The sequence below is a fragment of the Salvelinus fontinalis genome, chromosome 31 (assembly GCF_029448725.1).
Source record: "Salvelinus fontinalis isolate EN_2023a chromosome 31, ASM2944872v1, whole genome shotgun sequence".
Classification (NCBI taxonomy): Eukaryota; Metazoa; Chordata; class Actinopteri; order Salmoniformes; family Salmonidae; genus Salvelinus; species Salvelinus fontinalis.
The window spans coordinates 12,160,225-12,448,582 of record NC_074695.1 but is presented as its reverse complement, the minus strand read 5'-3'; the positions used below and the strand labels follow the sequence as shown (position 1 = coordinate 12,448,582).

At 44.9% G+C, this 288,358-nt stretch overlaps 2 protein-coding genes across 2 annotated transcripts; both read right to left on the bottom strand.

The window, feature by feature from the left end:
• Positions 1-112,983: 112,983 nt before the first annotated feature.
• On the bottom strand, positions 112,984-134,942 carry LOC129829552 (probable glutamate receptor). The gene is made up of 10 exons (XM_055891307.1): positions 134,396-134,942; positions 131,945-132,025; positions 128,570-128,601; positions 127,099-127,278; positions 122,130-122,356; positions 121,268-121,365; positions 120,392-120,609; positions 115,768-115,987; positions 113,902-114,149; positions 112,984-113,635 (listed from the first exon to the last, which is right to left on the bottom strand). The coding sequence occupies exons 2-10, from the start codon at positions 132,006-132,008 to the stop codon at positions 113,537-113,539; spliced, it is 1,386 nt and encodes a 461-aa protein (XP_055747282.1). The 5' UTR covers positions 132,009-132,025; positions 134,396-134,942; the 3' UTR covers positions 112,984-113,536.
• Positions 134,943-137,689: 2,747 nt separating this feature from the next.
• On the bottom strand, positions 137,690-218,840 carry LOC129829553 (1-phosphatidylinositol 4,5-bisphosphate phosphodiesterase eta-2-like). Its single transcript, XM_055891308.1, has 22 exons — positions 218,536-218,840; positions 202,696-202,842; positions 196,603-196,846; positions 194,789-194,918; positions 190,105-190,275; positions 188,057-188,150; positions 186,432-186,635; positions 184,448-184,568; positions 175,890-176,061; positions 170,386-170,493; positions 168,639-168,794; positions 167,763-167,861; positions 163,067-163,167; positions 162,464-162,549; positions 159,596-159,781; positions 159,305-159,412; positions 158,988-159,112; positions 158,627-158,711; positions 156,616-156,762; positions 155,650-155,729; positions 143,899-144,283; positions 137,690-141,269 (listed from the first exon to the last, which is right to left on the bottom strand). Exons 1-22 carry the CDS (start codon positions 218,738-218,740, stop codon positions 139,534-139,536), a joined length of 4,890 nt encoding a protein of 1,629 aa, XP_055747283.1. The 5' UTR covers positions 218,741-218,840; the 3' UTR covers positions 137,690-139,533.
• Between the last annotated feature and the right edge of the window lie 69,518 nt (positions 218,841-288,358).

The following is a 288,358-nucleotide window of genomic DNA, read 5'->3' as shown; positions in this document are numbered from 1 at the left end:
GAGATAATGATTTATTTCAGCTTTTTTTATTTCATCGAACTCCCAGTGGGTCAGAAGCAATGCCTTTACATTTTTCTTTAAACTTGGGTCAAATGTTTCGGGTAGCCTTCCACAAGCTTCCCACAATAAGTTGGGTGAATTTTAGCCCATTCCTCCTAACAGATCTGGTGTAGCCCTCCTTGTTCACACACGCTTTTTCAGTTCTGCCCACACATTTTCTATAGGATTGAGGTCAGGGAATTGTGATGGCCACTCCAATACCTTGACTTTGTTGTCCATAAGCCATTTTGCCACAACTTTGGAAGTATACTTGGTGTCATTGTCCATTTGGAAGACCCATTTGCGACCAAGCTTTAACTTTGTGACTGATGTCTTGAGATGTTGCTTCAATATATCCACATAATTTTATTTCCTCATGATGCTATCTATTTTGTTAAGTGCACCAGTCCCTCCTTGAGCAAAGCAGCCCAACAACATGATGTCGCCACCCCCGTCCTTCACGTTTGGGATGGTGTTCTTCGGCTTGCAAGCTTCCCTCTTTTTCCTCCAAACATAATAATGTTCATTATGGCTAAACAGTTCTATTTTTCTGTTTCATCAGACCATAGGACATTTCTCCAAAAAGTCTGATCTTTGTCCCCATGTGCAGTTGCAAACCGTAGTCTTGCTATTTTTATGGTGGTTTTGGAGCAGCGTCTTCTTCCTTGCTGATCGGCCATTCAGATTATGTCGATATTGGACTCGTTTTACTGTGGATATAGATACTTTTGTACCGGTTTCCTCCAGCATCTTCACAAGGTCCTTTACTGTTGTTCTGGGACTGATTTGCACTTTTCGCACCAAAGTACCTTCATCTCCAGAAGACAGAACGTGTCTCTTTCCTCAGCGGTATGATGGCTGCGTGGTCCCATGGTGTTTATATTTTCGTTCTATTGTTTGTACAGATGACCGTGGTACCTTCGTTGCTCCCAAGGATGAACCAGACTTGTGGAGGTCTACAATTATTTTTCTACGGTCCTGATTTCTCTTGATTTTCTCATAATGTCAAGCAAAGAGGCACTGAGTTTGAAGGTAGGCCTTGAAATACATCCACAAGTACACCTCCAATTGACTCAAATTATGTCAATTAGCCTATCAGAAGCTTCTAAAGCCATGACATTATTTTCTGGAATTTTCCAAGCTGTTTAAAGGCACAGTCAACTTAGTGTATGTACATTTCTGACACACTGGAATTGTGATACAGTGAATTATAAATTAAATAATCTGTCTGTAAACAATTGTTGGGAAAAATACTTGTGTCATGCACACAGTAGATGTCCTAAACGACTTGCCAAAACTATAGTTTTTTATTATTATTTTTTCCCCCTGTTCAAATATTTTTCATTGAACACACACAAGAATGGTGTACAGTTTCGGGTCGTTGTCATGCTGGAAGACCCAGCCACGACCCATCTTCAATGCTCTTACTGAGGGAAGGAGGTTGTTGGCCAAGATCTCGCGATACATGGCCCCATCCATCCTCCCCTCAATACGGTGCAGTCGTCCTGTCCCCTTTGCAGAAAAGCATCCCCAAAGAATGATGTTTCCACCTCCATGCTTCACGGTTGGGATGGTGTTCTTGAGGTTGTACTCATCCTTCTTCTTCCTCCAAACACGGCGAGTGGAGTTTAGACCAAAAAGATCTATTTTTGTCTCATCAGACCACATGACCTACTCCCATTCCTCCTCTGGATCATCCAGATGGTCATTGGCAAACTTCAGACGGGCCTGGACATGCGCTGGCTTGAGCAGGGGGACCTTGCGTGCGCTGCAGGATTTTAATCCATGACGGCGTAGTGTGTTACTAATGGTTTTCTTTGAGACTGTGGTCCCAGCTCTCTTCAGGTCATTGATCAGGTCCTGGGGTGTAGTTCTGGGCTGATCCCTCACCTTCCTCATGATCATTGATGCCCCACGAGGTGAGATCTTGCATGGAGCCCCAGACCGAGGGTGATTGACCGTCATCTTGAACTTCTTCCATTTTCTAATAATTGCGCCAACAGTTGTTGCCTTCTCACCAAGCTGCTTGTCCTGTAGCCCATCCCAGCCTTGTGCAGGTCTACAATTTTATCCCTGATGCCCTTTCACAGCTCTCTGGTCTTGGCCATTGTGGAGAGGTTGGAGTCTGTTTGATTGAGTGTGTGGACAGGTGTCTTTTATACAGGTAACGAGTTCAAACAGGTGCAGTTAATACAGGTAATGAGTGGAGAACAGGAGGGCTTCTTAAAGAAAAACTAACAGGTCTGTGAGAGCCGGAATTCTTACTGGTTGGTAGGTGATCAAATACTTATGTCGTGCAATAAAATGCTAATTAATTACTTAAAAATCATACAATGTGATTTTCTGGATTTGTGTTTTAGATTCCGTCTCTCACCTCTACATGCTTTGTAAGTTGGAAAACCTGCAAAATCGGCAGTGTGTCAAATACTTGTTCTCCCCACTGTATATATATATATATATATATATATGTAACGGATGTGAAATGGCTTGCTAGTTAGCGGTGGTGCGCGCTAATAACCTTTCAATCTGTGACGTCACTTGCTTTGAGACCTTGAAGTAGTGGTTCCCCTTGCTCTGCAAGGGCTGCGGCTTTTGTGGAGCGATGGGTAACAATGCTTCGTGGGTGACTGTTGTTGATGTGTGCAGAGGGTCCCTGGTTCGCACCCGGGTCGGGGTGAGGGACGGACTAAAGTTAAACTGTTACATATATACACTGCTCAAAAAAATAAAGGGAACACTAAAATAACACATCCTAGATCTGAATGAATGAAATATTCTTATTAAATAGTTTTTTCTTTACATAGTTGAATGTGCTGACAACAAAATCACACAAAAATTATCAATGGAAATCAAATTTATCAACCCATGGAGGGCTGAATTTGGAGTCACACTCAAAGTTAAAGTGGAAAACTACACTACAGGCTGATCCAACTGAATTAATTACCTTAAAACAAGTCAAAATGAGGCTCAGTAGTGTGTGTGGCCTCCACGTGCCTGTATGACCTCCCTATAATGCCTGGGCATGCTCCTGATGAGGTGGCGGATGGTCTCCTGAGGGATCTCCTCCCAGACCTGGACTAAAGCATCCACCAACTCCTGGACAGTCTGTGGTGCAATGTGGCGTTGGTGGATGGAGCGAGACATGATGTCCCAGATATGCTCAATTGGATTCAGGTCTGGGGAATGGGCGGGCCAGTCCATAGCATCAATGCCTTCCTCTTGCAGGAACTGCTGACACACTCCAGCCACATGAGGTCTAGCATTGTCTTGCATTAGGAGGAACCCAGGGCCAACCGCACCAGCATATGGTCTCACAAGGGGTCTGAGGATCTCATCTCGGTACCTAATGGCAGTCAGGCTACCTCTGGCGAGCACATAGAGGGCTGTGCGGCCCCCCAAAGAAATGCCACCCCACACCATGACTGACCCACCACCAAAGCGGTCATGCTGGAGAATGTTGCAGGCAGCAGAACCTTCTTCACGGCGTCTCCAGACTCTGTCACGTCTGTCACATGTGCTCATGTGCTCAGTGTGAACCTGCTTTCATCTGTGAAGAGCACAGGGCGCCAGTGGCGAATTTGCTAATATTGGTGTTCTCTGGGAAATGCCAAACATCCTGCATGGTGTTGGGCTGTAAGCACAACCCCCACCTGTGGACGTCGGGCCCTCATACCACCCTCATGGAGTCTGTTTCTGACCGTTTGAGCAGACACATGCACATTTGTGGCCTGCTGGAGGTCATTTTGAAGGGCTCTGGCAGTGCTCCTCCTTGCACAAAGGCGGAGGTATCGGTCCTGCTGCTGGGTTGTTGCCCTCCTACGGCCTCCTCCACGTCTCCTGATGTACTGGCCTGTCTCCTGGTAGCGCCTCCATGCTCTGGACACTACGCTGACAGACACAGCAAACCTTCTTGCCACAGCTCGCATTGATGTGCCATCCTGGATGAGCTGCACTACCTGAGCCACTTGTGTGGGTTGTAGACTCCGTCTCATGCTACCACTAGAGTGAAAGCACCGCCAGCATTCAAAAGTGACCAAAACATCAGCCAGGAAGCATAGGAACTGAGAAGTGGTCTGTGGTCACCACCTGCAGAACCACTCCTTTATTGGGGGTGTCTTGCTAATTGCCTATAATTTCCACCTGTTGTCTATTCCATTTGCACAACAGCATGTGAAATGTATTGTCAATCAGTGTTGCTTCCTAAGTGGACAGTTTGATTTCACAGAAGTGTGATTGACTTGGACTTACATTGTGTTGTTTAAGTGTTCCCTTTATTTTTTTGAGCAGTGTATATATACATATACACATATATATACACATACACATACAGATAAAAAATATATTAAAAAAAATATATACATATATACACACACATACATACCTACATCTACATACACAAACATTCATTCCCCAGAATAATAATCTACACTAATTTAAAAATATACACATACATAATACTAAAATGCTAAGAGAAAATAATAATAAAGTACAAATAATAATTATATGTACGCACACCTACACAGACACAAGCACTACAGAGGGTTGGTGGGAATCTAATCGGGAGAGCGGCCCACGGCTATGACAAAGGCAGAAAGGCACAAAACATCAACTTGCCATCCAGGTGTCTGCCCCTTCCCAACCATTTATTGCTTGCAGTCCCCTGCAAGCAATAAATACATGGTATGGTAATAAGAATAATGTAAGAATTGAAAAATAAATAACGAAACAAAACAAAAATGGGGGAATATAAGTATATCCATCCGAAAGTGTCAATGATCAAACCTGGAAGACCTCCCAATTAGGCATCGCTCTGAACACAGCCGGAATGAAAGTGAAGTGTATGTAAGCTTCTGACTTCAACTGTATATAATATAGATTAACAAAACAGTCGCTAAAACCAGATCTGAATTGTTCCATACTGAAAACATGACTATATAAATAAACTATTGGAAGTATTTAATACCAAGGTTGATGCCAAAACAACCGCTTCTTATATCCCAATGAAGAGTTTGTTGTGAGGTTCGTGTGGACTGAAGGTCGTGTGATGCTTCTCTATCAAAGTTTTTACTTGACAGGACGCATTCACAGCAGGGCGAACGCTGACGGTCTGGCCTTGAAATACTGTGTTGCTTACCTCTTCGACCGTAATCACATATTCACCAGAGAAGAAGAAGAAAACAATCTATTAAAACGTCAATATTTAGTGACATTGTACTTCCAACTCACAAAGGTTGAGGAAATATATAGAAATAAGTGTTGTTGTGTTGGTGAAACTGTATATAAAGCTAATATGATATTTAAACATTTACTTCATGTATTAATTGAATTGCTTCACATATACATCATATCCACTGGCATTGATATTTGACGTGGACTGTTGTTGTGGGGCTGGAGGATGGCATTCAAGAGGCCAGAGGTGTATGAACCCTGGTCAACCCCAGTGCACTACATAGGGAGTAGGGCACTATTTGGGACACAGACATAGACATATCATGCTGACGTTGATACATAGGGAAAGAAATCAGACTAGTGTGCAGGCTTATTACAATACAGTGTGCAGAAACGATTACAATACAACGGAACGACTTGTTTTGTGTAGTGTTAGCTAGCTACATAGTTTTCTTTGCTAGCTTTGTATCTAAGATAATTGTGTAACTCTGAGTAATTATCGGTTAGCTAGCCAGCTAGTTTCGCCTGCCGCGCTGCCGTCCTCCTACCTAGCCAACACTGCTAGCTAACACTGCTAGCTAGCCAACTTCTACCGAATAGCAGCACTGTAGAAACTTACATTACAACGGAACGACTTGATTAGCGTAGTGTTAGCTAGTTGTCTTTGCTGTCCTTGTATCCATGATAATTGTGTAGTTTAGAGAAACTTAGAGAAACTGTCGAGGTCACCTAGCCAGCTTCACTTTCAACAACGCAGCTACTGCTAGCCAGGCTACTTCACCAGCCAGCAGTACTATATCATTTTAGTCAATAAGATTTTTAATTTTATTGATTTTTTGCTACGTAAGCTTAACTTTCTGAACATTCGAGACGTGTAGCCCACTTGTCATTCTAATCTCCTTTGCTTTAGCGTAGCCTCTTCTGTAGCCTGTCAAATATGTGTCTGTCTATCCCTGTTCTCTCCTCTCTGCACAGACCATACAAACGCCTCACACCGCGTGGCCGCGCCCACCCTAACCTGGTGGTCCCAGCCCGCACGACCCACGTGGAGTTCCAGGTCTCCGGTAGCCTCTGGAACTGCCGATCCGCGGCCAACAAGGCAGAGCTCATCTCAGCCTATGCGTCCCTCCAGTCCCTCGACTTCTTGGCACTGACGGAAACATGGCTCACCACAGATAACACTGCTACTCCTACTGCTCTCTCTTCGTCTGCCCACGTGTTCTCGCACACCCCGAGAGCTTCTGGTCAGCGGGGTGGTGGCACCGGGATCCTCATCTCTCCCAAGTGGTCATTCTCTCTTTCTCCCCTTACCCATCTGTCTATCGCCTCCTTTGAATTCCATGCTGTCACAGTTACCAGCCCTTTCAAGCTTAACATCCTTATCATTTATCGCCCTCCAGGTTCCCTTGGAGAGTTCATCAATGAGCTTGATGCCTTGATAAGCTCCTTTCCTGAGGACGGCTCACCTCTCACAGTTCTGGGTGACTTTAACCTCCCCATGTCTACCTTTGACTCATTCCTCTCCGCCTCCTTCTTTCCACTCCTCTCCTCTTTTGACCTCACCCTCTCACCTTCCCCCCCTACTCACAAGGCAGGCAATACGCTTGACCTCATCTTTACTAGATGCTGTTCTTCCACTAACCTCATTGCAACTCCCCTCCAAGTCTCCGACCACTACCTTGTATCCTTTTCCCTCTCGCTCTCATCCAACACTTCCCACACTGCCCCTACTCGGATGGTATCGCGCCGTCCCAACCTTCGCTCTCTCTCCCCCGCTACTCTCTCCTCTTCCATCCTATCATCTCTTCCCTCTGCCCAAACCTTCTCCAACCTATCTCCTGATTCTGCCTCCTCAACCCTCCTCTCCTCCCTTTCTGCATCCTTTGACTCTCTATGTCCCCTATCCTCCAGGCCGGCTCGGTCCTCCCCTCCCGCTCCGTGGCTCGACGACTCATTGCGAGCTCACAGAACAGGGCTCCGGGCAGCCGAGCGGAAATGGAGGAAAACTCGCCTCCCTGCGGACCTGGCATCCTTTCACTCCCTCCTCTCTACATTTTCCTCTTCTGTCTCTGCTGCTAAAGCCACTTTCTACCACTCTAAATTCCAAGCATCTGCCTCTAACCCTAGGAAGCTCTTTGCCACCTTCTCCTCCCTCCTGAATCCTCCTCCCCCTCCCCCCCCCCTCCTCCCTCTCTGCAGACGACTTCGTCAACCATTTTGAAAAGAAGGTCGACGACATCCGATCCTCGTTTGCTAAGTCAAACGACACCGCTGGTTCTGCTCACACTGCCCTACCCTGTGCTTTGACCTCTTTCTCTCCTCTCTCTCCAGATGAAATCTCGCGTCTTGTGACGGCCGGCCGCCCAACAACCTGCCCGCTTGACCCTATCCCCTCCTCTCTTCTCCAGACCATTTCCGGAGACCTTCTCCCTTACCTCACCTCGCTCATCAACTCATCCCTGACCGCTGGCTACGTCCCTTCCGTCTTCAAGAGAGCGAGAGTTGCACCCCTTCTGAAAAAACCTACACTCGATCCCTCCGATGTCAACAACTACAGACCAGTATCCCTTCTTTCTTTTCTCTCCAAAACTCTTGAACGTGCCGTCCTTGGCCAGCTCTCCTGCTATCTCTCTCAGAATGACCTTCTTGATCCAAATCAGTCAGGTTTCAAGACTAGTCACTCAACTGAGACTGCTCTTCTCTGTATCACGGAGGCGCTCCGCACTGCTAAAGCTAACTCTCTTTCCTCTGCTCTCATCCTTCTAGACCTATCGGCTGCCTTCGATACTGTGAACCATCAGATCCTCCTCTCCACCCTCTCCGAGTTGGGCATCTCCGGCGCGGCCCACGCTTGGATTGCGTCCTACCTGACAGGTCGCTCCTACCAGGTGGCGTGGCGAGAATCTGTCTCCTCACCACGCGCTCTCACCACTGGTGTCCCCCAGGGCTCTGTTCTAGGCCCTCTCCTATTCTCGCTATACACCAAGTCACTTGGCTCTGTCATAACCTCACATGGTCTCTCCTATCATTGCTATGCAGACGACACACAACTAATCTTCTCCTTTCCCCCTTCTGATGACCAGGTGGCGAATCGCATCTCTGCATGTCTGGCAGACATATCAGTGTGGATGACGGATCACCACCTCAAGCTGAACCTCGGCAAGACGGAGCTGCTCTTCCTCCCGGGGAAGGACTGCCCGTTCCATGATCTCGCCATCACGGTTGACAACTCCATTGTGTCCTCCTCCCAGAGCGCTAAGAACCTTGGCGTGATCCTGGACAACACCCTGTCGTTCTCAACTAACATCAAGGCGGTGGCCCGTTCCTGTAGGTTCATGCTCTACAACATCCGCAGAGTACGACCCTGCCTCACACAGGAAGCGGCGCAGGTCCTAATCCAGGCACTTGTCATCTCCCGTCTGGATTACTGCAACTCGCTGTTGGCTGGGCTCCCTGCCTGTGCCATCAAACCCCTACAACTCATCCAGAACGCCGCAGCCCGTCTGGTGTTCAACCTTCCCAAGTTCTCTCACGTCACCCCGCTCCTCCGCTCTCTCCACTGGCTTCCAGTTGAAGCTCGCATCCGCTACAAGACCATGGTGCTTGCCTACGGAGCTGTGAGGGGAACGGCACCTCAGTACCTTCAGGCTCTGATCAGGCCCTACACCCAAACAAGGGCACTGCGTTCATCCACCTCTGGCCTGCTCGCCTCCCTACCACTGAGGAAGTACAGTTCCCGCTCAGCCCAGTCAAAACTGTTCGCTGCTCTGGCACCCCAATGGTGGAACAAACTCCCTCACGACGCCAGGACAGCGGAGTCAATCACCACCTTCCGGAGACACCTGAAACCCCACCTCTTCAAGGAATACCTAGGATAGGATAAAGCAATCCTTCTGCCCCCCCCCCCCCCCCTTAAAAGATTTAGATGCACTATTGTAAAGTGGCTGTTCCACTGGATGTCATTAGGTGAATGCACCAATTTGTAAGTCGCTCTGGATAAGAGCGTCTGCTAAATGACTTAAATGTAAATGTAAATGTTATTAACAAACATTACGAAATGGTTCAAATCAACCCTAGAGTAATTTTCCATTGAGGTAGCCCAACTCAGAGTTATTGGGTTGTTCCACCAACTCAGAGCCTTTTGAGAAGTGTAACTTTGCCCCCCCCCCCCCCCCCAAAAAAAACTTTGATTTCCGCTAGTTTCAACATTGTCATAAAGAGCACATGTTCAACTTCATTACATTTACATTTTAGTAATTTATCAGACGCTCTTATCCAGAGCGATTTTAGAGCGTTCACCTTGCAGATATACTCACGAAATAGCAAAATAGGCTGGGAGAGAGAGGCAGAGAGAGAGATGGGCAAAAAAGAGAGAGAAAGAAGCAGAGAGAGAAAGGGGCAGAGAGAGAGGGGCAGAGAGAGAGGGGCAGTGAGAGAGGGGCAGAGAGAGATGGGGAAAAAAAGAGAGAGAAATAAGCAGTAAGAGGCAGAGAGAGAGAGAAAGGGGCAGAGAGAGAGAGAAAGGGGCAGAGAGAGAGAGAGAGAGGGGGAGAGAGAGAGGGGGCAGGGAGAGAGAGAGAGAGAGAGAGAGAGAGAGAGAGAGAGAGAGAGAGAGAGAGAGGCAGGTCAGGTTCCTGCTCTACCCAGATGACCTTGTCCTACTGTCACCAACAGAGCAAGGTCTACAGGAACAACTTAACATTCTTTGGGAATAAAGCATCATCTGGGAAATCAATGTCAACTTTCAGAAAACCAAAGTTTTAATTTTCCAGATAAAGGACAGCAATCAGAGCAGCAGACTCCTTCAAGTGAGGAAATACCATGGTTGAACATGCCCAATGGCACAACTACAGTACCTGGGACAAAAAATCTGTGCCTGTGGTGGATTTGGTCTGGCAGTGAAATGCACTAAAAGAAAAATCCTGCAAAGCAATTTATTCCATAAAAATAACATTCTCAAAAATAAATATTCCTATTGAAAACTTGTGCAAAATATTCAATTGTGTAATTTTACAAATATGGAAAAATTAGGTGGAAACGAGGTTTGGAGTCCAACCTGTAATTATGATTATAAGAGAAAAACACTAAAGAACCTATACGTACAGATTTCTGCAGATATAGTGGCTGGAGGGAGAGGGAGAGAGAGAGAGAGAGAGAGAGAGAGAGAATTATGCTAAATATCCAAAAGAAAGTGTCAAATAATGCATGCAGAGCAGAACTCGGACGATTCCCTTTAATTGTAAATATAAAGAAAATGACAGTAACATTTTGACACCATTTGAAATTAAGCCCCAAAAACATGCTTACAATTCAAATCACTGGAAACCCAAGAGCTGAACCCTGAAAAGAGTCCCCTATGTCAGCTGTTATCTTCAGGATCGGACCCTTTTTTACAATTTTCGCCTAAAATGACATACCCAAATCTAACTGCCTGTAGCTCAGGCCTTGAAGCAAGGATATGCATATTCTTGGTATTATTTCAAAGAAAACACTTTGAAGTTTGTGGAAATGTGAAAGGAGTGTAGGAGAATATGGAACATTCGGGCGGCAGGTAGCCTAGTAGTTAGAGCGTTGGACTAGTAACTGAAATGGTTGCAAGATCAAATCCCCGAGCTGACAAGGTAAAAAGCTGTCGTTCTGCCCCTGAACAAGGCAGTTAACCCACTGTTCCTAGGCCATCATTGAAAATAAGAATTTGTTCTTAACTGACTTGCCTAGTTAAATAAAGGTAAAATAGAATACAACATTTAAAATATATTACACAATAGATCTGGTAAAAGATAATACAAAGAAAAAAACAACCTTTCTTTTGTATTTTTTTGTACCATCATCGTTGAAATGCAAGAGAAAGGCCATCATGTATTTTTCCTGCCCAGCTGAAATTTTGATTTTGGCAACTAGATGGCAGCAGTGTATGTGCACAATTTTAGACTGATCCAATGTACCATTGCATTTCTGTTCAAAATGTTGTATCAAGACTGTCCAAATGTGCCTAATTGGTTAATAACTTTTCATGTTCAAAACTGTGTACTCTCTTCAAATAATAGCATGGTATTATTTCACTGTAATAGCTACTGTAAATTGGACAGTGCAGTTAGATTAACAAGAATTTAAGTTTTCTGCCACTATCAGATATGTCTATGTCCTGGGAAATGTTCTTGTTACTTACAACCTCATGCTTAATCGCATTAGCCTAGGTTAGCTCAACATCCCCGTGGGGGACCCACCGATCCTGAAGAAGTTTAAAAAAACAACAACTAAACAACCCTATTATCCAAACAAACATTGAAATATATCAAATTGTAACAGAAATGAAAACATCCTGTCTGACAAATTTGGAAAATGAAACAAAAACGCAGAATAAACTAAATTGCTATTTGACCTCAAAAGCGAAAACAAACTGCCAGAATATCTCTACTCTGTCAGAGACACAAACTAGAGACTGACCAAATACATGCTCAGCGACCAACAATTGGCTGTAGAAAAAAAGACATGTCTACCCAAAGACGAGTGTCTATGTGGTCACTGCACGACAGGGGAGGTAGAGACAGAGATACTCCCTTTTTTGAAGAAAATATGTAAATCAATTCCCAACTTCTGTGCAATTACAAATAACATTTACTTAATGACATTAAGCTGGGAATTATTCTGGGTGAGGAAGAACCCGTAAATATTACTGCCATATATGTATATGATTGCCATAGTCTGAGGAGCATTCCATGACAATTAATTCCCTGAAATATTTTCATTGTATATAACTTTTTTTATTTGATTTATTTCACCTTTATTTAACCAGGGAGGCTAGTTGAGAACAAGTTCTCATTTGCAACTGCCACCTGGCCAAGATAAAGCAAAGCAGTTCGACACATATAACAACACAGAGTTACACATGGAATAAACAAAACATACAGTCAATAATACAGTAGAAAATAAGTATATTTACAATGTGAGCAAATGAGGTGAGATAAGGGAGGTAAAGGCAAAAAAGGCCATGGTGGCGAGGTAAATACAATATAGCAAGTAAAACACTGGAATTGTAGATTTGCAGTGGAAGAATGTGCAAAGTAGAAATTGAAATAATGGGGTGCAAAGGAGCAAAATAAATGAATAAATAAATACAGTAGGGGAAGGGGTAGTTGTTTGGGCTAAATTATAGATGGGCTATGTACAGGTGCAGTAATCTCTGAGCTGCTCTGACAGCTGGTGCTTAAAGCTAGAGAGGGAGATAAGTGTTTCCAGCTTCAGAGATTTTTGCAGTTCGTTCCAGTCATTGGCAGCAGAGAACTGGAAGGAAAGACGACCAAAGGAGGAATTGGCTTTGGAGGTGACCAGTGAGATATACCTGCTGGAGCGCGTGCTACGAGTGGGTGCTGCTATGGTGACCAGTGAGCTGAGATAAGGCGGGGCTTTACCTAGCAGAGACTTGTAGATAACCTGTAGCCAGTGGGTTTGGCGACGAGTATGAAGCAAGGGCCAACCAGCGAGAGCGTACAGGTCGCAATGGTGGGTTGTGTATGGGGCTTTGGTGACAAAACGAATGGCACTGTGATAGACTGCATCCAGTTTGTTGAGTGGAGTGTTGGAGGCTATTTTATAGATGACATCACTGAAGTCGAGGATCGGTAGGATGGTCAGTTTTACGAGGGTATGTTTGGCAGCATGAGAATGCTTTGTTGCGATATAGGAAGCCGATTCTAGATTTAATTTTGGATTAGAGATACTTAATGTGAGTCTGGAAGGAGAGTTTACAATCTAACCAGACACCTAGGTATTTGTAGTTGTCCACGTATTCTAAGTCAGAGCCGTCCAGAGTAGTGATGTAGTGATTACTAGTAATACATATTCAAACCACCATCATAGTATTTACATTGTATATATCTTACTAGTAATACATAGTGGAACCATCATCATAGTATTTACATTGTATATAACTTACTAGTAATAAATAGTGGAACAATCATGATAGATTTACATTGTATATAACTTACTAGTAATACATAGTGGAACCATCATCATAGTATTTACATTGTATATAACTTACTAGTAATAAATAGTGGAACCATCATCATAGTATTTCCATTGTATTTAACTTACTAGTAATAAATAGTGGAACAATCATGATAGATTTACATTGTATATAACTTACTAGTAATACATAGTGGAACCATCATCATAGTATTTACATTGTATAGAACTTACTAGTAATACATAGTGAATCATCATAGTATTTTCATTGTATATAACTTACTAGTGTGACGACCCTCCCACTCTGTCTGCTGAATTCTTTCTATTTGCTCTTGTTTTCCTTAATAGGATGTCGGTGGGCGGAGCCGGGAGGGTCGTCAGCGACCTGGGCCCAGGTGTGTCCCAGGATAAATGCACCTCTTCCCCATTCATTGGGGAGACTCTCTCCATGCGGACACCTTTATAGATTTTGTTGTGGTATTTTTGTGGCCTTTGGCACCTTTCAGCACCCCATGCAATATCACAGTTATGCATGCAAACACTCCCTTACACTACTGATTACACACACCATTGTTAATTGTATTTAGTTTACTTTATTTCATAAATATATTTTGTTATTCCCTGTCTCCACGTTGTCTCCCTTTTGTTACGAACTTCGAGCCGGTTCGTGACAAGTGGGGGCTCATCCGGGATCTTGAAGGTATTGTGTTTGAGAGAAAACGTGGAGTTAATGATAAACTCTGTAGGTGCTTTGTTTTCAACTTTTGTTACAGCTTGTTTGAGTTGTAATGTTTGGTGCCCAGTACTGGTTGTCTTTGTTTGTTTGGTAAATTTGCCACTGCGGTGGATAGTTTGTTGTGTGTTGCATTGGAAAGTACATTGGTTCGTTTCCAGGCCCCTGCCCAGCCTGGAAACTCTTGCTCTACTCGCTGTTGGGACATCAGTCTGAAGAGTTATCTACCATAAACGGAGATGTGTGGATAAACCACTTCTCCAGTCTATTTGGTTCTATAACAAAGATCAAACAGCAAAAACATATTCATGATCAAATACAAATCTTAGAATCAACTATTAAAGACTACCAGAACCCACTCTATTCTCCAATTACACTGAATGAACTACAGGACAAAATACAAACCCTCCAACTGTCACGATCGTGTGGGGGAGAGACGGACCAAAACGCAGCATGTGGAAAATAAGCCATCTTCTTTTATTTTGAAGACGGAAAAACAAAACAAAACAACAAACGACCGTGAAGCTATAAACGTAGTGCACACACACAGGCTACAAACGTTCACCATAGACAATTACCCACAACAAACTAAAGCCTATGGCTACCTTAAATATGGCTCCCAATCAGAGACAACAGAAACCAGCTGTCTCTAATTGGGAACCCATTCAGGCAACCATAGACTTTCCTAGACAACTACACACAACATTAAACCATCTATACACCTTAACCCTCTAAACCATACAACACCCTATACAATACAAAAACACACAAACTTCCCCATGTCACACCCTGACCTGACTAAAATAATAATGAACACAAAGATATTAAGGCCAGGGTGTGACACCAACCCAAAAAGGCCTGTGGGGTTGATGGTATCCTAGATGAAATGATTAAATATACAGACCACAAATTCCAATTGGCTATACTTAAACTCTTTAACATCATGCTCAGATCTTTCACAGTATTTGGAACCAAGGACTGATCACCCCAATCCACAAAAGTGGAGACAAATTTGACCCCAATAACTACCGTCAACAGCAACCGTGGAAAAATCGTCTGCATGATCATTAACAGCAGACTCGTACATTTCTTCAGCGAAAACAATGTACTGAGCAAATGTCAAATTGGCTTTTTACCAAATTAACATTAGACAGACCAAGTATTCACCCTGCACACCCTAATTGACAAACAAACCAAAACAAAGGAAAATATTCTCATGCTTTGTTGATTTCAAAATCTTTCGGGCTCAATTTGGCATGAGGGCCTGCTATAAAAATTAATGGAACGTGGGGTTGGGGGAAAAACATACAACATTATAAAATCCATGTACACAAACAAGTGTGTGGTTAAAATTGGCAAAAAACACGCCCTTTTTTCCATAGGGCCGGGGGGTGACAAGGATGCCCCACCCTCTTCAACATATACATCAACTAATTGGCGAGGGCACTAGAACAGTCTGCAGCACCCGGTTTCCCCCTACTAGAATCTGAAGTCAAATGTCTACTGTTTGCTGATGATCTGGTGCTTCTGTCCCCAACCAAGGAGGGCCTACAGCATCACCTAGATCTTCTGCACAGATTCTGCCAGATCTGGACCCTGACAGTAAATCTCAGCAATACAAAAATAATACATTCCATCGAGACAACCATTGCCTTAGAGCACACAAAAAAACTATACATACCTCGGCCTAAACATGAGTGCCACAGGTAACTCCCACAAAGCTGTAAACGATCTGAGAGACAAGGCAAGAAGGGCCTTCTAAAAAATAAAAATAAATTGAGACTGCATGCAGAATTATGCAAAAATATCCTCCGTGTATTACGTAAAACCCCAAAATAATGCATGCAGAGCAGAACTAGGCCGATACCCGCTAATGATCAAAATCCAGAAAAGGGCCGTTAAATTCTACAACCACCTGAAAGGAAGCAATTCCAAAACCTTCCATAATAAAGCCATCACCTACAGAGAGATGAACCTGGAGAAGAGACCCTTAACTAAGCAAGCTGGTCCTGGGGCTCTGTTCACAAATACAAACACACCTCACAGAACCCCAGGACAGCAACACAATTAGACCCAACCAAATCATGAGAAAACAAAAAGAGAATTACTTGACACATTGGAAAGAATTTACAAAAAAACAGCAAACTAGAATGCTATTTGGCCCTAAACAGAGAGTACACAGTGGCAGAATAGCTGACCACTGTGACTGACCCAAACTTAAGGAAAGCTTTGACTATGTACAGACTCAGTGAGCATAGCCTTGCTATTGAGAAAGACCTGGCTCTCAAGAGAAGACAGGCTATGTGCACACTGCCCACAAAATGAGGTGGAAACTGAGCTGCACTTCTTAACTTCCTGCCAGATGTATGACCATATTAGAGACACATATTTCTCTCAGATTACACAGACCCACAAAGAATTAGAAAACAAATCCAATTTTGATAAACTCCCATATTTTAAAATTAGCCGGCTGGCTAAAACCGGCACTTTTACTGAAACGTTGATTAATGTGCACTGTCCCCTGTAAAATAAATATCTATTGGGTGAAATACCACAGTGACATCACTGCAGCAAGATTTGTGACATGTTACCACAAGAAAAGGGCAACCAGTGAAGAAGAAACACCATTGTTCATTTACTTTACCTTTTGTACTTTAACTATTTGCACATCATTAAAACACTGTATATACTCATAATATGACATTATAATTGTATTCTTCTGGAACTTCTGCAGTGTAATATTTACTGTACATTTCATATAGTTTATTTCACTTTTGTTTATGATCTTTTTCACTTGCTTTGTGTTACGTTCCCCAGTTTCTGTGTTCTGTTTTGTTTTTTAGTGTGTGTGTTTCAGGAGATGGCTTCCTGAAGTACTCCCCAACCAGCTGATTGGTCAACCCCAGACTAATTGGTGATTGGAACTGACCCCGCCCCCTCGTCAAGAAGCAGCTGACACTAATCTCCATTGCCACCTGAAGATAAAAGCCAGTGTTCTGCCCCAAGAGGAGAGATTTGGAGATTGAGAGAGAGAAAAATTAGATTGTGATATAGTGTGGGTTGTGTATCAGAAAGTGTGGTATGTATTGTTGTTGTTGGTAGCAGTTTTTCTATGTCCTGTGTTTGAGTGTTTGTGAAATCATTAATAATTACTCTGTTTCATTTGTTCCCAGGGGGGAAGGAGAAGGCACTTTGGGAGTGCTTAGGCAAGAGGCCCGCGGGCATACATATACCCGTAGTATATTTACTGTCTAGGCACACTAGGTAAGACCTGGGCGGACCACCCCCTGTATTTTGGTTAGGGCACCAGGCGGTGTTAAGTTAGGTAAGTTAAGTGGGTAGGCAGGTTAGATAGGAGAGGGGGAACTTTGATATTTACTTTCTTTGCTTTGGTTCCGTCCAGCCCCTTTTCCCCATATTACCGTGTAAGAAAATAAATCCAAGTAAACGGTAAATTCTGCTTTTGTGTCATCCTTACTCGCACCTACAGTCCATACCTCTTGCACTTCAGAGAGTTGAGTTGTAGCAGGGAGTTGCGTTCCCTCTCTTAGAGGCGTGCGTAACACTTTGGCAATGAAAACATGTTTCCCAATAAAGCCCATTGAATTGAGAGAGAAGACTATGACAGCTGATTATCATAGAGGGAGCGAGAGATGCAGAAAGAGAGAGAGGCAGAGAGAGAGACAGCAAAAGAGAGGTGGAGAGAGGGCAGAGAGAAAGAAATGCAGAGAGAGTGAGAGGCAGAGAGAGTGAGAGAGGCAGAGAGAGAGGGAGAGAGAAAGAGAGGCAGAGAGAGGGCGAAAAGCAGAGAGGCAGAGGGAGGGAGGGACAGCAAAAGATAGGCAGAGAGAGGGGCAGAGAGAGAGGGGCAGAGAGAGAGGGGCATTAGGGCTCTGTGTGTCATTAGCGCTCTGTGTGTCATTAGGGCTCTGTGTGTCATTAGGGCCCTGTGTGTCATTAGGGCCCTGTGTGTCATTAGGGCCCTGTGTGTCATTAGGGCCCTGTGTGTCATTAGGGCCCTGTGTGTCATTAGGGCCCTGTGTGTCATTAGGGCCCTGTGTGTCATTAGGGCCCTGTGTGTCATTAGGGCCCTGTGTGTCATTAGGGCTCTGTGTGTCATTAGGGCTCTGTGTGTCATTAGGGCCCTGCGTGTCATTAGGGCCCTGTGTGTCATTAGTCAAGGCTGGAAATATCATCAAGGAAAAAGTAAACTACACAATAACAAGAATTACGGAGAGCATCTTTGGTTCCTAAAGCAGAAGGAAAGCAAAATTACAGAGCATCTTCCTGTTCCCTGCTCCTCGCCTCGCCGCAACTCTCCAAGAGCACTCATGGAAGGGAGATAAGACCCAGGAAAACCTCCACCAAGGGCCACTGCGCTGGGACTACTGCTGCGTGCAGGCCCATTATAATTCCAAATCCCCTATATTTCTATATTTATTTTTACACACAGGACACTGTCAGAGAGTGACTGTGAGAGAGTGACTGTGAGAGAGTGACTGTGAGAGGGTGACTGTGAGAGGGTGACTGTGAGAGGGTGACTGTAAGAGGGAGACTGTGAGAGGGTGACTGTGAGAGAGTGACTGTGAGAGGGTGACTGTGAGAGGGTGACAGTTGTTGTCGGAAGCTCTACTCTGTTATTCTAGCCCTTTTCGCCTGAAATGTTCTACTCTCGTTTCTGTCCGAGAGCGCTGTCTACCAATGGAGGCTGCTGAGGGGAGAGCGGTTCATAACGATGGCTGGAACAGAGCAAATAGAATGGCATCAAAACATGTGTTTGATGTATTTGATACCATTCCACTAATTTCCTTCCAGCCATTACCATGAGCCAATCCTCCCCAGTGAAGGTCACACCAACCTCCTGTGCAAGTCTACAGTATGTAATTACAGAGTATTAACACTCACTGTATGCCTTCATTTCATTTTTGGTTTTCATTCCATTTCCCCTTTGTTGCAAGGCATCTTGAAGAATGTTTGAATTCTTCAAAACGAGTAAAATGCTTGACCTTGACTAAAGGACAGGTCAGACTCAATTATACCTGGCCTCTAAAGGACAGGTCAGACTCAATTATACCTGGCCTCTAAAGGACAGGTCTGACTATATTATACCTGGCCCCTAAAGGACAGGTCTGACTCAACTATAACTGGCCTCTAAAGGACAGGTCAGACTCAATTATACCTGGCCTCTAAAGGACAGGTCAGACTCAATTAATCCTGGCCTCTAAAGGACAGGCCAGACTAAATTATACCTGGCCTCTAAAGGACAGATCAGACTCAATTATACCTGGCCTCTAAAGGACAGGTCAGACTCAATTATACCTGGTCTCTAAAGGACAGGTCAGACTCAATTAATCCTGGCCTCTAAAGGACAGGCCAGACTAAATTATACCTGGCCTCTAAAGGACAGGTCTGACTCAATTATACCTGGCCTCTAAAGGACAGGTCTGACTCAATTATACCTGGCCTCTAAAGGACAAGTCAGACTCAATTATACCTGGCCTCTAAAGAACAGGTCTGACTCAATTATACCTGGCCTCTAAAGGACAGGTCTGACTCAATTATACCTGGCCTCTAAAGGACAGGTCAGACTCAATTATACCTGGCCTCTAAAGGACAGGTCAGACTCAATTATACCTGGCCTCTAAAGGACAGGTCAGACTCAATTATACCTGGCCTCTATAGGACAGGTCTGACTCAATTATACCTGGCCTCTAAAGGACAGGTCTGACTATATTATACCTGGCCCCTAAAGGACAGGTCTGACTCAACTATAACTGGCCTCTAAAGGACAGGTCAGACTCAATTATACCTGGCCTCTAAAGGACAGGTCAGACTCAATTAATCCTGGCCTCTAAAGGACAGGCCAGACTAAATTATACCTGGCCTCTAAAGGACAGATCAGACTCAATTATACCTGGCCTCTAAAGGACAGGTCAGACTCAATTATACCTGGTCTCTAAAGGACAGGTCAGACTCAATTAATCCTGGCCTCTAAAGGACAGGCCAGACTAAATTATACCTGGCCTCTAAAGGACAGGTCTGACTCAATTATACCTGGCCTCTAAAGGACAGGTCTGACTCAATTATACCTGGCCTCTAAAGGACAAGTCAGACTCAATTATACCTGGCCTCTAAAGAACAGGTCTGACTCAATTATACCTGGCCTCTAAAGGACAGGTCAGACTCAATTATACCTGGCCTCTAAAGGACAGGTCAGACTCAATTATACCTGGCCTCTAAAGGACAGGTCAGACTCAATTATACCTGGCCTCTAAAGGACAGGTCAAACTCAATTATACCTGGCCCCTAAAAGGACAGGTCAGACTCAATTATACCTGGCCTCTAAAGGACAGGTCAGACTCAATTATACCTGGCCTCTAAAGGACAGGTCAGACTCAATTATACCTGGCCTCTAAAGGACAGGTCAGCCTCAATTATACCTGGCCCCTAAAGGACAGGTCTAACTCAAATATACCTGGCCCCTAAAGGACAGGTCAGACTCAATTATACCTGGCCTCTAAAGGACAGGTCAGACTCAATTATACCTGGCCTCTAAAGGACAGGTCAGACTCAATTATACCTGGCCTCTAAAGGACAGGTCAGACTCAATTATACCTGGCCTCTAAAGGACAGGTCAGACTCAATTATACCTGGCCTCTAAAGGACAGGTCTGCCTCAATTAATCCTGGCCTCTAAAGGACAGGTCTGACTCAATTAAACCTGGCCTCAAAAGGACAGGTCTGACTCAATTATACCTGGCCTCTAAAGGACAGGTCAGACTCAATTATACCTGGCCCCTAAAGGACAGGTCTGACTCAATTATACCTGGCCTCTAAAGGACAGGTCAGACTCAATTATACCTGGCCTCTAAAGGACAGGTCTGACTCAATTATACCTGGCCTCTAAAGGACAGGTCAGATTCAATTATACCTGGCCTCTAAAGAACACGTCAGACTCAATTATACCTGGCCTCTAAAGGACAGGTCAGACTCAATTATACCTGCCTCTAAAGGACAAGTCTGACTCAATTATACCTGGCCCCTAAAGGACAGGTCAGACTCAATTATACCTGGCCCCTAAAGGACAGGTTTGACTCAATCTCACCTGGTCCCACACACCTGCTGTCTTTGGCTCTTGTCTTTGCATTGCTTGTAAAACCAGACCCCATGTTTGACCTGCAGACAGAACGAACGCAAGAGTGAGAGAAAGAGAGCACAGAACTTGATTCATCCATTTGAAAGACAGCAAGGAATCGGGTACGACAAATCAATCCATTAAGCTTGGCATTGAGCCTATTCTATTAAAGTATTCACTATCTATCATTAGCATATAGAGCCCATTCTATTCAAGTATTCACTTATCTATTGCCACAATAATCCCATTCCGCACTTTCACTGTAACAATGTTTGTCTGAGGAAGAAGGAGAGGACCAAGGTGCAGCGTGGTACGTATTCATGACTTTTAATAATACTGAACACTAGAAAAAAAAATAACAAAACGGAACAAACGAAACAGTCTTGTCTGGTGCAGACACAAAACATAAAACAACTACCCACAAAACACATGTGGGAAAAGGCTACCTAAGTATGGTTCTCAATCAGAGACAACGATAGACAGCTGCCTCTGATTGAGAACCACACCCGGCCAAACACATAGAAATAGACATAGAATGCCACAAAAACATAGAATGCCCACCCCAACTAACGCCCTGACCAACCAAAATAGAGACATAAAAAGGATCTCTAAGGTCAGGGCGTGATAGTACCCCCCCCCAAAGGTGCGGACTCCGGCCGCAAAACCTAAACCTATAGGGGAGGGTCTGGGTGGGCATCTATCCGCGGTGGCGGCTCTGGTGCCTTAAGCTTGGCCCACTCATGTGGCGCCTCTGGAGTGGGGACCCTCGCCGCCGACCCTGGACTGGGGACCCTCGCAGCGGGCCCCGGACAGGAGGGCGACTCTGGCAGCTCCGGACAGGAAGGCGACTCTGGCAGCTCCGGACAGGAGGGCGACTCTGGCAGCTCCGGACAGGAGGGCGACTCTGGCAGCTCCGGACAGGAGGGCGACTCTGGCAGCTCCGGACAGGAGGGCGACTCTGGCAGCTCCGGACAGGAGGGCGACTCTGGCAGCTCCGGACAGGAGGGCGACTCTGGCAGCTCCGGACAGGAGGGCGACTCTGGCAGCTCCGGACAGGAGGGCGACTCTGGCAGCTCCGGACAGGAGGGCGACTCTGGCAGCTCCGGACAGGAGGGCGACTCTGGCAGCTCCGGACAGGAGGGCGACTCTGGCAGCTCCGGACAGGAGGGCGACTCTGGCAGCTCCGGACAGGAGGGCGACTCTGGCAGCTCCGGACAGGAGGGCGACTCTGGCAGCTCCGGACAGGAGGGCGACTCTGGCAGCTCCGGACTGGGGATCGTCGCTGGAGGCTCCGGACTGGGGATACTCGCTGGAGGCTACGGATTGAAGGGCGTCACTGGAGTGGAGAGACACACAGGAGGCTTCATGCCATGGATCATTACTGGAGGCTTCTTGCCATGGATCATCACTGGAGGCTTCGTGCCATGGATCGTCACTGGAGGCTTCTTGCCATGGATCATCACTGGAGTCTTCTTACCATGGGTCATCACTGGAGGCTTCTTGCCATGGATCATCACTGGAGGCTTTGTGCCATGGATCATCACTGGCGGCTTCGTGCCATGGATCATCACTGGAGGCTTCGTGCCATGGATCATCACTGGAGGCTTCGTGCCATGGATCATCACTGGAGGCTTCTTGCCATGGATCATCACTGGAAGCTTCTTGCCATGGATCATCACTGGAGGCTTCTTGCCATGTGTCATCACTGGAGGCTTCTTGCCATGGATCATCACTGGAGGCTTCGTGCCATGGATCATCACTGGAGGCTTCGTGCCATGGATCATCACTGGAGGCTTCGTGCCATGGATCATCACTGGAGGCTTCGTGCCATGGATCATCACTGGAGGCTTTGTGCCATGGATCATCACTGGAGGCTTTGTGCCATGGATCATCACGTGAGTGGAGAGACACATAGGAGGCCTGGCTCTGGGAGAAGGCACAGGACTCACCAGGCTGGGGAGATATGCAGGAGGATTAGGGCTTAGCACAGGCACAGGACTCACCAGGCTGGGGAGACATGCAGGAGGCCTCTCTCTTTGCCGAGGCACCGGATACATTGGGCCGTGTAGGCGCACTGGCGGTCTCGAGCGCAGAGCTAGCACAACTCGTCCTGGCTGGATCCCCCCTGTAGCCCGGCAAGTGCGGGGAGCTGGAACAGGCCGCACTGGGCTGGGCTGGCGAACTGGGGACACCGTGCGTAGGGCTGGTACAGGATAACCCGGGCCGAGGAGACGCACTGGAGGCCAGATGCGCTGAGCCGGCACCATCCCTCCTGGCCCGATGCCTACTCTAGCCCGGCCGATGCGAGTAGCTGCGATGTAGCGCACCGGGCTATGAGTGCGCACTGGGGACACCTTGCGCGTCACCGCATAACACGGTGCCTGCCCGGTCAATCTCTCCCCACAGCGAACACGAGGAGTTGGCTCAGGTCTATGACCTGACTCCGCCAATCTCCCCGTGTACCCCCCCCAAAGAAAAATTCTGGGGCTGCCTCTCGTGCACGCCTCCTCGAGCCAACTCCTCGTAGCGTCGCCACTCCGCCTTAGCTGCCTCCAGCTGCTCTTTAGAACGGCGATACTCTCCCGTCTGTGCCCAGGGTCCCTTGCCGTCCAGGATTTCCTCCCATGTCCAGGAGTCCATTACACCAAGCTGCTTGGTCCATTGGTGGGTAGTTCTGTAACAACATTCGTCTGAGGAAGAAGGAGAGGACCAAGGTGCAGCGAAAAAACAAAACAGTCTTGTCTGGTGCAGACACAAAACAGAAAACAACTACCCACAAAACACAGGTGGGAAAAGGCTACCTAAGTATGGTTCTCAATCAGAGACAACGATAGACAGCTGCCTCTGATGGAGAACCACACCCTGCCAAACACATAGAAATAGACAACATAGAACAAAAACATAGAATGCCCACCCCAACTCACGCCCTGACCAACCAAAATAGAGACATAAAAAGGATCTCTAAGGTGAGGGCGTGACATTCACAAATATTGTAGCATGAGAAATATTTTATGCTTCTACGTTTTTTGGCCTATTTTTTTGGCCTGGAGTATGGAAGAGCAAAAAGCGAGTTAGTTAGGGTCTTGCTATCTGTTCTGCCACCATACATTCATGCTGTTACACCCTGATCTGTTTCACCTGTCTTTGTGCTTGTCTCCACCCCCGTCCAGGTGTCGTGCATCTTCCCCATTATCCCCTGTGTATTTATACCTGTTGTTCTCTGTTTGTCTGTTGCCAGTTTGTCTTGTTTTGTCAAGTCAACCAGTGTGATTTTCCATGCTCCTGTTTTTCCTATTCTGTTTTTCTAGTCCTCCCGGTTCTGACCTTTGCCTACCTGACCATTAAGCCTGCCTGCCACACTGTACCTCCTGGACTCTGACCTGGTTTTTGATCTGTTGCCTGTCCACGACCTGTCTTTCCCTTGTTAATAATAAATATCAGAGCCTCTAACCATCTGCCTCACGTGTCTGCATCTGGGTCTCGCCTTGTATCGTTATACATGCATATGAACGCTGTATAAGAGCAAAAGATCTTTAGAGGTATGTAAGAGAGCATTACCGTGCGACAACGACTTCCACCATTTTATCAGTAAACCGCTAATCCTGTTGAAAATGAAACAAGATACCCTTCTGCTTTCCACTTTCAAGCAATGAACTTTCGATCAGAATCCCGTTGCTTATTATGCTAAAGGTACTCTAGACGAACTAGACGAAGTCAAAAGGTCTTGACATCTTGTGAGCATCACATTATGCACAGGCTGCATAATCTTGTTATTCTGAAGTCTCTACGTACATAACATAACACGTGTTTATGTATCTAGGGGTAAAGGAAAGGGTTTATTTATGTCCTTTGCCAAACCATTTTCAAAGCAAGACTTGAAAATAATGACATCATTAATTCACAGGCAATGCACCGAGACTCAAATGACATTTTGGTGCACTCAAATAGATGATGTCTGGAACTGATCCTTTCACAAAGCTGTCATCTCTTTCACTTTTCAGAGAAACAACTTCACTAAAATGAAGTTATTGTACTCTGTGAGGGATAGGGGTACTATAGAAGGATGACTCCAGCCAGGTTCCAGCACACAGTTTGGATCGGCAGATGTGATTCTCTAGTCAGTTGGGTAAAGGCGTGTACCTAAGCACACCGCCAATGGTGATGTCATTCAATGTTCAGTTTTTTCTTTCTCGTTAAAGGGGGAGATTTCGCTGTGGTGAAATAAAGTGCCTTCAGAAAGTATTCATACCCCTTGACTCCACATTTTGTTGTGTTACAGTCTGAATTCAAAATGGATTTCATTGATTTTTTCCCCCCTCACCCATCTACACACAAAACCTCATAATGACAAAGTGAAAACATGTTTTTAGAAATGTTTGATAATTTATTGAAAATGAAATACAGAAATGTCTCATTTACATAAGGATTCACACTCCTGAGTCAATACATGTTAGAATCACATTTGGCAGCGATTACAGCTGTTAGTCTTTCTGGGTAACTCTCTAAGAGCTTTCCACACCTGGATTGTACAATATTTGCACATTATTCTTTTTAAAATTCTTCAACCTCTGTCATTGCTAGACAGCAATTTTCAAGTCTTGCCAAAGATGTTCAAGACGATTTAAGTAAAAACTGTAACTAGGTCACTCAGGTACATTCAATGTCTTCTTGGTAAGCAACTGCAGTGTATAGTTGGCCTTGTGTTTTAGGTTATTGTCCTTCTGAAAGGTGAATTTGTCTCCCAGTGTCTGTTGGAAAGCAGACTGAACCAGGTTTTCCTCTAGGATTTTTCCTGTGCTTAGCTCTATTCCCTTTCTTTTTTATCCTTAAAAAACTCCTGAGCCCTTGCCGATGACAAGCATTTCTTATAACATGATATGCAGCCACCACCATGTTTGAAAATATGATAAGTGGTACTCAGTAATGTGTTGGTATTTGCCACAAACATAACACTTTGTATTGAGGACATAAAGTTAATTTGTTTTGTGGATTAGCTACAATGTTGTTGATCCATCCTCAGTTTTTTCCTATCATAGCCATACAACTCAGCAACTGTTTTAAAGTCACCATTGGCCTCATGGTAAAATCCCTGAGCAGTTTCCTTGCTCTCCAAATCAAATCAAATCAAATGTTATTGGTCACATAGACATATTTAGCAGATGTTATTGCGGGTGTACGGAATGCATGTGTTCCTAGCTCCAATAATTCAGTAATATCTAACAATTAACAACAATACACACAAATCTAAAAGTAAAATAAATATATAAATATTAGGACGAGCAATGTCGGAGTGGCATTGACTAAAATAGAGTAGAATAGAATACAGTATATACTGTACATATTAAATGAGTAAATAAGTATGTAAACATTATTAAAGTTACTAGTGTTCCGGCAACTGAGTTAGGACGCCTGTATCTTTGTAGTGACTGGGTGTATTGATACACCATCCAGAGTGTAATTAATAACTTCACCATGCTCAAAGGGATATTCAATGTGCTTTTTTTTCTCACCCATCTACCAATAGGTGCCCTTTACTGTGAGGCATTGGAGAACCTCTCTGGTCTTTTGTGGTTGAATCTGTGTTTGAAATTCACTGCTTGACTGGGGAACCTTACAGATAACTGTATGTGTGGGGTACAGAGATGAGGTAGTCATTCAAAAATCATGTTAAACACTATTATTGCACACCGAGTGAGTCCATGCGACTTATTATGTGACTTGTTTCTTTTAGGCTTGCCATGACAAAAGGGTTGAATCAAGGCATTTCAGCTTTTCATTTGAAATTCATTTGTAAAAATTTCTAAAAACATAATTCCACTTTTACATTATGGGGTATTGTGTGTAGGCTATTGATACAAAATCTCCATTTAATCCATTTAAAATTCAGGCTGTAACACAAAAAACAAAACGTGAAAAAAGTCATAGAGTGTGAATACTTTCTGAAGGCACTGTACATTCTATCGAAGTTTCTGCTTTGTTAATGTTATTGTTCAGAGCTCTCTTTCTTTATACGGTGAAATCATTTTTTTGTAGAGGCATTCATGTGTACAAGAATTGTACATAAACCCACCCACCCCATTGCATGGCACTGCCAATGACCAGTTGATTTTCTACATTGTAGAATAATAGTGAACACATCAACACTATGAAATAACACATATGCATGCAGTAACCAAAAAAGTGTTAAACAAATCAAAATATATTTTAAATTTGAGATTCTTTCAAAGTAGCCACCTTTTGCCTTGATGACAGCTTTGCACACTCTTGGCATTCTCTCAACCAGCTTCATGAGGTAGTCACCTGGAATGCATTTAAATTAACAAGTGTGCCTTGTTAAAAGTAAAGTAGGAAAGGAAGACCCAGAGTTACCTCTGCTGCAGAGGATAAGTTCATTAGAGTTACCAGCCTCAGAAACTGAAGCTCAAATAAATGCTTCACAGAGTTCAAGTAACAGACACATCTCAACATCAACTGTTCAGAGGAGACTGTGTGAATCAGGCCTTCATGGTCGAATTGCTGCAAAGAAACCACTACTAAAGGACACCAAATAGAAGAAGAGACTTGCTTTGGCAAGAAAAACGTGCAATGGACATTAGACCGGTGGAAATCGTTCCTTTGGTCTGATGAGTCAAATTTGAGATTTATGGTTCCAACCGCAGTGTCTTTCTGAGACGCAGAAACCCACTCTGCATGTAGGAGGAGGTGTGATGGTGCTTTGCTGGTGACGCTGTCTGTGATTTATTTAGAATTCAAGGCAAACTTATTAACAGGCTTCCACAGCATTCTGCAGTGATACGCCATCCCATCTGGTTTGCACTTAGTGGGACTATCATTTGTTTTTCATCAGGACAATGACCCAACCCACCTCCGGGCTGTTTAAGGACTATTTAACCAAGAAGGAGAGTGATGGAGTGCTGCATCAGATGACCTGGCCTCCACAATCACCCGACCTCAACCCAATTGAGATGGTTTGGGATGAGATGGACCGCAGAGTGAAGGAAAAGGATCCAACAACATGTGGGAACTCCTTCAAGACTATTGGAAAAGCATTCCAGGTGAAGCTAGTTGAGAGAATGCCAAGAGTGTGCAAAGCTGTCATCAAGGCAAAGGGTGGCTACTTTGAAAAACCCTTGAATGAGTAGGTGTGTCCAAACTTTTGACTGGTAAAGTAGGTAACCCTCTAATAGGGACTTGTGATTTAACATTATGTTCCTGCTCCCACAGCAACAGTACAAAACAATCCTAGGGCTGAACACTCCTTGAACATGGTTTATTCAGAACCTTGCTTTTTGGCATTCAATGCCTCCATAATCAATACCAGGTTAATAGAAAAAACAGAAGAGTAATATCTATCAAAACAGAGTCAAAGTTTTTAAAAGTACAGACACACTAAAGTAGTCTACCTACATACGTACTACATATGGGACAATATGAGGACAATAGACTGGAAAAACTCTTCATTTCATCACTCTATATCAGGGGTGGGCAATTCCAGTCCTCAAGAGGCCTGATTGGTGTTCCTAATAAAATACCAAATTGGTGTCACCGGTTTTTCCCCAGCTCCAGCTAACACACCTGACTCTAATAATCACTGAATCATGATCTTCAGTTTAGAATGCAGTTTGATTAAATCAGCTGTGTTTGCTAGGGATGGAGTGTTTTAGTGTGTGACACCAATCAGGCCCACAAGGACTGGAGTTGCCCACCCCTGCTCTACATACACTAAATGACCAAAAGTATGTGGACATCTGCTCTACATACACTAAATGACCAAAAGTATGTGGACACCTGCTCTACATACACTAAATGACCAAAAGTATGTGGACACCTGCTCTACATACACTAAATGACCAAAAGTATGTGGACACCTGCTCTACATACACTAAATGACCAAAAGTATGTGGACACTTGCTCTACATACACTAAATGACCAAAAGTATGTGGACACCTGCTCTACATACACTAAATGACCAAAAGTATGTGGACACCTGCTCTACATACACTAAATGACCAAAAGTATGTGGACACCTGCTCTACATACACTAAATGACCAAAAGTATGTGGACACTTGCTCTACATACACTAAATGACCAACAGTATGTGGACACCTGCTCTACAAACACTAAATGACCAAAAGTATGTGGACACCTGCTCTACATACACTAAATGACCAAAAGTATGTGGACACCTGCTCCACATACACTAAATGACCAAAAGTTTGTGGACACCTGCTCTACATACACTAAATGACCAATTGGTCATTCACCAATTCACCTGCTCTTTAAAATGGTCAAATCCAAAATCATGGGTATTAATATGGAGTTGGTCCCCCCTTTTGCTGCAATAACAGCCTCCACTCTTCTGGGAAGGTTTTCCACTAGATGTTGGAACATTGCTGCGGGGACTTGCTTCCATTCAGCCACAATAGCATTAGTGAGGTCAGGCACTGATGTGGGGCGATTAGGCCTGGCTCGCAGTCGGTGTTCCAATTCATCCCAAAGGTGTTTGATGGGGTTGAGGTCAGGGCTCTGTGCAGGCCAGTCAAGTTAGGGCAGGTAGCGTTCTCCTGGCATCCGCCAAACCCAGATTAGTCCGTCAGACTGCCAGATGGTGAAGCTTGATATATAGTGTACATTAACACCCATAACACTGTCCATATGGGGTTCACTGATATGGTGGATTCTGAGGCAACAGTGGGAAAAAATGTACATATCCCACTCAATTCAGTAGGACATTTTTTTTTACATATCCCACTCAATTCAATAGGATTTTTTTTTACATATCCCACTCAATTCAATAGGAAAACATGAACATGATTCAAATAGTGTACGTGCTAGGTCACCCAAGGTCCCTCATCTCAAACATAAAACCCTTTTTCCCTCAACTCTGAGCTTTTGTTTTTGTATTAGCTGTAACCTGAGCTTGTCAGAAAGGCTGTGAAAGCCTCAACTTTGGAGAGGAAGTTATGGGGGAAGTCGAAGCGTCACTGGAGGTTGAAGGAAGAGCCACAGAAACCGAACAAAGATCCCGAACACTCCCCGAAGGTCACAGATTTTCATACCATAATTCATATCGCCCATAAAGAGCCAATACTATTGTGAATAATATTAGTTTTAGCGTTGTGAAATAAAATAAAAACTTGGCAAGGATTTAAGGGACTGGGTTCTAATAATATAATTACATGGGTTAGCCGTAGTCGCACTTGAGGTCTGGTTTTCCGAGGGAGGATAGTGATCATTGTGGGCCTGTTTTGCTTTTGAATCCGAGACTCCGCTGCTTTGTGAAGCCGCCACATAATAGCTTTCCTGTCAGAAGGTTGTCTGTTGCCATTAATTAGCTTTTCTCCATAACATTCTCCGAGGTTCCGTCTGTGGTATTATGCTGCCGTACCAATGTAAGAGATTCCTAACTCAACCGTGTCTCCCATGAAGTAGTGTCTTTTCATTGAAAAATGTTCTTGCATTTTGAAAAATGTTAAGAGACGTGAACCCTGCGGAAACGAGAAGAAGGAAGGGTTCTCCAACCTGGGCTTTCAGACACTGGGCCTTCAAAATACGCAATGGTGCCATTCTGAAGAAACTAGCCCCAGACTTTCTTCTGTGAAAAAGGCCGAGGTGGGGATGTAAGAAGGAGGGGTGGGGGGTATTGTTAGCGCCCCCCATCAGTCACCTCGGGTTCCTACAGCTGGAGACCACATTCCAAAGATCTTTAAGAAAAAGAGGGAGAAAAGAAAACAGGTTACAAAGGACTCCCGGCAGATACAGTCAGCCCCCCCCCCCCCACACTGGCTGTTCCTTTTCACTGTATACACACCACAATGGGTATGTCTTTGAGAGTGTTCTTCTCTATCTGAAACTAAGGATCCATTTACTATACGTCTTGTGGAGACAGAGCCAGAAGACGAAAGAGAAGGAGAAAAAATCAAGAGAGAGAGAGGCCATGCCTGGGGTGCAGATGTCCATTGTAAACAGGATAGGGAGCTGCCTTCTGAGAGGGGGACGTCACTCAAGGGGCGACCAATGATCCCTGTATATCTCCTTGCATATACAGTGCATTCGCAAAGTATTCAGACCCCATCCCTTTTTCCACATTTTGGTACATTACAGCCTTATTCCAAAATGTATTATATTACTTTTTCCCCTTCATCAATCTACAAACAATACCCCATAACGACAAATTAAAGATTAAAAATAGACGTTTTTGCAAAAGTATTACAAAATAGATATATAAATACCTTATTTACTTATGTATTCAGACCTTTTGCTATGAGACTTGAAATTGAGCTCAGCTGCATCCTGTTTACATTGATCATGTAAACATGATCAATGTAAACAGGGGCTCCCGAGTGGCACAGCAGTCGAAGGCACTGCATCACTACAGACACCCTGGTTCGATTCCAGGCTGAATCACAACCGGCCGTGATTGGTAGTCCCATAGGGCGGTGCACAATTGGCCCAGCATCGTCCGGGGTAGGCCGTCATTGTAAATAAGAATTTGTTCTTAACTGACTTGCCTAGTTAAATGAAAATAAAATATTTTTTAAATTATCCTTGAGATGTTTCTACAACTTTATTGGAGTCCACCTGTTGTAAATTCAATTGATTGGACACGATTTGGAAAGGCACACACCTGTGTATATAAGGTCCCACAGTTGACAGTGCATGTTGGAGCAAAAACCAAGCCATGAGGTCAAATGAGTTGTCCGTAGAGCTCCGACACAGGATTTTGTCCATACCTGTCTGTACCTTTTAAATCCATATACAAAATTATTACTCAGTTTATTTGCGCCGGTAAAACGTAATGCCCCATTTGGAGCATCTGATTATCTGAGTCAACAAAAGGTGGGACTGCAGAATCCAATACTAAAAGTAAATGGAGTCAGATTCAAATTAAAAATTATTTTTTTTTTTCCTTTCCTGGGCATTCGGAAAGTATTCAGACCCCTTGACTCTTTCCACATTTTGTTACGTTACAGCCTTATTCTAAAATGGATTAAATCATTTTCTAAATTGTTCTATTCCATGTGAGAAATTGCCAAGAATCTGAAGATCTCGTACAAAGCTGTGTACTACTCCCTTCACAGAACAGCGCAAACTGGCTCTAACCAGAATAGCAAGAGGAGTGGAAGGCCCCGGTGCACAACTGAGCAAGAGGACAAGTTTGAAAAACAGTTTGAGTTTAGTTTGAGAAACAGACGCCTCACAAGTAGTCAACTGGCAGCGTCATTAAATAGTACACGCAAAACACCAGTCTCAACGTCAACAGTGAAGAGGCGACTCCGGAATGTTGACCTTCTAGGCAGAGTTCCTCTGTCCAGTGTCTGTGTTCTTTTGCTCATCTTCATCTTTTCTTTTTATTGGCCAGTCTGAGATATGGCTTTTTCTTTGCAACTCTGCCTAGAAGGCGGTCTAAGGCACTGCATCGCAGTGCTAGCTGTGCAACTAGAGATCCTGGTTCGAGTCCAGGCTCTGTCGCAGCCGGCCGCGCCTGGGAGACCCATGGGACGGCGCACAATTGGCCCAGCGTCGTCCGGGTTAAGGGAGGGTTTGGCCGGCAGGGATGTTCTTGTCCCATTGCGCACTAGTGACTCCTGTGGCAGGCCCGGCGCAGTGCACGGTCACCAGGTGTACAGTGTTTCCTCCAACACATTGGTACACCTGGCTTCCGTGTTAAGCGGGCATTGTCTCAAGAAGCAGTGCGGCTTGGCTGGGTTGTGTTTTGGAGGATGCAAGGCTTTCAACCTTCGCCTCTCCCGAGTCCGTATGGGAGTTACAGGGATGGGACAAGACCGTAACTACTAATTGGATACCACGAAATTGGGGAGAAAAAGGGGGTAAAACAAAAAGTCTTGAGGACTTCCACAGGCTTCAAGCTTCCTTTTTAAGAGGCATTTTCTCAGCTATCAGGTATGATTGAAGAACGAAGCAGGTGTTAAACATGGTCTTCGCTACAGAAAGCAGCAGTTGACTAGTCCATTGACAACATTTAAATCAGCTGTCCTTTATCAATATCTTCGGAAATACCATAACTATCATTAGCTTAAAACAATTCAATCTGTTTTTTTATCATGTTTTTGGACCAGGGTGAGGCTCTCTCTCCACTAGGATTCATCCTCTTCATCACAAGTTTTCATAATTTATCTGCAGATAATCTCCCAAAAGCCTACCACTATGCAAATTAGAGATCCAAATTAATGGCTCTTTTATGGATGCGATTTGGCTGGCTACTGAAGAGTCACTCTAACGTCATTGTCTGGCAAGTCCCGATGTACTTCCTTCACTTGTCCCGATGCGATACGATGGACATATACCTACGTTGTGTGATTTATGAATGGATATATGAGTTGGAATTTCTCCAGTCAGTTTGATACCATTTATAAACTAGTCAAGCTTGCTGCTCTCCAGTCAGTTTGATACCATTTATAAACTAGTCAAGCTTGCTGTTCTCCAGTCAGTTTGATACCATTTATAAACTAGTCAAGCTTGCTGTTCTCCAGTCAGTTTGACACCATTTATAAACTAGTCAAGCTTGCTGTTCTCCAGTCAGTTTGACACCATTTATAAACTAGTCAAGCTTGCTGTTCTCCAGTCAGTTTGACACCATTTATAAACTAGTCAAGCTTGCTGTTCTCCAGTCAGTTTGACACCATTTATAAACTAGTCAAGCTTGCTGTTCTCCAGTCAGTTTGATACCATTTATAAACTAGTCAAGCTTGCTGTTCTCCAGTCAGTTTGACACCATTTATAAACTAGTCAAGCTTGCTGCTCTCCAGTCAGTTTGACACCATTTATAAACTAGTCAAGCTTGCTGTTCTCCAGTCAGTTTGACACCATTTATAAACTTGTCAAGCTTGCTGCTCTCCAGTCAGTTTGACACCATTTATAAACTAGTCAAGCTTGCTGTTCTCCAGTCAGTTAGATACCATTTATAAACTAGTCAAGCTTGCTGTTCTCCAGTCAGTTTGACACCATTTATAAACTAGTCAAGCTTGCTGTTCTCCAGTCAGTTTGATACCATTTATAAACTAGTCAAGCTTGCTGTTCTCCAGTCAGTTTGACACCATTTATAAACTAGTCAAGCTTGCTGTTCTTCAGTCAAATCACAGTCAGCCTATGCGCCAGCACTTCGTGGTTGCATATGAAACACGCAAAATAAAATAAATGAATGTGCCAGAAAACAAAAAGGCTAAGTGTATTTCGACTCATCGTTACCACATTATATGGGACATGCAAATTGCCTCACATAGACGATGAAGGAGCGTCATGCTCTCTCCCTCCGTGTGAAGAAATCTGACTGCAACCACAACACACCCAACACACACACCCAGGTATGGCGAGGCGGGACAGACAGCAGACTGTCAAACCACATTGTTTTTCATCGCTCACAGGAGCTACAGTGTATTGTTCATTTGAGCGGGAAAGGGCTTGTATTGTATAAAAGATGCCTGTTTAGCCGACAGCCAGGGCCGGTGTAAAACACAAAGCCCAGATTTATAAATTACATGACCAAAAGTATGTGGACACCTGCTCGTCAAACAGCTCTTTGCAAAATTGTGGGAATTAATATGGAGTTGTAGCTATAACATACTCCATACTGCTAGGAAGGCTGCTGCGGGGACTTGCTTTCATTCAGCCACAAGAGCATTAGTGAGGTTGGGCATTGCGCATGGTGATCTTAGGCTTGTGTGCGGCTGCTCGGCCATGGAAACCCATTTCATGAAGCTCCCAACTAACAGTTATTGTGCTGATGTTGCTTCCAGAGACAATTTGGAACTCGGTAGTGAGTGTAGTAACCGAGCACTCACGATTTTTACGAACTACGCACTCCAGCACGCGGCTCAGCTGTTGATGCTCCTAGACGTTTCCAGCTCACAATAACAGCACTTACAGTTGACTGGGACAGCTCTAGCAGGGCAGAAATTTGACTTGTTGGAAAGGTGGCATCCTATGACAGTGCCATGTTCAAAGTCACTGAGCTCTTCAGTAAGGCCATTCTAGTGCCAATGTTTGTCTATGGAGATTGCGTGGCTGCGTGCTCAATTTTATACCTGTCAGCAATGGGTGTGGCTGAAATAGACAAATATAGTAATGTGAAGGGGTGTCCACATACTTTTGTATATATAGTGTATTTATATCTTAAATTGTTCTTCAGCCTCTACTTCTCCTTCCTTTACTGATTTACTGTGTTCTGTCTCACACGCACGCACATGCACACGCACACGCACACACACAGCTTTATTTGTCTGAGTGATTCGGCGGGGTTAGCTAGGTCCCCTTGCGGTGCTATACAATCCTACCTCAATATGTTTGGCTGTGCGGTTTCTTTAGCTCCCTCCCTGCATTACGTCACACCAGAGCTATTCCAGCAGAGCTGGGGGATTAGGGAATGAAGAGAGTGAAACTCCAGAGTGCATCCCCTCTCGCCCCCAGCTGGTTTCATCCCCCCCCCCCCCCCCCCCCCAGCGCACCTGCTTTTAGTTATTATCCCCCACCGCCGAAGCGAACTGGGCCTAGCTTTTCAGACTTCAGGACCTATTCAGTAGGTGGAAAAATAGCCCGTTTTTCTTCACCGGTATTGTTCATTTATTCTCCTGGCTGGTGCATAGAGAGAGGTGGGAGCCATTGTGTTTTGTTATGAATCAGCCTGTGGAGGAGGAGGAGGGTGTGTGTCTGTGTGTGGTTTCCTCTTGCTACTGTAAATCAACTCAGTGAAAGGGAGAGACCACCTGCAGAAGCAACAGCCCCATCTGAGCAGTGCAGAAACGTGGGAAGGGGGGGGGGGGGGTTGAAAGTACGGGGTCAATATTGAAAATGACAGATTCAGTAAATAAACACGTTGCTCTGGTAGTGGAGGGTGTAATATATACAGCACAAACATTTATAGTTGGAGCAAAATTATCCTGAAACTCTTGAAAATGCCAATGTGCCAAGTTTTAACACTTTCAAAAAAATACTCTCAATACATTCTATCATCTATATAAAAAACAAAACACTTCTCAAACACCCTTTGCCTTAGTTCAAGAAAACAAGTTAAACCTCAGCTGCCACCAACTCGGAACAGTAATGCATTAAGCTGTACTGTATGGAATGGAATTCACAGTGGGAATAATTACGAGCCAGTGCTGCTGACGGCAGTGAGAGAGTGACTGTCGTATTTGATGGAGCGGCAGCCAGGCTCTCAGTCCATTAAAACAGCACAGCAGCTGTACAGTAGAACATGAATTCTCCCAGCAGTGGCAGCTTGGAGGCCGGGCGGGTGGACGGTTAGCCCCCAGTGGTCACACTTGATTTATTTAATGTTGATTATGTCTCACGTGTCTGGGGCTACACTACCTGAGTTCCAGACTTTACCCTTCAATTGTTCCTCTTAGTTCTCTGTTTAAAGTCATAATATGGTTGGTGATGAGGTCACCATGTAAGGGAAACAAACTTTCTTTGGCAATGACTCGCCGCTGTGAACAGATGCACCTTGACCTTTTCAATATACAGAATGACTCCAGATATAATCTGTGTGTTGTAGCCTTTCTTCATCTGCAAGGATCCCTGAGGCAATAGGAAAATGTCAGGTTACCAGATGTTTATACCTCTGTGTTCTTTCTAGGACAATAGCGTTGTGCTTCATTTGCACCTTAAGCGAATGAATGTTTTGAGAAACAGATTAGCAACCAATATCAGATGTTTAATTTGAGTCAGAAGTTTCTCACAGGAAAAAAAAAATGTGCAAATCTAAAAGACCTTTACCTTGTATTATTTCTAAACTCCTGAGAAGTCTGTATGATTTTGTCTGTACGATTTACACTGAAAAGAGTCAAAACAAAAACCTTGAACACCGTAGACCTCTGGGTCTGTTGGATAACGGAACGAACACCCACGTCTATGACAGATTCATACACTTCAGGACCTACCGTAGAGAAACGCAGCGTTTCCCTTGTGGAGGGAGGTAAGAATGGTGCATAGAAATGCCAGGTGTCCACAAGGAAGAACACAAAAAAAGTAGCTAATATGACAGGATTTTAAGCTCTCCCATCCAATACATTGTAGGAAAGTACGCAGCAAAAAAAAACAAAGGCCAATGGGGCTGTTCAAATGAGTTGAATCACAGAACATTTATTTGGCATAAAGACTAATTAGACAGTGAAGCCACATCAATTATTCCATAAGTTCCAGAAGTTCCCGGTGTCAATCAAACAAGTTAGTCGGTATGAAGTCACTCCTTTTGTAACAGTGTTCTTTCAGTGCGGTCCTTTCAACAGCAGAAAGAGAGAGAGAGAGAGAAGGACAAGGTTTTCCAAATTAATTGGATCAATGATTAAGAAGGAGCCATCTCACTTGACTGGCCTTAGACAATGAACCTACATAGGAGCCAGTGGAAAAATTTACACTTGAATTAGATCCGGAAGAATAGACAGGATAAAAGAGGAAATGGCTATCTGTGTGGGGTCTACATGGAGGTCGTTTGCTCGCACGCTGTTGTTGACAGGAGTGATATGAAGGACTCGAACATCTCAGAATATTGATTTGGGTGAGAGTTGAATGCATTCTCAGTAAAAAAAATATATATATATTTTCCCCCATCATGCAAATAGTGAACAGGCTGTCTTTCAATGCACTTCTACTGCTCTCCTTGGTCAAGTCCATTTTTAAGTGGCATAAAAAGGCAATTGTTCAAAGTGCATGGGTTTTCTGTTGTTTTAAATCAATCAGTCATGGTATTTCGATTCAGTGATTTGTCCCGAATGAACAGGACCACCTTGGCTTGACATCAGGAACAGATAGTCCATCCGAACAACATCTACACTGAAATGGTACGGCTGTATCCTTGAGATCTAAGGTTATCGGTGTTTGTAGTTATGTCTAAATGGATAAGCGCATGGGAAGTCGTGTGTTTCTCAATATAGAACACTCTACTGAAAGTTCGCACCCTGGCAACTCCTAATTACCATAGCTACTCAAATCATCTCCAGCTTCTCCGTTCTCTTGTTGTCGTGGAGAGAACACACTCAGTCAACTTAACTTGGAAATTAAAGGTATACAAAGAGGGTACTCACTGCTGGGTTTCTGAGTAAATCAATGGACATGATGAATGAAGCAATTTCACACCGCATTCTTTTGGAGGGGAAAGCGTAAGTAAAAAAAATTATTCTCTCTCAAAAGAACCACTCGTAATTGAGTTCGTGTTGACTAGCCTGGACACGAAGATAACTGTGAGCACAAACAAAAAGTATCATAATATCTGGTTTAAAATCACATGTTTAAGATCAGTGGGAATGTGGATTTCATTGATACAAGTCATTATTTGATTGAACGAGTTAATTGGTGCATTCCACTGGGAAAGAGAATAAGGAGACCCAAACCAGAAAGGGCCACGTATCTCAACTATACTAAAAAGAGTAATAAATCACATGTCTGAATAATCAATAAATCATTGTAGTCAACCCTGGCGGAAAATATCCCTTAACATCAATCAAAGAAGCGCTGGTCTGGTACCCAAATGGCACAGGTCTCAAAGGATGAGCAGGTGGTGGAACGCAGCAGAGAGAGACAGCAAAGAGAGGTGGGCGGAACCAAAGATTGGAGGGAGAAGAGGAGGGAGTTGGAGAAATGAAAATGTATTTGTGTATTAGTGTCAAATCTGCTGGGAGAGAGTGCACAAAGGTCCTCCTCAACCTCCATTGGTAGGCTAATTGAGTTAATGACCTAATCCAGTTCCCCTAGCCACCTGTCCCTACAGTACATGGTTCCACTAAGTGGCTGCAGGTGAGTGTGCTGCAATTACCTTTCTGCGCCATTTTGAAACACCGCCGATACAGCAGGAAGAGTGGGCGGAAGAACATGCCGCACGCGGTGCAACTAATTGTACCATTACACAAAATGGTGAGTGCATAAAGGATAATCAGACGGCTTTGTTGGTTCTTTGCCGGAAAATAACAGGCTGCAGAAATACTGTTTGTCAGTTTCAGCTGCTGCTGTGTCTAAAGGATCAAATGATGTCAAAACAAGGCCATTTGCATGCGCACACAGATGTAAAACACAATACAGTTGTTTTGCTGAAAAGTTTCCACGCGGCGAGATATTGGGAAAACTATTATCGCAATGTGTGTGCAACTGCACATTCAATTTCTTCTCAAATCACATATCAACGTGTGATATTTATCCACCCGATTCAAATTCATTGTGTGTGAGTGTGGTACATGCCTGTTCTCAGAGTTCTTGTCCTGTCTATCAGTGGGTGCTGTGTTGAACAGCTTCTTTACGTATCTCTGTGAATTAGAATATCATAGACATGAACCATCTAAATCACTATCAACGTACATACTGTAGGTATACAGACAACTACACTTACATACTGTAGGTATACAGACAACTACACTTACACACTGTCGGTATACAGACAACTACACTTACACACTGTAGGTATACAGACAACTACACTTACACACTGTAGGTATACAGACAACTCCACTTACACACTGTAGGTATGCAGACAATTACACTTACATACTGTAGGTATACAGACAATTACACTTACATACTGTAGGTATACAGACAACTACACTTACATACTGTAGGTATACAGACACCTACACTTACATACTGTAGGTATACAGACAACTACACTCACGCACTGTAGGTATACAGACAACTACACTTACAAACTGTAGGTATGCAGACAACTACACTTACACACTGTAGGTATGCAGACAACTACACTTACATACTGTAGGTATGCAGACAACTACACTTGGTCATGTAAAAAAAACTGTGGTTAATACATATCTACCCCCCAAAATGGACAGCTCAGATGATGCAAAACCAGTCACCTTTTCCAATTCATCCATCAGCTGATAGGTTATGAAGTCAGTAGGAGGAGGGCCCAAAAATAGATCTTGGAATTTGGCTTGGCCTTCTTCCACCCTCTGATTGGCTGGGAAATGAGAGGAGTAGGGTGTGATTGGGTGATAGACATTTTCTGTGATAAAAGCAGACTAAGGTGGAAACCGTAAGACACATATAGTGTAAACCAAATTATAAACTGTGTGGTTTGAGCCCTAAATGTTGATTGGCTAACAGCTGTGGTATATCAGACCGTATACCATGGTTATGACAAAACATGTATTTTTACTACTCTAATTACATTGGTAACCAGTTTATAATAGCAGTAAGGCACCTTGGAGGTTTGTGGTATATAACCAATATACCACGGCTAAGGGCTGTATCCTGGTACTCCGCGATGCGTCGTACGTAAGAACAGCACTTAGCCGTGTTATATTGGCAATATACCACACCCCTCGTGCCTTATTGCTTAATGAATACACAACTCTTAACCCGTAATGACATTATACATAATTTTTTATAATCATTATTTTCATTTTCTACTTTATTATAATTAAGTGAAACTGTAGAGTAGACGTCTGCCTTATACTTTGCGTCACTGAGGCTGTTATATCTTTCCCCTCATTTTTTGTTGTTGTTGGTATTGCGTCTCCCTGGAAACCACGGGCCATGGTGATGCTCCATAAGGCATCATTTAAAAGAAGCCTTAAGTGGATGAGAGCAGTGCTCAGGAAGCGCTTTCTCTGGTCGAGAGGCTCATTTACTTAATGCACCCGATGCGGAAATAGTGCTGACTTCAGCTAGCCAGCTCACTGGGAGTGGTGGAAGAGTGGTTCCACTGGCACAGTACAATAAGGCACAAGAGCGCAGAGGGAAACAAACAGGTCATTGGCACAACTTGGCACTATTTTGAATGAAAGGGATAACAAGAAAATACAAAAACTGAATAGATACCATTTCACAGACAAAAATAAACTTGTGGAAATTGTAGTCCGGCAATTCGAAGATGTTCGTCCATTGAGACCGTTATAGTGATTCAACACTGTCATGAACCTGTGAATGTGGGTGGGGATAACGCAAAAACAGTGACTGCATCTCCAGATATACAACACTTGCTTTGTCTTCAGCAGGTGACATCGAGTGAGCCTACCTTGATATCTTTACACAATACTAGCCCACATCTACACCAACTGATGACTTCCTGGACAGGGAATGAGATGCCTCGTGCCCAGTCTTCTCTCCCGACGTAGAAGACCCAGACAGGCTGAGGCATGGAGGACCATGGATCCAGAGGAGAGGATGCTACCAGGGAGACAGGAAGCAGGAAATGGGGGCTCATATCCCTTGACCCGCTGTGTGGCTTTTAATTAAGAGGATTAGGAGAGGAACGGCTGGATAAAGGTTAGCACTCTTCCTTCTGGGACCCGGCAACAGCATCTCTCCCTCCTCCCCAAACTGGCATGCTGAGGTAGCTAGGATGGTTTGGCCTCCCGACACTGCACAGCCAGCAGCTAATTAGCACACTCTCTACCATCACCCCCACGCCCTTTTGACTGATGAGTCAGAGCTCACCTCCTAGTCACCCCGAGAAGAGACACAGGTGTGGAGTAAACGTGAGGGGAGGGACTGAGTGGAGAGGCAGAGAGAGAAAGGGAGCGGGGGTGAGGAGAGAGAGGGGAGAGAGGAGACTGAGGGGAGAGGCAGAGAGAGAAAGGGAGCGGGGGTGAGGAGAGAGAGGGGAGAGAGGAGACTGAGGGGAGAGGCAGAGAGAGAAAGGGAGCGGGGGTGAGGAGAGAGAGGGGAGAGAGGAAACTGAGTGGAGAGGCAGAGAGAGAAAGGGAGCGGGGGTGAGGAGAGAGAGGGGAGAGAGGAAACTGAGTGGAGAGGCAGAGAGAGAAAGGGAGCGGGGGTGAGGAGAGAGAGGGGAGAGAGGAGACTGAGGGGAGAGGCAGAGAGAGAAAGGGAGCGGGGGTGAGGAGAGAGAGGGGAGAGAGGAAACTGAGTGGAGAGGCAGAGAGAGAAAGGGAGCGGGGGTGAGGAGAGAGAGGGGAGAGAGGAGACTGAGGGGAGAGGCAGAGAGAGAAAGGGAGCGGGGGTGAGGAGAGAGAGGGGAGAGAGGAAACTGAGTGGAGAGGCAGAGAGAGAAAGGGAGCGGGGGTGAGGAGAGAGAGGGGAGAGAGGAGACTGAGGGGAGAGGCAGAGAGAGAAAGGGAGCGGGGGTGAGGAGAGAGAGGGGAGAGAGGAGACTGAGGGGAGAGGCAGAGAGAGAAAGGGATCGGGAGTGAGGACAGATGGGGAGAGATGAGACTGAGGGGTGATGTAGAGAGAGAAAGGGGTTGAGAAGGAGAGAGGGGGGGAGAGAGGAGACTGAGAGGAGAGGCAGAGAGAGAAAGGGAGCGAGAGTGAGGAGAGACATGGACAAAGAAGACTGAGCGGAGTGACAGAGAGAGAAAAGGGGGAGAGAGGGGTAGAGAGGAGACTGAGGGGAGATGTATAGATAGAGAGAAATGGAGGGAGAGAGAAAGGGGGTAAAGAATCAAGGATTAAAGGTATGGGGAGAGGGTTGAAGCTCATTGACTGCATTTCTACACAATTTAAAAATTCTAAAGTGCTGCATTAAACAAAAATATAAACGCAACATGTAAAGTGTTGGTCCCTTGTTTCATGAGCTGAAATAGTATGTTTGCAGAGGAAATAGATGCATAATACACACTATCAAGTCAAAACAAGGAGGACTTCAAATGTCGACATTCACAGGCGTCACGTGAGTCTTACGTTTTAGGAAGCTCTTTTTTTCACCATAAAATGTTGCCTTATTAATAAAGGACTGCATGCATCTATCATTCCATGTACAGACTCATATAAGATAGGCTACCATTCCTAATGTGATGAGTAGATTGCATAGTCATAATTTAGGCTAATAATATAACCCAATCACTGTTTGCAAAACATACCTTTCTGAAGAAAGCGTGCCTAAGTGCGTAGGGACATATCAGGCACAGAGACGTTTCCTCTCCTTTCTTTACACTGGAAAAATGTGGCCTTTTAAGAAACTAATTTCAAGCAATTCTACTACAGTTTATATGACTGAGACAAGCAACATCTTTTTATATATATAAAACAAATAAGTAGCCTACTCTGCTGACACTGACAAACAGATCTGTAAAAATGACTGGGATGCTCTCCGTTGGTGCTAATAAGGTCACCGGGATGCTCTCGGCTGGTGCTAAGAAGATCACCGGGATGCTCTCGACTGGTGCTAATAAGATCACCGGGATGCTCTCCGTTGGTGCTAATAAGGTCACCGGGATGCTCTCGGCTGGTGCTAATAAGATCACCGGGATGCTCTCCGTTAGTGCTAATAAGATCACCGGGATGATCTCCGTTGGTGCTAATAAGGTCACCGGGATGCTCTCGGCTGGTGCTAATAAGATCACCGGGATGCTCTCGGCTGGTGCTAATAAGATCACCGGGATGCTCTCCGTTGGTGCTAATAAGGTCACCGGGATGCTCTCGGCTGGTGCTAATAAGATCACCGGGATGCTCTCGGCTGGTGCTAATAAGATTGCCGGGATGCTCTCCGTTGGTGCTAATAAGGTCACCGGGATGCTTTCGGCTGGTGCTAATAAGATCACCGGGATGCTCTCGGCTGGTGCTAATAAGATCACCGGGATGCTCTCCGTTAGTGCTAATAAGATCACCGGGATGATCTCCGTTGGTGCTAATAAGATCACCAGGATGCTCTCGGCTGGTGCTAATAAGATTGCCGGGATGCTCTCCGTTGGTGCTAATAACATACGCCACTGTTCGCTCAACTGGGAGTTGAAAATTAGAGACAGATTTGTCTTATCTTTGTCTTCTCTTTCCAGCAGTAGCCATTGTCTTTCTAAACTATGTTTTTCCTACGATTGTATTTTGAAATATTGTGATATGCCCAGGCCTATTTAACTGCTTCTCACTGACCACTGCAACTCAACAAATCCGTTATTTGGTAGGCTATTTACGGCGCATACTGTCCAAATTACACGGTTAAAACAATCCAGAGCTGATTTTTTAAAGAAGCTAATGATCCTTTGGAACCGAATCATGCTCCCGAGACTAGTATTTTTGAATGATTGTATTCATTTCTTTATACGCACAAGTAATTATATAGCAAATTCTGGCCAATTTAAATGAATTAACTTTTGGGGAATCTTATCTTCCCGTAGCCTATTGGACACGCCGCCTATGATGACATCAATGTGAATGTAACCAATGCATGAAACAGCTGGCCGCAAGGCTTACAGGGCCGAGTGCAAATCAAAGCAATCAGCGCACTGCCTAAACGACTGACCGGCACGTCTCTGCTCGCTGATGAGAAAAAGGCCTGCAGGTTGGCAGCTTCTAAAGCCAGCCATCCAATACACTAAACAGAGAGGATTGTAATGATTTTAGTCTACTTTTTTAAAGCTTTGAGCTAGGGTATGGCGACTACCCTGTCATACCCAGCTGATGCCCAGGGACTAAGTAAATATCAGAAACATTTGTGATGAAGGCTAGAAAAGTAGGCGAGAGGGAGAGAGAGTAGAGTTGGGCACTATCCAGATATCCATACCTTCGTACCATACCTGTGCAATGCGGGGGTATACAGTATTATCTGCGGTGCACAGAAGGGGCGCTATTTTTTCCAAATGTAAAATAAAAAGCTACAAAATGTCAGTTAAACAGAATACTAACAAAAATCTATCAAGTACCAAGGATGCAAACATGAACTATGAGGACAGACAAGAGCTCAGAGTTATCTTACACCACTACTGCTGCGTGCACAAAACAAATATTAGACAGCAGGGATCTTATCTAGGAGAGGATTGTCTGCTGTTACCATCTTGGAAGCTAGACACATTTATTATTATTATTATTATTATTATTATTATTATTATTATTATTATACATTTATATGTATTATTATTATTATTATTTACTGTTGCCACAAGAAAAGGGCAACCAGTGAAGAACAAACACCATTGTAAATACAACCCATATTTATGTTTATTTATTTTCCCTTGTGTACTTCAACCATTTGTACATTGTTATAACACTGTATATATATAATATGACATTTGTAATGTCTTTATTGTTTTGAAACTTCTGTATGTGTAATGTTTACTGTTAATTTTTATTGTTTATTTCACTTTTGTATATTATCTACCTCACTTGCTTTAGCAATGTTAACACATGTTTCCCATGCCAATAAAGCCCAGCCCCTTGAATTGAATTGAATTGATTAAGTTAGCAAAACGTAGTTGGAGTAGGTCATTTGTCAGATCTTAGATAGTTAACTTAACAGTAAGATAAGATATATAACTGGCAACATTGGTAGTAAATTTCATCACCTCACAAAGTTCCTATTTTACTCTTGATGCTTCTTTGTAAACAAACATGCTGTACCTGACTGACTCAATCAGCTGTTTTGGGGACCTACCGGTGAGCTTCATAAGAAGGCACTCTGCTTTATCTGTTAACCTAGTGTACAAGTAAAAAATTAAACTGCTTGTATTTATTCAAAACTTACGAATATTCTAATTTAATAAAAAATTTAAAATGTTAACACTATTGACTTATTGAAAATCATACCGTTGGTATTTCAAAATACCTGGGAATACGATATATGATATACTGCCTCTACCATGAGAGAATGTAATGACAAGTTTACAGAAGCACCACAATGGAGTGCATTAGCCTGTAAAAAAAACCATACTGTTCAGACCTCAAACTGTAGCGCATCAGCGTTCATTATACCCCATTTCAAGGCCTAGTCATCTCATAAGAGGGGACCATTCTCCCCAGAGAAAATGTTTTGGCTTTACCAACCTAGCAACCGGATTGAATGATTTGAAATAAGGTTTACAGTTCACAATTATTACATCTATGTGTCAGCCACTCTGAATATAACCAGCCTGTCACGCCCTGGCCACAGAGAGGCTTCTATTCTCTATTTTGGATAGGCCAGGGTGTGACTAGGGTGGGCATTCTAGTTTCTTTATTGCTATGTTTTCTATTTATTTGTGTTTGGCCGGGTGTGGTTCTGAGGCAGCTGTCTATCGTTCTCTCTGATTGAGAATCATACTTAGGTAGCCTTTTTCCCACCTGGGTATGTGGGTAGTTGTTTTCTGTTTAGTTTGGTTACCTTACAGAACTGTTCGTTTGTCTCTTTGTTATTTTTGTTCAAGTGTTCTAATTTATACAAATATTATGAACACGTACAACGCTGTGCTTTGGTCCACTCCTTCATCATCAGACGAGCGTGACACAGCCCATTTAGGCAGATTTAGCTGCGAAAATACATATGAAATACAGAATTCTCACACATCACCAATTTGCAAGTTGTCATGCTCATTGACGTCTGAAATATATCAAATCCTCATCACCCTCATCTCAAGCTTTCCTTCAACAAATACTGGGGAAGATGATTTGAAGAGAACATGGCTTCAATGTTTTTATTTTTATTTTACTAGGCAAGTCAGTTAAGAACAAATTCTTATTTTTAATGACGGCCTAGGAACTGCCTGTTTAGGGGCAGAACGACAGATTTTTACCTTGTCAGCTCGGGGATTCAATCTAGCAACCTTTCGGTTACTAGTCCAACGCTCTAACCACTAGGCTACCCTGCCGCCCCTACACTCTAACCACTAGGCTACCTGCCGCCCCTACACTCTAACCACTAGGGCTACCCTGCCACCCCTACACTCTAACCACCAGACTACCTGCCTCCCCTACACTCTAACCACTAGGCTACCCTGCCGCCCCTACACTCTAACCACTAGGGATACCCTGCCACCCCTACACTCTAACCACTAGACTACCCTGCCGCCCCTACACTCTAACCACTAGGCTACCTGCCGCCCCTACACTCTAACCACTAGTCTACCTGCCGCCCCTACACTCTAACCACTAGGCTTCCTGCCACCCCTACACTCTAACCACTAGGATACCTGCCGCCCCTACACTCTAACCACTAGGCTACCCTGCCGCCCCTACACTCTAACCACTAGGCTACCCTGCCGCCCCTACACTCTAACCACTAGGCTACCCTGCCACCCCTACACTCTAACCACTAGGCTACCCTGCCGCCCCTACACTCTAACCACTAGACTACCTGCCGCCCCTACACTCTAACCACTAGTCTACCTGCCGCCCCTACACTCTAACCACTAGGCTTCCTGCCACCCCTACACTCTAACCACTAGGATACCTGCCGCCCCTACACTCTAACCACTAGGCTAGCCTTCCGCCCCTACACTCTAACCACTAGGCTTCCTGCCGCCCCTACACTCTAACCACTAGGCAAGCCTTCCGCCCCTACACTCTAACCACTAGGCTACCCTGCCGCCCCTACACTCCAACCACTAGGCTACCCTGCCGCCCCTACACTCTAACCACTAGGCTAGCCTTCCGCCCCTACACTCTAACCACTAGGCTTCCTGCCGCCCCTACACTCTAACCACTAGGCTTCCTGCCGCCCCTACACTCTAACCACTAGGCTTCCTGCCGCCCCTACACTCTAACCACTAGGCTTCCTGCCGCCCCTACACTCTAACCACTAGGCTTCCTGCCTCCCCTACACTCTAACCACTAGGCTTCCTGCCTCCCCTACACTCTAACCACTAGGCTTACTGCCTCCCCTACACACTCTAACCACTAGGCTTCCTGCCTCCCCTACACTCTAACCACGAGGCTTACTGCCTCCCCTACACTCTAACCACTAGGCTTCCTGCCGCCCCTACACTCTAACCACTAGGCTTCCTGCCGCCCCTACACTCTAACCACTAGGCTTCCTGCCGCCCCTACACTCTAACCACGAGGCTTCCTGCCTCCCCTACACTCTAACCACTAGGCTACCCTGCCGCCCCTACACTCTAACCACTAGGCTTCCTGCCGCCCCTACACTCTAACCACTAAGCTACCCTGCCGCCCCAATGTATGGGCAGTTGCCTTTATCATATGTCTTTTACACAAATGGTCTACATCTGAAAGAAAAAAATCATGTCTAGATTACTGTGTTCCCGTTATCCAAAGAATTGAAACAGAGAACTACTGAATGGAGAAAAGCAACAAATTTGGCCAAGAGTGAAATACTATGATGGCCTCTTTTTTTTAATGATGGCCTCTTTTTTTTATGATGGCCTCTTTCTTTCAACCACGGAACAATATTAATGATCAAAAGGCTATTTGTTCTGATAATAGAACATTTCATATGCCTACAATTACTTTTTCCGGGAACAGAAGAAAAATACCTACTTGGAGGTATTTCCACACTTAGCTACTTCAGTAACAATTGAATGACAGACGTGTTCTGCAGAAGAAAAGCATCAGTCTTTGTACAGTTATATTCATATGGCTTCAATAGAGTTACGACGACGGGGGGGGGGGGTGAAAGGGCTTCATAAAATCACTTTCCACATCAAGTCAATCCAGAACAAAAACAGGCATATGAAGGACATGCTGGTTTACTTCCGGTGAGTCATCTTGGTGTTTACCTTTTTGGAGTGATCTGCCATTACTTGCGGTTACTGAAGTTGAATGCGTCATGAAAAGGTGTGATTAGAAGCAGAATACACTGGAGGTAAAGCATCATATGTAATGGATGTTACTGTGACGTTTTCCAATTAGCATATAGTAAAATGTTCATGGATGGCAAACTCAAGGTTCGCTCAGAGCACAGAGCCTCCATTGCTGTAATAATGTTGTGCAGTCTTGTCATCACTTAAAGGTTAGCAAAATCCTAGCGGGCCAGTAACTGAAAGGTTGCTGGTTCGAAACCCAGAGTCGACTAGGTGAAAAATCTGTTGATGTGCCTTTGAGCAAGGCACTTAACCCTAATTACTCCTGTAAATCACTCTGGATCAGAGTGTTCTACCAAACAACTACACTGTAAAAGTAAGTGCAGTGGCTTGTATTCATGGATGCCAAGGGAAACCAGGCTTCCCCCCAAAAAACATAAAATCATTTATCTTTCGTCTCTCTGTGATTCATCATTTTCCCTCAATCCGCAAGAGGGTGAATGTATTTCACCAGAGACAGCATCCGAGCGAGTGAAACAGCACGTCTCTGTATGTGTAGGCCATCTATCTGATGTGGTCTAGTCCAAAAGAGTATGACATTGTTGCCGCCTGTAGCATTGAATGCAAGGGAAGCAGTCAAGCATTTGGCCTCCCTTCATAATTAAAAAAAGTATAATAATAGCCAATCAGCAGTGAGCTAAATTGAGTGAGCTCAACTGTGAATGGTCCTGGTGCACAAAAAAAGTGTCAAGGGAAGCCAGTTTGGATTAGGCTTCACTCCAATCATATCGAGAGCATACGTCATTGACAAAAACTTGTTGTGCATCTCGTGTTGTTGTCCTCCGGTGGGTTGCTAGCTAGCTAAAATTGTCTCTTTCCTAAAATAGCCATGGATGGAGATAGGGATTTGGACTTGTGGTTTTACTTAAATCTCTGTACTGGCCAATGATTATAATGTATATTCTGATCCAACCATAAATGCATACATTGTGCCCCTGGTCTGAGAGGGATGGAAGTTCAATATGTAGCTAAAATGCTAAATAACTTAAATAACACACACAAATCAGAGCAATGGATAGCCACATCATATTTAGCATACATTGATTGGACTAAATTGGTTTTATATTTTAGTTGTCACTATTAAACTAAGCAGAGGTGATTTGATGATGTTGAAATGTTGAAGTTGAAATGGTGCTGGAGGAGGCAGCTCCTGTTTTCGTTGCTACTTGCGGTAACTCTCCGTGGTTGTAAATCAATAGTCGTTTAGTGGTCATTAAATGTCAGAAACAACTTTGCTTGACCATGCTGTAGGTCATGTAACTGTTACGTGCAATATGCTTTGTGGACTTCACCGGACAGAGGTTGCTCTCTGGTTTTGTGATAAAACAATGGTGTGGTTGAATTTATTCTGCCACTGTGTCTTCTTATTGTCTCGGCTTTAGGCCTATCTAACACGGTGTCAAGGTATATTAACTAACAGGTTATAGAGCAAGCAACACAATTATCACAACACATAGGTTGTAATATGGCTTTTTTGGGGGCTTGGCTTCCCCACTGACAATACCCACACACCGCTAATGTGTAAATGTAAAAAATATATAATACACATACTGAGGAGCTATATTGTATGCTCCGAAAATTTGGGAAATTACATTATTTTACACTAATACAATTTCTCAGAGAGAGATTTTATTTTACAAGTAATAAAAAAAAAAAAATGCTATTACAGGCATCAAATACACCTGAATCTGTGGCTTCCTCTAGGAAGGGAAGTTCCTATAGAGCCCGGGGAGCATGGACACCATTGGATGTGTGAAGATGGATTAAAACGTGAAATCGACAAAATGAATGTTACTTTGTGAATTAAATTGTCGTGTTTGGATAGTTTAAAAAGTTAATGAAGAGTTATGAATTTTGATATGCTTCGTGGTACTCTAAGTTCTATGGATGTTACCGGGAAACGGTTTTATTTTTGTTCATTAGACGGTGGATAGTTCAAAGAGATAGCGACACAGGGGTGCACTCCAATCATTTAAATTGAGTTGATTTGATTAGACTCTGGGTGTGTTTTCATGTCTTTTGTTTTAACTAGAAAAGTGCAAAGAAATGTTCATTCAGGTTAGATGTGAGTTTCTGCTTGAATTAAAAGGACAGGGAATTTGTTCATACTCTGAGAACTTGTTAGCTAGCGCCTGTGTGTATCACACACACAGTTTTTTGTCTTAGAAATGTAACCACATTAAGTCAGCCTATTTATTGGTGATAGTAATTAGTAGTCTAATGTATCAGGTGTGCTTTCGTGACTAATAAATTATATTAGTTGAATTGAGAACGCATTCCTCATTTTACAGAGTAATCATTTTATTTACTATATGCCTATAATTTAGCAGGTCTATTGATAGTTGTTATATACAGTGCCTTCAGAAAGTATTCACATCCCTTGATTTTTTCCACATTTTGTTCTGTTAAAATGGATTAAATTCAGATTTCATGTCACTGGCCTACACACAATACCCCATAGTGGAAAATGGTGCCGACAGAGGGCAGCCGTGCCCCTAAGCAACTTTAAAGTATTTCATAATCTTTAAGTGTTATTACATTACTAGTTCAGAAATGTTTTTGTGTTTTTACATACAGCCGGGAAGAACTTTTGGATGTCAGAGCAGCGGCAACTCACAAGCACTACCAGCATTACGACCAGAGGAGGAGGAGCAGGGATTGAACCAAAATGCAGCGGATTGTGAAGACATGATATTTATTAAAGTAAAGACGGAAAACACGAAAACGAAATACACTTGACGAATAAACAAAATAACAAAACGGAGTAGACAGACCTGGACGACAAACTTACATTAAACACGAAGAACGCACGAACAGGGAAAATAGCCTACACATAAATGACGATGAACAAACAAACCGAACAGTCCCGTATGGTGCGACAAACACTGACACAGGAGACAACCACCCACAACGAACACTGTGAAACAACCTACCTAAATATGACTCTTAATTAGAGGAACGCCAAACACCTGCCTCTAATTAAGAGCCATACCAGGCAACCCATAAACCAACATAGAAACAGAAAACATAGAATGCCCACCCAAACTCACGTCCTGACCAACTAAAATATACAACAAACTAACAGAAATAGGTCAGGAACGTGACAAATACGACTTTCCCTGAATCACATCCTTTGTTCGTACCCCCCAGGGCAATTAAACTGATTCCAGAGGTAGATCCAAAACTTCTAGTCTGACTCAGGAGGCGCGCACACCACCCACCACTTCCGAGTATATTACTCGTATATTATGTTATATTACTAATGTTCAGTCTCTGGATAATACATTTGACGAGCTGAGGGCGAAGATTTCCTTCCAGAGAGACATAAGCGATTATAACATACTCTGTTTCACGGAAACATAGCTTTCTCGAGATATACTGTCTGAGTCCGTACAGCCAGTTGGGTTCTTAGTTCATTGCGCAGCCTGGAATAAATATCTCTCTGAGGAGAGTTCCTCTGTCCAGTGTCTGTGTTCTTTTGACCATCTTAATCTTTTCTTTTTATTGGCCAGTCTGAGATATGGCTTTTTCTTTACAACTCTGCCTAGAATGCCAGCATCCCGGAGTAGCCTCTTCACTGTTGACGTTGAGACTGGTGTTTTACGGGTACTATTTAATGAAGCTGCCAGTTGAGGACTTGTGAGGCGTCTGTTTCTCAAACTAGGCACTCTAATGTACTTGTCCTGTTGCTCAGTTGTGCACCGAGGCCTCCCACTCCTCTTTCTATTCTTGTTAGAGCCAGTTTGCGCTGTTCTGTGAAGGGAGCAGTACACAGCATTGTATGAGATCTTCAGTTTCTTTTTAATTTCTCAGAACAAGAATAGACTGACGAGTTTCAGAAGTCTTTGCTTCTGGTCATTTTGAGCCTGTAATCGAACCCACAAATGCTGATCCTCCATATACTTAACTAGTCTAAAGAAGGCCGGTTTTATTGCTTCTTTAATTAGCACAACAGTTTTAATCTGTGCTAACATAATTGCAAAAGGGTTTTCTCTAATGATCTATTAGCCTTTTAAAATGATAAACTTGGATTAACTGACACAACGTGGCATTGAAACACAGGAGTGATGGTTTCTGATAATGGGCCTCTGTACGCCTATGTAGATATTCCATTAAAAAATCTACTGTTTCCAGCTACAATAGTCATTTACAACAATAACAATGTCTACACTTCAAAAACAAGGACATTTCAAAGTGACCCCAAACTTTTGAACGGTAGTGTATTTGGCAAGGTCTACAGACAATCACGGACTACAAAAGGAAAACCAGCCACGTTGCGGACGCCGACATCTTGCTTCCGGGCAAGTTAAACACCTTAGCCCGCTTTGAGGATAACACAGTGCCAACGACACTGCCCGCTACCAAGGACTGTGGGCTCTCCTTCTCCGTGGCTGACGTGAGTAAGACATTTAAGCACGTTAACCCACTCAAGCCTGCCGGCCCAGACGGCATCCCTAGCCGCTTCCTCAGAGCATGCGCAGACCAGCTGGCTGGAGTGTTTACGGACATGCTCCCCACATGCTTCAAGATGGCCACCATTGTTCCTGTACCCAAGAAAGCAAAGATAACTGGACTAAATGACTATCACCCTGTAGCACTCACTTCTGTAATCATGAAGTGATTTGAGATACTAGTCAAGGATCATATCACCTCTACCTTAAGCGACACCCTAGACATACTTCAATTTGCTTACCGCCCCAATAGATCCACAGACGATGCAATAGCCATCACACTGCACTCTGCCCTATCTCATCTGGACAAGAGGAATACCTACAGTATGTAAGAATGCTGTTCACTGACTACAGCTCAGCATTCAACACCATAGTACCCTCCAAACTCATCATTAAGCTTGAGACCCTGGGTCTAAAATCCGCCAATTGGGTCATGGACTTCCTGACGGGCTGCCCCCAGGTGGGGAAGATAGGAAACAACACCTACACTTTGCTGATCCTCATCACAGGGGCCTCACAAGGGTGCGTGCTGAGCCCCCTCTTGTACTCCCTCTTAACCCATGACTGCGTGGCCATGCACACAACAGTATTAGGCTTGATTATCAACAATGACGAGACAGCCTACAGGGAGGAGGTGAGGGCTCTGGGAGTGTGGTGCCAGAAAAATAACCTCTCAATCAAAGTCAATAAAACAAAGGAGCTGATCGTGGTCTTCAGGAAACAGTAGAGGGAGCATACTTCCAAAGTTGTGGCAAAATGCTTAAGAACAACAAGGTCAAGGTATTGGAGTGGCCATCACAAAGCCCTGACCTCAGTCCCATAGAAAATGTGTGTGCGAGCAAGGAGGCCTACAAACCTGACTCAGTTACACCAGCTCTGTCAGGAGGAATGGGCCAAAATTCACTCAAATTATTGTGGGAAGCTTGTGGAAGGCTACCCGAAACGTTTGACCCTAGTTAAACAATTTAAAGGCAATGCTACCAAATAATGAAAGACGTAAAGATGAAATAAATCATTCTCTCTACTATTATTCTGACATTTCACATTCTTAAAATAAAGTGGTGATCCTAACTGACCTAAGACATGGAATTTTTACTCAGATTAATTGTCAGGAATTGTGAAAAACAGAGTTTAAATGTATTTGGCTAAGGTGTATGTAAACTTACGACTTCAACTGTTATTTTGTGTTACTCATCTCATATGTATATACTGTCTTCTGTTCTCCTCCATCTTAATCTATGCCGCTCTGACATTGCTCGTCCATATATTTACGTATTATTAATTCCATTCCTTACTTAGATGTGTGTATTGTTGTGAATTTGTTTCATATTACTTGTTAGATATTACTACACTGTTGGAGCTAGAAATACAAGCATTTTGCTACCCCCGCAATAACATCTGCTAAACACGTGTATGTGACCAATGCAATTTGATTTGAATTGATTTGAAATTAATTAAACATGAAAAGTCAATAAGTATTTAACCATTTTATTATGGCAAGCCTAAATGAGTTCAGGAGTAAAAATTATCTTAAATCACAAAATAAATTGATTTTAAAAATAAATAAAATAGATACATTTAATGACTACCTCATTTCTGTACCCCACACTTGCAATTATCTGTAAGGTTTCTCAGTCGAGCAGTGAATTTCAAACATAGATTCAACCACAAAGACCAGGGAGGTTTTAACTGTCAGTAAGAGTGTCCATGATTCTTGTGTGTCCATGAGTGTCCATGAGTCTTTGAATGAACAGATGGAGATAAAAATGTCCAGTTTGAGTGTTTTTTTCAGCTCATTCCAGTCGCCAGCTGCAGCAAACTGAAAAGAGGAGCGGCCCAGAGATGTGTGCGCTTTGGGGACCTTTAACAGAATGTGACTGGCAGAATGGGTGTTGTATGTGGAGTTTGGGGGTTGCCGTAGGTATCTCAGATAGTGGGGATTGAGGCCAAAGAGGGTTCTGTCACTGCACTCTATACTCCTCTGTAAACTGGCCATCACTGTATACCTGATGCAAGACCCACTGGTTAATGCTTATTTATGTGTCCTATAAGGAGCATTGGTGTAAAATCTGATGACCGAATGGTAAAGTACAACTAGCTGCTCGAGAGCACCTTTACATGCCGATCGATAAAATACGTCTCCGTAATCTAGCATGGGGTAGGATGGTCATCGGAATCAGTGTTAGTTTAGCAGCTGGGGTGAAAGAGGAGTGATTACGATAGATGAAACCAAGTCTAGTTTTAACCTGTTTGCAACAAGGCTCTAAAGTAATAATGCAAAAAAAATTGTCAAAGCAATTCACTTTTTGTCCTGAAAACAAAGTGTTATGTTTCGGGCAAATCCAATATATTACCAAGTACCACTCTCCATATTTTCAAGCATTGTGGTGGCTGCATCATGTTATTGGTACGCTTGTAATCGTTAAGGACTGGGGAGGTTTTCAGGGAACAATATATGGAATAGAGCCAAGCACAGGCAAAATCCTGGAGGAAAACCTGGTTCAGTCTGTTTTCCACCAGACACTGGGAGATTAATTGTCTTTTCAGCAATACAATAATCTAAAACACAAGGCCAAATCTACACTGGAGTTGCTTACCAAGAAGACAGGGAATGTTCCTGAGTGGCCTAGTTACAGTTTTAACTTAAATCTACTTGACAATCTATAGTATGGCAACAACTGAAAATGGTTGCCTAGCAAAAAAAGAAAATCTATGGCAAGAGCTACAAATGGTTGTCTTGCAATGATCAACAAGAGCTTGAAGAATTTTGAAAAGAATAATGGGCAAATGTGCCAAAATCCAAGTGTGTAAAGCACTTAGAAACTTACCCAGAAAGACTCACAGCTGTTATTGCTGCCAAAGGTGCTTCTACAAAGTATTGACTCAGGGGTATGAATACTTAAGTAAATTAAATATTTCTGTATTTCATTTACAGTAAATTTTTCAAAAAAATCTAAAAACATGTTTTCACTATGTCATTATGATTAGATTTATTAGGATCCCCATTCGTCGACGCCAATGGTGACAGCTAGTCTTACTGACGTCCGACACAATTTACAACGTAAAAACATGAACAGTGTGCGTGTGCATCTAGCAGTTACACATACTGTACATGTCAGTACATACACACAACAAGTAGGTCACATGGGGGAGAGGCGTTGTGCCGTGAGGTGTTGCTTTATTTGTTTTTTTGAAACCAGGTTTGCTGTTCACTTGAGCAATATAAGATGGAAGGGAATTCCATGCAATCATAGCTCTGTATAATACTGCACATTTCCTTGAATTTGTTCTGGACCTGGGCCTGTGAAAATAAATGTCTGGTGGGGTAAGTGTATGTGTCAGTGCTGTGTGTACGTTGACTATGCAAACAATTTGGAATTTCCAACACATTTATGTTTCTTATAAAAACAAGAAGTGATACAGAGTCCTTCTTTAACTCTTAGCCAAGAGAGACTGGCATGATAGTATTAATATTAGCCCTCTCGTTACAATGAAAAGCAAGACATACCGCTTTGCAGAATTTGACCATATAACTGGACAATAATCAAGATAAGATAAAACTAGAGCCTGCAGGATTTTCTTTGTGGAGTGTAGTGTCAAAAAAGCAGCACATCTCTGTATTACGGACATACCTCTCCCCATCTTTACAACCATTGCATCTGTATGTTTTGACCATGACAGTTTACAATCTAAGGTAACACCAATTCATTTAGTCTCCTCAACTTGTTCAACAGCCACACCATTCATTACCAGATTCAGCTGAGGTCTAGAACTTACAGAATGATTTGAACCAAATACAATGTAATTAGTTTTAGAGATGTTCTGGACCAGTTTATTACTGGCCACCCATTCCAAAACAGACTGCCACTCTTTGTTAAAACTTCTTAGGGATAGGGGGCAGTATTTTCACGTCCGGATGAAAAGCATGCCCAAAGTAAACTGCCTGTTACTCAGGCCCAGAAGCTAGGATATGCATATAATTGGTAGATTTGGATAGAAAACACTCTAAAGTTTCTAAAACTGTTCATAATAAATATAAATATATAATAAATAATATCTGTGAGTATAACAGAACTGATTTGTCAGGCGAAACCCCGATTACAAACCATCCAGGGATTTTTTTGTTGTTGAGGTCATAGTATTTTCCAATGGTTTTCTATGTGAAGCCCTATTTGTTAGGAATCTGGTTGCAGTTCCTAGCTTCCACTAGATGTCAACAGTCTTTAGAAATTGTTTGATGTTTTTATTTTGAGAAATGAAGATGTATGGCTGTTCTTTGTAAGTGTCACTCGAGGTGGACTCTACTGATTGGTGCTCGTAAACAAGAGCGCGCTCCGTGTTGTTTTTATCCGGTATTGGAAAAAGTTTATCCCGTCTTAAATTTGATCGATTATTTATCTTTTAGGATACCTGAGGTTGGTTTAGGAACGTTGTTTGAAATGTTTGGGCCAAGTTTACAGGTAACTTATTAGATACTTTGTAGTCATGTTGGGCGAGATGGAAACGGGGTATTTCTGAATCAAACGCGCCAAATAAATGGACATTTTGGGGATATAAAGAAGGAATTTATCGAACAAAACGACCATTCATTGTGTCAATGAGACATTTGGCATTTCAAAAAGAAGAAGATCTTCAAAGGTAAGGCATTTATTATATTGTTATTTCTGACTTTTGTGTCGCCACCTGCCTGGTTGAAATTTATTTTTATGTGTTTGCACACATGAAGCATTTCACAAACACTTTACATGTTTAACATTAGAGAAAAGCCATAACACATATATTTTCTAGAAAACAGGTTATGGTCAATAATATCAAAGGCTGCACTGAAATCTAACAGTACAACTCCCACACTCTTCTTGTTATCAATTTCTGTCAACCAATCATCAGTCATTTCTGTCAGTGCAGTACATGTTGAGTGCCTTTCTCTTTAAGGATGCTGAAAGTCTGTTGATAATTTGTTTACAGAGCAGTAGCATTGTATTTGGTCAAACACAATTTCTTCCAACAGTTTGCTAAGAGCTGGCAACAAGCTGATAGGTCTGCTGTTAGAACCAGTAAAGGCTGCTTTACCACTCTTGGGTATCAGAATGACTTTGGCTTCCCTCCAGGCCTGAGGACAAAGACTACCATCCTCAGTAGCTTTCCATCTAAGTTGTCAATGCCAGGAGGTTTGTCATTATTGATTGATAACAATGTTTCCACCTCTCCCACACTAACTTCACAAAAGTGAAACTTGCAATGCTTTTATTTCATTATATTTAAAAAATGTATGCATGAGTACTATGGCTCACTGTTTGCTGTTAGCATTTCCTGCCTAAGTTTGCCCACTTTGCCAATTAAGTAATCATTAAAATAATTGGCAACATCGAATGGTTTTGTGATGAACAAGCCATCTGATTGAATGAAAAATGAATTTGAATTTGTCTTTCTGACCATAATTTAAAAAGTACTTTTTTTCCATCATTCGTTATACCATTGATCTTGGCTTCATAATACAGTTTCTTCTTTTGTTGAGTTTAGTCACATACAGGGCATTTGGAAACTATTCAGTCCCCTTGACTTTTTCCACATTTTGTTACGTTACAGCCTTACTCTAAAATATTTTTTTTCCTTATGAATCTACACACAATCCCCCATAATGACAAAGCAAAAACAGGTTTTTAGAAATGTTTGACTATTTTATTATTAAACATAAATATCAGACCTTTACGGTAGAGTGGCCAGACGGAAGCCACTCCTCAGTAAAAGGCACATGACAGCCCGCTTGGAGTTTTCCAAAAGGCACCTAAAGACTCTCAGACCATGAGAAACAAGATTGTCTGGTCTGATAAAACCAAGATAAACTCTTAGGCCTGAATGCCAAGCGTCACATCTGGAGGAAACCTGGCACCACCCCTACGGTGAAGCATGGGGATGTTTTTCAGTGGCAGGGACTGGGAGACTAGTCGAAGGAAAGATGAATGGAGAAAAGTACAGAGAGATCCTTCATGAAAACCTGCTCCAGAGCTCCATAACCCGAAGCACACAGCCAAGGCAACGCAGGAGTGGCTTCGGGACAAGTCTCTGACTGTCCGCAGGAGTGGCTTCGGGACAAGTCTGTGAATGTCCGCAGGAGTGGCTTCGGGACAAGTCTCTGACTGTCCGCAGGAGTGGCTTCGGGACAAGTCTGTGAATGTCCGCAGGAGTGGCTTCGGGACAAGTCTCTGACTGTCCGCAGGAGTGGCTTCGGGACAAGTCTCTGAATGTCTTATATGAACCCTGAAAATAGCTGTGCTCAAGGCTGTAATGTGCTTCAACAAAGTACTGAGTCAGAATACTTATGCAAATGTGATATTTTAGTTTGAATTTTTTTATAAATCTGCAAAAATTTCTAACAACCTGCTTTAGATTTGTAATTATGCTGTATTGTGTGTAGAATGATGAGGGGGGGGAGGGGGGGGGATATTCAATACATTTAAAATAAGGCTGTAACATAACAACATTTGAAAAATTCAAGTGGTCTGAATATTTTCAAAATGCACTGTATTTTCTTAATTTGCAGTAAGTTAAATGTGCAGCCAAATGTATTAGTCACTCCTTTTGCCTAATCTCTTTCAACCATACCGTTTTTCAATTCCTCATCAATCCATGGAGCCTTAACAGTTCTAACAGTCAGTTCTTTAACAGGTGCATGTTTATCAATAATTGGAAGAAGCAATTTCATAAATGCATCAAGTGCAGCGTCTGGATGCTCCTCATTAGTCACATCAGACCACTAAATATTTTGAACATCATTCACATGAGAGTAGCAGCAAAATCTTTTGTATGATCTCTTATAGACTATTTTAGGCCCAGCTGTTGGAACTTTGGCTTTCCTGGATATAGCCACTATATAGTGATCACTGCATCCAATGGCTACGGATACAGCTTTAGAACAAAGTTCTACAGTATTAGTAAACATGTGACAACTTGAAACATGTGGATGATCTTGTTCCTGTAGTGTTTGTAAACACCATGGTAGGTTGATTAATAACCTGAACCAGATTACAGGCACTGGTTACAGTAAGAGGTTGCTCTTGAGCGGACAGCTTGATGAAAACCAGTCAATATTCAGGTCCTCAAGAAGGTAGACCTCTCTGTCTACATCACATACACGATCAAGCATTTCAAACATATTATTTAGATACTGACTGTTAGCACTTGGTGGCCTACAGCAACACCCCAAAAGAAAAGGCTTTAGATGTGCCAAGTGAACCTGGAACCACAACACTTCAATAACACTTGACATAAGATTACAGGGATATGGTTCTGAATATATACAAAAACACCTCCCCCATAAGCATTCCTGTCTCTTCTGCAGATGTTATATCCTTGTATTGCAACTGCTGTATCATCAAATGAATTATCTAAGTGAGTCTCAGAAATGGCTAATATATGAATGTTATCTGATGTCAGCAAGTTATTGATTTACTGAACCTTATTTCTAAGGGTACATACAGTTGAAGTCAGAAATTTACATACACCTTAGCCAAATACATTTAAACTCAGTTGTTCACAATTCCTGACAATGAATCTGAGTAAAAACTCCCTGTCTTAGGTCAGTTAGGATCACCACTTTATCTTAAGAATGTGAAATGTCAGAATAAAATTAGAGATAATTATTTCTTTCAGCTTTTATTTCTTTCATCACAATCCCAGTCGGTCAGACGTTTACATACACGCAATTAGTATTTGGTAGCATTGCTTTTAAATTGTTTAACTTGGGTCAAACGTTTCGGGTAGCCTTCCATAAGCTTCCCACACTAATTTGGGTGAATTTTGGCCCATTCCTCCTGACAGAGCTGGTGTAACTGAGTCAGGTTTGTAGGCCTCCTTGCTCGCACTCGCTTTTTCAGTTCTGCCCACAAATTTTCTATAGGATTGAGGTCAGGGAATTGTGATGGCCACTCCAATACCTTGACCTTGTTGTTCTTAAGCATTTTGCCACAACTTTGGAAGTATGCTTGGGGTCATTGTCCATTTGGAAGACTCATTTGCAACCAAGCTTTAACTTCCTGACTGATGTCTTGAGATGTTGCTTCAATATATCCACATCATTTTATTTCCTCATGATGCCATCTATTTTGTGAAGTGCACCAGTCCCTCCTGCAGCAAAGCACCCCCACAACATGATGCTGCCACCCCCGTTGGGATGGTGTTCTTCGGCTTGCAAATTCCCCCTTTTTCCTCCAAACATAACGATGGTCATTATGGCCAAACAGTTCTATTTTTGTTTCTTTAGACCAGAGGACATTTCTCCAAAAACAATATTTGTCCCCATGTGCAGTTGCAGACCCTAGTCTGTTTTATTTATGGCGGTTTTGGAGCAGTGGCTTCTTCCTTGCTGATCGGCCATTCAGGTTATGTCGATATAGGACTCGTTTTACTGTGGATATAGATACTTTTGTACCGGTTTCCTCCAGCATCTTCACAAGGTCCTTTGCTGTAGTTTTGGGATTGATTTGCACTTTTCGCACCAAAGTACGTTCATCTCTAGGAGACAGAACGTGTCTCCTTCCTGAGCGGTATGACGGCTGCGTGGTCCCATGGTGTTTATATTTGCGTACTATTGTTTGTACAGATGAACGTGGTACCTTCGTTGCTCCCAAGGATGAACCAGACTTGTGGAGGTCTACAATTTTTTCCTGAGGAATTGGCTGATTTCTGTAGATTTTTCCATGATGTCAAACAAAGAAGCACTGAATTTGAAGGTAGGCCTTGAAATACATCCACAGGTACACCTCCAATTGACTCAAATTATGTAAATTCGCCATGACATTATTTTCTGGAATTTTCCAAGCTGTTTAAAGGCACAGTCAATTTAGTGTATGTAAACTTCTGACAGCTGGAATTATGATACAGTGAGTTAGAAGTGAAATAATCTGTCTGTAAACAATTGTTGGAAAAATTACTTGTATCATGCACAAAGTAGATGTCCTAACCGACTTTCCAAAACTATAGTTTGTTAACCTGTCTAGGATCAGCGTGGCGCTAGCGGCACACCCCCCCCCCCCCCCACTGAAAAACCAGTGCCGCGAAATTCAAAAAAAATATTTTTTTAAAATATTTAACTTTCACACATTAAAGTCCAATACAGCTAATGAAAGACACAGATCTTGTGAATCCAGTCAACATTTCCGATTTTTAAAATGTTTTACAGGGAAGACACAATATGTAAAGATGTACATCTATTACCTAAAAACACATTAGCATAATCCACCATCTTTTATTTGTCCACCAACACCAGTAGCCATCACCAATTCGGCTAAACTAAGATATTTATAGCCCCTAACCAACAAAAAAACTCATGACAGTCTGATAACATATTTATGGTATGGGATAGGTTTTGTTAGAAAAAAGTGCATATTTCAGGTAGATGGCATAGTTTACAATTGCACCCACCATCACAAATGGACTAGAATAATTACAATGAGCAACGTGTTTACCTAACTACTAATCATCAAACATTTCGTAAAAATACACAGCATACACGAATCGAAAGACACAGATCCTGTGAATACAGACAATATTTCAGATTTTCTAAGTGTCTTACAGCGAAAACACAATAAATCGTTATATTAGCATAGCACATAGCACATAGCAGCCCAGCATTGATTCTAGCCAAAGTGGGCGATAACGTCAACATCGCCAAAAATATATTAATTTTTTCACTAACCTTCTCAGAATTCTTCAGATGACACTCCTGTAACATCATATTACACAATCCATATAGAGTTTGATCGAAAATGTTTATATTTAGCCACCAAAATCATGGTTAGACAATGTGAAATGTAGCTCAGCTGGTCAGAAAATGTCCTTGCGCCACTTAGACAGTGATCTACTCTTATACATAAATACTCATAAACGTGACTAAAAAATATAGGGTGGACAGGGATTGATAGACAATTTAATTCTTAATACAATTGCGTTATTACATTTTTTAATTTATCCTTACTTTTCAATACAGTTTGCGCCAAGCGAAGCTACGTCAAAAAACATGGCGTCCTAAGCCACTAAAATGTTTCGACAGAAACACGATTTATCATAATAAAAATGTCCTACCTTGAGCTGTTCTTCCATCAGTATCTTGGGCAAAGGATCCTTTCTTGGGAGAAATCGTCTTTTGGTGGAAAGCTGTCCTCTTGCCATGTGGAAATGTCAACTGCGTTCGGGATGAACTGAAAAGCGTGCCCAACTTTTCACATCGTTGCAAAAATAAATGTCCCAAAATCGCACTAAACGGATATAAATTGCTATAAAACGCTTTAAATTAACTACCTTATGATGTTTTTAACTCCTATAACGAGTGAAAAGATGACCGGAGAAATATAACAGGCTAAACTAACGCTTGGAACAGGTGCGCGCCGGTGTCCTCTAGGCTCATGACGCAGCTCCCAAAGAATGACTAGCTTCAGGGTTTTTTCATTTGTAGGGCCTGTGAACGCGCAATCGACCCCGTTGGAATCGTCATCACGTAAAGGCATCCAGGGGAAGACGTAAGAAGTGTCCGTATAGTCATAGCAACGACAGTGCCCTTTTAAATGACTTCAGAAGAGTGGCCAACATTTCTCAAATCTGACTCCATGTCAGGGAAATTGCTGTAGAATGGGCTCTGTTCCACTTAGAGACAAAATTTCAACTCCTATAGAAACTATAGACTGTTTTCTATCCAATAATAATAATAATATGCATATTGTACGATCAAGGATTTTGTGGGAAGCCGTTTAAAAAATTAGCCAAATTAGCATAAATAGTCTAAACAGCGCCCCCATCCCCAACAGGTTAACAAGAAACTTGTGGAGTGTTTGAAAAGTAGTTTTTATGACTCCAACCTAAGTGTATGTAAACTTCCGACTTCAACTGTATATTATTATGGGTTGTTTTCAGCCCTCTCAGAGACAGACATAATATGGGAAAAATAAAACAAAGCAAGAGTCAAAAAATATACAGTCATCAGTCGATTAATCAGTTGATGTGTGTGTGTGTGTGTGTGTGTGTGTGTGTGTGTGTGTGTGTGTGTGTGTGTGTGTGTGTGTGTGTGTGTGTGTGTGTGTGTGTGTGTTGCGGGGTTGAACCTACAAACCAGTAGGCTTGAAAAATGTAATATTGGATGTAAGCAATGTCTCCACACGCGCTGATAGCTTTCATGGCTGGGATAAGTTCTTTCTTCTTCTGGGGCACAGCTTCGAAATATACTTTCCTCTCAAGGTCTTGGCTTGAACAGATACCTTGTCCTTGAACCTCAGGAACTTGACTACTATCGGCCTGGGCCTGTCACCTGGGCCAGTGGTGGGTTTTCCAGTCTTGTGGGCGTGCTCCACCTCAATTTTCCTGTGGTCCATCTTCAGTTTCTCCGAGAACATTTCGCTCACTTTGTCCCCAGATTCTGTCCAGGTTTCATGTGGAGTTTCTGCAATTCCGTCCACAACCATGTTGTTCCTCCTTTTGTTCCGATTTTTCCGTCATTGTTATCATGGATTCATCTCGCCATTCTCCTGTTTAACTCATCGAGCTGACCCTGGGAGAACTGCAAACTGTTCTTCAGGTCCTGGACCTCTTTGGTCAGGTCCATTTGTGTATTAGTTGACTCCACCAGTATTGTGGTGCCTGAAGCTATATTCTTGTTGTTGTAGCAACTGCTTGTGGAACTCTTTCTGTTCATTTAAAAGATCCTTCACCTGTGATAGAGAGACACCACTGTCCTCGACGGTACTCCCACCGGCTATGTCATGGTAGCAATGTAGGTTACGTTGTTACTCCTCACAGTTCCAGACAGGGCAGGTCGCAGGGAAGATTGAAAACAATAACAACAAACAGCAGAGATCTAGACAGCCACAAGCCCGGGACAATCCGCAGTCCCAGCCACAATGGCTAACTGTGTTGCAGGCTGTGTTCAAGCCCATAAGGAAACCCCAGCTTGCTTAATAGGCATCTAGCTACCAGCTAGGCTAGCTGCTACGCCAAATAGCTCCTTCAGTGATCCTGCCTTGGTCGGCAGGATCACTGGACAGATAGCAGCGGTCCCAGTAACTGATGCCAACCACGTCGAGGGATCCAAACTCAAAAAGGTAGCTAGCTAGTAACCAAACATTTTCAATAGACTTTCAAAACCTTCCAAAACAACAAACCAGGCTCTCCCTCAATCCGCGTATGGGGTATTGTGTGTAGGTGATAATTATTATTATTTTTTTTATCAATGAATTTTGAATTCAGGCTGTAACACAACAAAATGTGGAGTCAAGGGGTATGAATACTTTCTGAAGGCACTGCACACTATGCACATAGCATATGCTTGTGTACCATCTGGACATCTCTGATCTGCTTGCCTCAATAAATTCAGGCTAGAAAATTGGACATCAGGATTTGTATCTAGTCTCTTAATAATTGCATAACGGTGCAAGTTAGACACACGTTCATTATAGTCGTACTAAGTGGTGAGGCAATGCTTGTTCCCTTGACTACGTCCTCTAGACTCACATGGCCAGTTGCATTTAGTCACATAATATTGGAGTCAGATTGATAAATATGGTTTATTATATTCAACATCATTTCTACATAATGGTTGGATAACTTCCATCCAACTATAAGAAGTGACCGCTCATCTTCAGCTGATGGGGATTTCCACCAGACTACAGTCTTGCTGGAAGATTGACTTGGTAAAACACTAATATCATGTTATCTGAACATAACACTGGTTCCAAGCAAAGTGCCAATGCTGTTTATCAAACTCCGGTCGGTGCTATGGTCAGATTGTATGAGTGTGAGAGCCCAGCAGGGGCTGTAACTGTTTGGTTCAAATGTAAGCAATAGGGTCTTGACTTCAACAGTAAGGTGTCACTTTTAATAACACTGCAACTCAAGATGGCGTCCAGGTGAAGAGCTGGTTTTCCTGAGAAGAGCCGTCGACACAGAACCCCAACTGATCTGACTGTGTTAAAAAAACATTTATTCAACTAGACTTACAACTCATGTTGAAAGAGCATTCCATTTAAAGTATCTGTTCTCAATACTATGATTGTTAGACAAAAGTTAGACAAAGCCTGATTGCTCAAAGTACAGAGGTCTACACAGCTGTGGTTTTACTTTATATTGAAGACAAAACCGTAAGCCCTAAAAACAATCCTGACACAGAGCTAAGGTTTTCAGTTTGGTCTGCATGCACTGCATGACTCAGTCAGGTTCCGCCCGGGCACCTCCCATTGCACTAGCAACAAGGACACACCGATATTTAATCAAATTAGCAGGGCTATAACTGCTGTGTCTGCAAGGTCTCCTCGTCCACTGGAGGGAGGGGTGAGGAGGGAGGACTGATGTTGTGGCTGCTAAGTGACTTAAGTGCCAGAAGAGGGCAAAAAACACGGCCCATTAATTTTCAAATTAAGTATTCCCTGCCGGCACTGGTTTTGTCCTTAGTCGTAAAGGGATTGACATGGAGGTTATGGTTCCTGTGTTTCATCTCCAGGCCTTATCAACTCCCCCCAGGTTTGATACCAGTGTCTGGGTGTCTCTGCTGCGCTACAGCCAATTAACATGCTGCAGTGATGAGCTGCACCACACATCGCGGAATATGTCTGAGCCTGCCTCTCTGATTGTTCTAATTGCCGGGCGTTCTCATTAACTGAAGTCGATAAGAGTGTTGGTGCAGGATAGCACTGTATGTGTGGAAGCATGTTTTTGCTTACGCCGTACAATCAGTTCTGCCATTAATTGAGGGGAATATGGATCACTTACGTGTGGACGAGAAATGATTTGTTTTGAGCGGGACATGCATAAACAAACAGACAGATCTGTATTTTAGTTTGAGTGTTTCCCTTTTCTTATACAATGAATGAGGTGTCAGTGGCTCACAAATGGCGATGATCGCCTCTGTCAATGGTTCATTAAACCCCAATAATGACCATTGGTCTTGCGACACATTCACTGCATCTCATCATCCGTCTTTATATCAAGCATCTAATTCAACCCGTATTGTCAACCCTCAAACAACCCAAATCAATACACTGACTGATTATCATACACAGTTAGCATTCATCTACGGCACCTGACAAAGTAAGACCCCCCCCCCCCCCCCCCCCCCCCAAAAAGGCCGTTACAGTAGAGGGTCACTTCTATTATTTAAACACTACTGACCAGGTTCAACATCTACAAACACTACTGACCGACTACTGCTGATCAATGGAGGTCAAAAAAACATTGAAGCTACAGAATTTGTGGGACTTTTTTCTGTTACAATTGACTGGGCACCCCTTGAGATAAACATCCCTTTCAAGGTATGGTTCCTAAGAGACAAGGTATGGTTCCTAAGAGACAAGGTACGGTTCCTAAGAGACAAGGTACGGTTCCTAAGAGACAAGGTACGGTTTCTAAGAGACAAGGTACGGTTCCTAAGAGACAAGGTACGGTTCCTAAGAGACAAGGTACGGTTCCTAAGAGACAAGGTACGGTTCATAAGCGAGCGCCATGATCAGTGAGAGGGTGAAAGATAAGAGAGATGGATGGATGAAGGAGGTTGTCACGCCCTGACCTTAGAGAGCCTTTTTTATGTCTCTTTTTGGTTTGGTCAGGGTGTGATTTGGGTGGGCATTCTATGTCCTGTATTTCTATGATTTGTGTTTCTATGTTTTGGCCAGGTATGGTTCTCAATCAGGGACAGCTGTCTATCGTTGTCTCTGATTGGGAATCATACTTAGGCAGCCCTTTTTCCCACCTGTGATTGTGGGTAGTTATCTTTGTTAGTGGCACTATGGCCCTGTTAAGCTTCACGGTTGTTTCTTCGTTTCTTGTTTTGTTGGCGACATTTACATTAATAAAAGAAAATGTACGCTCACCACGCTGCACCTTGGTCTCCTTCCGACGACGGCCCGTGACAGAGGTAGAGACTCTCCTCGACAAGTAGCCCACCTCTGGACGCCAACTGAAATGACCTTGATTTATCAGGTGTGAAGTCATGTCTGCACCATGCCCTCATAAATCCAAGGCCAAAGCCTCCAGATAGTTTTGATGATCAATAAAACATAATTGGATTTCTCGCACATATTTGAACAGAAGTATTATAAAACCACATGGAAAACTCTAAATTCTGTGTTTTAATGCCCATCAGTGCCACTTTTGGTAAATAAATCTCTCCGAAACGGCCAACCTATGGGCCTTTAACGTTTGCTGTACGACAAAAAAAAGTTATTGTTTCATATTAATATTAATACTTCCAATGTCCCTGGGTCTGTTCTATGGTGATAGTCTCTCCTTGATACAGAAATGAACACGACCTCTTACAAAAGGATCTCCATTTATGACATTAACCCTCTACGGTCCACATTAAATCCATGTAAATTTCAACAAAAGCGTTCTGCAGTGTTGTACACCATTAATTTCAAATTGAATCCCAATATTTAACAAGAAAAAACATACTCTTGAGCAAAAGAAGTGAAGAGAGAGAGAACACACTCCATTAAATCAATTAAGTCTCCTGCCAGAGTCTAGGTGAGGGATAATTACTTAGGGAGGGCGATCAGAGACTAATCTAATGATGATGCCCTTTCGTATGCTCCCAGACTTGATGAAGCTGCAGCGCAGCTCCTATGGGACTGGCTTGATGGTGAAACCACAGCAACCACATACACAGGTAGAGAGAGAGAGAGATGGGGAGAGAGAATGAAAGATGGGGGAGAGAGAGCGATGGGGTGAGAGAGAGAGAGATGGGGGAAGAGAGATAGATTTGGGAGAGAGAGAGATGGGGAGAGAGGAAGAGAGATCGAGAGTTAGATGGGGGAGAGAGAGCGAGAAAGATAGAGAGATGGGGTAAAGAGAGAGAGATGGGGAGAGAGAAAGAGAGATGGAGTGGAAAGAGAAATTGATGGGGAGAGAGAAAGATGGGGATAGAAAAAGATGGGGATAGAGAGAGATGAGAGAGAGCGAGATGGGGGAGAGAGAAATAGATGGGGGAGAGAGAAAGATGGGGAGAGAGAAATAGATGGGGGAGAGAGAAAGATGGAGAGAGAGAAAGATGGGGATAGAAAAAGATGGGGATAGAGAGAGATGAGAGAGAGCGAGATGGGGAGAGAGAAATAGAAATGGGGAGAGAGAAATAGATGGGGGAGAGAGAAAGATGGAGAGAGAGAAAGATGGGGATAGAGAAAGATGTGAGAGCGAGATGGGGGAGAGAGAAATAGAAATGGGGAGAGAGAAAGAGAGATGGGGGAGAGAGAAAGAGAAAGAGATATGGGAAGAGAGATGGGGAGAGAGAAAGATAGATGGGGAGAGAAAGAGAGATGGGGAGAGAAAGAGAGACATGGGGAGAGAAAAAGGGATGAGGGAGAGAGAAAGAGAGATGAGGGAGAGAGAAAGAGATATGGGGAGAGAGAAAGAGATATGGGGAGAGAGAAAGAGAGATGGGGAGAACAAGAGAGATGGGGAGAGCAAGAGAGACATGGGGAGAGAAAGAGAGAGATGGGGAGAGAAATAGAGAGATGGGAGAGAGAAAAAGAGATGGGGAGAGAAAAAGAGATGGGGAGAGAGAAAGAGAGATGGGGAGAGAGAAAGAGAGATGGGGAGAGAGAAACAGAGAGAGATGGGGAGAGAGAAATATAGGGATGGGGAAGAGAAAGAGAGATGGAGAGAGAAAGAGAGATGAGGAGAGAGAAAGAGATATGGGGAAAGAGAAAGAGATATGGGGAGAGAGAAAGAGATGTGGGGAGAGCAAGAGAGATATGAGGAGAGAAAGAGAGATATGGGGAGAGAAAGAGAGATATGGGGGAGAAAAAAAGAGAGATGGGAGAGAGAAAAGGAGATGGGGGAGAGAGAAACAGAGAGAGATGGGGAGAGAAATATAGAGATGGGGAAGAGAAAGAGAGATGGGGAAGAGAAAGAGAGATATGGGGGAGAGAGAAAGAGAGATGGGGAAGAGAAAGAATGATGGGGGAAGAGAGAGAGATGGGAGGGAGAGAGAGATGGATGAGAGAGAGAGATGGATGAGAGAGAGAGATAGATGAGAGAGAGAGATATGGGGGGAGAGAAAGGGAGATATGGGGGAGAGAGAAAGAGAGATGGGGAAGTGAGAAAGAGAGATGGGGAGAGAGAAACAGAGAGAGATGGGGAGAGAAATATAGAGATGGGGAAGAGAGAAAGAGAGATGGGGAAGAGAGAAAGAGAGATGGGGAAGAGAGAAAGAGAGATGGGGAAGAGAGAAAGAGAGATGGGGGGAAGAGAAAGAAAGATGGGAGGGAGAGATATATGAGAGAGAGAGAGATATGGGGGGAGAGAAAGGGAGATATGGGGGGAGAGAAAGGGAGATATGGGGGAGAGAGAAAGATAAATGGGGTGAGAAAGAGAGAGATGGGGAGAAAAAGGGAGAGATGGGGAGAAAAAGGGAGAGATGGGGAGAGAGAGATGGGGAGAGAGAATGAGACATATGGGAGAGAAAGAGAGAGATGGGAGAGAAAGAGAGAGATGGACGAGAGAGAGAGAGAGAGAGAAAGAGAAATGGAGAGAGAAAGAGAGCAATGGAGGAGAGAAAGAGAGATGGTGGAGAAAAATAGAGAGATGGGGAGAGAGAAAAAGAGATGTGGAGAGAAAGAGAGATGGGGAGAGAAAGAGAGATGGGGAGAGAGAGATATGGGGGAGAGAGAAAGAGAAATGGGGAGAGAAAGAGAGACATGGGGAGAAAAATAAAGACATGGGGGAGAGAAAGAGAGAGATAGGGAGAGAGAAGAGAGCAATGGGGGAGAGAAAGAGAGCAATGGGGGAGAGAAAGAGAGCAATGGGGGAGAGAAAGAGAAAGATGGGGAGAGAGAAAAATGGGGAGAGAGAAAGAGAGATGGGGAGAGGGAGAGAGAAAGAGGTGGGAGAGAGAAAGAGAACGATGGGGAGAGAGAATGAGAGATGGGGGGAGAGAAAGAGAGATGGAGTGGAGAGAGAAAGAGAGATGGGGAGAGAGAAAGAGAGATGGAGTGGAGAGAGAAAGAGAGATGGAGTGGAGAGAGAAAGAGAGATGGAGTGGAGAGAGAAAGAGAGATGGAGTGGAGAGAGAAAGAGAGATGGAGTGGAGAGAGAAAGAGAGATGGAGTGGAGAGAGAAAGAGAGATGGGGAGAGAGAAAGAGAGATGGGGAGAGAGAAAGAGAGATGGGGAGAGAGAAAGAGAGATGGAGTGGAGAGAGAAAGAGAGATGGGGAGAGAGAAAGAGAGATGGGGAGAGAGAAAGAGAGATGGGGAGAGAGAAAGAGAGATGGAGTGGAGAGAGAAAGAGATGGGGAGAGAGAAAGATGGAGAGAGAGAAAGATGGGGATAGAGAGAGATGAGAGAGAGCGAGATGGGGAGAGAGAAATAGAAATGGGGAGAGAGAAAGAGAGATGGGGAGAGCAAGAGAGACGTGGGGAGAGAAAGAGAGAGATGGGCAGAGAAATAGAGAGATGGGGAGAGAGAAAAAGAGATGGGGAGAAAGAAAAAGAGATGGGTGAGAGAGAAAGAGAGATGGGGAAGAGAGAAAGAGAGATGGGGAAGAGAGAAAGAGAGATGGGGAAGAGCGAAAGAAAGATGGGGGAAGAGAGAGATGGGAGGGAGAGAGAGATGGATGAGAGAGAGAGAGATATCCGGAGATTGAAAGAGAGATGGGGGAGAGAAACAGAGAGAACGGGAGAGAGAGATGGGGAGAGAGAATGAGACATAGGGGAGAGAAAGAGAGAGATGGGGGAGAGAGAGATGGGGAGATAAAGAGAGATGGGGGAGAGCAAGAGAGAGATGGAGGAGAGAAAGAGAGACATGGGGAGAGAAAGAAAGACATGGGGCAGAGAAAGAGAGATGGGGGAGAGCAAGAGAGACCTGGGGAGAGAAAGAAATGCATGGGGGAGAGAAAGAGAGAGATGGGGAGATAAATAGAGAGATGGGGAGAGAGAAAAAGAGATGGGGAGAGAGAAAAAGAGATGGGGAGAGAGAAAAAGAGATGGGGAGAGAGAAATAAATGAGGGAGAGAAAGAGAGATGGGGAGAGTGAGAGAAATGGAGATGGGGAGAGAGAAAGAGAGATGGGGGAGAGCGAGAGAGAGATGGGGAAGAGAGATTGAGAGATGAGGAAGAGAGAGAAAGATAGGGGAAAGAGAGAGAGATGAGGAGAGAGAGAGAGAGGTAGATAGAAAAAGACATGGGAGGGAGAGAGATGGGAGCTAAAATTAAATGAGTAAAAGAGGAAGAAAGATGGATAGTAAAAGAGAGAGGGAGAGAGATTGAAAGAGACAGGTATGACAGGTAGAGAGAGAGAGAGAGAGAGGGGGGGGGGGGGGGCAAGTCGCATTGGGGGGTAATTATCTTGGGGGTCAGCTGCTTTCTCACCTAGCTCAACTGCCGCGAAATGAGCCGAGGCCGTCAGGGAATTAACGATGCGTATTGGGAGCAGCCTGCCGGAGCGCTGACCTCCTCTTTCTCTCGACATACACGTGCGTACGTATAGACAAACACACGCCCTTGCGATTAATCTCGGTCTCTTGCACTCCATCTCCCTGTCCTGACACCCAACACCATTGAAGTTTTTATTACAGTCACTAATGTACTCAGTTTTGTGCTGCTTCCGTAAACTCTAAATGACTCGCTGTTTCTATCGGCCCACATCCCTCTCCTACTTCTCTACCTCTCCTTTTCCTCTGGATTACTCACCCCTTTCTTCTCAGTTACTCAATTCCTTACCTGTTTCTCTCTCAATTCAATTCAATTCAAGGGGCTTTATTGGCATGGGAAACATGTGTTAACATTGCCAAAGCAAGTGAGGTAGCAATACACAAAAGTGAAACAAACAATACAAATTAACAGTAAACATTACACATACAGAAGTTTCAAAACAATAAAGACATTACAAATGTCATATTATATATATATACAGTGTTGTAGCAATGTACGAATGGTTAAAGCACACAGGTTAAAATAAATAGGCATAAATATGGGTTGTATTTACAATGCTGTTTGTTCTTCGCTGGTTGCCCTTTTCTTGTGACAACAGGTCACAAATCTTGCTGCTGTGATGGCACACTGTGGAATTTCACCCAGTAGATATGGGAGTTTATCAAAATTGGATTTGTTTTCGAATTCTTTGTGGATCTGTGTGATCTGAGGGAAATATGTGTCTCTAATATGGTCATACATTGGGCAGGAGGTTAGAAAGTGCAGCTCAGTTTCCACCTCATTTTGTGGGCAGTGTGCACATAGCCTGTCTTCTCTTGAGAGCCATGTCTGCCTACGGCGGCCTTTCTCAATAGCAAGGCTATGCTCACTGAGTCTGTACATAGTCAAAGCTTTCCTTAAGTTTGGGTCAGTCACAGTGGTCAGGTATTCTGCCACTGTGTACTCTCTGTTTAGGGCCAAATAGCATTCTAGTTTGCTCTGTTTTTTTGCTAATTCTTTCCAATGTGTCAAGTAATTCTCTTTTTGTTTTCTCATGATTTGGTTGGGTCTAATTGTGCTGTTGTCCTAGGGCCCTGTGGGGTGTGTTTGTGTTTGTGAACAGAGCCCTAGGACCAGCTTGCTTAGGGGACTCTTCTCCAGGTTTCTCTCTCTCTGTGTGTCTGTGTGTCTCTGTCTCTCTCTTCTCTGTGCGTTTCTCTCTCTTGTGTGTTTCTCTCTCTTGTGTTTCTCTCTCGTGTGTGTGTTTCTCTCTCTCTCTATTTCAATTTCAATTGGCATGATGTAACAATGTACATATTGCCAAAGCTTATTTTGGATATTTACAATATAAAAATGAGAATCAAAATTGTCAACGGGACAACAGTAACAACAATAACCAAGTGTCAAAATAACCATACATTCAACAATAACAATAAACATACAGTAGAGTACATGTGCAGATTGATTGTTTTGTCAGACACTGTCCCTCAACTTATGGCAGGCAGCAATGTAGTGCGCTGCCAACCCACAGCTCTCTGCGTCCTCCCCCACAGGACGGGTAGCCTACTGTCACCAGAGAGGTCTTTAACCTTGAATAAGGGTTTCAAATTTGGGGAAATGACACTCTAATTGTTTTATATTTTTTATATTTTGTCAGGAAATGCAGCTCCGTCTCAGGTTCTGCTGTTGTGCAGTGGTTGCACAGCCTTTCCTCTACAGGGAGCCAGGTTTTCCTGTGTCTACCCTTCTCAATGGCAAGGCTGTGTTCACTGAGCCTGTACTTAGTCAAGGTTTTTCTAAGGTTCTGATCAGTAACCACGGTCAAATATTTAGCCACAGTGTCGATTAGGGCCAGATAGCACTGCATTTTGCTTTGTGTTTGTGCTTGTGTTTCCCAATAAGCAATATAGTTTTGTTTTGACTGTGTTGTAATTTAGTTTATCCTGATTGATTGGATGTTCTGGTCCTGAGGCTTCAGTGTGTTAGTAGAACAGGTTTGTGAACTCAGCCCCAGGACCAGCTGGATGAGAGGACTCTTTTCTTTGCTCAGCTCTTGGCATTGCAGAGCTTGGTAGTGATATGAGAGGGGGTCACTGTATTTTAGATGTTTCCAAAACTTAATTGCTCTTTTGTGAGTTTTTATTATTAGTGGATATTGGCCTAATTTTGCCCTGCATGCATTGTTTGTAGTTTTCCTCTGGACATGTAGGAGAATCTTACAGAACTCTGCATGCAGGGTTTCAATGGGGTGTTTGTCCCATTTGGTGAAATCTGGTTTTGCAAGTGGACCCCACACCTCACTGCCACATGACACAATCAATTAGTTTAAGCCAAATTTTTATAGATATTTCAATTCGTTTTTTAATGGCGTAGAATGCCCTGTTGCTTTCTCTCTCAGTTCATTCACTGCCTCATTAAGGTGTCCAGTTGAGCTTATTTTTAAACCTAGTAATTGCAGTGTGTGCAGTACTCTATATATTTTGTACCAATTGAGAACTTTGGTCTAATTCCCTGAGATCTGGATCTTCTCTGGAAAATCATTATTTTAGTATTTTTGGGGTTTACTGCCAGGGCCCAGGTCTGGCAGTACTGCTCTAGCAGGTCCAGGCTCTGCTGTAGGCCATGTGCTGTGGGAGACAGCAGGCATAGGTCATCTGCCAAGAGCAGGCATTTAACCTCTGAATTGTGGAGACTAACACCAGGGGCTAAGGATTTTTCTAGAATAGTTGCCAATTCGTTGATGTAAATATTGAAGAGTACAGGGCTCAGATTACAACCCTGACGAAGGCCCCGTCCCTGGTTAAAGAATTTTGTTAATTTCTTGCCAGTTTTGATGCTGCACGTACTGCCAATATACATTGATTTAATTATGTCATATGTTTTACCCCCTACACCACTTTCAATAACTTTGTAGAACAGTCCAGTATGACACATATGTCAAATTAATTTCAGTTGTGCTTCTTTTGCCGTTTGCCTGAATATATAGTTGATGTTTTGTACTGCTAGATTGATGCCTTCTTTACTGTGAGTGAATGTGGCATCCAGAAAGGTATCTAAGAGTGTTTGGATATTTTGGTTCCTGGTTGCTTTCTGGTATTCTTCCGTGTGGTTGTTTCCATGTCTGTTCTTTTGAGGAACAAGGTAATTTGGCTGTGATCAGACAGAGGTGTTAGTGGCTTGACGATGAATGAGATCAGAGCGGGTCAATGTCTGTAATCATATAGTCTACTGTGCTGTGGCCAAGAGGTGAGCGATAGGTGAATCTCCCCAGAGTCCCCCCGTAACCTACCATTGACAAAGTATAGACCTAGGCTTCTACAGAGCTGCAACAGATACCTTCAGTTTTTGTTGATGGTGCTGTCACTGTTGTTTCTATGGGGGCGATGAAAGCAGTTAGAAACAGTATGGCCTGTAATAAAGCTGTCCCCTCTTGTGGTCGTTAGATCAGGTAGTGTTCCTGTGTGCTCGTTAGATCAGGTAGTGTTCCTGTGTGCGCGTTTGTGTCCCCACAGATGAGCACATTTCCTTGGGCCTGAAAATGGCACGTCTCTTCCTCAAGGGTGGGGAAGATCTCCTCTGAGTAATATGGGGATTCTGAGGGGGGATATATATTGCGCAAAGGAACACATAGTTTTCTGTCAGTACAAGGTCTTTTTGCAGTTTTCACCAAATGTTTTAACCAAATGTGATTTTACCAAATTTGAGGGGAACAATTAGATTTTGTAGTTTGGATTTCTACCAAAAGATCAATCCTCCAGAGTCACTGCCTCTATTGAGCTGTGTTTCTGTGATGCCATAATTACCTCTCGGTAGCCTGTGGGACAGTGAGTGACAATGTCAGCCTTACACCATGTCTCCTGCAGAATGATGATGTCACCATCTTTAAGGTTTTTGTTGAACTCCAGTGCTAAACTCTTCAGTCCAAAGGTTGTTGAGTTTAGGCCCTGAATGTTCCACATGCTAACTGATAGCGATTTCATGTTGCAAAAGAAAGAATAGCGCAATCCGAAATACAGTAACTACTAACAATTAAATTGTTAAGAGTGAGAAAAACAAGACAACAGCAAACAATTTTCTGTTCTCTTTCTCGCTCTATATATATATACAATTGAAGTCGGAAGGTAACATGCACTTAGGTTGTCATTAAAACACATTTTTCAACCACCATTTTTCCAACAATTGTTTACAGACAGATTATTTCACAGATTATTTTACTTATCACAATTCCAGTGGGTCAGAAGTTTACAAACACTTAGTTGACTGTGCCTTTAAACAACTTGGAAAATTCCAGAAAAGCATGTAATGGCTTTAGAAGCTTCTGATGGGATAATTGACATAATTTGAGTCAATTGGAGGTGTCAAACTCAGTGCCTCTTTCCTTGACGTCATGGGAAATCAAAAGAAATCAGACGTCAGAAAGAAATTGTAGACCTACATAAGTCTTGTTCATCCTTGGAAGCAATTTCCAAACGCCTGAAGGTACCACGTTCATCTGTACAAACAATAGTACGCAAGTATAAACACCATGGGACCACGCAGCCGTCATACCGCTCAGGAAGGAGGCACATTCTGTCTCTTAGAGATGAACGAACTTTGGTGTGAAAAGTGCAAATCAATCCCAGAACAATAGCAAAGGACCTTGTGAAGATGCTGGAGGAAACCGGTACAAAATTATTTATATCCATAGTAAAACGAGTCAGCAAGGAAAAAGCCACTGCTCCAAAACCGCCATAAAAAAGCCAGACTACGGTTTGCAACTGCACATGGGGACAAAGATCGTACTTTTTGGAGAAATGTCCTCTGCTCTGATGAAACAAAAATAGAACTGTTTGGCCATAATGACCATCGTTATTTTTGAAGGAAAAAGGAGGAGGCTTGCAAGCCGAAGAACACCATCCCAACCATGAAGCACGGGAGTGGCAGCATCATGTTGTGGGGGTGCTTTGCTGCAGGAGGGACTGGTGCACTTCACAAAATAGATGGCATCATGAGGAGGATAATTATGTAGATATATTGAAGCAACATCTCAAGACATCAGTCAGGAAGTTAAAGCTTGGTTGCAAATGGGTCTTCCAAATGGACAATGAACCCAAGCATACTTCCAAAGATGTGGCAAAATGGCTTAAGGACAACAAAGTCAAGGTATTGGAGTGGCCATCACAAAGCCCTGACCTCAGTCCTATAGAAAATTTGTGGGCAGAACTGCAGGCACGTGCGAGCAAGGAGGCCTACAAACCTGACTCAGTTACACCAGTTCTGTCAGGAGGAATGGGCCAAAATTCACCAAAAATATTGTGGGAAGCTTGTGGAAGGCTACCCGAAACGTTTGACCCAAGTTAAACAATTTAAAGGCAATGCTACCAAATACTAATTGAGTGTATGTAAACGTCTGACCCACTGGGATTGTGATGAAAGAAATAAAAGCTGAAATAAATCATTCTCTCTACTATTATTCTGACATTTCACATTCTTAAAATAAAGTGGTGATCCTAACTGACCTAAGAAAGGGAATGTTTACTAGGATTAAATGTCAGAAATTGTGAAAAACAGAGTTTAAATGAATTTGGCTAAGATGTATGTAAACTTACGACTTCAACTGTAAATATATTCCTATTCATTGAACAAGTAAACGTTTAGTACAGTAGGCGTCTGTGTGTATTTGTGTGTGTGTATGCATGCTTTTGTGTGTGTCTGTGCAGGTTTAGTGCAGATGTATTGGTGGAGCTGTTTCATCTCACTCAATCCTACAGGGTTCTCCTGTTCTCTGACGACCTCCACGTAGTTGTGCTGGTCCTGCTGTTGGGCCCTGTGGAGTGGAGGGGGGCCATGTCTGGGCCGCGGAGCTTCCTCTGGTCTGGTAGAGATGGTGGTCTGGTGTAGGCTGGGCCCGGTCCAATCGGGGTAAGCCGATGGAAGTGGTGATGCTCTGGTGGTGGGTGGGGCCTGTGAGGTACGCTGGGTCTGGTGGGACGTTGTGGGGGCCTGGGGCTCCTTGGTGGTGCAGTGGTCTGGTAGGGGTCTCTGGGTGGTCCTCTGTCCAGTGCGGCATGGGGTGTTTGTCTACCAAGTGCCACATCCTTTAGAGACTTGGCAAACATCCCAACTGTCAGCTTCCTCAGGTGGGAGTGGTTGTGCAGATGCTCTGGGGTGATTGTTGGGTGGTGAGCAATGTGCACGTTCGGGAGTGGGCCACACCCTCTGGTGATGTCAGCGTTGACTTTCTGAATGGTACGGAGATGAAAGTCTTTGTGGGGCAGCAGAGTGGTAAATTGGGAGTTGGGGAACCACTCAGAGGCCCTCTTTGCTATTCAGTTGACCTGGCTTCCTACTCTCTCTTGCTCCACTCACAGTTTGTTGATGCCGGTGTGAATAATAATAAAATCTCTCTCTCACACACAGCATGGAGAGCACTGGATTATCATCCCAGTGGACTGCGAGGGCTTCCTTTGAACTTTGCGGCTGAAACCCATCACAGTCCACTGTCTTTCAGGGGGAATGCAAGATAGCTAGACAGCGAGAGAGAGAGAGAGCTGCTCACGCTGACTGAACAGAGCGGCAATGGATTTATGCGGGCAGTCGCACTTTGAACAAAGCTAAGCTCAAGTTCACATCTCGAGCTAGAGCTCAGACTCGATCAACTGGCATTGATCCGCCAAGCTTGGATAACATACAACACAAACAACTGTTAAATCGGTCAGAAAACGACCCAGCAAAAGAGCTCCTTAAAATGGAAATTAAAGAGAAGAATATTGTGCACTTTCACTTAATTCCTAGAGAACATCAATTCTGTTGTCAATAAAAACTCAACAAGAGGATTTAACGACAATAAGGAGGACCATTGTTCAGACTGCAAATTAGATTTCAAGGCCATTAGTGGTGTGGCTGAGAAAGGACTCGTCAGAATAATGCTGCCCATAGAGTTAGATAGGAGGCACACTTGCCACATTTTAGCTTTGGCAGCGTCATTGCAGTCTTTCACCATTTTAAGGTGGTCAACTCGATGGACTCTCTTTCCAACTCTCTCTATGAATGTAGCCAATAACTTACAATGCTCAGCTTTGTTATCCTTTTCTCAATAGGGGGTGCTCTTTGCACTTTGTAATAATTTTGTTAACAAATTAAACTGCCTCGTACTCAATTCTTGCTCGTACAATATGCATATTATTATTACTATTGGATAGAAAACACTCTAGTTTCTAAAACCGTTTGAATTATATCTGTGAGTTAAACAGAACTGGAGTTGGAGCAATTTTCCTATGAGGATGTGAGAATGCTAAAATCTGCAGGCAGTTCTGAGGTCCGTTTATTAATTTGCCTGTCTTCTATTGGTTGAGATGCACTGCATACGCCTTCCCCTGGATGTCAGCGAATAGTGAGAATTGAAATGGTGTTGCTAGGCAGAACTGAGAGCTTATAAATGGGCTGGCAACGTGGGGTCCTTCCTTTCTTCTCTTCGCCATGACGCAAAAAGGACCTCTGGATGTCGTTCTAGAAAGCTCCCGTTATAGCCCTTAGATATATCCGGCTCTGTTTTTATTCGATATAGGTGTTAAAGACATCATAATGTTGTTATTTTAAACCGAGTTATATCAGTTTATATATATATTGCCATTTTCGGATATTTATTAGTGCTGCGTTATAGTGAGTTGGACACGTCTTTGCCACATGGCTAATGTTTACTGCTAATTCCAACGTTGAAGGCGACAATCTACAACCGAGCAACGATTCTTTTGGAAAAAGGACAACTTGCCCAAGATTCTGATGGGAGCTCATGAAAAGTAAGAACTATTTATGATGTTAATTCGTTGTTCTGTTGAAAAATGTTAAACTCATATTCCGCCATTAATTTAGGTGCGGTCTCGCTTTAACGCACGCTGTATGTCGTAGTAACGTTAGATTTTTTAAATTAACACAGCGATTGCGTTCAGAACTAATGTATCTTTCATTTGCTGTCCAACCTGTATTTTTTAGTCAAGTTTAGGATTAGTTACTGATTAGATTAGGTGCCTCTCCCAAGATTTCTCCCGACATATTGATGGCAGCTTGGCTACTTTTCTCATTGTATAACCACGATTTGTGCCGCTAAATATGCACATTTTCGAACAAACTATATGTATTGTGTAATATGATGATATAGGACTGTCATCTGAAGAAGTTTGAGAAGGTTAGTGAAAAAATGTATATCTTTTGCTGGTTTATTCGTTATCGCTATTGTTGGCCTGAATCAATGCTGTTGTGTGGTTGGCTATTGTAGTAAGCTAATATAATGCTATATTGTGTTTTCGCTGTAAAACACTTAAAAAATCTGAAATATTGGCTGGATTCACAAGATCTTTGTCTTTCATTTGCTGTACGATGTGTATTTTTCAGAAATGTTTTATGATGAGTATTTAGTTAATACACGATGGTCTCTGTAGTTATTCTAGTTGCTTTGGTGAGACTTGTGATGGTGGCTGCAATGGTAAACTATGATTTATACCTGAAATATGCACATTTGTCTAACAAAACATATGCTATACAATAAATATGTTATCAGACTGTCATCTGATGAAGTTGTTTCTTGGTTAGTGGCTATTTATATCTTTATTTGGTCGAATTTGTGATAGCTACCTATGCAGGAAAAAAATGGTGGGGAAAAAAGGTTGTGTCTTTTGCTATCGTGGTTAGCTAATAGAAATACATATCGTGTCTTCCCTGTAAAACATTTTTATAATCAGAAATGATGGCTGGATTCACAAGATGTGTATCTTTCATCTGGTGTCTTGGACTTGTGATTTAATGATATTTAGATGCTAGTATTTACTTGTGACGCTATGTTAGGCTATGCTAGTCAGCTTTTTTACTGATGGGGGTGCTCCCGGATCCGGGATTGTGATGAAGTAGAAGTTATTGGCTTTGCATGGCATTGCAGATTTCCAAACCATCCACACGAATCATGAATAAGTTAGAGATGCACGTGTGTGAACGAGAGGCATGATTACGTGAGAAGGACACGGTGAAAGGGGTCGATTTACCTTCTCCTGACTGACTCGGTAATGAGTGTTGCAACCGCGGACAGACGATTTTTACATGTTACTAACTTCAGCACTCGCCGGCCCCATTCTGTGAGCTTGTGCCGCCCTGCCATTTCCCGGGTGAGCCGTTGTTGCTCCTGGACGTTTCTACATCACAATAACAGTACTTACAGTTGACCGGGGCAGCGCTAGCGGGGCAGAAATTTGACAAACCGACTTGTTGGAAAGGTGGCATCCTATGACAGTGCCACATTGAAAGTCACTGAGCTCTTCAGTAACGTAATTATACTGACAATGTTTGTCTATGGAGATTGCATGGCTCTGTGCTCGATTGTATACACCTGTCAGCAACGGATCCACTATTTTAAAGGTGTGTCCACATACTTTTGTATATAGTGTATGTAGAGATATACTGTATATACACAATCTGTAAAACATGAAGAACACCTGTTATTTCCATGAGAGACTGACCAGGCGAATCCAGGTGAAAGCTATGATCCCTTATTGATGTCACTTGTTAAATCCACTTCAGTCAGTGTAGATGAAAGGGAGGAGACAGGTTAAAGAAGGATTTTAAGTTCGAAACAATTGAGACATGTATTGTGTATGTGTACCATTCAGAGAGTGAAGACAAAATATATAAGTGACTTTGAACGGGCGCATCAGTTTGAGTGTGTCAAGAACTGCAACGCTGCTGGGTTTTTCACGCTCAACAGTTTCCCTGTGTGTATCAAGAATTGTTCACCACCCAAAGGGTATCCAGCCAACTTGACACAACTGTGGGAAGCATTGGAGTCAACATGGACTAGCATCCCCGTGGAACGCCCAACAAATTGAGGCTGTTTTGAGAGGTGGGAGGGCAGCGGGGACTTCATGTTTTGTACCCTCAGTGTATGCGAGGATCTGGTATATATGATTTAATGCATCATGTCCAGATAGTACATCATCATTATCTGCCTCGTTCGGAGGAACCCGGAAACAAAATTCTGTAGGTCATAGTGACAGTGATGCAGTCTGGTTAGGGAAATGGAATGTGTACGTCAGACTATAATATGGATACTAGTCTACATAAGGAACAATTCCCTCACAAAATGAACAACAACCAACCACCCAGAACACTGACAACAGTAATGGAGTGTATCACCAAACAGCCCAACACAGATTCACTCTTTACTGCACGACACAATCATTAACACTGCAGACAGCGGGAGGCCTGGCCTCTTTCATCTCCATGAAGAGGAACCTCGTGTCTTATAATGGATGGTCGTATGAAATATTTATCATCCTTACATCCTGCCTGTCGAGGTAATTGTCTCCAGCATGCTAACGGTTAGAGGAGGGCAGCGCGCTAGCGACATGCTAGCTTTCAGAGTCAGGGTGGAGGGGCGGGCGGTTAGCGTGGAAAGTGGCGTGGAGCAGCGGCTAAAGGTTAAAGTGCTGTGATCCTGACAGCAGGTAAGTGGCGTATAGTGGAGATTAATGCCGTTCATCAAATACCTGACTCTTCTGCCCAGCCTTCCCTGGCTAGTAGTGAGCGACTGAATATGATGGGAATTGTGGAGAGACTTTTTTTAAAAGGGGGGGGGGGGGCAACTTAGATATTGTGATGTGTCGCATGATCTGTCGCAATAGGTTGAGCTATTGAATAATGTCTCAGTTAAATCACATTTTACCGTGAATTGCTTTCTTACACGCCCTTAACCAACAATGCAGTTAAGAAAAAGATTTACTAAAGTAAAAAATAAAAGAGCAACAATAAAATACAAAACAAGGTTATATACAGGGGGTACCGGTACTGAGTCAATGTGCAGCGGTACAGGTTATATTCAGGGGGTACCGGTACTGAGTCAATGTGCAGCGGTACAGGTTATATACAGGGGGTACCGGTACTGAGTCAATGTGCAGCAGTACAGGTTATATACAGGGGGTACCGGTACTGAGTCAATGTGCAGCAGTACCGGTTATATACAGGGGGTACCGGTACTGAGTCAATGTGCAGCAGTACAGGTTATATACAGGGGGTACCGGTACTGAGTCAATGTGCAGCGGTACAGGTTATATACAGGGGGTACCGGTACTGAGTCAATGTGCAGCAGTATACAGGTTATATACAGGTGGTACCGGTACTGAGTCAATGTGCAGCGGTACAGGTTATATACAGGGGGTACCGGTACTGAGTCAATGTGCAGCAGTATACAGGTTATATACAGGTGGTACCGGTACTGAGTCAATGTGCAGCGGTACAGGTTATATACAGGGGGTACCGGTACTGAGTCAATGTGCAGCAGTATACAGGTTATATACAGGTGGTACCGGTACTGAGTCAATGTGCAGCGGTACAGGTTATATACAGGGGGTACCGGTACTGAGTCAATGTGCAGCAGTACCGGTTATATACAGGGGGTACCGGTACTGAGTCAATGTGCAGCGGTACAGGTTATATACAGGGGGTACCGGTACTGAGTCAATGTGCAGCGGTAGAGGTTATATACAGGTGGTACCGGTACTGAGTCAATGTGCAGCGGTACAGGTTATATACAGGGGGTACCGGTACTGAGTCAATGTGCAGCGGTAGAGGTTATATACAGGGGGTACCGGTACTGAGTCAATGTGCAGCGGTACAGGTTAGTTGATGTAATTGAGGTAATATGTACATGTAGTTAGGGGTAAAGTGAATATGCATAGATAATAAACAGCGTGTAACATCAGTATAAAAAAGGGGATTGGGGGCAACGCAAATAGTCTGGGTCGCCATTTGATTAGCTGTTCAGGAGTCTTGTGGCTTGGGGGTAGAAGCTGTTAAGAAGCCTTTTGGACCTAGACTCTGCGCTCCGGAACGGCTGTCCGTGCGGTAGCAGAGAGAACAGACTATGACTAGGATGGCTGGAGTCTTTGACAATTTGTAGGGCCTTCCTCTGACATCGCTGACGCAGGCAGTGAACTTATCAGTTTAAAGCTGTTAGTGAGCAGATATGATGATTGTTGATGATTGTTTGTTCACAAGCTTTCCCGTGACAGAGACAAAAGTAGAGCCTGTGTATTTTGCTGTAAATTAAGCTTATTATTTCATCTAAAGACAAACAACATTTTACTGCCAAGACCTCCATAGCTGATTGAGATGTCTGTGAAGCCGCATAGACTTGTAAAATACATTACAACCATAACAGAGACCACTCTCAAGACTGGTAGAGACTGGTAGAAACTGCTCTCCCGACTGGTAGAGACTGCTCTCCCGACTGGTAGAGACGGTAGAAACTGCTCTCCCGACTGGTAGAAACTGCTCTCCCAACTGGTAGAGACTGCTCTCCCGACTGGTAGAGACCGCTCTCCCGACTGGTAGAGACCGCTCTCCCGACTGGTAGAGACTGCTCTCCCGACTGGTAGAGACCGGTAGAAACTGCTCTCCCGACTGGTGGAGACTGCTCTCCCAACTGGTAGAGACTGCTCTCGCAACTGGTAGAGACTGCTCTCCCAACTGGTAGAGACTGCTCTCCCAACTGGTAGAGACCGGTAGAAACTGCTCTCCCGACTGATAGAGACTGCTCTCGCGACTGGTAGAGACCGCTCTCCAGACTGGTAGAGACTGGTAGAGACCGCTCTCCAGACTGGTAGCGACTGGTAGAGACTGCTCTCCCGACTGGTAGAGACTGCTCTCCAGACATATTCTGCAAAGAAGCAATTTTTTTCTCCAGCCTCAGCCAGAGAGAGCCACAGGCTCAGAGGTAATTGACCTAGTAAAAGGCCCTGGTATTAGCGGTTTCAGGAAGAGAGAGAAAGGAGGCGGGGGAGAGAGGGAAAAGGCAAGAAGAGAAAGGGGGAGAGAGAGAGAAAGAGAGAGAAAAAATGTGTGTGTGTGTGTGTGTGTGTGAGAGAGAAAGGGAAAGAGAGAGAGGTGTGTAAAAATAACAGAAGGCCCAGTAAACAGAGAGAGAGGGCGGCATGTCAAATGGCTTGCTGTGACTATCTACCCATCCCTCACCATGCAGGTAGCTGGGGGTGCCCACCCCCGAGTGGCGGCCTGTCTGATCCGCTTCCAGACTCCCACTCGCCCTCGGGGAGCAGAGGCGAGTCAGCCTGCGCCGAGCTCGATTTAGCCGCCGCCACGGTAACCACAGCGAGGGGGGCTACAGTGCTTCTGGAGTCCTGGCTTTCAAAGCCTCTCTCCATCAAAGGGTAGCTGACAACCTGAAAGCCACTGAGTGGGGGGGAGAGAGAAAGAGAGAATAAGGAGGGATAGAGAGGGAGACAGGATAGTGGAAGAGGGAGGTGGAGGAGAAATTGAGGGGGAGTAAGCCATAGGGAGTGTAAAGGGGAAGAGAGGGAGAGAGAATAAGGAGGGATAGAGAGGGAGACAGGATAGTGGAAGAGGGAGGTGGAGGAGAAATTGAGGGGGAGTAAGCCATAGGGAGTGTAAAGGGGAAGAGAGAGCGAGAGAGCGAGAGCGCGAGAGCGAGAGCGAGAGCGAGAGCGAGAGCGAGAGAGAGAGAGAGAACACATCAATGTATTGCAACCCTAACCCCAACACTAAACGGGCCAAACATGGGATAAAAAAAATGGTGGAAGCTGTAGAAACATAGCTAGGTTGACATAATGCTAGTGTCAGAGATGATAAACTAGGGCAGCTGATGTCATAGACCTGCATAGCTCTACAAAAGGGGCATGGGATGGGAAACATTGAGGCTTGAAAGCCACACCGGGACATCAAAATTGAATGGAAGGCTGGAAGGAAAAAAAGTGGAGATCGCAACATTAGCTAACAGTCTGAGAAGATAGCGTGCGAGTGGCAAATAAAATTGTCTGTTTCGGACCTGAACTGCCAATAGCAATAATGTGGTCGTGTAGGCTTTTATTTACATGTAGTAGGAATAGCTAAATAATGTGATTATTGGTGCTAAAATACCACAATAATCCTTCCAAATATTAGCTGTTTGTTTCACCATAACATTTTCGAATGTTCGTTCAAATTGTCCAATTGAAATTGTAGGGAACACTTTCACCACAAATGAAAGCCTCGCTCTGGTTTTAGGCGGTCAAGTATGGTCGTTTTTTTATCCAAAATATTTGTTTCCCCAGTGCATTCTGAAAGTATTCAGACCCCTTGACGTTTTCCACAATTTGTTACGTTACAACCTATTTTAAAAAGGATAAATTATATATTTTTCTCATCAATCTACGCACAATACCCCATAACGACAAAGTAAAAACAGGTTTTTAGAAATTTTTACAAATGTATTCAAAATAAAAAACAGAAATACCTCATTTACATAAGTATTCAAAACCTCAAAATTGAGTTCAGGTGCATCCTGTTTCCATTGAACATCCTTGAGATGTTTCTACAACTTGATTGGAGTCCACCTGTGGTACATTCTATTAATTGGACATGATTTGGAAAAGGCACACACCTGTTTATATAAGGTCTCACATGTCAGAGCAAAAACCAAGCCATGAGGTCGAAGGAATTGTTCGTAGAGCTCCGAGACAGGATTGTGTTGAGGCACAGATCCAGAGAAGGGTACCAAAGAATGTCTGCACCATTGAAGGTCCCCAAGAACACAGTGCCCTTCATCATTCTTACATTGAAAAAGTTTGGAACCACCAAGACTCTTCCTAGAGCTGGCCACCTGGCCAAACTGAGCAATCGGGGGAGAAGGGCCTTGGTCAGGGAGGTGGACAAGAACCTGATGGTTAACTTGAGAGAGCTCCTGAGTTCCTCTGTGGAGATGGGAGAACATTCCAGAAGGACAACCATCTCTGCAGCACTCATCCAATCAGGCCTTTACGATAGAGTGGCCAAACGGAAGCCACTCCTCAGTAAAAGGCACATGACAGCCCGCTTGGAGTTTGCCTCTTTGGTCTAAATGCCAAGTGTCACATCTGGAGGACACCTGGCACCATCCCTACAGTAAAGCGTGGTGGTGGCAGCATCTTGCTGTGGGGGTGTTTTTCAGTGGCAGGGACTGAGAGACTAGTCAGGATTGAGGGAAAGATGAATGAAGCAATGTACAGAGAGATCCTTGATGAAAACCTGCTCCAGAGCGCTCAGGACCTCAGACTGGGGCGAAGGTTCACCTTCCAACAGGACAACGACCCTAAGCACACAGCGCAGGAGTGGCTTAGAGAAAAGTCTCTGAATGTCCTTGAGTGGCCCAGCCAGAGCCCGGACTTGAACCAGATCAAACATCTCTGGAGAGACCTGAAAATAGCTGTGCAGCGACGCTCCCCATCCAACCTGACAGAGCTTGAGATGATCTGCAGAGAAGAATGGGAGACAATCCGAAAATGCAGGTGGTGCAAAGCTTGTAGCGTCATACCCAAGAAGACTCAAGGCTGTAATCGCTCTCAAATGTGCTTCAACAAAGTACTGAGTAAAGGGTCTGAATATTTATGTAAATGTGATATTTCAGTTTGCAAATGTTTTAAACATTTGCTAAAATTTCTAAAAACACGTTTTTGCTTTGTCATCATGGGGTATGGTGTGTACAGTGATGAGGGGAAAAAACTATTTAATCCATTTTAGAATAAGGCTGTAATGTAAAAAAAAAAAAAAAGTGGAAAAAGTCAAGGGATCTGAATACTTAACGAATGCACTCTATTTATTTATTTTTACTACATTTTACTAAATCTTACTAAATTTACTAAGACGTATTTAATCTCCTTGCCGGCCGCATCCCCCTATTGCCTATCCGTGCTATAGAATGTGCTGAAATAGGCAGCCAGCCATCTTGGTCAGGGATAAATTCTCTATTTAATTCTATGGTTGGCATAACATTGGCATAACCTAAAGTGGTGTGGGCGTTGGCGGTTCCTTGATGTCTTCCATCATCTTCAGTAGGCTGGCTTGAGTCGTCGATGGGGAGAGATCACAGAGTCTGATAGCAGCTGATATTTGTAAGACAGTTGTTTTCAACCTGGAAATAGAAGATGGATTGAAGTACACGGTTCACAGTTCCCAACAAATTTATTGTCCAATAGTCATTGTTGGAATTTCAGTTTACTTCCTGAATTTACTGATTTGGAATGGAATTGACTCAATTCCCAACCCTGGTAACCGCAAGTGAAATTTGGACATATTCCTATCTGGCGTCCATTTTGTGTGTCACCCGTTGTTTTCTCTCCCTCAATCCGCAGTTGCACTTCCACGGAAAAAGAAGACACATGGAAGAGCTCCAAGACATCTCCTCCTTCAATCATTTTCATAGCATCACCTATCGTGGTATACAAACAGGTTTCAATGAATAATCAAGGCCATTCAATTTTCCATGCACTGCACCCGCCAAAGAGACTTCTTTTCAATCCCACTCGACATCCAAAGCCATGCTCCCTTGATCGGGAGCTACACTGAGACAGGTCAACGTGTTATAACAAAAGGAAAGCGAACCCTCTCGCTCCTTCTCTCTTTGTCTCCGACCCTCCCCTGAGCTACCTCTGTCCCTCCCTCCCCTCTGTCCCTCCCTCTCCCGTCAGTAGGATAGGTGATTAGCATATGATACTGTTCTGAGTTGTGTCCAAGCGCCTGCCAGGTTCCATCTCATGAATAGATCCCATCTATATCCCATCCATTGGTTAGCATGCAGAGCAGACGACTCCATTGGTTAGCATGCAGAGCAGACGACTCCATTGGTTAGCATGCAGAGCAGACGACTCCATTGGTTAGCATGCAGAGCAGACGACTCCATTGGGTAGCATGCAGAGCAGACGACTCCATTGGTTAGCATGCAGAGCAGACGACTCCATTGGTTAGCATGCAGAGCAGACGACTCCATTGGTTAGCATGCAGAGCAGACGACTCCATTGGTTAGCATGCAGAGCAGACGACTCCATTGGGTAGCATGCAGAGCAGACGACTCCATTGGTTAGCATGCAGAGCAGACGACTCCATTGGTTAGCATGCAGAGCAGACGACTCCATTGGGTAGCATGCAGAGCAGACGACTCCATTGGTTAGCATGCAGAGCAGACGACTCCATTGGTTAGCATGCAGAGCAGACGACTCCATTGGTTAGCATGCAGAGCAGACGACTCCATTGACACACCCTGCCCTGTCATTTGAAGGAAGTCATCACATCACGTCATGTACGCTCATCTTCGCCTCATCAAATCTACAAGAACAAAAACAAAATGCTGCCAGTCTAAGAGCTGAACCCGTAAAGTGTCTCAGAGTAGGAGTGCTGATCTAGGATCAGCGTTGCCTTCCTAACATTCGTGATCATAATCAATACAATTAGATGGACCTGATCCTAGATCAACCCTCAGACACGTTATGAATACGGGCCCAGTAGGTTGTGTGAGGTGCACATGGCATTGTCAATGCAGTACGGTACACTGTCTTAGCATTCAATAGCGGACGGCTGTAATAAGATCCATCATCAGTCTGCTATCTCGCAGTGCCGAGAAGCACTATGTGAACTACTATCCGCGTTGGTCATTAGCATTCAATGCAGGGTGTGATGCACGGTAGTGTTATGATTGGAGATGATCACCCCAGAGTTAGGCGTCTCGTGAAAACAATGGGCAGAGATGAGAGGTAGATCAATAACGTTGGGAGTGATGGCTCCCATTACAGGGAAGAGACACCAGATGCCAGGACTGTCGGAATCCTAATCGGAGCAATTTACACTCCTGTCAGGTAAGGCTCTGGTTCAAATGAATCAGGTGTAAGTACCCCCCGCCCCGCCCCCAAACACGTGCATGAGCTAATGCAGGAACACAACAACAAACACGCACACACACACACACCACACACACACACCACACACACACACACACACACACACACACACACACACACACACACACACACACACACACACACACACACCAAGGTTCCAGTTAGTCGGTAATAGCAGTCTTTTGGCCCCCCCCCCCTCCCCTCCAAAAAAAAAAGTTAAGTCGATAAATAAAGTTGGAACCGACCAATAGTCTGGGAGAAGAAAAAGCACATTGCCAAATAGTGCATTTTAGCCTATTGATTAAAATAGCAGTCGATGAGAGGTGCTGCTGCTGCAGCTCATCAAACAGCTGTTTGTTGCTGCTGAAGTGAAAAGCCCAATCGTCGTGCAAGCAATTCTAAAGGGCAATCGTGTGTTAAAAAAAAACAGTTTTGATGGCCACAATTAAAAATAGCTACTATTTTTTAAATTTCTCAACTGGTAGTTGAAGCGTGCTTCCCATTTGCCAGTCAAGTGGACAGGCAACTAGGCTTCAGCACGTCACACACCACCTTGCAATGAGCTGGAGGCAGTATGCATTTTGAAAACATATACTTCATTGTTAGAAACCCGAACATTTTACAACATATGAGGCATGTCTTACCTTGCTTTAAAGTAGCCTAGCCAAAATCGAACCAAACGCGCAGGCGTTTCTTATAGAAAGACTTCCATATGCCATTGAAACCAGAAGTCTTTTTTTTCTCTCATGTTCTAATAGTTTTCAAATCAACTATCTTTCATTCTCCAGCAGCCAAGAGACACAATGCTAGTCTTATTAGTAACCCATGATAGTTGTTGCATCTTTAGATCTCACCTCTTCCAACTTGTCTAGCATATATTTTCATCTCCGTCTCATAAAACCGCCCGCATGTGCAGTGTGCTTTTGACAGCAGTGTTTTCCTGTTAATTGCATGATGGAACTCACATCCGCGCGTAGCCTCCTACTGCCTTGTGTGCATTGCTGTGCGCTTATAATGTGAAGAACTAACAGTTTTTCAACATTTTAAGCTAAACGCTCTGATCTGTTGCATGAGTCTTTTAACATGCAGCCCAGGGCTACTGGTTGTATCATCTCACAACTGTCCCAGAGTCTGTTTTGGAATAGGCTATTTCTTTCTCGCACAGAACGACGAGCTGACCAATAGAAGAGGTCAACTTTTCTACTATGGGGGGATTGTAGACTGACATAGTGAGGATTGTAGACTGCTTGTGATGGGGATTGTAGAGGATTGTATGGGGATTGTAGACTGCTTGTGATTTTGCTGCTCTTTACTCGTCTTGTTGGCTGAAGAAAAGGTCATGTGGACAGTTACATCTCCAAATTGCTCATCGGTAACGAGTACGCACGCCATAGGATCATCGACTTGCATGTTCCATGAATATGAATGACCGTAATCTAAATGTGATTTCTGTCATTCTGAGCACCGTGGGTGGACACCCTAATCAGGTTACAAACCCAACGCACATGGGTCCAGTAAATTTCTTATGTCTGGTAAAATTAAAATGCTGCCTGTCAAATGTCCGACGCCACATTTTCCTAACGGAAACCCTGACACACACAGGAAGTGATCCCCACACCCCACCTGTCTCATCCTGAGCAGCAGCAGCCTACCAATGAGAGGTGACGTCAAGCCTGCTTAAAGTAGATTTCTATAAAATATGACCTATAATTAATTACAATATGAGTGAAATACTTTTCCTTCCAATAGTTATTTTTTTATGTTATAAAGCAACTTTTCTGTGTTGGAAAGTTGTGGGCATAACCCAACAACAGAATACCAGTCATTAGAAAAATGTATGTGAGTAGACCGCTGATTGGCCAGCTCATACAATGAGGCAGGATGACATTCTCTATGAGGAAATAGCAAGCCGGAAAGTTTGAGGTGATGTTTTTGAAGTGGGTTTTTTCTTCATTGGTCACAAATACTATTTAATATGAGTACTATATAGAATACTATATAAGATGAGTCCACAATTAGTTTTACGTATGAGTTAACAGAATGCCAACTTCTAAAAGTGAGAGTTACTTTACGCCCTAGATCCCTACTAGTCTACATGCTACCGAGAGGAGGAAGGCCCTTTCCTTTTCTCCTGGTACCCCACCACCCCACTCCTAACCCCAGACCTGTCCAGGGTCTTGCCATTAGCCCAACACCAACCTCCCAACACCGACCAGGAGGGTGGGGGGGTCCAACACCGACCAGGAGGGTGGGGGGTTCCAACAACGACCAGGAGGGTGGGGGGGTCCAACACCGACCAGGAGGGCGGGGGGGTCCAACACCGACCAGGAGGGCGGGGGGGTCCAACACCGACCAGGAGGGTGGGGGGAGTCCAACACCGACCAGGAGGGTGGGGGGGTCCAACACCGACCAGGAGGGTGGGGGGGTCCAACACCGACCAGGAGGGTGGGGGAGTCCAACACCGACCAGGAGGGTGGGGGGGTCCAACACCGACCAGGAGGGTGGGGGGGTCCAACACCGACCAGGAGGGTGGGGGGGTCCAACACCGACCAGGAGGGTGGGGGGGTCCAACACCGACCAGGAGGGTGGGGGGGTCCAACACCGACCAGGAGGGTGGGGGGGTCCAACACCGACCAGGTGGGTGGGGGGGGTCCAACACCGACCAGGTGGGTGGGGGGGTCCAACACCGACCAGGAGGGTGGGGGGGTCCAACACCGACCAGGAGGGTGGGAGGCTCAACCTGTGGATGTCTGCAGCAAGCTACACTATGTAATGTGTTAAAACATCTCTCTCTCTCTTCCCCGTTGCCAGTAGGCACACTTTCATCCCTCCCCAGGGACCATAAATAATGCAATACATCCATCCTTCCCTCTGCTATCCCTTCACTTTGCCCCTTCACTGTGTGATTGTTACACGGTACTGTAGGGCTGTCGCTCTCTCTGCCATTACCATGCAGGCACATCTGCAGACATCAATAAATGACAGGTGGGGGACCTAGGGGTTACATCAGAGGGGCTCACTCAGTGTCAGCGTCAGACAGGGCCGACCGACAGGACCGGCCGGAGGCTGGAAAGCGGCCAGCCTGTCCTGCTAAATATTTCACCACCTCCGCCAGTCAGTCATCCAGTCAGTCAGTCATCCAGTACGTTAGCCAGAAAGTCAGTTAACCAGAAAGTCAGTTAACCAGAAAGTCAGTTAACCACTCAGCCAGCCAGTGGGTTATCCAGTCAGCCAGTCAATCAGCCAGCTAGTGGGTTATCCACTCAGTCAGCCCGCCTGCCAGGGGGTTAACCAATCAGCCAGCCAGCCAGTCAGTCTGTCAGTCAGTCAGTGAATCAGTCAGCCAGCCAGTCAGTCAGTCAGTGAATCAGTCAGCCAGCCACAGAGAAAATAAAAAAAGGTCTGAGTGTAACTAGACATATTACTGTATACAGTCCTGGGGTGTGTCAGAAGGGTCGCAGATTCACAACATCGCAGATAGAAATGACAAGATTGTCTGTTCTCTGTTAAAAAGCAAAAAAAATTGGTTCTACATTATGCATTTCTACCAAAACGTTCTTAGCGTTGAGCCTTCCTGAATATGCCTTTGACCTTTGACCTGTGTCAACGACAATGGGATCCACAGTCTGAGTGGTTTGGAGTACAGTGGTTTGTGATATGGCCAGGGCCAGGGTAAAGAGAATGCAGTATGTATTGAAAGAACCAAGATAAAGCTTAACAATGGTTCAGTTATAGTTGTCCTCGAAAACCAATCAGGAGATGCACATCGTCATGGAAGCTCCTCAGATTTTCCTGGGTGGAAAAAGGTTGCCATGCGTACCTGATGATGTCATCACCATGACAACAGTACAAATCCCAAGATATTGTTATGCCAAGGCGTAGACTCATCATAATTCAAGGCCTTAACACAGCTAAATCAACGACTACTCAGTCTACTGTACAGCTAAATTAACAACTACTCAGTCTACTCTACAGCTAAATCAACGACTACTCAGTCTACTGTACAGCTAAATCAACAACTACTGAGTCTACTGTACAGCTAAATCAACAACTACTGAGTCTACTGTACAGCTAAATCAACGACTACTCAGTCTACTGTACAGCAAAATCAACGACTACTGAGTCTACTGTACAGCTAAATCAACGACTACTCAGTCTACTGTACAGCTAAATCAACAACTACTGAGTCTACTGTACAGCTAACTCAACAACTACTCAGTCTACTGTACAGCTAAATCAACGACTACTCAGTCTACTGTACAGCTAAATCAACAACTACTGAGTCTACTGTACAGCTAAATCAACAACTACTGAGTCTACTGTACAGCTAAATCAACAACTACTGAGTCTACTGTACAGCTAAATCAACAACTACTGAGTCTACTGTACAGCTAAATCAACAACTACTGAGTCTACTGTACAGCTAAATCAACAACTACTGAGTCTACTGTACAGCTAAATCAACGACTACTCAGTCTACTGTACAGCAAAATCAACGACTACTGAGTCTACTGTACAGCTAAATCAACGACTACTCAGTCTACTGTACAGCTAAATCAACAACTACTGAGTCTACTGTACAGCTAAATCAACGACTACTCAGTCTACTGTACAGCTAAATCAACAACTACTGAGTCTACTGTACAGCTAAATCAACAACTACTGAGTCTACTGTACAGCTAAATCAACGACTACTCAGTCTACTGTACAGCTAAATCAACAACTACTGAGTCTACTGTACAAGGTGCAGTGTGTGGGAGACAGGCTCGTTGCTGTCATGTACGGAATAAGGTAACCTTGGTAACTAATATAACATTCTGTTCCTGCTTTGTCAATAGCTGTGTCAAAAATGACACCCTGTTGCTTTTGACCAGAGACCTATGGGTCCTTGAAAAATGTAGTGCACTAACTAGAGCATAGCGGGGTAATGGTCCAACTCAAATGGTAACCTATTCCCTTTCTAGTGCACTACTTCTTGATCAAGGCTCATAGGGCTCAAGTCAAATGTGGTGCACTAAATAGGGCATAGGATGTCATTTGGGACACACACACGGGTTCTTCTTGGAATGGGCCAGAGCCACTACTCTAGTCTTGTTGAATGGTTTATTCTGGGCCAAGACGCTCTCACCCTGTTGTTGACACCTATGTGATCCTTACTGATCTATTAGATGGACCTATTGGGCTAGGATCAAGGGGGCAGACAGTCTGATAACTAGGCTGTGTGTGCGTGCGTGCGCGCACGTGTATTGCGGCCCTACTTACCTAACGGCCTGCACTTTGGTTCACACTCCCTCATAGATGAACGACAGAGCAGTGGATCACGGTCCCCTGACTGTTTGAGAGGTTAGATGGCCCTGTCAGGAAGAGGTTAATACACCATGCTGTCAGGAAGAGGTTACTACACCATGCTGTCAGGAAGAGGTTATTACACCATGCTGTCAGGAAGAGGTTATTACACCATGCTGTCAGGAAGAGGTTACTACACCATGCTGTCAGGAAGAGGTTACTACACCATGCTGTCAGGAAGAGGTTATTACACCATGCTGTCAGGAAGAGGTTATTACACCATGCTGTCAGGAAGAGGTTATTACACCATGCTGTCAGGAAGAGGTTATTACACCATGCTGTCAGGAAGAGGTTATTACACCATGCTGTCAGGAAGAGGTTATTACACCATGCTGTCAGGAAGAGGTTATTACACCATGCTGTCAGGAAGAGGTTATTACACCATGCTGTCAGGGAGAGGTTACTACACCATGCTGTCAGGGAGAGGTTACTACACCATGCTGTCAGGAAGAGGTTACTACACCATGCTGTCAGGAAGAGGTTATTACACCATGCTGTCAGGGAGAGGTTATTACACCATGCTGTCAGGAAGAGGTTATTACACCATGCTGTCAGGAAGAGGTTACTACACCATGCTGTCAGGAAGAGGTTACTACACCATGCTGTCAGGAAGAGGTTATTACACCATGCTGTCAGGAAGAGATTATTACACCATGCTGTCAGGAAGAGGTTATTACACCGTGCTGTCAGGAAGAGGTTATTACACCGTGCTGTCAGGAAGAGGTTATTACACCGTGCTGTCAGGAAGAGGTTACTACACCATGCTGTCAGGGAGAGGTTACTACACCATGCTGTCAGGAAGAGGTTACTACACCATGCTGTCAGGAAGAGGTTACTACACCATGCTGTCAGGAAGAGGTTATTACACCATGCTGTCAGGAAGAGATTATTACACCATGCTGTCAGGAAGAGGTTACTACACCATGCTGTCAGGAAGAGGTTATTACACCATGCTGTCAGGAAGAGGTTACTACACCATGCTGTCAGGAAGAGGTTATTACACCATGCTGTCAGGAAGAGGTTATTACACCATGCTGTCAGGAAGAGGTTATTACACCATGCTGTCAGGAAGAGGTTAATACACCATGCTGTCAGGAAGAGGTTACTACACCATGCTGTCAGGAAGAGGTTACTACACCATGCTGTCAGGAAGAGGTTACAACACCATGCTGTCAGGAAGAGGTTATTACACCATGCTGTCAGGAAGAGGTTATTACACCATGCTGTCAGGAAGAGGTTATTACACCATGCTGTCAGGAAGAGGTTATTACACCATGCTGTCAGGAAGAGGTTATTACACCATGCTGTCAGGAAGAGGTTAATACACCATGCTGTCAGGAAGAGGTTACTACACCATGCTGTCAGGAAGAGGTTACTACACCATGCTGTCAGGAAGAGGTTATTACACCATGCTGTCAGGGAGAGGTTATTACACCATGCTGTCAGGAAGAGGTTATTACACCATGCTGTCAGGAAGAGGTTATTACACCATGCTGTCAGGAAGAGGTTATTACACCATGCTGTCAGGAAGAGGTTATTACACCATGCTGTCATGAAGAGGTTATTACAACATGCTGTCAGGAAGAGGTTACTACACCATGCTGTCAGGAAGAGGTTACTACACCATGCTGTCAGGAAGAGGTTATTACACCATGCTGTCAGGGAGAGGTTATTACACCATGCTGTCAGGAAGAGGTTATTACACCATGCTGTCAGGAAGAGGTTACTACACCATGCTGTCAGGAAGAGGTTACTACACCATGCTGTCAGGAAGAGGTTATTACACCATGCTGTCAGGAAGAGATTATTACACCATGCTGTCAGGAAGAGGTTATTACACCGTGCTGTCAGGAAGAGGTTATTACACCGTGCTGTCAGGAAGAGGTTATTACACCGTGCTGTCAGGAAGAGGTTACTACACCGTGCTGTCAGGGAGAGGTTACTACACCATGCTGTCAGGAAGAGGTTACTACACCATGCTGTCAGGAAGAGGTTACTACACCATGCTGTCAGGAAGAGGTTATTACACCATGCTGTCAGGAAGAGATTATTACACCATGCTGTCAGGAAGAGGTTACTACACCATGCTGTCAGGAAGAGGTTATTACACCATGCTGTCAGGAAGAGGTTACTACACCATGCTGTCAGGAAGAGGTTATTACACCATGCTGTCAGGAAGAGGTTATTACACCATGCTGTCAGGAAGAGGTTATTACACCATGCTGTCAGGAAGAGGTTAATACACCATGCTGTCAGGAAGAGGTTACTACACCATGCTGTCAGGAAGAGGTTACTACACCATGCTGTCAGGAAGAGGTTACTACACCATGCTGTCAGGAAGAGGTTATTACACCATGCTGTCAGGAAGAGGTTATTACACCATGCTGTCAGGAAGAGGTTATTACACCATGCTGTCAGGAAGAGGTTATTACACCATGCTGTCAGGAAGAGGTTAATACACCATGCTGTCAGGAAGAGGTTACTACACCATGCTGTCAGGAAGAGGTTACTACACCATGCTGTCAGGAAGAGGTTATTACACCATGCTGTCAGGGAGAGGTTATTACACCATGCTGTCAGGAAGAGGTTATTACACCATGCTGTCAGGAAGAGGTTATTACACCATGCTGTCAGGAAGAGGTTATTACACCATGCTGTCAGGAAGAGGTTATTACACCATGCTGTCATGAAGAGGTTATTACAACATGCTGTCAGGAAGAGGTTATTACACCATGCTGTCAGGAAGAGGTTAATACACCATGCTGTCAGGAAGAGATTATTACACCATGCTGTCAGGAAGAGGTTATTACACCATGCTGTCAGGAAGAGGTTACTACACCATGCTGTCAGGAAGAGGTTACTACACCATGCTGTCAGGAAGAGGTTACTACACCATGCTGTCAGGAAGAGGTTACTACACCATGCTGTCAGGAAGAGGTTATTACACCATGCTGTCAGGAAGAGGTTAATACACCATGCTGTCAGGAAGAGGTTATTACACCATGCTGTCAGGAAGAGGTTATTACACCATGCTGTCAGGGAGAGGTTACTACACCATGCTGTCAGGAAGAGGTTATTACACCATGCTGTCAGGGAGAGGTTACTACACCATGCTGTCAGGAAGAGGTTATTACACCATGCTGTCAGGGAGAGGTTATTACACCATGCTGTCAGGAAGAGGTTATTACACCATGCTGTCAGGAAGAGGTTATTACACCATGCTGTCAGGAAGAGGTTATTACACCATGCTGTCAGGAAGAGGTTATTACACCATGCTGTCAGGAAGAGGTTATTACACCATGCTGTCAGGGAGAGGTTATTACACCATGCTGTCAGGGAGAGGTTATTACACCATGCTGTCAGGGAGAGGTTATTACACCATGCTGTCAGGAAGAGGTTACTACACCATGCTGTCAGGAAGAGGTTATTACACCATGCTGTCAGGAAGAGGTTATTACACCATGCTGTCAGGAAGAGGTTACTACACCATGCTGTCAGGAAGAGGTTATTACACCATGCTGTCAGGAAGAGGTTATTACACCATGCTGTCAGGGAGAGGTTATTACACCATGCTGTCAGGGAGAGGTTATTACACCATGCTGTCAGGGAGAGGTTATTACACCATGCTGTCAGGAAGAGGTTACTACACCATGCTGTCAGGAAGAGGTTAATACACCATGCTGTTAGGAAGAGGTTATTACACCATGCTGTCAGGAAGAGGTTATTACACAATGCTGTCAGGAAGAGGTTATTACACCATGCTGTCAGGAAGAGGTTATTACACCATGCTGTCAGGAAGAGGTTATTACACCATGCTCTCCTGGATAGGTTATTACACCATGCTGTCAGGAAGAGGTTATTACACCATGCTGTCAGGAAGAGGTTATTACACCATGCTGTCATGAAGAGGTTACTACACCATGCTGTCAGGAATAGGTTATTACACCATGCTGTCAGGAAGAGGTTATTACACCATGCTGTCAGGAATAGGTTATTACACCATGCTGTCAGGAAGAGGTTATTACACCATGCTGTCAGGAATAGGTTATTACACCATGCTGTCAGGAAGAGATTATTACACCATGCTGTCAGGAAGAGGTTATTACACCATGCTGTCATGAAGAGGTTATTACACCATGCTGTCAGGAAGAGGTTAATACAACATGCTGTCAGTAAGAGGTTATTACACCATGCTGTCAGGAGGAGGTTACTACACCATGCTGTCAGGAAGAGGTTACTACACCATGCTGTCAGGAAGAGGTTACTACACCATGCTGTCAGGAAGAGGTTACTACACCATGCTGTCAGGAAGAGGTTATTACACCATGCTGTCAGGGAGAGGTTATTACACCATGCTGTCAGGAAGAGGTTATTACACCATGCTGTCAGGAAGAGGTTATTACACCATGCTGTCAGGAAGAGGTTATTACACCATGCTGTCAGGAAGAGGTTATTACACCATGCTGTCAGGAAGAGGTTATTACACCATGCTGTCAGGAAGAGGTTATTACACCATGCTGTCATGAAGAGGTTATTACACCATGCTGTCAGGAAGAGGTTAATACACCATGCTGTCAGGAAGAGATTATTACACCATGCTGTCAGGAAGAGGTTATTACACCATGCTGTCAGGAAGAGGTTACTACACCATGCTGTCAGGAAGAGGTTATTACACCATGCTGTCAGGAAGAGGTTATTACACCATGCTGTCAGGAATAGGTTATTACACCATGCTGTCAGGAAGAGGTTATTACACCATGCTGTCAGGAAGAGGTTATTACACCATGCTGTCAGGAAGAGGTTACTACACCATGCTGTCAGGAAGAGGTTACTACACCATGCTGTCAGGAAGAGGTTACTACACCATGCTGTCAGGAAGAGGTTACTACACCATGCTGTCAGGAAGAGGTTATTACACCATGCTGTCAGGGAGAGGTTATTACACCATGCTGTCAGGGAGAGGTTATTACACCATGCTGTCAGGGAGAGGTTATTACACCATGCTGTCAGGAAGAGGTTATTACACCATGCTGTCAGGAAGAGGTTAATACACCATGCTGTCAGGGAGAGGTTATTACACCATGCTGTCAGGAAGAGGTTATTACACCATGCTGTCAGGCAGAGAATATTATTACACCATGCTGTCAGGAAGAGGTTATTACACCATGCTGTCAGGAAGAGGTTATTACACCATGCTGTCAGGAAGAGGTTATTACACCATGCTGTCAGGAAGAGGTTATTACACCATGCTGTCAGGAAGAGGTTATTACACCATGCTGTCAGGAAGAGGTTATTACACCATGCTGTCAGGAAGAGGTTATTACACCATGCTGTCAGGAAGAGATTATTACACCATGCTGTCAGGAAGAGGTTATTACACCATGCTGTCAGGAAGAGGTTACTACACCATGCTGTCAGGAAGAGGTTATTACACCATGCTGTCAGGAAGAGGTTATTACACCATGCTGTCAGGAAGAGGTTACTACACCATGCTGTCAGGAAGAGGTTACTACACCATGCTGTCAGGAAGAGGTTACTACACCATGCTGTCAGGAAGAGGTTATTACACCATGCTGTCAGGAAGAGGTTATTACACCATGCTGTCAGGGAGAGGTTATTACACCATGCTGTCAGGGAGAGGTTATTACACCATGCTGTCAGGGAGAGGTTACTACACCATGCTGTCAGAAAGAGGTTACTACACCATGCTGTCAGGAAGAGGTTACTACACCATGCTGTCAGGAAGAGGTTATTACACCATGCTGTCAGGAAGAGGTTATTACACCATGCTGTCAGGAAGAGGTTATTACACCATGCTGTCAGGGAGAGGTTATTACACCATGCTGTCAGGGAGAGGTTATTACACCATGCTGTCAGGAAGAGGTTATTACACCATGCTGTCAGGGAGAGGTTAATACAACATGCTGTCAGGGAGAGGTTATTACACCATGCTGTCAGGGAGAGGTTATTACACCATGCTGTCAGGAAGAGGTTACTACACCATGCTGTCAGGGAGAGGTTACTACACCATGCTGTCAGGAAGAGGTTACTACACCATGCTGTCAGGAAGAGGTTACTACACCATGCTGTCAGGAAGAGGTTATTACACCATGCTGTCAGGAAGAGGTTATTACACCATGCTGTCAGGAAGAGGTTATTACACCATGCTGTCAGGAAGAGGTTATTACACCATGCTGTCAGGAAGAGGTTATTACACCATGCTGTCAGGAAGAGGTTATTACACCATGCTGTCAGGAAGAGGTTATTACACCATGCTGTCAGGAAGAGGTTATTACACCATGCTGTCAGGAAGAGGTTATTACACCATGCTGTCAGGAAGAGGTTATTACACCATGCTGTCAGGAAGAGGTTATTACACCATGCTGTCAGGAAGAGGTTATTACACCATGCTGTCAGGAAGAGGTTATTACACCATGCTGTCATGAAGAGGTTATTACACCATGCTGTCAGGAAGAGGTTACTACACCATGCTGTCAGGAAGAGGTTACTACACCATGCTGTCAGGAAGAGGTTATTACACCATGCTGTCAGGAAGAGGTTGTTACACCATGCTGTCAGGAAGAGGTTACTACACCATGCTGTCAGGGAGAGGTTACTACACCATGCTGTCAGGAAGAGGTTATTACACCATGCTGTCAGGGAGAGGTTATTACACCATGCTGTCAGGGAGAGGTTATTACACCATGCTGTCAGGAAGAGGTTAATACAACATGCTGTCAGGAAGAGGTTATTACACCATGCTGTCAGGGAGAGGTTTTTACACCATGCTGTCAGGGAGAGGTTATTACACCATGTTGTCAGGGAGAGGTTATTACACCATGCTGTCAGGGAGAGGTTATTACACCATGCTGTCAGGAAGAGGTTATTACACCATGCTGTCAGGGAGAGGTTATTACACCATGCTGTCAGGAAGAGAATATTATTACACCATGCTGCCAGGAAGAGAATATTATTACACCATGCTGTCAGGAAGAGGTTATTACACCATGCTCTCCTGGATAGGTTATTACACCATGCTGTCTGGGAGAGGTTATTACACCATGCTGTCTGGGAGAGATTATTACACCATGCTGTCAGGAAGAGGTTATTACACCATGCTGTCAGGGAGAGGTTATTACACCATGCTGTCAGGGAGAGGTTATTACACCATGCTGTCAGGGAGAGGTTATTACACCATGCTGTCAGGGAGAGGTTATTACACCATGCTGTCAGGGAGAGGTTATTACACCATGCTGTCATGGAGAGGTTATTACACCATGCTCTCCTGGATAGGTTATTACACCATGCTGTCAGGAAGAGGTTACTACACCATGCTGTCAGGGAGAGGTTATTACACCATGCTGTCAGGAAGAGGTTATTACACCATGCTGTCAGGGAGAGGTTACTACACCATGCTGTCAGGAAGAGGTTATTACACCATGCTGTCAGGAAGAGGTTATTACACCATGCTGTCAGGAAGAGGTTATTACACCATGCTGTCAGGAAGAGGTTATTACACCATGCTGTCAGGAAGAGGTTATTACACCATGCTGTCAGGAAGAGGTTATTACACCATGCTCTCCTGGAGAGGTTATTACACCATGCTGTCAGGGAGAGGTTATTACGCCATGCTGTCAGGAAGAAGTTATTACACCATGCTGTCAGGAAGAGGTTGTTACACCATGCTGTCAGGAAGAGGTTATTACACCATGCTGTCAGGAAGAGGTTATTACACCATGCTGTCAGGAAGAGGTTACTACACCATGCTGTCAGGAAGAGGTTATTACACCATGCTGTCAGGAAGAGGTTACTACACCATGCTGTCAGGAAGAGGTTATTACACCATGCTGTCAGGGAGAGGTTACTACACCATGCTGTCAGGAAGAGGTTATTACACCATGCTGTCAGGAAGAGGTTACTACACCATGCTGTCAGGAAGAGGTTATTACACCATGCTGTCAGGAAGAGGTTACTACACCATGCTGTCAGGAAGAGGTTATTACACCATGCTGTCAGGGAGAGGTTACTACACCATGCTGTCAGGAAGAGGTTACTACACCATGCTGTCAGGAAGAGGTTATTACACCATGCTGTCAGGGAGAGGTTATTACACCATGCTGTCAGGGAGAGGTTATTACACCATGCTGTCAGGAAGAGGTTATTACACCATGCTGTCAGGAAGAGGTTATTACACCATGCTGTCAGGAAGAGGTTATTACACCATGCTGTCAGGAAGAGGTTATTACACCGTGCTGTCAGGGAGAGGTTACTACACCGTGCTGTCAGGGAGAGGTTACTACACCGTGCTGTCAGGGAGAGGTTACTACACCGTGCTGTCAGGGAGAGGTTACTACACCGTGCTGTCAGGAAGAGGTTATTACACCGTGCTGTCAGGGAGAGGTTATTACACCATGCTGTCAGGAAGAGGTTATTACACCATGCTGTCAGGCAGAGAATATTATTACACCATGCTGTCAGGAAGAGGTTATTACACCATGCTGTCAGGAAGAGGTTATTACACCATGCTGTCAGGAAGAGGTTATTACACCATGCTGTCAGGGAGAGGTTATTACACCATGCTGTCAGGGAGAGGTTATTACACCATGCTGTCAGGGAGAGGTTACTACACCATGCTGTCAGGAAGAGGTTACTACACCATGCTGTCAGGAAGAGGTTATTACACCATGCTGTCAGGAAGAGGTTATTACACCATGCTGTCAGGAAGAGGTTATTACACCATGCTGTCAGGGAGAGGTTATTACACCATGCTGTCAGGGAGAGGTTATTACACCATGCTGTCAGGAAGAGGTTATTACACCATGCTGTCAGGGAGAGGTTATTACACCATGCTGTCAGGAAGAGGTTATTACACCATGCTGTCAGGGAGAGGTTATTACACCATGCTGTCAGGGAGAGGTTATTACACCATGCTGTCAGGAAGAGGTTATTACACCATGCTGTCAGGGAGAGGTTATTACACCATGCTGTCAGGGAGAGGTTATTACACCATGCTGTCAGGGAGAGGTTATTACACCATGCTGTCAGGGAGAGGTTACTACACCATGCTGTCAGGGAGAGGTTACTACACCATGCTGTCAGGAAGAGGTTACTACACCATGCTGTCAGGAAGAGGTTACTACACCATGCTGTCAGGAAGAGGTTATTACACCATGCTGTCAGGAAGAGGTTATTACACCATGCTGTCAGGAAGAGGTTATTACACCATGCTGTCAGGAAGAGGTTATTACACCATGCTGTCAGGAAGAGGTTATTACACCATGCTGTCAGGAAGAGGTTATTACACCATGCTGTCAGGAAGAGGTTATTACACCATGCTGTCAGGAAGAGGTTATTACACCATGCTGTCAGGAAGAGGTTATTACACCATGCTGTCAGGAAGAGGTTATTACACCATGCTGTCAGGAAGAGGTTATTACACCATGCTGTCAGGAAGAGGTTATTACACCGTGCTGTCAGGGAGAGGTTACTACACCGTGCTGTCAGGGAGAGGTTACTACACCGTGCTGTCAGGGAGAGGTTACTACACCGTGCTGTCAGGGAGAGGTTACTACACCGTGCTGTCAGGAAGAGGTTATTACACCGTGCTGTCAGGGAGAGGTTATTACACCATGCTGTCAGGAAGAGGTTATTACACCATGCTGTCAGGCAGAGAATATTATTACACCATGCTGTCAGGAAGAGGTTATTACACCATGCTGTCAGGAAGAGGTTATTACACCATGCTGTCAGGAAGAGGTTATTACACCATGCTGTCAGGGAGAGGTTATTACACCATGCTGTCAGGGAGAGGTTATTACACCATGCTGTCAGGGAGAGGTTACTACACCATGCTGTCAGGAAGAGGTTACTACACCATGCTGTCAGGAAGAGGTTATTACACCATGCTGTCAGGAAGAGGTTATTACACCATGCTGTCAGGAAGAGGTTATTACACCATGCTGTCAGGGAGAGGTTATTACACCATGCTGTCAGGGAGAGGTTATTACACCATGCTGTCAGGAAGAGGTTATTACACCATGCTGTCAGGGAGAGGTTATTACACCATGCTGTCAGGAAGAGGTTATTACACCATGCTGTCAGGGAGAGGTTATTACACCATGCTGTCAGGGAGAGGTTATTACACCATGCTGTCAGGGAGAGGTTATTACACCATGCTGTCAGGGAGAGGTTATTACACCATGCTGTCAGGGAGAGGTTATTACACCATGCTGTCAGGGAGAGGTTATTACACCATGCTGTCAGGGAGAGGTTACTACACCATGCTGTCAGGGAGAGGTTACTACACCATGCTGTCAGGAAGAGGTTACTACACCATGCTGTCAGGAAGAGGTTACTACACCATGCTGTCAGGAAGAGGTTATTACACCATGCTGTCAGGAAGAGGTTATTACACCATGCTGTCAGGAAGAGGTTATTACACCATGCTGTCAGGAAGAGGTTATTACACCATGCTGTCAGGAAGAGGTTATTACACCATGCTGTCAGGAAGAGGTTATTACACCATGCTGTCAGGAAGAGGTTATTACACCATGCTGTCAGGAAGAGGTTATTACACCATGCTGTCAGGAAGAGGTTATTACACCATGCTGTCAGGAAGAGGTTATTACACCATGCTGTCAGGAAGAGGTTATTACACCATGCTGTCAGGAAGAGGTTATTACACCATGCTGTCATGAAGAGGTTACTACACCATGCTGTCAGGAAGAGGTTACTAGACCATGCTGTCAGGAAGAGGTTACTACACCATGCTGTCAGGAAGAGGTTATTACACCATGCTGTCAGGAAGAGGTTGTTACACCATGCTGTCAGGAAGAGGTTACTACACCATGCTGTCAGGGAGAGGTTACTACACCATGCTGTCAGGAAGAGGTTATTACACCATGCTGTCAGGGAGAGGTTATTACACCATGCTGTCAGGGAGAGGTTATTACACCATGCTGTCAGGAAGAGGTTAATACAACATGCTGTCAGGAAGAGGTTATTACACCATGCTGTCAGGGAGAGGTTTTTACACCATGCTGTCAGGAAGAGGTTATTACACCATGCTGTCAGGGAGAGGTTATTACACCATGCTGTCAGGAAGAGGTTATTACACCATGCTGTCAGGGAGAGGTTATTACACCATGCTGTCAGGAAGAGAATATTATCACACCATGCTGTCAGGAAGAGAATATTATTACACCATGCTGTCAGGAAGAGGTTATTACACCATGCTCTCCTGGATAGGTTATTACACCATGCTGTCTGGGAGAGGTTATTACACCATGCTGTCTGGGAGAGGTTATTACACCATGCTGTCAGGAAGAGATTATTACACCATGCTGTCAGGAAGAGGTTATTACACCATGCTGTCAGGGAGAGGTTATTACACCATGCTGTCAGGAAGAGGTTATTACACCATGCTGTCAGGGAGAGGTTATTACACCATGCTGTCAGGGAGAGGTTATTACACCATGCTGTCAGGGAGAGGTTATTACACCATGCTGTCATGGAGAGGTTATTACACCATGCTCTCCTGGATAGGTTATTACACCATGCTGTCAGGGAGAGGTTATTACGCCATGCTGTCAGGAAGAAGTTATTACACCATGCTGTCAGGAAGAGGTTGTTACACCATGCTGTCAGGAAGAGGTTATTACACCATGCTGTCAGGAAGAGGTTATTATACCATGCTGTCAGGAAGAGGTTACTACACCATGCTGTCAGGAAGAGGTTATTACACCATGCTGTCAGGGAGAGGTTACTACACCATGCTGTCAGGGAGAGGTTATTACACCATGCTGTCAGGGAGAGGTTACTACACCATGCTGTCAGGAAGAGGTTATTACACCATGCTGTCAGGAAGAGGTTATTACACCATGCTGTCAGGAAGAGGTTATTACACCATGCTGTCAGGAAGAGGTTATTACACCATGCTGTCAGGAAGAGGTTATTACACCATGCTGTCAGGGAGAGGTTACTACACCATGCTGTCAGGGAGAGGTTACTACACCATGCTGTCAGGAAGAGGTTATTACACCATGCTGTCAGGAAGAGGTTACTACACCATGCTGTCAGGAAGAGGTTATTACACCATGCTGTCAGGAAGAGGTTACTACACCATGCTGTCAGGAAGAGGTTACTACACCATGCTGTCAGGAAGAGGTTATTACACCATGCTGTCAGGAAGAGGTTACTACACCATGCTGTCAGGAAGAGGTTATTACACCATGCTGTCAGGAAGAGGTTATTACACCATGCTGTCAGGAAGAGGTTATTACACCATGCTGTCAGGAAGAGGTTATTACACCATGCTGTCAGGAAGAGGTTATTACACCATGCTGTCAGGAAGAGGTTATTACACCATGCTGTCAGGAAGAGCTTATTACACCATGCTGTCAGGAAGAGGTTATTACACCATGCTGTCAGGAAGAGGTTATTACACCATGCTGTCAGGAAGAGGTTATTACACCATGCTGTCAGGAAGAGGTTATTACACCATGCTGTCAGGAAGAGGTTACTACACCATGCTGTCAGGAAGAGGTTATTACACCATGCTGTCAGGAAGAGGTTATTACACCATGCTGTCAGGAAGAGGTTATTACACCATGCTGTCAGGAAGAGGTTACTACACCATGCTGTCAGGAAGAGGTTATTACACCATGCTGTCAGGAAGAGCTTATTACACCATGCTGTCAGGAAGAGGTTACTACACCATGCTGTCAGGAAGAGGTTATTACACCATGCTGTCAGGAAGAGGTTATTACACCATGCTGTCAGGAAGAGGTTACTACACCATGCTGTCAGGAAGAGGTTATTACACCATGCTGTCAGGAAGAGGTTATTACACCATGCTGTCAGGAAGAGGTTATTACACCATGCTGTCAGGAAGAGGTTACTACACCATGCTGTCAGGAAGAGGTTACTACACCATGCTGTCAGGAAGAGGTTATTACACCATGCTGTCAGGAAGAGGTTATTACACCATGCTGTCAGGAAGAGGTTATTACACCATGCTGTCAGGAAGAGGTTACTACACCATGCTGTCAGGAAGAGGTTATTACACCATGCTGTCAGGAAGAGGTTATTACACCATGCTGTCAGGAAGAGGTTATTACACCATGCTGTCAGGAAGAGGTTATTACACCATGCTCTCCTGGAGAGGTTATTACACCATGCTGTCAGGGAGAGGTTACTACACCATGCTGTCAGGAAGAGGTTGTTACACCATGCTGTCAGGAAGAGGTTGTTACACCATGCTGTCAGGAAGAGCTTAGAGGGAGAGAGAGAAAGAGTGTGTCAAAGTCAATCAAATTTAGGAGGATCAATGCACAGACTGCCTGGCAGATCCAAGGGAACCCCAGACTCCAAGGTCTCCAGCACTACTTCAAAGTGGTGACACGTCCGTTAGCGTGTCTAATTCTGATCGCATCGACAGGCCTAAGGCTACCGCACAGGCAGAAATCTGCAGAGGAAATCTAGGCCACTGCTCAGTGAGCGTGAGAGTGTGTGTGTGAAAGAGAGAGATGGAGATAGAGAGAATTATATGCATCTTTCCTTTGAACCTGAAGAAAATAAACATGAGTCTCGTCAATATTATAACCTTTGAGGACTTGAGAGGTAGTGTAGACAGAAAGTTGTTTAACAGTACAGTCAAGAAATAAAGCTTTATTTGTTGCTGGACCATGGCCCACGTTGCAACAGGAATTTTGATCATATACCAAAGCGGAACAACTGGACGTTTGCAAATATAGCAGTGAGTTCATATTGATGAACTATCTGGTTCAATTTCATCATACCAAACTAAAATCACATATTTCCACATTCATAATAATCAATATTCAGACTCTCTCTCAAATTCAGGTCAGAGAGGAGTTACGTTTCCTTTCAATTTTTTTTTATAGAAATACTCGATCGAGGGTCAGGTGGGGCTAAATATCCTGAATGACTTACTTTGAAAGTAGGTAGGTACTGTAGGGTAGGGGACTACTTTAGCTGTGTATACACTATTTCCAACATTGTTACAATTTGTTTCAATAGAAAGTGTACACAAGGCCTTTTGTGTCGCTATCCCAGTTATTGCATCTTCACTGACTGTGTAAGTGCGTACTGTAGGGAGGACATCCGTAGGGTAACACATTTACAGCAAACATTAAGGAGACTATTACTGATTTGTGCCTTAGAATTCATCATATTGTATCTAATATATACCGCACATGTGAAACAGGGTTTGAGCACTGTCCTTCAGCCTATACTCAGACAATAAGACTTGCAAAACGTCTCCCTCTAATGAGGTTCTACGGTTCACTTCCATTCCTGAGAATGTGTAACAGAGAGTAATGAATCAATAGTTAAAGTATCATTGTAACTTCCACCAATAGCAATCTGAGACTAGAGAAATCCAGTCAAAATCACCTCAGATTATTATTTTTTACGGTCAATTTTAAAAATTGTTATCTTCTTGTTTTTTTTGCTACACTATATCAATGTCGGCTTGAAATGGACTCAACTTTAACATTAAAAGCAAGAACACCTTTAAATTATCTAAAAGAAAGGCAACTGGGCCCATATTCACAAAGCATCCCGGAGTAGGAGTGCTGATCTAGGATCAATTATCTTTTAAATCCTAATGAATAAGAGAGGGTATCAGCAGCACTAGATCCTAGGATGTAGTGCCCCGGATGGTGCTCTCTGTAGAAATACAACAGTGACCCCCAGTGGACATTTGGATGAATAGCAGCTAAATCAATGTTTTAACTATGAGTTTCTCAAAACACGTGTATGTATTAATGAATCGTTTACTGCTATAAGCACATAGAAGCACATAGAAAAACAGAGACAAATAATACATCAAAATTAAGTGTCTGTACAATATCTGAGAGAAACAGGGACTAAACTATTTGCATACAGTATACTGCCAAAAAAATGTTTAACTGGTAGCAGGGCTACCGTTAGACGAGTCTTGTTGGGCTTGTGGGCCTTGGGGTGGGCATTCTATGTTCTATGTTTGTAGTTCTATGTTTTGGCCGGGTAGGGTTCTCAATCAGGGACAACTGTCTATCGTTGTCTCTGGTTGAGAACCATATTTATGTAGCCCTTTACCCACCTGTGTTTGTGGGAAGTTGACTTTGTTTAGGGCACATAGCCTTTAGCTTCACGATTTGTTTTTGAAGTGTTTATTGTTTTGTTCGGGGTCATTTTTATTAATAAAAGGAAAATGTACAAACACCACGCTGCACCTTGGTCATCTTCTTTTAACGGCCGTGACACTAACAAGACTCACAAACACAAATGTACAGTACACGCCTACTCATTCAAGGGTTTTTCTTTATTTTTACTAAATCCTACATTGTAAAATAATCTGTTTCACCTGTCCTTGTGATTGTCTCCACCCCCTCCAGGTGTCGCTTCTTTTACCCGGTGTATATATCCCTGTGTTTCCCGTCTCTCTGTGCCAGTTCGTCTTGTATGTCTTTCAAGTCAACCAGTGTGTTTTCCCGCACTCCTGCTTCTATTCTCTTTTTGCGAGTCCTCCCGGTTTTGACCCTTGCCTGTTTTCTGGACTCCGTTACCGCCTGCCTGACAATTCTGCCTGCCCTGACCTCGAGCCTGCCTGCCACTCTGTACCTCCTGGACTCTGAACTGGTTTTGACCTTTTGCCTGTCCACGACCATTCTCTTGCCTACACCTTTTGGATTGATTATTTAATATCAATTTAATATATAACGCTATAAATACCTAATTACTCATCATAAAACATTTCTGAAAAATACATAGTGTACAGCAAATGAAAGACAGGCATCTTGTGATTCCAGCCAATACTTCCGATTTATTAAGTGTTTTACAGCGAAAACACAATATAGCGTTATATTAGCTTACCACAATAGTCAGAAACACAAGCCATTTCCCAGCAGTAAAAGTTAGCGATCGTAACAAGCCAGTAAAAGATATATAATTTTTGACTAACCTTGATATTCTTCATCAGATGACAGTCCTATAACATCAGGTTATACATACACTTATGTTTTGTTCGAAAATGTGCATATTTAGAGCTGAAATCAGTGGTTATACATTGTGCTAACGTAGCTACTATTTCCCACAACGTCCGGATGTTTTTCTGACACTTTTTCTGACACACATATTCTGACCAAATAGCTATTCATAAACATAACCAAAAAATACATGTTGTATAGGAAATGATAGATCCATTAGTTCTTAATGAAATCGCCGTGTTAGAATTCTAAAAATAACTTCATTACGACATCCAGCTTCGGTATAGCTAGAGTACCCAAAAGCTGGGCGCCGACGACTAGTTCACATGTACGACAGATATATGAAATAGCATCATAAAATGTTTCTTACTTTTGCTGAACTTTCATCAGAATGTTGGACAAGGGGTCCTTTGTCGGGGACAATCGTTGTTATGATTTAGAACGGCCTCTTTCCCTCTCGATTTAGCAAGCACACTAGCCAAGTGACACGAATCTCTCCATCGTCAACAAACTCAGAGAAAAGAACACTGCAAAACTCCCAAAAAAATTTCAATAATCTGATTAATTAAACTATATTGAAAAAACATACTTTACGATGATATGGTCATATGTATCAAATAAAATCAAAGCCGGAGATATTAGTCGTCCATAACGGCAGCTAAACAGAAGGCAAATCCAGGTGCCTCCTCGCGCTCTCCAGAAAACAGGAAATGGGGGACGCGTCATACAAAGAGCTTGTATTCCACTTCAGACCAAGATAAACACAAAATTTCTTCTCTCACCGCCTCTTGACATCCAGGGGAAGGTCAATGAAGTGCATGTATACTAATACGTATCATGCCCATTTATAGGCAGGAAGTAGAACAGAGCCTCGATTTCAGACTTTCCACTTCCTGGTCAGGAAGTTTGTGCCAAATGAGTTCTGTTTAACTCACAGATATAATTCAAACGGTTTTAGAAACTGGAGAGTGTTTTCTATCCAATAGTAATAATAATATGCATATTGTACGAGCAAGAATTGAGTACGAGGCCGTTTGAAATGGGCACCTTTTATCTGGCTACTCAATACTGCCCCTGCAGCCCAAACAGGTTAAGCGCTGTTCCTCTTTTTCACGCTGCTTGGTCCTTGTTTGGTGGCTTATTCTGTCATGAACGTCGTAGAGAGGAGACCAAGGCGCAGCGTGATTAATATACATCTTCCTTTTAATAAATAAGAAGACTGAACTATACAAAATAACAAAACGAACGTGAACGCTAAATGACACGAGTGCAGACATGCAACATCACATAGACAATAACTCACCAAAACCAAAATGGCAACCTAAATAGGATCCCCAATCAGAGACAACGATAAACAGCTGTCTCTGATTGGGAACCAATCTATGCCAAAATAGACCTACATTACCTAGACAATATCAAAACCCCATAGATATACAAAAAACCCTAGACAAGACAAAACACCCATACCACCCTGGTCACACCCTGACCTAACCAAAATAATAAAGAAAACAAAGATAACTAAGGTCAGGGCGTGACACCTTCCTAGAAGCAACATAGAAGAAATGTAGACCTATCAATCCATACCATTTTGTCTTTGCTTTCTATCCATCCAAATAGTTTTGAGAGAGGTTAGGTGTGAAATCATGTGATAACCAACATCTTAAAATCATATCTAGGGATTTATTTGGTAGACAGTTAAACATTACACAGAACAGTTATTAATGAAACAACTTAAAAGCCAATCGGATGTGATTTAGTACAACATATTTTGGCAGTACACACAAAAAAACCTGTTCATATCAACAACAACAAATAGGCCTACAATAACATACGCTTTACACATTCATCTGGAGGTTAATTGAAAAGCCTGTATCAACTTCATATTGAATCACTGTCAGTTAATATCTGCAGTGGACCGTGTCGTCTGAGGACAGGAAATGCTGTTGTGTCTGTTGTCTTTAGTGGCTTAATAATACCTTTTCAGAGTGGAAACTATAGTGCAATCTACTCTAATAAGAATATATATATATATATTCTAACATTGTACTTACAGGTGGGGAAGTTGGTAGCTGTGTGGTACGCTATGAAACAGAACATGTTGCTGTAGATACACTATGATAGGGAAGATACTGCTGCTCTCAAGGACAGGAACGGATTTACACAATCTTATTTGCATCTGGTGTTGTTAGGAAGCAGCCAGTGAAACGCGTCCTTTACGCTTTGCTCTTCTCTGACGTCTCTGTGACTGCTTTTGCTCCACGCCTTCCAAAGCGCTGACTCAGTTCTGCCAACAACACTGAGCAGCAGGATTTCTGTGGGGAGAAGAGGGGAGAGGAGAGAGATGGGAGGGGAGAGTAAAGAGAGGGGAGAGGAAAGAAGAGAGGGGAGGAGGATAGAAGGAGAGAAGGGAGAGAGAGAAGGATAGGAGAGGTAAAAGGTGTAAGAAGTAAGAGGATTTGTTGGAGGAAAATTATTGTATTGGCTTTCAATATTCATGCGTAGATTTGAAAATCGCAATAAACAGAACATCTTTAACAGAACAAGGTCCATTCTTTATCCGCTCCTCATGTCCCCTTACCTTCTGATCCTTGGCTTGACTGCGGGCCTTGGAGGCAAGCTCCAGGAGGGCCATGAGGAGTCCCAGGCCCAACCCCAGGGCCAGGAGCAGGAAGAGGCCCCTCAGGAGGTGGGGCTGGAGGGCATGTGGGGCTTGGCCCTCGTCTGGCAAGCAGCTGCTGGCCCACCACTTACTCTGCAGGAAGGCCAACTCCCCAGATTCACTCAGTTGTAGTATGGCCACTGTTATGTTCTTCATCATGGGAAAGCCTGGCAGGAGAGAGAGGGATGGAGGAGGGAGAGAGACGGGTGGAGGAGGGTGTGAGGGAGAGAGACGGGAAGGAGGGTGTGAGGGAGAGAGAGGGATGGAGGAGGGAGAGAGAGGGATGGAGGAGGGAGAGAGAGGGATGGAGGAGGGAGAGAGAGGGATGGAGGAGGAAGAGAGAGGGATGGAGGAGGAAGAGAGGGATGGAGGAGGAAGAGAGGGATGGAGGAGAGAGAGACGGAAGGAGGAGGGAGAGAGACGGATGGAGGGAGGGAGAGAGACGGATGGAGGAGGGAAGGAGAGAGGCGGAAGGGGAGGAGGGTGTGAGGGAGGGAGAGAGATACAGGGAGGAGGGTGGGAGAGAGATACAGGGAGGAGGGTGGGAGAGAGATACAGGGAGGAGGGTGGGAGAGAGATACAGGGAGGAGGGTGGGAGAGAGATACAGGGAGGAGGGTGGGAGAGAGATACAGGGAGGAGGGTGGGAGAGAGATACAGGGAGGAGGGTGGGAGAGAGATACAGGGGGGAGGGTGGGAGAGAGATACAGGGAGGAGGGTGGGAGAGAGATACAGGAAGGAGGGTGGGAGAGAGATACAGGGAGGAGGGTGGGAGAGAGATACAGGGAGGAGGGTGGGAGAGAGATACAGGGAGGAGGGTGGGAGAGAGATACAGGGAGGAGGGTGGGAGAGAGATACAGGGAGGAGGGTGGGAGAGAGATACAGGGAGGAGGGTGGGAGAGAGATACAGGGAGGAGGGTGGGAGAGAGATACAGGGAGGAGGGTGGGAGAGAGATACAGGGAGGAGGGTGGGAGAGAGATACAGGGAGGAGGGTGGGAGAGAGATACAGGGAGGAGGGTGGGAGAGAGGGACAGGGAGGAGGGTGGGAGAGAGATACAGGGAGGAGGGTGGGAGAGAGGGACAGGGAGGAGGGTGGGAGAGAGGGACAGGGAGGAGGGTGGGACAGCAAGGAGTTAGCATGTGAGTATTTTATGTGAGAGAGAAGGGGGTCCGTGTGTGTGTGTGTATCAAGTAATGAACCACACTTCAAATACTTCAGATACTCACCACCACAGCAGGCCACCCATAAAAACACAGACAACATTCCCAATGTTCCTTTATTGACATCACAGCGTTGCATTTATCATGCCCATCTATGGAGGGGGTACTGTGGACCCAGCTGCTAGGGGCTCACCTAGGGGTACCGTGGACCCAGCCTCTAGGGGCTCCCCTAGGGGTACCGTGGACCCAGCCTCTAGGGGCTCCCCTAGGGGTACCGTGGACCCAGCTGCTAGGGGCTCACCTAGGGGTACCGTGGACCTAGCTGCCAGGGGCTCACCTAGTGGTACCGTGGACCCAGCTGCTAGGGGCTCACCTAGGGGTACCGTGGACCCAGCTGCTAGGGGCTCACCTAGTGGTACCGTGGACCCAGATGCTAGGGGCTCACCTAGGGGTACCGTGGACCCAGATGCTAGGGGCTCACCTAGGGGTACCGTGGACCTAGCTGCTAGGGGCTCACCTAGGGGTACCGTGGACCCAGCTGCTAGGGGCTCACCTAGGGGTACCGTGGACCCAGCTGCTAGGGGCTCACCTAGTGGTACCGTGGACCCAGCTGCTAGGGGCTCACCTAGGGGTGCTGCAATGCTGTACCCTCTCATGGCGATGAGTTCACTACTGCGGATCAGGTTGCAGTAGCGAGCCACAGCCAGGTCCAGAGACGCTGCCTCTCCAATAAAGGCGTAGTTGCCTTCCTGGGTGCGTCGATTGCCCTCTTCCACTGAAACCACGCAGCTCTTCTTCCTCTCCATATGCTGGTAGATGCGTCGGTAGGTGGGGTTGTTGGAGTTCTGGAAATGTGAGCAAAATGGGAACCGTAGAAATGCAAAATTGATAAGATTGATTTTTGCTGGTGTTGAGACATAAGCGGTTCTAGTTCTACTCTTTCATCCGGAAACCCACCTTGGAAGGGAAGGTACAGAACTATGAACAGATAAGAAAATACATATATTGACTTCCATTATGGAGCCAGATACCCGCCAAAAGGTGGAACGTATGTATCATTAGGATCGTAAGAAAATCCATACGTAAAGTGTTAGGATCGTAAACGTTCAAATAGATCTGGAAACGTACATACCCTATGTTACGACTATGAATTAACATTTACACGTTCAATTCGTTCTTTACGTCTCCCTTTACTTGGTTACAAATCTTTTTTATGAGTACAAACATTTGTCAGTAATGTGGCATCTGCAAAGGACATGAACCCAACGTAGCTAGTCTGAATTTGCTAGTCAATCAACCAACTAAAGGACATGAACTGAACGCAGCTAGTCGAAGTTAGCTAGTCAATCAACCAACTAGAGGACATGAACTGAACGTAGCTAGTCAATCAACCAACAAGAGGACATGAACTGAATGTAGCTAGTCAATCAACCAACTAGAGGACATGAACTGAATGTAGCTAGTCAATCAACCAACAAGAGGACATGAACTGAACGTAGCTAGTCGAAGTTAGCTAGTCAATCAACCAACTAGAGGACATGAACTGAATGTAGCTAGTCAATCAACCAACTAGAGGACATGAACTGAATGTAGCTAGTCAATCAACCAACTAGAGGACATGAACTGAACGTAGCTAGTCAATCAACCAACAAGAGGACATGAACTGAATGTAGCTAGTCAATCAACCAACTAGAGGACATGAACTGAATGTAGCTAGTCAATCAACCAACTAGAGGACATGAACTGAATGTAGCTAGTCAATCAACCAACAAGAGGACATGAACTGAACGTAGCTAGTCGAAGTTAGCTAGTCAATCCACCAACTAGAGGACATGAACTGAACGTAGCTAGTCGAAGTTAGCTAGTCAATCAACCAACTAGAGGACATGAACTGAACGTAGCTAGTCGAAGTTAGCTAGTCAATCCACCAACTAGAGGACATGAACTGAATGTAGCGAGACGAAGTTAGCTAGTCAATCAACCAACAAGAGGACATGAACTGAATGTAGCTAGACGAAGTTAGCTAGTCAATCAACCAACTAGAGGACATGAACTGAATGTAGCGAGACGAAGTTAGCTAGTCAATCAACCAACTAGAGGACATGAACTGAATGTAGCTAGACGAAGTTAGCTAGTCAATCAACCAACTAGAGGACATGAACTGAATGTAGCTAGTCAATCAACCAACTAGAGGACATGAACTGAATGTAGCTAGTCAATCAACCAACTAGAGGACATGAACTGAACGTAGCTAGTCAATCAACCAACAAGAGGACATGAACTGAACGTAGCTAGTCGAAGTTAGCTAGTCAATCAACCAACTAGAGGACATGAACTGAATGTAGCTAGTCAATCAACCAACTAGAGGACATGAACTGAACGTAGCTAGTCAATCAACCAACAAGAGGACATGAACTGAACGTAGCTAGTCGAAGTTAGCTAGTCAATCCACCAACTAGAGGACATGAACTGAACGTAGCTAGTCGAAGTTAGCTAGTCAATCAACCAACTAGAGGACAAGAACTGAACGTAGCTAGACGAAGTTAGCTAGTCAATCAACCAACTAAAGGACATGAACTGAACGTAGCTAGTCAATCCACCAACTAGAGGACATGAACTGAACGTAGCTAGTCGAAGTTAGCTAGTCAATCAACCAACTAGAGGACATGAACTGAACGTAGCTAGTCGAAGTTAGCTAGTCAATCAACCAACTAGAGGACATGAACTGAACGTAGCTAGACGAAGTTAGCTAGTCAATCAACCAACTAGAGGACATGAACTGAACGCAGCTAGTCGAAGTTAGCTAGTCAATCAACCAACTAGAGGACATGAACTGAATGTAGCTAGTCAATCAACCAACAAGAGGACATGAACTGAACGTAGCTAGTCAATCAACCAACTAGAGGACATGAACTGAACGTAGCTAGACGAAGTTAGCTAGTCAATCAATCAACTCTAGCCCAGTTGTTAGAGTTGCTTTGCACCCTCCAGTTTTATTTCCAAAATAAAAGCCTAGAGCTTATTTTAGAACTGCATTCAATAACGATGTTATACAAGTAGATGTAGATGATGTAGGCTTGGGCCTTCAGCAAATTACTTGTGTGAGAATGATAAAGACACAAAAGAGTCTAGAATATCCGCCTGAGCTGCAAAATAGAAAGTAAATATGATTTAGGCTAGGCCTATTCCGCAATCTAAATATGCCATGCTGCTTGTGTTATTTAATGGCCATATAATTGCAAAATTTATTTTTATAGCAGTGTGGGGCTATTGTGGTGATCATGTATGTTGGAATATGTAAATATGTTGGAATGATGAGTTGCACGCATCATGCATGCTCTGCACTTTATTTGTCTAGAAGGCAAATAGTCCTACATTAGGGTATAATGATTATGACTGCATGCCTCCAGAAGGGGATCTTCTGAGGCTGAGGGGTGCTTTTACGAAGACGCATGGTGCTGTGGTGCTGCATGGAGATCACAAGCTCTTCAACTGGGCAGGGAACAGCTGGAGGGAACAGCCTATACGGAGACCACTGCGACAGTTTTTGTAAAGTGTGGGAATAAGCTTATGCCAGACTCAGCCTATGTTTAATAACATCTCCCTTGTTCATTTCAAAGTCCATATGTTCATGACCCGATTCATATAAATCATGTCATATTATTTTAAATTCATATTAACCCCTCCTACAGAATATACTTTGGCAAGATTTAGAGTGATGACAAAAATATCAAAGAAAATATTTTGAGTGTCAAAACTCACGTGGTCATACATAATTCATAGATTCACGAGACCGCTATTATTCCTGGTAGATACTACTGGTTATGCTTCATTATTCCTGGTAGATGCTACTGTTTATGATTCATTATTCCTGGTAGATACTACTGGCTATGATTCATTATTCCTGGTAGATACTACTGGCTATGATTCATTATTCCTGGTAGATACTACAGGTTATGATTCATTAGTCCTGGTAGATACTACTGGTTATGATTCATTATTCCTGGTAGATACTACTGGCTATGATTCATTATTCCTGGTAGATACTACTGGCTATGATTCATTATTCCTGGTAGATACTACTGGTTATGATTCATTATTCCTGGTAGATACTACTGGCTATGATTCATTATTCCTGGTAGATACTACTGGCTATGATTCATTATTCCTGGTAGATACTACTGGTTATGATTCATTATTCCTGGTAGATACTACTGGCTATGATTCATTATTCCTGGTAGATACTACTGGCTATGATTCATTATTCCTGGTAGATACTACTGGTTATGATTCATTATTCCTGGTAGATACTACTGGCTATGATTCATTATTCCTGGTAGATACTACTGGCTATGATTCATTATTCCTGGTAGATACAAGTGGTTATGATTCATTATTCCTGGTAGATTCTACTGGTTATGATTCATTATTCCTGGTAGATACTACTGGCTATGATTCATTATTCCTGGTAGATACTACTGGTTATGATTCATTATTCCTGGTAGATACTACTGGCTATGATTCATTATTCCTGGTAGATACTACTGGTTATGATTCATTATTCCTGGTAGATACTACTGGCTATGATTCATTATTCCTGGTAGATACAAGTGGTTATGATTTCAGACAGAGCCCAGAGAATATGGTGCAAATTAGTCATATGTTGATAATGCATGGGGATGTCCACGTCACCCAGAGATTTGTCCATGCTGTCGAGAGACACCTAGCGTACTGAAACTTCACTGTTGTAGGCATAATACCGCTAGTGTTATCTAGACCTGCTCTGGCAAATAAATCCATTACATTAGCTACCTAAATGTGAAGTAAACTGAGGATTATTAAAGAATGGAGACTATTAACTTGAAAACGTGTAGGAGACCTCTTTCCGGTTTACCTGGCTTTTTAACACTATGTTATGCTTGTCCGGGTAGCACTCCTCATAGGCCGTTTGGTGTCTGCTTTTTTTGTGTTGGTGAAATGAAACTGCCAAAACTCTGAAAGGTATTATTGTACGTCAGAATTGCTACACGAGATTTGTTCAAGCCTAAAATGTTGGTCCATAATCACAACATGTTGTTTGTATGTTCACAGATTAAATTTCATGTTTACGTTTCACGCATGGCTTTTCTTACGATCCCAACGATACGTACGTTCAACCTTTTGGCAGGTATCTGGCTCCATACTACCTTGACTTTTACTAAGGAATGAATAAATGTGTGGTTTCTTTTTCTTTTTAAAGCCGCACATACTTTGAAGAAGTTGAACGTGGATCCCCCTTCGACTGTTCCGTAGTCGATGACATCCTGTTTGGCCAGCTCCTCGAAGTTATTCACCGAGACGTGTTTGGAATCCGAGCGTAGCATGGCGTTAAAGTTGCTGAAGTAGCAGGCCAGGAGCACCACCGCGAACACCCACCAGACGGCGCTGATAACGCGACCAGACAGGCCTTTAGGGTGTGGGCCAGCACCTGAGAATGCAAAAGACAAACATACGTTATGTTTAATTTAATTAATATGACTGAAACATAGAAATGGGACGGAAAACATATATAGAACTATATGCACTCAATTGCTTTCATCCAATTTGTAAGTCGCTCTGGATAAGAGCGTCTGCTAAATGACTTAAATGTAAATGTAAATGGACTACACTAGAAAGTGTGCAAACTTTCATGTCTTCCGTTTCCGTCTTAGTTCTCTCTTAAACTGAGCAATGTAGAACATGTTTTTTAAATAACTTAAAGATTACATAGATTTCTCGTGCATGTAAGCGTAATAACACCTGCTGCGTTGGTTAGAGGCTCAATTATGACACTTTTTTCCTTATTGTGTATCTTTTAGGTTCTATGTTACTTTCAGGAACAATAAAGAAGAAAAGGAAACAAAATCCTGGTCGAGACAATCCTTGTCTAAATAGCAGGAACATAAACTCCTGTCTAGACTGGCAGCCACATTTAGTGGACCCTCAGTAAAGCAGATTCTATGATGTTCTAGAATCTTCTAGTCTCCATAGTAGGAACAGAACCCCTGTCTAGACTTCCTTTGCCAAAAAAGCATGGCTCCATTTTACATGTGACTTGGAAGCAGCGGGTTTGACTCCGGGGGCGATTTGACTCATAGCTGCGTTACCTTGCAGAGTCAGGGCTCCAGTGATGTACCAGAAGCTGTGCAGGAGAGTGAAGCTGAGTTCGTCTGTCTCGGGGTCTGTCCACTCACAGGGGCTTATCCTGGGGTGAGCAGAAAAACTACGTCAGCATTGAGATCGATCTTCTTCATTGTCTGGACAGCGGCCAAACCACATTCTTATAAAGAATGAATTAGCAGTGCAGTTTCTACTTCCGTTGACATAATTTGAACTACAATCTCCCACGCTATGGTTTGTATACTCGACGTACGTAGTCTATATGTGTCATAGCATTACACATCATTTCTATGCTGACATCTTTTTATGCAAAGGATGAATCCTAACTTCTATTTTTATGCAAGTCAAATTCTCATTTAATCTCATTGACTTCAAAAGGATGACTAAGTGAAATTCGATTTAAGTGGAAGTTAGGAGTGCCTAGTGTTGATAGCTAGCTAGGGGTTTGATTTGGAATGAGGCCAATGAAATAATGATTTTTCACCTGACCACCAAATAAATGCAGAGGCCCGATTTGATGATCTAGTTTCGTTGGTGGAGTTTAAACACTTGATCGATGTATATATCATAGAAGAGTGTAATTGTCTTTAGGACAGCTGTTTTTTTAGTCAAGACTTTCGTGTTTTTTAACGTAATATGTAATTGTTGTCCTGTATGTGTGTTTATAGTTTTGTTTAATGTTGTGTTAGAGTATGTAAGTTGCTTTGTCTGAAACGTTGTTCCCCCTGCTGCTATTGGACCAGGTCTCTCTTGGAAAAGAGATGTTATCTCAATGAGGAAAACCTGTATAAATAAAGGTTAAATAAAAACATTTTAAAAATAATGCCGGAGATTATCATTTTAGCTCACCTAGCCACCAGATATATGCAGAGGCCGGTCACCAGGAAGGCCAGGAGGATGCCCACCCACATTTCCGTGGAGAAGGGGAAGAGGAAACTGAGGGAGTGGCTCTCCTCGGAGCCCAGGTCCCTGCTCAGGATGAAACCAATGCCCGTCTGCATGAAGGGAGTGCTCATCTCCACCCCCTGCTCCCTGGTCGCTGTGAGGGTCAGAGAGGCAACCGCCAGTTCGGCCTCCTGATAGAGAGGAGGAGACAAGAGCAGGCACACACACAGGCGTACGGACACCCAGATGCACACGGGCGTACGGACACCCAGACGCACACGGGAGTACGAACACCCAGACGCACACAGGCGTACGCACACACACACACACACACACACAGGCGTACGGACGCACACATGCGTACAGACACACACACACACAGGTGTACGGACACACACATGCGTACGGACACACACACACACATGCGTATGCACACACACACATGCGTACAGACACACACACAAATGCGTATGCACACACACACATGCGTATGCACACACACACATCCGTATGCACACACACACATGCGTATGCATACACACAGGCGTACAGACACACATAGGCATACGGACACACATACACGCATGCGTACGGACACACACAGACAGAAGTATGGACACATATACACAGACACACACAGGAGTATGGACACACACACACACAGGAGTACGGACACACACAGGAGTACGGACACACACAGGAGTACGGACACACACAGGAGTACGGAGTACGGACACACAGACACACACACACAGGAGTACGGACACACACACACAGGAGTTTGGAGACACACACACACAGGAGTACGGACACAGGCACACACAGGAGTACGGAGACACACACACAGGAGTACGGAGACACACACACAGGAGTACGGAGACACACACACAGGAGTACGGAGACACGCACACACAGGAGTACGGACACACGCACACACAGGAGTACGGACACACGCACACACACACACACAGGAGTACGGACACACACACACACACAGGAGTACGGACACACACACACACACACACAGGAGTACGGACACACACACACACAGGAGTACGGACACACGCACACAGGAGTACGGACACAGACATGAGTACGGACACACAGACACACACACAGGAGTACGGATACACACACACACAGGAGTACGGACACACATACACACAGGAGTACGGACACACACACACACGAGTACGGACACACACACACACGAGTACGGACACACACACACACGAGTACGGACACACACACACACACGAGTACGGACACACACACACGAGTACGGACACACACACACGAGTACGGACACACACACACGAGTACGGATACACACACACACGGGTACGGACACACACAGGAGTACGGACACACACAGGAGTACGGACACACACAGGAGTACGGACACACACACACAGAAGTAGGGTCAAAACAAACAGGAGTAGTGACACAGCGTGAATGAGTATATAGCCATGCATGGTCTACTTAACACAAGTCGGCAGGTGCGGCAGGTGCCTAGTGGTTAGAGCGTTGGACTAGTAACCAAAAGGTTGCAAGATCAAATCCCTGAGCTGACAAGCTAAAAATATGTCGTTCTGCCCCTGAACAAGGCAGTTAACCCACTGTTCCTAGTCCGTCATTGAAAATAAGAATTTATTCTTAACTGACTTGCCCAGTTAAATAAAGGTTAAATAAAAAACATATTGTCTGAATGATGCAACCAATCCCCCAGCGTACCGTATACCACCACCTTCTGTCCAATCCCCCAGCGTACCGTATACCACCACCTGATACCTTCCGTCCAATCCCCCAGCGTACCGTATACCACCACCTGATACCTTCTGTCCAATCCCCCAGCGTACCGTATACCACCACCTGATACCTTCTGTCCAATCCCCCAGCGTACCGTATACCACCACCTTCTGTCCAATCCCCCAGCGTACCGTACACCACCACCTTCTGTCCAATCCCCCAGCGTACCGTACACCACCACCTGATACCTTCTGTCCAATCCCCCAGCGTACCGTACACCACCACCTGATACCTTCTGTCCAATCCCCCAGCGTACCGTACACCACCACCTGATACCTTCTGTCCAATCCCCCAGCGTACCGTACACCACCACCTGATACCTTCTGTCCAATCCCCCAGCGTACCGTACACCACCACCTGATACCTTCTGTCCAATCCCCCAGCGTACCGTACACCACCACCTGATACCTTCCGTCCAATCCCCCAGCGTACCGTACACCACCACCTGATACCTTCTGTCCAATCCCCCAGCGTACCGTACACCACCACCTGATACCTTCTGTCCAATCCCCCAGCGTACCGTACACCACCACCTGATACCTTCTGTCCAATCCCCCAGCGTACCGTACACCACCACCTGATACCTTCTGTCCAATCCCCCAGCGTACCGTACACCACCACCTGATACCTTCTGTCCAATCCCCCAGCGTACCGTACACCACCACCTGATACCTTCTGTCCAATCCCCCAGCGTACCGTACACCACCACCTGATACCTTCCGTCCAATCCCCCAGCGTACCGTACACCACCACCTGATACCTTCTGTCCAATCCCCCAGCGTTCCGTACACCACCACCTGATACCTTCTGTCCAATCCCCCAGCGTACCGTATACCACCACCTGATACCTTCTGTCCAATCCCCCAGCGTACCGTATACCACCACCTGATACCTTCTGTCCAATCCCCCAGCGTACCGTATACCACCACCTGATACCTTCTGTCCAATCCCCCAGCGTACCGTATACCACCACCTGATACCTTCTGTCCAATCCCCCAGCGTACCGTATACCACCACCTGATACCTTCTGTCCAATCCCCCAGCGTACCGTATACCACCACCTGATACCTTCTGTCCAATCCCCCAGCGTACCGTATACCACCACCTGATACCTTCTGTCCAATCCCCCAGCGTACCGTATACCACCACCTGATACCTTCTGTCCAATCCCCCAGCGTACCGTACACCACCACCTGATACCTTCCGTCCAATCCCCCAGCGTACCGTACACCACCACCTGATACCTTCCGTCCAATCCCCCAGCGTACCGTACACCACCACCTGATACCTTCTGTCCAATCCCCCAGCGTACCGTACACCACCACCTGATACCTTCTGTCCAATCCCCCAGCGTACCGTACACCACCACCTGATACCTTCTGTCCAATCCCCCAGCGTACCGTACACCACCACCTGATACCTTCTGTCCAATCCCCCAGCGTACCGTACACCACCACCTGATACCTTCTGTCCAATCCCCCAGCGTACCGTATACCACCACCTGATACCTTCCGTCCAATCCCCCAGCGTACCGTACACCACCACCTGATACCTTCTGTCCAATCCCCCAGCGTACCGTACACCACCACCTGATACCTTCTGTCCAATCCCCCAGCGTACCGTATACCACCACCTGATACCTTCTGTCCAATCCCCCAGCGTACCGTACACCACCACCTGATACCTTCTGTCCAATCCCCCAGCGTACCGTACACCACCACCTGATACCTTCTGTCCAATCCCCCAGCGTACCGTATACCACCACCTGATACCTTCTGTCCAATCCCCCAGCGTACCGTATACCACCACCTTCCGTCCAATCCCCCAGCGTACCGTACACCACCACCTGATACCTTCTGTCCAATCCCCCAGCGTACCGTACACCACCACCTGATACCTTCTGTCCAATCCCCCAGCGTACCGTATACCACCACCTGATACCTTCTGTCCAATCCCCCAGCGTACCGTACACCACCACCTGATACCTTCTGTCCAATCCCCCAGCGTACCGTACACCACCACCTGATACCTTCCGTCCAATCCCCCAGCGTACCGTATACCACCCCCTGATACCTTCCGTCCAATCCCCCAGCGTACCGTACACCACCCCCTGATACCTTCTGTCCAATCCCCCAGCGTACCGTATACCACCACCTTCTGTCCAATCCCCCAGCGTACCGTATACCACCACCTGATACCTTCTGTCCAATCCCCCAGCGTACCGTATACCACCACCTGATACCTTCTGTCCAATCCCCCAGCGTACCGTATACCACCACCTGATACCTTCTGTCCAATCCCCCAGCGTACCGTATACCACCACCTGATACCTTCTGTCCAATCCCCCAGCGTACCGTACACCACCACCTGATACCTTCCGTCCAATCCCCCAGCGTACCGTACACCACCACCTGATACCTTCTGTCCAATCCCCCAGCGTACCGTACACCACCACCTGATACCTTCTGTCCAATCCCCCAGCGTACCGTACACCACCACCTGATACCTTCTGTCCAATCCCCCAGCGTACCGTACACCACCACCTGATACCTTCTGTCCAATCCCCCAGCGTACCGTACACCACCACCTGATACCTTCTGTCCAATCCCCCAGCGTACCGTACACCACCACCTGATACCTTCTGTCCAATCCCCCAGCGTACCGTACACCACCACCTGATACCTTCTGTCCAATCCCCCAGCGTACCGTACACCACCACCTGATACCTTCTGTCCAATCCCCCAGCGTACCGTACACCACCACCTGATACCTTCTGTCCAATCCCCCAGCGTACCGTACACCACCACCTGATACCTTCTGTCCAATCCCCCAGCGTACCGTACACCACCACCTGATACCTTCTGTCCAATCCCCCAGCGTACCGTATACCACCACCTGATACCTTCTGTCCAATCCCCCAGCGTTCCGTACACCACCACCTGATACCTTCTGTCCAATCCCCCAGCGTACCGTATACCACCACCTGATACCTTCCGTCCAATCCCCCAGCGTACCGTACACCACCTGATACCTTCCGTCCAATCCCCCAGCGTACCGTACACCACCTGATACCTTCCGTCCAATCCCCCAGCGTACCGTATACCCTTCTGTCCAGGCCACTCACCCCTCGGACCACCTCCCCGATCATCCCCAACCAGTTACCGCTCTCGTCCTGTTGCCCATATTTTCCATCCTTCACCAGGTGCACGGTGTACTTGAAGTCCAACTTTTTGGCGATCTCCGCCAGCAGGTCAATGCAGTACCCCTCCAGCTCAGACCCTTGGGTCATAGTGTATGGTTCTTGCTGGTGGGAGTGAATCCGACAAGTGGATCATAGTTTAAAAGAGGCACACTAGCATAGAGTTACATAAAATTACTAGAGTGGCTATGTCATAGACCCTCATAAGACAAGAATATGCTGATAATGGTAGCTATCTTGGTCAGGGATACATTCAAATGAGTCTAATTGACCAAGATGGCTGCATTCACACCGCTGTATCCTCTGAAATAGCACACAGATGCAATACTAATTTCTATTTAATTGTTCTATTTAATTCTATGTATACCAGTATATCAACTCGTGTCATGTTACAATATTGAACGCATAACGACATGGGGACTGGCCACGAATGGCTCCCTAAAATGGTGGAATCTAGTGGATGACGTCATGCGAGATCTATACTGAACAAAAATATAAACACAACATGCAACAATTTCAATGATTTTACTGTGTTACAGTTCATATAAGGAAATCAGTCAATTTAAATAAATTCATTGGGCCCTAATCTATGGATTTCACATGACTGGGGCAAGTGTGCAGCCAATCAGAATTAGTTTTTCCCCACAAATAGGCTTTATTACAGACAGAAATACTTCTCAGATTCATCAGCTGGGTGGCTGGTCTCAGACCCATGAATGCACCATATCAACATTTCTGGGATCTTTTATTTCAACTCATGAACCCAAAACATTACAAGTTGCATTTATATGTTTGTTCAGTATATGATCAGCTGCTCTTACACAGCCATCCTGAGATCCCAATTCTGTCCACACTCGCATGTCAGATTTGCACATTCACACCGCTGTATCCTCTGAAAGAGCACACGGATTGCAAGACTAATTTCATGCCATTGTTCCTTAAAATTTTGGGGGTGGTTTTCATGGTAATGGCAGGTAAACTGAGCGTCCAGACTGAGGTCAGATAAGAAACATCATAATCTTATCAGGATTGAGAATAAAATCGGAATTCAAAAGATCAGATTCTATGTGTTTTTTTCTGTATTTAAATATTTTGGGGAAGAAGACTAATAGGTATCAGATCTTTCAATACATCGGAATTGGGCAGCCTGTGTAAACGCAGCCACAGTGTTGTTCGAACACGTGTACCCAATTAAAGTAATTGGATCAGGAGTCATAATGAAATATGAAAATGAGTATGTTTGCTATCAGATGATATCATATGCCCAATTAAAGTAATTGGATCAGGAGTCATAATGAAATATGAAAATGAGTATGTTTGCTATCAGATGATATCATATGCTTAACAAACTAATAAAAAAAAATAGTATTAGCATGATGTATATATAATATCTTACCAATATAGTGGTGACGGATAACACCGGGGGCCCTGGAACGATAAAAACAAAACATGAGAATCGTCACAAACTGCTCTTCAGTGTGTCTGGGTAAATATATGAGAGAATGACAAGAATGTACAAGGCTGTCATCAAGGTAAAAGGTGGCTATTTGAAGAATCTCAAATATAAAATTGATTTTGATTTGTTTAACAGTTTTTTGGTTACTACATGATTCCATATGTCATTTCATAGTTTTGATGTCTTCACTATTATTCTACAATGTAGAAAATAGTAAAAAATAATGAAAAACCCTTGAATGTGTAGGTGTGTCCAAACTTTTGACTGGTAGTGTATATGTATGTGCATGAAATTAGTTGCAAAATGAATATGACTTATAGTCAAGACGTTGACAAGGTTATAAATAATGATCTTTAATTCAAATAATAATTGTGTTCTTCAAACTTTGCTTTCGTCAAAGAATCAGCAATTGCAGCCTTGCAGACCTTTGGCATTCTAGCTGTCAGTTTGTTGAGGTAATCTGAAGAGTTTTCAACCCATGCTTTCTGAAGCACCTCCCACAAGCTGGTTTGGCTTGATGGGCACTTCTTACGTACCATACGGTCAAGATGCTTCCACAACAGCTCAATAGGGTTGAGATCCGGTGACTGTGCTGACCACTCCATTATAGACAGAATACCAGCTGACTGCTTCTTCCCTAAATAGTTCTTGCATAGTTTGGAGCTGTGCTTTGGGTCATTGTCCTGTTGTAGGAGGAAATTGGCTCCAATTAAGCGCCGTCTACAGGGCGTTGCGAAATGGAGCGATGGCTTTCCTTCTCCAAGATCCCTTTGACCCTGTACAAATCTCCCACTTTACCACCACCAACGCACCCCTAGACCATAACAATAGCCTTCATTTCTCAGAACAATAATAGACTGATGAGTTTCAGAAGAAAGTTCTTTGTTTCTGGCCATTTTGAGCCTGTAATCGAACCCACAAATGCTGATGCGCCAGATACTCAACTAGTCTAAAGGCCAGTTTTATTGTTTCTTTAATTAGCACAACAGTTTTCAGCTGTGCTAACATAATTGCATAAGTGTTTTCTAATGATCAATTAGCCTTTTTAAAATGATACACTTGGATTAGCTAACACAATGTGTCATTGGAACACCGGAGTGATGGATGCTGATAATGGGCCTCTGTACGCCATTTAGATATTCCATAAATTTTTTTTTTTTTTAAATCAGCCTTTTCCAGCTACAATAGTAATTTACAACATTAACAATGTCTACACTATATTTCTGATCTATTTTATTTTATTTCAAATGGACACATTTTTTGGGCTTTTCTTTCAAAAACAAGGACTTTTCTAAGTGACCCCAAACGTTTAACGTTAGTATTAATATAAACTCAGCACAAAAAGAAACGTCCTCTCACTGTCAACAGAGACATCTTTCTCTTCCATTTTGGGGGCAATGCAGGGGGACAGTAATGGGGTACCACATGGCTGTGTTTCAAACCCCCTGTGGTGAGACTAAAGTGGGGTCCAACCCATCCTGCTCTGCCCTAAATACATGTTCTGGCACCCCCCCCCCCCCCCCAACCCCCTTCCAACCCCTCCACCAGAAAAGGGGAAGTCACCCTTTCCAATCCCCCTCCCTCTTTTAGACATTATGCATGGAACTCAAACTTGTTTTCCTTGCCGTCGATTGACTGTGACCAATGCCATTTCAGCATATCCGCTTCAGGACCTAAGAAGCCCTGCCAAAGTTGGAGGCGGGGGAGCGGAGATGCCAGCGCAGTCGGGGTACTCCCTTGGTGTCACATGGTGTCAGTGACATACTGACACACATCAACAGTCATTTGTAAAAAGACCACTGGCGTCGACCTACAAGCCCACGGAGAAGCCGGTCATTTCGCGGCCTTGCCCCGAGCCATTGACTTCAAGCTCAATTGATTTATTATACTCTTTTGTTGGCCATGGCAGGCATCCTCTCAGATGACTTGTGAGAAATTGTCGGCTGCCAGATCTGATGCGGCCCTGGCGCTTTGAACGCGGTTCCAGCCGTCCAGCCTTGGTCAATGGGAAGAGTCAGATGTCGAGACACTAACCATTTTGGGGTGCCTTCCCAAAGGCTAAAACATGCTGGGATGCTGGAGGACTTTCAAAGGCTGGTTCTATTAAAGCTGCACTGCTCTAGAAGAGACTATTGACTGTCACAGCAGTATGTTTTCTAAATGTATTCACTTCATTCAACATTTTCCCCCTCAAATTCCTATAAATAACCTAAAAGAGTTCAGAGGCATCTTGACTACTTATAAGACCACTAGGGGTCACTATAGTAAAATGGTTAACAAGTACCCTGCACAGTAACAGGGAAAGGGGGATACCTAGTCAGTTGTAAAACTGAATGCATTCAACTGAAATGTGTCTTCCACATTTAACCCAACCCCTCTGAATCAGAGGAAGTGATTCTGGGAGATTTTGTTGTTTTTAATAAGGGACTCAGCCTGGTCTCATTGACTAGAAATAACATAGTAAATATAAATCTGGGACACTCAAATTAGTATGATTTGTTAAGGCTATTTAGCAACTTTTCAACTACTTAGCATGTTAGCTAACCCTTCCCCCAACTCTTTAACCTAATTCCTAAACTTAACCCTAACCTAGCTAACATTAGCAAGTTAACCACCAAGCTAACCACCAAGCTAACGTTAGCCACAAATGAGAATGTGACATATCATTTGTATTTCAAATTCGTAAAACAAATTGCCCCCAACCACAGATATAGGATCTAACGTTAGGATTGTTACCAATACCTGACCCTGGATTTATGGCTATAGTAGCAGCTTTACTGAGAATACCTGTTCCTAGGAATACCTGCTCCTTCCATGACAGACTGACCAGGTGAAAGCTATGATCCCTTATTGATGTCACTTACTAAAACACTTGAATCCGTGTAGATGAAGGGGAGGAGACAGGTTGAGGAAGGATTTTTAAGCATTGAGACATGGAATGTGTATGTGTGCCATTCAGAGGGTGAATGGGCAAGACAAAATATTTAAGTGCCTTTGAACGGGGTATTGTAGTAGGTGCCAGGCGCACCGGTTTGAGTATGTCAAGAACTGCAACGATGCTGGGTTTCTCATGCTCAACAGTTTCCCGTGTGTATGAGTAATGGTCCACCAAAGGACATCCAGCCAACTTGATACAGATGTGGGAAGCAATGGAGTCAACATAGCAGCCCTGTGGAATGCTTTTGACACCTTGTAGTCCATGCCCTGACAAATTGAGGCTGTTCTGAGGGCAAATGGGGGTGCAACTCAATATTAGGAAGGTGCTCCTAATTTTTTGTACACTCAGTGTATACCATGTGCTATATTTATATTTACCTGCAGTGCAGACAACAGCTAGCAGTGCCACCACACACACAACTAATCCAATAAAGGCTTTCATGTCGTCACCTTCTGAACCTGAGAATTAAAAGGCGAAAACAGTTAAGTGACAAAGTTAAAATGTATAATAGATTTTTACATAATTTATTTTGTTGATTAGAAGCTCATTAATTTCAGTTTGTATCAACAGATATGTGAGTGTAATAAAAACTTGAACTTAAAGCTGTGTGTCAAATTAAGTTAAGCAAGCTGACAATTTCTCTAGAAATAATAATGTCCAGAGGTCAAATGGGAGTTATACATAGTAAAATATATAGAGTACCAGTCAAAAATTACTCATTCAAGCGGTTTTCTTTATTTGTACTATTTTCTACATTGTAGAATAACAGTGAAGACATCACAACTATGAAATAACACACATGGAATCATGTATTAACTAAAAAGTGTTAAACAAATCAAAATATATTTTATATTTGAGATTCTTCAAAGTAGCCACCCTTTGCCTTGATCACAGCTTTGCACTCTTGGCATTCTCTCAACCAGCTTCATGAGGAATGCTTTTCCAACAGTCTTTAAGGAGTTCCCACATATGCGGAGCACTTGTTGGCTGCTTTTCCTTCACTCTGCAGTCCTACTCATCCCAAATCATAATGCAGCACTCCATCACTCTCCTTCTTGGTCAAATAGCCCTTCCACAGCCTGGCGGTGTGTTTTGGGTCATTGCCTGTTGATGAAACAAATGATAGTCCCACTAAGCGCAAACCAGATGGGATGGTATATCGCTGCAGAATGCTGTGGAAGCCATGCTAGTTAAGTGTGCCTGGAACTCTAAATAAATCACTGACAGTGTCACCAGCAAAGCACCCCCACACCATCACACCTCCTCCTCCATGCTTCACGGTGGGAAAAACACATGTGGAGGTCATCCTTTCACCTACTCTGCGTCTCACAAAGACAAGAATCTCAAATTTGGACTAAGACGAAAGGACATATATATACTGGTCTAATGTCCATTGCTTGCGTTTCTTGGCCAAAGCAAGTCTCTTCTTATTATTGGTGTTCTTTAGTAGTGGTTTCTTTGCTGCAATTCGACCATGAAGGCCTGATTCACACACTTTCCTGTGAACAGTTGATGTTGAGGTGTGTCTGTTACTTGAACTCTGTGAAGCATTTATTTGGGCTGCAATCTGAGTTGCAGTTAACTCTAATGAACTTATCCTCTGCAGCAGGGGTAAATCAGGGTCTTCCTTTCCTGTGGCGGTCCTCATGAGAGCCAGTTCCATCATAGAGCTTGATGGTTTTTGTGACTGCACTTGAAGAAATGTCAAAGTTCTTGACATTTTCCGTATTGACTGAACTTTATGTCTTAAAGTAGGGATGTTGTTTCGCTTTGTTTATTTGAGCTGTTCTTGCCAAAATATGGACTTGGTCTTTTACCAAATAGGGCTATCTTCTGTATACCACCCCTACCTTGTCACAACACAACTGATTGGCTCAAACGCATTAAGGAAAGAAATTCCACAAATTAACTTTTAACAAGACACACCTGTTAACTGAAATGCATTCCAGGTGACTACCTCATGAAGCTGGATGAGGGAATGCCAAGAGTGTGCAAAGCTGTCATCAAGGCAAAGGGTGGCTACTTTGTTGAATCTAAAATATATTTTGATTTGTTTAACACTTTTTTGGTTACTACATGATTCCATTTGTGTTATTTTATAGTGTTGATGCCTTCACTATTATTCTACAATGTAGAAAATAGTAAAAAATAAATAAATAAAAACCTTGAATGAGTAGGTGTCCAGACTTTTGACTGATATGTATATATATTTATTTGAACAGATTGAGGGTAATATTGGCTCAGGTTATAGCAAAAGACTTTTTAACAAATACTTTTTTGCTAACCAAGGACAATGCTTTCCAAATTGTGGGTTGGGACTCACTGACAGACCACACCTAGAGATTGGGTTGTAGTTACAACACATGGTTTGGTCTATCTGGTTCGTCACAAGGTTCAAATGCAACTTTATTTCTAATAAAAACATTGGACGTCCTACACCAGAATTTCACAATAAGTTCTAGTTTGGGGGTCATAATGCAAAGGAAATGTAATAGACCATGCCTCATCTCACAGCACATACACTTCAACAATAAGGCACGAGGAGGTGTAGTATATGGCCAATATACCACGGCTAAGGGCTGATCTTAGGCACGAGAGCAGTAAAAAAATAAAAAATAAAAAAAATCACTCCCGTGATATACGGTCGGATATACCACGGCTGTCAGCCAATCAGCATTCAGTGCTCGAACCGCAAAGTTTATAATTATTAATAGATGACACATGGAAGAGAAAACTTCTAAATGTTTTCTTTTAGGAAGAGCAACAGAAATAAGATGCTGCCAATCAAAATTCACTGTAAAAGAAAAGAGTACTGTCTGATTCCTTACCTTAGATGTTCTGTCCTACGTGGTAGAGAAGTGGAAGGATGGAAACGAAGTAGTGAATGAAGAGGGCCGGTTGGAAGCAGTTTAAGGAGGGGGGAGCAGATATCACACAACCCACATTTATAAAGGGGTTGGATATTGAAGGACGACAGCGAGTTGCATCCCAATAAATCTCTGCTTTCTTCCAAAGTGTGCACTTGTTCACTTCCTTTGGTACAAATGCTAGCTTAGCAGCTTTATAGAGTGCTACACATCAAGATGGCCAGGGTACATAAGAGAGCCCCCAACATCTCCCTATTTAAGTCAATGTGTAACAATCCAGATGGATAGGCATGTTGTCAGGTTACATAAGAGAGCCCCCAATATCTCCCTATTTAAGTCAATGTGTAACAATCCAGATGGATAGGCATGTTGTCAGGTTACATAAGAGAGCCCCCAACATCTCCCTATTTAAGTCAATGTGTAACAATCCAGATGGATAGGCATGTTGTCAGGTTACATAAGAGAGCCCCCAACATCTCCCTATTTAAGTCAATGTGTAACAATCCAGATGGATAGGCATGTTCTCAGGTTACATAAGAGAGCCCCCAATATCTCCCTATTTAAGTCAATGTGTAACAATCCAGATGGATAGGCATGTTGTCAGGTTACATGAGAGAGAGAGCCCCCAACATCGCCCTATTTAAGTCAATGTGTAACAAATCTGGTAATAACTGTACTTCTATTATCTGTAGACTCAATCCCGTCTGTACAAAGTGATCACATCAACTCCACCAAGCAGCAGGCCACTGATTGGTTCTCTTATTTGCAACTACAGGCTATGAGTCTTGGATTGGTGCACACTAGCAGCTTAGAGAGTGATCCATATCAAGAAGGCAAGGCTTGTTTTTGTCAGGTTACACAAGAGTCCCTCTCATCCTGGCCTTGTTGGCAGCCAATGGAACAGATACTGTTCCCAGAAATCAGGGGGGGGGGAAGAGTGGCGCAAAGAGAGGCAGATTTCTGACTATGACGAATCCTTTGGGAATCATCAGGAGGTTGGAACCAGGGGGAAGATATGTGGTCACTGAAAACAAGTGTCCTATTCTTGAAGCTAACTCTAAAAGGAGTTATTTTCAGAAGAACAGTGCTAGAGAGGGAGAGATATCTGTTTGTAGAATCATTCTTTTGAGGAAGTGGCCAGAGTTAGTGCATAATAACAGATCTAAAAAATCTTGAGGTAACAAGTAGTTTTTTCTGTCCTGGAAGTTAATTGGTAAAGAGCTGAATGAAGGTTCAACCTGTTTATTTTGGTATTGGGCAGAGGTAGCTTGTTCGGTTAGTTCATGTTAATCCCCTTGACAACATCCAAGAAACTTGAATTCAATAAATCAGAGAAGTACTTACTAGGTACCCAAGCAGCCCGTTCAAATGAACTAAAGAGATTAACACAGGGTAATTAACTCATCTTTTTCATGTTGTATACTTTGGAAAAACGCCTGGGACCGTGGCAACAGAAGGTGAATTCATATAGAGGAGTTCAGTCTTACAAACTTGATTTACTTAATTCCATACATCTCAATTTCTTCCAGAGAAATCCAAAAATGAGTTCGGAGTGATTGGGGGGGCTGGAGTTTGGTGTGAGGCATTCAAGCCCCGGTGACACCATCATTCCCTCAGTTCAGCAGTGACTCAAAAGGGCTCCAGATTAAACCATGGCCAACCGACTTGATACATACGGTTTGAAGAGGGGAGTCGAAGTGCCCTTGGAATCCTAATGAAGCAGTCTTTTGTGAAGCCTTTCCCAGTACAAAATAAGCGGCCTGGCTATAGCCAACAGTTCCACCAGAGGTGTCCGTTGCCTTGGCAACGCCAGACAAAAAAAAAATGTTGATGGTCGACTGTTGTCCGTTGAGTGACAGGTCAGTAGAGCGAAAGTATAAACGAGGCTTTAACCGTCTAAACACTATGCTTCTGGTGCTTTGCCATATGTAGCATAACCCGTTTCTCATCCTTTAGCCAGCAAGGCATTAGTTCCTGGAGGACATTTGAAGCCTTTGGAAGGCCTTGAGAGGTTTATGAGGGCTTTAAGCCTTAAAAAGTTGTAGTTCAGTTTAAGTGTGACGACAATATTTTATCTTCCAAAATCTTGGGGTCGCAAATGTAATAGAAAGGATGATGTTTATTTATTTTAAATATATATATATATATATATTGGGCATGTATTGTGGACCGAGTCATTGTTCTGGAACATTTATCCCATCAGGGAGTGTGATGAACTACGCCAATGAGGTTGGGAGAGGTGATGGTTGGTAAACACAGTCCAGGCAGTTCATAATGAGGTTGGGAGAGGTGATGGTTGGTCAACACAGTCCAGGCAGTTCATAATGAGGTTGGGAGAGGTGGTCAACACAGTCCAGGCAGTTCATAATGAGGTTGGGAGAGGTGGTCAACACAGTCCAGGCAGTTCATAATGAGGTTGGGAGAGGTGATGGGTGGTCAACACAGTCCAGGCAGTTCATAATGAGGTTGGGAGAGGTGGTCAACACAGTCCAGGCAGTTCATAATGAGGTTGGGAGAGGTGGTCAACACAGTCCAGGCAGTTCATAATGAGGTTGGGAGAGGTGATGGTTGGTCAACACAGTCCAGGCAGTTCATAATGAGGTTGGGAGAGGTGATGGTTGGTCAACACAGTCCAGCCAGGCAGTCAGTCCATTATTATGGCAGCTAGCGAAGCCGCCTTGCCAAAACCGAGCGCTTTTACATGGGGAAAGGGGGATAGCTAGTCAGTTGTCCAACAAAGTATTCAACTGAAATGCGTCTTCCGCATTTAACCCAACCCCTCTGAGTCAGAGAGGTGGGGGGGGCTGCCATAATCTACATCCATGTCTTCGGCGCCGGGGAACAGTGGATTAACTGCCTTGCTCAGGGGCAGAACGACAGATTTTTACCTTGTCAGCTCGGGGATTCGATCCAGCATCGACACCGGTGCCCCCTGTATATAGCCCCGCTATTGTTATTTACTGCTGCTCTTTAATCAGTTGTTACTTTTTTTAAATGTTGTATTATTCTTAAAGCATTGTTGGTTAAGGGCTTGTATTGTAAGTAAGCATTTCACTGTACGGTCTACACCTGCTGTATTCGGCACATGTAACAAATACAATTTGATTTGGCCCAACGCTCTAACCAGTAGCCCACATGGTGCAACCATGTCAACCTCTGTAGGGATACGTTCAACTGACTTCTCATTCTGTTGGAATATAAATCTCCGGTCCGAACACTGAGACACGAGTGCGACGTTGAATTAACAAAATAAGCTTGTTAAATATACAGGAGAGATTTATTCAGTTCATAATTACATCTGGTTTTTACTTCAATAATGTTCCTAAAGTTTTGCAGAGAACTGGCATGGCAGCGCAAACGGTACAGAACAAATAAACATGCTTGGAAACGGGATCAATGCTATCTGGTTGAGTATCTACAAAGACAGTGTAACCAATCACCATTCAACAGCCTGAACACTGAGCAAGACAAGAAGTCGTCGACAAATCAGTTCCCATATAAAAAAAACTTGTTTTGTATAATAAAATAAGAGAGACGTACATAGCAGTGTTAAAAACATGCAGTCAAATCAACCGGTAGCAGGAGTAGAGTCTTGATGGTAAAAAAACAACACTCCCACTGTGTTGTCTAGAATAAAATAACTTGTATGGTACAGTTTTCCAAATCACTGGCAGCTCACTCAAATCACACTTCACTGTACTCACAAAATGTAAAAAGTTGGATTGAAGAATTTTTTGGAAAAAAATAATTATTGTTGCCATTTACTCTTAACCTTTTCAGTAAAGACTCCACATTGACTAAACAACAATCTTTAAATTTTTTCCATAATCTGTAATATATTACACTTGTTTAAGTTGTTTACAAATATTGCTAGCACATGGCTGGGCTACTGGTGATACATAATGAGTTAACACAGTTTATTATTCAATCTTAAAAGACATGATCAAGAACTTTGGCGACTAGTAAGTATTTTATAAATCTCCTGCTTTGGGCTGAAAGTGCCAACACGTAAATCATACATGCAGAATCTATGAGAATAATTACTGTCTAACCTCAAATTAGCCACGGAATCTCTAGTTTGAAAGCTGGAAGGCGTGCGGCGCCATTTTCCCCCACATGGGTCAGCCCCCGAGCAATTCAAGTTCAAGCCAATGAGCTTCAGCCCTTCGCCGTTTGAGTGACAGCTAGCAAGATACACACACAGCAGAGCAAAAGAGAGAGCTAAGATGTGATGTACGCAGTTTGAGAGGACCAGTTTTGTCTCATGAGCGCTACTTTCAGAACTACTGGCTCAATAAATATCTACAAAAAAAAAACAGAACATCTCTACACATTTTAAAAGTACAGTATATACATATCGTTAAAATTTGAAGTTTAAAAAGTGTTTTAGAATAGTAAAACTCCACTAATGGTTGTCTATTGCTACTTCAGGATCAGGTCAACTCACAATAAATACTCAAAACATAAAAGTCTTTGAACCTAGACAGTGAGGCATATAAAAACTTGGAAGTCACTGTTTACCTAGACAGTCAGGCATATAAAAACTTGGAAGTCACTGTGAACATAGACAGTCAGGCATATACAAACATGGATGTCACGGTTTACCTAGACAGTCAGGCATATACAAACATGGAAGTCACTGTGAACCTAGACAGTCAGGCAGGCATTGCTTTTCCAATCACATTCCACCGTTCCTCATTTGGTGCAAACAAATGAGTGCATTGGTAAAGAATGCTTTCATTAGACAACTCATTGCTGTTTCTATTATTTCTGAGCAATTAGTTGGTGTTTGTTGTGACCATTGTGGTAAAAAATGACTAGTCCATCCTTTGTGACCAGCTAGGCATTTGCTATGTATAGGTGTTCATAGTTGATGTGAGTTACTGAACACATTGACCAGAGTAAAACTGTGCTTGTGACTGTCTGGAAGTAGCATTATTCTGCTTGATTAAATACATTTAAAAACACATCCTATCAAGATATACAGAATGTCATTCTTTTAAAAATTACAATTTACCTTCCTAGAAAGCTGGATGGAAATTTAAATGAGTTATGCTTCAGTGTCTCTCTCACGCTCAGTTCCAAAAGGAGTCTGATTCTCAGAGCTTGAGCATGAAAAAGACCTCGTTGTTGTCAGAGTTCAGGGAAGTCTGGGACTGTCTGTTGGGGGGCCCTGGGGTGCTGAGCTGGCCCAGCAGGTCCAGGCTAGCGCAGGGGCTCCGGGCTACGCAGCACGCCCCCTCCGGGTTCCCCCGCTCCTCCATGGGGCTACCGCCACTGCTAATACTAGCGTTAGCAGTGCCAGTAGCAGGGTGGGACTGGTTGAGACCCTGCAGCCTCTGCCTCTCTTGGGCCTGCTTAGCCCTGTTGGCGATGTAGCGCACCCTGCTCTGGCTTCGGGACGACGTCCTCCGTAGCGGGGGCTCCTCCTGAGGCTCCTCCAGGGGCCCCTGCCGCACCTGGGGGGCAAAGTCGCGAGCTGTCAGGGGCTCCACGTCCGTCAGCCTCCTCAGCTGCTCAGTTAGGTCGCTGGGCAGCCGGGGCCTCTGGGGATTATGGTTAGGGTAACCCTGCCGCAGGTCGTTCCAGGAAGGCCTAATGATGAAGCTGCGGGTGATGCTGCGGTACTTGCTGTCAAAGTTGCAGGCAATGTCATCCGAGGTCAAGTCCCCCAGGCTCTTAGACATAGAGGCCACGGTATCCAGGGGGCTGGTTGCGGCAGCAGCAAGGGCTTCTGCAGCAGAGGGCCTCTTAGCTGGGGGGGAGGAATGCTTCAGCCCTTCCATGTAGAGGCGGCTCCAGGTGTGCCTCCTCTGGATTATTCCGCTGGGTGAGTCCACTGGAGGCTCCCTGGGGGCGCCGAGGGGACTGGGCTGCAGTTCGTCTTCTGGTTCCCCCAGGTGGCCCGGCAGGAGGTTGGGGTTGGACTTGCTCTTGCTGACCTGCAGCGTCTCCAAGGAGGCTATGGCAGAGCGTGGCCGGTTGACCCAGGAGGGTGGGTCCGGGAAGATGTCGCCCGGGGAGGTTCTGTTGCTCAGACAGGTGAGGCTCTTCCTGGCCAGATTGGGCAAGGACAAGTCAATGACGGTGTCGTTGGACGATATGCTGGAGGATGAGGACACGCTGTCTCTGTGGCTGCATGACTTGGGCTCCAGCTTGCTCCACAGCCGGTCGTTCAGGGTGGCGTCGGTGCACACCTCTGGCATTACTGATGACTGCTGCTGCCCCCCAGCCACCGCCTGCACGTGGCCCTCGATTTTGGTCCTTCTGACAGGTGTGTTCAACGGGCTGCTGCCAAACAGAGCTCTCAGGGCCTGGACTTTCCGAGGGCTGGCGTCTACAGAGGGGTCGGCGAGAGGAACAGGGGACTTCGCACTTGGCTCAGTCTTGAGCTCAGCATCGTCCTTTGTGTGGCCTGACTGTGTATACGGTGCTTCCTCTCGGCTTGGAGAGTGCTCCCTGGGTGACGAGGTGCCAACATCAACCCGGGGGTCTCCGCTGTACTGTGAGGGTTTCAAGTCTTTGGGGTCATGTGTCACAGGGGCCGAGGTAGTCCTGTGAAGGGCAGGTGGTCTCTTGTTGTCCCCTCTACCGTTGATGGCACCCTCCTCCCCCCTACCGTTGACGGGACTGTCCGCCTCACTCTTAGAAGCCGGGGATGAGGTGAAGATGGTGATTGCTGTGGATATAGGGACCGGTGGAGGTGGGGAGTGACGTGTGGATGAGTGGTCTGCTGGAGTGGAAGAGGAGTGAGTGAGATGGCGGTCCCCCAGATCATCAGCGATTGGTGCGAGCAGTCGAATAGGGGGAGCTGGTCTCTGCACTGTGGAATGGTCTGGGGAGGAGGAGAAGAGAAGCACCAGATCTGTAAGCACAGGACTACATTCATTATCAACAGTCAAAATGGTTACTACAAGTAGTATACTGTACGTATAGTATCATTATGTGGGTCTAATGATGCATACAGCATATACACAAATATGATGTTTCACACTAAACATAACTGCAATTCAACATATGCTTATGGGTTCAATCAGCATTCACGGTAAAACGCTGCTTATGTCATCTCAATTTGAAATCACCTTTACATTTCTAAAAATCAGGGAATCTGTAACGTTTAAACTATAAAGACTAAATAGAGCACTAAAATGGGACCTTGATGGATAGATGCCTAAATGACCAATATTCATTCTGATGAATTGCGTGCATACACTGATGATCAGGATGGTTCTGACCTGAATACAGAACAGTATGGCAACAATGGAATGGGAATTACCAGCAGTGTAGTTATGAGTGTAATGATGATTCACACAAGTGAGACTCCATGTGCCCCAAAACACAGTCAAATACTCCCAAATCATTCTCGTGAAATCTGTGTCCCTAGCTCAACCTCGACATGCTTGCCCTAACACAGTGCAAAGTGTGTTGACGACAAAGTGTGTTGTTAAACCCCATCTGTGACTCTGACTACCTGGGTCATATTAATTAGTGCGTAACGTAGCAAACACGTTTTGCAACGGAAATCAAAAACAAGTGTTGATTATTAGAGAAGGTCAGGTACCATAGTCCCTGATCCAGTCTGCGTACACGGTGCTCACAGAGACTGGGTGAAGGGAGTGAAGGAGGGTTGTGAAGACGGTCAAGGCACAGTGAATGAGCAGAAAACAGTGGGCGAGGGTGCAGACATTCAAGGGTTCTCGTTACCTGGCTTTTGTCATCCCCTCAATTCTGCACTAGGAACAGAGAGAGCGTGCAAGAGGGACAGAATAAAGGAGGTTAGCACAACTGGATGAAGGAGAGAGAACAGTGCAGAGGAGAGCGCTGAGGCAAGAGTGCGTAAAGTAATTTGAGAAAATGTATAAAGTATCAGAATACTACTCAATTATAAGGGCAAAACGATCAACTTCACAATATCCCGTTTCTAAACTATTTAAAAACCATGTCTACAACAGATAGTCCACTGAAATATACTGTGCTGTGAAAAGACAGTATAACTTACCACAAACTAATTAGTGACAGTAACACAATAGAGCCTCTCTGTGTTAAAAGTGAAAGGGTAGCAGCTGAAGCTGAGTTTAAATATTGAAGGGAATAGTTGAGAAATATTCTCTGACGAGTAATAGAATATAAATACATTGTGCTAAATGTATGGTGAACATCCTTCATTGTAACGTCGCCATAGGAAGTCCCAAAGGAAGAAACAACCTCACCCCCCAAAATGATCCAACTTGTGATTTCCTTTGATGTAATGCCCTGAATGGGTCTAGACAAAAGGTTACACTAGTGGTGAGGGAACCGGAGGTCTAGAACCCTTAAGGTAACTTGATTAGTGGAAGAACCGGAGGTCTAGACAAAAGGGTGATTTTGATTAGTGAGGGGACCTGGGTTCTAGACTACATTATAAACCCAAAGACATCAGCTCTCTGAAGGGTGGGTTCTCCGGGGGTACTGCTCACAGCACATGGCTTACAACTAGGAGATCAGCACTGCACAATGGGCTCACTATGGCAGCTGTAAGGGACTGCTGTGGGTGCTTCTAAAGCACCTCTATGGGTACTACTGTGGGCACTGCAATAGCAGCTCCACCTTACCGGCAAAGAACATGGGGGATTTACTGCGCAGCTCGTCCATCTTCTGAGCAAAGAGGAGGTTCATCTCACACTGCAGGGTGTCCATGGCGAGCCTGCCGCTGTCAAGAACCCCTCGCGGAGGCAGCATAGGGGCCAGCTCGAGGCTCCCCAGGCTCTCACAGCTGCTGCAACTGTCACTGAGCGACACGCTGTCACAGTCAGAGGGGCTGACGGTAGTGCCAGGGGCCGGGTCGCAAGCACTGCCGTAGTTGGGCAGCGGGGCGCTGCTCCGGCAGTCGGGGGTGAGCGTCGCAAGCGGGGAGGTAGGAGGGGAGGGGAAGTGCCGGTGGGGCATGATGCAAGAGCAGGCGTTCCTCTCGGCGGGGTCAGGGTGAGCCTCAGTGGGGTCAGGGTGAGCCTCAGTGGGACAGGTGTCCAGAGTTTGATGGGCTCTGGCCCGGGACCTGGGAAAAGGGATAGGTCGGAAGAATGCCTGGGGCTGGAACAGGGGCAGGGCCTCAGCTCTGGGCTTGGACTGGGCCAGGGACTCATCAGGCTGGGCTGCAGCCAGGGCCTGCGGTTTGGGCTTTGGCTCGGGTTGAATCTGCCTGAAGAGAGTGGGACAGCGGAAGGCTCTCTCAGGCCTCTCTGTCCACGCCTTGGTCCTCTCTCCCCATTTCTCCTCATCCTTGAACTCCCTCTCCTCTGGGCTTTCCTTGGAGCTAATTACACAAATCATGCAATTGGAGGACACCCCCATCCTGCCACCGCTGTTGAGGGCCACGCGGGAAAACACTCCATGTTTCTCATTCAAGGAGTCGTGGCAGCACAGCCGATTGACCTGCTTTAGGGGCTCGCTCACGGAATATCGGAGGAAGCGAGGTGAGCCCTTACCTTTGCCCTCGTCGGGGTGGAAAGCCTCGTTGGTGCCATGGTGCCTGTTGGTGCCTTGGCATGATGCGGCGGGGGCAACGGCGGCCGTGGTGTCCCAGGTGCCCTGGTGGAGCAGCGGGGGCTGGGAGGAAGCAATGAGGTGGCTGTCCTCTAACTCCCGGTCCTCGCTGGTGCCTTCTGAGCGGTAGTCTTTGGTGTCGATGGCGATCTCGGGGAAACCCTTCTTGACCTTGGGCAGGACCTTGGTGGGCGCGCTGGCCGTGCGGCGCAGCAGGTGGGCGCCGAACGTGTGCTTATGGCTGAGCTGTGCAGCAGCATGGCTGTCGAGAGAAGCCTGCTTTGGGTTTCTGTGAAACAGCCCTTTGATGCCGCTGGCCACCTTGCCCTGAGAACAAGAGACGAGACAAACCAACATCATGAACTGGTTCACAATAAGCATTTACCTGGACATACAGTACTGACAGAGAGGGGGGAGGGTCACCATGTACAGAGAGGGGGGAGGGTCACCATGTACAGAGAGGGGGGGGGGGGGGTCACAGTGTACAGAGAGGGGGGGGGGGGTCACAGTGTACAGAGAGGGGGGGTCACAGTGTACAGAGAGGGGGGAGGAGGTCACCGTGTACAGAGTGAGGGGGGGAGGTCACCGTGTACAGAGAGGGGGGGGGGGTCACCGTGTACAGAGTGAGAGTGGGGGGGGTCACCGTGTACAGAGTGAGAGTGGGGGGGGGGGTCACCATGTACAGAGTGAGAGTGAGGGGGGGGGTCACCATGTACAGAGTGAGAGTGGGGGGGGGGTCACCATGTACAGAGTGAGAGTGGGGGGGGGTCACCATGTACAGAGTGAGAGGGGGGGTCACCGTGTACAGAGTGAGAGTGAGGGGGGGTCACCATGTACAGAGTGAGAGTGGGGGGGGGGGTCACCATGTACAGAGTGAGAGTGGGGGGGGGTCACCATGTACAGAGTGAGAGGGGGGGTCACCGTGTACAGAGTGAGAGTGGGGGGGGGTCACCATGTACAGAGTGAGAGTAGGGGGGTCACCATGTACAGAGTGAGAGTGGGGGGGGTCACCATGTACAGAGTGAGAGTGGGGGGGTCACCATGTACAGAGTGAGAGTAGGGGGGGGGTCACCATGTACAGAGTGAGAGTAGGGGGGTCACCATGTACAGAGTGAGAGTAGGGGGGTCACCATGTACAGAGTGAGAGTGGGGGGGGGTCACCATGTACAGAGTGAGAGTGGGGGGGGGTCACCATGTACAGAGTGAGAGGGGGGGTCACCGTGTACAGAGTGAAGGGGGGGGGTGGGGGTCACCGTGTACAGAGTGAGAGTGGAAGGGTCACCATGTACAGAGTGAGAGTGGGGGGGGGGGGGGTCACCATGTACAGAGTGAGAGAGGGGGGGGGTCACCATGTACAGAGAGGGGGGGTCACCGTGTACAGAGTGAGAGTGGAAGGGTCACCATGTACAGAGTGAGAGTGGGGGGGGGGGGGGGTCACCATGTACAGAGTGAGAGAGGGGGGGGGTCACCATGTACAGAGTGAGAGTGGGGGGAGGTCACCATGTACAGAGTGAGAGTGGGGGGGTCACCATGTACAGAGTGAGAGTGGGGGGGGTCAACATGTACAGAGTGAGGGGGGGATCAACCATGTACGGAGTGAGGGGGGGGGGTCACCATGTACAGAGTGAGAGTGGGGGGGGGGGTCACCATGTACAGAGTGAGAGTGGGGGGGGGGGGGGTCAGCCTCTACAGAGTGAGAGTGGGGGGGGGTCAACATGTACAGAGTGAGGGGGGGATCAACCGTGTACAGAGTGAGAGTGGAAGAGTCACCATGTACACAGTGAGAGTGGGGGGGGGGTCACCATGTACAGAGTGAGAGTGGGAGGGGGGGTCACCATGTACAGAGTGAGAGTGGGGGGGTCACCATGTACAGAGTGAGAGTGGGGGGGGGGGGTCACCATGTACAGAGTGAGAGTGGGGGGGGGGGGGGGTCAGCATCTACAGAGTGAGGGGGGGATCAACCATGTACGGAGTGAGGGGGGGGGGTCACCATGTATAGAGTGAGAGTGGGGGGAGGTCACCGTGTACAGAGTGAGGGGGGGTCACCATGTACAGAGTGAGGGGGGGGGGGGTCACCGTGTACAGAGTGAGGGGGGGTCACCATGTACAGAGTGAGGGGGGGGTCACCGTGTAAAGAGTGAGGGGGGGTCACCGTGTACAGAGTGAGGGGGGGGGGTCACCGTGTACAGAGTGTGGGGGGGGGTCACCGTGTACAGAGTGAGGGGGGGGTCACCGTGTACAGAGTGAGGGGGGGGGTCAGCGTGTACAGAGTGTGGGGGGGGGGTCACCATGTACAGAGTGAGGGGGGGGTCACCATGTACAGAGTGAGGGGGGGTCACTGTGTACAGGGTGAGGGGGGGGGGTCACCGTGTACAGAGTGAGGGGGGGGGGGGGGTCACCGTGTACAGAGTGAGAGGGGGGGGGGTCACCGTGTACAGAGTGAGAGGGGGGTCTCCATGTACAGAGTGATAGGAGGGTCCCCATTTACAGAGTGAGGGGGGGGGGGATCACCGTGTACAGAGTGAGGGGGGGGGATCACCGTGTACAGAGTGAGAGTGGGGGGGGTCACCGTGTACAGAGTGAGAGTGGGGGGGGGTCACCATGTACAGAGTGAGAGTGGAAGGGTCACCATGTACAGAGAGGGGGGGGTCACCGTGTACAGAGTGAGAGTGGGGGGGGTCACCATGTACAGAGTGAGAGTGGAAGGGTCACCATGTACAGAGAGGGGGGGTCACCATGTACAGAGTGAGAGTGGGGGGGGGGGATCACCATGTACAGAGTGAGAGTGGGGGGGGGGATCACCATGTACAGAGTGAGGGGGGGGGGTCACCATGTACAGAGTGAGGGGGGGGTCACCATGTACACAGTGAGAGTGGGGGGGGGTCACCATGTACAGAGTGAGAGTGAAGGGTCACCATGTACAGAGTGAGAGTGGGGGGGGTCACCATGTACAGAGTGAGAGTGGGGGGGGTCACCATGTACAGAGTGAGAGTGGGGGGGGGTCACCATGTACAGAGTGAGAGTGGGGGGGGTCACCATGTACAGAGTGAAAGTGGGGGGGTCACCATGTACAGAGTGGGGGGGGGGGGGGTCACCATGTACAGAGTGAGAGTGGGGGGGTCGCCATGTACAGAGTGAGAGTGGGGGGGGTCACCATGTACAGAGTGAGGGGGGGGGTCAACCATGTACGGAGTGAGGGGGGGGTCACCGTGTACAGAGTGAGGGGGGGGGTCACCGTGTACAGAGTGAGGGGGGGGGGGGGGTCACCATGTACAGAGTGAGGGGGGGGGTCACCATGTACAGAGTGAGGGGGGGGTCACCATGTACAGAGTGAGGGGGAGGGGTCACCGTGTACAGAGTGAGGGGGGGGGTCACCGTGTACAGAGTGAGGGGGGGGGGGTCAACGTGTACAGAGTGAGAGGGGGGGGGGTCAACGTGTACAGAGTGAGAGGGGGGGGGGTCACCGTGTACAGAGTGAGAGGGGGGGGGGTCACCGTGTACAGACTGAGGGGGGGATCACCATGTACAGACTGAGGGGGGGGGATCACCATGTACAGAGTGAGGGGGGGGATCACCATGTACAGACTGAGGGGGGGGGGTCACCATGTACAGACTGAGGGGGGGGGGGATCACCATGTACAGAGTGAGGGGGGGGATCACCATGTACAGACTGAGGGGGGGGGATCACCATGTACAGAGTGAGGGGGGGGGGGTCACCATGTACAGACTGAGGGGGGGGGATCACCATGTACAGAGTGAGGGGGGGATCACCATGTACAGAGTGAGAGTGGGGGGCACCATTTACAGAGTGAGAGTGGGGGGGGGGGTGGCACCATTTATAGAGTGAGAGTGGGGGGGAATCATTTACAGACAGAGTGGGGATCACCATGTACAGAGTGAGGGGGGGGGGGTCACCATGTACAGAGTGAGGGGGGGGGGTCACCATGTACACAGTGAGAGTGGGGGGGGTCACCTTGTACAGAGTGAGAGTGAAGGGTCACCATGTACAGAGTGAGAGTGGGGGGGGGGGTCACCATGTACAGAGTGAGAGTGGGGGGGGGGTCACCATGTACAGAGTGAGAGTGGGGGGGTCACCATGTACAGAGTGAGAGTGGGGGGGGTCACCATGTACAGAGTGAGGGGGGGGTCACCCATGTACAGAGTGGGGGGGGGGTCACCATGTACAGAGTGAGAGTGGGGGGGTCACCATGTACAGAGTGAGAGTGGGGGGGGTCACCATGTACAGAGTGAGGGGGGGGTCAACCATGTACGGAGTGAGGGGGGGTCACCATGTACAGAGTGAGGGGGGGGTCACCGTGTACAGAGTGAGGGGGGGGGGTCACCATGTACAGAGTGAGGGGGGGGGTCAACGTGTACAGAGTGAGAGGGGGGGTCACCGTGTACAGAGTGAGAGGGGGGGGTCAACGTGTACAGAGTGATAGGAGGGTATCCATGTACAGAGTGAGGGGGGGGGGTCACCATGTACAGAGTGAGGGGGGGTCACCGTGTACAGAGTGAGGGGGGGGGGTCACCGTGTACAGAGTGAGGGGGGGGGGTCACCGTGTACAGAGTGAGGGGGGGGGGGGTCAACGTGTACAGAGTGAGAGGGGGGGTCAACGTGTACAGAGTGAGAGGGGGGGTCACCATGTACAGAGTGAGGGGGGGTGGGTCACCATGTACAGAGTGAGAGTGGGGGGCACCATTTACAGAGTGAGAGTGGGGGGGGGGGTGGCACCATTTATAGAGTGAGAGTGGGGGGGAATCATTTACAGACAGAGTGGGGATCACCATGTACAGAGTGAGGGGAAGGGTCACCATGTACAGAGTGAGGGGGGGGGTCACCATGTACAGAGTGAGGGGGGGGGGGGTCACCATGTACAGAGTGAGGGGGGGGGGGGGTCACCATGTACAGAGTGAGGGGGGGGTGGGTCACCATGTAAAGAGTGAGGGGGGTGTTACCATGTACAGAGTGAGTGGGGGGTCACCGTGTACAGGGGGAAGGGGGGGGGGTCACCGTGTACAGAGTGAGGCAGGGGGAGGGGGTCACCGTGTACAGAGTGAGGCAGGGGGGGGGGGGGTCACCGTGTACAGAGTGAGGGGGGGGTCACCGTGTACAGAGTGAGGGGGGGGGGTCACCGTGTACAGGGTGAGGGGGGGAGTCACCGTGTACAGGGTGAGGGGGGGAGGTCACCGTGTACAGGGTGAGGGGGAGAGGTCACCGTGTTCAGAGTGAGAGGGGGGGTCACCGTGTACAGAGTGAGAGGGGGGGTCAACGTGTACAGAGTGAGAGGGGGGGTCACCGTGTACAGAGTGAGAGGGGGGGTCACCGTGTACAGAGTGAGAGGGGGGGTCACCGTGTACAGAGTGAGGGGGGGTCACCGTGTACAGAGTGGGGGGGGGGGGGTCACCATGTACAGAGTGAGGGGGGGTGGGTCACCATGTACAGAGTGAGGGGGGGTGTCACCATGTACAGAGTGAGGGGGGGGTCACCGTGTACAGGGTGAAGGGGGGGGTCACCGTGTACAGAGTGAGGCAGGGGGAGGGGGTCACCGTGTACAGAGTGAGGCAGGGGGGGGGGGGGTCACCGTGTACAGAGTGAGGGGGGGGGGTCACCGTGTACAGAGTGAGAGGGGGGGTCACCGTGTACAGAGTGAGAGGGGGGGTCACCGTGTACAGAGTGAGAGGGGGGGTCACCGTGTACAGAGTGAGGGGGGGGTCACCGTGTACAGAGTGAGGGGGGGGTCACCGTGTACAGAGTGAGGGGGGGGGGGGTCACCGTGTACAGAGTGAGGGGGGGGGGTCACCGTGTACAGAGTGAGGGGGGGGGGGGTCACCGTGTACAGAGTGAGAGGGGGGGTCACCGTGTACAGAGTGAGAGGGGGGGTCACCGTGTACAGAGTGAGAGGGGGGGTCACCGTGTACAGAGTGAGAGTGGGGGTCACCGTGTACAGAGTGAGAGTGGGGGGGGTCACCGTGTACAGAGAGAGTGGGGGGGGGTCACCATGTACAGAGAGAGTGGGGGGGGGGTCACCATGTACAGAGTGAGGGGGGGGGGGGTCACCATGTACAGAGTGAGGGGGGGGTCACCATGTACAGAGTGAGGGGGGGGGTCACCATGTACAGAGTAAGAGTGGGGGGGGGTCACCATGTACAGAGTGAGAGTGGGGGGGGGGTCACCATGTACAGAGAGAGTGGGGGGGGTCACCATGTACAGAGAGAGTGGGGGGGGGGTCACCATGTACAGAGAGAGTGGGGGGGGTCACCATGTACAGAGTGAGGGGGGGGTCACCATGTACAGAGTGAGGGGGGGGGGTCACCATGTACAGAGTGAGCGGGGGGGGTACCCATGTACAGAGTGAGGGGGGTGGTCACCATGTACAGAGTGAGGAGGGCGGTCACCATGTACAGAGTGAGGGGGGGGCACCGTATACAGAGTGAGGGGGGGGGCACCGTATACAGAGTGAGGGGGGGGTCACCATGTACAGAGTGAGGGGGGGTCACCGTGTACAGAGTGAGGGGGGGTCACCGTGTACAGAGTGAGGGGGGGTCACCGTGTACAGAGTGAGGGGGGGTCACCGTGTACAGAGTGAGGGGGGGTCACCGTGTACAGTGTGAGGGGGGGGTCACCGTGTACAGAGTGAGGGGGGGGTCACCGTGTACAGAGTGAGGGGGGGGTCACCGTGTACAGAGTGAGGGGGGGGGTCACCGTGTACAGGGTGAGGGGGGGGTCACCGTGTACAGGGTGAGGGGGGGAGGTCACCGTGTTCAGATTGAGAGGGGGGGTCACCATGTACAGCATGAGGGGGGGGATGGTCACCATGTACAGCATGAGGGGGGGGTGGTCACCATGTACAGCGGGAGGGGGGGGGGGGGGTCACCATGTACAGCGGGAGGGGGGGGGTGGTCACCATGTACAGCGTGAGGGGAGGTCACCATGTACAGCGTGAGGGGATGGTCACCATGTACAGCGTGAGGGGGGGATGGTCATGTACAGCGTGAGGGGGGGCCACCACCATGTACAGAGTGAGGGGGGGTCACCACCATGTACAGAGTGAGGGGGGAGGTCACCATGTACAGAGTGAGGGGGAGATCACCATGTACAGCTTGAGGGGTGGTAGGGTCACCATGTACAGCGTAAGGGGGGGATGGTCATGTACAGCGTGAGGGGGGGCCACCACCATGTACAGAGTGAGGGGGGGTCACCACCATGTACAGAGTGAGGGGGGAGGTCACCATGTACAGAGTGAGGGGGGGTGGTCATGTACAGAGTGAGGGGGGAGGTCACCATGTACAGAGTGAGGGGGGGGGGGGTCACCATGCACAGAGTGAGGGGGGGTGGTCATGTACAGAGTGAGGGGGGAGGTCACCATGTACAGAGTGAGGGGGGGGGGGGGGGTCACCATGTACAGAGTGAGGGGGGAGGTCACCATGTACAGAGTGAGGGGGGAGGTCACCATTTACAGAGTGGGGGGGGGGGGGTCACCATGTACACTAGGGGGGAGATCACCATGTACAGAGTGAGGGGGGTGTCACCATGTACAGAGTGAGGGGGGGTCACCATGTACACTAGGGGGGGGGTCACCATGTACACTGTGGGGGAGGTCACCATGTACAGGGTTGAAGATGGGATGTAGATCACAATTTGACATTCACCAATCAAATCAACACTGGGTTACCTGCTGTAACACTCTTTGCACTGAGACAACCATTATGACTGGTGTGTGTGTGTTCATTTCAAAATGCTTGCCTTTCAGCACATGATGTGCAGCAACCCAATGTCATCAAGTAGATCCAAGTGGAATTACACCAAGACTGAGTGCCCAAGGCATTACAGTACATACGATGCCAACCGACCAATAGCACAAACACGCAGTCCCCCCGGCGCCCTCCTGCAAGATCCGGGCAATTCTGACAGAGTTCATGTTTTACAGCGGTAACACATTTATTAATTATTTTCTTCATTCAAGTCGTATACACAGTAGGAACTGTATACCCCTGCAGTGCTCCATGCTGGGAATCTCCTGAGTATGGATAAAATACCCCTAGTCCCCTGTTTGTGTCGCTCTCTCTCCCCCACCTCTCCCTCCCTCCGGCGCATGTTAGTGACATTGGATCTACTTTGGGTCGATGGAGGATACTGACGAGTCAAGCTTTCACAATCATGTTCGCAACTCATGTTCGGCATGAGTTAGCCTCTAACGGGTGGACGTTATTGCCTTGCGGGTGCAGATGGGCGAAATCACTGGGGTGGCAGGGAAGGGGTATGTGGCACATGCAGGGTGCTGACTGGATTTCACTACACCTGGGTTCAGAGTGGCGCCTTCAGGACTCCTAACAATTTTCTGCCTCTAAAAGCAGCGTTTGGACAAAGAGGGTTCAACTGAAATCACAGAAAGGAGAGAAAGAGAAAGAGAGAGTGTGAGAGAGGGAAGGGAGAGCGAGAGAGGGAAGGGAGAGCGAGAGAGGGAAGGGAGAGCGAGAGAGGGAAGGGAGAGCGAGAGAGGGAAGGGAGAGCGAGAGAGGGAAGGGAGAGCGAGAGAGGGAAGGGAGAGCGAGAGAGGGAAGGGAGAGTGAGAGAGGGAAGGGAGAGTGAGAATTAGAGAGAGAAGGGAGAGAGAATTAGAGAGAGAAGGGAGAGAGAGAATTAGAGAGAGGAGGGAGAGAGAATTAGAGAGAGAAGGGAGAGAGAGAATTAGAGAGAGAGACGAGAGAGCGGGAATTGAGGGAGAGTACAGCAAATAGATGCACATACAGTCAGAGCAGACAAAGAGATCTGGAAACAGGATGAGAAATGAACAACAGTGTGGTCATTACAGTATGTGTTGATGACAGAGACAATAGAATGCAGTATATAATAAAAGAAGAAGAACAAGTTCTCTAGTAGATAGTCAGACTATCGAAGATGGTTTCAGTTCTCTAGTAGATAGTCAGACTATCGAAGATGGTTTCAGTTCTCTAGTAAACTCAGCAAAAAAAGAAACGTCCCTTTTACAGGACCCTGTCCTTCAAAGATAATTCGTAAAAATCCAAATAACTTCACAGATCTTCATTGTAAAGGTTTTAAAAAACACTGTTTCCCATGCTTGTTCAATGAACCATAAACAATTAATGAACATGCACCTGTGGAACGGTCGTTAATTAAGACAGTGACAGCTTATAGACGGTAAACAATTAAGGTCACAGTTATGAAAACTTAGGACACAAGAGGCCTTTCTACTGACTGAAAAACACTAAAAAGAAAGATGCCCAGGGTCCCTGCTCATCTGCGTGAACATGCCTTAGGCATGCTGCAAGGAGGCATGAGCACTGCAGATGTGGCCAGGGCAATACATTGCAATGTCCATTCTGTGAGACACCTAAGACAGCGCTACAGGGAGACAGGACGGACAGCTGATCGTCCTCGCAGTGGCAGACCATGTGTAACCACACCTGCACAGCATCGGTACATCCGAACACCACCCCCCCTGGACAGGTGCAGAATGGCAACAACAACTGCCCGAGTTACACCAGGAATGCACAATCCCTCCATCAGTGCTCAGACTGTCCGCAATAGGCTGAGAGAGGCTGGACTGAGGGCTTGTAGGCCTGTTGAAAGGCAGGTCCTCACCAGACATCACCGGCAACAAACCCACTGTCGCTGGACCAGACAGGACTGGCAAAAATCTTTTCACAGACGAGTCGCGGTTTTGTCTCACCAGGGGTGATGGTCTGATTCGCGTTTATCGTTGAAGGAATGAGCGTTATACTGAGGCCTGTACTCTGGAGCGGGATCGATTTGGAGGTGGAGGGTCCGTCATGGTCTGGGGCGGTGTGTCACAGCATCATCGGACTGAGCTTGTTGTCATTGCAGGCAATCTAAATGCTGTGCGTTACAGGGAAGACATCCTCCTCCCTAATGTGGTACCCTTCCTGCAGGCTCATCCTGACATGACCCTCCAGCATGACAATGCCACCAGCCATACTGCTCGTTCTGTGTGTGATTTCCTGCAAGACAGGAATGTCAGTGTTCTGCCATGGCCAGCGAAGAGCCCAGATCTCAATCCCATTGAGCACATCTGGGACCTGTTGGATCGGAGGGTGAGGGCTAGGGCCAAATCCCCCCCAGAAATGTCCGGGAACTTGCAGGTGCCTTGGTGGAAGAGTGGGGTAACATTTCACAGCAAGAACTGGCAAATCTGGTGCAGTCCACGAGGAGGAGATGCACTGCAGTACTTAATGCAGCTGGTGGCCACACCAGGTACTGACTGTTACTTTATATTTGACCCCCCTTTCTTCAGGGACACATTCAATTTCTGTTAGTCACATGTCTGTGGAACTTGTTCAGTTTATGTCTCAGTTGTTCAATCTTATTTTCATACAAATATTTACACATGTTAAGTTTGCTGAAAATCTCACCCCTGGTGAGAGGACATTTCTTTTTTTGCTGAGTTTAGATAGACTATGGAGAGATGGTTTCAGTTTTCTAGTAGAGAGACTATAGAATATGGTTTCAGTTCTCTGGTAGAGAGACTATAGAATATGGTTTCAGATCTCTAGTAGAGAGACTATAGAATATGGTTTCAGATCTCTAGTAGAGAGACTATAGAATATGGTTTCAGTTCTCTAGTAGATAGAGTATATAATATGGTTTCAGGTCTCTGGTAGAGAGACTATAGAATAAGGCTTCAGTTCTCTGGTAGAGAGACTATAGAATATGGTTTCAGGTCTCTAGTAGATAGTCAGACTATTGAAATGGTTTCAGTTCTCTAGTAGAGAGACTATATAATATGGTTTCAGTTCTCTAGTAGATAGTCAGACTATTGAAATTGTTTCAGGTCTCTAGTAGAGAGACTATAGAAAATGGTTTCAGGTCTCTAGTAGATAGTCAGACTATTGAAATGGTTTCAGTTCTCTAGTAGTCAATCGTTTCATTTGATTCAAAGTGCATTGATTGACTCCCGGTAAGAACACTTTGAATAAGTGCAAACTGCAGTAGAATATGCCTACAGTTTTCCAATACCTATTCAATGAACTTTTCTGGTTCAGTGCAAGATGTTACGGCAGTCCAACAACATTAGATTTATCCAAAGTCGACTGTACATCAATTTAGAGCGACTTGAGTCAGTAATCTAAAAATCCTACATCATAAATACAAGTTCATATCACTGCCTGTCTATAGGGAGAGTAGCATCTGGCTTCAAGAAAATATAATCACTATTGAGGCGACTGTAATCTATATCTGTCCCCATTTAAACGTGGTAATTGTCAGACCGGTGACGGCTGCAGCAGCTGCCACTCAACTGTAACACACAGATGACACAGCTGGGCTGTCTGGGCCGTGGTTGGCTGCTGCTAAGGACACTTCATTACGTAATTAGGCACCTCTGATTAATTATTTTCCATTGAGCTGCAACCCGGGGCAATTAGCGAGAGCTCCTAATTGAATAGATTTTTCAATTATTGTATTTATTTTCCAGCTTTGGCACTCACAATCCTTCATCTGTATGTATAATAATGGAGATAATAACCACCATCTGTTGATGACTAGGGGAAAAACTCACTTCAATTCTATCTGAAATATTGTGTTGAAAAGTCCAATGTAAAATTGAGAGACGCACAATTAAAAAGTGGTACAATTCAAAGGACAAACACTTGCATACAAAACAAAAAGGCCCTGTGGGTGAAATACCATCGTCACTTCCCTTACTACCTACCTTACCAGTGATGTCATGTACAGACACATGAACAAAGATGGAGGCTGCCTCCATACCTTCCAAATACACGTGGCGATAACCTAAAAAAAAATAACAAATCACACAAAATATGACAATGAGCCCAGCGACATGGAAACAGAACAATGTCTCAGGACGCTCTGTTAGAAGATCAATGAATCAACCATGAAGCTCTACTAAAATCAGAGAAGGCTTCAAATAGCACAACAATCATAAACTGTTCCCAGGACAAATAACAAAACTACAAACAGCTGTATCAACTACAATATGAACACATACATATACTAAACTGTTCCCAGTTCAAAACATAACACTACTAACAACTACAGTATAAACTAACACATATACTAAACTGTTCCCAGTTCAAAACACAACACTACTAACAACTACAGTATAAACTAACACATATACTAAACTGTTCCCAGTTCAAAACATAACACTACTAACAACTACAGTATAAACTAACACATATACTAAACTGTTCCCAGTTCAAAACACAATACTAGTACACAAACTGCTAACAGCTATATACACACACTAACACACACAGCCTATACCAGGGCAACCCTACTGACGGCCCGTGGTCGAATTTGGACATAACAGATACAAGCTAATCAGCTCCAAGTGATTAAACTTTGGGAAACCTGTTCTAAAGTATCCCCACGTGTAACAGAAAGATATTTTGTATGTAAGTAAGGTTTGAAATTATTATGTTTTAGTCAAATATTAGATCTGTTTGGGCTTCTTGCGGTGAATTTGAACTCTACAAATGATTTGTAATTATGTTCCAGCCCCCTGACCAGCCGCTCAAGAAACAAAATCGGGCCGTGGCTGAATCTAGTAGGATGATCCCTGCCCTATACTGACAGGCCAGTTGAGTGTCCGACGGCAGAACAGTAGTGGTTGGGGGGTTTGCTGGATTAAAGGTGGATGTAGGTGGGTAGGCACCTGGTATCATGCTGTTGAAGGCGATGGTGCGCTGGCCAATGAAGTCCTGGCCGATGGGGTCATGGTCCCACACCAGGAAACGGACCAGCGCCAGCTCGGGCATGTGCAGCGTGAACACCAGTGTCTCCTCCCACATGGGGTTAAAGCCTGGAGAGGAGAGAGAGAAAGAGTATGAGAGAGAGAGAAAGAGTAGGAGCGAGTAGGAGAGAAAGATAGAGTAGAAGAGAAAGAGTAGGAGAGAGAGAAAGAGTAGGAGAGAAATAGTAGGAGAGAGGAAAGAGTAGGAGAGAGAGAGAAAGAGTAGGAGAGTGAGAGAAAGAGTAGGAGAGAGTGGGAGAGAGTAGGAGAGAAAGGGTAGGAGCGAAAGAAAGAGTATGAGAGAGAGAGAAAGAGTAGGAGAGAGTAGGAGAGAAAGAGAAAGAGTAGGAGAGAAAGAAAGAGTATGAGAGAGTAGGAGAGAAAGAGAAAACGTAGGAGAGAAAGAAAGAGAGAGCGAAAGAGTGGGAGAGAAAGAGAAAGAGTGGGAGAGAAAGAGAAAGAGTGGGAGAGAAAGAGAAAGAGAAAGAGAGAGAGAGAGAGAGAGAGAGAGAGAGAGAGAGAGAGAGAGAGAGAGAGAGAGAGAGAGAGAGCGAGTAAGAGAGCAGGAGAGAGAGAGAGAGCGAGTAAGAGAGAGAGAGAGAGCGAGTAAGAGAGCAGGAGAGAGAGAGAGCGAGTAAGAGAGCAGGAGAGAAAGAGAGCGAGTAAGAGAGCAGGAGAGAGAGCGAGAAAGAGAGCCGGAGAGAGAGCGAGAAAGTGTAGGAGAGAGAGAGAAAGAGCAGGAGAGAAAGAGTAGGAGAGAGAGAAAGAGCAGGAGAGAGAGAAAGAGCAGGAGAGAAAGAGTAGGAGAGAGAGAAAGAGCAGGGAAGAGAGAGTGGGAGGGAGGAAGAGAGTGGGAGGGAGGAAGAGAGTGGGAGGGAGGAAGAGAGTGGGAGGGAGGAAGAGAGTGGGAGGGAAGAAGAGAGTAGGAGAGAGGGAGGTAGGAGAGAGGGAGAGTGAGGGAGGAAGAGAGAGTATGAGAAATGGAAAGTAGGAGAGTGGGAGGGAAAGTAGGAGAGTGGGAGGGAAAGTAGGAGAGTGGGAGGGAAAGTAGGAGAGTGGGAGGGAAAGTAGGAGAGTGGAAGGGAAAGTAGGAGAGTGGGAGGGAAAGTAGGAGAGTGGGAGGGAAAGTGGTAGAGTGGGAGGGAAAGTAGGAGAGTGGGAGGGAAAGTAGGAGAGTGGGAGGGAAAGTAGGAGAGTGGGAGGGAAAGTAGGAGAGTGGGAGGGAAAGTAGGAGAGTGGGAGGGAAAGTAGGAGAGTGGGAGGGAAAGTAGGAGAGTGGGAGGGAAAGTAGGAGAGTGGGGGGGAAAGTAGGAGAGTGGGGGGGAAAGTAGGAGAGTGGGGGGGAAAGTAGGAGAGTGGGGGGGAAAGTAGGAGAGTGGGGGGGAAAGTAGCAGAGTGGGAGGGAAAGTAGGAGAGTGGGAGGGAAAGTAGGAGAGTGGGAGGGAAAGTAGGAGAGTGGGAAGGAAAGTAGGAGAGTGGGAGGGAAAGTGGTAGAGTGGGAGGGAAAGTAGGAGAGTGGGAGGGAAAGTAGGAGAGTGGGGGGGAAAGTAGGAGAGTGGGAGGGAAAGTAGGAGAGTGGGAGGGAAAGTAGGAGAGTGGGAGGGAAAGTAGGAGAGTGGGAGGGAAAGTAGGAGAGTGGGAAGGAATGTAGGAGAGTGGGAAGGAACGTAGGAGAGTGGGAAGGAACGTAGGAGAGTGGGAGAGAGAGATACAGAGAGAGAGAGGAGTTAGAGAGCCGGTCTCAGCAGTCATAAATCATTCAGATATGGTGTGTCTGGAGACCAAGTTGTGCCAGCAGTGCACTATGCCGGGGCTAACCTCCTCAATTATACAAGACACACACACAAATTAAACCCACGACTTAACCCAACCTGTAGGACATAGTAGCCGGTGCAACACACATTTAGCCAACGTATTATTCAAACATACTCACCGTTGTCATCCACCACCCTGGTCTGTTCCTTACAGCAGTCCACTGGTAGACCAATGATCTCCACCTCCACAAAGGGGTCGATAATCTGACAAGGCAGATGGACAGAAAAAAGTTAGAGGCTTCACCAAACCAAGTAGTAGCAGTAGTACTAATAGGGACCACAGGCGGCTGGTGGCACCTTAATTGGGGAGGATGGGCTTATAGTAATTGTCTGGAACGGAATAAATGGAATCGAACACATCAAACATGCTTTCCATGTGGTTGATACTATTCCATTCCAGCCACTCTCAGCCAAATCCATAGAAAGGTCATTTGGAGAAATCGGTATTTTATTTATTTTTTCCGAAAAATAAGTAATGACCTCTCCTCTGTCCCCCAGCATAGAGTCTTTGGGCTTTGGCAGCTGTTGCCCACTGATGATCTTCAGCACCAGCTGTTTCTTCATCTGCCCTGGAAATTGATCCTCTATCATGGGGTTAAAGGCACCTACGGGAGGCAGGGAGGGACAAAAAGACTAAATCTTTCCCATGGTAGATACCTGGGTCATATTCAATATGAACAAAAGTCAAAGAAAAACTAAACTGAAACAGAGAGGCTGAACTTGTCAAATAAGAAACGTTTTGCTACGGTGTGCGCTACCCTTTAGCTATGAAATCAATGTGAGATGCTGCTGCACACCTTCACACATGCAAGCCGGCTTCAGGATGTAGCCACAGTTGCCGTTGCTGTTGAACTTGGCTCTGTTCAGCTGGAGAACTCTCCCCTCTGATTGGTAGTTCAACGCCACTGACAACCACACAAATCAAAACATTTCCAATTAGTGAGAAAAAATTATAATAACATTTGAACTACACTTTAAAAATCTGAAAATATTCGAAATTCTGAGGGAGCCATTGGAGAATTCACTGGCTAGCGTGGGACTCAATATTACCAAACATGTTAAAAGTTTAAATCCCCCCCCCCCAGTACCCAGATGGCATCCAGCATTCCAGAAGGGCTGGGGATTGAAGTTGGAAGAGTCCACGCGGTAGGAGGAGGGGTAGACGCGCGAGAGCTGCCGCTGGTTGAAGTGGATGAAGGTGGCAGCTTTCTGCTGCATGATCTGGTGGGCCTTGGTCTCGCTCAGAGACGACACCTGCCAACTGAAGCTGGCGGCTGGAAGACACACACACACACGTGACACACACACCCTTTATTTTGGCTTTGGGGATAAAAACATATCAATACGTAAATTTAGATCTTTCATTGTAGTGACAAAATGAGACCACTGTCTGGACTTTAAAAACAGACACAGCAGTAGGAAAAGAGAAAAGTGCAGTATCTTTGGGGCGAGCGTCTGTATAGTGAAGCAGGTACAGGTAGGGAGACAGGGCCAGTGTCTGTATAGTGAAGCAGGTACAGGTAGGGAGACGGGGCAATTGTCAGTACAATGAAGCAGGTTCAGGTAGGGAGACGGGGCAATTGTCAGTACAATGAAGCAGGTTCAGGTAGGGAGACGGGGCAATTGTCAGTACAATGAAGTAGGTTCAGGTAGGGAGACGGGGCAATTGTCAGTACAATGAAGTAGGTTCAGGTAGGGAGACGGGGCCAGTGTCAGTACAATGAAGCAGGTACAGATAGGGAGACGGGGCCAGTGTCAGTACAATGAAGCAGGTACAGATAGGGAGACGGGGCCAGTGTCAGTACAATGAAGCAGGTACAGATAGGGAGACGGGGCCAGTGTCAGTACAATGAAGCAGGTACAGATAGGGAGACGGGGCCAGTGTCAGTACAATGAAGCAGGTACAGATAGGGAGACGGGGCCAGTGTCAGTACAATGAAGCAGGTACAGATAGGGAGACGGGGCCAGTGTCAGTACAATGAAGCAGGTACAGATAGGGAGACGGGGCCAGTGTCAGTACAATGAAGCAGGTACAGATAGGGAGACGGGGCCAGTGTCAGTACAATGAAGCAGGTACAGATAGGGAGACGGGGCCAGTGTCAGTACAATGAAGCAGGTACAGATAGGGAGACGGGGCCAGTGTCAGTACAATGAAGCAGGTACAGATAGGGAGACGGGGCCAGTGTCAGTACAATGAAGCAGGTACAGATAGGGAGACGGGGCCAGTGTCAGTACAATGAAGCAGGTACAGATAGGGAGACGGGGCCAGTGTCAGTACAATGAAGCAGGTACAGATAGGGAGACGGGGCCAGTGTCAGTACAATGAAGCAGGTACAGGTAGGGAGACGGGGCCAGTGTCAGTACAATGAAGCAGGTACAGGTAGGGAGACGGGGCCAGTGTCAGTACAATGAAGCAGGTACAGGTAGGGAGACGGGGCCAGTGTCAGTACAATGAAGCAGGTACAGGTAGGGAGACGGGGCCAGTGTCAGTACAATGAAGCAGGTACAGGTAGGGAGACGGGGCCAGTGTCAGTACAATGAAGCAGGTACAGGTAGGGAGACGGGGCCAGTGTCAGTACAATGAAGCAGCCTCAGGTAGGGAGACGGGGCCAGTGTCAGTACAATGAAGCAGCCACAGGTAGGGAGACGGGGCCAGTGTCAGTACAATGAAGCAGGTACAGGTAGGGAGACGGGGCCAGTGTCAGTACAATGAAGCAGGTACAGATAGGGAGACGGGGCCAGTGTCAGTACAATGAAGCAGGTACAGGTAGGGAGACGGGGCCAGTGTCAGTACAATGAAGCAGGTACAGGTAGGGAGACGGGGCCAGTGTCAGTACAATGAAGCAGGTACAGGTAGGGAGACGGGCCAGTGTCAGTACAATGAAGCAGGTACAGGTAGGGAGACGGGGCCAGTGTCAGTACAATGAAGCAGGTACAGATAGCGAGACGGGGCCAGTGTCAGTACAATGAAGCAGGTACAGGTAGGGAGACGGGGCCAGTGTCAGTACAATGAAGCAGGTACAGGTAGGGAGACGGGGCCAGTGTCAGTACAATGAAGCAGGTACAGGTAGGGAGACGGGGCCAGTGTCAGTACAATGAAGCAGGTACAGGTAGGGAGACGGGGCCAGTGTCAGTACAATGAAGCAGGTACAGGTAGGGAGACGGGGCCAGTGTCAGTACAATGAAGCAGGTACAGGTAGGGAGACGGGGCCAGTGTCAGTACAATGAAGCAGGTACAGGTAGGGAGACGGGGCCAGTGTCAGTACAATGAAGCAGGTACAGGTAGGGAGACGGGGCCAGTGTCAGTACAATGAAGCAGGTACAGGTAGGGAGACGGGGCCAGTGTCAGTACAATGAAGCAAGTACAGGTAGGGAGACGGGGCCAGTGTCAGTACAATGAAGCAGGTACAGGTAGGGAGACGGGGCCAGTGTCAGTGCAATGAAGCAGGTTCAGGTAGGGAGACGGAGCCAGTGTCAGAATAATGAAGCAGGTTCAAGTAGAGAGACGGGGCCAGTGTCAGTATAATGAAGCAGGTACAGGTAGGGAGACGGGGCCAGTGTCAGTATAATGAAGCAGGTTCAGGTAGGGAGACGGGGCCAGTGTCAGTATAATGAAGCAGGTTCAGGTAGGGAGACGGGGCCAGTGTCAGTATAATGAAGCAGGTTCAGGTAGGGAGACGGGGCCAGTGTCAGTATAATGAAGCAGGTTCAGGTAGGGAGACGGGGCCAGTGTCAGTAGAATGAAGCAGGTTCAGGTAGGGAGACGGGGCCAGTGTCAGTACAATGAAGCAGGTTCAGGTAGGGAGACGGGGCCAGTGTCAGTATAATGAAGCAGGTTCAGGTAGGGAGACGGGGCCAGTGTCAGTAGAATGAAGCAGGTTCAGGTAGGGAGACGGGGCCAGTGTCAGTATAATGAAGCAGGTTCAGGTAGGGAGAGTTTCGTTCCCCCTGCTCACCTTGTTTCTCTATGTCGGAGACGCCCACTGACTTGGTGTATTTGACCAGGTCTGACAGAGCCCTGGTCAGCTTCATGGTCTTCTTCCTGCAGGAGAACAACCAATGAGCCAGAGGGACAGTTCTATGGTACATCTAAGCTTACAGTCGAACGTCTACCAGTACAAGTGTTTTCCATGAGTACTGTAACTGTGGTGCAGGTATACCATGTGTTTATGGTAACAGTACCTGCTGTGATGCAGGTATAACATGTGGTTGTGGTAACAGTACCTGCTGTGGTGCAGGTATAACGTGTTTATGGTAACAGTACCTGCTGTGGTGCAGGTATAACATGTGTTTATGGTAACAGTACCTGCTGTGATGCAGGTATACCATTGTGTTTATGGTAACAGTACCTGCTGTGGTGCAGGTATAACATGTGTTGATGGTAACAGTACCTGCTGTGGTGCAGGTATACCATGTGTTTATGGTAACAGTACCTGCTGTGATGCAGGTATAACATGTGTTGATGGTAACAGTACCTGCTGTGATGCAGGTATAACATGTGTTTATGGTAACAGTACCTGCTGTGGTGCAGGTATAACATGTGGTTATGGTAACAGTACCTGCTGTGATGCAGGGGGGCGCGGGTGGCGCTGCTGGTGCTCTCCTGGTCTGTGTCGATGTCTTCAAGGCTGTTGGTCTTCTTCAACTTGACAGCCTTTTTCTGGAAGGAAAAGGTCAAATACAGTCAAACAAATAGTCACAACGGCACGATAGACTCAGAGCTGCGTCTGGTAGTGCATCCTATCACAATACAGCATATTACTACTGTACATCCTGTCACAATACAGCATATTACTTCTGTACATCCTGTCACAATACAGCATATTACTACGGTACATCCTATCACGATACAGCATATTACTACTGTACATCCTATCACGATACAGCATATTACTACTGTACATCCTGTCACGATACAGCATATTACTACTGTACATCCTATCACGATACAGCATATTACTAGGGTACATCCTGTCACGATACAGCATATTACTACTGTACATCCTATCACGATACAGCATATTACTACTGTACATCCTACCACGATACAGCATATTACTACTGTACATCCTACCACGATACAGCATATTACTACTGTGCATCCTGTCACGATACAGCATATTACTACTGTGCATCCTGTCACGATACAGCATATTACTACTGTGCATCCTGTCACGATACAGGATATTACTACTGTGCATCCTATCACGATACAGCATATTACTACTGTGCATCCTATCACGATACAGCATATTACTACTGTACATCCTGTCACACTACAGCATATTACTACTGTACATCCTATCACACTACAGCATATTACTACTGTACATTCTATCACAATACAGCATATTACTACTGTACATTCTATCGCTATGCAGTAAATTATATTACTAAATCATACCACAAAACAGTATATGATATTACCACATCCCATTCCAACACAGCACAGTATATTAATACATCCTATTCAGTATATTATATTACTACATCCTATACCTATACAGTATATTACTACATCCTATCCCTATACAGTATATTACTACATCCTATACCTATACAGTATATTACTACATCCTATCCCTATACAGTATATTACTACATCCTATCTCTATATAGTACAGTATATTACTACATCCTATCCCTATACAGTATATTACTACATCCTATCCCTCTACAGTATATTACTACATCCTATCTCTATACAGTATATTACTACATCCTATCCCTCTACAGTATATTACTACATCCTATCCCTATACAGTATATTACTACATCCTATCTCTATATAGTACAGTATATTACTACATCCTATCCCTATACAGTATATTACTACATCCTATCCCTATACAGTATATTACTACATCCTATCTCTATACAGTATATTACTACATCCTATCTCTATATAGTACAGTATATTACTACATCCTATCCCTATACAGTATATTACTACATCCTATCTCTATACAGTATATTACTACATCCTATCCCTATACAGTATATTACTACATCCTATCCCTATACAGTATATTACTACATCCTATCCCTATACAGTATATTACTACATCCTATCTCTATATAGTACAGTATATTACTACATCCTATCCCTATACAGTATATTACTACATCCTATCCCTATACAGTATATTACTACATCCTATCCCTATGCAGTATATTACTACATCCTATCCCTATACAGTATATTACTACATCCTATCCCTATACAGTATATTACTACATCCTATCCCTATACAGTATATTACTACATCCTATCTCTATATAGTACAGTATATTACTACATCCTATCCCTATACAGTATATTACTACATCCTATCCCTATACAGTATATTAATACATCCTATCCCTCTAGAGTACTTTACTACAAAAGTAGGTTACTATACAGGGTCTAGTCAGGGTCTAGTCTGCCATGTCAAACACATGGATCTAAAATGGGCCTGTGGAGACAACAGGAAGCAGAGACACCTGTACAGGAGTGGAGACAACAGGAAGCAGAGCCAACAGGAAGCAGAGACACCTGTACAGGAGTGGAGACAACAGGAAGCAGAGACACCTGTACAGGAGTGGAGACAACAGGAAGCAGAGCCAACAGGAAGCAGAGACACCTGTACAGGAGTGGAGACAACAGGAAGCAGAGACACCTGTACAGGAGTGGAGACAACAGGAAGCAGAGACAACAGGAAGCAGAGACACCTGTACAGGAGTGGAGACAACAGGAAGCAGAGACACCTGTACAGGAGTGGAGACAACAGGAAGCAGAGACACCTGTACAGGAGTGGAGACAACAGGAAGCAGAGACACCTGTACAGGAGTGGAGACACCAGGAAGTAGAGACACCTGTACAGGAGTGGAGACAACAGGAAGCAGAGACACCTGTACAGGAGTGGAGACAACAGGAAGCAGAGACACCTGTACAGGAGTGGAGACAACAGGAAGCAGAGACACCTGTACAGGAGTGGAGACAACAGGAAGCAGAGACACCTGTACAGGAGTGGAGACAACAGGAAGCAGAGACACCTGTACAGGAGTGGAGACAACAGGAAGCAGAGACACCTGTACAGGAGTGGAGACAACAGGAAGCAGAGACACCTGTACAGGAGTGGAGACAACAGGAAGTAGAGACACCTGTACAGGAGTGGAGCCAACAGGAAGCAGAGACACCTGTACAGGAGTGGAGACAACAGGAAGCAGAGACACCTGTACAGGAGTGGAGACAACAGGAAGCAGAGACACCTGTACAGGAGTGGAGACAACAGGAAGCAGAGACACCTGTACAGGAGTGGAGACACCAGGAAGCAGAGACACCTGTACAGGAGTGGAGACAACAGGAAGCAGAGACACCTGTACAGGAGTGGAGACAACAGGAAGCAGAGACACCTGTACAGGAGTGGAGACACCAGGAAGCAGAGACACCTGTACAGGAGGGGACACACAATTCTAGAATAAGGCTGTAACAGCAAAATGTGGGAAAAGTCAGGTCGTCTAAATACTTTTTGAATGCACTGTAAATATTTTATATCAACGAATTGGCGAGGGCATTAATACAGTCTGCAGCACCTGCCCTCACTCTACTAGAATCTGAAGTCAAACGTCTACTGATGATCTGGTGCTTCTGTCCCTAACCAAGGAGGGCCTACAGCATCACCTAGATATTCTGAACAGATTCTGTCAGACCTGGGCCCTGACAGTAAATTTCAGTAACACAAAAATAATGGTGTTCCAAAAAAGGTCCAGTTGCCAGGACTGCAAATACAAATTGCTTCTAGACACCGTTGCCCTAGAGCACACAAAAAAACTAGACCTACATCGACCTAAACATCAGCGCCACAGGTAAGTTCCACAAAGCTGTGCTAGAAGAGCCTTCTACACCATTAACAGGAACATAAAATTAGACATCCCAATTAGGGTCGGGCTAAAAATACTTCAATCAGTTACAGAACGCATTGCCTTTTACGGTTGTGAGGTCTGGGGTCCACTCACCAACCAAGAATTCACAAAATGGGACAAACACCAAAATGAGACTGCATGCAGAATTTTGCAAAAACACCCTCCGTGTACAATGTAAAATACCAAATGCATGTCTCCAAAGCAGAATTAGGACGATACCAGCTAATTATCAAAATCCAGAAAATAACCGTTAAATACTATAACCACCTAAAAGTACTGATCCCAAACAAATCACCTACAGAGAGATGAACCTGGAGAAGAATCCCCTAAGCAAGCGGGTCCTGGGGCTCTGTTCACAAACACAAACAGACCCCACAGAGCCACAGGACATCAACACAATTAGACCCAACAAAATCATCAGAAAACAAAAAGAGAATTACTTGACACAATGGAAAAAAATTACAAAAAAAACAGAGAAAACTAGAATGCTATTTGGCCCTAAACAGAGAGTACACAGTGGCAGAATACCTGACCACTGTGACTGACCCAAACTTAGGAAAGCTGTGACTATGTACAGACTCAGTGACCATAGCCTTGCTATTGAGAAAGGCTGCCGTAGGCAGACATGGCTCTCAAGAGAAGACAGGCTATGTGCACACTGCCCACAACATGAGGTGGAAACTGAGCTGCACTTCCTAACCTCCTGCCAAATGTATGACCATGTTACAGACACATATTTCCCTCAGATTACACAGATTCACAAAGAATTCTAAAACAAATACAATTTTGATAAACTCCCATAGCTAGTAGGTGAAATACCACAGTGCCATCACAGCAACAAGATGTGTGACCTGTTTCCACAAGAAAAGGGCAACCAGTGAAGAACAAACACCATTGTAAATACAACCCATATTTATTTATTTATTTTCCCTTTTGTACTTGAACTATTTGCACATCATTACAACAATGTACATCGCCATAATATGACATTTGTAATGTCTCTATTCCTTTGACATTTCTGTTAGTGTCATGTTTACTGTTCATTTCTGAGTGTTTATTTCACTTTTGTCAATTATCCATTTCACTTGCTTTGGCAATGTACACATATTTTTCCCATGCCAATAAAGCCATTTGAAATGAATTGAGAGAGATGCACTGGGAAGGTGGACAGGAGAGGAGAGAGAGATGAACTGTGAAGGTGGAGAGAGAAATAAAATGTGAAGGTGGAGAGGAGAGCGAGAGATTAACTGTGAAGGTGGAGAGAGATATAAAATGTGAAGGTGGAGAGGAGAGAGAGAGATTAACTGTGAAGGTGGAGAGGAGAGGGGGGGGGGGGGGGGTGATGCCCACCTTGCGTTTAGAGAAGCTGCCCATGAAGGTCCTACCCAGACGCTTGTTAGTGCTGGGGTTGGCTTCGTCCCCTACTTCTGCACCATCATCACCTTTACCCTGGAAGAGAAAGAGAGTAAAAACACTTTATATACATAGACTTTACATACGCAAAATATTACTGAGAGTGGTAGAATAAGCCTGGCAGAATATAGATAGAAATATTTTGTGTGTCAGACTACATTTGCAGTGGGTGTGCATGTGGCAGACTACATGTGCAGTGGGTGTGCATGTGGCAGACTACATTTGCAGTGGATGTGCGTGTGTCAGACTACATATGCAGTGGATGTGCGTGTGGCAGACTACATTTGCAGTGGGTGTGCATGTGGCAGACTACATTTGCAGTGGGTGTGCGTGTGGCAGACTACATTTGCAGTGGGTGTGCATGTGGCAGACTACATTTGCAGTGGATGTGCATGTGGCAGACTACATTTGCAGTGGATGTGCGTGTGGCAGACTACATTTGCAGTGGGTGTGCATGTGGCAGACTACATTTGCAGTGGGTGTGCATGTGGCAGACTACATTTGCAGTGGGTGTGCGTGTGGCAGACTACATTTGCAGTGGATGTGCGTGTGGCAGACTACATTTGCAGTGGATGTGCGTGTGGCAGACTACATTTGCAGTGGATGTGCGTGTGGCAGACTACATTTGCAGTGGATGTGCGTGTGACAGACTACATTTGCAGTGGATGTGCGTGTGGCAGACTACATTTGCAGTGGGTGAGCTTGCCTGTTGTAATGAAACCAATTGAAAAGTCTCAATAGTGCAAAGAACTTGAAGAAAGATTTTGAGTAGTATTTGAACCCAAGTCTGGTCTACGAAGCCGTGGGTGGTACCTTGGAGGGGGACTTGTCGGTGGTCTTTCCCGAGGGAGGCTGAACAGCGATGGTGAAGCTGTCTGGGTCCTCCTGGTCACGGATCTTAGACTCCTTCATCAGGTTGTCCAGCTTCTTCTTAGCCACGTTCTCCACCTGCTTCCTGGTCATGGACGTCTGGAGGGAGGGGAGGGGAGGGAGGGAGGGAGGGAGGGAGGGAGGGAGGGAGGGAGGGAGGAAAAATAAACAGTGAAGAAAAAAAAAGGGCTGTTATTGATACTGAAAAGAGAGTAATAATCAGAGCCAGCTAATTGCCTTTTCTGATTGACAAAAGGAATGATTGGTCATGCAATATGTCAGCAATGACACTAGATACACAATAACGTTGATAGAAAACTGTTGCAGTTGAGGGAAGACAACACTAATAACCTTAAATAGTGCACTATAGGGAATAAGTTGCCATTTGAAACGAGTACATATTTCATCAGTTGAGATAACTTCTTGATGACAATATGCCTGGTGACTTCCAGACCCTCATAACTGACTGATATAAGACAGACATGATGGGGAAGTGGGCGAGTAACCGAAAGGTTGCTGGTTTGAATCCCCGAGCCGACTAGGTGAAAAAACTGCCGATGTGCCCTTGAGCAAGGCCCTTAACCCTAATTGCTCCTGTAGGTCGCTCTGGATAAAGTGTCTGATAAATGACTAACATGTACATGATGCATAATGGATTCACACTGCATTTTGTGTGACATCCTGGGGAATTGGATTACTGTTCATTATGTATATAATATGTTTCATATGTAAAGGCTGAAATGACACCATGGGTATGAAAGTTGAACATGCAGCCTAATTTAATTTCAAAATGGATTTAAAGCATTTGCATGCTTCTACCACTAGGTGGCGAAGTTTACCACAAACCAACTCCCAGTCCTCTCCACGTGTGCATAAGCAACTCCTTGAGATGTCCTGTAAGTAAGCAGCACGTTTCAGCTTCTTCTAAGACGGATGTACATAGCAAGCTCTATATTCCAGTAATCTTAGTAGTTTCCATCAGAGCCATACATGTAGGTATATGGCTCTGGTTTTCATTTCACAACTCCTTTCCTTCAGGTCCACTAACCTGAAAGGGCTTGATGACAACCATATTGTCATATGATTGTGTAAGGAAAAGGGAAGAGGAGATGTCACCATTGAGATGTATTGGGACGTAGCCTTAAAAACCCATGCCATCCCTGATCACGGTGAAGTTTCTCACTTTGATTAAGGTTTCATAGAATCTCAGAATTCCTGAAAGGAACATGGAGCCTATGTCTGTGGTTTCATACATATCTCGGCACTGGCTTTGGACAGCATACTCACGGGTGTAGGGCGCGAGTATGTATGTTAAATGGAAAATAATTGGGGTGATGATTAAAGAAGCCTGAAAATGGTGACGTTTTACAGTACCTTCCACTTCAGAACGAGCGGACGACATTTTGAGAGAGAGAGAGAGAGAGAACAGAGATTTATGACAGCGAAGACGAGACATGAGCAGGGAGCCCCAACGGACCGTGGCTGATGCTTAATTGAGACTACATTCATCAAGAACAAACAGGAACAGAAACGAACACACATTTACCGAAACACAATGGTACAATATAACAGCGACAATCAGACAAAGATAGTTTCCAATTAGCATCAAACAACATCCAGCACAATATACAGTAGAGTAGAATGGGATGGAGGGAGGAAGAGGGATGGAGGGAGGAAGAGGGGTCCTTACATCGCCATTTATCAGTTTGCAGTCGTCCTCCATCTCGTCAGCACTGTCTTCATCCGTCACGTCACCCTCTTCGTTGTCTTCGTCAATGTTCGATGGGAGTTTCTTTCCCTGGCAGACAAATGTGTCATTAATACCTGGGTCATATTCATTAGGCACCAAACGAAAGAAATCGTTCTAAAAATAGAGAGGGACTCTCTGATCATAACCAATACGAATCGCACGGTTTCATAATCCATTGCGAAGAGTTTTAACAATAGCATCATTTTATGGGAAGAAATCCCCCTTGGGCACAGATCTATGACCTGTTAACGCTCTAGTAAATACTGGACCTTTAGGGGGTGGGGACACAAAACTGACCTTAAAAATCAGTGTCTTTGGGGAAACTTTACCAGTTCTCCAGTCTATGGCCTCTGTGTGTGTCAGGGACAATTCCATTTCAAGTATACTGACAATGAAAATGTTACAAATAGAAATATAATTCATTAAGATGACAAATGCTCATTCTCCTTGACAAAGAATGACTGTCTGTTCTACATGATATATGTTTCTATTTGTCACCGTTCTCAATGCGGCTCTATTTTGTTACGTGTTTTTAGCATGTTGTTAAGTAACAGTTTGATTGAATGACAAACGGCCCTGCTAACCACAAACACCTCCATAAGAGAGAGAGAGAGCCGTGTTAAACATGTCAGTGTGCTACTGGTATGAAGTGTTTTTACAACCTAGGAAGTCTGTTCAGGTGCACCCCCCACCCACTTACTGTTGACAGGTCACTGAAAACGCAGATAAAAACTATAACGATACACAATTAAAACGAGATTGTAAAACTGCAGTGAACATCTGTCCCGTCAGCTCGTTCCAAATGATCTTGTAACAGTTATTGTACCATCACACGCAGCTCTACTAGGCAGCGGCCACATGGCAGTCAGTATATAACACGAGGCAGACTTCAGAACTGGGGCCTGGATTCACTACAGCAGGGCCTGTGCCCCAGACTCCAGATGGTGAAGGGATACTCAGCCTCAGTCTGTTAGACACACGTCTCCGTACCCCCCCCCCCCCCCCCCCCCCCCCACCAAAAAAGCTGGATATCAGTCGGCCATATTGATTTGGCCTGTCACCATCATTTCATGATCAGAGGGCATGAAGGAGATAATTACTACCGAAGCCCACTAGGGCCAAATCAGAGTGATTTTTTACTTCCCGACTAATGAGGCTGACTGTCAGGGGCCGACGTGCTGAGGTGAGACTGTAGTAACTAGCGCTGCAAAGTGAGACTGAACTCAGAAAAAATCAAATTGTATTGGACACATATTTAGCAGATGATATTGTGGGTGTAGCGAAATGCTTGTGTTCCTAGCTCCAACAGTAATATCTAAAAATTCACAACACACAAATCTAAAAGAATGGAAGTAACATGTAAATAAATATTAGGACATGGCAATATCGGAGTGGCATAGACTAAAACACAGTAGAATACAGTACATATGAAATGAGTAAAACAGTATGTAAAAATGTTAGTATGGTATTAGTATGGTAACTAGCGCTGCGAGGCGAGACTGTACTTAGAACAGTGTGGTAACTAGCGCTGGGAAGTGGAGTGCTCATTGACCCATAGTCGTCTGACGTGGACCGATTTGTCATGACCATCCACTGGCCTAAAGTCAGCTAGATTGAACAATTTCCATAAGGCAATTCTAGGTCTTGTGGCATATTTTGGTTAAACTATCCCCAATTCAATGGAATTGCAACCCTCTGCATGAACAGTGCATTCTTCCAACACATGTACAGCTGATTCTCAAGATCTTGCACACTAAGGAGATGCTATTGAGCTACTACTACACTGTCTGAGCCAAGGACTACATGCTTTCTGGTAAGTTTTGATTACAATACTGGGTGGGGTGAATATATTTTATGTGACATACAGTATTTTTTGTTAACTAGTAAATAGTAGCCTACAGCAAAGTGTGTTTAAATCCTTTCTAAATTGTTGACATTTTCTGCTAGTTAGTTTTGGCTACCATGTGGGGTTTAGTTTGCTTGAGCCTGCTAACTGAGGAGTGTTAATTCACCTGTTTCCATACATGTTTCATTTTAAACATTTATCCTACAAAGGAGTTGTTTAATCTAACTGCTTAATTATTTATCTGTACATGGATTCTTTTAGAATTTTTTTTACTCATTTGTTTCTAATCTTTACAGGAAAATGCCACGGGCACTATCCGATGTGTGGAGACATTTCACTGCAGCTGTGTACATTAGCAAAAGCTGTGTACATTTGCAAATACCGTGCCAAATCATATGTGAAGAATGCAACAAAGATGCAGAATCATCTGGCCAAGTGCATAAAGTTCCCTCAGCGCTCAGAACAAGCAACCTCTGACAACAGTGCCTCTACTTCTATTCGAGGTGAAAATGATAAAACAGACACCTTATCGATGACAACAGCTCATGGTCCTCCTGGAATCAGAAGTTCTTTTGACTCAATGGAGGAACGTAGTCAGAGAGATGCTGATGAATGTCTTGCTCGAGCTGCGTATGCAACTGGTTCATCTCTGATGCTCACAGGCAATGTGTATAGGAAGAGATTTCTGAATGTTCTTCACCCAGCATACACCCCTCCAACCAGACATGCTTTATCTACTCATTTGCTGGATGTTCAAGTGAAGGTCAAGCAAAACAGAGAAAGCAGACTGTATTGCAATCATCTCTGATGGGTGGTTGAATGTTCGTGGGCAAGGAATAATTAACTACATTATCTCCACCCCTCAACCAGTATTCTACAAGAGCACAGACACAAGGGACAACAGACACACCGGTCTCTACATTGCAGATGTGCTGAAGGCAGTAATAAATGACCTTGGACCACAGAAGGTATTTGTACTGGTGACAGACAATGCTGCTAACATGAAGGCTGCTTGGTCTAAAGTGGAGGAGTTCTACCCTCACATCACACCCATTGGTTGTGCTGCTCATGCATTGAATCTGCTCCTCAAGTACATCATGGAACTGAAAATAATGGATACACTCTAGAAGAGTGCCAAGGAAATGGTTAGGTATGTGAAGGGTCATCAAGTTATAGCAGCAATCTACCTCACCAAGCAAAGTGAGAAGAAAAAGAGCACCACAATGATGCTGGCCAGCAACACCCGTTGGGGTGGAGGTGTCATCATGTTTGACAGTCCCCTGGAGGTGAAGGAGTCTCTCCAAGAAATGGCCATATCACAGTCTGCCGATATAGACAGCCCCATCATGAGGATCCTCCTGGAAGATGTATTTTGGGAGAGAGTGGTAAGCAGCCTGAAACTCCTGAAACCTATAACAGTAGCCATTGCACGGATTGAGGGAGACAATGCCATCCTGTCTGATGTTCAGCCTAAGGGACATTCACGCAGATGAGCAGGAGCCCTGGGCATCTTTCTTTTGGTGTTTTTCAGAGTCAGTAGAAAGGCCTTTTTAGTGTCCTAAGTTTTCATAACTGTGACCTTAATTGCCTACCGTCTGTAAGCTGTTAGTGGCTTAACAACCAGTCATTGCTGTTCATCGACTACAGCTCAGCGTTTAACACCATAGTGCCCTCCAGACTCATCATCAAGCTCGAGACCCTGGTTCTCGACCCCGCCCTATGCAACTGGGTACTGGACTTCCTGATGGGCCGCCCCCAGGTGGTGAGGGTAGGTAACAACATCTCCACCCCGCTGATCCTCAACACTGGGGCCCCACAAGGGTGCGTTCTGAGCCCTCTTCTGAGCCCTGCGTTCTGTACTCCCTGTTCACCCACGACTGCGTGGCCATGCACGCCTCCAACTCAATTATCAAGTTTGCGGATGACACTACAGTGATAGGCTTGATTACCAACAACGACGAGACGGCCTACAGGGAGGAGGTGAGGGCCCTCGGAGTGTGGTGTCAGGAAAATAACCTCACACTCAACGTCAACAAAACAAAGGAGATGATCGTGGACTTCAGGAAACAGCAGAGGGAGCACCCCCCTATCCACATCGACGGGACAGTAGTGGAGAGGGTAGTAAGTTTTAAGTTCCTCGGCGTACACATCACGGACAAACTGAATTGGTCCGCCCACACAGACAACATGGTGAAGAAGGCGCAGCAGCGCCTCTTCAACCTCAGGAGGCTGAAGAAATTCTGCTTGTCACCAAAAGCACTCACAAACTTTTACAGATGCACAATCGAGAGCATCCTGTCGGGCTGTATCACCACCTGGTACGGCAACTGCTCCGCCCACAACCGGAAGGCTCTCCAGAGGGTAGTGAGGTCTGCACAACGCATCACCTGGGGCAAACTACCTGCCCTCCAGGACACCTACACCACCCGATGTCACAGGAAGGCCATAAAGATCATCAAGGACAACAATCACCCGAGCCACTGCCTGTTCACCCCGCTATCATCCATAAGGCGAGGTCAGTACAGGTGCATCAAAGCAGGGACCGAGAGACTGAAAAACAGCTTCTATCTCAAGGCCATCAGACTGTTAAACAGCCACCACTAACATCGAGTGGCTGCTGCCAACATACTGACTCAACTCCAGCTCACTTAAATAATGGAAATTGAAGGGAATTTATCAAAAATGTATCACTAGCCACTTTAAACAATACCACTTAATATAATCAATATGTACTGTATATACTGTACTCTATATCATCTACTGCATCTTGCCATCTTTATGTAATACATGTATCACTAGCCACTTTAAACTATGCCACTTTTATGTTTACATACCCTACATTACTCATCTCATATGTATATACTGTACTCGATACCATCTACTGCATCTTGCCTATGCCGTTCTGTACCATCACTTATTCATATATCTTTATGTACATATTCTTTATCCCTTTACACTTGTGTGTATGAGGTAGTAGTTTTGGAATTGTTAGGTTAGATTACTCGTTGGTTATTACTGCATTGTCAGAACTAGAAGCACAAGCATTTCGCTACACTCGCATTAACATCTGCTAACCATGTGTATGTGACAAATAACATTTGATTTGATTTGATAATTGTTTAATGGTTCATTGAACAAGCATGGGAAGCAGCGTTTAAACTCTTTACAATGAAGATCTGTGAAGTTATTTGAATTTTACGAATTATCTTTGAAAGACAAGGTCCTGAAAAAGGAACGTTTCTTTTTTTGCTGAGTTTATTAATTTGCATATATTCCCATTAATTCCCATATATTCCCACGGAAAGTTTCCACCTCTGAATATTACACAAAATGTGCAACCCTATCCATGCCTTCCTTTCTCTGATGTGACAGGGTAAGTGTCCACGCCGGCAGGCGTTTGCAGGCCGCAGAACCATGATTGTTGAATCAGGTTTATTACGGTTGGGAAGGAACAAAAGCCTGCACTCCCAGTAGATCTCCTCTCTGGGACAGAGGGTGGAGAGACCCCTGGTCTATAAGGATAGACTGGCTGCTGAGGATCAGACTTCTGTGTGTGTGTGTGTGTGTGGGTGTGGGTGTGTAAATTCAAATTGTTTACCTTGATGAGTATCTTCCCTTTGAGGGTGTCTGGGGAGGGCAGGCAGCCCCGTTCATCTGCCTTAATGGCCGAGAGGTCCAGCTTGTCTCCCATCACCTCCACCAGGTACTGGGCCATCTTCTTCTGCTGGGGGACGCTGCAGTGGTTCTCAATGGACAGGATCACTGGGTAGCTGGCAGAGACAGACGTGGGTTACACAGAGACTCCGATACGGCCGTGGGTTACACAGAGACAGGTACGGCCATGGGTTACACAGAGACAGGTACGGCAGTATGTTACCATCACTACAAGACTTGAAAACAAAGACACAGGTACTGACAGAGATATATCTATATCAGGAATGGGCAACTTTGATGGGGTGGGGCCACAATCTGAACTCATGAGGGGCCGCAGCGCAGTGCATATACACCCCCCCCCCCCCCCCCCACTAACTTTAGGTAGCTGTCCACTAAACTAACTTACCAATCTAAAAATGGTTAGCTAGCATGGTTAATTGTGTGAATGTGACTGGCATACAGTATCAAACGGAAGTCTGCTGATGCACAAAACTAAATCCTAATGTCACCTTGTGTATTCTACTATTCTAACTCTTAACAGTAAGTTGAGACCCCTATTCTAGATAGTTCTACATCTTTGGTACAGCCTTGGCAATAGGTTCTCACTGTTCAGGCACTTGACAGGACAGCTATGGGTTCTCCGTTTCATTCTGATGTGATCACCCTCAACCCCTCTAAAATGTCAACAACAACAAAAATTACAAACATTCTTTGATTTAAGTTGAATACATTCCTGGCCGTTCTTATCAATTAACTACAGAATGCATTGTACTAGAAAAAGAAAAGGACACACAGACCCTTTCACACGCACACAGGCCCCCCCCCCCCCCATTGCTTTCTGTTACTTGTGGGTCTATATACAGCACAGGTGTCAAACTCATTCCACGGAGGGCCGAGTGTCTGCGGGTTTTCGCTCCTCCCTTGTACTTGATTGATGAATTAACATCACTAATTAGTTAGGGACTCCCCACACCTGGTTGTCTAGGGCTTTATTGAAAGGAAAAACCAAAAACCTGCAGACACTAGGCCCTCCGTGGAATGAGTTTGACACCCCTGATATACAGTCTCTCGTATACAGTCTGCGTGCATTCTGACAGTCTTGATAGGATTATCACCTACAGCATCACCGCATCTCTGATGAGGTCTGTGTGGGTGTGCAGGTCATGTGGAAACAGGCGCTCCAGTGAGCCCATAGGAGTACAATACAAAGCATCGTTAAGCAGTGTCTTTCAACAAAGATCCCAGGGACTCACTGTGTCGTCTATGATTGCTTTGATTCTAGCGGACCATCAATTTGTACGCTTGCTTGGTTCAAGGGAACCAATTCAATGAAAGAGACTAAGGCACGGAGAACAACTTATAAGTAACAGGAATATTCTGAGAAAACCATATTTAATAGTTTATGACTTAGAAATAACTATAATTCACCTTGTTCATCTGGCGCATACCATACACAGTGCCTTCAGGAAGTACAGTATTCACACCCCTTTACTTTGTAGCTACAGCCTGAATTTAAAATGTCTTGATATTTTACGTCACTCATCTAAAACACAACACCCCATAATGTCAGCGGAGTTTTGCTTTTAGAAATGTTTTGAACATTTAAAAAACATTAATAAGCTGAAATGTCTGAAATGTCTTGAGTTAACAAGTATTCAACCCCTTAGCTATTGCAAGCCTCAATATGTTCAGGAGTAGAAAGGTGCTTAACAAATCACATAAGTTGCATGGACATATTCTGTGTTCAAAATAGTGGTTAACGTCATTTTTGAATGACTACTCCATCTCTGTACCCCACACATACAATTATCTGTAAGGTCCGTCAATCAAGTAGTGCATTTCAAGAACAGATTCAACCACAAAGACCAGTGAAGTTGTTCAATGCCTCACAAAGAAGGGCACCGATTGGTAGATGTGTCGGGGGAAAAAAGCAGACACTTAATATCCCTTTGAGCATGGTGAAGTTATTAATTACACTTTGAATGGCGTATCAATACACCCAGTCACTACAAAGATACAGGCGTCCTTCCTGACTCAGAAGAGGATGGAAATCGATCAGTGATTTCACCATGAGGCCAATGGTGACTTTAAAACTGTTACAGAGTTTAATGGCCGTGATAGGAGAAAAGTGAGGATGGATCAATAACATTGTTGTTACTCCACAATATGAACCTAAATGACAGAGTGAAAAGGAAGCCTGTACAGAATACAAATATTACAAATATACACCCTGTTTGCAACCACACACTTAATACTGTAATACTAGTAATACTGCAAAAAATACTAGTAATACTGCAAAAAAATACTAGTAATACTGCAAAAAATACTTGTAATACTGCAAAAAATACTAGTAATACTGCAAAAAATACTAGTAATACTGCAAAAAAATGTGGCAAAGAAATTCACTTTATGTCCTGAATACAAAGCGTTGTGTTTGGGGAAAATCCTAATCCAAAACCAAATCCTTTTGCTCACTGTATGTAGACTTTTCTATTGTGTTATTGAATGTATGTTTGTTTATCCCATGTGTAACCCTGTGTTGTTTGTGTCACACTGCTTTGCTCTATCTTAGCCAGGTCGCAGTTGTAAATGAGAACTTGTTCTCAACTGGCCTACCTGGTTAAATAAAAGGTGAAATAAAAAAAAAAAAACGAATCACTGAGTACCACTTCATATTTTCAAGCATGGTGGTGGCTGCATCATGTTATGGATATGCTTGTCATCAGCAAAGACTAGGGAGTTGATTTTTAGGATAAAAAGAAACAGAAGAGCTAAACACAGGTAATATCATAGAGGAAAACCTGGTTCATTCTGATTTCTATCAGACAATGGGAGACAAATTCACTTTTCGGCAGAACAATAACCTAAATCTACACTGGAGTTGCTTACCAAGACAGCATTGAATGTGCCCGAGTGGCCTAGTTACAGTTTTGACTTAAATCATCTCGAACATCTATGGCGAGACTTGAAAATGGCTGTCTAGCAATGGTCAACAATCAACTTGACAGAGCTTGAATTTTACAAAGAATAATGGGCAAATATTGTACAATCCAGTTGTGCAAAGCTCTTAAAGACATACCCAGAATGAAAGACTCACAGCTCTAACTGCCACCAATGGTGCTTCTACAAACTGTTGACTCGGGGGGGGGGGGGGGTGTACTTTGTGAAATTAGGTATTTCTGTATTTCATTTAACACATTTACAATAATTTCAAAAAACATGTTTTCACTTTGTCATTATGTAGTATTGTGTGTAATAACAAATACATAACATATTTCAGGCTGTAGAAACAAAATGTAGAATAAGACAAAGGTTCCGAATACTTTCTGAAAGCACCACCTAGAGTAAACTTTGTTTGGACGTTGTAAAGGACCATTCGCCGACACTGAAAAGATATAGCTGGCTAATGACCTCCTATTCCACGTGGAAAAAAAAGACTGACAGACTTGCTAGCTGCGTTAGCTAGCTGGGATTTTCTACAAGAAATCTACCTCCAGAAATAAAAGCTTCTCCCAAGTGGGTGTGACTACTCCCTACTCCCACTTGCTGCACTGCTGCTTGAATTCCACCTGGCGATCTGTTCACAGTCTGCCCTGGACTGTCTCCTTGTGTGGTACAGGTACCCCCACCACACTCCCCCCCTCTCTCCTGAGCTTTTGCTCACCTCCAGCACACACACACTGCTGTGGCGAGTGACTGAACGTACAATGGCTAGCCCGAAGTTGTTATATTTTTCTCTTGTGCTTTATGCTATTTGCTTTATGCTATTTGCCTCATGACTCCTGGTTGCTTTGTTGACTATAAACTTGCTTGTTTACCCAACTGTGAGACAGACTGTTTGTTCCCACACTCGGGACTCTGACTATTGGCTACACAGACTTCTGGACTCCCATCCTAACCACCTCTCGCCGGCTTTGTATTCATGTTACCTGATGAAATTGATGTACAATATGATCGAATACACATTTAAATGTTAAAAATCAACACTGCAGAGATCTCCCTGTCCTCTACCTTGCCCTGATTTTATTACTGCTGATGAGATCTGGAAATGTGCATGTACACCCTGGCCCATCTACTGTTGCTAGCCCCAATTCTGACTTGTGCTCTGATATCTGCTTCACTGATTTCTGCTCCCGTAAAAGCCTGGGTTTTCTGCACGTTAACACTAGAAGCTTATTACCTAAAATGGATCAATTGAAAGTGTGGGTTCACAGCTCCAATCCAGATGTGTTGGTCATTACTGAGACGTGGTTAAGGAAGAGTGTTTTGAACACTGATGTTAACCTTTCTGGTTATAAACTTTTTCTGCAAGACAAATCTTCCAAAGGTGGTGGAGTGGCAATATTTACCAAGGATCACCTTCAGTGTTCAGTTGTCTCCACCAAGTCTGTCCCCAAACAATTTGATTTGCTGGTTTAATGCATTAATAACTCTTTGTTGACTGTTGCTGGGTGTCATCGGCCACCATCAGCACCGGCCTGTACCCTACCTGCCCTAAGCTCTCTCCTGGCCCCTTACACTAAGTCTGAATTTGTCCTGCTAGGTGACCTAAACTGGGACATGCTTAAACAACCTGACCAAGTCCTAAAGCAATGGGACTCCCTAAATCTTTCCCTTATTATTACCAATCCCACAAGGTATGGCTCCAAACACCCAGAAAAGGCTACCCTCCTTGATGTTATCCTCACAAATAACCTTGATAGGTATCAGTCAGTTTTTTTCTGTAATGACCTTAGTGACCACTGTTTTACAGCCTGTGTTCGTAATGGCTGCTCAGTGAAACGACCTGTTCTGATTTGTCATAAACTCTTGCTAAAAAACTTTAATGAGCAAGCCTTCCTTTATGACCTGGCCTTAGACCTTCTTTTTTTTCAGTGGTATCATTAACAAATACATACCCATAATGACAATGAGAACTAAAAACAGGTTCAGCCCCTGGTTTGAATGTGATCTGGCAGAGTTACTCCACCACAAGAATTCCATTTGGCAAATCGCTCAGCACACGCATAACTCAGGCTGACTGGTTCTCTTTCAGGCAAATTAGAAATAAGTGCACTCAGGCTATCCGGAAGGCCAAAGTTAGTTACTTTAACTTCTCTAGGGTAGGGGGCAGCATTCGGAATTTTGGATGAAAAGCATGCCCCATTTAAACCACCTGCTACTCGGGCCCAGAAGATATGATTTGCATATAGATTTGGATAGAAAACACTCTAAAGTTTCCAAAACTGTTAAAAGAGTGTCTGTGAGTATAACATAACTGATTTGGCAGGCAAAAACCTGAGAAAAATCCATTCAGGAAGTAGTTATTTTTTTGGTTTTGTAGTTTTCTATTCAATGCCATTACAGTAACCATTGACTTAGGACTCAAATTGCGGTTCCTATGCCTTCCACTAGATGTCAACAGTCTTTAGAAATTGTTTCAGGCTTGTATTCTGAAAAATGAGTAAGCAAGAGCAGTCTGAATGAGTGGACCCTAAAGTGTCACAGAGCTTTTTCATGAGCACGACCGAGAGAGTGCCTTTCTTGTTTACCTTTTATATTGACGACCTTATTGTCCGGTTGAAATATTATCGATTATTTAGGCTTAAAACAACCTGAGGATTAAATATAAACATCGTTTGACATGTTTCTATGAACTTTACGGATACAATCTGGATTTCTTTGTCTGCCTGTTTTGACTGCGTTTAAGCCTGTGGATTACTGAAGAAAACGCGCAAACAAAACAGAGGTTTTTGGATATAAAGAGACTTTATCAAACAAAAGGAACATTTATTGAGTAAATTAATGTCTGCTGATTGCAACCATATGAAGATCATCAAAGGTAAGGGATTAATTTTACCTCTATTTCTGACTTGTGTAACTCTTCTACTTGGCTGGTTACTGTTTGTAATGATTTGTCTGCTGGGCTATGTTCTCAAATAATCGTAAGGTATGCTTTCGCCGTAAAGCATTTTTAAAATCTGACATCGTGGTTGGATTCACAAGAAGTTCATCTTTAAACCTATGTAAAATATGTTTTGTTTTCGGAATTTTTATAATGAGTATTTCTGTATTTGAATTTGGCGCCCAGCAGTTTCACTGGCTATTGAAGAGGTGGGACGCAACTTCTCTAGGGTACCTGAGACGGTAAAGGAGCAGTTCTTTCTCTGTTGGTCTAACCCCAAGAAGTTCTGGAAAACTTAAAGACCTGGAGAATAAACCCTCCTCCTCACAGCTGCCCATGTCCCTTAATGTTGATGATGTGGTTGTTACTGACAAGGAGCACATAGCTAAGCTCTTTAAATCACCACTTCATTAAGTCAGGATTCCTATTTGACTCAGCCATGTCTCCTTGCCTGTCCAACATTTCCTCATCTCCACACCTTCTAATGCAACCATCCCAATGCTCCTCCCTCGTTTTCCTTTGCCCCACTACAAAGTTTCTCCCTGCAGGCGGTCACTGAGTCTGAAGTACTAAAGGAGCTCCTTAAACTTGACCTCAAAAAACATCTGGGTCAGATGGATTAGACCCTTTCTTCTTTAAGGTTGCTGCCCTATCATCGCCAAGTCTCTCTCTGACCTTTTAACCTGTCTCTCCTCTCTGGGGAAGTTCCCATTGCTTGGAAGGCAGCCACGGTGCATCTTTAATTTAAAGGGGTAGATCAAGTTGATCCTACCTTTTATAGGCCTATTTCTATTTTGCCCTGTTTACCAAAAGAGTAAAAAACAATAATAATAATCAACTGACTGTCTTTCTTAAAGTCTATAGTATTCTCTCAGGTATACAATCTGGTTTCCACTCAGGTTATGGATGTGTCCTTACAGGTCCTACATGATTTCACCATTGCCCTTGATTCTAAGCAATGTTGTGTTGCTATTTTTATTGACTTGGCCAAAGCTTTTGATACGGTAGACCATTCCATTCTTGTGGGCCGGCTAAGGAGTATTGGTGTCTCTGAGGGGCCTTTGGTCTGGTTTGCTAACTACCCATCTCAAAGAGTGCAGTGCATAAAGTCAGAACATCTGCTGTCTCGGACACTGCCTGTCACCAAGGGAGTACCCCAAGGCTCGATCCAAGGCCCCACGCTCTTCTCAATTTACATTTACATCAACAACATTGCTCAGGCAGTAGGAAGTTCTTTCATCCATTTATATGCAGATGATACAGTTTTATACTCAGCTGGCCCCTCCCCGGATTTTGTGTTAAATGCTCTACAACAAAGCTTTCTTAGTGTCCAACAAGCTTTCTCTGCCATTACCCTTGTTCTGAACACCTCCAAGACAAAGGTAATGTGGTTTGGTAAGAAGAACACCCCTCTCCCCACAGGTGTGATTACTACCTCTGAGGGTTTAGAGCTTGAGGTAGTCACCTCATACAACTACTTGGGAGTATAACTAGACGGTGCACTGTCCTTCTCTCAGCACATATCAAAGCTGCAGGCTAAAGTTAAAATCTAGACTTTGTTTCCTCTATCGTAATCGCTCCTCTTTCACCCCAGCTGCCAAACTAACCCTGATTCAGATGACCATCCTACCCATGCTAGATTACAGAGACGTGATTTATAAATCGGCAGGTAAGGGTGTTCTCGAGCAGCTAGATGTTCTTTACCATTCGGCCATCAGATTTGCCACCAATTCTCCTTATAGGACACATCACTGCACTCTATAATCCTCTGTAAACTGATCATCTCTGTATACGCGTCGCAAGATCCACTGGTTGATGCTTATTTATAAAACCCTCTTAGGCCTCACTCCCCCCTATCTGAGATATCTACTGCAGCCCTCATCTTCCACATACAACACCCGTTCTGCCAGTCACATTCTGTTAAAGATCCCCAAAGCACACACATCCCTGGGTCGCTCCTTTTATCAGTTCGCTGCAGCTAGCGACTGGAACGAGCTGCAAAAACACTCAAACTGGACAGTTTTATCTCCATCTGTTCATTCAAAGACTCAGTCATGGACACTGACAGTTGTGGCTGCTTCGCGTGATGTATTGTTGTCTCTACCTTCTTTCCCTTTGCGCTGTTGTCTTTGCCCAATAATGTTTGTACCATGTTTTGTGTTGCTACCATGTTGTTGTCAAGTGGTATCGCTAACATGCTGTGTTGTTGTCTTAGGTCTCTCTTTGTGTAGTGTTGTGGTCTCTTTTGCCGTGATGAGTGATTAGATTTTTACTCCCAGACCCCGTCCCTTCTGGTAGGCCGCCATTGTAACTAAGAAGTTGTTCTTAACTGATATGTCTGGTTAAACAAAGGTTAAACAAAATGTAAAAAATAATAGCATATCCGGAGCATATGAGAAAGCCGTAGGTAAAGTAGGCTACATCTGAAAGATATATTGTTACCATTAAGATGTATGAACGATGTTGTTAGGCTCGATGTCAAATCAACCTCATGTTGCTATAAAAAAAAAAACGTTTTGATTTATATAGGTATTTTTGTTAGGGAGTTAACCTGAGAAGCTGGCTAGGATGTCTGTGGACAAAACAAGATTTAAGAACTCAGAAGCCCACATTCTTACTCGTTTTTCACAAAGGCGTACTTGTTGATGGTCTCGATGACGTCTTTGAAGAGGATCTTGGAGGTGAGCGTATAGCCGTGGTGCACGATGGGCTCGCCGTCCTGCCCATCCCAGCAGTCCACTGCAGTGGAGGGAAAGAAAAAGAATGGAGTGACCATGAGAAGGTAGTGTACTCAAACCTAATTAATACTTCCCGTGTTAATCCTTCACCTCACAAACTATTGCAAACAAGGAACCCATTACATTCTCTGACTGAAGACAAGACAGACAATATTTGTACCAGTATGTAAGCTCTATGTACAGTTGAAGTCAGAAGATTACATACACTTAGGTTGGAGTCATTAAAACTAGTTTTTCAACCACTCTAAATTTCTTGTTAACAAACTATAGTTTCGGCAAGTCGGTTAGGACATCTACTTTGTGCATGACACAAGTAATTTTTCCAACAATTGTTTACAGACAGATTTCATTTATAATTCACTGTTGCACAATTCCAGTGGGTCAGAAGTTTACATACACATACATAAGTGACTGTGCCTTTAAACAGCTTGGAAAATTCCAGAAAATTATGTGATGGCTTTAGAAGCTTTTGATAGGCTAATTGACATAATTTGAGACAATTGGAGCTGTACCTGTGGATGTATTTCAAGGCCTACCTTCAAACTCAATGCCTCTTTGCATGATATCAAAGGAAAATCAAAATAGATCAGCCAAGACCTCAGAAAAAAATGGAGACCTCCACAAGTCTGGTTCAACCTTGGGAGCAATTTCCAAACACCTGAATTTACCACGTTCACCTGTTCAAACAATAGTACGCAATTATAAACATCACACAGCCGCCATACCGCTCAGGAAGGAGACGCCTTCTGTCTCCTAGAGATGAAAGTACTTTGGTGCGAAAAATGCAAATCAATCGCCGAACCACAGCAAAGGACCTTGTGAAGATGCTGGAGGAAACAGGTACAAAGTATCTATATCCACAGTAAAACGAGACCTATATTGACATAACCTGAAAGGCCGCTCAGCAAGGAAGAAGCCACTACTCCAAATCCGCCATAAAAATGCCTGAGTATGGTTTGCAACTGCACATGGGGACAAAGATTGTACATTTTGGAGAAATATCCTCTGGTCTGATGAAACAAAAATAGAACTGTTTGGCCATAATGACCATCGTTATGTTTGGTGTAAAAAGGGGGATGCTTGCAAGCTGAAGAACACCATCCCAACCGTGAAGCACTGGGGTGGCAGCATCATGTTGTGGGGGTGCACATAATCTGTCTGTGGCATCATGAGGAAAGAAAATGATGTGGATATATTGAAGCAACATCTCAAAACATCAGTCGGGAAGTTAAAGCTTGGTCGCAAATGGGTCTTGCAAATTGACAATGACCCCAAGCATACTTCCAAAGTTGTGGTAAAATGGCTTAAGGACAACAAAGTCAAGGTATTGGAGTGGCCATCACAAAGCCCTGACCTCAATCCCATAGAAAATGTGTGGGCAGAACTGAAAAAGTGTGTGCGAGCAAGGAGGCCTACAAACCTGACTCAGTTACACCAGCTCTGTCAGGAGGAAGGGGTCAAAATTCCCTAAACTTATTGTGGGAAGCTTATGGAAGGCTACACGAAATGTTTGACCCAAGTTAAACAATTGAAAGGCAATGCTACCAAATACTAATTGTGTATGTAAACTTCTGAACCACTGGGAATGTGATGAAAAAAAAAAAAAGTGAAATAAATCATTCTCTACTATTATTCTGACACTCCACATTCCTAAAATAAAGTGGTGATCCTAACTGACCTAAGACAGGGAATTTTTACTAGAATTACATTTCAGGAATTGTGAAAAACTGAGTTTAAAATGTATTTGGATAAGGTGTATGTAAACTTCCCACTTCAACTGTATGTGCACTGGTACACGCTTGCTTGAATAAACGTTTTGGGTTCATGAGTGCGCGTTATTCAGAGAACGGCGCCTTCCACAGACCTTCCACGCAGCGGCAGCCGGCCTGCAGCACCCAGGCGTACATGTCGAGGCGGGACTGGGACATGAGCTGGTCCCCCATCAGGTAGGTGTTGTGGGACGAGGCGATGAAGTAGTTGCAGAGCGGCTGAGACATGTCCTGGGTCACCACGTTGTGCTCTGGGTTGAAGATGTCCCCCGCCGGGCTGCGCATGTAGCTGGTGAAACCTAGGTCACAAAGCAAACAGAATTTTAATTTTTTAAATATTTTTTTATTTATTCTTTTAACATTCTGCAACCAATAACATCCAGGTAGTCGCCTCCCTGTTTCAGTCCGTTTTTGTCCGTTTGGCGCCAAGTGAACACAACCTTTAAGAAGACCACATTGGAGAGACGTTGGAGACGGGGAATGGGATTGGAGAGACGTTGGAGACGGGGGGATGGGATTGGAGAGACGTTGGAGACGGGGGATGGGATTGGAGAGACGTTGGAGACGGGGGATGGGATTGGAGAGACGTTGGAGACGGGGGGATGGGATTGGAGAGACGTTGTAGACGGGGGGTGGGATTGGAGAGACGTTGGAGACGGGGGGATGGGATTGGAGAGACGTTGTAGACGGGGGGTGGGATTGGAGAGACGTTGTAGACGGGGGGTGGGATTGGAGAGACGTTGGAGACGGGGGGTGGGATTGGAGAGACGTTGGAGACGGGGGGTGGGATTGGAGAGACGTTGTAGACGGGGGATGGGATTGTAGAGACGTTGTAGACGGGGGATGGGATTGTAGAGACGTTGGAGACCGGGGATGGGATTGGAGAGACGTTGGAGACGGGGGGATGGGATTGGAGAGACGTTGGAGACGGGGGGATGGGATTGGAGAGACGTTGGAGACGGGGGGTGGAATTGGAGAGACGTTGTAGACGGGGGGTGGGATTGGAGAGACTTTGGAGACGGGGGGTGGGATTGGAGAGACTTTGGAGACGGGGGGTGGGATTGGAGAGACGTTGGAGACGGGGGGTGGGATTGGAGAGACGTTGGAGACGGGGGGTGGGATTGGAGAGACGTTGGAGACGGGGGGTGGGATTGGAGAGACGTTGGAGACGGGGGGTGGGATTGGAGAGACGTTGGAGACGGGGGGTGGGATTGGAGAGACGTTGGAGACGGGGGGTGGGATTGGAGAGACGTTGGAGACGGGGGGTGGGATTGGAGAGACGTTGGAGACGGGGGGTGGGATTGGAGAGACGTTGGAGACGGGGGGTGGGATTGGAGAGACGTTGGAGACGGGGGGTGGGATTGGAGAGACGTTGGAGACGGGGGGTGGGATTGGAGAGACGTTGGAGACGGGGGGTGGGATTGGAGAGACGTTGGAGACGGGGGGTGGGATTGGAGAGACGTTGGAGACGGGGGGTGGGATTGGAGAGACGTTGGAGACGGGGGGTGGGATTGGAGAGACGTAGACGGGGGGTGGGATTGGAGAGACGTAGACGGGGGGTGGGATTGGAGAGACGTAGACGGGGGATGGGATTGGAGAGACGTTGGAGACGGGGGATGGGATTGGAGAGACGTTGGAGACGGGGGATGGGATTGGAGAGACATGAGACATTTGACTGACAAAAGGACAATAGAAAGGCGAACCAAGAGAGAGCTCTTACCATCAATACCCAGAACTCCTTGCTTCTGGTTTTCGGGGCATGGCTCAAATTTGTTCACAATCTCAAGGCAATGGTCTTTGGTCACCTTCGTCATCTACAAAACAGAAAAAGACAAGAACAAACGCACAATAAACAAATAGTTAAAAAAAATGCAGATTGACTACAGTACCTAACAATCAAAACCCTCTGCATAACAGGAAACATTTGGAGAGTTGGTGAAGATACATTCCTGTATGTGGCTAATAGTCCCCATCCCTGTGCTAAAATCCAATTGTCGGCCTCACAGCTGGCTTTTTAAACTGGCCGATTGGTCGATCTGATACCCATCCATGTCAATCATTGTCAGGCCGACCCAAAATGGGTGGGGGGGGGGGGATGACATTCACTTTGTCGCAGTGCCAGTCACACCCCACACCCCCCCACCCCCAGTTGAGTGCTGCACACTACTAGATCTGGGATACAGAGGCTTTAGCTAAGTAGCTTGGACTACTTACGGAGATGGGAAACTGGCGTTTCAAGGACAGATTGAGAAGTTAGCTAGCGAAAAGGTTGTGCCACTTTCCCCTGGTCACTTACAAACATTAGGGATTTGACATCAAACTGCTTTCTGACCACGGTTTTGCCCCGATTCCTGATCACGAGAGGCTAAAGGGCTTTTTAAGAAGTGGGTAAATGTGGATAAATGGGTTTGGCTAACAACTACGTAGAGTGGAGACACTTTGGGTATTGCGGCAGCAAATGGTGATGAGATGGGAGAGTTAAGGCACGCACACATACACAGCGAGAGAGAGAGCGCTAGTAAACACAGTTAATCAGAGAAACCAAGGCAGGCTGTAGCTAATGATGCCAGCAGAGGAGAGGAGCTGGAGACCGCCCAGCTGCATCCTGTTTGATATAACTCACCTCGTTAAACCACCACAAACCTCCCCTACAAAGTAGGGAATTGTGGAACATCAAACACAATTAGCCCAAATAATATACCCCAGCTTCTGAAATGGGCAGACTAGACATCAACTGGGATCCAAACACCAAACAAATGCATTTTCTCCCCGCTTCATTTTGTTGACTGCAAATTAGCCCAAAAAGCACATGCTCGTTATAAAGCACAGAGCTAATTCATTCATTACCGCTCCTTTTATTTTTTACAGTCTCTCTATTTTTTATATTTTTTATAGCAGAACCATTAGATAGGTGATCATATATTGTTTTAGACACCCAAAGCCTTTAGAATTGGTACTGCTATTCTAATAGCCTTGTAGGGGTCTATGTCTGCACATACCCACCACTATTAAGCCTTTGTTTAAGGCCCTAATAGAAAATCCATTAAACGACTGTGTCGGTCTGTGACCTAGCGGAGTCTCTATGGGGGTGAGTCACAACAGAAGATTCTTGTTTAGTTAGCTTGCGGACCAAGGGGGATGTCAGCAAAAAAAACTCTCCTCTAACTTGCAGTAGCAAGATTAACATTATAGATAAATTATATATTACTGTAGATAAAGCTATATTGGCTCTGTTACTAACATACCATCTAGAATGACAAAGTGTATTGGATAACCATTCCAAATGGGATGTATGTATATAAAAGTGATGGTCTTTTTTTCCAGTTAAGTGTCTATTCTATCCGTTTGGTCTATAACGGTTGAAACGTCTTTGTCAAGGCTTCGAGTCAAAATGTCAAACTGAGCTTTTCACTGCAATTCAATAGTAATATTGTGTCCCATATGCATAATCTGTTGAATGGAAAAATTCTGACACATGGAAACAGGCAGGAAGGTGGAAAAAAAACTGTAAAATTGTCCCGACAACTGTATCCTGCAGCTACCATTGAGACTCAAATCTTAAAAAAACAGGTGTTTGCCTCAGAGAGGAGTCACAGAAATATCTTAGAGGGGTCCACCGAAGTAACTTAAAAAGGAGAGTTAACCCAGAGGCATGTCACTGTGGATACCTTTTCAATATCTGGGGATGTGCAGTGTGTGTGACCCCGCGGGTGTGTGTGTATGTGCCTGTCTGGCTGCCTGCATACACTCCAGCTCTGCTCACTGTACCTTCTGGTCCAGCTCCAGGAAGCGGGCCAGGTTGCTGGTGTCAAGGTGGTCCATGTGGTTGCTGTAGGTGAGCATGAGCAGGTAGAGGTCACGGCGTGTCGACATCATCTTGTAGAAGGAACAAAACTCCTCAAAGTCCAGGGTGCCCTGGTTGTCATCAGTGTCTGCCTCCTGGGAAGAAGAGAAGCGTTTAAATAGTTAGTTCAGGTAACCATTCATGATCTGCACTGACCGTATGTTGCACTCACTATGCATATTCACAAGACTACATACTATTTACACACACACACTCAAATACAAAAACACACACTTGCATACCGACAACAAACACATAGACTGCTGTACTCTTGTTATTTATTTGACTCTTATGATTTTTCCTGATGCCTAGTCACTTTACCCTGTCTTCATGTACATATCTACCTTAAATACCACATTATGATTTATCCTGATGCCTAGTCACTTTACCCTGTCTTCATGTACATACAGTATCTACCTTAAATACCTCATTAAGATTTATCCTGATGCCTAGTCACTTTACCCTGTCTTCATGTACATATCTACCTTAAATACCTCATTATGATTTATCCTGATGCCTAGTCACTTTACCCTGTCTTCATGTACATACAGTATCTACCTTAAATACCTCATTATGATTTATCCTGATGCCTAGTCACTTTACCCTGTCTTCATGTACATATCTACCTTAAATACCTCATTAAGATTTATCCTGATGCCTAGTCACTTTACCCTGTCTTCATGTACATATCTACCTTAAATACCTCATTATGATTTATCCTGATGCCTAGTCACTTTACCCTGTCTTCATGTACATATCTACCTTAAATACCTCATTATGATTTATCCTGATGCCTAGTCTCTTTACTCTGTCTTCATGTACATATCTACCTCAAATACCTCATTATGATTTATCCTGATGCCTAGTCACTTTACTCTGTCTTCATGTACATATCTACCTTAAATACCTCATTATGATTTATCCTGATGCCTAGTCACTTTACTCTGTCTTCATGTACATATCTACCTTAAATACTTCGTACCTCTCCACATTGATCTGGTACATCCTGTATATAAAGTACCAGTCAAAAGTTTGGACACCTCTTTATTTTTTACTATTTTCTACATTGTAGAATAATAATGAAGACATCAAAACTATTAAATAACACATATGGAATCACGTAGTAACCCCCCCCCCCAAAAAAGTGTTAAATCAAAACATATTTTAGATTCTTCAAAGTAGCCACCCTTTGCATTGACAGCTTTGCACATTCTTGGCACTCTCTCAACCAGCTTCACCTGGAATGCTTTTCCAACAGCCTTGAAGGAGTTCCCACATATGCGGAGCACTTGTTGGCTGCTTTTCCTTCATTGTGCGGTCCAACTCATCCCAAACCATCTCAATTGGGTTGAGGTCGGGGGATTGTGGAGGCCAGGTCATCTGATGCAGCACTCAATCAATCACTCTCCTTCTTTGTCAAATAGCCCTTACACAGCCTGGAGGTGTGTTTTGGGGCATTGTACTGTTGAAAAACAAATGATAGTGGGACGAGGTGCAAACCAGATGGGACAGCGTATCGCTGCAGAATGCTGTGGTAGCCATGCTGGGTAAGTGTGCCTTGAATTATAAATAAATCACAGACAGTGTCACCAGCAAAGCACCCCACACCATCATACTGCCTACTCCATGCTTCACGGTGGGAACCACACATGCAGAGATCATCTGTTTACCTACTCTGTGTCTCACAAAGACACGGTGGTTGGATCCAAAAATCTCAAATTTGAACTCCAGGCCAAAGGACAGATTTCCACCGGTCTAATGTCCATTGCTCGTGTTCCTTGGCCCAAGCAAGTCACTTCTTCTTATTGGTGTCCTTTAGTAGTGTTTTCTTTGCAGCAATTCGACCATGAAGGCCTGATTCACACAGTCTCATCTGAACAGTTGATGTTGAAATGTGTCTGTTACTTGAACTCTGTAAAGCATTTATTTGGGCTGCAATTTCTGAGTCTGGTAACTAATGAACGTATCCTCTGTAGAGGTAACTCTGGGTCCTCATGAGAGCCAGTTTCATCATAGAGCTTGATGGTTTTTGCGACTGCACTTGAAGAAACTTTCAAAATGTAATAATATGGACTTGGTCTTTTACCAAATAGGGCTATCCTCTGTATATCACCCCTACCTTATCACAACACAACTGATCGTCTCAAACGCACTAAGGAAAGAAATTCCACAAATGTACTTTTAACAAGGCACACCTGTTTTTCGAAATGCAATCCAGGTGACTACCCCATGAAGCTGGTTGAGAGAATGCCAAGAGTGTGTAAAGCTGTCATCAAGCCAAGGGTAGATACTTTGAAGAATCTAAAATATATTTTGATTTGTTTAACACTTTTTTTTTAATGTTACTCTACAATGCAGAAAATAGTAAAAATAAAGAAAAACCCTTGAATGAGTAGGTGTGTCCAAACTTTTGGCTGGTACTGTAGCTCTAATCTTGTGTATTTGATTCCTTGTGTTACTACTTCCTATTCTGTTGTCTGTCGTATTCTGTTGTGCATCGTTGGGAAGGGCTCGTAAGTAAACATTTCACCGTTAAGTCTACACCCGTTGTATTCGGCGCATGTAACATATAACATTTGAATATTGACCCAGTACAAACCCAAACATCGGCACGCTCAACGGAGAGGCAAAAAAGAGCACCTGGCAGAAACAACGTACCTCTGTGTCTCAACACTGAACAGGAAGTCAAATCTCTCGAGGGAGAGAGGGGGAGAAATTGACTTAATGTGGTACACTAAGTGTAGCAAGAATGCGCACACCCACCGACACAAACACCAAGGTCCAGATTGGTCCCTGGTGTGTTATCGTGTGTTACACCGGAGGCCGTCTGTTTTCCTACGCACCATATGGGTGACACCCCCCAAGGGGGACAAGGCTTAGTGCAGCTCGCTACGCCACAGGAACTGCCACGGGCGCCAGCGCTAACAGACTAACAACATGATAACACACTGCTAACTCACTAATCTTAGCAGGGCTGTCAAAGGACCCTCTGGCTCCACTGGGCTGTGTCATGGCTGGGAGTTTGTAGCTAAGAGCATAGCCTGTTTGCTAAGGGAAAAGTCCAAGGACCCTTCCATCAGACCTTCTCTAATGTGTTTAGAGGAGGTGGCAAGGATAGAGGATACAAGGAATCTAGGCAGGATGAATTGAGGAGGAGCCCAGGAGTCATGATGAAAAAGGCACAACAGCCATTTCTAGGTGCCTCTCAATTGCCTTTCCTGTTATATAGTTTCCTGTGACAAATCTGTCCCAAATTTCATAACAGTCACAACGACACATCCCCATTCCCACTAAGTGAGTCATTCGAACAGCTTTGAAAAAGGTCAAGTCCTGAGGTTGACCGAGGTTGTTAATTAAATGAACTCAATTTAAAAGTTGGGAAATAATGAAGCCACAGCTCTCGCTTTTTAATCACCATGACTGGCTCATTTGGAGAAAGCTGGCTGGTTCTTTCTTGGAGCGGATGCTAACAGGGTGAACGGGACTTGTATCCACACAGACTGTGCCAAGCTAGCTAAGAAATCAAGGGTAATTGTCATTTTCACAGGCTTTATGGTTTCAGTGAAGCATATTGGCAACAAAAGTGCCATCTTCTCTTTCGTAAGATAAAGAATCACTAAATATCTCAGAAAGGAAAGTATCCCACGGTTTTTGGACTATTTAAAACCACCAACCAACGTAGATTCAATACTTTGATTTATTAACATTTTGTCTGCGTCCTAAATGGCACCCTGTTCTCTATGCACTACTAAGCCCTGTTATCACTGATAACACTCCTTCCCTTCCTCTACTCCTTCCCTCCCTCTCATAGTTAGAGCATTGGACTAGTAACCAAAAGGTTGCTGGATTGAATCCCCTAGCTGACAAGGTAAAAATCTATCGTTCTGCCCCTGAGCAAGGCAGTTAACCCACTGTTCCCCGGCGCCGAAGACATGGATGCCGATTAAGGCAGCCCCCCCCCCCACACTTCTCTGATTCAGAGGGGTTGGGTTAAATGCAGATGACACATTTCAGTTGAATGCCTTCAGTTGTACAACTGACTAGGTATCCCCTTTCCTCCTCCTCCCCTCCCTCTATCCCCTCCCCCCTCCCTCTATCCCCTCCCCCCACTCCTCCTCCCTCTCTCCTCCCCCCTCCTCCCCCCCCCCCCTCCCCCCCCCCCCCCTCCTCCACTCTCCTCCTCCTCCACTCTCCTCCTCCTCCACTCTCCTCCTCCTCCACTCTCCTCCTCCTCCACTCTCCTCCTCCTCCACTCTCCTCCTCCTCCTCCACCTCCCCTCCCTCTATCCCCTCCCCTCCATAAAAGCTGCCTGTAGCTTTTAATTCTAATGGCCTGTTTATTTTGCTTCTAAGTGCTTTGAGACTCTTTGTAATGAAAAATTTTATAAAACGAAATGATTGAAATATGACCATAGCATTGTCCTGGCTGGTCTAGTTGTAATGCTGCAGCCTCTGGCACACGTCTATATTGTTGGCATGGTTTGGAATCCGGGCCCTTTGACGCAACCTCTGTCTATCACCACTGTGATCCTCGCTATCTGTTCAATAAAGTCAGAAAATACCTTCAAAATATATACACACAAATTAAAAAATATGACTGTAGTGTACCTTAAACATTTGCTTGACTTTCTGGCGGGGCAGGTTGACATTCAGCTTGTGTAGGAGGTGCAAGACCTCGCTGATGCTCAGACTTCCATCGCCGTTCTTATCCGCCTCCGCAAACGTCTGCTTCAGCCACGTACAAACCAACCAGGGGTTAAGGATAGATAACACACACAACCACAAGCCCTGTGAAAACCTACTTAGGTTAAACTTTATTTTGAATAGTCCTTTGTAAGAGATCTGTCCCATAAACTAGGCACACGTGGTCACATTGACTGATTAATCACGTCATCGATTGATCAAGTATAGACTGCAACAGAAAGTGTACAGCCAGCGTGGTTCACGATGTTTAGCATAGATCGTCTAAGTGCATCACGGTTCAGAGCCCAAAACAGTCGGGAAACAACGCAGAACCTTCTGTTTCTCTAACACAGCTCTTACTCCCCGCAGCAGAGTCTAATTTCAATACAAGCCGTCTGTGTGCGTCTGACAGAGACAATGTGATAGGAGGTGGAAGCTTTTGGATGTACCTTTTCATCAGCACATCAGACTCGCTGGCACGCCGACGCCGCAGTGTGTGTACGCATCTCTGTGTGTGAGGAGAGAAATAACTTGTGTGTGTAAGAGCGAGTGCACTGTGTGTGCACCCATGCTAACATCATTATTAATTATCAACAACCGATTCAAGTATTGAAAAGTCCTCACCAAAAATGTAGGGGAGAAGCAGTTCTCCAAACCCACAGTCCGGAACGTATTGCCGTTTTGGGGTCATGGGTCAATTTCGGTTTCAGTACAGCAGGAAAATGACATTACTGTAGTTATTTCTTTCTTTTTCATTTTAGAAAAAAAGTGTTGTTATTCCTGACTCCATATATGATCATGAGTCATATAACGCCTGATGAGCTCACCATCAGGAATAACACTTTGGTTTCTCTTGAATGAAAACACACGATTAGTCAACAACACTAAATTAAAGTGCAATATGCGTGTGAAATCCATATGTAAACATGGCACAGACATTGTATAGGCCTATGCTGTAAGGTTTTCTTACAAAAAGAGAAAAATGTGTGCACTTTCATAAAGAGGTGTGTCTGTATCACGGTTCACGTTCATTTCCCACTCTGGGGTAATGTGATGGGCTGTCACTGAAGTAGCTCTGTAGCCCTCGGAGGGCCACACAATGTTGTGTGGTTCGAGCACTTTCACGAGGTGTTGAAACCCCTTATTTCTAGTCAACCACGGAGAATGGGTACATATCCGCAGGTATAAAACATATCCATCGCTCTTGTAACTAATTTGGAGCAGTCAGAATCAGCTGTGGAGGGTTGCTTGAATACTGCCCTCCGGTGGTAGGAATACTGAGGGGACGTCAACATATATTATTATGATTGTTTTAAAGGAATAGCCTGAAATGGTTGTGTCAGCTCAGATTTACTCATTTACACAACGTAGGCATAGCTTATATCACCTAGTGTTATTATTATTTTATTTTTTTATGTATTCATTGGGGTTCACAGTGTGGACCAAACCGAGGTCCCGGTACTGAACGGTTTGGTACAAATACACGTACAATTACACCCCTACAACAACAAAAAATATGGTACTTTAGTTCCTCTCCTGACCTGAATAGAAATCCAATTGACCTGTGGGTCGTATTCACAAGGGAAGGGAAGAAACCGGGAGGGAACACCTGAACTTGCCCAATTACAAGCGCTCCTTTTGTTGCAAAACCGTTTTGCTACAGTGTATGACCCTGACCCTGCTCTCCAATGACTTAAACCCATGCCCAGAAAGAGCCGAACATGCACAGGTAAGGATATTGGTCGCGGGTGCGCTGCCTCTTGGCCAGGCTGTCCTCGTCGCTGATGCCTGCCACCAGGTACTTGAGGCCGGTGATCCAGGTGCGCGCTTCCTCGCCCGTACTGGAGACCAAATCCAGGGACTCCAAGCGCTCTCCATAGTACAGGCTGAAACAGCAGTTGGGATCAAAGCTGCCCTCAGAGTAGCGCTGGAAGATCTCAGACTGCTTACCCTCGCACACCTCTCGGATGGAGTCGATGGAGACTAGGGAGCGAGGAATAAAATGGTTAGTTCACCATCACTCTGAAAAAGTAAAACAAACTCTGACCGTTGAATTTGGGCCTTACCGCCACCATTTTCATACTGCCAACAGGAACACGTTAAAAGACGGGGGAAGTATTCGAGGGAAACCAGAGGCACTTCAAATGTAGCCTATTAAAAAACTTAGAGAATCAGGAAGTCACTTGATGGAGCAAATCCATTTAAATAACCCTTATATTCATATTGAGTTCATTCCTTTTGGTGGGATTGGAATTGTTTTAACCCCGTTTGGTGTATAACGAGGCTGAAATGGCAGCGGGCAGCTAAATCGTTCGAGGCACAGGGAGGGATGGAAGCTTAACTTAGAAGTCTTTATTACGAGACTTAGACAATATGATAGGGCAAAAAATAATAATTGCAACGATTTAGTTTGCTGTGCCCGGAACGCTATGTTATTAAGATGAAACTCTTGTGGGATAGTAATGACATTTTACAGGAAATTCATTAACATTTAGGTTCTTTTCTCCAAACAGATTAAATGGGTTTATACAGTCGCTAGTGAGTCTACACACCCCTTCCAGTCTTCACATTTTTTTCTGCCCTAAAATACCACTCTAAAAAGGGAATCAATTGGGATTTTTTCCCCCTACAGATCTATACAACCTACTGCACATTTTCAAAGTGAAAGAAATTAGCGAAAATCTTACAAATAAAAACAAAACAAAATTAGTATTGATTGCTTCTACACCTGCATTCTAGCTGTTTGGGGTTTTAGGCTGGGTTTCTGTACAGCACTTCGAGATATTATCTGATGTACGAAGGGCTATATAAAATAAAATTGATTGAAAAAAATTGATTGATTGCTGATGTCTTCAGACTCCAGAGTTAATACTCGGTGGAATCACCTTTGAGAGCCGTTACAGCTGTGAATAAGATTCTACCAACCTTTAACAACTCTCAACATACAACATACAGGTAACTGCCAAAATAATGCAAACACTTGATTAAATGAGGGATAAAAAAGTATATTGAAAGCATGTGCATCCACGCAGGTGTAGTTCCTAAGTCTTATCCAGAGCGAATTTAAGAAGCAATTAGGGTTATTAAGTGCCTTGCTCAAGGGCACATCCGATTTGTCACCTAGTCGGATCTGGGATTCGAACCAGCAATCTTTCGGTTACTGGCCCAATGCTCTTAAAATCGCTAGGCTACCTGCTGCCCTAGTTAATTAAGCATTAGCATCCAGCTTAGGATCATGTATAAAAATGCTGGGCAGGCCATTATTTTGGTTACCATGGATATGCCCCCAAAGGATGACAATGACCCCATCCACAGGGCACGAGTGGTCACTGAATGTTTTGATGAGCATGACAACGAGTAATGTCATATGCCATGGCCGTCACAGTCACCCGATCTAAACCCCATTGAACACTTTCTGGAGTGGTGCCTGAGACAACGTTTTTCTCCACCATTAACAAAATGCCAAATTATGGAATTTCTTGTGGAGAATGATGCCACATACCTCCAATAGAGTTCCAGACACTTGTAGAATCTATGCCAAGGTGCAAAGAAGCAAGTTCTTTTTTTGGACTTTTACCTCTTCATAATATTCAAATTGGTAGTTACTGTCTTGTCCCAGGTCTGTAGTGACACCTCAAGCACTGTGATGCAGTGCCTTAGTCCACTGCGCCACTCAGGGGACCCATTGAAGCTGTTCTGGTTCATGGTTGCCCAACACCCTATTAAGACACTATGTTGGTGTTTCCTTTATTTTGGCAGTTACCTGTATATCCATCGTTTTTGTCAAAATTGCTTAAGATTAGTCAATTTGGTTGGCAGATTTAAGTCAGGGCTGAGACTGGACCATTCAGGAACACTCAATACTTATTGGAAAGCAATTTTGGTGTGATTTTTGCATTAAAATTGTCCCTCTCAAAAAGGAAAACTATCCCAGGGTTAGGTTTTTAGAAGACTACGGCGGGTTTTCCGCTAACATTTTACCTGGGCTTTGACCCTGTCATATATTTATTTTGATCCTGACAAATTTCCCAGGCCCTGCCATTGACAAGCATACCCATAACATGATGCTGCCACAACCACACTTAAAATTAGAGGATTTCACTCTGTGTTGTGTTGTATTGGATTTGACCCAAGCTTGCATTTTTTTAAATTTTAGGCCAAAAAGTTAATGTGTTGTCTTGCAGTATTACTTAACGGCCTTGTTGCAAACAGAAGGGATGATTTGGAGTGTTTTTTTAAAAACACAGGATATATGTTGTGCTTGGTCTACGTAATTATTTTTCAACCGCTTTTTAAAATTATTTCCAACATGAAGTATTCTTATGTATAATATATTAGTGTTTAAAACACCAAGTCCAACAACTAGTTGTCCAAACTTAATTTGATCAATTCCAAAACTTAGATTATTCATTAGATCTACTTCCTCTTCTCGATCAGTTACTTTCAGTGATCATGTTTTATGTTAAAAAGATATAGGTCTTTGATTATTTGCCATTTTGACCCACTAGAAGACATTGCTGTACACAGTGGTCATTCCACTAGTAGTCAGTGGAGGTAGACCTGCAAGCAATGAATGATGATGTATGTGCTTCTAGTATTAACGATTGTGCCATTTACTTTGTTGATGGTGGGAATGGGTAGTCTCATCTTTGAACGTCAATTTGTCCAACGGTTTTGAAATCCGTTCATCATGATCCATTACACCTCATAGCGCAACAAACTGTTTAACACGGATATATATGCTTTTCTTTCTTCAAACATGCTGATAACGTTGAGAATAAGTATCATAGTCAAAAAAAAAACTTGAATTACCCACAATCCTCTAAAAACAGAGCCACATGGGAAGTAGTTGCAAAACCTTTAAATTGAGAGTATATATGAAAAAAATGTGTAACAGTATATTAAATTGAATTTACATTTTAGAATGTCATGCTTTTTTAACACAAAAATGAAGGTATTAAAATAAAGTTAAACCATAAACGTGCATTTTTATGTGAAAATCATAGGATTTTGGGGTCTTATTTGCTAAGTCGCTGAATATTTTTTTTTACACTGCAGGCTTCCTTCTTTCACTTTGTTATACAGGCCAGTAATGTAGAGTGCATGCAATGTTGATCCTCTGTATTTTTGTGTAATGTGGAAGCAGCATCATGTTATGGGTATGCTTGTCACCAGCAGAGACTGGGGAGTTTGTCAGGATCAAAATAAATATGAAAAAGAAGCTAAGACCAGGTAAAATGTTAGCGGAAAACCCACCGTAGTCCTCTGAAAACAGAGTTTTATTTTTCAGCAAGACAATTACACACATTTGAATGCAAAATACACACTAGAATGGCTTCCCAAGAGGAGTTGAGTGTTCCTGAGAGGTCCAGACACAGTCATAACTAAAATGTGCTTGAAAATCTAAGACAAAGTTTAAATATTGATTCGCAACCAAATTTTCTGAACTTGAGCAATTTTTACAAAAACAATGGATATGTGTTGTTCATTCGGAAAATAGTCTATAATTTTCTTTCACTTTGAAAATGAGGAGTAGTGTAGATCTACAACAACAAAAATCCAATGTAATCCCTTTAATTTTTTTTGGGGGGGGGGCAGTGATTTTTTTTATTTATTTCACCTTTATTTAACCAGGTAGGCAAATTGAGAACACGTTCTCATTTACAATTGCGACCTGGTGAATGTAAAGACTGCAAGGGGTGTGTATACTTTCACTAGGCAATGTACGTGGTGACCATTTTGAGTTCACCGTACGTGGTGACCATTTTGAGTTCACCGTACGTGGTGACCATTTTGAGTTCACCGTACGTGGTGACCATTTTGAGTTCACCGCACGTGGTGACCATTTTGAGTTCACCGCACGTGGTGACCATTTTGAGTTTACCTCAAGCCCATTCAATTTTCTGACACCTAAAATGTGAGTAGTGCACAACTTTCACGTTGGCCTGTTTTCAGGAAGATTGACTCAGTCGTAAGTAACCTTTCAGAATGATGATCACCTCATTTGGTTTCTAATTATATATGTATACATTCTGTCTGGATCCAAGAAGCTCTCTCCACATCATTCTTTTATATGCCAGCACCTGTTAAACATGCGTAATCCCCTTGGAAAGACTAACTAGCAGGTCTATAGGCCATCCAACCAGAGCAAAAACAATCAGTTAGTCCAAAAGCCTTTGTGGCCTTTGATTCATGCCGGGAAGATAAGACACGATGAACTTCAATGTCCCCAAGGGGGAAAATCGTCTTGGACACACAGTACTGCTGTACACAAAAGAAAGACATTGTATATTATACACTCAACATAATACTAACACTGCACATTACCCAACATATACATTGTTCTCTTCTCATAATAAAAATCCTTAAAGAGATGGGTGGGGCTAATGCTTTAGAGGGTGTGAACAAAGCTGAATGGGTGTAGACAAAGAACAGCTCTCCAGTAGGTGTACCAAAAAAATTCAAGGGACATTTTCTCAAAAGTGGAGTAACAAGTTGATCAACTTTCAAAGCAGAATTGCTTTCCCATTGTTCCTCAACTGCAGTGTATGATACCATTTTCTAGCTCCAAGTCTCTACTTTATCCAATGTAAAAAAATAAAATAAAAAAATAAATAAATGTTGTTGCATACGACCGAATCGAGGTCAGTCACACACACAACACATTTCCCTTACATTCAGGCAGTGTACGCCATAATGGTAATCAATGAATCTACCAATAGAATAATACAAGAATGTTTGTTGATGCATTTCAGTTAAACTGCATAGACAGCGAGAGTGTGGTGCAGTCTCCGCTCACTGCACCACAGAAAACCATGGCAGTCTCCGCTCACTGCACCCCAGTAACCATGGCAGTCTCCGCTCACTGCACCCCAGTAACCATGGCAGTCTCCGCTCACTGCACCACAGAAAACCATGGCAGTCTCCGCTCACTGCACCCCAGAAAACCATGGCAGTCTCCGCTCACTGCACCCCAGAAAACCATGGCAGTCTCCGCTCACTGCACCCCAGAAAACCATGGCAGTCCCCGCTCACTGCACCCCAGAAAACCATGGCAGTCCCCGCTCACTGCACCCCAGTAACCATGGCAGTCTCCGCTCACTGCACCCCAGTAACCATGGAGTCTCAGCTCACTGCACAGTAACCATGGCAGTCTCAGCTCACTGCACAGTAACCATGACAGTCTCAGCTCACTGCACTCCAGTAATGATGTGTCCTGCACAAGTGGGGTAGTAGAGAAATGGTTATATACTGTGCCTAGTGACAGACTTCACATCCTTGTATAGGAGAAATGGTTATATACTGTGCCTAGTGACAGACTTCACATCCTTGTATAGTTTTACACATTTTACTGCCTTAGATTCAAATCTGTATTAAATAAAACATTTTAAATGTAAAGAAAAACATAAAATCAATGTAAAAAATAAAAAGAAGCTGTCTTGACAATGTATATCCATTGTTTATTTGTTTCAAGTGAATCCTAAATGATTCCTGTGCTGTTTGGGACTACAGTAATAGGCTTAGTGGGAGAGATAGAAGTGCTGATTGTTGATGTGAGACAGAGTAAAAGGACTTTTACGTTAATATGTATACCAAACAGACCGCGGAAATCCTTCATTCCTTTTAATTCCAGGGCAATACAGAAGTAAGGAAGTAAAATGTGAGACAATGGATGAGGATCAGTCAGTCAGCCAAAGAGATTTACTCTTAGACTTGTCATTCAAGCACAATTAAAGCAGATAGGTCCTTAACTCCTGTTAATTCCCAGTCTAAGCAGCTCAGCTCAGCCATTCATTCAGTCAGTCAGTAAACAAGACAGCAAAACCACTCACTCTTGGCCTTCTCGTTCTTGCGCGAGGGCCGCCAACGTATGCAGGACTTGTGTTGGTCCAGGTAGAAGTAGCGCACCAGTCCTCTGGAGCCGCCGCGGAGCTTCACCATCTGGGTCCCTGTCTGCATGCAGCTCATGCACTTCTCCACTGGAGAGAGAAACACACAGAGAGCGGGAGGGTTAGAGTATGAGAGAACTGTTACGTGAGTTGTTGTTCCTGTATGTGTATGATGTGTGTAGAGCACTTTGGTGTGTGTGAATGTGCGCGTTCATTTGAGAGTCTCTCTGAGATAATGAGGGATACCATGCATTTGCATTGGAGTAGGTATGTTGTCAAGCACCAATTAAATAATTCCAGTCTGGAGCTCAAGCAGAAAAACATTTACTCACATAAACTCGCACGGTCTCGCACGCACGGTCTCACTCGCACTCACACAGGAATATGGCTGTCACAGCCAACAGTTTTTTTGCTTGGTAGTAGTGAATGAGTTGACTTCTCCCCTAAATCCCCTTAACCAGAAACATAGTGCAGTTTACAGCATGTTAAAGGGGAAGTTAACCAGAAACATAGTGCAGTTCACAGCATGTTAAAGGGGAAGTTAACCAGAAACATAGTGCAGTTCACAGCACATTAAAGGGGAAGTTAACCAGAAACATAGTGCAGTTCACAGCATGTTAAAGGGGAAGTTAACCAGAAACATAGTGCAGTTCACAGCACATTAAAGGGGAAGTTAACCAGAAACATAGTGCAGTTCACAGCACGTTAAAGGGGAAGTTAACCAGAAACATAGTGCAGTTCACAGCACGTTAAAGGGGAAGTAAACCAGAAACATAGTGCAGTTTACAGCATGTTAAAGGGGAAGCAAACCAAAAACATAGTGCAGTTCACAGCATGTTAAAGGAGAAGTTAACCAGAAACATAGTGCAGTTCACAGCATGTTAAAGGGGAAGTTAACCAGAAACATAGTGCAGTTCACAGCATGTTAAAGGGGAAGTTAACCAGAAACATAGTGCAGTTTACAGCACGTTAAAGGGGAAGTTAACCAGAAACATAGTGCAGTTTACAGCATGTTAAAGGGGAAGTTAACCAGAAACATAGTGCAGTTCACAGCATGTTAAAGGGGAAGTTAACCAGAAACATAGTGCAGTTCACAGCATGTTAAAGGGGAAGTTAACCAGAAACATAGTGCAGTTCACAGCATGTTAAAGGGGAAGTTAACCAGAAACATAGTGCAGTTCACAGCACGTTAAAGGGGAAGTTAACCAGAAACATAGTGCAGTTTACAGCATGTTAAAGGAGAAGTTAACCAGAAACATAGTGCAGTTTACAGCATGTTAAAGGGCAAGTTAACCAGAAACATAGTGCAGTTTACAACACGTTAAAGGGGAAGTTAACCAGAAACATAGTGCAGTTTACAGCATGTTAAAGGGCAAGTTAACCAGAAACATAGTGCAGTTCACAGCATGTTAAAGGGCAAGTTAACCAGAAACATAGTGCCGTTTACAGCATGTTAAAGGGGAAGTTAACCAGAAACATAGTGCAGTTCACAGCATGTTAAAGGGCAAGTTAACCAGAAACATAGTGCAGTTTACAGCATGTTAAAGGGGAAGTTAACCAGAAACATAGTGCAGTTCACAGCATGTTAAAGGGGAAGTTAACCAGAAACATAGTGCAGTTTACAGCATGTTAAAGGAGAAGTTAACCAGAAACATAGTGCAGTTCACAGCATGTTAAAGGGCAAGTTAACCAGAAACATAGTGCAGTTCACAGCATGTTAAAGGGCAAGTTAACCAGAAACATAGTGCAGTTTACAACACGTTAAAGGGGAAAACATGGCCCAGTTGTTGTTAGCTAAAGGAATCCATCGGTTTGTGTAGGATCCAGTGTTGAACACAGGTGTCGAGGCCAGAGCGCTTGTTAAACAATGAACATACATCAAGAGGAAAATGTGTAACACTGAAGCAGGCAATTTATGTAAAGAGAGAGGTACCAAAATATCACTCCCAAATTCAGTGCATTATTTTGGTTTCAGTTTGACAGCTCCTTCAGAGCCCAGTTAATGGCATCCATATTAAGCTGGTGCAGTGCCACATTTTTAGGCCTACACAGCCCTTGGCTAAGGCAGAGGTTTCCAATTACAGATTCTCAACTGTCAGGTGTCAATCACATCCTATTGACCAATCAAATGCCATTGATCAAATCACAACATATTTTAATAATATATTACCATTGGCTACTAATCAAAAACATCTTCATTGGAGGCGAGGGTAAAACAGAAATGGCCAGCTCTCCAACTTGTTCTATAACCAGTGTGTGTGTGTGTGTGTTTGTGTGTGTTTGTGTGTGAATGTCCATCTGTATATATGTGGGGTATAAGTAATAGACATCCCACTGATGAATTGCTCTAATTGGCCATTGATTTGGTTTCCCTGGGCTCTCATCGGGCAATAGTGAGAATGGGCCCAGGTTAATTCAGTCCCGAACAACCCATTTCCTCCAGGGCATAAGGCAGGACACAAGCTGGATCGCTACTTACTTCAAAGTGCTTTACCAATTACTGCCAAGTAGATGCTAATGATACAGGCTACAGTGTATGGCTCTATACTGTTAACCTCACCTGCCAGCAATAAGCTGAACAAGAGACTACTATTCTGTGTATTTAACCCAGAAAATACAGTAAGTCATATGGCCAACTCTCTCTCTACTGCTGTAGGTGGGGCTAACTGAGATCAACAGATTCGACTGTGGGAAGTCTATAGAGATGAGAACATTGAGAAACACTTCTATCGGGCATTACGTCAGCGAAGACTCCAGGTGTTCTTCTGACCTGTGTCTTTGTGTCTTTATTGCCCAGTCTGTCTGCTGCCACACCATTGTGTCCTCCCCGCCAGGGATCAATAAAGTTTAAATCATTTCATTTCGCTGTACATGGATAGAAGAACATTTTAAAGACTACCAAGTCGTTCCAACTAGACCTGGAAATATCAACATCAACAACAACAACAACAACAACAGGTAAACACGCCGGGCTATGCAAACAGTCCAACACCTTTATTATTGTGGCTGTTCATATTATTCCAATTTCAGGCTATTTAAAATAAATAGAAACATACCACCCATTGACTTTCATTGGAATTCCCATTCTAGTCCTTCTATATCTATAGCATCGGAGACACAGTAGTGTATTCATGGTAGCCTAGTGGTTAGAGCGTTGGGCCAGTAACCGGAAGGTTGCTGGATCGAATCCCCGAGCTGACAAGGTGAAAATCTGTCGTTCTGCCCCTGAGCAAGGCAGTTAACCCACTGTCCCCGGCGCCGAAGACATGGATGTCAATTAAGGCAGCCCCTCTCTGATTCAGAGGGGTTGGGTTAAATGCGGAAGACATATTTCAGTTGAATACATTCAGTTGGACAACTGACCAGGTATCCCCCTTTCCCTTATGTTCAAGTGGTTGAGCCAAGCAGAGCTCTTTATTGGCAGGACCTCTGACTGACCTGTGGGTTACCATGGCTCCAACCCAGAAACAAAAATAACAGGTGAGAGGGAGGAGCCTCTCACACTCTGGGCTTGATCAATACCATCACTCTGCTGCACACCACCCATAGGCTTCCAGTGCTCACTTATCTACACACGTACACACACACACATCACCAGCGGAGCATGTATAATAAAATAGGCCTGTACTCCCCTCTGTCCCAGTCTGAACTGTGTCTGCCTCTTCAGCTCTGAATGTGTCCAGAAAAGTCCCACATTTAATAAGGAAGGCCGTCTCCTTCCAACCTTTCTGGAAGTCCCTGACCAACATCTGCTGCAGTACTACCATCACAGCCCCCTGGTGAAGACCAACATCTGCTGCAGTGCTACCATCACAGCCCCCTGGTGAAGACCAACATCTGCTGCAGTGCTACCATCACAGCCCCCTGGTGAAGACCAACATCTGCTGCAGTGCTACCATCACAGCCCCCTGGTGAAGACCAACATCTGCTGCAGTGCTACCATCACAGCCCCCTGGTGAAGACCAACATCTGCTGCAGTGCTACCATCACAGCCCCCTGGTGAAAACCAACATCTGCTGCAATGCTACCATCACAGCCCCCTGGTGAAGACCAACATCTGCTGCAGTGCTACCATCACAGCCCCCTGGTGAAGACCAACATCTGCTGCAGTGCTACCATCACAGCCCCCTGGTGAAAACCAACATCTGCTGCAGTGCTACCATCACAGCCCCCTGGTGAACACCAACATCTGCTGCAATGCTACCATCACAGCCCTCTGGAAGAACAATAGCTGCTGCAGTGCTACCATCACAGCCCTCTGGTGAAGACCAACATCTGCTGCAGTGCTACCATCACAGCCCTCTGGAAGAACAACATCTGCTGCAGTGCTACCATCACAGCCCCCTGGTAAAAACCAACATCTGCTGCAGTGCTACCATCACAGCCCCCTGATGAAGACCAACATCTGCTGCAGTGCTACCATCACAGCCCCCTGGTAAAAACCAACATCTGCTGTAGTGCTACCATCACAGCCCCCTGATGAAGACCAACATCTGCTGCAGTGCTACCATCACAGCCCCCTGGTGAAGACCAACATCTGCTGCAGTGCTACCATCACAGCCCCCTGGTGAAGACCAACATCTGCTGCAGTGCTACCATCACAGCCCTCTGGAAGAACAATATCTGCTGCAGTGCTACCGTCACAGCCCCCTGGTGTAGACCAACATCTGCTGCAGTGCTACCATCACAGCCCCCTGGTGAAGACCAACATCTGCTGCAGTGCTACCATCACAGCCCCCTGGTGAAGACCAACATCTGCTGCAGTGCTACCATCACAGCCCTCTGGAAGAACAACATCTGCTGCAGTGCTACCATCACAGCCCTCTGGAAGAACAACATCTGCTGCAGTGCTACCATCACAGCCCCCTGGAAGACCAACATCTGCTGCAGTGCTACCATCACAGCCCCCTGGTGAAGACCAACATCTGCTGCAGTGCCACCATCACAGCCCTCTGGAAGAACAATATCTGCTGCAGTGCTACCATCACAGCCCTCTGGAAGAACAATATCTGCTGCAGTGCTACCATCACAGCCCTCTGGTGAAGACCAACATCTGCTGCAGTGCTACCATCACAGCCCCCTGGTGAAGACCAACATCTGCTGCAGTGCTACCATCACAGCCCTCTGGAAGAACAACATCTGCTGCAGTGCTACCATCACAGCCCTCTGGAAGAACAACATCTGCTGCAGTGCTACCATCACAGCCCTCTGGAAGAACAACATCTGCTGCAGTGCTACCATCACAGCCCTCTGGAAGACCAACATCTGCTGCAATACTACCATCACAGCCCCCTGGTGAAGACCAACATCTGCTGCAGTGCTACCATCACAGCCCTCTGGAAGAACAACATCTGCTGCAGTGCTACCATCACAGCCCTCTGTAAGAACAACATCTGCTGCAGTGCTACCATCACAGCCCTCTGGAAGAACAACATCTGCTGCAGTGCTACCATCACAGCCCTCTGGAAGAACAACATCTGCTGCAGTGCTACCATCACAGCCCTCTGGAAGAACAACATCTGCTGCAGTGCTACCATCACAGCCCCCTGGTGAAGACCAACATCTGCTGCAGTGCTACCATCACAGCCCTCTTGAAGAACAACATCTGCTGCAGTGCTACCATCACAGCCCTCTAGAAGACCAACATCTGCTGCAGTGCTACCATCACAGCCCTCTGGAAGAACAACATCTGCTGCAGTGCTACCATCACAGCCCTCTGGAAGAACAACATCTGCTGCAGTGCTACCATCACAGCCCTCTGGAAGAACAACATCTGCTGCAGTGCTACCATCACAGCCCTCTGGAAGAACAACATCTGCTGCAGTGCTACCATCACAGCCCCCTGGAACAACAACATCTGCTGCAGCGCTACCATCACAGCCCCCTGGAAGAACAATAGCTGCTGCAGTGCTACCATCACAGCCCCCTGGAAGAACAACATCTGCTGCAGTGCTACCATCACAGCCCCATGGAAGAACAACATCTGCTGCAGTGCTACCATCACAGCCCTCTAGAAGAACAACATCTGCTGCAGTGCTACCATCACAGCCCTCTGGAAGAACAACATCTGCTGCAGTGCTACCATCACAGCCCCCTGGAACAACAACATCTGCTGCAGTGCTACCATCACAGCCCTCTGGAAGAACAACATCTGCTGCAGTGCTACCATCACAGCCCTCTGGAAGAACAACATCTGCTGCAGTGCTACCATCACAGCCCCCTGGAAGAACAACATCTGCTGCAGTGCTACCATCACAGCCCTCTGGAAGAACAACATCTGCTGCAGTGCTACCATCACAGCCCTCTGGAAGAACAACATCTTCTGCAGTGCTACCATCACAGCCCCCTGGAAGAACAACATCTGCTGCAGTGCTACCATCACAGCCCTCTGGTGAAGAACAACATCTGCATCACAGACTGCATCCATCCTTCAACACCCTGCCTTCATCGTAGCTCTTCATATCCCCTGATACAGGCAGCTGCTCCAGGACAGACAGAATCTATGCTATTGTGTGTGTGTGTGTGTGTGTGTGTGTGTGTGTGTGTGTGTGTGTGTGTGTGTGTGTGTGTGTGTGTGTGTTAGGGGTTAGAAGTCGACAACCCCAGTGGCGCCCCATGATTCCCCTGCGGATGGACTAATTAAGTAAGCTGAGAAGAGTGGAGAGAGGGTTAGAGAGAGGGGGAGAGGGTTAGAGAGAGGTTTAGAGAGAGGGGGAGAGGGTTAGAGAGAGAGAGGGGTTTAGAGAGAGTAGAGAGAGAGAGGGGGTTAGAGAGAGGGGGAGAGGGTTAGAGAGAGTAGAGAGGGAGAGGGGGTTAGAGAGAGGGGGAGAGGGTTAGAGAGAGTAGAGAGGGAGAGGGGGTTAGAGAGAGGGGGAGAGGGTTAGAGAGAGTAGAGAGGGAGAGGGGGTTAGAGAGAGGGGAGAGGGTTAGAGAGAGTAGAGAGCGAGAGGGGGTTAGAGAGAGGGGGAGAGGGTTAGAGGAAAGATAGGGGGTTAGAGAGAGGGTTAGAGAGAGGGGGGAGAGGGTTAGAGAGAGGGGGAGAGGGTTAGAGAGAGGGGGGAGAGGGTTAGAGAGAGTAGAGAGAGAGGGGGTTAGAGAGAGTAGAGAGAGAGAGGGGGAGAGGGTTAGAGGAAAGAGAGGGGGTTAGAGAGAGGGGGAGAGGGTTAGAGAGAGAGAGGGTGAGAGGGGGTGAGAAAGAGAGGGTGAGAGGGGGTGAGAGAGAGGGGGTTAGAGAGAGGGTGAGGGGGTTAGAGAGAGGGTGAGGGGGTTAGAGAAAGGGGGTGAGAGAAAGGGGGTTAGAGAGAGGGAGAGAGGGGTTAGATAAATTGGTAGAGATGGGTAAAGTAGCAGAGCAGAAAGCCCTCTCCGCCCACTGCTGTCATGATGCCCATGGTTTATTTTTAAGAGGCAGACTAATATAAATCTGCTTCAACAAAACTCTTTAAAGTGAGCCACATTCTGACTGCACTGTACAGAACAGCAGACAAAAAAATAGGAGAGGGGAAGGGGAGACAAAGATGGGTGAGACGATGCCGTCAAGGAGTTATGATAGAAGGAAACACCGTCGGTATGGGGAGATGGAATGTGTCAATGAATTGGTTATTGGGTCATCCACAGTCTACTGTAAAGTGCACAGAACACCACATCATTCTACATGGCTGGGGTCACTTCAGGTCAATTCCTTTGTTGACTTGGACATGGGATTTCTCCATAGGAATGCAATTCAATTGTATACAATTGGCTGGAATTGACCCCACCCTGATATTCTGCAATGGGAAAACGAATACTGCATGTTTTTCCAAAGTGGCTATGACCCACCTCAAAACATTTGAAACATCAAGGCTATTCACAGCTCATGGAAGTCTGAACAATCAAAAGTATTGTAATCAATTAGTTGACTAATTAGACTAATTGCAATAGTCCAGCAGGACTTCTCCAGAGGGACTCCTCCAGAGGGACTGCTTCAGGCCTCCTCCAGAGGGACTTCTTCAGGCCTCCTCCAGAGGGACTTCTTCAGGTCTCCTCCAGAGGGACTTCTTCAGGACTCCTCCAAAGGGACTTCTTCAGGCCTCCTCCAGAGGGACTTCTTCAGGCCTCCTCCAGAGGGACTTCTTCAGGCCTCCTCCAGAGGGACTTTTCCAGAGGGACTTCGTTAGGACTCCTCCAGAGGGACTTCTTCAGGACTCCCTCCTCCAGAGGGACTTCTTCAGGACTCCCTCCTCCAGAGGGACTTCTTCAGGACTCCCTCCTCCAGAGGGACTTCTTCAGGACTCCCTCCTCCAGAGGGACTTCTTCAGGACTCCCTCCTCCAGAGGGACTTCTTCAGGACTCCCTCCTCCAGAGGGACTTCTTCAGGACTCCCTCCTCCAGAGGGACTTCTTCAGGACTCCCTCCTCCAGAGGGACTTCTTCAGGACTCCCTCCTCCAGAGGGACTTCTTCAGGACTCCCTCCTCCAGAGGGACTTCTTCAGGACTCCCTCCTCCAGAGGGACTTCTTCAGGACTCCCTCCTCCAGAGGGACTTCTTCAGGACTCCCTCCTCCAGAGGGACTTCTCCAGAGGGACTCCTCCAGAGGGACTCCTCCAGAGGGACTTCTTCAGGACTCCCTCCTCCAGAGGGACTTCTTCAGGACTCCCTCCTCCAGAGGGACTTCTTCAGGACTCCCTCCTCCAGAGGGACTTCTTCAGGACTCCCTCCTCCAGAGGGACTTCTTCAGGACTCCCTCCTCCAGAGGGACTTCTTCAGGACTCCCTCCTCCAGAGGGACTTCTTCAGGACTCCCTCCTCCAGAGGGACTTCTTCAGGACTCCCTCCTCCAGAGGGACTTCTTCAGGACTCCCTCCTCCAGAGGGACTTCTTCAGGACTCCCTCCTCCAGAGGGACTTCTTCAGGACTCCCTCCTCCAGAGGGACTTCTTCAGGACTCCCTCCTCCAGAGGGACTTCTTCAGGACTCCCTCCTCCAGAGGGACTTCTTCAGGACTCCCTCCTCCAGAGGGACTTCTTCAGGACTCCCTCCTCCAGAGGGACTTCTTCAGGACTCCCTCCTCCAGAGGGACTTCTTCAGGACTCCCTCCTCCAGAGGGACTTCTTCAGGACTCCCTCCTCCAGAGGGACTTCTTCAGGACTCCCTCCTCCAGAGGGACTTCTTCAGGACTCCCTCCTCCAGAGGGACTTCTTCAGGCCTCCTCCAGAGGGACTTCTTCAGGCCTCCTCCAGAGGGACTTCTTCAGGCCTCCTCCAGAGGGACTTCTTCAGGACTCCTCCAGAGGGACTTCTTCAGGACTCCTCCAGAGGGACTTCTTCAGGACTCCTCCAGAGGGACTTCTCCAGGACTCCTCCAGAAGGACTTCTCCAGGACTCCTCCAGAGGGACTCCTCCAGAGGGACTTCTCTTGCTCTTTCCCTCTTGGAGTTATGCAGCAGCTCTAAGAAGCAGCAGTTGGTAGATTTGCTGCTAGTGGAGCAATTATGGACAAACTCGTCAACCTGGGTTAGATACACATAAAGGAGAACGATAACGTCAAGGAACCTGTAGGAAACATTGCACAATGTAACTCCACTGCACAGAAGCACCGTAGGTAAGAACTGGGACGTGTTTTAAAAAGTTAAGGAAAATAACATGTGTTCTAGCTGTGTGTAAAATGCAGGGTTTCTCCAGCCATCCCTCTTGGGAACACACAGGGGGCGCACATTTTGGTTTCAGCTTAATGATTCAGGTGGGTAGAATCAAAATGTGCCCCTCCCAACAAAAAAAAAAATGGCCCTCAGGAATGTATTGTAAAACACTGCTGATATGATAAATGAAGGTTGAGGTGAGATGCTCCTGCTAAGAGATAACAGGCAGGCACAGCGTGGCAGAGAAATACTGCAGTAGTACTGTAGCAAAGCCTTCCTCTAACAGGCAGAGTCAAACCTCAGGGGTCGCCCAGCGACTGGCCACTCCAAGCTAACCCTTTATTAGGTAAGAGGTCACCCAGTGACTGGCCACTCCAAACTAACCCTTCATTGAGTAAGAGGTCACCCAGCGACTGGCCACTCCAAACTAACCCTTTATTAAGTAAGAGGTCACCCAGCGACTGGCCACTCCAAACTAACCCTTTATTGGGTCCAGAGCTGTTGCTATGGAAACACACTCAGGGTTATACAGTACAAGGAGAAGAGGACAGCAGCATAGACTAGTGATAGAAATAGAGTCTCATGTCATTACTGTGCTTGATGAGTCTACTTTACAGTGATAGAAGTATAGTCTCTGTGCTTGATGAGCCTACTTTACAGTGATAGAAGTATAGTCTCTGTGCTTGATGAGCCTACTTTACAGTGATAGAAGTACAGTCTCTGTGCTTGATGAGCCTACTTTACAGTGATAGAAGTATAGTCTCTGTGCTTGATGAGCCTACTTTACAGTGATAGAAGTATAGTCTCTGTGCTTGATGAGCCTACTTTACAGTGATAGAAGTACAGTCTCTGTGCTTGATGAGCCTACTTTACAGTGATAGAAGTACAGTCTCTGTGCTTGATGAGCCTACTTTACAGTGATAGAAGTACAGTCTCTGTGCTTGATGAGCCTACTTTACAGTGATAGAAGTACAGTCTCTGTGCTTGATAAGAGTGCTGTATAGAGAGGACAGCCAACAACGAAATGGCACTGCGGCCCAGGAAACTTGGAACAACTACTGAAATTAAACAGATCAATGGTTATGGTATTATCCCTATAGTAACCATTTAACACACATAGTTGTCTTAATTTCATTGATTGCAATTACTGGAGAATGTCAGAATCACGTATGTACAACGTACAAGTGGAACAACGTGCCAGAGAAGAAGGAAAACAATCAAATCTCTGAGGGGGAGAAATCACTTTAGGTCAAAATGGTCTGATTTAAAATAGACAAGTGCTTTGTTTGTTTCACCTTCATTCAAACAGCAAAGTAAAAGCTAATTGGGTTTCCACAGATATTTTTTAAACTGCTCGCTTGAAAACGAATCAAATTAATTACATTAATTGTTTTATTGTTGTTGACGATCAAAGACAAAAATGACAAACATTTTTTTTTGTGATGACTACATGATTATACACTGCTCAAAAAAATAAAGGGAACACTTAAACAACACAATTTAACTCCAAGTCAATCACACTTCTGTGAAATCAAACTGTCCACTTAGGAAGCAACACTGATTGACAATAAATTTCACATGCTGTTGTGCAAATGGAATAGACAAAAGGTGGAAATTATAGGCAATTAGCAAGACACCACCAATAAAGGAATGGTTCTGCAGGTGGTGACCACAGACCACTTCTCAGTTCCTATGTTTCCTGGCTGATGTTTTGGTCACTTTTGAATGATGGCGGTGCTTTCACTCTAGTAGTAGCATGAGACGGAGTCTACAACCCACACAAGTGGCTCAGGTAGTGCAGTTCATCCAGGATGGCACATCAATGCGAGCTGTGGCAAGAAGGTTTGCTGTGTCTGTCAGCGTAGTGTCCAGAGCATGGAGGCGCTACCAGGAGAAAGGCCAGTACATCAGGAGACGTGGAGGAGGCCGTAGGAGGGCAACAAACCAGCAGCAGGACCGCTACCTCCGCCTTTGTGCAAGGAGGTGCACTGCCAGAGCCCTGCAAAATGACCTCCAGCAGGTCCCTTTATTTTTCTGAGCAGTGTAGTAAAACACATTACCCCGTGACCTTTATTGGTAACAACACTCAGACTACTACTTACCGTGTGAGGGCTTAACAGTTATTTACGTGGTTACAATAGACAACAGGTGACGGACGCATTGACACATTTCACGCCAGGAGGCAGCTGAGAATGAGGTCAGAGGTCAGCTGATGTCAACCTTAATACTGTTAAAGAAACCACAGTGATGGTTGTCTGGTGCCCCAGTGGGAGTGCAGTCTGGGGGGAAGAAGAGGCCAGGAAGGGGTGGAGTCATGTTGTCCTTGGTGCACTCTGTCAGAGCAGACTAGAGCTCTAGGCTAAGCTCGAGGGGATTGCCTGGAGTCCATATGTCACACACACACACACGTCTGTCCCTGAAGTAAAAAGCAGAAACCAATAACAAGGCTCATAGGAGAAGTTGTTCCATCACAGTCCCACTGACCCACTCACCACAGTCACCTGGTAGAACAGTGTTTGAACCTAGTACCATGTCTCACCAGGGCTGCATAGCAAATAAGTCATGTGCCATCAACATCTGGTGCCACAATCCTGACAAACACGCAGAACTAAGGTCCCCATTCGGTTTCAACAACAAATGTCCTCCAGAACACTAGCTACCGTATCATCAATCGTGTACCTATTTCCAAATGCCGGCCGGCCGTCCTTCCTTCCTTCCTTCCTTCCTTCCTTCCTTCCTTCCTTCCTTCCTTCCTTCCTTCCTTCCTTACCCATGTCTCCCAGCCTCCACTTGGAGAAGGACAATATGCTGCTGGCAATCCAGAAGAGCTCTTCCACCAGGCGGGACGAGGCGCCATGCTGCTGGCTCTTACACACAACAGTCTCCTTCTCGCCCCTCTGGACGGGGGCCTGGTCTGTAGTTGGGCATGGCTCCTGGGCCGCCACCGCGGACTGCATTAGCGCAGAGGACACAGGAAAGGACATGGGAAAGAGGTCGGCTGAAGGATGGTGGGTACCCGCCACCGGTTCACCGTTTGCTTCTCTCAATGCGAGATTGGATGCCTCCGACTACATTCACTCGGGTAGAGTTAGGTCTGTGTTCCCTCTGACTGGCAAAGCCAACGTAAATACAACAAGGACATATAAAGGGTTGACCGAGGTCAATGGGGGAAAATGTTTTGTTATGGTTTGCAAGGATGCTTCTATTGTCCTTGTAGAGTTCATTAGTATACAGCCACTGTTTCCTTGATATTGTTCATTAGTTTACAGCCACTGTTTCCTTGGTATTGTTCATTAGTTTACAGCCACTGTTTCCTTGATATTGTTCATTAGTTTACAGCCACTGTTTCCTTGGTATTGTTCATTAGTTTACAGCTACTGTTTCCTTGATATTGTTCATTAGTTTACAGCCACTGTTTCCTTGATATTGTTCATTAGTTTACAGCCACTGTTTCCTTGATATTGTTCATTAGTTTACAGCCACTGTTTCCTTGGTATTGTTCATTAGTTTACAGCCACTGTTTCCTTGATATTGTTCATTAGTTTACAGCCACTGTTTCCTTGGTATTGTTCATTAGTTTACAGCCACTGTTTCCTTGGTATTGTTCATTAGTTACAGCCACTGTTTCCTTGGTATTGTTCATTAGTTTACAGCCACTGTTTCCTTGGTATTGTTCATTAGTTTACAGCCACTGTTTCCTTGGTATTGTTCATTAGTTTACAGCCACTGTTTCCTTGATATTGTTCATTAGTATACAGCCACTGTTTCCTTGATAGACTGCAGAGAGTTAGTAAATCCCAATATCTGCTAACGGCCTTTTTAGTAGCCAGCTCTCCTACTGTCCAAATGATAAACAGGTAGGCAATAATCCAGCTCAATAACCATATTCTCCTCTCAGCTTCTCTTCAATATCCCTCCATCTCGGATGACAACAAGGTGCACCTGCATCTTTCAGTAGCAAGGCTGGGGTTGTGCCATTATATCTCATTTGTTTCTTCAGCTTGGGTTCAAAAGGCTGCCTCTCAGACGAGGGAGAAAGGAGACGCGGGTGCAGCAGTAGTGAGAGAAAGAGAGATTGCCAACTACAAACTGTGCCAACATCTCTCTAATCCAGGTCTGAGGGATTTACTTAACGTGTGGCGAGAAAGAGAGAAAATGGGGGAGAGAGAGAGCGAGGGAGACGCAGAGAATGAACAAAGCACCCTAATAGAGATGTAAAAAATATTGTTTTTCCCTCCGCACCAATTAAAATGACTTATTCATCCCTGAAAGTGTCTCCTGTAGGGCTATCAGAGGGAATCAAAGTGACAACACTCGCACACTAACACACTTCCCCCAGCCGAGGGGAGACGTGAAACACTCTTTTTATTTCTCGCTGTCTCTCTCAGAGTGAGGCAGTGGTATACAGGACCATTATTACAGCTGAATCTCCAGTGACCTTCAATGGAGGGGCCTACCTGTATTCACCTTACCTGTATAATCACCTTGCATCCCGTTTTGACAACAAAAACAAAAAAATGTTTTGGCTAATTTAATGGCCTACTAGTATTAGCGTACAAAGACATGATAGGATACTAGTATGTATCTTCGGCAGACGTGCTTATAAAATGACTTGAAAGATACTAAATCTTGCGGGAAGAGAGTTTACAAAGCCTTACATCTCCTCTTCCCTTGTTATATAAAGAAATCCTTACGATGCTTAGTGAGAAACACACAAGACAAAACAGTCGATTATTGAAGTGTTATCGTGTATTCAAAATGGCTCTGTTAAATCTTCAACCAGCAGTCGGTGTAATTAGTTAGGTTGGTTACAAGTGTGCGGGGGGGGGGGTCTCTGTGCACACACTTTAACAGCTCCTCCTATCAGGGTGATCGAGGACATGTTCCCATGTATTCCATCTAGATAGAAAAAGACTATATAGCTGCTCTATTGCAATGTTATCTCTTGCAATTTTCTCAGAGCACAAAAGCTGACATAAAATTGAATACACAACACATACTCAACTATTAAATAACAAACAAAACTGATTGTCTTCATAATATAGATTGACTAATAAAAAAAAAGTGTATTTTAACTTGCATGTATAGTAAGTAGCTTTGCACGAGCCTTGGTTTGTGCGAGTCGGATTGGCTCATAGGAGCCTATCTCCTGTTTCTGTTGCATGAGGCAGCTTGATGTACCAGTACACTCCCTGAATAAGCAACACAGTCGCACATTAAATTCGTGCATATATGTACATAATGCATTTCAGCAAATGTTGTGCGTTTTTGTGCGTTACACCCTCCTCTATCCATCTTGCTTGGCCAATGTACTAGATTCACTGGCCAATTAAGTTTCTCTGGCCTCTTACTCTGGGCAGATCATCCTTTGGAGACCTGGTGGGCTTCAATGTGGAGCCACAGAGTCATAAGCCTTCAGAAAGACTGTATGATAATCTCATCAATGATAGGTCTACAGTAAGAGAAAGCCACGAGGCCATTGCATCAACTCACTATAAGGGGCACTTCAATTTACAGCTTAACAGCCAGCCAGGGTTGGCCAGGCTAGTAAACTGCCCTGGGGAAGCATGCCAGCTATAGACATATTCAATATGGTGCCAGCTCCCTGCCAAACTAAAGACGGCAGCCACGACCATTATTTCCCAGCTGCTGTGACACAATATAACAAGGCAAATATCTTGTTGAGAAGAGTGATTAAAGAGAGTGTATGTAGTTCAATGATAACCTGAATACAATGTATTTTACACCTACAACTGTAAGTGTGATCCAAAAGGCTACAACTGATCACAACAAACAAAAGGGCAGCTCATTAATTAAGTATTTACAAGACAAATTGGAATTAACATATTGGCTTTCTCTTGAAAAGGGAAACTGTGTTTTACCTGTAATGTATTTTGGAGAGTGATGTAGTAGACTAATAATGTACATCTGCAAATAGCCCACAGCTTTGCCCTGTTGCGCAGTATAAACTGCATTTTGAAGTACACAGTATGACTCAACTTGGAGTAAAGCAACATATTACGATAGTCAACTTCTGATGTTTTGAGGGTTCTCCTGTTTCCCAAACAAACGTTGGCGAAGCTGCACTTTTAAATTGAATTGGATGACAACCAACAAAAAAACATGAATAAAAGGGATATAGAAACGCAATGAATTACCGTTAACTCACCTTGGCTCTTTGGTCGATTTCGACGCGCTGGTTTCACGGCTGAGCCTTTGGGACATTTTATCCAATTGACTGAAAATAGGTGGTCATCCAATTTAATGTAGCGTCTTTTCCCCTCGGACCAAGTCGCACAAATACGACATTTCAGTGGCTTATCATTGAAGTACCACTGAGAGTCTGGTTCTTGGCAACTTGAACCCGTTGACATAATTATGTCTCAAGTCAAGTGACTGGGAAATTGATAATGCAATCACTATCCCACGCAAAGAATGTCAACTAGAGGGGGAAAAGTATACTAATTGCAGCTCAAGAACTGTAACAAGGGCAATACGAACGTTATAAAATGTAAACAGTGACAAACAATGCACACAACTTGTGGAAATCGCGCCGTTTTCAATCAAGTAAAGTTCGAAACACCTGACTACGTATCCTTATGTGACATTGTTATATTCCTACACTGTCACTTGACCCCAAAAATCGTGTACAAAGGCGAGTTATAGCATAGTTTGTGAATTTATTAAAACAGTAAATAAAACCCCCAACACAAACTGAAAATGATTCATAGTGTTTAACTATCGGTTGTAGCTATCCACAGACTGTCCGTCTCCAAAAGCAGGTTAATCACACGCAGGAGATAGGAGACGTGTGTAGTAAACGGAACAAAACAGAACTCCTGTAATTTATCCTGAAGGATGGGAGGCAGAGTGGATGCTTCAGTGACCCTCGTGCTGAAACGGCGTGAAGCCTCCCCGCAGGTCCATTGGGGGAATGGAGTGACCCACTGAAACGGCGTGTAGCCTCCCTGCAGGCCCCTTGGGGGAATGGAGTGACCCACTGAAGCAAGTTTACAGTACACACCACCTCTAAAAGTGAAATCTCTCGCTGTGCTTTGACACAATTTCATCATTTGGGCATGATAGTAAGGTATAACTATGAGCTATGGTCTCCAAACCACCTTTTGGCAGATATGCCTACAGGTGTCATCTAATTAATAATAACCGAAAGGTTGCTGGATCGAATCTCTGGTTCGAATCCCCGAGCCGACTAGGTGAAAAAAGCTGTCAATGTGCCCTTGAGCAAGGCACTTAACCCTTATTGTTCCTGTAAGTCGCTCTGGATAAAACCGTCTGCTAAATGACTAAAATGTAAAATATGATTGAATACCCGCATAGGCTACGTCACACATAAGATAAATAAGCAAACCCCATTCACCTACTAACGGTCACTAACCGTGTAGAGAACATTATGGCTATGCTCTACTTAGTATTGTATAGGCACACTGAAGTAGGAATCATTTCAGCACCATGGCTAGCGCCACAGCAATATCCAGCTTGTGCACACAGTACTGGCTTCAGCTTGTGTTTCAACAGATTCCTTCCCATGTTTCCTTTTCAAAAGACAGATCGCCATCTAACCAAATCAGCCCTCGTGGCCTTTTGCATCCACCCCAATGGTCCGAATGTGGAATCAGTACCGTTGCCAATATCATGGACAGTAATGGTTTGAGAACATCCCGAAAATTTGAAAGACACAAACACACCAGGCAACTCCTCTTTTTTATATTTAGAATGTAGCTAGGTCAGCTATTCTGGCCTATGGAGTCCCTTGGGAAACCCAACTACCAAACCAGCCAATGATACGATGTATAAATTAATGATCTGGCCTTCTGAGAGGATTGATCTCTTTGATAAATAAACAACTCTTGGAAATCGCATTCTGTGCTAACCATTAATAAAAACGTATGGTCCACAGATAAATGTGAATCTGAACAACCCTTTAACTGGAACAGAATATGGAAATATATGCCCTTGACATCTCGTATTCTGGAACATCAAATTATACATTTTAAGTTTGTTCACAGACTGTACTTAATACCAAGGAAACATTTTATGATGAAATTGGCCCCGAACTGTTTACTGTGTTCCCTAAATGTGATGGGAAACCTCAGTTGCTAAAAACAGAGACACAACTAAATAAATAGTTAGTCACAAAGACTGTCTTCTGTGACCAGATCTTTACATGACTTGATTGGTTAAGACAATTTGTTGGAATCACAGGCTAAGCTACATGTTGGTGAGGAAGACATGACTATTGGCACAATTCAGCACCAAGGCTGTCCTAGGCCTTCACTCACTCACTCATTCACTCACTCACTCACTCACTCACTCACTCACTCACTCACTCACTCACTCACACAGTCTCACTCTCTCTCAATTCAATTAAATTCAAGGGGCTTTATTGGCATGGGAAACATATGTTAACATTGCCAAAGCAAGTGAAGTAGATAATAAACAAAAGAGAAATAAACAATAAAAATGGACAATAAACATTACACTCACAGAAGTTCCAAAAGAATATAGACATTACAAATGTCATATTATGTCTATATGCAGTGTTGTAACGATGTACAAATGGTTAAAGTACAAAAGGGAAAATAAATAAACCTAAATACGGGTTGTATTTACAATGGTGTTTGTTCTTCACTGGTTGCCCTTTTCTTGTGGCAACAGGTCATAGATCTTGCTGCTGTGATGGCACACTGTGGTATTTCACCCAGTAGATATGGGAGTTTATCAAAATTGGATTTGTTTTCGAATTCTTTGTGAATCTGTATAATCTGAGGGAAATATGTGTCCCTAATATGGTCATACATTTGGCAGGAGGTTAGGAAGTGCAGCTCAGTTTCCACCTAATTTTGTGGGCAGTGTGCACATAGCCTGTCTTCTCTTGAGAGCCAGGTCTGCCTACGGTGGCCTTTCTCAATAGCAAGGCTATGCTCACTGAGTCTGTACATTGTCAAAGCTTTCCTTAAGTTTGGGTCAGTCACAGTGGTCAGGTAGTCTGCCACTGTGTACTCTCTGTTTAGGGCCAAATAGCAGCCAAGTTTGCTCAGTTTTTTTGTTCATTCTTTCCAATGTGTCAAGTAAGTATCTTTTTGTTTTCTCATGAGTTCGTTGGGTCTAATTGTGTTGCTGTCCTGGGGCTTTGTGGGGTCTGTTTGTGTTTGTGAACAGAGCCCCAGGACCAGCTTGCGTAGGGGACTCTTCTACAGGTTCATCTCTCTGTAGGTGATGGCTTGTTATGGAAGGTTGGGGAATTGCTTCCTTTTAGGTGGTTGAGAATTTAACGTCTCTTTTCTGGATTTTGATGATTAGCGGGTATCGGCCTAATTATGCTCTGCATGCATTATTTGGTGTTTTACGTTGTACACGGAGGATATTTTTGCACAATTCTCAATTTGGTGTTTGTCCCATTTTGTGAATTCTTGGTTGGAGAGTGGAACCCAGACCTCACAACCATAAAGGGCAATGGGTTCTATGACTGATTCAAGTATTTTTAGCCGGATCCTAATTGGAATGTCGAATTTTATGTTCCATTTGATGGCATAGAAGGCCATTCTTGCCTTGTCTCTCAGATCGTTCACAGCTTTGTGGAAGTTACCTGTGGTGCTGATGTTTAGGCCGAGGTATGTATAGTTGTTTGTGTGCTCGAGGGCAACCGTGTCTAGATGGAATTTGTATTTGTGGTCCTGGAGAGTGGACCATTTTTGGAACACCATTATTTTGGTCTTACTGAGATTTACTGTCAGGGCCCAGGTGTCAGAAGATCTAGGTGCTGCTGTAAGCCCTCCTTGGTTGGTGACAGAAGCACCAGATCATCAGCAAAGAGTAGACATTTGACTTCAGATTCTAGTAGAGTGAGGCCGGGTGCTGCAGATTGTTCTAGTGCCCTCGCCAATTAGTTGATATATATTTTGAAGAGGGTGGGGCTTAAGCTGCATCCCTGTCTCACCCCACGGCCCTGTGGAAAGAAATGTGTGTGTTTTTTTTGTTTTTATTGTAATCAACAAAGCATGAGAAGACTTTGCCTTTGTTTTGGTTTGTTGGTTTGTCAATTAGGGTGTGCAGGGTGAATATATTTACATTACATTTAACATTTAAGTCATTTAGCAGATGCTCTTAATATGTGGTTTCTCTCTCTCTCTCTCTCTCTCTCTCTGGTGTGTGTGTATGAGCGAGAGAGAGAGAGAGAGAGAGAGAGAGAGAGAGAGAGAGAGAGAGAGAGAGAGAGAGAGAGAGAGAGAGAGAGAGAGAGAGAGAGAGAGAGAGAGAGAGAGAGAGAGAGAGAGAGAGAGAGAGAGAGAGAGAGAGAGAGAGAGAGAGAGAGAGAGAGAGAGAGAGAGAGAGAGAGAGGAGTGTGGTTGGGTGCGTCCCAAGGCTGTGGTGTGTGGTAGGGGCAGAGGGAATGAGAGGACCAGAGGAGTGTGAATGGGTGCGTCCCAAGGCTGTGGTGTGTGGTAGGGGCAGAGGGAATGAGAGGACCAGAGGAGTGTGAATGGGTGCGTCCCAAGGCTGTGGTAGGGGCAGAGCCCAGTACTACCACATCCTACTCCTGAGGGAACCATTTTGTTTCTAACCCAGTTCTACCACATCGTATTCCTGAGGGCACCATTTTGGTTCTAGGTCAGTACTACCACATCGTATTCCTGAGGGCACCACATCGTATTCCTGAGGGCATATATTCAACATTTTAAATCACCCTGATTTATTGAAAGAGGAGTGTTAGTGCTGGGCTAAAACACATATTCCCAAGAGAGCTACTCTGAGAAGTGGATTGAGATGCACTGACATCAGCACTCACTCAGACGTTCCAGGAGACGATCTTACTAAAGACTCTCTTTCGTAACTTCAACACATTCGCTCCCCGTTGCGTCTTCCAATTACACGAGGTTACGAGTGCTACCCAAAACAAACAAAAGAGGCGCACAAGGTGACTAGAAAAAAACTAAGGCAAAATTAACTGCCTCATTAAAACATAAGTATCCCCCGATATCGAGGCGGACAGACTTAGTGAGGCGGTGCCGAGTGTAACCTGGAGATATTGAGTCGTACCAGGCCAGCCTGAGGCGGCGGAGAATAAAACCAATCCATCATCCACCTGTCAATAGAATTAAGATGTAGGAAATGTTTATATATTACACCGGGGTGCTGCATCGTTGAAATTAAAACACTGGCGTTACTGTACAGATGTCGGCTCTTAATTTGATCACTCTTTTCTTTGGCTGAGAATTTTCCAGATTCATTAGGAAATTCAAATAAGACTTGTGATTGGCTAAACATTTACAGTTCTCTTTCTCTCCATTTGCGGGGCAGTAAAATCATTGAGATCAGGGCTCACAATCTTAAGAGAAAGTTGTCTCTCGCTCGCTCAAACGCTATAGGCTAAGGTCCTATTACTACAAAATTCAAATGTACGAAACATTTATCTGAAATGCAGCCATACACATCAACAACCGTGGTTTTATATAGCTTAATAACACAATATAGATACTGGTGTCTACTAGGCTATGACATACAAGCGTGTCGTGTATCTTAAGGTTATGAATAAACTGTCAACATGTTGTTTAATCGTGTCTTGGGGTGGTCTAGCGATTCTGCATTCAGGCCTACCGTTTTGGTGTGAGTTCAATTTCAGCACAAGACCTTTAGCAGAAATAATGCAATCTCCAGATTGAAATGATGTAGTCAGAGACATTTCAAATATGGACAGGGTCCTTTCTTAATTTCCTTGATAAGAGATAACCATACTAGACACTTTTGGATAACAATAATAGTAAACAAATAAAATAACAGTACACCAACATTTGGTTTCCATTTCTGCAAAGTGAGTAAAGTAAACGAAGAACTAGTTCATTTCTATTGAACGGAATGTCAAATAGATAAATCACCTTTAGTCTGTTCAAAAAGGACTAAGTTACCAGCCAGTGGGCAAACATACAGTATCTTGAAAGACTTTGGTTGCAAGCAGGACTAAGGCAGAGAGGAAGAGGAGAAGGCTCACTCTCGTCATGATAAGCCCATTGTGTTTCTACAGGCTTAATATGCAGACCTGACGCCTCGATCACAGAGTCATTGTGTTTCTACAGGTTTAATATGCAGACCTGACGCCTCGATCACAGAGTCATTGTGTTTCTACAGGCTTAATATGCAGACCTGACTCCTCGATCACAGAGTCATTGTGTTTCTACAGGCTTAATATGCAGACCTGACTCCTCGATCACAGAGTCATTGTGTTTCTACAGGCTTAATATGCAGACCTGACGCCTCGATCACAGAGTCATTGTGTTTCTACAGGCTTAATATGCAGACCTGACGCCTCGATCACAGAATCATTGTATTTCTACAGGCTTAATATGCAGACCTGACTCCTCGATCACAGAGTCATTGTGTTTCTACAGGCTTAATATGCAGACCTGACGCCTCGATCACAGAGTCATTGTATTTCTACAGGCTTAATATGCAGACCTGACTCCTCGATCACAGAGTCATTGTGTTTCTACAGGCTTAATATGCAGACCTGACTCCTCGATCACATCTACAGAGTCATTGTGTTTCTACAGGCTTAATATGCAGACCTGACTCCTCGATCACAGAGTCATTGTGTTTCTACAGGCTTAATATGAAGACCTGACTCCTCGATCACAGAGTCATTGTGTTTCTACAGGCTTAATATGCAGACCTGACTCCTCGATCACAGAGTCATTGTGTTTCTACAGGCTTAATATGCAGACCTGACGCCTCGATCACATCTACAGAGTCATTGTGTTTCTACAGGCTTAATATGCAGACCTGACGCCTCGATCACAGAGTCATTGTATTTCTACAGGCTTAATATGCAGACCTGACTCCTCGATCACAGAGTCATTGTGTTTCTACAGGCTTAATATGCAGACCTGACTCCTCGATCACATCTACAGAGTCATTGTGTTTCTACAGGCTTAATATGCAGACCTGACGCCTCGATCACAGAGTCATTGTGTTTCTACAGGCTTAATATACAGACCTGACTCCTCGACCACAGCTACAGAGTCATTGTATTTCTACAGGCTTAATATGCAGACCTGACTCCTCGATCACACAGTCATTGTGTTTCTACAGGCTTAATATGCAGACCTGACTCCTCGATCACAGAGTCATTGTGTTTCTACAGGCTTAATATGCAGACCTGACGCCTCGATCATACCTACAGAGTCATTGCACAAAATGGTGTGCATGGTCATCTGGATTTGTGTGCAACAAAAGTTCAATATTCACCTTCTGCTACAATTTCTGTTAAGCCTTCTACGCATACAATTTTGATGCATACGTTCAATAAATCCAACGTATGCACCACATAGAACGTACTGTGACTGCCTCCTGTAACCCATTGCTGCAAGGTAAACGCAGTGTTTCATTGGAAATGAATGTACTTCTGGTGTGCCAAAACACAATTACGCTGTCAGTCTGATCGGGGCGTAAGCTTGTCGCCTGCCTTCCTGCCTTTGGGATGACTCCCATTGTTAGGACGGAGACATGGACATGAGCATCTCGTCTTTATATACAGATCTCTGACTAAGGTAACGCCGACATCATCTTTTAGGGAGCGGTCAAGGTGACCAATAATGGTTTCCATTGAGATCAGCTACTGTTTGTGTTTCCCTGGCTAAATTTAGGAGCTGATTTGAGCCATCAGTTGATGGACAGATGTAGGCCTACTGTAGATCGATAAACCTTTCCCCAGTGTGGATGCTCGCCAACGTTTTATAGCTAGGCTATGTATAATATGCAGAGGTGGGTCGAGTACTGAAAATCTGTACTTAAGTAAAATGGGTTAGATTGTAATTTACTAAAGTAAAATTTGCCATCTTAAGAATATACTTAAGTAAGAGTAAAAAATATCCAGTTAGAAAACTACTTAAGTACGAGTTACAAATTGAGTTTGGTCATTTTTTACACCTTATGGTAAACTGTGACAGCAAACCAAAAGGACAACAACTTAGTACAAAGTCGTATTAAAACCTGCCAGCACCATCTTGTAGATGTCCCCCAGCGCAGGTAGTCTCCAATGAAGACTGCCAGCACCATCTTGTAGATGTCCCCCAGCACAGGTAGTCTCCAATGAAGACTGCCAGCACCATCTTGTAGATGTCCCCCAGCACAGGTAGTCTCCAATGAAGACTGCCAGCACCATCTTGTAGATGTCCCCCAGCACAGGTAGTCTCCAATGAAGACTGCCAGCACCATCTTGTAGATGTCCCCCAGCACAGGTAGTCTCCAATGAAGACTGACATCAAGCAAATTTGTTAGGCTGTACAGTTTCAATTAGGGTCATTCAATGTTGACTTAGTATCTATCAATGTGTAAAATTTCCTAAAAAGGTATACGGTACTTGATCAAATTAGAATCGTTTTACAATTTCAATAACATTAATAAAAATGTATTTCACACTATCATTTGAAGAACTGCTGCAGGAATATTTTCATCCTGCGACGAAATTGTCACGTTCTGACCATAGTTCCTTTTTTATGTCTTTATTTTAGTTTGGTCAGGGCGTGAGTTGGGGTGGGCATTCTATGTTGTTTTTCTATGTTTTGTTCTATTAGGCATTTTCTATGTGTTGGGCCTAGTATGGTTCTCAATCAGAGGCAGGTGTCAGTCGTTGTCTCTGATTGGGAGCCATATTTAGGTAGCCTGTTTTTCATTGTTTTTTGTGGGTGGTTGTATCCTGTGTTAGTGTTTTTACCATATGGGACTGTTTCGGGTTGTTTCTTTGTACTTTTGTTATTTCGTTCAGTGTTCTGTTTGATTTATTAAATGTATCATTATGGACACTTACCAAGCTGCATATTGGTCCGATCCTTGCTACTCCTCCTCAGACGAAGAGGACGGAATCCGTTACAGAAATGGGTCAAATGAAGATCTGACTTCTGTAGATGTAGGCTGCGTTCTTCCATTTGTGGGAACGGACAACTGGGTTGGATTTATTATTGCACACCATAGAAAAAACGTAGCAATATGTTGCAACAGATAACGAGAATTTGCATTTCTTATTGGACAATGTTTCAGTCCCTGTTTCAGTCCATTTTATTCCGTTTGGTGCCTAATGAATGCTACCGAGCTCACGATGCAACATGTCATTGAAAACAAAGACTTTGGTTTATTTAACTATACCTGAATAGGCGACACTCTGTAAAACAAATTCTTATTCAAACTGTGACATGATAAAATGAATGTGCTAAACTATGCGGCCAGATTTATAGGCTGAGTTGTGAATGGATTTGTTCCTCATTAAAAAGGTACAACCTTATTAAAACCTGTTGGGGATGGGGGCGCTGTTTAGACTATTTATGCTAATGTGGCTAATTTTTTAAACGGCTTCCCACAAAATCCTTGATCGTACAATATGCATATTATTATTATTATTGGATAGAAAACAGTCTATAGTTTCTATAGGAGTTGAAATTTTGTCTCTAAGTGGAACAGAGCCCATTCTACAGCAATTTCCCTGACATGGAGTCAGATTTGAGAAACGTTGGCCACTTTTCTGAAGTCATTTAAACGGGCACTGTCGTTGCTATGACTATACGGACACTTCTTACGTCTTCCCCTGGATGCCTTTACGTGATGACGATTCCAACGGGCTCGATTGCTCGTTCACAGGCACTACAAATGAAAAAAACCTTTAGCTAGCAAGTCTTTTCTTGCTGCGTAACGCGCGTGGAAGACACCGACCCTCTCCTGTTCCAAGCATTAGTTTAGCCTGTTATATTTCTCCGGTCATCTTTTCACTCGTTATAGGAGTTACAAACATCACAAAGTAGTTAATTTAAAGCGTTTTATAGCAATTTATATCCGTTTAGTGCGATTTTGGGACATTTATTTTTGCAACGATGTGAAAAGTTGGGAACGCTTTTCAGTTCATCCCGAACGTAGTTGACATTTCCACATGGCAAGAGGACAGCTTTCCACCAAAAGACGATTTCTCCCAAGAAAGGATCCTTTGCCCAAGATACTGATGGAAGAACAGCTCAAGGTAGGACATTTTTATTATGATAAATCGTGTTTCTGTCGAAACATTTTAGTGGCTTAGGACGCCATGTTTTTTGACGTAGCTTCGCTTGGCGCAAACTGTATTGAAAAGTAAGGATAAATTAAAAAATGTAATAACGCAATTGTATTAAGAATTAAATTGTCTATCAATCCCTGTCCACCCTATATTTTTTAGTCACGTTTATGAGTATTTATGTATAAGAGTAGATCACTGTCTAAGTGGCGCAAGGACAAATTCTGACCAGCTGAGTTACATTTCACATTGTCTAACCATGATTTTGGTGGCTAAATATAAACATTTTCGATCAAACTGTATATGCATGTTGTAATGTGATGTTACAGGAGTGTCATCGGAAGAATTCTGAGAAGGTTAGTGAAAAAATTAATATCTTTTGGCGATGTTGACTTTTATCGCTCACTTTGGCTAGAATCAATGCTGGGCTGCTAATTGCTATGTGCTAAGCTAATATAACGATTTATTGTGTTTTCGCTGTAAGACACTTAGAAAATCTGAAATATTGTCTGTATTCACAGGATCTGTGTCTTTCGATTCGTGTATGCTGTGTATTTTTACGAAATGTTTGATGATTAGTAGTTAGGTAAACACGTTGCTCATTGTAATTATTCTAGTCCATTTGTGATGGTGGGTGCAATTGTAAACTATGCCATATACCTGAAATATGCACTTTTTTCTAACAAAACCTATCCCATACCATAAATATGTTATCAGACTGTCATCTAATGAGTTTTTTTGTTGGTTAGGGGCTATAAATATCTTAGTTTAGCCGAATTGGTGATGGCTACTGGTGTTGGTGGACAAATAAAAGATGGTGGAATATGCTAATGTGTTTTTAGGTAATAGATGTACATCTTTACATATTGTGTCTTCCCTGTAAAACATTTTAAAAATCGGAAATGTTGACTGGATTCATAAGATCTGTGTCTTTCATTAGCTGTATTGGACTTTAATGTGTGAAAGTTAAATATTTTAAAAAAATATTTTTTTTGAATTTCGCGGCACTGGTTTTTCAGTGGGGGGGGGGGGGGTGTGCCGCTAGCGCCACGCTGATCCTAGACAGGTTTAAGCAGGAATGAAATGAGAACCCATGCCTCCTGTAATCAGACTGCAGTACAACCTCTCTCTCTCTCTCCCTTTCTTTATCTCTCTTTGTGTCTCTATCTTCTCTCTATACTATTGCCAAACTAAAGAACAATATTGCAATGCATCTGCCTGTTGATGATTCAACGTGTCAATGTTTTAATTGTATCTGTCCCTCACAATAATTATACCCCCTCTCTCTCTGTCACTTCCTGTTTCTGTCTCTCTTATGTTATGTTGGGAGATATGTCATTATGTTGGGAGATATGTCATTTGCATATTACATTTTACAGCAAATCTCCTCCATGTTTGTCAGCGTTGGTTCTGCTAATACCGTGGCTTCATCCTACGATTCATAATAGCATTGTGGGATTTTAAACGGTTTTGGTGGGACCTGGATAGGAAAAACTCAGATGTAGGCTTATATTTCTCCACAACACCCCTCATCTCTCTCTCTCTCTCTCTCTCCCTGTTCCCCCCGTCTCCCTCCACCCACAATCCCGGCTGCAGATTAGGACTTGGGCACTGCCGGAAAAATTATTGTATGAATCATTACCAGACTATATCAGCGTGACACACACATGTAAAGACATGCCTGTCAGGCCTATTAAACACTATGAGAGATCATTGAAGACATGCCTGCCAGGCCTATTTAACTCTATGGGAGATAATTTAAGACATGCCTGCCAGGCCTATTTAACACTATGGGAGATCATTGAAGACATGCCTGCCAGGCCTATTTAACACTATGGGAGATAATTTAAGACATGCCTGCCAGACCTATTTAACTCTATGGGAGATAATTTAAGACATGCCTGTCAGGCCTATTAAACACTATGAGAGATCATTGAAGACATGCCTGCCAGGCCTATTTAACACTATGGGAGATCATTGAAGACATGCCTGCCAGGCCTATTTAACACTATGGGAGATCATTGAAGACATGCCTGCCAGCCCTATTAAACACTATGGGAGATCATTGAAGACATGCCTGCCAGGCCTATTTAACACTATGGGAGATCATTGAAGACATGCCTGCCAGGCCTATTTAACACTATGGGAGATCATTGAAGACATGCCTGCCAGGCCTATTTAACACTATGGGAGATCATTGAAGACATGCCTGCCAGGCCTATTTAACACTATGGGAGATCATTGAAGACATGCCTGCCAGGCCTATTTAACACTATGGGAGATCATTGAAGACATGCCTGCCAGCCCTATTAAACACTATGGGAGATCATTGAAGACATGCCTGCCAGGCCAATTTAACACTATGGGAGACTATTGAAGACATGCCTGCCAGCCCTATTTAACACTATGGGAGATCATTGAAGACATGCCTGCCAGGCCTATTTAACACTATGGGAGATCATTGAAGACATGCCTGCCAGGCCTATTTAACACTATGGGAGATAATTTAAGACATGCCTGCCAGACCTATTTAACTCTATGGGAGATAATTTAAGACATGCCTGCCAGGCCTATTTAACACTATGGGAGATCATTGAAGACATGCCTGCCATGCCTATTTAACACTATGGGAGATAATTTAAGACATGCCTGCCAGACCTATTTAACTCTATGGGAGATAATTTAAGACATGCCTGCCAGGCCTATTTAACACTATGGGAGATCATTGAAGACATGCCTGCCAGGCCTATTTAACACTATGGGAGATCATTGAAGACATGCCTGCCAGGCCTATTTAACACTATGGGAGATCATTGAAGACATGCCTGCCAGGCCTATTTAACACCATGGGAGATCATTTAAGCCCCCCTCCTCTCCTTCTCCTTCACCTTTGTGTTCTTCTCATCATCCCTCCTCCCTCTTTATTTCCCTCCCTTTCCCTCCCTTTTGCAGATATCGGGGAGAAGCATATTGCCATTCAGCCAGCCTGGGAGTGCCGAGTCTCATATTATGCTGGGCGTACCACACACACCATCGCAGCCCCCAGCGGCGGAGGGGGGCCCACGGGCTCTGGGGCCCCCTGAAATTCACTCAGCCGGATTGCAAAATGTGTAGAATTGCAGGAACTTACCACTAAAACAGCTACATTTTCTCTCAGCCTCATGGCAAAATGTAGAATAGAATGAGATTAGCTATAAAACAGGGAGGGGGGGCATAACTGCGGTATGCCACTGCATGCAGCATATAAGTAGTGGTGCGGGTAATGGAATGCAACAGTAGCTTTCAAAAGGCTCTGAACAAATAGGAAAATCATGTACAATTCACATTAGCACATTCTTTTGGCTAGTCATTTTGACTCCGCAATGAAAATGACTAGGAATAATAGCTAGTTAAAGTTGAAAAAACCACAGAGTGCTTCTCAACCTCAGTGTCCTGGGCATCTTTTAATGGGAGCACGTCTCCAAAAAGGGTTATTGAAGGAAGAGAACCATTACTTGTTGTTCAACAGTTCAAAGAAGGTTGAAAAAAAACTGCACTAGTTATTATCAAGTGTCTCTTTAATCTCCATCCTGTATTGAGTGAGTCCCCTTGGTCATGGTTTGTAAGCGAGAATGATGTGTCGATTAACTTATTAACCAGGGTCTTATTTATTAGGCCATCAAATGGAGGAAAACGGACTGAAACAGGGAGGAAATACCTGAACTTATCCAATAAGAAACACTTGTTTGTGTTTTCCGTTCCAAAACATTTTGGTACGTTTTGCTAAAGTGTGGCTTAATGAATACGACCCTGTTAAGATAGGTAAAACTGGGCCGTGATTGGGAGTCCCATAGGCCGGCGCACAATTGGCCCAGCGTCGTCGGGGTGAGGGGAGGGTTTGGCCGGTTTTCTTTACTTGACTCCTTGTGGCGGACCGGGTGTCTGGGGGCTGACTTCGGTTGTCAGTTGAACAGTGTTTTCTCTGACACATGGGTGCAGCAGGCTTCCGGGTTAAGCAAGCGGGCGTTAAGAAGCGTGGTTTGGCGGGTCATGTTTCGGAGGACGCATGACTCAACCTTCGCCTCTCCCGAGCCCGTCGGGGTGTTGCAGCAGTGACACAAGTTCGTAATCACCAAACATTTAAATAAGATAGGTAAAAGTACATTCCCACTGGATGGATGAAAGATCAGAGGATCAGAGCAGCAAGGCCACTGCATACCCGTACATAGGGTTGCCATGCCAACAGAGAGCAGAGTTTTTGTCTGCCAGATGGCATGGTGGCACAGATATGGAGATATGGAGGCTGCTTAGCTTTCCTTGGGGGGATGAGCTTGGTGTGTGTGTGTGTGTGTGTGTGTGTGTGTGTGTGTGTGTGTGTGTGTGTGTGTGTGTGTGTGTGTGTGTGTGTGTGTGTGTGTGTGTGTGTGTGTGTGTGTGTGTGTTGTGTTTGAGGATTCAGTCTTGGCTAATCTGCGGTATTGACTGCACACACACTATTTCACCTCAAAATCCGGCTCCAATCCTGTGTCCCCTATCAACATATAGTTAAACCGGACCCTGATGAACTGTGGTTAAACATACGGTATGCATAGGACATACTGCATGAAGTCAGAAGTTTACATACAATTAGGTTGGAGTCATTAAAACTTGCTTTTCAAACACTCCACAAGTTTCTTGTTAACAAACTATAGTTTTGGCAAGTCGGTTAGGACATCTACTTTGTCCATGACACAAGTAATTTTTCCAACAATTGTTTGCAGACAGATTATTTCACTTATAATTCACTGTATCACAATTCCAGTGGGTCAGAAGTTTACATACACTAAGTTAGCTGTGCCTTTAAACAGCTTGGAAAATTCCAGAAAATTATGTCATGGCTTTAGAAGCTTCTGATAGGCTGGTTGACATCATTTGACTCAATTGGAGGTGTACCTGTGTATTCCAAGGCCAACCTTCAAACTGAGTGTCTATTTACTTGACATCGTGGGAAAATCAAAAGAAATCAGCCATGACCTCAGAAAAAAAAGTTGTAGACCTCCACAAGTCTGGTTCATCCTTGGGGGTGATTTCCAAACGCCTGAAGGCACCACGTTCATCTGTACAAACAATAGTACGCAAGTATAAACACCGTGGGACCATGCAGCTGTCACACCGCTCAGGAAGGAGACGCGTTCTGTCTCTTAGAGACTAACGTACTTTGGTGCGAAAAGTGCAAATCAATCCCAGAACAACAGCAAAGGACCTACAAAAGTATCTATATCCACAGTAAAACGAGTCCTATATCGACATAACCTGAAAGGCCGCTCAGCAAGGAAGAAGCCACTGCTCCAAAACTGCCAATAAATGCCAGATTACGGTTTGCAACTGCACATGGGGACAAAGATCAGACTTTTTACATAATATGTTAGAAAATATAGAATAGTCAGTTAATTCTCGAGAGGAAACGGACTACTCAAGGTGGTATCGGCAGCGTACCATCTGGTAAAAAGGTTAACTAGAGTCATCACAGCGGAGAAGGCGAGCAGCGAGAATGTGTGTTATCTGAGATGAGACATAGAGAACACTGGGTAGACAGAAGGTAGCACTGCGCTGTGAGGGGTTATACTGTAGTGGCCAGGGAGGGAGGGAGGAGGGAGAGAGGAAGGAGGGAGGAGGGAGAGAGGGAGGGAAGGAAGGAATGGAGGGAGGGAGGAGGGAGAGAGGGAGAGAGGGAAGGAAGGAAGGAATGGAGGGAGAGAGGGAGAGAGGGAAGGAAGGAAGGAAGGAAGGAAGGAAGGAAGGAAGGAAGGAAGGAAGGAAGGGATTACAGATTAGAAGAATGCAGGACAGTGATGTAACTCTTATGTGACACATTTCTCTCCCTCAGTCTTTCATAATTTCAGACATATTATTCATTGTTCGGGAAACATTAGTGGTTTGGTTTGTATTTGCAGAGTTTCCAAACCTAAATCCTAACCATAACCATTTGGACATTCAAAAACCACCTGATCCTGGTACAGCGGTTAGAAGCCACGTCCACTATTCCCCCTTTTTGCAGTGGTCGTAAACACTGGGTGATCAATAATCATAACCGAGGCATAAGGAATATCGAATATAAGTGACGCATCGTAAGGCTGTAGATTGTCAAAGATTGAGGTTTATCTACCAGACACACAAACAATAAGCCTGCTGTGTCATTTTGACTGATATTGACAGATGGCTAGGCCACCGAGGTAACAGTCATTAGAATAGGGTTTATTGCTGTGGGAAATACAGGACCCAAATGATGATGTGTCAATTTTGCCATGTGGCACTGCAGGGCATCACAACGCAGAGAAATCACAAGGATTTGTTCAAATGAATAAGCTCACATTTGCAGATAACACCCTGCTTGCCTGCTGTCTGGCTGACACAACGTATATGGGAAATGTGATGGCAACAATGATTTATTTCTACAGAGCAGACACTGTCATTCAAAGGTGGTAAATACCCTCATTAGTGAGACTGATTGACTGAATAGGAATGTCAATTCAAGATGGGATCTTCACTGGTTAAGTTTTTCTAAGCCCCAAAGCCTAATTTACATATGCATGGACTGAAATCCAATGGTTTTATCAACATCAATGTTGAGACCCATAGACACTTCTACTGGTGTAACTGAGTAAGCCCTGTGAATTTCCCTCACTGGGTGTAAACCTTCTGTTCCTAACAACAGCAAAAAGCTCCAGCCTTCTCCAGTCCATTTCCACTTACATGTCCAAATATAATAGCATGGCATTGCAGACTGAATGGTCTCTCTCTCTCTCTCTCTCTCTCTCTCTCTCTCTCTCTCTCTCTCTCTCTCTCTCTCTCTCTCTCTCTCTCTCTCTCTCTCTCTCTCTCTCTCTCTCTCTCTCTCTCTCTCTCTCTCTCTCTCTCTCTCTCTCTCTCTCTCTCTCTCTCTCTCTCTCTGTGTCTCTCTTTCTGTGTCTCTCTCTGTGTCACTGGAGAATGCTGGAGCTTTTTTTGCTGTTGTTTGGAACAGAAGGTTCTCACCCAGTGAGGGAAATTCACAGGGCTTACTCAGTTACACCATCACAAGTGTCTTTGGGTCTCAACATTGAGAAGTCCCTCTCTGTGTGTCTCTCTCTCTCTCCCTGTGTGTGTCTCTCTTTGTGTCTCTCTCTCTCTCTGTCTCTTTATGTGTCTCCCTCTCTCTGTGTCACTTTCTCTTTGTGTGTCTCTCTGTGTGCCTCTCTCTCTGTGTCTCTCTCACTCTCTGTGTCTCTCTCTCTCTGTGTCTCTCTCTATCACTCTGTGTCGCTCTCTCTCTGTCTCTCTCTGTCCCTCTCTCTCTCTGTGTCTCTATCTCTGTGTCTCTCTCTGTGTCTTTCTCTGTCTCTCTCTCTGTGTCTCTCTCTCTCTATATCCCTGTCTCTCTGTGTCTCTCCCTCTCGGTGTCTCTGTCACTCGGTGTGTCTCTCTCTCGGTGTCTCTCTCTCTGTTTCTCTCTCTCTGTGTCTCTCTCTCTGTGTGTCTCTCTCTCTATATCCCTGTCTCTCTCTGTCTCTCTCGCTCTGTGTCTCTGTCACTCGGTGTGTCTCTCTCTCTCTGTCTCTCTATCTCTCTGTGTCTCTCTCTCTCTCTGTGTCTCTCTCTGTGTCTCTCTCTGTTCCCAGCTCACTGGGGACATTTATCACACTCAAAAAGCCATAAAAGCGGCAGGTGGTCCTACGATGAATAGCTTCCGTCACTCGGTGCGGCACGACACAATAACAGACCCCCGACTGAGAAAAACATGAAGCCATTCATATCAGAATCGCCGAAAACTTAATCAACTGCAACTATAAATCTCTCTGAAAACGTAATCTTCTCTGCAACTATAAATCTCTCTGAAAACGTAATCATCTCTGCAACTATAAATCTCTCTGAAACTTAATCATCTCTGCAATTATAAATCTCTCTGAAAACGTAATCATCTCTGCAACTATAAATCTCTCTGAAAACGTAATCATCTCTGCAACTATAAATCTCTCTGAAAACTTAATCATCTCTGCAACTATAAATCTCTCTGAAAACGTAATCATCTCTGTAACTATAAATCTCTCTGAGAACTTAGTCATCTGTAACTATAAATCTCTCTGAAAACGTAATCATCTCTGCAACTATAAATCTCTCTGAAAACGTAATCATCTCTGCAACTATAAATCTCTCTGAAAACGTAATCATCTCTGCAATTATAAATCTCTCTGAAAACGTAATCATCTCTGCAACTATAAATCTCTCTGAAAACTTAATCATCTCTGCAGCTATAAATCTCTCTGAAAACGTAATCATCTCTGCAATTATAAATCTCTCTGAGAACTTAATCAAAACTTAATCATCTGTCACATATGTCTTCTAATTGTAAAGTGTCTATCATTGTTGTGGTTATGAGAGAGTAGTATGTGACGCAGTTCAGCGGAAGCTGACTGGTGTCTGTTACTGTTCACAGTGTTGTGCCAGAGATATGGAGGAAAAAAGGCAATCTTCTGTGATCTGTTTACGGGCCGTCTCAATGCTCTCATCCATTCAGGAGATACAGTAATGATTAGCTTTGTCAATTCCAATTTGCTGATACTTTAATCAATATGCCATTCTTTACCAGCAGGAGATGTCGTGGGAGAGGCAGTTCCCTAATGGAAAATTACAGTTTCCTTATATGTGGCTCAAAGTGATTCATGACTTCATCTCTAGAGGAAATGGGATCTCCGAGACGACGGTGGTTGAAAGGGAAACGACGATGAACAAACATACGTCTTCGTGGTTCTACATGATCATTATTCATTATCAGGCACACCCAGTTGGCAATGGGTTGTCTGAGGCGTATCAGGCACACCCAGTTGGCAATGGGTTGTCTGAGGCGTATCAGGCACACCCAGTTGGCAATGGGTTGTCTGAGGCGTATCAGGCACACCCAGTTGGCAATGGGTTGTCTGAGGCGTATCAGGCACACCCAGTTGGCAATGGGTTGTCTGAGGCGTATCAGGCACACCCAGTTGGCAATGGGTTGTCTGAGGCGTATCAGGCACACCCAGTTGGCAATGGGTTGTCTGAGGCGTATCAGGCACACCCAGTTGGCAATGGGTTGTCTGAGGCGTATCAGGCACACCCAGTTGGCAATGGGTTGTCTGAGGCGTATCAGGCACACCCAGTTGGCAATGGGTTGTCTGAGGCGTATCAGGCACACCCAGTTGGCAATGGGTTGTCTGAGGCGTATCAGGCAAACCCAGTTGGCAATGGGTTGTCTGAGGCGTATCAGGCACACCCAGTTGGCAATGGGTTGTCTGAGGCGTATCAGGCACACCCAGTTGGCAATGGGTTGTCTGAGGCGTATCAGGCACACCCAGTTGGCAATGGGTTGTCTGAGGCGTATCAGGCAAACCCAGTTGGCAATGGGTTGTCTGAGGCGTATCAGGCACACCCAGTTGGCAATGGGTTGTCTGAGGCGTATCAGGCACACCCAGTTGGCAATGGGTTGTCTGAGGCGTATCAGGCACACCCAGTTGGCAATGGGTTGTCTGAGGCGTATCAGGCACACCCAGTTGGCAATGGGTTGTCTGATGCGTCCTTGGCTCAACCAACAGAAAGTCAGTGCTGTCAGTGGCTTTCTGAAACAGACATAAATACAATTCAGGGGTAATGTTGTGCCGAAATATACTGTCCTGCGAAAAATTGCTTTCTGAAATTGACTGCTTTCTGAAATATAATGCTCTCTGAAATAGTCTGTTCTCTAAAATAGTCTACTTTCTTAAAGGCCCAATGTAGCAGTTTTTTTTAATCATAATATCAAATCATTTCTGTGTAACAATGAAGCACCATACTGAGAGAATTTAGCTAGGACTGTCTGGGACTGGTAGGGAGCCTAATGGGAGGGATTTGTAACATGACAACTAGTTGTTATTGGCAGAGATATTTGGAACTCTTTGTTATTGGTCTATTAACTTATACCGCCTTGTGATGTCACCAGGCAGGCCAGACTCCACGCAAGCAAAATCTGCTTATTACAAGGTCCTGTGTATATTGTATTTTCTGAAATACTCTGCTCTGTGAAATACTCTGCTCTCTGAAATACTCTGCTCCTTGAAATACTCTGCTCTCTGAAATACTCTGCTCTCTGAAATACTCTGCTCTGTGAAATACTCTGCTCTCTGAAATACTCTGCTCTCTGAAATACTCTGCTCTCTGAAATACTCTGCTCTCTGAAATACTCTGCTCTCTGAAATACTCTGCTCTCTGAAATATTCTGCTCTCTGAAATATTCTTATTTTTGATGCATGGGAGCAAAGGTGCTCCAAACGGGGAAACATTAACTTTGCTAGACTTTGCCGCCCACCGGCCCTTAAGAGCCCCTGGATATTAGTGAGATCAGGTGCGTGGCAAGTACTTCTGCACATCATCACCAGCATCAACATTAAATCTATGACCATAACAATCAATAGCCAGCAGTGAATCCCCAGCACGGCGCCCAGAATAGCCTCATCGAACGTTGCTGACGTACTGTATGAGGTTGATAAACAACAACACTGTTGACGTACTGTATGAGGTTGATAAACAACAACACTGTTGACGTACTGTATGAGGTTGATAAACAACAACACTGTTGACGTTGATAAACAACAACACTGTTGACGTTGATAAACAACAGCACTGTTGACGTACTGTATGAGGTTGATAAACAACAACACTGTTGACGAACTGTATGAGGTTGATAAACAACAACACTGTTGACATACTGTATGAGGTTGATAAACAACAACACTGTTGACATACTGTATGAGGTTGATAAACAACAACACTGTTGACGTACTGTATGAGGTTGATAAACAACAACACTGTTGACGTACTGTATGAGGTTGATAAACAACAGCACTGTTGACGTACTGTATGACGTTGATAAACAACAACACTGTTGACGTACTGTATGAGGTTGATAAACAACAACACTAGGACCAATCAGTTACAGATGAAGAAGAAGAGCTCAGCAGTTTGGAATGTTTACACTGTATCGGAGTTAAAACGTGTTCAAACGTGTTAAAACGGACACACCGCAAACATGGTCAATGTTATCGGATATTGACATGAAACCACGCCTGTTGTGTAAACATTGAGGGAACCCGTAGTATTCTGTAAGCTACTGACCACGTTTACATGCACACAGTCTCCCGGACTGTAGCTCCTATCCCAGATAGTAGCTCATATCCCAGATAGTAGATCATATCACGTATAGTAACTCATATCCCAGATAGTAACTCATATCCCAGATAGTAGATCATATCACGTATAGTAACTCATATCCCAGATAGTAGCTCATATCCCAGATAGTAACTCATATCCCAGATAGTAGCTCATATCCCAGATAGTAACTCATATCCCAGATAGTAGATCATATCCCAGATAGTAGCTCATATCCCAGATAGTAGCTCATATCCCAGATAGTAGATCATATCCCGTATAGTAGCTCATATCCCAGATAGTAGATCATATCCCGTATAGTAGCTCATATCCCAGATAGTAGCTCATATCCCAGATAGTAACTCATATCCCAGATAGTAGCTCATATCCCAGATAGTAACTCATATCCCAGATAGTAGCTCATATCCCAGATAGTAGCTCATATCCCAGACAGTAGATCATATCCCAGATAGTAGCTCATTTCCCAGATAGTAGCTCATATCCCAGATAATAGATCATATCCCAGATAGTAGCTCATATCCCAGATAGTAGATCATATCCCAGATAGTAGATCATATCCCAGATAGTAGCTCATATCCCAGATAGTAGCTCATATCCCAGATAGTAACTCATATCCCAGATAGTAGCTCATATCCCAGATAGTAACTCATATCCCAGATAGTAGCTCATATCCCAGATAGTAACTCATATCCCAGATAGTAGCTCATATCCCAGATAGTAACTCATATCCCAGATAGTAGATCATATCCCAGATAGTAGCTCATATCCCAGATAGTAGCTCATATCCCAGATAGTAGCTCATATCCCAGATAGTAGATCATATCCCAGATAGTAGATCATATCCCGTATAGTAACTCATATCCCAGATAGTAGCTCATATCCCAGATAGTAGATCATATCCCAGATAGTAAATCATATCCCGTATAGTAACTCATATCCCAGATAGTAGCTCATATCCCAGATAGTAGATCATATCCCGTATAGTAACTCATATCCCAGATAGTAGATCATATCCCAGATAGTAGCTCATATCCCGCTTAAGGTCTTATTCGGGATAAGCTGTTTACATGCACATTTGCTATCCCGCTCATGAGAGTCCCTGTATCCATGAATAAACACAATATTCCTCATTTAAGTTAATTTGGGTCAAATGGAATAGTATCTGAAATAGTGACACTGACTGTAGCTCTATAACCTCTCACATGTAGAGCAAAATTATATTAACTCAGAATTATGCATTTCTTGCAGTAAAATTATACAACAAATGTTAATTTTGTCTCAGGAAGAGAGTGGAGAATTATATGATTTATTACTTTCAGCATCTCTTGAGAAAATGCGAATTCGGTGTAGTGTTATCTTTGACTCTGTTATGCAAGCAGACAGTATTTCAACCACATAAAATATGCACCCAAGACCAACTGAAGTCTTATCAGAAACGTGTTATCATTTTCTCAACTTTTAATTTCCTTAAAACTGGTCGAACTGATGACATTTGGACATTTTCCACAGGACCAATCTTTCCAGTTATTGCGTTTTGTCCCCGGTCCCTAAACGAAACAGACAACTTTACCGGTGTTAACTAGATTACTAATGCATTGGTGTGCATGTAAACGTGGTCAATGATTGAATTGGTGCCTAGGTTTTGGTGTTCACACTTCGAGATGTCTTGATCATTTGAATATGCTCTGACAGAGAGTTATGGCTAAGTTCCAAAGCGTGAAAAGGAGAGAAACTGATTCCTTAAAAACGTTCACTGAACGTAATAGAAATGTTGTGTTGAGTTGATTCCATAAGTCATTGGGTTCAAGGAGCATCGTTCGGTCTCTGAATATTTTTGCTGGAATGATCAAGGAACGTTCCTGGAGTAAATTCTCTCAGGGCAGTCTGTCATAAAGCTGGAATGAAAATACCAATTACATTTTCTACCTGTGCGAGAGGTCTCCGCCATTCTTGATTTTATACATTTTTCACCAGCACCTAGAAGGCATAAGCCCCCCCTCACACCTCTGTAACGTCCTCTGTTTGCTCCTCTTTTCTTGGGCTCGCTGCTAAATGTTTAATAGCTTGTAGCTTTTCTGTCCTCCCTCTCACATCCCAGTCCCAAAGTGTTGTGCAAAGCTGCAGAGATGCCTGGTACTCCACCTCTCATTTTTCTCACATAGTTTCTAGTGGAACACTGGGGTGAGGGAGTAGTGAGCTATTTCACACAGGAATCAATTTGCGGCCGGCCCAGGCTGCTTGCCTTATCCCTCACATTTTTCAACAGATATTTAGAAATGTTCTGTTATCGATATTGTGTGTGTGTGTGTGCATGCGTGTGTGTGTTTGCAAATGTTAAACAGAATAAACCCATTAAACTTGTCCATTGACCTCATTGCCCTCGTCCATTGATCCCATTGCCCTCGTCCATTGATCCCATTGCCCTCGTCCATTGATCCCATTGCCCTCGTCCATTGACCTCGTCCATTGACCTCGTCCATTGACCTCGTCCATTGACCTCGTCCATTGCCCTCGTCCATTGACCTCGTCCATTGACCTCGTCCATTGACCTCGTCCATTGACACATGAGCCTTATCGAGCAAGTGGGAGGTGCTAACAAGCTGCAACAACTGTCCTTAGAAACCACTCTATTCCTGGCAACAAGCAATGACAAAACGCCCCGCCTCGAACACGCTGCGACTGCGTCTATTTATCATCTCCCCGATGATGCACAGAAAACAAGCCGTAACGCCACGAGACAAAGGGTCGTGGATAAGAAGTGCCCTCAGTTCTCACGCCCACCATAAGACACTCACACAGCTGCACTTGCCTCCTGACCCCAAACCCTAATGTGACATTTTCCCAATTCCTATATTCAGCTCAAACACACACACACACACACACACACACACACACACACACACACACACACACACACACACACACACACACACACACACACACACACACACACACACACACACACACACACACACACACACACACACACACTCACATTCCAGCTCTGGGCTTCACGTATGAGGAGGTGTCATGCTAAGGTGTTCAAAGACGAGTGATTTTCATGACGTTTCTTAAGAAGTAGATATGCGATTAACCAGATTTTTTACAAACACAATGTCCTTCGGGTGTTTTGGTCTTCAGCACTAAGTATTCATTGAAGAATTGAATCTCATTTACACAACGGTTCTGTTGTCGTGTGTTTTCAAATGAAGGTGCTCCCGTCTGTTATAAGAATGCGACTGTAACTGGCAAAATGACAGTCAGCACGGTGAAGAGGGTAATCCCCTGGGGCTGGTTAGATATGACACTCTTGACTATTCCAATTTGTTCAAATGGATGTAATATTCAATACAGGGAAACGTACTGCAGGGTATACAGTATGTTAAAAACAATACGGTGGCATTTAGGTTACCACTATCAGTTGTATACTAAATTCACTTGTTGAGAATCCATTCGCCAATCTTGATCATGGTTTTGCTTTTACTAGACATTATCAAATTACGTGAGTCATCTCATAGCTGTCTCGAAAAAACCCTCTACTTATCTCATAGCTGTCTATAAAACCATCTACTTATCTCATAGCCGTCTCGAAAAAAAACCTCTACTTATCTCATAGCTGTCTCGAAAAACCCCTCTACTTATCTCATAGCTTTCTCTACTTATCTCATAGCTCTCTCTACTTATCCCATAGCTGTCTCGAAAAAACCCTCTACTTATCTCATAGCTGTCTATAAAACCATCTACTTATCTCATAGCTGTCTCTTCTTATCTCATAGCTGTCTATAAAACCCTCTACTTATCTCATAGCCGTCTCGAAAAAAAACTCTACTTATCTCATAGCTTTCTCTACTTATCTCATAGCTGTCTATAAAACTATATACCTAGCTCACAGCTGTCTATAAAACCATCTACTTATCTCATAGCTGTCTCTACTTATCTCATAGCTTTCTCTACTTATCTCATAGCTGTCTCGAAAAAACACTCTACTTATCTCATAGCTGTCTCGAAAAAACCCCTCTACTTATCTCATAGCTGTCTCTTCTTATTTCATAGCTTTCTCTACTTATCTCATAGCTGTCTATAAAACCATATACCTAGCTCACAGCTGTCTATAAAACCATCTACTTATCTCATAGCTGTCTCTACTTATCTCATAGCTTTCTCTACTTATCGCATAGCTTTCTCTACTTATCTCATAGCTGTCTATAAAACCATATACCTAGCTCACAACTGTCTATAAAACCATCTACTTATCTCATAGCTGTCTCTACTTATCTCATAGCTATCTATAAAACCATCTACTTATCTCATAGCTTTCTCTACTTATCTCATAGCTGTCTATAAAACCATATACCTAGCTCACAGCTGTCTATAAAACCATCTACTTATCTCATAGCTGTATCTACTTATCTCATGGCTATCTATAAAACCATCTACTTATCTCATAGCTTTCTCTACTTATCTTATAGCTGTCTATAAAACCATCTACTTATCTCATAGCTGTATCTACTTATCTCATAGCTGTCTATAGAACCATATACCTAGCTCACAGCTGTCTATAAAACTATCTACTTATCTCATAGCTGTATCTACTTATCTCATAGCTGTTAAGGCTGTCGCTTTCCTCATCCTCAGATGAGGTGAGGAGAGAAGGATCTTCAGACCAAAATGCGGAGTCAGGGAAATAAGCCATCTTTATTACAAATACGACGGCCACTAAACAAAACAAAACACTTTCAAAACTTACACAAAATAACAAAACGTAACGAACGGAACCTGAACATAAACTTACATCGACAAACGTAAACTCACGAACAGGAACGTTACATCGAAACGTACTAACAGCCAAACAGCCCCGATAGTGAATAACATCGAACACAACGAAGACATCACAGGAGACAATCACCCACAAACAAACAGTGAGAATGCCCTACCTAAATATGACTCTTGATTAGAGGAAAATGCAAACCACCTGCCTCTAATCAAGAGCCATACCAGGTAACCCAAAACCAACATAGAAACAGATAACATAGACTGCCCACCCAAAACACATGCCCTGACCATAAACACATAAAAACAACATAAAACAGGTCAGGACTGTTACAGTACCCCCCCCTCAAGGTGCGCACGCCGGGCGCACCAGCACAAAGTCCAGGGGAGGGTCCGGGTGGGCAGTTGACCACGGTGGTGGTTCCGGCTCAGGACGCTGTCCCCATACCACCATAGTCACTCCCCTCTTCTGTCTACCCCTTCTAATGACCACCCTAACACTACCTTCCCCTAAATAAACAGCTAGCACCGGGACAAGGGGCAGCACCGGGACAAGGGGTAGCACCGGGACAAGGGGCAGCACCAGAACAAGGGGCAGCACCAGGATAAGGACCATCACCGGAATAAGGGGCAGCACCGGGACAAGGGGCAGCACCGGGACAAGGGGCAGCACCGGGACAAGGGGCAGCACCGGGACAAGGGGCAGCACCGGGACAAGGGGCAGCACCGGGACAAGGGGCAGCACCGGGACAAGGGGCAGCACCGGGACAAGGGGCAGCACCGGGACAAGGGGCAACACCGGGACAAGGGGCAGATCCCGGCTGAAGGACTCTGGCAGGTCCTGTTTGGACGGCTCTGGCAGGTCCATGCAGGCTGACGGCTCTCGACGCTCATGGCAGACTGACGGCTCTCTACGCTCATGGCAGGCTGACGGCTCTCTACGCTCATGGCAGGCTGACGGCTCTCGACGCTCATGGCAGGCTGACGGCTCTCGACGCTCATGGCTCTCTGACGGCTCTGGCTGCTCATGGCTCTCTGACGGCTCTGGCTGCTCATGGCTCTCTGACGGCTCTGGCTGCTCATGGCTCTCTGACGGCTCTGGCTGCTCATGGCTCGCTGGCGGCTCTGGCAGATCCTGTCTGATTGGCGGCTCTGGCAGATCCTGTCTGGTTGGCGGCTCTGGCAGATCCTGTCTGGTTGGCGGCTCTGGCAGATCCTGTCTGGTTGGCGGCTCTGGCAGATCCTGTCTGGTTGGCGGCTCTGGCAGATCCTGTCTGGTTGGCGGCTCTGGCAGATCCTGTCTGGTTGGCGGCTCTGGCAGATCCTGTCTGGCGGGCGGCTCTAGCGGCTCCTGTCTGGCTGACGGCTCTAGCGGCTCCTGTCTGGCGGATGGCTCTGTAGGCTCATGGCAGACGGGCAGCTTTGCAGGCTCATGGCAGACGGGCGGCTTTGCAGGCTCCTGGCAGACGGATGGCTCAGATGGCGCTGGGGAGACGGATGGCTCAGATGGCGCTGGGGAGACGGATGGCTCAGATGGCGCTGGGGAGACGGATGGCTCAGATGGCGCTGGGGAGACGGATGGCTCAGATGGCGCTGGGGAGACGGATGGCTCAGATGGCGCTGGGGAGACGGATGACTCTGTAGGGAGGAGAAGGAGAGACAGCCTGGTGCGTGGTCTAGGCACCGGCTGCGCTGGAGAGGAGGAAACAGCAGGAGAGAGAACCCGGAGAGACAGCCTAGTACGGGGGGCTGCCACCGGAGGACTGGTACATGGAGGTGGCACCGGGTATACCGGACCGTGAAGGAGGACACGTGCTCTTGAGCACCGAGCCTCCCCAACCCTACCAGGTTGAATGGACCCCGTAGCCCTGCCAGTGCGGCGAGGTGGAATAGCCCGCACTGGGCTATGCAGGCGAACCGGGGACACCACCTGTAAGGCTGGTGCCATGTACACCGGCCCGAGGAGACGTACTGGAGACCAGATACGTTGGGCCGGCTTCATGGCACTCGGCTCGATGCCCAACCTAGCCCTCCCAGTGCGGCAAGGTGGAATAGCCCGCACTGGGCTAAGCACGCGTACTGGGGACACCGTGCGCTCTACCGCATAACACGGTGTCTTACCAGTACGACGCCTTCTACCTCCACGGTAAGCACGGGGAGTTTGCTCGGGTATCCTACCCGGCTTTGCCACACTCCTCGTGTGCCCCCCCCCCAAGAAATTTTTTGGTCTTACTCACGGGCTCCCAACCGCGTCGTCGCGCTGCCTCCTCATACCAGCGCCGCTCAGCCTTCGCTGCTTCCAATTCCTCCTTTGGACGGCGATATTCCCCTGGTTGAGCCCAAGGTCCTCTACCGTCCAAGATCTCCTCCCAAGTCCAGAAGTTCCTGTTGCTCCGTCGAGCATTCCCATACCGCTTGGTCACTGTTTGTTGGTGGGTGATTCTGTTAAGGCTGTCGCTTTCCTCATCCTCAGATGAGGTGAGGAGAGAAGGATCTTCAGACCAAAATGCGGAGTCAGGGAAATAAGCCATCTTTATTACAAATACGACGGCCACTAAACAAAACAAAACACTTTCAAAACTTACACAAAATAACAAAACGTAACGAACGGAACCTGAACATAAACTTACATCGACAAACGTAAACTCACGAACAGGAACGTTACATCGAAACGTACTAACAGCCAAACAGCCCCGATAGTGAATAACATCGAACACAACGAAGACATCACAGGAGACAATCACCCACAAACAAACAGTGAGAATGCCCTACCTAAATATGACTCTTGATTAGAGGAAAATGCAAACCACCTGCCTCTAATCAAGAGCCATACCAGGTAACCCAAAACCAACATAGAAACAGATAACATAGACTGCCCACCCAAAACACATGCCCTGACCATAAACACATAAAAACAACATAAAACAGGTCAGGACTGTTACAATAGCTGTCTATAAAACCATCTACTTATCTCATAGCTGTCTATAAAACCATCTACTTATCTCATAGCTGTCTATAAAACCATCTACTTATCTCATAGCTATCTATAAAACCATCTACGTATCTCATAGCTGTCTCTACTTATCTCATAGCTGTATCTACTTATCTCATAGCTGTATCTACTTATCTCACAGCTGTCTATAAAACCATCTACTTATCTCATAGCTGTATCTACTTATCTCATAGCTATCTATAAAACCATCTACGTATCTCATAGCTGTCTCTACTTATCTCATAGCTGTATCTACTTATCTCATAGCTGTATCTACTTATCTCACAGCTGTCTATAAAACCATCTACTTATCTCATAGCTGTATCTACTTATCTCACAGCTGTCTATAAAACCATCTACGTATCTCATAGCTATCTATAAAACCATCTACTTATCTCACAGCTATCTATAAAACCATCTACTTATCTCATAGCTGTATCTACTTGTCTCATAACTGTCTATAAATGATCTACCTCAGTGGCTGTTCCTAGTTCATATTCCACCACATTCAGTCAAATTCAAAATGGGGTCCTTTCGATAATTTGAAGCTTATGTAAGGATGGGTCTCTTTATGTGGTGATCCAGGATAAAAGCCTTACCTCAATGTCTGCTGCACAGAGAGGACTGTGAAGAATGAGAGAGGGGGAGAGACACAGAGAGAGAGACAGAAAGAGAGAGAGAGAGTGGGAGAGAGAGAGACAGGGAGAGAGAGAGGCAGAGAGAAAAACAGGGAGAGAGAGGGAAACTAAGAGAGAGACAGAGAGAGATAGACAGAGAGAGAGGGAGACAGAGGGGGAGACAGAGAGAGAGAGCAAGAGAGCGAGAGAGAGTGCGAGAGAGCGAGAGCGATAGAAGGAATAGAAAAATCATGAAATAATCCTTTAGTGCTATTGCGGTGGTGGTGCGCAACTTCCCTCCCATTTGTATGAGAGGGTTAGGTTTTTTTTGCTCAGGCAAAAGAAAGCAAGACTGTACTCAATGAGACAGGCATTGAGACAACCAGATGGTCGTTCATTTAATGAACTTACAGATATTGAGATATCATTTGCCATGAATGACAGTCAGACACAGCACTCTACTGTACCATGCATGCAGACTGTAGGTACATGAAATATAGGTATCACTCCTAGAGTTGCCTAGCAACTCATGCCAAAAGGCTCTGTACTCCTTTTAAAACCTCTATCACAACTGTCAAAAAATCCCATATATTGCCTGAGTCATATCAAACGGATGTGAAAAAAAATACATGAACACTTTGGAGAATCGTTCAGACTGATAGCAATGGATGTATGCTTGTCAAACTGCATGACATCCCCACTGGCAATGCTAGCAGCATGTTACACGGGTGGTTTAAAACACAGTTTACTATCATTAGTCTCCTCCGGTGTGAAACGTGGAGCTTGGGCTGCAACACATGTACGACAAGGAGGCTTGTAACAGCTGAATAGTCTGTCGATAAGACTGGGGGTCGATACGTGATGTCAAAGTAAGTGGCAATAGAATGGTCATAAAACAATCGGTCAGATGTTATGTTCACAAGAAAAAGGTGACCAGACGAGAGAAATCTATTTTCTGTGACTCTCCTAAAACAAGTGTTCGAATAGACATTCCAGAACAAGCATCCTTTGGTAGGAGATAAGTAGTAGCTAGTTCCTAATTGGTTCCTAATTGGTTCCTTTGCCAGCAGCATACCACCCTGCATACCATTGCTGGCTTGCTTCTGAAGCTAAGCAGGGTTGGTCCTGGTCAGTCCCTGGATGGGAGACCAGATGCTGCTGGAAGTGGTGTTGGAGGGCCAGTAGGAGGCACTCTTTCCTCTGGTCTAAAACATATCCCCCAATCCCCCAGGACAGTGATTGGGGACACTGCCCTGTGTAGGGGGACGTTAAACGGGTGTCCTGACTCTCTGAGGTCATTAAAGATCCCATGGTACTTATCGTAAGAGTAGGGGTGTTAACCCCGGTGTCCTGGCTAAATTCCCAATCAGGCCCTCAAACCATCACGGTCACCTAATAATCCCCAGTTTACAATTGGCTCATTCATCCCCCCTCCTCTCCCCTGTAACTATTCCCCAGGTCGTTGCTGCAAATGAGAACGTGTTCTCAGTCAACTGACCTGATAAAATAAAGGAAAAGTAGACAAGTAGGAGGAAAAAAGGATATAGGTTCTTTAGGTAGGAGATAAACGCTTACAATCCTACTCTTTTGTATCAAAGCCTACTTTTTAATATCCAAAAAGCTTTTTTTTACACCAGTTACAAACATACACATATGAATGACAAACACTGACTACATCTGTCCAGACCCACATGCCCACACCCCTCATCCCTAGAAAAATGACTACATCACATCTGTCCAGACCCACATGCTCACACCCCTCATCCCTAGAACAATGACTACATCTCATCTGTCCAGACCCACATGCCCACACCCCTCATCCCTAGAACAATGACTACATCACATCTGTCCAGACCCACATGCTCACACCCCCCATCCCTAGAACAATGACTACATCACATCTGTCCAGACCCACATGCTCACACCCCTCATCCCTAGAACAATGACTACATCTCATCTGTCCAGACCCACATGCCCACACCCCTCATCCCAAGAACAATGACTACATCTCATCTGTCCACACCCACATCCCTAGAACAATGACTACATCACATCTGTCCAGACCCACATCCCTAGAACAATGACTACATCACATCTGTCCACACCCCCCATCCCAAGAACAATGACTACATCACATCTGTCCAGACCCACATGCCCACACCCCTCATCCCTAGAACAATGACTACATCACATCTGTCCAGACCCACATGCCCACACCCCTCATCCCTAGAACAATGACTACATCACATCTGTCCAGACCCACATGCCCACACCCCTCATCCCTAGAACAATGACTACATCACATCTGTCCAGACCCACATGCCCACACCCCTCATCCCTAGAACAATGACTACATCACATCTGTCCAGACCCACATGCTCACACCCCTCATCCCTAGAACAATGACTACATCTCATCTGTCCAGACCCACATGCCCACACCCCTCATCCCTAGAACAATGACTACATCACATCTGTCCAGACCCACATGCCCACACCCCTCATCCCTAGAACAATGACTACATCACATCTGTCCAGACCCACATGCTCACACCCCTCATCCCTAGAACAATGACTACATCACATCTGTCCAGACCCACATGCTCACACCCCTCATCCCTAGAACAATGACTACATCACATCTGTCCAGACCCACATCCCTAGAACAATGACTACATCTCATCTGTCCAGACCCCCATCCCTAGAACAATGACTACATCACATCTGTCCAGACCCACATGCCCACACCCCCCATCCCTAGAACAATGACTACATCACATCTGTCCAGACCCACATGCTCACACCCCCCATCCCTAGAACAATGACTACATCACATCTGTCCAGACCCCCATCCCTAGAACAATGACTACATCACATCTGTCCAGACCCACATGCTCACACCCCCCATCCCTCAAAAAAGCTTTCAAACAGCTAATTGGTTCCTAGAAGTACAAATTTGAAAATAATTGGCTGCGTTGCCAGTTCGAAGGCTAGCACGTACAATCTGTTAGCAATGTTCCACTAGCTATGAACCCCATTGTGTCCGCGCCTGTACAGATTGTCTCGCTGTGTGCAATTTAAAAATACTCCTCCCCTAGCGTAGCACAAGCGTCACAGTTTCAAAGTCAGCTTAGGGACAAAGTAGCACTTGCATCACGTTGTGGCACTTCCTACATGTGGAACATTGGCATTAGTGGTCCGTTTTGCTGTAATGTTGAAAAACTGATTAGCGCTCCACTGTGTTAGCGCCATGTGCCTCTGTTGGCCCACAAAGCTGCTGCCTCCGCCGTCGCTGTACTGGTTCCTCTGTGCCAGGGTGAGCTGCCGCTAATTACCCATGCTATGGTTACCGGGGCTTGGGGGGAGGGAGCAGGGAAGAGAAGGTGTGGGAAGGGTTGAGGGAAGGACAAGCTCCTGTTGGAGACAGAGTTGTCAAAAATAGATGACTTCATTCTTCCCCTCTTACCATTGTGTATTTTCTTTCATTGTGGGTGAAATGGGACTTTTGCAAACTTGTGTAACGCTGTAGTGCACTTCCTTCCAGGTGATCACCTTTTAAGTGGATATAGTGACTTAACAAGACTAGCGACAACATCTTCAAAACTGCACACAATTTATAATGAACTGGAGCACCAAAACAGGACAACAAAAGGATTTCAAAGAGCCGTTGATCTGGGTCTGAACACGACGAGCGTAACATCACTCTCACATCTGTCCCAAATCCACAGTCCTCGTCCTCATCTCCATCTCATAAAGTACACGATCCTGCCAGCGCACACAGAAGAGAAACCGGGCTCTGGCCAAGAGAGATTACGGTCCTCTGAGGCAATCAATACGAAATGCACCTGCTATTTCAGAATGGAACCCATTGAACAGATTTATCCGGTGGTCTCCCACATGAAGCGCCTGCACACCAGATATTCATATGAGTGGAGCCGTGTAAAAAAAAAGAGGGTCTTATTGTCTTCCACAAATGAGAGAAAGTGAGCATGAGCAAATAAACAAATAACAGGTGATTAATAATAGAAAATCAATGGATTCTATCTGAATTGTCACGAGGAGAGAGAAAGAGAGAAGAAGAAAGAGGGAGCATTTGACAAACGATTCAACTCCTCTCTGCTTTGTCCGCCCACCCCCACCCCTTCTCCAAACGACAAGCAACTTCTCGCCGCGCGTTGGCCTACTTTTGTCCGTGCGGAAGTACAACATGTGAATGGCTCCTCTTACCTTTCTCCTGGCTGAGGCTTCGGATATTGCCGGAATTGTCCATGCTGTACTATCCCCTGAAGAACAGGCTCCATTATGCTGCTAAAACTGAGCCGGAGAGGCTAGGTTCTCCTGGACTGCCATCAGGGGGGCCACTGATCTCAGGCAGGAGGAAGACAGGCAGGAGAAGGACAGGCAGGATGATGACCGGCAGGAGAAGGACAGGCAGGAGAAGGACAGGCAGGAGGAAGACAGGCAGGAGAAGGACAGGCAGGATGATGACCGGCAGGAGGAGGACAGGGTTAAGCTGTGTCCAATGGGTGTCATCACAGAGGTGAGGAAACTGAGGAAAAGTACCTATCTATCTCTTGATCTCTGTCCCTCGGAGTATAGCTTCCTCTCTAGTTCTCACAAGCCATCTCCCTACCCCATCGCCCGCCCTCTCTCTCTCTCTATCTCTCTCTCTCTCTCTCTCTCTCTCTCTCTCTCTCTCTCCCTCAGAAAACTTGGCAGGCAGTCAAGCAGGCAGGTCGCAACCGAGACACTGTGGTATGGTGTGTGCTACGGTATAGTTCTGTATTGTACTGGCGGGGGGAGCGAGGAACGCCCGGAGAGCCTGGGGAGTGTGCTCAGAGCAGTCAGCCTCTCACAGCACTCGAGAGCCTTCGCTCTGCTCACAGATCACCTTGGAGAAGAGCTAGAGGGGGGGGGGGGGGGGGGGGGGTTGACAGAACAAGAGAGAGAGAGGGGGGGGGTGACAGAACAAGAGCAAGAAAGAGAAAAAGAGAGAGAGAGAGTGTGGTTGGGTGCGTCCCAAGGCTGTGGTGTGTGGTAGGGGCAGAGGGAATGAGAGGACCAGAGGAGTGTGAATGGGTGCGTCCCAAGGCTGTGGTGTGTGGTAGGGGCAGAGGGAATGAGAGGACCAGAGGAGTGTGAATGGGTGCGTCCCAAGGCTGTGGTAGGGGCAGAGGGAATGAGAGGACCAGAGGAGTGTGAATGGGTGCGTCCCAAGGCTGTGGTGTGGGGCAGGCAGAGGGAATGAGAGGACCAGAGGAGTGTGAATGGGTGCGTTCCAAGGCTGTGGTGTGGGGTAGGCAGAGGGAAAGAGAGGACCAGAGGAGTGTGAATGGGTGCGTTCCAAGGCTGTGGTGTGGGGTAGGCAGAGGGAAAGAGAGGACCAGAGGAGTGTGAATGGGTGCGTCCCAAGGCTGTGGTGTGGGGTAGGCAGAGGGAATGAGAGGACCAGAGGAGTGTGAATGGGTGCGTTCCAAGGCTGTGGTGTGGGGTAGGCAGAGGGAAAGAGAGGACCAGAGGAGTGTGAATGGGTGCGTCCCAAGGCTGTGGTGTGGGGTAGGCAGAGGGAATGAGAGGACCAGAGGAGTGTGAATGGGTGCGTTCCAAGGCTGTGGTGTGGGGTAGGCAGAGGGAAAGAGAGGACCAGAGGAGTGTGAATGGGTGCGTTCCAAGGCTGTGGTGTGGGGTAGGCAGAGGGAATGAGAGGACCAGAGGAGTGTGAATGGGTGCGTTCCAAGGCTGTGGTGTGGGGTAGGCAGAGGGAAAGAGAGGACCAAAGGAGTGTGAATGGGTGCGTTCCAAGGCTGTGGTGTGTGGTAGGCAGAGGGAAAGAGAGGACCAGAGGAGAGAGAGGAAGCAAAGGACGAGAACTGGGACTGCTCTACTACCTCTCACCCTGGGTTGGACAGGGCACTGCTCTACACTTCTACAACAACTCACCCTGGGTTGGACAGGGCACTGCAGTACCACCTCTCACCCTGGGTTGGACAGGGCACTGCTCTACCATCCCTCACCCTGGGTTGGACAGGGCACTGCTCTACCACCCCTCACCCTGGGTTGGACAGGGCACTGCAGTACCACCCCTCACCCTGGGTTGGACAGGGCACTGCTCTACCACCCCTCACCCTGGGTTGGACAGGGCACTGCTCTACCACCCCTCACCCTGGGTTGGACAGGGCACTGCTCTACCACCCCTCACCCTGGGTTGGACAGGGCACTGCTCTACTACCCCTCACCCTGGGTTGGACAGGGCACTGCTCTACCACCCCTCACCCTGGGTTGGACAGGGCACTGCTCTACCACCCCTCACCCTGGGTTAGACAGGGCACTGCTCTACTACCCCTCACCCTGGGTTGGACAGGGCACTGCTCTACTACCCCTCACCCTGGGTTGGACAGGGCACTGCAGTACCACCTCTCACCCTGGGTTGGACAGGGCACTGCTCTACCATCCCTCACCCTGGGTTGGACAGGGCACTGCTCTACCACCCCTCACCCTGGGTTAGACAGGGCACTGCTCTACCACCCCTCACCCTGGGTTGGACAGGGCACTGCAGTACCACCCCTCACCCTGGGTTGGACAGGGCACTGCTCTACTACCCCTCACCCTGGGTTGGACAGGGCACTGCTCTACCACCCCTCACCCTGGGTTGGACAGGGCACTGCAGTACCACCTCTCACCCTGGGTTGGACAGGGCACTGCAGTACCACCTCTCACCCTGGGTTGGACAGGGCACTGCAGTACCACCCCTCACCCTGGGTTAGACAGGGCACTGCTCTACACCTCTACTACCCCTCACCCTGGGTTGGACAGGGCACTGCTCTACACCTCTACTACCCCTCACCCTGGGTTGGACAGGGCACTGCAGTACCACCCCTCACCCTGGGTTGGACAGGGCACTGCAGTACCACCCCTCACCCTGGGTTGGACAGGGCACTGCTCTACCACCTCTCACCCTGGGTTGGACAGGGCACTGCTCTACCACCTCTCACCCTGGGTTGGACAGGGCACTGCTCTACTACCCCTCACCCTGGGTTGGACAGGGCACTGCTCTACTACCCCTCACCCTGGGTTGGACAGGGCACTGCTCTACCACCTCTCACCCTGGGTTGGACAGGGCACTGCTCTACTACCTCTCACCCTGGGTTAGACAGGGCACTGCTCTACACCACTACTGTGAGTTGTATATAATGTCCCCAAATATACATAAAATGTACAAATATTGCTTCAAATAGGTCAATTCTGATAATACCATGAGAAACTGGCTATATGTAATTTGTGGATAAGCCTGAAATAAACATAAAAAAGCGATGTATTGTATTGTAATTTGCAACCATGAGTTGTGTTTACTGCATAGCTGACTATGTTATTCAAGTTCAAAGTACATCACCCTCAAAAGTGAAAATGTGCAAAACATTAGCTTACGCAAATATTTTCAATGCTAATACTCTTTTGTTGACGGACCAAAAGTCTGGATCATTCCCAGTTGAACCTTGTCAAAAGCACTTTGGTAACAATTGAGAAATTATATACTTGTTAGAATTAGATTTTCCTCAAATTGCTGGCATGGCATACGAGCAACATGAGCCGAGCTTTAAGAATAGAGAGTGGCCACAGTTTTGCAGAGAAACACAATGAAGATACGCATGTCATAATATGTCGACAATAACAAAACTATTGTCCCGAACACATTTCAACTATTACATAAATACTACATGCCCTGTCTTGATCCATCCGTGTTTCACGACTGCAGTGTTGCACAGAAACACTGGCCACAGTGTTTCTCTGTATCTCACCTGAACTTGCGATCAACCACAGGCCAATGGCTGCCTTTGTGTACATTACAGTAGTAGGTTGTCGTCCTACAAGAGGTCTTCACGGGTCCACCCGAACCTGAATACCCTTGACACGTCTAAAATTCTAACTTTTCCCTCTAGTCCAGGTCGGGTCCAGGTGGGATCCTGTTTGATTGTCATCAGGTCTCGAGTCTATGTAACTAGAGCTGATAGACTCGAAAGGACCCAACCACGACTGCATAGCCTATAGCATATTTATTTTATGCTAATAAGCGTTTATAATGTATTGACTTATAGAAGGCCTAGCCAACATATAAAGACCTATTCGTTAACCAGAAAAGCAACTTGGCTGATAAACATATATATATTTTTTGTATATCGCTTCTTGGTCTTAATTTAAGGTTAGAGTTAGGCATAAGGTTAGCTCAGCTAGGGTTAGGTTTAGGGTTAGGTTTAGGTTTAGGGTTAGGTTTAGGGTTAGTTTCAGGGTTAGGGTTAGGAGCTAGGGTTAGTTTCAGGGTTAGGGTTAGGAGCTAGGGTTAGTTTCAGGGTTAGGGTTAGGAGCTAGGGTTAGTTTCAGGGTTAGGGTTAGGAGCTAGGGTTAGGTTTAGGGTTAAGGTTTGGTTTAAAATCAGATTGTATAGCTTTGTGCCTGTGCCAGCGAGAGACTACCTTACAAAGCTGCCTCCAGTACATGAGTCATCCCAATGAACGCCAACCTGCGAGTTATTAAGAGCACTGTACGGTCCATATGGGACAGGCTAATGGCCACTCAGAATGAGGCTAAGGGAGACAGACCACCAGCCAGACTCACTAATGAGGGCTGGAAACAGCACGGGGGGGTGGGCTGAACGTTGAGGACTACTATGGAGCCTAAGGGTGGGTCCTCAGGCTCTGTTATATTATAGGGGGTCTTGGTGATGGGGGGGGTTCTGACCAAGTTAACCTAAACGTTTTTGTACCTTTGTAAGTGGTGGTTCAGTGATCGTTGAAGTGGGGGTGGGGAGGTTGGATACGTACTAGTCACACATAATTCAATAAGTCCTAATACAAATATATCTATTAGGTGATTATTTAATAAGGTAGTAATAGACAATCTGTTTCCATCTCCTAAACCATTTTAAGTTAAAAAATCAAGTAAAAAACAAACAACCTTGTTAGTGAGAAAGATGGGGAACTCTCCATTATGGGGAACTGAATTGATTAAAGGTGCCTAGTTGGATGTAACAATGTTGAGTTCAGTGCTGGGTTGGTGGTGTAGTGCAGGTGTTGGTCCCCTGCCACTCTTAACAACCCCGCTGAGACACCATGTGTGAGTGTGAACTGCTCTGGATGAGTTCACATGCTCCGACCCTTTGGTCTGTAATAAGGGGCCAAGCGGTGGAACATGCTCCGACCCTTTGGTCTGTAATAAGGGGCCAAGCGGTGGAACATGCTCCGACCCTTTGGTCTGTAATGAGGGGACAAGCGGTGGAACATGCTCCGACTCTTTGGTCTGTAATGAGGGGACAAGCGGTGGAACATGCTCCGACCCTTTGGTCTGTAATAAGGGGCCAAGCGGTGGAACATGCTCCGACCCTTTGGTCTGTAATGAGGGGACAAGCGGTGGAACATGCTCCGACTCTTTGGTCTGTAATGAGGGGACAAGCGGTGGAACATGCTCCAACCCTTTGGTCTGTAATCAGGGGACAAGCGATGGAACATGCTACGACCCTTTGGTCTGTAATGAGGGAACAAGCGGTGGAACATGCTCCAACCCTTTGGTCTGTATTGAGGGGACAAGCGGTGGAACATGCTCCGACCCTTCGGTCTGTATTGAGGGGACAAGCGGTGGAACATGCTCCGACCCTTGGTCTGTAATGAGGGGACAAGCGGTGGAACATGCTACGACCCTTTGGTCTGTAATGAGGGGACAAGCGGTGGAACATGCTCCAACCCTTGGTCTGTAATGAGGGGACAAGCGGTGGAACATGCTCCAACCCTTGGTCTGTAATGAGGGGACAAGCGGTGGAACATGCTCCGACCCTTTGGTCTGTAATGAGGGGACAAGCGGTGGAACATGCTCCGACCCTTTGGTCTGTAATAAGGGGACAAGCGGTGGAACATGCTCCGACCCTTTGGTCTGTAATAAGGGGCAAGCAGTCAACTTTTGTGCATTGGGGGATAGTAGATTGACATAGGCTAGTGCTTTTGCTGTTCGTTAGGCCTATTCATCTTGTTGGCTGACGAAAAGTAAATGTGGACATCTTCAATATGCGCCTCAGAATTGGATAAGGACGCGCGCAGTTGCGTCCCCGATGTGTCTGTCTTCACTTGTAGCCTGTGAGAAAGACCCGATCACATGACTGAGAACCATGCGGGTAAGAGGTGCTTCTACATGCAGCCTGGAGAAGGGAATTATAATTATTATATTCAGCTCAAGGGCACAACGGCCACTGGACGCAAAAGGCATGGATTTTCTTTTAGGGGCCATTACGGCCAAAAAAAAGGGTCTGCAGACGAGAAATTCAAGACATTATCAATTGCTTGAGAGAGAGACTGATGTAGTGTGTACAGCCTGTGCAATAAACAAAGCAGAGCGCATGCCTTTCATGCAGATTTTTTCAAATCATCATTAGCGTCGCATCATGCAGCCTTAGAATGTATTAAATATCTAAACATATAACCCAACGTTTGTATCACAACTCAAGTTACATAAATAACTCTAAATGAAGCATATAGGAGTACCTGTTTCTTTATTATCCGCTCAACACAGAATAGCTGTGTGTGCGCACTCCCTCGGGAAATCATTTGTAGAAAATATCCTTTCTATTTTATTCATCTATGTTAAATTATGTTCTTCGTACTATAAAATTATATAAAATAATGCCATGGAATTCTAAGCAAATCTTGTCTGCTAAATGAACTAGTGTAGCCCACAGCCATATGGCATAGCCAGATCAGGACCTAACATAAGGACAACTCAGAGTATGCTATTCTGTTCTTCTGAAATAGATTACATTTTCTTCATATCATGTTTCTTTAGACCTGTCTAAAATAAATAATGGATTTATTGTGAAGGTGTAGGCTACATTACATGGATGTATTACACTTTGTAAAATGTAGATGTTCCAAAGGTCTGCGTCAATGGCTTGTAAGCTATGTGTGGAAGCCAGGAGATGCTAGATGTGTTTATGTTAATGACCAGTCAATTACTGTGAGACCGGCAGTTATCTGCTTGACAATCACCAGCCAATCACCAACAGGGATGACAAACTTTCATGACAGCCACAGCCCTAATCTCAGCAGACCTGGGTCATATTCACTATTCACTATCCCTGTTAATTAACACTGTCCCTGTTAACCCTACCCCTGTTAACACTATCCATGTTAACACTATCCCTGTTAACACTATCCCTATTAACCCTACCCCTGTTAACACTATCCCTATTAACCCTATCCCTGTTAACCCTATCCCTGTTAACACTATCCCTGTTAACCCTATCACTGTTACTATCCCTGTTAACCCTGTCCCTGTTAACCCTATCACTGTTACTATCCCTGTTAACACTATCCCTGTTAACCCTATCACTGTTACTATCCCTGTTAACACTATCCCTGTTAACCCTATCCATGTTAACCCTATCCCTGTTAACCCTATCCCTGTTAACACTATCCCTGTTAACCCTATCCCTGTTAACACTATCCCTGTTAACACTATCCCTGTTAACACTATCCCTGTTAACCCTATCCCTGTTAACACTATCACTGTTAACCCTATCCCTGTTAACACTATCCATGTTAACCCTATCCCTGTTAACACTATCCCTGTTAACCCTATCACTGTTACTATCCCTGTTAACCCTTTCCCTGTTACTATCCCTGTTACTATCCCTGTTAACACTATCCCTGTTAACACTATCCCTGTTAACCCTATCACTGTTACTATCCCTGTTAACACTATCCCTGTTAAGCCTATCACTGTTACTATCCCTGTTAACCCTATCCCTGTTAACCCTGTCCCTGTTAACCCTATCACTTTTACTATCCCTGTTAACACTATCCCTGTTAACCCTATCACTGTTACTATCCCTGTTAACCCTGTCCCTGTTAACCCTATCACTTTTACTATCCCTGTTAACACTATCCCTGTTAACCCTATCCATGTTAACCCTATCCCTGTTAACACTATCCATGTTAACACTATCCCTGTTAACCCTATCCCTGTTAACCCTATCCCTGTTAACCCTATCCCTGTTAACCCTATCCCTGTTAACCCTATCCCTGTTAACCCTATCACTGTTACTATCCCTGTTAACCCTATCACTGTTACTATCCCTGTTAACCCTATCCATGTTAACCCTATCCCTGTTAACCCTATCCCTGTTAACACTATCCCTGTTAACCCTATCACTGTTACTATCCCTGTTAACCCTGTCCCTGTTAACCCTATCACTGTTACTATCCCTGTTAACACTATCCCTGTTAACCCTATCACTGTTACTATCCCTGTTAACACTATCCCTGTTAACCCTATCCATGTTAACCCTATCCCTGTTAACCCTATCCCTGTTAACACTATCCCTGTTAACCCTATCCCTGTTAACACTATCCCTGTTAACCCTATCCCTGTTAACACTATCCCTGTTAACCCTATCCCTGTTAACACTATCACTGTTAACCCTATCCCTGTTAACACTATCCATGTTAACCCTATCCCTGTTAACACTATCCCTGTTAACCCTATCACTGTTACTATCCCTGTTAACCCTTTCCCTGTTACTATCCCTGTTACTATCCCTGTTAACACTATCCCTGTTAACACTATCCCTGTTAACCCTATCACTGTTACTATCCCTGTTAACACTATCCCTGTTAAGCCTATCACTGTTACTATCCCTGTTAACCCTATCCCTGTTAACCCTGTCCCTGTTAACCCTATCACTTTTACTATCCCTGTTAACACTATCCCTGTTAACCCTATCACTGTTACTATCCCTGTTAACCCTGTCCCTGTTAACCCTATCACTTTTACTATCCCTGTTAACACTATCCCTGTTAACCCTATCCATGTTAACCCTATCCCTGTTAACACTATCCATGTTAACACTATCCCTGTTAACCCTATCCCTGTTAACCCTATCCCTGTTAACCCTATCCCTGTTAACCCTATCCCTGTTAACCCTATCCCTGTTAACCCTATCACTGTTACTATCCCTGTTAACCCTATCACTGTTACTATCCCTGTTAACCCTATCCATGTTAACCCTATCCCTGTTAACCCTATCCCTGTTAACACTATCCCTGTTAACCCTATCCCTGTTAACCCTATCACTGTTACTATCCCTGTTAACCCTATCCCTGTTAACCCTATCCCTGTTAACACTATCCCTGTTAACCCTATCCCTGTTAACACTATCCCTGTTAACCCTATCCCTGTTAACCCTATCCCTGTTAACCCTATCACTGTTACTATCCCTGTTAACCCTATCCCTGCTGGCACCCTGCAAGGCTCATCTCAGGCAGCATCATCCGCAGCCACGTCTCTCTCACTTGTATTCCACATGGAGAGCGATATCCCCTTTAAGGTCTCTGTTTATGATGAATCATTGCTGGTTTTCAGCTCTGTTCTGACCAGGTGTGGGCGATAGAGGGTGCTGGCCAAACAAAGCGTATTGCCGTGACCTGACCTTTCCTCCTCCTCACCCTGCTTCAAATGACATCCGGGTCAAGCTCAGGTCAGCTCAGTCACTTTGTTTAAAGAGTAAAACATGTTTCTTTATCTGTAGAGTGTTGTTCTCACGGTGAGGTTTGACCTCACCTGGACATAACAGCGTGGCTGGTGGTATTGGACACAGAGTGGTCGATACCTCCCTAACCAGATCCCAGCCATGTGATGTGACAAAAGCCACAGTAGCTGATAAGAAACTGTGGACGGGGCGGCTTGGGAAAGTGCAGGTAACATGGTGGATTGACTAAAAACATCACATCACACCGCTTTATACGCCCGGTAGGCGCTGGCGGGTCTAAAAGTCGCAGCCTCTGTGTCGAAACATTGCGATGATAGTAGCCGGGTTCCTGTGATGTGGGATCAAAACAACAACAAAACCATTGACAACCTGAAAAACACCAAGAAAGGGGCTGGAAATGGATGCTAGTCGACTGTGGGGTGTTGTGGGTTCTCTTGATTGAACAAGGCCCCAAGTCTCCACTTCTTTCTCTGATTGGAATAGGACAGAGCCTCTCACTATCACTGTGAGATATACTGTCGAATAAAGACAACTGCTGATAAAATCAAGCAGTCAGAATCATTTAATGCTAGACTTTGACGGTCTGTTTTTCAACAGACCTTAAGTTTTGACAGACAACAGCAACTTACAGTATAGGTAGCATTCACAGCCATGTGCTGTGCCATCTAAACAACCATTTGGAAATGAATCAGATCCACAGCCATGTGCTGTGCCATCTAAACAACCATTTGGAAATGAATCAGATCCACAGCCATGTGCTGTGCCATCTAAACAACCATTTGGAAATGAATCAGATCCACAGCCATGTGCTGTGCCATCTAAACAACCATTTGGAAATGAATCAGATCCACAGCCATGTGCTGTGCCATCTAAACAACCATTTGGAAATGAATCAGATCCACAGCAATGCTCATAGCATATGGTGGCTTAGCTACAGTTTTGAGTCATTTGAAAATACAGTGTTTGGTAAATACGTTGTTCCTTGACAGTATAAAGTTTAAGCATAATAGACATAATCATGTAAACAGAGATTTAAAAATATAATTCCATCAAAGTTAGGGCCACAAAGCATAAAACTACTCAGTTGATGAAAATGTTAATAGTAAAATGCAGTCTGCTTTCACCAGTGACTTACAGTTCTGCAATCCCAAACAAAATGTTATACACTTTGAGGTTTCTCAAGAAAGTATTGTTCGGAAGATTATTCACCAGCCCTATAACGCAATGATTTCTACCTGCATTTCTATTCACATCAATAGAGGGAGTATTAATATCAGATACGAGGGGAGGATTCTCTCTCTCTCTCTGTGCCCTCTCTCTCTTTGAGCTCTCTCTGTGTTCTCTCTCTCTCTGTGTTCTCTGTTCTCTCTCTGTGTTCTCTGTTCTCTCTCTGTGTTCTCTGTTCCCTATCTGTGTTCTCTGTCTCTCACTCTGTGCTCTCTCTCTCTCTATCTCTCTCTCTCTCTGTGCTCTCTCTCTCTCTCTCTCTCTCTGTGCTCTCTCTATCTGTGCTCTCTCTCAGAGAGAGAGAGATTGAGGACCGTTCATTTGACACAATGTTTTGTAACTATGAGAAGTGTGTATCCCCCTCTCTCTCCTCCCTGGGACTAGACTATATCTGGTCATGTCTCTTAATGGTAAGGAGCTCATTAGAGAAAACCCAGTGGACTTATTCTCCCTCTTGTTATCCCAACCCTGAGCCACATCCAGACACACAGAGGTACACATCCATAAATATCTCCTTACAGCAGCTGAAATGATTTATATGGGTGGAAGAGACCCTAACCCCGGAGAAACAGAGAGAAGGCATAAATGATGGGGGGATATTAAAGGATAACCCCCCCCCCCCCCATATCCACACACAAATAGAAAAGTATCTTTGCTTTTGGAAAATCAGTTTTTTTCAATACTTGCATTTACCTGCAAAGGAAGACCGAATGTTTTGGCTCATATTGGAGTGCCGTGAAGGAGGGGGGTGTTCAACTGTGCCCATAATTAGTTTAGGCTTGTCCAAAAATGGTTTATTTGGGGTATTGGGTTGATTGTGGAGGTCCGCACACTGCAAAATGTAGAGTAACTTAGACTAAGACTGCATTAAGATACCAATCTGTCATTACCACAAATTGTGATGAGAGATGTTGATTCTAGAAATACAAGATGAATATACTGTATGTATTGTACTGACAGTATCGGTGTTAAGTTGAGGGTCTTTAACGTGATAGAACTAACGTGAACCACTAAGGTCTGTCATTCTACATTTCGGGTTGGATAATTTATCAGTAGGTCTAATTCTAATTCGGAAAAGGCGAGAAGGAGAGACAGAGAGCTGCCCCTAAACTGTGAGGAGAACACAAAGTGAGGGGAGGGTGCACTACTCATCCTGCAGGTGGCTTCTGAAACTAATTCAATATTTGTAAAAATTCAGTGAATCCAGGGAGAGTTCCTCCCAGTGAAAAATTATCTTTTCGTGTCTTCCGAGAGGGAGGTTATCAGAAAACCCACTTTCCCTTTTGGTAAGCTGCCAGAAGAACACACTCCACAGACCGATGTTGATAAATTGAGAAAGACTTGACTTTTTCCACGTTTTGTTACGTGACCGCCTTATTCTAATATAGATTTTTTTTTTCTACTTTAAAATCCTCATCAAGCTACGCACAATACCCAATAATGACAAAGCAAAAACTGTTTTTTTTTACATTTTTGCAGATGTATTAACATTTAAAATAAATAAACATCACATTTACACATAGAACCAGTGTTCTTCCGTCTCGCCTGGGCCAGAGACGGAGGAAGATCCCGAGCCAAAGGGTCCAACGCTGGCCTAAAGTCGAAACCCAGAAATAGATGGTCATTGTGGAAAGAGAGCCGTGCTGGGCCCTCACAACAATGAGGACAATTTGTTCTTATCTAGAGCAGAAATGGTTGCTAATCTAACATCTGGACAAAAATAGTGTTGGGTGTGTGGGTTGGGGCCAGTTAAGGTAGGAACAGGTTTACCGCTTGTGAGATTTCCCATAGGGGTAAATATGACTACGCAAATGGACTCACCATTCTTAGTGTAGATACCATGTAACCCTGACCCCATGATGTTCTCTGTGTTACACAACCACACAGGCCCACCGTCGTTTGCTAGGACAGATAATGCCGGGTTTGGAAGATGCAACTGTGTTTTGCAGTTGTCTTAGCCATTGTATTGATTTTTTTTTGCTCATGTTGAAGTTTTGCTGCAATATGTGTTTAAAACTGGTAGCAGATTCCAGGCATTCAAATGTAATGTTAAATGTTGCCAGTAACCAGGGCCAGAATGCAGGTTGTGAAGGATGAGCTGAGCGACCCTTTACTGCTGAAGACAGGGATGTTTGACCTGTTGCATACATAGAAATTTACCTGTTGTAGACAGAGGTTTGCTCTCACAAGGTTGGCTCAGTGTGAGTGGGATATTGGCTGAGCGCCCAGACTCTGTGGTTGCTCTCTCCTAAGCAGACGCACTCCGGGAGCAAACGCTTTGCCGAGGACGGATGCACTTGGTTATCTTTGTTATACCTAATCATCAGCATAAACTGGCAAGAACTGTATATGGTGTGTGTAAAGGGTTAAAATGTTTTAAACTCAGTTTCACAACGGATGAGACATAGAAGAATTGGTGGACTACAGGATAGTATGCCTTCAGAAGCTTTCTTCATTTAAAATGGATGAAATAATTGTTAAGGAATTGTTAAGGCCATTTAAAATTGTATGTGTCCACATAACTGAGTATGTGACTAACCTTGTAAAAGTGTCCTATTATAATCTCCTGTTTGTCTGAGTAGAATTGTGTGCTGAAAACCAGCTTGGACCTGCGTCCTTGTATAGATACCGTCCAGCCCAAGAACAGGAGACTATAAAGATATGTGCTTATCACCCAATGCTTTGTAATTCAGACTGACTACACTGCGCTGCGTAACACTGTTCCCTCTGAGCTCACAAATAAAGAATCTTAGTTTGACTTATTCTACAATATCCACCACAGTCCAACACATAACAGATCAAATACTTAGAATGTACATACATTTATTGTGTGTGTGTGTGTGTGTGTGTGTGCATCTAGCAGTTACACATACTGTACATATCAGTACATACACACAATAAGTAGGTCACATGGGGGAGAGGCGTTGTGCCGTGAGGTGTTGCTTTATCTGTTTTTTGAAACCAGGTTTGCTGTTCACTTGCGTTATATAAGATGGAAGGAAGTTCCATGCACTCATGGCTCTGTATAATACTGTACATTTCCTTGAATTTGTTCTGGACCTGGAGACTGTGAAAAGACCCCTGGTGGCATGTTAGGTGGGTACATGTGTGTCTCAGTGCTGTGTGTAAGTTGACTAGGCAAAGAATTTGCAACACATGAATGTTTCTTATAAAAACAAGAAGTGATACAGTCAGTCTTTCCTCAACTGGTAACCAAAATAGACTGTATAGTATTGATATCTGATTACAATCAAGAGCAAAACGTGCTGCTCTGTTCTGGACAAGCTGCAACTTAACTGGGTCCTTCTTCGCAGCATTTGACCACATGACAGGACAATAATCAGAGATAAAATAAAACTAGAGCCTAGAGTGTACAATCTAAAGTAACACCAAGTAATTTAATCTCCTCGACTTGCTCAACAGCCACACCATTCATTACCAGATTCAGCTGAGGTTTAGAACTTAGGGAATGATCTGTACCAAATACAATGCTCTTAGTTTTAGAGATGTTCAGGACCAGTTTATTTCTGGCCACCCATTCTAAAAACCGATTGATTGCAACTCTATGTGTATGGTTGCAGTGCTTTCACTAGCTGTGGTTGCTGACGCATATATGGTTGAATCATCAGCATACATGGCAAGTCATTGGTAAAAATATAAAAGTGTAGAGGGCCAAGAGATCTGCCCTGTGGTACACCACACTTAACATGTTTAACATTACAGAAGCTTCCATGAAAGAAAACCCGTTGTGTGCTATTAGATAGATAGCTCTGAATCCACAATACGACACATATGGTAGAAAAGCAATAGCACCTACACTACCGGTCAAAAGTTTTAGAACACCTACTCATTCAAGGATTTTTCTTTATTTTGACAATTTTTTAAATTGTATAATAATAGTGAAGAGATCAAAACTATGGAATAACACATATGGAATCATGTAGTAACCAAAGAAGGGTTAAACAAATCAAAATATATTTTATATTTGAGATTCTTCAAATAGCCACCCTTTGCCTTGATGACAGCATTGCACACTCTTGGCATTCTCTCAACCAGCTTCATGAGGTAGTAACCTAGAATGCATTTCAATTAACAGGTGTGCCTTATTAAAAGGTAATTTGTGGAATTTATTTCCTTCTTAATGCATTTCAGTTGTGTTGTGATAAGATAGGGTGGTATGTAGAAGATAGCCCTATTTGGTAAAAGACCAAGTCCATATTATGGCAAGAACAGCTCAAATAAGCAAAGAGAAACGACAGTACATCATTACTTTCAGACATGAAGGTCCGTCAATCCGGAAAATGTCAAGAACTATTAAAGTTTCTTCAAGTGCAGTCGCAAAAACCATCAGGCGCTATGATGAAACTGGCTCTCATGAGGACCTCCACAGGAAAGGAAGACCCAGAGTTACCTCTGCTGCAGAGGATACGTTCATTAGAGTTACCCACCTCAGAAATGCAGCCCAAATGAAAAAGTTCAAGTAACAGACACATCTCAACATCAACTGTGCAGAAGACACTGCGTGAATCAGGCCTTCGTGGTCGAAGTTCTGCAAAGAAACCACTACTAAAAGACACCAATAATAAGAAGAGACTTGCTTGGGCCAAAAAACACAAGCAATGGACATTAGACCAGTAGAAATGTGTCCTTTGGTCTGGAGTCCAAATTGGAGATTTTTGGTTCCAACCGCCGTCTTCTTTGTGAGACGGGGTGTGGGTGAACGGATCATCTCTGCATGTGTATCTCCCATAGTAAAGCATGGAGGAGGAGGTGTTATGGTGTGGGGGTGCTTTGCTGGTGACACTGTCTGTGATTTATTTAGAATTCAAGGCACACTTAACCAGCATTCTGCGGTGATATGCCATCCCATCTGGTTTGGGCTTAGTGGGACAATCATTTGTTTTTCAACAGGACAATGACCCAACACACCTCCAGGCTGTGTAAGGGCTATTTTACCAAGAAGGGGAGTGATGGAGTGCTGCATTACATGACCTTGCCACAATCCCCCGACCTCAACCAAATTGAGATGGTTTGGGATGAGTCGAACCGCAGAGTGAAGGAAAAGCAGCCAACAAGTGCTCAGCATATGTGGGAACTCCTTCAACACTGTTGGAAAAGCATTCCAGGTGAAGCTGGTTGAGAATGCCAAGAGTGTGCAAAGCTGTCATCAAGGCAAAGGGTGGCTACTTTGAAGAATCTCAAATATAAAATATATTTAGATTTGTTTAACAATTTTTGGGATACTACATGATTCCATATGTGTTATTTCATAGTTTTGATGTCTTCACTATTATTCTACAATGTAGAAAAAAATAATAATAATTTAAAAAAAAACTGGAATGAGTAGGTGTGTCTAATCCTTTGACTAGTACTGTATGTGGACACCTGCTCGTCGAACATCTCATTCCAAAATTATGGCCATGCATACGGAGTTGGTCCCCCCTTTGCTGCTATACCAACCTTCACTCTTCTGCGAAGGCTTTCCACTAGATGTTGGAACATTGCTGCGGGGACTTGCTTCCATTCAACCACAAGAGCAGTGTAGGTCAAGGTTCTGTGTAGGCCAGTCAAGTTCTTCCACACCGATCTCGACAAACCATTTCTGTATGTGCACGTGGGCATTGTCATGCTGAAACAGGAAAGGGCCTTCCCCACACTGTTGGCAAACAATTGGAAGCACATTGTATGCTCTAGTATTAAGATTTCCCTTCAATGAACTAAGGTGCCTAGCCAGAACCATAAAAAAACAGCCCCAGGCCATTATTCCTCCTCCACCAAACTTCAGAGTTGGTACTATGCATTGAGGCATGTCGCGTTCTCTTGGCATCTGCCAAACCCAGATTCGTCTGTCAGATGGTGAAATGTGACTCATCACTTCTGAGAGCACATTTCCACTGCTCCTGAGTCCAATGGCGGCAAGCTTTACACCACTCCAGTTGACGCTTGGCATTGTGCATGGTGGTCAATCTTCCTGTGGTCCATCTTCAGTTTCTCCGAGATACTTTCCCTCACTTTGTCCTCAGACTCTCTCCAGGTCTTGTGGAGATTCTGCAATTCCGTCCACAACAATGTTGTTCCGCCTTGATTGTCCCTCGAGATAGTCTAATTTCTCCGTCCTTGTTATCATGGATTCACATACAGAACTGATGTCCTCTCTCAATGACTTACAAATAGCTGTCATCTTGCTATTCTCCTGTTTAACTCATCGAGCTGACCCTGGGAGAACTGCAAACTGTTCTTCAGGTCCTGGACCTCTCTGGTCAGGTCATCCATTTGTCTATTAGTTGACTCCACCGGTATTGTTCTTCAGGTCCTGGACCTCTCTGGTCAGGTCCATTTGTGTATTAGTTGACTCCACCAGTATTGTTCTTCAGGTCCTGGACCTCTCTAGTCAGGTCCATTTGTCTATTAGTTGACTCAACCAGTATTGTTCTTCAGGTCCTGGACCTCTCTGGTCAGGTCCATTTGTGTATTAGTTGACTCCACCAGTATTGTTCTTCAGGCCCTGGACCTCTCTGGTCAGGTCCATTTGTGTATTAGTTGACTCCACCAGTATTGTTCTTCAGGTCCTGGACCTCTCTGGTCAGGTCCATTTGTGTATTAGCTGACTCCACCGGTATCTGGACAAAACACTTGGAGCTATTTTCTTGTTGTTGTAGCAACTGCTTGTAGAACTATTTCTGTTCATTTAAAAGATCCTTCACCTGTGATAGAGAGACACCACTGTCCACGACGGTACTCCCACCGGCTTTGGTGTTTGTCATGGTAGCAGCGTAGAATGCGTGTTACTCCTCGCAGTTCCAGACAGGGCACGTCGCAGGGCAGATAGAAACAGCAACAAACAGCAAGGATTTAAACAGTCACACTCTCAAGACAATCCGTGGTCCTCGACCTGAGATAAATTAATAATGAACTAGTCTGTGACAACAGTGTGAAGTTTGGAGTCTGTGACAGCAACTATGTGAGTGTCTTACAGTATTATAGACACTATGTCCTGGGATTTACTATGATCTTCTATGTAGTAGAACCCCTTACAGTATTATAGACACTATGACCTGGGATTTCCTATGATCTTCTATGTAGAAGAACCCCTTACAGTATCATAGATACTATGTCCTGGGATTTACTATGATCTTCTATGTAGAAGAACCCCTTACAGTATTATAGACACTATGTCCTGGGATTTCCTATGATCTTCTAGGTAGTAGAACCCCTTACAGTATTATAGACACTATGACCTGGGAGAAAATGACTAAAATCAACTACACTGCTCAAAAAAATTAATTGAACACTTAAACAACACAATGTAACTCCAAGTCAATCACACTTCTGTGAAATCAAACTGTACACTTAGGAAGCAACACTGATTGACAATAAATTTCACATGCTGTTGTGCGAATGGAATAGACAACAGGTGGAAATTATAGGCAATTAGCAAGACACCCCCAATAAAGGAGTGCAGGTGGTGACCACAGACCACTTCTCAGTTCCTATGCTTCCTGGCTGATGTTTTGGTCACTTTTGAATGCTGGCGGTGCTTTCACTCTAGTGGTAGCATGAGACGGAGTCTACAACCCACACAAGTGGCTCAGGTAGTGCAGCTCATCCAGGATGGCACATCAATGCGAGCTGTGGCAAGAAGGTTTGCTGTGTCTGTCAGCGTAGTGTCCAGAGCATGGAGGCGCTACCAGGAGACAGGCCAGTACATCAGGAGACGTGGAGGAGGCCGTAGTAGGGCAACAACCCAGCAGCAGGACCGCTACCTCCGCATTTGAGCAGGAGGAGCCCTGCCAGAGCCCTGCAAAATGACCTCCAGCAGGCCACAAATGTGCATGTGTCTGCTCAAACGGTCAGAAACAGACTCCATGAGGGTGGTATGAGGGCCCGACATCCACAGGTGGGGGTTGTGCTTACAGCCCAACACCATGCAGGATGTTTGGCATTTGCCAGAGAACACCAAGATTGGCAAATTCGCCACTGGCGCCCTGTGCTCTTCACAGATGAAAGCAGGTTCACACTGAGCACATGTGACAGACGTGACAGAGTCTGGAGACGCCGTGGAGAACGTTCTGCTGCCTGCAACATCCTCCAGCATGACCGGTTTGGCGGTGGGTCAGTCATGGTGTGGGGTGGCATTTCTTTGGGGGGCCCGCACAGCCCTCCATGTGCTCGCCAGAGGTAGCCTGACTGCCATTAGGTACCGAGATGAGATCCTCAGACCCCTTGTGAGACCATATGCTGGTGCGGTTGGCCCTGGGTTCCTCCTAATGCAAGACAATGCTAGACCTCATGTGGCTGGAGTGTGTCAGCAGTTCCTGCAAGAGGAAGGCATTGATGCTATGGACTGGCCCGCCCGTTCCCCAGACCTGAATCCAATTGAGCACATCTGGGACATCATGTCTCGCTCCATCCACCAACGCCACGTTGCACCACAGACTGTCCAGGAGTTGGCGGATGCTTTAGTCCAGGTCTGGGAGGAGATGCCTCAGGAGACCATCCGCCACCTCATCAGGAGCATGCCCAGGCGTTGTAGGGAGGTCATACAGGCACGTGGAGGCCACACACACTACTGAGCCTCATTTTGACTTGTTTTAAGGACATTACATCAAAGTTGGATCAGCCTGTAGTGTGGTTTTCCACTTTAATTTTGAGTGTGACTCCAAATCCAGACCTCCATGGGTTGATAAATTTGATTTCCATTGATAATTTTTGTGTGATTTTGTTGTCAGCACATTCAACTATGTAAAGAAAAAGGTATTTAATAAGAATATTTCATTCATTCAGATCTAGGATGTGTTATTTTAGTGTCCCCTTTATTTTTTTGAGCAGTGTATATTATCCATACAACAACACACGTTGTCTGATCCTACCGACCCATGTCTGTGATGTGGCTGTAAGGTCACAAGGGGTCAGTCTACTACTATTGCTGGCTGCTCAGACAGCACTTGTAGTTGACTGATGCCTTTGTGACCCCAAAGTTACCATGTTGACAACACAGGTTCTCGTTTATTTATGGATTTACACAGATAAGAGAGAGAGAGAGAAAGAGAGAGATAATAAGGTCTGAGAGCTGTTTTAGTTTGAACAAACATTGATTGTTCTTTCAAAAATAAATGCTAATAACATAAATTACGTTGTTTTTTTTATCAAAATGAACATAAAACACAACTTTGAACACACAATAACTATTTACAGAACACTATTTTTGTACCCAGGTGTCTGAGATGTCTGATGTCTGATGCCAGATGTCTGATTCAGAGGAAAAAACAAATTGGCAGCCACTTGTTCAGCTGTCATAGACCTTTTCTTCTGGTCTGTTTTCTTAGTTGATTTGTTTTGGCCGTCATGTTGTCACGTCCCGCAGCAGATACTCAGTCCGTTATTCTATGATGAGACGCCGGAGCTGCCTTCTCAAGAGGAACGCCGAATGAATAGAAAAACCACGTTTATTTCCCGGGAAGTGGCACTGAGATTACTACAGCGTGTGTCTCTCAGTGGTCAGCAGTCCATGGATGAGAGCAACAATCTGCATTCCCCTTCCATAAACAGGTCAAACGCAGGTTAGGAAGGAAAGCGTAAAGTCGTATTGGGACGTTTTTGATTTTCAGCGCAATTGGTGAGGTTTTCATACATTTATTAATATTAGAAGCACTGAATACGTGCCGACGATAGCGTGGAATCCATAGGGTTAAGTACCCCCCCCCCCCCCCTCAGCAGACCTCGTCAAGCCCGTCCTTGGCTCAATACAAAAGTGCATATACTCATCCATTCCCATAACATTCCTCAAGAGAGATACATTGCTAAACATCCATAAATGAATCCAACATGTGGTTCAACAACGTGGAAGGGATTCTGTTGTCTGTATATAAATGGGCCACACACACAAACAAACGGTCTTCAAGAAAGATTATAGAGGTAAGGTAACAGCAACGATTTCTCTCACTTCGCCAGGTCAAAGCTAGACATGTTACATGTGTGTTGCTACGTAACGTCGGGGAAACGTTGAGCGAACACACTCAAAATAGCCCCTTGCTTCCCGACCTGCTGGCTGCTCACGGCCCGTGAATCCAATCATCTGTATGATTTAATTCAAACTGAACTCCATGCGGAAATAATTTATTTATTCCTTTTTAGGGAAATGCTTATGTAACGTTCCACCTTTGTTGCCTTCAGTTGGGATTCTCTCTGGTGCTGGAAGGAAGGAGGACTTTGGGCTTCCAGGTTATGGTTCAGAGTGTAAACAAAGGAAGGTTGTGCGTGTTTGTTTGTGTGTGTGTGTGTGTGTGTTTCTACACTGGGATTTACCTCCACAGTCTTCCATAGACACTGCAATAACTACAGTACAGAGAAACATTTTGTTTGGAAACTACTTAAACACTAATAACAATGCCTCTGACCAACAGTCAAGCCCAATTGTCAATATCCGTTCTGATTTCTAAGTTTAAAAAAATATTGCGCTGTGTATTTCTCGGGTAGTCAAACGGGTCAGGAAATGAGGAGATGACAGAGAGCTCATCAATCAGTTCTCTTCCTTCAAGGGATGAAAATAAAAGAGAAAATATCATCCCTTCTTTCCCCCTCTCCACGGAGAGAGAGACATCGTCTGGATGACGAATCCAACAGGCCTCATCTAGGAATACAGACTGAGGGAGGGAAACGGGGAAAAGCCTAATCTAGGAATACAGACTGAGGGAGGGAAACTGAGAAAAGCCTCATCTAGGAATACAGACTGAGGGAGGGAAACAAGGAAAAGCCTCATCTAGGAATACAGACTGAGGGAAGGAAACGGGGAAAAGCCTCATCTAGGAATACAGACTGAGGGAAGGAAACGGGGAAAAGCCTCATCTAGGAATACAGACTGAGGGAGGGAAACGGGGAAAAGCCTAATCTAGGAATACAGACTGAGGGAAGGAAACGGAGAAAAGACTCATCTAGGAATACAGACTGAGGGAAGGAAACGGAGAAAAGCCTCATCTAGGAATACAGACTGAGGGAGGGAAACTGAGAAAAGCCTCATCTAGGAATACAGACTGAGGGAGGGAAACGGGGAAAATCCTAATCTAGGAATACAGACTGAGGGAGGGAAACGGGGAAAATCCTAATCTAAGAATACAGACTGATGGAAGGAGTTCCAACGAACTTGGCTGCATTCCCCCCAAAACATTCCCCTTTATAGTGCTTTATTTTTTACCAGGGCCCATAGTGGAACATATAGAGAATAGGTTCCCATTTAGGACGCATCCCTAGTCTTACTGGCATTAGGTGGTCCCTCAAGGAGACCACTAGGGCCTATCTAGCTGATCCTAGGTCCCCCAGACAAAAGTCCCCGTGGAGAGATCCCTCTTGAATTCATTTTGTCTCTATCTTAATCTAGGTTACTCCTATAGTAGTGCAATGGGAGACTGGGTGACTCAGTGGAGAGACCAGCGGAGTAGGATTGGGATCAATAACAAAATCAGAGATCCCAATGGAATAGATTGTGATTCGTTAACCAAACTGTCACTCACTAACCCAATCAGAAGTGTGCTGGGCGGGACTTAGTCCTGTAGAGGTTATATTCAAGGTTGGGCTGGTGAATTCAGTTTGTAATCCTGTAAAAATCAGGAGAGTGAACTGCAATTCAAGTATTGTGAATTGAACATTGACGATTCAATTCACTTCCTGCACTGACTGAATTAAAAACTGAATTGAACCTAACCCTGGTTGAGTAAGGAATAGAGTTAGGGGTGGGGCTAACGTACATCCACAGGAAGCATTGCAAATCATACCCATCACCAAAGAAATGGCCATTCTCTAATGTGAAGGGACAGCACAGCAGTCAAGCCACTCTTATGTATCTACAAGTAGGACATAAAGTGAGATGAAGCATTAAGATGTGAATGCGTTCAACAATATGCATTACCATCTTCTAGAAATATGTACGTTGTTATGCCATTAAAACCCTTTCCTGCAGTCAAATGACCAAATCGCTGTTTAGAGGCCTCGCGGGGGGGGGGGGTGGGGGTTATTCATATGTTTAATAATTTCATGATAAATAAACGTCTTTTTTTTTTTTTCTCTGAAAATCCGGTGTTTTCTATGTCAAACGGTTTTCTTATGTTTCAGTGTTCTGTGATGTATAAAAGTGTAATATTGGGATGCAAACTCTAAATGTAATACATTACAACTCTATACCTGACATGGTACAGGTGTCTTCTTTTTTTAAACACATAACCAAGTGTGGGAGATGTATACTTTTATTTCAAAGTCGATTGGTTCAACACCGTGTGACCCTGATTTAACCCACTGCAGTAAAAGGTTAACCTTCCAAGACCCCAAGAACACAATTCACAGCTACTCTCTTTCTATGCTGTATAATTATGTCATGAACCCAAATGGTGGATGATTCTGCTGAGATCTTAATGACTTTTTATTATCCATGTGGTGTGTGTGTGTGTGTGTGTGTGTGTGTGTGTGTGTGTGTGTGTGTGTGTGTGTGTGTGTGTGTGTGTGTGTGTGTGTGTGTGTGTGTGTGTGTGTGTGCGCGTGCGTACGTGCGTGCGAATGTCTGTGTGTCTGTGTGTGTGTGTGCGCGCGCGTGTGTGCGTGCGTGCGTGTGTGTGTGCGTGCGTGCGTGTGCTTGTTAATGTCCCCCCCCTCCACTCAGTACATGGCCCTGATTTTTAGGTGAGGTCTAATTGGAGCCCAAGGGGAACACATACCCATCAGCCATCACTCCCTGCTAAACTGGTCAGGCTTGGGGGTGGGGCCAAAAGCCCCAGTGCACCGTTGCCTAGCACCATAGATTCCACCCCAGGGCTGTGTGTGTGTGTGTGTGTGTGTGTGTGTGTGTGTGTGTGTGTGTGTGTGTGTGTGTGTGTGTGTGTGTGTGTGTGTGTGTGTGTGTGTGTGTGTGTGTGTGTGTGTGTGTGTGTGTGTGTGTGTGTGTGTGTGTGTGTGTGTGTGTGTGTGTACCTGTCTCTCAGTGCGTACCCATTCCTATGCGTTTGAAGTGTTCCTGCGAATGACAGTCTCTCCCAGGGAGCGGTGGCAAAGAGTGATGTCACACTAGGACGCTTGGCTGGCCAGTGGCACCATGGGAAATAAATCCTGGAGAGAAAGATCTTATACCAAAGATGATCCCGGGGCTCGTCGAACCTATCAGTACCGCCTCACTGTCGGTACCGCCTCACTGTCAGTACCGCCTCACTGTCAGTACCGCCTCACTGTCGGTACCGCCTCACTGTCAGTACCGCCTCACTGTCAGTACCGCCTCACTGTCGGTACCGCCTCACTGTCAGTACCGCCTCACTGTCAGTACCGCCTCACTGTCGGTACCGCCTCACTGTCAGTACCGCCTCACTGTCAGTACCGCCTCACTGTCGGTACCGCCTCACTGTCGGTACCGCCTCACTGTCAGTACCGCCTCACTGTCAGTACCGCCTCACTGTCGGTACCGCCTCACTGTCAGTACCGCCTCACTGTCAGTACCGCCTCACTGTCAGTACCACCTCACTGTCAGTACCACCTCACTGACGACCAAAGTCCACAGACTCCACACTCCTAGGATGAGTCTCAAGTAGAACATTTACACATTTACTGCACTACTTTTTCTGGTTAAAAGTAGTTCCCTATAAAGGGAATAGAGTGTCATTTGGAACGTAGCCACAGACTTAGAGATGCAGAAATGATCAACTAAAACGAGAAGTCCCTCAAGTGGAAAGAGAGACCGAAACAGAGAACATTATGTTCCCGACTCCTGGACCATCGTATATATACCGTTGTCTGGACATACATTTGTAGACCCTGAAATTGGTTGTGACTCTGGTATCAACGTAGTGTGAACATGGTATCAACGTAGTATGGACGTGTTATTAACGTAGTGTGGACGTGGTATCAACGTGGTGTCAACGCCGTATGAATGTAGTATGTGTAGGACTGACAGGTACAGGTACAGCCCTATTTTTCCTGGTCCATGTCCTGCAGTCGTCACGGCAGCACCATGACACAGACATTTTTTCAAATGCTTTGGCAACATTTTCCACTTGCAATCGCGCACTTGCATTCAGTGTGGAAAATAAGACTAACATTTGAAAGGTATGACTGAATCTGTATACTATACTGTGTGTGTCACTCATTCAAATGCAAGCAATGTCTCACAATCCTTCCAGAGACCAACCTCCATGCCCTGCAATCTAGTGCTAAAATATAATTAATATGCACTAGGCTTGGGTGATATTTGAGGACACCTCTTCTGCGATATGCTACTCCAAAGTATTGTGATATCCGATGTAATTGTTTTGTGCAGTTAATGACTCCATCACTCCAGACTGTTCAATTTTTGTGCTTATTTACAATATTATAGCTGCATTCTCATTAAATAATCTTTGTGTGGCAAAGAAATAAGACATAGTTCATTCATTTAGACTTCATTTTCAACATGATACAGCCGAACTGATAAAACTGCACAGTTTTGATTTGTAAAGTTCAAATAGAGTATAGTCTAGGTATATATCGCCAATGTTAAAGGAGGATACTTGATCGGTTGTACAACTGAATGCCTTCAACTGAAATGTGTCTTCTGGGGGGGCTGCCATAATCGACATCCACGTCTTCGGCGCTTGGGGAACAACTGCCTTGCTCAGGGGCAGAATGACAGATTTTCACCTTGTCAGCTCGGGGATTCGATCCAGCAACCTTCCGGTTACTGGCCCAACGCTCTAACCACTAGGGTACCAATACCATGGTATTCTATTTAACCATATATCGGCCTAACCCTAATATGCATGTGTGACATACTTCACATAACTACGTGATAATACTCATATGCCATGCGTTGTCATAACACCACGGAAAATGTTCACAACAAGCGTAGATTTCATGGATACCATTTCTATGTCTCTGCATCCAGTATGAAGGAAGTTAGAGGTAGTTTCACGAACCAATGCTAGCAGATACCATAGACTTCCAGTCATTACGCTAACGCTATTTAGCAATAACCTTCAAACTGCACGCGGAGACATACAAATGGTATGCACGAGTGAATCTGACTTTGGGGAAGTAGATAAAGGGCCTCATTTCTGCTGTGCTGGGTAATTCTCAGCAACAAAAGAGTGATCAAATTAAGATCCAACATTTGTATATCATAATGTCACGCTATATCACCAAGAGGTATATAGACTCACTAAAATAAATAACAGATTCTTTACATGCAGTAAATCGTTATGATACATATCATATAATAATTAATCCTAATACCATACGTTACCCATTAGCCATGTCTGTGTGGTAACCCATTCTGTGTGGTCATCACATTGAGATGAATGCTTAGCTGTATCCACTCCATGTAATTGCTCGGTCTGAGAAAGCCAGAGCCTGGTAGTAATATACTGTGTGCAGACGTCCACATTCTTCCCAGTTAAGAGAGAGCCTGGAGCGCTAACTCTACTGAGCCCCGGCCTTAACTCAATGAAGGAGGAAGGACGGTGGGAAAGAGGGAGCGAGCTTGGTCACAGAGATGAGTACATTGAGCTGTAATAGTATTGTTGTGTGTGTGAAGGGCTGGGTGGGAGGGAGGGGGTGGGGGGTGAATGGGGAGTGGTGTGTGTGTGTGTGTGGGGGGGGGGGGGGGGGGTGAAGGAGAGTGGCTGGTTGCTGAAAGGTCCAATATAGCCTTTTCCTATCTCAATATCAAATAAATTCTTGGGTAACAATTAAGTACCTTACTGTGATTGTTTTCAATTAAAATGGTCAAAACAAAACAAAGAAATTGCTTCTTCGCTAACATGCTGACCACACCGCCCGCATTGCGAGGGTGAGCGTTGCAAAATAAATGCTATTTGTAAGTCAATGATTTCAGTCACACTGCTCAAGCGCATCAACGAGCGTCTGCGCTACAAGTCCCGCCTCTGCCATCTCCTCATTGGTTTTTAGGAGCATATACCCACGTGGGTGATTGAAAGGTGAACTGCGGTTCACACTCCAGTCCAGTTGGTGGTGGTAATGCACCTTAAAGTTGCTTGTCAACCGCCATATAAAGTCCAGAGTCAGAAGAAGCCTGAAGGAGGAGAGATTACTAGGAACAAACTTTTTGATGTGGATTAATTGTCCGTGTTTGTCTTTAATTATGATTAAACCACGTTGTTATGACAAAATACAATTTGCTCCTAACAACTTTCCTATAAAATCATTCACCTGCTCCACAGCAAGCTGCTCTATTCGCACTGATTGGTGAAGCAATTAAATAATGAGCTAAATTTAAAAAATATATATATATTTCACTGGTTTAAAAGGAAACAGAAAATAACGATTTAAACCAGTACTGTTTTGGGGTTGGAACCGGTTCAGAACTTTATTTTGCTGGTCGGAACAGTGGAAAGGAACCAACAAATAAATAATGGTTCTGTTCCAGAATGAAACAGTTGAAAAATAATTTGGGTTTTCAACCCCTGTCACATGATGACATTACCATGGAAGGACAAACCTCCATCCCACTAAAAATACAGGATGAGATTTCAGGCGGTCTTTTCAAAAAGCTCTGATACTGAAAAGGCATCACCATCATCATGTACCCAGTATTATTCCAACCTCAGAGTGTGGAGAAATATATACAACACAGGAAAAATCGTCTTTTTGATTGCACTGCTTTAAGATGAATCACGCTTGTTTTAATCACGGTCACGGCTTTCAATAGATTCTTCTCTCTCAGCTCCAGTCAATGGGAACTGATAGCAAGCAGACTTGCTTCGACAGTCAAACAAATTATTTGTCATTGTGTGTGTGTGTGTGTGTGTGTGTGTGTGTGTGTGTGTGTGTGTGTGTGTGTGTGTGTGTGTGTGTGTGTGTGTGTGTGTGTGTGTGTGTGTGTGTGTGTGTGTGTGTGTGTGTGTGTGTGTGTGTGTGTGTGTGTGTGTGTGTGTGTGTGTGTGTACTCACTGCCACAGTCATACTCTGGACTCTAGTTTTGTCACATGGAATAAATGTTGTAGATCTTAATGTTTTTCCTAAAAAACATGGACTAATGGACCACCATTTTATTACGTTTGCAATCGCAACAAATAATCTGCTCAGACCCCAACCAAGGAGCATCAAAAGTCGTGCTATAAATTCTCAGACAACCCAAAGATTCCTTGATGCCCTTCCAGACTCCCTCTGCCTACCCAAGGACGTCAGAGGACAAAAATCAGCATTCCCCAAGTGAGGATGGCTTTCACTTCAGCAGTAATAAATTCATGAACTTCTTTGAGGAAAAGATCATGATCATTAGAAAGCAAATAGGCTCCTCTTTAAATCTGCCTATTCCTCCAAAGCTGAGTTGTCCTGAGTCTGCACAACTCTGCCAGGACCTAGGATCAAGAGAGCCACTCAAGTGTTTTAGTACTATATCTCTTGACACAATTATGAAAATAATCATGGCCTCTAAACCTTCAAGCTGCATACTGGACCCTATTCCAACTAAACTACTGAAAGAGCTGCTTCCTGTGCTTGGCCCTCCTATGTTGAACATAATAAACGTCTCTCTATCCACCGGATGTGTACCAAACTCACTAAAAGTGGCAGTAATAAAGCCTCTCTTGAAAAAGCCAAACCTTGACCCAGAAAATATAAAAAACTATCTGCCTATATCGAATCTTCCATTCCTCTCAAAAAAAAATTTAAAAAGCTGTTTTCAACTCTCTAGAGACCGCAGGAGCGGTAGAGATACTCTTAATGACCGGCTATATAAAGCCATCTGGCATTTACACCCTTCCTTTCTAGGGAGTTTTTCCGAGCCACCGTGCTTCTACACCTGCATTGCTTGCTGTTTGGGGTTTTAGGCTGGGTTTCTGTACAGCACTTTGAGATATCAGCTGATGTACGAAGGGCTATATAAATACATTTGATTTGATACTGTGTTTGTGTGTGTGTACTCTGTGTGTGTACTGTGTGTGTACTGTGTGTACTGTGTGTGTACTGTGTGTGTGTGTGTGTGTGTGTGTGTGTGTGTGTGTGTGTGTGTGTGTGTGTGTGTGTGTGTGTGTGTGTGTGTGTGTGTGTGTGTGTGTGTGTGTGTGTGTGTGTGTGTGTGTGTGTGTGTGTACTGTGTGTACTGTGTAATATAACATTTCCATGTAATATAAACTCAATCATTTCATAAGCCAACCCATTATATAGTTTATAATTACATCTTGTCTGTTTTTCAAAAAAGTCAGCAATTCCAAATTGCTGAATAATATTGATTGATGAACTGGTCGCCTCTTTCTCACCTCTCTGTCATTCACAGCAGTATGGCACGGATTCCTCACACCAGACTATGTGAAAGAGGTGTGGGGTACAGACAGACAGAAGTGGAAGGTACAGACAGACAGAGGTGGGAGGGTACAGACAGACAGAAGTGTGAGGGTACAGACAGACAGAAATGGGAGGTACAGACAACAGAAATGGGAGGTACAGACAGACAGAAGTGGGAGGGTACAGACAGACAGAAATGGGAGGTACAGACAACAGAAATGGGAGGTACAGACAGACAGAAGTGGGAGGGTACAGACAGACAGAAGTGGAAGGTACAGACAACAGAAGTGTGAGGTACAGACAGACAGAAGTGTGAGATACAGACGGACAGAAGTGTGAGGTACAGACAGACAGAAATAGGAGGTACAGACAGACCAAAGTGTGAGGTACAGACAACAGAAGTGTGAGGTACAGACGGACAGAAGTGTGTGGTTACAGAGAGACAGAAGTGTGAGGTACAGAGAGACAGAAGTGTGAGGTACAGACAGACCGAAGTGTGAGGTACAGACAACATAAGTGGGAGGTACAGACAGACCGAAGTGTGAGGTACAGACAACAGAAGTGTGAGGTACAGACAGACAGAAGTGTGTGGTTACAGAGAGACAGAAGTGTGAGGTATAGAGAGACAGAAGTGTGAGGTACAGACGGACAGAAGTGTGAGGTACAGACGGACAGAAGTGTGAGGTATAGAGAGACAGAAGTGTGAGGTACAGACAACAGAAGTGTGAGGTACAGACAGACAGAAGTGTGAGGTAAAGACAACAGAAGTGTGAAACCTCTGTCTTTTTGTGTAATATGTTCAGGGCATATGACTTCAGCCAATCAGAGCCAAGAGCAGCCTGCTGGCACTGACAGACTCAAAGACAGACACACCATGCAGCTAGGCAGACACACACACACACACACACACACACACACACACACACACACACACACACACACACACACACACACACACACACACACACACACACACACACACACACACACACACACACACACACACACACACACACACACACACACACTGAATTATTGTAAACAAGGCTAGACATGGCTTACTGCAGGAAAACTAAGGCCTATCGGACAAAGCAACAAAACAATGTAATGAAGACCGCTGACCTTGTCACCCCAATATCCAAACTCCGTTATATCTCCAGGTCAATATATCACCACTGCTTGACAATTGAAATGTCTACCTCTTCTTCGCGATGGATGTGGAGATTGTTACACTACGGTAACCTTCTATAGGAGACAGTTTACTAGTGTTACACTACGGTAACCTTCTGTAGGAGACAGTTTACTAGTGTTACACTACGGTAACCTTCTGTAGGAGACAGTTTACTAGTGTTACACTACAGTAACCTTCTATAGGAGACAGTTTACTAGTGTTACACTACGGTAACCTTCTGTAGGAGACAGTTTACTAGTGTTAAACTAAGGTAACCTTCTGTAGGAGACAGTTTACTAGTGTTACACTACGGTAACCTTCTGTAGGAGACAGTTTACTAGTGTTACACTACGGTAACCTTCTGTAGGAGACAGTTTACTAGTGTTAAACTAAGGTAAACTTCTGTAGGAGACAGTTTACTAGTGTTACACTAAGGTAACCTTCTGTAGGAGACAGTTTACTAGTGTTACACTACAGTAACCTTCTATAGGAGACAGTTTACTAGTGTTACACTACGGTAACCTTCTGTAGGAGACAGTTTACTAGTGTTACACTAAGGTAACCTTCTGTAGGAGACAGTTTACTAGTGTTACACTACGGTAACCTTCTGTAGGAGACAGTTTACTAGTGTTACACTACGGTAACCTTCTGTAGGAGACAGTTTACTAGGGTTACACTACAGTAACCTTCTATAGGAGACAGTTTACTAGGGTTACACTACGGTAACCTTCTGTAGGAGACAGTTTACTAGTGTTACACTACGGTAACCTTCTATAGGAGACAGTTTACTAGTGTTACACTACGGTAACCTTCTATAGGAGACAGTTTACTAGTGTTACACTACGGTAACCTTCTGTAGGAGACAGTTTACTAGTGTTACACTACGGTAACCTTCTATAGGAGACAGTTTACTAGTGTTACACTACGGTAACCTTCTATAGGAGACAGTTTACTAGTGTTACACTACGGTAACCTTCTATAGGAGACAGTTTACTAGTGTTACACTACAGTAACCTTCTATAGGAGACAGTTTACTAGTGTTACACTAAGGTAACCTTCTGTAGGAGACAGTTTACTAGGGTTACACTACAGTAACCTTCTATAGGAGACAGTTTACTAGTGTTACACTACGGTAACCTTCTATAGGAGACAGTTTACTAGTGTTACACTACAGTAACCTTCTATAGGAGACAGTTTACTAGTGTTACACTACGGTAACCTTCTATAGGAGACAGTTTACTAGTGTTACACTACAGTAACCTTCTATAGGAGACAGTTTACTAGGGTTACACTACGGTAACCTGCTGTAGGAGACAGTTTACTAGTGTTACACTACAGTAACCTTCTATAGGAGACAGTTTACTAGTGTTACACTACAGTAACCTTCTATAGGACATTTACATTTTACATTTAAGTCATTTAGCAGACGCTCTTATCCAGTGGAACAGCCACTTTACAATAGTGCATCTAAATCTTTTAGGGGGGGGGGGGGCGTCAGAAGGATTACTTTATCCTATCCTAGGTATTCCTTAAAGAGGTGGGGTTTCAGGTGTCTCCGGAAGGTGGTGATTGACTCCGCTGTCCTGGCGTCGTGAGGGAGTTTGTTCCACCATTGGGGGGCCAGAGCAGCGAACAGTTTTGACTGGGCTGAGCGGGAACTGTACTTCCTCAGTGGTAGGGAGGCGAGCAGGCCAGAGGTGGATGAACGTAGTGCCCTTGTTTGGGTGTAGAGCCTGATCAGAGCCTGAAGGTACTGAGGTGCCGTTCCCCTCACAGCTCCGTAGGCAAGCACCATGGTCTTGTAGCGGATGCGAGCTTCAACTGGAAGCCAGTGGAGAGAGCGGAGGAGCGGGGTGACGTGAGAGAACTTGGGAAGGTTGAACACCAGACGGGCTGCGGCGTTCTGGATGAGTTGTAGGGGTTTAATGGCACAGGCAGGGAGCCCAGCCAACAGCGAGTTGCAGTAATCCAGACGGGAGATGACAAGTGCCTGGATTAGGACCTGCGCCGCTTCCTGTGTGAGGCAGGGTCGTACTCTGCGGATGTTGTAGAGCATGAACCTACAGGAGACAGTTTACTAGTGTTACACTACAGTAACCTTCTATAGGAGACAGTTTACTAGTGTTACACTACAGTAACCTTCTATAGGAGACAGTTTACTAGTGTTACACTACAGTAACCTTCTAGTGTAACACTAGTAAACACTAGTAAACACTAGTAAACTGTCTCCTATAGAAGGTTACTGTAGTGTAACCCTAGTAAACTGTCTCCTACAGAAGGTTACCGTAGTGTAACAATCTCCACATCCATCGCGAAGAAGAGGTAGACATTTCAATTGTCGAGCAGTGGTGATATATGACCTGGAGATATAACGGAGTTTGGATATTGGGGTGACAAGGTCAGCGTTCTTCATTACATTGTTTTGTTGCTTTGTCCGATAGGCCTTAGTTTTCCTGCAGTAAGCCATGTCTAGCCTTGTTTACAACAATTCAGTGTGTGTGTGTGTGTGTGTGTGTGTGTGTGTGTGTGTGTGTGTGTGTGTGTGTGTGTGTGTGTGTGTGTGTGTGTGTGTGTGTGTGTGTGTGTGTGTGTGTGTGTGTGTGTGTGTGTGTGTGTGTGTGTGTGTGTGTGTGTGTCTGCCTAGCTGCATGGTGTGTCTGTCTTTGAGTATGTCAGTGCCAGCAGGCTGCTCTTGGCTCTGATTAGGAGACAGTTTACTAGTGTTACTAGTAACCTTCTATAGGAGACAAACCTCTACACAACACACAAAGACATTGTAAGAACACCTCTCAGATATCTTGAATGTTCTTTTTCACAAAATATCCATATTTCACTCTTCAGAGAACCATGGTGTCGCTAATGTACCTCTTTGTAACTCCGACGCAAAACATACTGAACTACAGTGCCATAGATTTGTTATTCGTTACCTTTATTTAACTAGGCAAGTCAGTTAAGAACAAATTATTATTTTCAATGACAGCCTAGGAACAGTGGGTTAATTGCCTTGTTCATGTGCAGAAAAACAGTTCAGGTGGGGGATTCTAACTTGCAACATCTCAGTTACTAGCCCAAAGCTCTGACCACTAGGCTACCCTGTCTCCCCAGATATTGAACTATATTATCTGGGGAGACAGATGTAGACGACACACGTGGCATATTGGGGATTTGAACCTGCAACCTTGGTGTTACTAGCACTGTGTTCCAACTAACTGAGCCACCAGAGCTTTACAACCTGTCTACTAAGGCATGTTGGATAACAGCCTGCTAGGCCAGGAATCAGCACTTGGCTGGGTTAGTGTGGGTAATTAGAAGCCATTGGAGATCTTTAAGCTGTTATATGAATCATGAGGGTTTATAGTACCAAACTACTCTCCTTCAGGCTATTGACTCACCGAGCGTTCGCATCACTGGCTCACATCACCAAGGGACTGGAGAGAACAGCATACCATTTTATAGGGTGAGAATCCTTAGTTTTCCACAATTTGCCTCGTTTGAACTATTTAACACAGTTCATTACCCTATTTTGGGTTTCTTTTATTCAAGGAAATAATATCAGAAAGAATCCTATGGTACCGAAGTCATTCTTCGTTTTGTTGGAACGTTCTCCCAGTGAATAGACGCAGTAAAGGAGTCAATGGAACCCAGACGTTTGACCAGACTGGCGCACATTCAACAAATCTGATCTGACAAAGTGGATATTTGTCAAATCCGTCATGATTGATGTATTGTAACAGGCCCACAATGTGGTTACTTAAGTCCGATTTGGATATACTGTATTTGGCTGTTTTTACTGCATGTAACATGTAACTTAACATGTTCCCTTGTCAGGTTTTAGAAGGGACTGCTAAATGCTAACTCCTGTTCGTATAAGCTGGTTAGCATAGCGAGCATACAGAAATCGGTGGTGGTCGTCAAATTCATTTTTAACTGTAATGTAGTTGATTGGTAATGATGACATGAACATGTGTTGGGGTTGACATCCATACAAGCATTATACATAGTGTCAAATACACTATGTGTATTTGACACTATGTATAATGGGGGGGGGGGGGGGAATGAGGAGATTCGGGATCTTTCCCCCACGTGTTTCCATGGCAATTCTATTATTTTGGTCACGTTCGATTGGCCTCTTTACCGTATCTATATTGAAGTAGGTAGAGATGTCATTTCTGGTACTGTACGATTCTGTTTAATGTTTGTGTGGAACTTAAAGATTCTGAGATGAGAGTTTTAAATCTTAGTGGGTTTAGCAAAAGAATGTGTAATTTTGCAAAACAGATTTCAGTTTATGGGTGCTGTGCTAAGCTTTGAAACGGTGAACAAGTGGTTTGTGAAATGTGCTCAAACAATAGTAAATAACAACTGTAAGATGATATGTACAAGTGAGAGGTTTAACTCGAAAGTTCCGTTTTTACTGTTGCAAAAGATTCAAAGCTACAGATTTTGAAGAAAAATGTCACGTTCCTGACCTGTTTTCCTTTGTTTTGTATTCATTTTAGTTGGTCAGGGCGTGAGTTGGGTGGGTTAGTCTATGTTTTGTATTTCTAGGTTGGTTTTTGTGTTCGGCCTGGTATGATTCTCAATTAGAGACAGGTGTGTATCGTTTGTCTCTAATTGAGAGTCATACTAAGGCAGCCAGGGTTTCACTGGGGCTTTGTGGGTGTTTGTTCCTGTGTCCACACATGGACGGTTGAAGGTTAGTCACTTTTGTAGTTTTGTAGTGTCTTGTTTGCTGTTTTCATTAAAAGATGGCTTATTTCCCTCAATCCGCATCTTGGTCCTATCCATGCTCCTCCTCGTTTGAGGAGGAGAACAACATTGACTGCCTTTACAAAAAAATAAAGCTTTTTTCCTCAGATGTTACTTTCTAGTTCTGTACGAGTGATTGATGCCCAAACAAAATGGAGGGATGTGATGCCAGCTATACACCGGATCAGATGTGCACGTCAAAGGGAGAAAAAGGGAGTCTTTTTTTTTCTCAACACATCTGCCTCTCCTGTCATTTGCCATGTCCTTCATCAGAAAAACTCTGCCAGTAAATGTTCTTGTTTATCACGGAATAAACATATTACTGATTTACACATACACCTGCCAAGACAATTTAAACAAAAGGACAAAAGAGATTTGTGCACTGACAAAGAAACTTTTCATAGAGATAAGTCCAAGGTTATTTGGGTAAAATTTGATTAATGGCTTTTAAACAAAATGTGACAGAATAAAGATTAGCGGCAGCAACGCTTCCTCGGTGATTTAAATAACCTAGCTGACACTTTGCCAAGATCTGCTCTTTCAAAACTCATCAGCCTCAACACTATTAGAGAAATGTTGAAGTGATAAATATTTTATTTGTGCCATTTCATTCCATGGACTGCCTTCTGCAATTTACTAAATATGTGGATTCTGCGCTGGTTTTTGTTTCTTCCTTAGTTTCTTCCAGGTGTGTGCATAATCTGAGCAATCTGTGACATGAATTAACCAATGAACTGCTAGAGGGAAGAAACAACTAGTAGACCAGAGATTCCCAAAGTCCACATCTCATTCAGCTAACCGTGGTCCAGATTGAAGACTGTCAATAAAGTTTATTCTTCTGAATAGGGGTGCTAGTGCTGGGTTGGAACCAAAGCCTGTGGCTCTCCTTGACTGGAGATGTAGACCCCCTTCCTAGATGAACTACTTGGACGTCCCACAAATCTAAATACACCGTCAAAAGAGAAACTTGACACTATTGCGCTCTTCCTCACAATCCCTACTTTCAGGATCCCTGCCGCCGCAGCAACCACACTGGGGCCGCAATTACCTCAGCGCACCGCGCTCCGTTCCTTGGCAGAACAGCTGACTCCTGCATGGCCAACGGGCTTGGTAACAAATGCAGCATTACCGAGAGGAAAAAAGAACGAGACAAAGAAGAAAGCGGTACAAATGAATACCAATCAAAGTGAGCGACATGAGACATGAGAGCCGGGGGAACGAGGCACGGAGAAGAAAAGTCTCCGACATTATTTATCCACTTGAGTGGCAGAGCCGCCAAAGTGGTGCTTGCCTTGTGGGAAGAGAACTCACTTTTCCAACCAGAGTTAAGAGCCCTTCTGCTTTTAAGTTCCTGTTCACAAACTACAGGTTGAGAGACGAGGGGAAACTTGAGGATACAGTCTCTCCTTTTGCATAATTCACAGTAGAGTTTCACAGTCACTTCGTAAAAAAAAAAAACTTCATGAAAGTCCC

Excerpts from the sequence above, each read along its gene's own strand:
- LOC129829552 (XM_055891307.1), bottom strand. The coding sequence starts at position 132,008 with ATGAAAGCCTTTATTGGATTAGTTGTGTGTGTGGTGGCACTGCTAGCT. Across the intron at positions 120,610-121,267 it reads TGGAGCCCTGACTCTGCAAG|GTGCTGGCCCACACCCTAAA; the intron begins GTAACGCAGCTA and ends TTGCATTCTCAG. Across the intron at positions 113,636-113,901 it reads GTCAAGCCAAGGATCAGAAG|AAATCCTGCTGCTCAGTGTT; the intron begins GTAAGGGGACAT and ends TTCTCCCCACAG.
- LOC129829553 (XM_055891308.1), bottom strand. The coding sequence starts at position 218,740 with ATGTCAACGGGTTCAAGTTGCCAAGAACCAGACTCTCAGTGGTACTTC. Across the intron at positions 168,795-170,385 it reads GCAAACTGATAAATGGCGAT|ACGTCCATGACCAGGAAGCA; the intron begins GTAAGGACCCCT and ends CCCTCCCTCCAG. Across the intron at positions 141,270-143,898 it reads CCACCCCGACGAGGGCAAAG|ACCATTCCACAGTGCAGAGA; the intron begins GTAAGGGCTCAC and ends CCTCCTCCCCAG.